At 41.3% G+C, this 236,443-nt stretch overlaps 7 protein-coding genes across 8 annotated transcripts; 3 read left to right on the top strand and 4 right to left on the bottom strand.

Annotated features, from left to right (window-relative positions):
* The first annotated feature begins 61,928 nt into the window (after positions 1 to 61,928).
* Positions 61,929 to 66,444, top strand: dlx4b (distal-less homeobox 4b). The gene is made up of 3 exons (XM_030077949.1): positions 61,929 to 62,493; positions 63,666 to 63,859; positions 65,758 to 66,444. Exons 1-3 carry the CDS (start codon positions 62,178 to 62,180, stop codon positions 66,010 to 66,012), a joined length of 765 nt encoding a protein of 254 aa, XP_029933809.1. The 5' UTR covers positions 61,929 to 62,177; the 3' UTR covers positions 66,013 to 66,444.
* A 7,819-nt stretch (positions 66,445 to 74,263) lies between these two features.
* On the bottom strand, positions 74,264 to 77,035 carry dlx3b (distal-less homeobox 3b). Its single transcript, XM_030077947.1, has 3 exons — positions 76,531 to 77,035; positions 75,427 to 75,611; positions 74,264 to 75,122 (listed from the first exon to the last, which is right to left on the bottom strand). The coding sequence occupies exons 1-3, from the start codon at positions 76,871 to 76,873 to the stop codon at positions 74,808 to 74,810; spliced, it is 843 nt and encodes a 280-aa protein (XP_029933807.1). The 5' UTR covers positions 76,874 to 77,035; the 3' UTR covers positions 74,264 to 74,807.
* A 22,114-nt stretch (positions 77,036 to 99,149) lies between these two features.
* Positions 99,150 to 134,030, top strand: itga3b (integrin, alpha 3b). The gene is made up of 26 exons (XM_030078177.1): positions 99,150 to 99,478; positions 114,631 to 114,758; positions 117,417 to 117,499; positions 117,991 to 118,240; positions 118,890 to 118,988; positions 119,238 to 119,442; positions 120,424 to 120,617; positions 121,027 to 121,115; positions 121,214 to 121,350; positions 121,609 to 121,698; positions 121,800 to 121,867; positions 122,075 to 122,220; positions 122,347 to 122,493; positions 122,995 to 123,092; positions 123,504 to 123,672; positions 125,233 to 125,307; positions 125,424 to 125,503; positions 126,488 to 126,565; positions 126,742 to 126,844; positions 127,199 to 127,375; positions 128,727 to 128,861; positions 130,092 to 130,205; positions 130,419 to 130,517; positions 130,608 to 130,733; positions 131,382 to 131,551; positions 132,330 to 134,030. The coding sequence occupies exons 1-25, from the start codon at positions 99,297 to 99,299 to the stop codon at positions 131,490 to 131,492; spliced, it is 3,183 nt and encodes a 1,060-aa protein (XP_029934037.1). The 5' UTR covers positions 99,150 to 99,296; the 3' UTR covers positions 131,493 to 131,551; positions 132,330 to 134,030.
* Positions 134,031 to 134,233: 203 nt separating this feature from the next.
* ace (angiotensin I converting enzyme (peptidyl-dipeptidase A) 1) lies at positions 134,234 to 156,796 on the bottom strand. The gene is made up of 25 exons (XM_030078176.1): positions 156,402 to 156,796; positions 151,965 to 152,135; positions 151,707 to 151,794; positions 150,544 to 150,687; positions 150,157 to 150,348; positions 149,797 to 149,894; positions 149,410 to 149,579; positions 148,991 to 149,214; positions 148,101 to 148,245; positions 147,482 to 147,580; positions 145,846 to 145,968; positions 145,533 to 145,738; positions 144,861 to 144,997; positions 144,435 to 144,593; positions 143,475 to 143,562; positions 143,021 to 143,164; positions 141,408 to 141,599; positions 140,831 to 140,928; positions 139,960 to 140,132; positions 139,541 to 139,764; positions 138,163 to 138,307; positions 137,486 to 137,584; positions 137,003 to 137,125; positions 135,809 to 135,993; positions 134,234 to 134,690 (listed from the first exon to the last, which is right to left on the bottom strand). The coding sequence occupies exons 1-25, from the start codon at positions 156,621 to 156,623 to the stop codon at positions 134,494 to 134,496; spliced, it is 3,846 nt and encodes a 1,281-aa protein (XP_029934036.1). The 5' UTR covers positions 156,624 to 156,796; the 3' UTR covers positions 134,234 to 134,493.
* Positions 156,797 to 169,663: 12,867 nt separating this feature from the next.
* abi3b (ABI family, member 3b) lies at positions 169,664 to 173,721 on the top strand. The gene is made up of 6 exons (XM_030078105.1): positions 169,664 to 169,910; positions 170,014 to 170,181; positions 171,083 to 171,262; positions 171,487 to 171,557; positions 171,752 to 171,835; positions 172,636 to 173,721. The coding sequence occupies exons 1-6, from the start codon at positions 169,776 to 169,778 to the stop codon at positions 173,093 to 173,095; spliced, it is 1,098 nt and encodes a 365-aa protein (XP_029933965.1). The 5' UTR covers positions 169,664 to 169,775; the 3' UTR covers positions 173,096 to 173,721.
* A 4,822-nt stretch (positions 173,722 to 178,543) lies between these two features.
* Positions 178,544 to 223,219, bottom strand: mpp2b (MAGUK p55 scaffold protein 2b). Of its 2 annotated transcripts, XM_030078286.1 has the most exons (13): positions 223,008 to 223,219; positions 210,871 to 210,950; positions 197,048 to 197,148; positions 190,282 to 190,434; positions 189,930 to 190,085; positions 189,120 to 189,347; positions 185,743 to 185,874; positions 183,498 to 183,600; positions 182,293 to 182,361; positions 181,958 to 182,119; positions 181,175 to 181,377; positions 180,606 to 180,734; positions 178,544 to 180,243 (listed from the first exon to the last, which is right to left on the bottom strand). In XM_030078286.1, exons 2-13 carry the CDS (start codon positions 210,899 to 210,901, stop codon positions 180,067 to 180,069), a joined length of 1,644 nt encoding a protein of 547 aa, XP_029934146.1. In that variant the 5' UTR covers positions 210,902 to 210,950; positions 223,008 to 223,219; the 3' UTR covers positions 178,544 to 180,066. The 2 variants fall into 2 exon arrangements, with proteins under 2 accessions (XP_029934146.1, XP_029934145.1); XM_030078285.1 differs by lacking the exons at positions 210,871 to 210,950; positions 223,008 to 223,219 and adding an exon at positions 207,653 to 207,938.
* A 1,638-nt stretch (positions 223,220 to 224,857) lies between these two features.
* Positions 224,858 to 228,170, bottom strand: pyyb (peptide YYb). The gene is made up of 3 exons (XM_030078287.1): positions 228,108 to 228,170; positions 227,590 to 227,777; positions 224,858 to 224,942 (listed from the first exon to the last, which is right to left on the bottom strand). Exons 2-3 carry the CDS (start codon positions 227,775 to 227,777, stop codon positions 224,858 to 224,860), a joined length of 273 nt encoding a protein of 90 aa, XP_029934147.1. The 5' UTR covers positions 228,108 to 228,170.
* Positions 228,171 to 236,443: the final 8,273 nt, after the last annotated feature.

Here is a 236,443-nt window from a genome sequence, read left to right as displayed (position 1 = left end):
TCTGTGCGCTATAAGGACACCCTCTTGAAACAAAGCTGACCCACACATCAAATGCTTTGATCCCTGCACAGGTGCTTCAAAAAGAAAAAAAAAAAGAAAAAGCCTGGGACAATTTGGCCTGAAAGGCAATTACACCTGAACAGCTCTTATGTGCACATAGTCTAACCCACAGCTAATGTGGAGTGGTGAATCAAAAGAAATCGGCGGGCCCAAAATTTGCATCTGAAATGGTTTAGTCACAAAGAGCTCCGGTAATGACAGAACACTGCATTTCCATGTTATGCGTGGTAGCGGTTGTGTAGGCCTTTTTAGCCGTTTCCACTGTTCACAATTAGTGATTCACCGCTTATACTGAATCTGGCGTTCACCACTGAGTGACAACCATTTCAACTCAAGTGGAAGTGAGCACTGTTTTCTAGTGTTCTCTGATAAATCAAGTCATTTGTAGTTGTACAATGGCAGGCGCTGATCAAATGTAGACGTGGGTCAACCTGCCATCTTCAGTAAGCTTTGTTATGCTGATACGGTCATGTGCATGACGGTCTTCTTGTTGTGGATCACCTTCCTGCCGGTGCATCATGGGAGGCCAATTTCCTCTCTCTAAAACTTGTATTGAAAACCTATTAGCTATAATAGTATGAAGAGTGAGGGACCTTCTTTCTCTATTCAGGCCAAAAAGGAGCATTCATTGCAGCAGGGATGAATGGTGAGTCAGTTCCAATGCGAATGACTTGTCCATCTGGAAGTTATCATTTGATATTGTGTGTTTTTTTTTTTCTGTACTTTGGGAGACTTTGAAATTGCCTTTCATTGTGTGTTCTGATGGCATTAAAGAAATGTACACGGTGAAGAGGAAAGCCAGAGATTATCTTGTGTCCCCTGCTCTCATATAACTCAGAATCTAACTAGGAACATATGGAACTGACTTTAAGTGGGCTATCTTTTGAAAGGTTAACTTGAATGGCAGCTCCAAGGAAACAAATTATTTGAAAGGGCCATGGGAATCCATTTATCCCAGCTCATCGAATGGAGGCATTTCTGCAAACTTCAAATGATGCACTTCTGACTTCCCTGGGAAACCATTTTCTGCTTCGTTTCAGCTATAGATAATATCTTTAATGTATCTCATCCATAATCATCTCTGGATTGAATCACTGACTGGCTTGGCTGCCCTTTCATATCACAGCTAAATTAGTTCAACTATAGCTATTCCTTCTATTACAGATGCTGAAATACAACATACTGTGTGATAGTGATCATCATCAGGCTGGGAAATTGTACATGACAGATTCATCTGTGCATAATTTGTTTGTGGTTTATACCAAGCCATTATGTCTCCTCTTCTTGTGGTTCCTGTGAATAACTGATGTCATATGATGATTTCTAAATGCCACCATATTGACAGTGTCACAGCTTTGCTTAGTTATTCTTATGAAAATTACTCTTAATTTTTGTTGTTAGTATTATTATTATTATTATTATCATCAACCCCATTCTAGTTTTAAGAAAAATCCAAGCAGGTGTGTACAGAAGAATGGCACAAGGTGGCACCACCTGACAAAACAGGGCCAACAACTGTTTCAGTCTTTCCCGAGTAACCAACAAGCATACATAAGTGTATTTTTTTAAAGTGAATGCGTTTAGTGCGTATCCGTCTGCAGCTAATCTTGCATCTTGCTAATATTGCTAATATTTTTTTTATGCACAGTTGTGACTGTATGATCAAGGACCTCTCGTGGTTGATTCAAAACCTTTGAAAACCTGTTTTATACCACAATCGAGTTCTACCTCCTCACTCCTCTTAACCACCCAGTAGGTACTGTAAGTGATCAACAGCTGCTTCAGTTTTGAATCTTTTTTTTTCCTCCATTTTTTTTTCTGCTGGGGACAATCAATCATGTCTTTCTGTCTCATTCAAATGCAGTTACAAATGTGTCTTCTTGCCAGAGATTTAAAAGGTAATGTACATGTCAGGACAGGTTGGTTGGCAAATTCTTTTGTGGCATTTTCACTTTGATAATGACATTTTATTTGGCTGGTCTTTTGAAATTGTTCCTATCCACTTTACACACCAAGGTAAGAACTGTGGCTTGTATTCATTCAAACAAACAATACAGCATCGTGGTTGTTTGAAAACATTCAATAATATCAGCCAACTGCCGAAATGCCTTTGTTGGTGAACTTGTCTTTTATGGTGGCATGATAAGGTACCCTGCATATTGTCTCCCCTTCATTCCTCTACTCTCATGCGCACACACTGGACACACAGCCAGCCCTGCACTTCCTGTTTGCCACCCACATGCCCCCAGACACACCTGGTGGAGATCTGCACTCTTGTAGTTTTTGACTTGGGGTGTCATAGGAAACCAAGTGTTAGTGCTGTTGCCTTTAATCTCCTGTTGACAGAGACTGTGTTATCAGATGAGCCAGGCCCTGCAGATACTGCAGCCCGGTGTGGACGCCTGCCGTCATCACCTGTTGCTCTGTCACAGTTGCTTTAATGGCTCCTGTGGCTGGCTGTTAGACCTACTGCGGGCCTATCTTAGCACAATCCGGGATCAGTCTTAACAGTGACAAGTTAGCTCATTCATGGGACAAAGTGGGGTTTTACTGGAGCTGTTTTTTTGTGACTAGAGGATGAAAAGTGACAAAGGTGGCTACTGGAATCAAAATGTATATATATCTATATATATATCTATCTATATATCTATCTATCTATCTATATATACATCTATATATATAGATAGATAGATAGATAGATAGATAGATAGATAGATATAGATATATATATGTATATGTGTGTGTGTGTGTGTGTGTGTGTGTGTGTGTGTGTGTGTGTGTGTGTGTGTGTGTGTGTATGTATATATATAATTTTTATTTATTTTTTTTTTTCACCGACTGAGCAGCAACACATCTCTGTCAATGCATCATCATTCTTTTGCTGTCAGTGTCAGCAGTGGTGGGCCAAAACAAAATATGGAGAATAGCAGCAACAACAACAGGGACACAACAAGCTCCCAAGTTGCTTCAATCCAAGCCCGTTTTAGCCCTCAGCCTCAACAACTGATGAACTGCCTCAATGCTACAGTTATCATAGGAAAAAATGAATGCTTGCACTACTATTTCTTTTATTGTGATGATGGATTGTTGTGCAAATGCTTTTTTTTTTTTTTTTTTCAGCAACTTGCTGTAAATGCTAGCATTTGGGGTCATGGCAGATATCGGTCCACACTGATATTAGATGTGGATCACACATACAGCAATGAATCTGAACAGTTCGGGTTATCTATGATATAGATTTCCTCTTTCTTTCAGCCACGATCTGGCCCAAGAAAAGCCAGATTGCTTGTTTCTTTGAATATTGCTGCATCAGCAAGCAGATGGAGGAAATCTGAGGCCAATCATGCTTTTGCATCACACACTGCCTCACTAACAATACATGCACATATTGAAATATGCTTTAGTCTACACTTAAGGGTTTCATCTTCCCTGAGATCCTGAAACTTTTCACTGTCTTTCTCTGATACAAGATACTTTATTGTCATCGCACTGGTAAACAATACAACGAAATTTTGTTTGGCACAAAAATCAATCCTTATAGCAGCTTATGTGTGATCCTAGAAATTGCTAAGTGAAAAATAAATAAAAATAAGTTACTTTAAAATAGCCAGCTAATAAATAGTATATTAAAATAAATCCTAATAAAAACAGGAGAATAAAAAAGAAAAAACCTTCAAACGAGTTGTGAGATGTTAACATGACAGCAGCCTATATCTGACATATGGAGTATTATTTACAATGAAAGATAGTGTTTATTTGAAATTGTGTTTTGTATATTGTTCCATTTCATCAACTGCATGAAGCTTGTGAATGTGTGAAATCATCCACAAGGGGTCAGTGTTCACTAACAATTGAATTCACAAGCGCCAAAAAGCGCATCAGTACTGAGTCACTGCCATCACATTATCATTTATCACTGGAGAGGTTTTGCTTGGTTTGTAAGTCCTTTCGATTATTATCATTTTTTCCCGTTTTGGAGTCTAGCATTTATTTAAATGAATATACTGGTGCACTTGAGACACTGTATGGCCCAGTACTTTGTTTTTGTGTGTGTTTGGGTGAAATAGCAACAGTGAAGGAATGTGCAAGCAATGCCTTAGTCATTAGCAATGTGACATGTATTAATAGTCATATTGTGTTGTGGTTTGTTACTGTTCCTTTGTTTGTTCCTTGGTCCAACCACACAGAAATCTCACATTTGTTGCATTAGAAAGCTTGTATAGCTTTGTTCTCACTATATTAAACTATGTCTACTGGGAAATGAAAACCTTATTTCTGCAGAATGCTAGTTTGCACGAATAAAGAAAACAGTGTAATGTTCAGGTATTTTTTTCTTCAGTTACAAAATGGGTTTTCTAACCCCAGCCCAGCTCTCAAAGGTACTGAGACAAGACATGCAAAAAAATAAAGGCAAAATGACGGGTGCCTTTATACAGTTATTCATGACTAGAAGAATAACCGCAGCACGTATGAAACTGCACCTGTTTGTTTGTCTTTTGAAGCCACTAATCAGAGACAAATTGTAAATTATTTTCAGTATGATCAACAAATACGTTTTTTTCATATTTCAGTAACTTTTGCCAGAGCAGAGCAGACACAACATGAAAAAGACTCCATCTATACAATGGTAGGCGGTACAACCTAGTCTGCATGTAGCTATAAATTATCATAGGAGTTTTCACTGTTGTAGTTGGCCTGAATGCTTTACTCTCTTGTTCCCGAAGTTGTTTTTCCCGTTTGGTGCCCTGTGGCACTTTAGTGTGGTTTCTCCAGAGAGCCATAAATTTGGCCCTTCAAGGCTCCCTGAGAGTGAAGTCCCACTGTCTGCCTCTGCCTGCTGGGTTGGACCAGGGGCTTTGGGTTGGTTCTGCGGCGGCTCAGTTTCTATCTATATGGCAGTGAGAGACACTCTGGTGTCATGGGATCAGCTGCATCATTCTCAAAGCATGAAGAAGAAGGTGGGCATGGAGGCAACAATCTGGAGTATTATCTGCATCAAATGTCTGCAGTATATCTGCTTGTTTTATTTGTGAATGTGTGTGATTTCTTGTATGCATGTAAATGTGTGTGTGCATGCATGTGCATATGTGCATGAATGGGTCTGTATATGTGCAACACCTCCAAGCACCGCAGCAAGGGTGTCTTGACTTTTTCTTGAGGAAACGCAGGTGCCTCACCATGCTTGATGGCACAATTTGACACAACTAACACAATGAGCTGCGTCCAATGTAAACACACAGTAAAGAGTGGATGTCATCACCATCAGATGATAAAGGCATTCCCCCGGCTGCATACTCAGACATCGGCAGGTTGTGTGGATGCCTTATCGCAGTGGTTCCGCTGTTTTGGAGGTGATGTCAGGTGATAGAGGTTCACTGGAGCTTCCCCAAACACGAGCAGCAGCAGTCCACAGTCGGCCAGAGAGGCCTCATTTAGAGGAAGCAGCTTCCTGGCTTTGAAGTTGCTCAAAATCCCTTTGGAGGCCTTCTGTTTGGATGTTAACTTATGACTGTTTGAAGTTGCCTTGTAAAACAGCCCAGTAAAATACTCAAATCCCTATGGCATTCTTATTGTTCTGGCATCGTTCTGAAGAAGAATGATCAAATTCATGTATCGAATAAAACTGATTATTTCTCACTTGTTCCAACACAAATCAAAGTTACATTACTTGCTTCATATGTAATTATCCTGTCACCACTCAATGGTTATATAATTACATGTAGTGTTCTGATGCTGGAAAGAAACTGCAAAGTCTTGCTGTATCTGACCTTTAGATATACACAGCTCATGGGAACTTTTGCTGTACCCATATTTATATGAGCTATTCCACCATGTGGCAGTAGCTAAACATTTTATTGATTTTGTCAACAATGCAAAGCTCTCCACTTTAACAACTCATTTATTCTCATACTCAGAGTTCAAATATTGTTTTTCTTGAAACAAGTGAAAAAAAAACTTCCAGCTGGGTGAATTAACCCAACTTGTTTCCAATACAGTTTAACTTATTTCAGGAATTTTCTCTGGGAACAAGTACAAATATGTTGAAGCAAAGCAGAATAAAGTAGATCCAGTCCACAAATATCAATAAAGTTCTGGGAACAAGTTGATCAGCATTAGAGACAAGTGGGATCATCTTATTCCATTGTCCGATTTTTTTTCACTTGTTTTAAGAAATAACAGTGAATAAATGACGAAATGACTTGTTAAGGTGGAGATTGTTTTGTAGTGAGTTTGAAATCATGAAAAGCTGGAAGTTTCCATCCTTATCTATCACATCAGTCATCAATATACAAGCTATCTTGCCCAAGCATCATAGTTTGTTGTCATTTCCAAGCTTCACCACAGAGCTCATCTACTGCTTCTAACACTTCACGTCAGGATCCACGGGTCCCCCGAGGCCCATAATTGGCCCTGCTGGAGATGTGCTTGTTTGCTGGGCTCTTGTGGCTTCTTAGACACTCTAAGTCTATGGCAAGGAGTCGTTCGGTCAGATGTGCTTACTTTGTCCATGAGCCAATCACCAATTCATTCCAAAAGCCTCAAGGGTTCAAAAGCCAAGTGCATAATTGCTCCCTAAATCAATCTGCAAATTTCGTGGTATCTGAGCTGCAAACAGTTGGCCTGGAACCATCCATTCACAAGGAATGGCTGTCCACGGTATGCATTTAGAGTCACAATAAATACTATAGCGTCTTGGAGAAAATTATATTTGAATCAGAGGAGATACAGTCAATTATGGGCCACTGGCTTACATGCATTTCACATTAGGATCAGTACAATCTATCCCATTTGTTCAACCTTTATGGGTATCATCTTGTTTTTGTGGTTGTGATGGTGGGGGTACTGGGCCGGGCCACACAGCTAGAACAGTGTCCCAGCTCTGTGTTGGAGAGAGGTTTTCCCCTGTAGTTGGAGAGTTTTTTCCCTCAACCCCTCTTCATAAACTTCAGTCAGCTGCTGCAAGTCTGTTTTTTTGTGCGTGTAAGAGAGAGACACAGGAGACAGACGTGCGGTCGCACCAGTGTCACTTCAGAAAACAGACAGGACTCGTCTCCCTTGCTCTCCTCCACCTTAATAACAGCTCCTATCCACACACACTTTGATGCCCCGGGCTTTACGAGTCTTGCTTGGTGCGTGCTGTCTCTCCCTTTCCTTTATTTTTCTCTCTCTATCTCCTTCTTCCGCCTTCTGTCTTTCTCTTGCCTGTCTTTTCTCTCTGTCTCTCCACTCCTCCTCCTCCACCTCCTCCTCCTCCTCCTCTCCCTGCTGTATTTGCAGGCAGCTTTAGTGCCAGACACCCTGAGGCAGCGGTAGCGCCAGCGAGTCTTCCCACCTCTGTTTTTGTGGTGGGAGATGACATGTCGAAGCTTTGAAGGGCAGGAGAAGGGAGGGAGAGGGGGAGGAACGGGAGGGGAGGGAGGGAGCACATCACTCGGCGCGGAGGAAAGCAAGGGACCCAAAGAGAATGTCATGTGGCCTGCAGTCCGCCCAGATTCTCTCTCTCTCTCTCTCTCTCTCTCTCTCTCTCTCTCTAGCTGTCTATGTGGGCAGGGAGGAATGGCGACAGGAAGCAACTAACCCCCTCCTCCTTTCTCCCTCCATCCCCTCCTCCCCTCCTTCACTCACTCACTCACTCACTCAGTCACTGACCCCCCCCAACCCCCTCACCCCTCCCCACCTCCTTCCCCCTCTTTCTCAACTCCAACTCATGCTTCTCCACTCTCCCCCTCAGCCAGTCCCAATTTCTATCGTGTGAATGTGATTTCAAAAGCTTTAAAGCTGTTTTTTTTTTTTTTTTTTTTTTTTTTTAATTCTTTATTTCTGTTTTTCTGTCTCCCTCTCCAGTAGGCGTGCCTGTGCATCATAACTCACCCGGCACTGAAGTGTGCTGAGGTGTGTTGAGGTGTATGCTGCTGGAGTGAATAGTAGACAAAACATGTTTGATTTCAGATCCTCAGGCATTACTCACCCTCTCGTCTGAGAGAGGGAAGCAGCAGTACTTTTCCAAATGTGCAGCAAGAAGTGAGGGTTTCTGGTTTATGTGTGATACGCCTCCTTTGCGCTAGATTTTCCTCACAATGTAGTTGGATACTGACTGACTGAAAAATAATTCTAAGAGTAGAAGAGCTAAAAATCTCCACTTTAACACGTCATTAAGTCTCACACTCACAGTTAAAATGAAATGTTTTTCTTAACACAAGTTGAGAAAATGTGCAACTGGGATGAGATAACCCTTACTTCTAATGCATTTGTTATAGGATTTTTTCTGGGAACAAGAATTCATTTGTTGAAACAAAAACAAACAAAAAAAAATAAGATCAGCCAACAAGTATCAAGAAAATAAGACTTGATTTAAGAAAAATCTTGAGTCAACCCATTAGTAGATTTTGTCTCTAGTTTTGAGAAAAAAGTGGATTTTTAACTCAGTGTGAGACTTAATGACTGGGTAAGATGGAGTTTTTTTGGTTTTTTTGCAGGGTGGTGCAAACACCCTGTGGAGGAAGGTGGAGGTAACTAAATACCTGGAAGCAAAAACTGCTCTTTCAGCTGTTTGACTGTTTATATTTTCCACTGGAGGAATTTGGGGTTAGTGTACTAAGTTGTGTATCAGAGCAGTGGGATTAACGTGGAGGCAGACAGGATGGGACCACACTGAGACAATCAAACATCCTCTCTGATATGCTCTGTTGAATATATGGGTGGGTGTGCCTGGCCGGGGAGGGTGGTTGGTTTGGCATACAGAAGAAACACAAGCCGCTGATATCTGTTACTCAAGCAAATAAAAACGATGAAAGTCAAGTGGAAGTCTCTACTGGGGTTAAAAAAAAAATACCTCCATTGACTTTGATATGTGTCTGATACTACTTCAACCATGCCTGTTTGTTCTTATGTGGCTACATTTTTCACCTGTGCTCTTTTTTTAAGGCCAGCGCTCAGAAACACACATTGTAAACCGTCCTCCAAGACGGGAACGGGGACTTTTTCAGACAGGAATTCTTTCAAGCAGAGACAGTAGACATGCTGCTGAAGAGTAAAGCCACATTTAATTTTATCATAGAGTATGTGTTGTTTGAGGCCTACACTGCAAGAAAAACATGTTGGTAAAGTCATTTGGTTTCATATTCAGCGTTAAAGTCTTGTTTTTCTTCAGACAATTGAAAAAAGTTCCCGCTTGGATGAGATAATGCAACTTATTTCCAATGCTGATCAACTTGTTTTGTGAATCAAGTGTCATTTTTCTTGATATCAATGAGCTAATCTGTCTTATTCTGCCTTGCTCTGACATATTTATACTCCAACGAGTGGGATTATCTCATCTCACCTGCAGATTTTTTCACTTGTTTGAGGAAAAGGAAGATTTTAAGACTGAATCTGTGACTGAGTGACTTGTTAAGGTGGAGATTTTTTATAGTGTACTCTGCTGCTTTCAGATCAACACATCCAGTCATGGGTAAAGTGTAGCCTAGAGATAAAAACAATAGCCCTGTCACACTAATAATGACTACTGCTGTTGACCAAAGTAGCTTCCTTCACTGGCTGAGGTGAGCTCACCGGGTTCTGTAATGTGTGTGCATGTGTGCCTGTGTGTGTGTGTTTGTACTCTGTGGCCTGTATCGCTGTAGCCCAATTTGATATTTCAGTCATTACCAGCGTCAGAAAGGGAAGAGATTATAGGGTACAGCAGCCATTACATACACCATTAAAGGTGTTATTATGCCTCTGGTGTCAGGTGAGATGTCAGAGCAGCTAGCCTCTGTGTCATTCCTACAATCGCTAGATCAGCAGGCTTACTTACAGGAACAACTGACGGAGTAATGCAAACACACTGACACATCGATCTCTGTTTACATCGTTTTTGAACGCCATGTAATTTGATCTATTTTGATTGTTTTATAAGCATTACTGGCCAAGTTGCTGGCTGTAAAGTGAAATATTCTGTATATCAAACGTATTCCAGTGTTTTGAAATGTATGGTTATGTAACTTGTCATCACATTGCAACATCTACTCCCACTATTGTCTGAGTACAGTCACAACCTACTCTTACAGTTTTTTCTTTCACTTTCAGATTTGAAATTTCTCTGAGAACGCTCCCCTTCTCTGAGAGTGTGTTAAAGGCATCAAGAAAATGTCCACTGCCGCAAATGTGAATGAGCACATAAATTTCGCCCGCCTCTTTTTTCCTTCGTCTTTCTTGTTGCGTCTAAATTTTCCATGGCCTGGCCTCCCTACTGCTGAGAGTGCTGTTCCTCGAAGCCGCAGTGTATTTTGAAGCAAGGTCGGGAGAGAGCCAGAGGCTCCAAAAGCAGGCACAAAACTCCCAGTGTTCCACTGTTCGGCTTGGACTTGGCACAGGCTCCTGACCAGTGAGGTCCAGCTAGCCACAGCCAGTGTGTGTGTGCATGCGCTTGTGTGCGAACATATATAAACCCCCTCATCCCTCCCCCCCAACTTCTAAACCTATGTAGAAATAGCCTTGGTTGACTCATTTATGGACTTTCCTGCACTCAGACAGTCCTGAGGTGTGAGTCAGAGAGGCTCATGCACAGTTTCTGTTGGGAGAGTTTTTGTGGGTTTTCAGCTTTTGTTAATAAGCCCCCCACCCCTCCACCCCCACACTCACTCACTCACTCACTCACACACACACACACACACACACACACACACACACACACACACACACACACTCAGACACACACACACCATCTCCCAGATAGTAGAATATGCTCGTAACTGAGCTGGAGGCGGGCCCAAAAGTGCTGCAGTTTGACAAATACACACAGGGAATAGGGAGCTCTTCTAAATTGGTTCCATACCTTGGCTGACAGTGGTGAGGTCATCCCCCATAGAAAAATGGCCTGAATTGATGATATCGAGTCGGTGATTCTGACAACTCTCCGATTTCATAGCTTTACCATAGCTGTCATTATAAACTTTCATACAAAATGTCAAATCTTAAAGGGGGGAAGGGCTGTCTTCAACCATAACCTGTTCTTAAAGATAGACCTACAGCATTTTGTTAAAAAAAAAAAAAAAAAAAAAAAAAAAAAAGGGGTGGGGGTGGACCACACATCAAAACCTCACACTCGATTAACACATATGGATCTGACATTAATCCCGAAGGTTCCTTTAAGTATGTCAATGGAAAGCCATCCATCTGTCTTCGTCCTCAGTCGGAATATCCTCCCGGGGTCTGGAAGTCTAGGACGCAACACGCAAAACCACAGCGAATATAAATAAATGGCTGTATTTCTCTCCCTGCTTTTGTCTGGTCAGGACACTCCGTCGAGGGCCTGCCAAGTTGAGCATCTACATTTGGGTTTGGCTGTTCCCCTCTCCCGACAGCTTGGCCCGGGCCAAACCACAGGAAAAGGAAGCGAAAGGCCCTCTCTGAAGGGCTTATAAAATATTGTCCCGGGTAAAAATGGCCGACGTGAATGGCAACATTCAGTCCCTCCACTACAAACAAAAGGCCTTTGAAGGGAGATGTGGGGTAGGCAGTGTTGTTTTTGCTACCCTCGTTGGCAAGTTGTTTTACTGTTTTTCATAGTTCATTTGCGTTTCTAGTAAGTGCTGTGTGTTTCTTGGCAGAAATCTGCAGCATGATATGGTGTAGCAGCCTTTAAGAATGGTACTTTAACTGTTTATTGTCACAGGCAACGGTCATGTAAGTTTGTAAGGTTAAGTCTGTGTTAAAGGTCACACAAATAAGCAGCCTACAATTATATTGCACCATGCAACTATATTGCTAGCTGTGTCATGGGTCCACCATACATGAAAACATTGTCTCATGTACACTAAATACTATCAGTGCTGTCACTGGCCTCATTTTCACTGTGGCTCAAAAACAAATGAAGAGATTATTTCCAACATGCTGTACTGTCGATTCATTTCTTTTTTTAGACCAAAAAATACCAAAATACTGCAATAAATATAGATAATATAGTCTGTAGCTTGTATCATTTTGTCAAGCACAGACGGATGTTACCAGTATTCTTTTTTTATTACCACGCTTTCTTCCACTTTTATGTTATTCATTACAGATTCAGAGGAGGGATTGGAAGGGCCATATATTTCAAATCCACAAACCAGCTGGGAAAATCTGGGTGGAGAAAGCAAAACAAAACAACTACCACTATAAAGGCGCTCTTGAGCAAGGCATTCAGATCACAACTGCTGCATCGGACTTACTTGGATGACAACAAAAGAAAGCTCCATGATTTGAAAATGCGATGTTATGAGAGTGGAGCAAGATGCTGAAAAAGACTGAGTCTGCTTTCCCTGTATAAAGAAAGGTGAAAGAAGGTACAGGCAAGAGTCGCCCTTTATTGGAGAATGTTCTACTTTGGAATGAAGCTTTTCAACTTTACTGCAGTGGTTGTGGACAAATTTGTCACGCTTAGTAAGCTATCAGAATCTCTATAAACAGTCAAATATTGTGAAACCGTTGGATGCCACTCTAGTATACAGTGCCAGCAATCCTAATCCTGAAATCAGTTTCGAAACTGCAGATGGAAGAGTTAAAACTTAACCACTGTTTACCTGCAATGCAGACACTTAGCCGTGAAATTGAACTGATATGTGGTGGTGTTGGCAGGGACCTCTTTCCATTGCAATCCTTTTCCATCCTCCTATGGAGTCTAACTCTCCCAACAAACACACAAACACACACATGCATTGTAAACCAATGTCACAAATACTCAAACTCAAATAGTAAAGCATACTAATACTCAGCCTCCTACACACAAACACACACACACATTAACCACACACACAAACACACCACACACACATCCTCCTCCCACACATCGTCTCTCTCCTTGACAGTGTCTGTGGCAGACTATAGTCACTTGGTTTGTGGGGATGGATGTGTGGTGTGCTCTTGTGCTCTTATTTCCTTGTATGCACAAGTGTACATTAGGTGCATGAGTGTGTTTGTGCATTTATATGTGCACTAGTGCCGTGCATGTGCCACAATAATACATGCACATGCACATATACAAACGTGGATGTGCATGAACCGTGGCTGTATGCATGTTTCTCATTTGTCCTGTACATGAATGCGTGAGGTGTGTGTTCACATCTGATGTGTGTGGAGGGCCATCTGGTCACCCTTGCCATGCCGTGGTCCCTCTGAAGTACTGTCAGCGTGGCCGCTGTGGTCTCCCATGGCGACTGGAGGCTTGCTGCACAGCACTTCCAGCCCAGGCAGCCGACCTCAGAAAAGGAAATTTGGGTCGCACAAATGGAGGGGTTGCTCCCGAGCTATTTACAGAGCCCTCTACCGGTCCAGCGCCACCCACGATATTCCATATGAGAACCAGTGTGTGTGTGGTGCTTGTGGTGTGGTGTGTGTGAGTGTTGGGGGGTAAGGAGGGAAAAGAGGGTAGACGGGGGAATGGGGGGTGGAGTAACTGTGTATGTGTGTGCTTCTATGTGTGTGTGTGTGTGTGTTCATGGCATTATATGGGAATATGAGCACGTGTGTGCATTTATGAGGATGTGCGTGCTCTATGTGCATGTGTGTATGGGACATCCATGCATACAAATGCATATATATGTTGCCTTTCATGTAATGCTATTAAGTGCCATTATCAGGAACTAGTCATTATTACTTGGCTGCAAACCTGCAATGTTGTCAAATAATTATTAGCAGCACGGGTATAATTTACACTGTCACACCTTGATTCAGTATTCGCGTGCCTTAGATAAGAAGCAGGCCACGCTTCAGCTCATTCATATGCCACTGCACAGTATGTACAATATAACAAGGACATGAAACCACAAACTCATATTCCATGAATCACAAAGCATAAATCACTGTCAGATTTATGGATATTGTATCTAAAGAGTGCATACCTTAGCAGAGATCGAGACGGCCCTTTCTTGCTTCGCCTGTATAAACATTTGGGGCGTCATGGTTGCTGATCATGGAAATACGATGAGGATACGCAGAAGAGCGGAGCCTCAGATTAATGAGAAACCTGCCTGTAGGAAACTTTGGTTCAAGTGAGATCATGGGCATTTCTCTTTCGATGCCCATCAATTGGGTTTAGTGGTTTTATGGCTGCAGTCTGTAGACTTGGGGGAATAATGCTGAAACAGTCCACTTGCCAAGAAGTGAAGGATCTGCTGTGTAGTCACATTGGGGCAGGGCAACGTTTCAGCGATAAACCCCATCATGTGTACTGGAAAAAGGTGGGTCGGTTTATTAGGAATTGGGAATATCACTCGACCAGATCTGCGAGGGTTATGTGGAATATGTTTACAACCATACATATGACATGTTGTGGTAAGGTACACTCGCAAATGAGTACCGCGCCTACATGCTCTTGATGTATCTGAGAGAGGTAAGCAAGTAAACAAACTTTTAAACGCCTACAGGCTCAAGACAGTCCACCGCCACCCAAGGGGAGACCTCCAGCATCTCTCAAAGTCTTCCTATGTTGTGAATATTAGGTTATGGTTATTTTAGGCTGACCTGCTCCAGAAGCAAATTACAGTGCAAGGAAGGGGGTGAAAAACCAAGTGGGCCGTCCACCGTGTAATTTTCCTGTTTCTCTTTCAAAGGATGAGGTATTCCTCGAGGAAGCCTTGTTAAATTTACAAGCCCAGTGACCCCACATCAACGGGAAAGGGGCTCCGCTGAGAGGGCAGAAGAGACATGGATGGAGCTTTATGACTTAGAAGTGATGGAGATCTAGGCCTTTGAGGTCACTGCTACTTAGATTTATCTCTAGGAGAAATCAGAGAGCGTTGGAAGTCTATTAATCAGGGCAGATTTTCGGAAGTCGGAAGGGGTCATGTGAAACGCACTGCATGTAAAGACTTTGGCAATGCTGGAAATGCGCTGAGATAGATCTGCTAGTAAAAAATAAACTACCCTGATAAATCCATCATCAAGTGTGTTTCTGCTGCTGTTTGGTGTGTTGCATTTGAAAGGCACTAAAGCTCACGCATACCACTCTTGGTTGGCATAAAATTCCTGAATAAGACCCTCTGGCTGATTCAAAGGAACCTCACCCTGAATAAAGGTTTCTCCTGCCTGAACAAGCGAACAGCCTTAGAAGAATGACGATGATCACTGCTTACTCCTCAAGTGTTTGTACCTCCAGACATCTCAGCCATAATTATGCCAGTCTGGGAGAATTACAGGTACCCTGGCATTACTTCGGATATGCACCAAGGTACACACGCACCCTTTCCTCTTCTTCATCAAATGCTACTATCCCGTCTCTCTCTCTCATGCTATAAGTTCATAAACTTCAGAAAACCATCCTGCTTTATATGTGACTTTGATCGTAGCCAAAAAGGCCTTACTGGCTATAATTACATATTAAATGTCACATGTTAAATTACGAGTGGGCAATTCATTAAACTTTAAAGATCAGCCACGGCGTTGACAAATGATGCTGTTAATGCACACACACACACACACACACATATCATCAAAAAACTAAAACTGATCCATAATTTGCACCACCCCTTGAAATCAATGTATTGCATATATCTTCCAGTGCATCCTCATCTGCTAGCAGCAGTATAAGGTTATGTAGTCTTTCTCTGTGTTTCCAGGGGCCCCTGCAGTAGTGTGGGGAGGGGGAGGGGGAGGGGACGTGCGCTGCAGTGTGGCTTGCTGGTTAATTATGGGTCGCGAGCTGCAGCTCGGCTGGCCTGGGCGGGTGTTGGAGCCAGTGGGTCTGGCACAGGGAGGTCTGGCCACAGACCCCGGCGGTGACGGCATGAAGTCTGGGACGAGTCAGAACACCAGCCCGGGGTTTGGAGCATTCCTCGCATTCCCTCCTCCCATGGCTGCCTGCCTGTGTGTGTTTGTGTGTGTGCGTGTATATGAATGTGTGTGAGACACAGTGAGAGAAAAGGAGATGTGTGAGAGATGCAGTGCGTGCAGCATGTTCACGTGTGTGTGAGTGTGTGTGTGTGTGTGTGTACATGTTTTATATCCTGCCTATATGGATAGAGCAGCCAAGCTCAAATACAGGACAGTGTCAGTGTCAGGAATCCATCCCAAGAGGCGGTGGCTGTCACGATACCTCCAACTGAGTGTGTAGGACACCAAAGTCTATTGAAAAAATCTAAATGACTGTTCATGAACAGAAAGATTGATTTGGTGCATATGTGCACATATGTGCAAAGAACACTTAGTTAAATAGTTCATATATGTTCCTTTTGTTTAGGAACAACTGTCCTGAAGGCAGACATTCATCAATGTACAGCATGTAGATGTGGACTGACAAGAACATTGAGGCTGACATTGTAGAGTCATATAGAACATTTTGTCTGAATCCACCTGCACTTTATAGAAGAATTATTAAACCACAGAAACACCTTTACGTGTAAGAAAATAGGTTTGCAGGCGAAACTCATATTGTTTGCATTATTTACAAGTTAAATCCACTTGTATTCCACTTTGAATCTGGTCTTGTTTTTTGTTTAAATGTATTGGTTTTAGCAAATGTCTTGCAACAATATTTCAAATTTAGTTAACATCAGACATGTCATTTGTGGTAGCAACATTACAATGTTGCATGCAAGCTAGCTAACAAGCTAGTTGTTTCTAGAGTTGCTTCTCTATGCAGCTGAGGGATTTATTGGTTCGTGTTTGTTTGCTTAGGATCAAGTAAATGAGCTACACAGGTAACGGTGCAAAAAGCAAATTGCAATTCACTTTTCTTTGATATCAGGATTAACAGGTGTGGGGCAGGGCAGCTTGTGTATTGCAGTGAGAGATGAGAGGGGTGAAGATGCAGGCAGAGAGAATAGGCTGTACTACATTTCATAATGTAACACTAAGGGTTAATGGCCTACTTCTGTTGAGTCCACACATGGCAAAACAAGTACAATATTTTTATGAGTCTAGATCCCAACATGAGAGAAACGGGACATTTATCACTCTCAATGGGTGACATGAATGGTGAAGTTTGAGTCATATGAAACTCCAGTCACATGGTACATCCAACAGGTGACAAAAGCATTTTAGAACAGATCTCTGTTTGTGTGCTTTTGAGACATGCTGCAGACACAGACAGGTGAGTGGGATGCAAAGAAAACAAGGTGTGGTGTCTCCACACGCTAAAAACACAGATCAAAGCCGGCTGTACATCAACAGGCTCAGTGTGTACACAGCTAAGACAACTCTTTACACTTTTGGGTAACTCTTTCTATACCACTGTGTCAAAGGATTTAAAACTCTTTTTCAATCTGACCACATGAGCTTACCTGCATGTTGTAATAAAGGATGGCATGTCAGATATGTTACCGTGTCAGTGTCAGCATTGACGTCTAGTGGCTTTTGTTGGTTGGCTTTAAGAAAGGACTTCCACCTTATTTTTAGTTCTCTTGATGTTCCACTATCCTAGAAAAAAAGCTAAAGAGGAAGGAACCTCCTCAAACTTGTCTTCATGTATCATACTCAGAGCTTCGCAGCTTCACCCAAAAGGTACAAGCTGGCTCAAAATAGCTCCCAAGTGGGGGAGAGGGCCACCAAAAAAGCCCTATTTCTTTCTCCCCACACAACCTTTATTTTGACAAGGCTGGGAGAATAGGGTATTTATATATGGAGCTGTGTGCTGTGGTTTCTCCACAATTACAGAGTGGCAGTGCTCAGACTGGGAGGCGTGCTGGAGGTTTATGGAGGGGGACTTAGTGGGGACATGAGGGGACCAGCCCTCCTTAGCCTCTTACAACCTGACATATAGACTTAAATACCACACATTCACATATAGACATGACTTGTACCCACACACTTCTACAGTAAAACACACAAAGTCATGCACACTTAGATTTGCTGACAATCAGTGCACCATTCAGAACCATTTAGGCCTGGGAAAGAAGTGGGTCTAAATCAAGGTTTTGGATGTCAATGTGTTTTATGCATTAAGAAGTATGAACAGAATTTTTCACTGTTGGGGCCAAGTCTGTGCAGCCCCAAACCTTTACATTGCAATAAGGCTCCATTTCAGTGTTTAGAAGGTGGTCGGTAATGTTTTGAGTGGTTCTGGCGTGGGCTGGAGCTTCTCTTTGTAGATCTACTGTATTATGGTTGTGATATAAACAAGGATTTTCTACCAAAGTTCTTGCACAACCACTGCGAGCCACGTAGAAGAGAACAGTGGGAGTTTGTGTTTGTTTCTTGGATGCTGTGTTGAATCTGGCATCAGCCTCTGCAGGGGCGAGCAGAGGGGGGAAGCAGGGTTTGCGGTTCTGTGGGGGAGCCTGGAAGTTAGTCAGGGCGGTGGCTGAACCACCTTCCCTCCGCAAGCCAACATACACCCCACACCTCAAACAGACATGTATATGTGAACACACACGTTCATATAGGCACTTACATTACATACATATAAGTGCAGGCACACATGCACACACAGGCAAACTTGCACACCTCCATTTTCTCCTTTCTTCTTTTCTGCTTTGAAGCTATAGCTCTATACAGTTAGTATTACAACCTCTATTTAATGTTCAGGTGTGGTTGACCCAAGCAATTAGTGAGGAGCATGGCAGACCTGAAACACAGTGAGAGAGAGAGAGAGAGACAGTTCTTCTCCAAAAAGAGGCCACAGCAAAGTCAGTTGATGTAACACCCCCTCTCATAAGAACGAACATAGACTCTAAACTTTGTGGGCAGTTGAAGTTTTACAACATAATACAAATCATGTCAAATTGGTGAAAATTACACTTGGGACAAAGTATCAGTAGTACCATTGTCAACGTCTTTCTTGTGTATGATGTCAAGGTTATACTCTTGGACCAGTAATGCCCAGCTCATCAGTCTCTGGTTGTGTTGTACATCCGGTTTAGGAACACCAAGGGACTGTGGTCAGTGTACACCACTACATCAGCTGTACTGGAACCCACATAAATTTCAAAATGTTCATGGAGCAAGGAGCATAGCTAAGGTTTCCTTTTCAATGGTGGAATAATTAAACTGATGGTGCTTAAACTTAACCGAGAGGTAGGAGACAGGATGGCTGATGTTATCTGATCCAGCTCCAGTAGCACTTGCATCCACTTCGATCTTGAAGGGCTTGGTGAAGTCAGGGGCAGCCAGCACAGGAGCACTGGCCAATCCAAGGAACCACTGAAGCTCACGTCTGGTGGTGGGCACAGGGTAGGACAGAATGGCATACATCTTTGCAGTTACAGGGCGCACTTGCCCACCACCAACCTTCTTCCCCAGATAGCTCACAACAGCCTTCCCAAGCACACATTTTGCCAGGCTTTAAGGTCAGACATGTTTGAGCGTATTATTGTAGGTCGCCGTGCAGCTTCAAACCATCATCAGCATGATCCACCAAGATGGACAGCAGAGAAAGGGACGCTACAGTGGTCATAGGCTTAGGCTATTTCTATTTTTGGATCCTGGTCATCACTTTCCCTGGAATGAAACAACTTAAGCATATTTACATAGCACAGACTTGTTTGGTGTCTTCATTTTTTCCCCCACTACATACAGGTCTACAAACTGTGCAATAAGAACAAGACTATGTATGGGCATCAGCACTAACGTCACCAGGCTGAAAGGTATATCCAATTGCTTTCCTGTCATATTGCTGCTTCATATTCCCCTGAGAGGAAGACAGGAACAAGTAGAGTGTAGACCAGTGGTTCTCCATCTTTTTGGTGCCAAGGACCCCCAAACTGATACTCATCAGGCTGTGGACCTGTACTTGACAAGATGTAGTGTCAGGAATCCCTGTTTGAAAGGATTTAATTATTCCATAACTGTCTATAGTGTAGATTGGGAGATTGACAATGAACAGTGTGAAATCCATGACCTGAAAAAACATTCTTATACATGATCTCATTAGGCTTACTTCTGATCAATTAAATAATAGTGAAATTAAAATGTTCACCATTTTTTCTGAGGATGCCCTGGATGCCCTTGTTGCTTTTATTGTGCAAAATAAACAAACAAACAAACCCCTTCAAGGATCTGTGGGGGTCCCCAGACCCTATCCCCAGTACCGTGTACAAAATCATTTACATTGGTTTGACGCAATATACCAGCAGACAAGAATTGCTCTTTCAGCACTTTCCATGGTCTACAAATACGAAAGTCAAAAACCATTTAAGTACGAGAAAGTAAGAATAGTAAGAAAGGCTGACCATCATCCCAGTCTTTCTTTGTTTCAAGACAATATTTGTGCATCATTGGTTTGAGGGTCTGATGCCACTGCTCTTGCACACTGAACAACAAAACAGGGGAAGAAGGGGGAGCAGAACGAATGCCAGAGAAACCCTACAAGGCTTCCTTAAAGTTACCAAGATTAGTTCAACAAGGCACGTCTACCAAGTACACAGCAAAGAGAGAGGATAAGCTAAAAGAGAGCTGCATCAAGGTGCTATCAAGTTTTCAACATCTGCAACGAGCTCAACAACAGTACTACTAGCTCAACAAACAGCTCAGTGGCCAAATAGCAAGGAGCCCTGGTTCTGGGGGTTGATAAACAACTCCACTGATGATCATATAAAGCTCAAGTGTGGGTGATCCAAGTGCTCAGAGGGGGACATGGGACTCTCTTCCAAAAAGCGGCCAGAGGAAAGTCAATGGAGGTAACAGTTAGTATAGTGTATCCAGGAGGGTGGCGTACTAGGCAGGCAACAGGAAATACAAGACGGCCTTGTTTATAGGGACAGCATATGATGCAACGGCTATGCACACCAGAAAGACTGGTGTCACAAGACCTGAATTCATTTAACACCTCTTTAACAGTCTCCAGTGATCATATGCTGCAGCAAACCAAATAGGTCATTCTTTTGATGAGGAAACAGACATCTATGTACCATTTTTGGTTTTCTCAGAACTTCACTTTATATTGCTTTAGACTTGCTCTTGCCTGCCTACTTTCATGTCAAGCCTAGCTTTGAAACATAATACATCTACACAAGGCAGTGCGCTTGTTGTGTCTCTATGCCCAAATGACAGATACTTGCAAATGGAAAACAAACAAGAAGAGCCAGTGCTGATAGCTATATCTACATACTTCTTTGTGGAACGACTGTATCTCCTCAGTGTTGTAAACTTGATCAAATTTGTCACAACTGGTGCTGCATACATGCAGTCTAGGGTGATGGCATTTTCTTCATGCATGCCCTGTACAATGGCTGCCTGTTCATCAGTCTGCTATCTCTGATGTTGTTCTTGTTTCTTCTTATGCCAGGACTTAGTCTCAAGGGTGGCAAAACAAATGTTATCATTGTGTATTGCATTTAAATCACCTGCTTTTTCTATCCCCATTAAAGGGTATCAAGGTTTCAGAACAGAGACAATAGCGCATTAAGATTTATAGAATGCTTTGTAGGTATTGCTTGCATTTGTGGTTGGTAGATTCACAGTACATCGTAATATACACAGTGTGGTTTTATGCATAACTGAGGATAAATAGTATTTTGTTATACCAGAGGTATGGTCAAACAGGAAGATGCAAGTGAATGACTTATTTTAATATGAGCAGGCTGCAACCAAATCCACACATCTAGCTGTGTGTATATTCTTTTTATGGAAAAGTTAAGTCTGAGTTTTCAAGGAACAGTTGTTGGGTTAGTTCTTGCCATTACATTTTATCAATATCCTGATTCAAACAGCATGACAAAGGCCTGTGTACTATGCCAGTGGTTGCCAGAGTGAGGTCCTGGGACTCCCAGGGCCCCCTGGGGGCTTCCAGGGGGGCTTCAGTAAAACAAGGAATACACTGGTTTTACTGAAAATTTCACTTTTACTTAGAATTTCATTTCAATTTACTTCACTTAAAAATGTACATGTGATTATTTTTAACATCTGACATGTAAGTAATTTTATACTTAATGCAAATATTGTTTCATATTAGGGTCCTTAGTGCAAAAAGTATTTTTAATGCAGGTTTAATAAAAAAAAAAGTCATCAGAGACTAGAATTTAAATTACTTATCTGATCACGACTCATACGTTGTAAATTACTTGAAATTACATTTGTTAGAAATGCTACAGGATAAACATGAGCATCTTCATCAACTGCTACAGGAGACCTTTACCTTACCACTCACTTTTTCGTTCACAAGTTTGTCACCAGAAAAAATGGCAGAAAATGGCAATTTTATTTTCTCTTGCTCTTCCTCTTCTTTCGGCACTCTGAAGTAGATCAAATGGGAGCTGCTCCCGTCACCTGTCAGAGGAATGTGCCAGCACTCCCATCCATCAGCAGCTCAACTAGAACAGGCATAGCTGTGGCTCACTAAGGTCCCAGAAGGCCCCCGGGGCAGGAGGACCTGGCTGGTGGATTGGCTTAGCAATGTGCGCATGTACTTGTGTGTATGTCTGTGTGTGTCTGTGTGTGTGTGTATGTCTGTGTGTGTCTCTGTGTGTGTGTGTGTGTGTGTGTGTGTGCGTGCGCCTGATGCATGTGTCTGAGGTATGAATGCACACCAACACACATGTTCCAGGCGAACACATGCATCCATGCACTTGCACTCAAAGATATTTACAAGGCATTGACGCAGCCAGTGGTGCCGTCACGTGACCAAACATGTCTTGCTCTGCTTGGCGGCCTGTGTGATGTCTGCGGAATAGACAGGGCGTTCCAACGTGTTCACCACCAACCTGAGAGAAAGAGAGGATTTGGCATGTGTCAACAGGCATACCTGTAACCTGGGAGATGTGCCCTGGAGGCACCTGGTGATTTTCTCATGACTGTGATGGCCAGACGCAGACGACAGGGCTTGCAAAAGTAGACTCCTCAGCAGGACTGAGGTGGCTTAGTGTGGCGTCAGATGCACACACCGCTGCATTCCAATGGGATGCTTTTTATGCAAAGGGAGGGGCGCAACATAGAGTGTGTTTATGTGTGTGTGTGTGTGTGTGTGTGCGCGCGCACTTGTAGGTGTATGAGCACCTAAGCGTGTGCTCACACGTTTGTGTGTGTCTAGCAGAATTACTGTTTGTGTTTGCGGCCACTGAGGGCCAGTGTCACGGTAGCACCCAGGGAACAGAGCACAGGTCCAACCCTGAGAACCTGAGGAACCTGAGTAGACGTCAGGGGACTAAAGGAGTCTAAGGGGCTTAGGCCAGGCCCGACACAAACACTTACCTACTGTGTCTGCTGTCTCCATCATTGTGTACTGGAAAACAAGAGCTTTGGTGGAGACACTGGATCCGAGGGGTACCCCAGGGCTCCTACCTAGGCCCGAGCTTTTTATTACGTATTTTTGTTTGTTTTAGGTTTTGGTAATGTTGAGGTGATACTGTATCACTCACAATATTCCTCTTGTATTTTTTTTCTCTCCCATGGAACTAGTATGTCATCTTTGAGCGCTGTGTTCTCTCTGAAGTGGTTCCCAACCCAAGTAACAACAAGGTGGCCCTATAGTGTGGCTAAGGAGTGTGAGGGTATTAATCATACTTTCTGTCAGTTTGGAGACAAAAGAAGGGCTGACTAATAAAAGAAAGGCTTCGCGTGTGAGAGTATGGGGGGTCTTAAAGCGATGCCTGGCATTGCGTGACAAACAATAGCAAATTATTGCCATCGGCTGTCATGAGGCGGAAGATGAAACGCTTGCTCAAGACAGATGACGAGAGTAAGAGAGAGAAGTGACTCCCACTGCTGCATTTCTACTACCGCCACACCTAAGAAGCTGTTATCTGCTCAATCTCATTTGTCCCTATTGACAACTGAGAGGTGCTAGCACATTTTCTCTGTCATAGGGTTACAAAAAGAAAAAGAAAGCAAAATGCAGTGCTTATATATTCGTGTGTGTCTGTGTGTAAGGTATGGGTGAACTCGCGTGTGTGTGTGCAACTGTGGTAGAGAACATCTTACCAATTAGCATAAGGTTACGGCCCCACATATTCATTGGCCTCATGATAGCAGTCATTATGTTGTAATTACCCCTCTTTCTCTTGTCAATAATTTACATTAGTCCTGCATTTGTAGTACATGCATATTGGCTGAGGCAAAACCCTAACTGAGGCAAGCTGATATGATAATTAAGATAAGCTGATTGTAGACCCTGAGGTAAGTCTTTTTGGTCCAGTTGTGTAATAGTAATAGCAGGGTTCCTCCAGGACCAGTGATAGTAAAGCAGGGGAATCTCTAATTGCCCCAATTATCAAGGGAAACCTGCATTCCAGCAGGTGGTGGAGTGAGCTGGGAGCCGCCGAGTGTTATGACATTAGCTGTGTCATTAGCCTTTCATTAGATAGTGAGTCTGAAAATAATTGCAGCTCAATTTTACCCTCTCCTGCACACGAGGAAACTGAGAGCATAAATTAGAGACTGACATGAGATTCTTAACAGTTGCTTATTTTTACTAGCAAAATATGCAAATGATTTAATACTGCACACGGGTCACATCCTTTGACAAACAGAGTGGGACACTGTCAAGTGTTCAGAAGGGTGGCTCTCTTTTTGGGTGTGGTGACACGTGTGCTACTTTCGCAAAGATATCAGTATTGCCAGCGGCAGGGAACAGGGGTGACATACCGGAATAAAACTCACACATTGACACAAAGTAATCAAATATTCACCTGATGTGAACTCAATTCATTAAGTTCATAGACTGCCCAAGGCAAAACTCAAATTGTTTTTAGTTCTCTGTTATGCTGCCAGGTTGATATTCAAGATGGACTCAACTGGTTTTCACCTGCATCGTATTTTAATAGAAGATGAGTGAAGCAAATTTCATTTGTGGTTTGTCCAACTGTGATGTTACACATACACATTGGAGAACAGGGATGCCTACAAGCATGCTTCAAGTGTTTGCTAATTTGCTCTCTCTCGTTCACATCACACATGCACACACACACACACACACACACACACACACACACACACACACACCCAACACACAGACGTGTCAAGGCTAATGTCGTGGCTAAGCCTTGGCCATCTCGTGTCAAGAGGTTTGGATTAGTCACACTCTGCGGTGTCCTGTGTTTATTATTTATCAGCCAGCTCCCTTGTTCCTTCCACCCTCACTCCATCCACCCAACCCTACCTTGCATCCTACCCCAACCCTGCCAGGTTGGATTTATACCTCTGATGTAGATCAATTAAGAGAATGGAGACAAATTGTAGCCATGCGACACTGACACTCACTTAATATCATTGTTCTGCTTTCTTCCCATTCAGTCATCGTCATCATTTTATGCACCATACATGAGGTTGCAGTTGAACAGGTCTCAGTTGGCATCAGAATCAGAGGGTGTGTAAAAGCTGAAGTTTGACTGTTTCACTTTGTAAATGTAAGGCAGTCTGTGAGTCACGCTCTCTTGTTTTCAAGAAGTTACAAAGTAGTGTTAGGCCAGAGGTCTTAGAGAAACTAATGGGGAGAGGTGTAGGAGTTTCAGTGTTGCTGTGAATTATTGAATACGATCAGGTTTCCTGTGTTCTCCCAAGCGCACAAATACTCACACACATGCACAAGAGAGCAGGTCCCTGGTTCCTCTTGCACAGTGGAAAGAAAACCAACACCAGTAATCCCTACAAGGTGTCAGACAGCCAGGGATCAGACTGCCGAGGCCTGAGTGTGTTTTTGCGTGTGTGCCTGCACATGTGCATGCATGTGTGTGTGTGTGTGTGTGTGTGTGTGTGTGTGTGTGTGCGCGCGCGCTTGTACCTGGCTCAGCGAAGTTCAATGGATAGGGCCTGGCACTAACCCTGCAGGGACTAGAACTAAGACTGAGCAATTTATTTATCTACATTATCAATATTTTGATAGGGGTCTTTTTACAGCAAGAATGAAAATTATGATGCAAAAATGATCATTCCCACTAAAATCATAAATCATGTTATAATCGCAGTATCTGTCTAAATAGTTGCAATATAAATTTTTAGTACCATGTTACTCAGCCCTGTTTATAGAGTTGATTTCCATTGGGACCACCAAAGCCTAAAATGTTTTCCCATGGTACCGTGAGGAGCTTTGGTTTTGTGTTCACTCCGTATCATACATGTGTCTGTGTGTGATTGCGCTCCATGACGTGTGCATTTCAGACTCTATTTTCAGCCAAAGGGGAAAGCAGCGGCTTTGCTGTTGTCCAGCTTGAATTATTCAACCACCCCCACCTTTCTCAGATCTCCAGGAGGTGCGATGGGTCCCCTCAGCTCTTGTTTCCTCCTCATCACTAATTACACCTGCATCCTGACAGCCCGTCCATCTTCTCAGGAGAACTGACTAATGAATGACTATCTATTAGGATAATAGCAGAGGATGATGTGCTAAAAGATTTTGGGGACAAAGACACTTAATCTCTGCCGAATGACCCTGAGGTCTAATGTCTAGTTTAGTTAGACATGATTTCTCTGGGTGTAATATTTAAAATGTATCTTTTAGCATTTTGTTTCATTGACACTGAAACAATGACTGATTTTATTAGTTTTTAAAAAGTCTATTTTACAGTCCATCTCTGAGACTCGATATCTTTGGCTTGAAAGTCTCTTCTCCACAACAAAGAGGCTAATACAAACTGGCTGTCTGTCTACACCATTCACTGATGTGTCTACTTTGTTGAAACAGATCACAGTTGGCACAGATAGACAACACTCCGTCAATGTTTAGGAATGAGTTTAAGATGTGTGCAATGGAAAGAGCCTTGACACTACATCCACTGACTTCCTTGCTTTTGGCACTGATGATGAGGAAAAATGAAAACAGTGTGTCCTTTTCCCCTTGATGACCAAAAGTCCATTTTAATATCCTGGCAAGAAAATCACATAGGTGCAGTGATGGCAGCGAAAGCAGCCACAGAATCATTCTCAGAGGCTCAAAGGTATCCAGTGCAGACTTTTCTGACTATGTGGAGCACTTGTCTTTGTTAGCTCATGGTGTAAAGAAGGGTCTACGCGTATTCGCTCTGGGGTGCAGTGGAAAATCCCATCCCATCCTGTCCCTATGTATTTCCCTGGCAGTGAGGTCATGTTGTCTGCTAAACCACAGCACAGCCTCACTGCTTGAGGCCTGTAGCCCGGTGACTGACTGACTGCTGACATTTTACCGGGTGAGATCACTGGGTGGCAGTGTTGAGCCAGAATGGACAACACAGGAGAAGGGCGAGAAAGGAGAGGAGAAGAGGTCTGAATTCTGGATTGACAACTTTTTATGCATACAGTATCAGGCTGGTTTGCCATGTTAAACAATATTTCAACGAGCATCCCTTTGGCTCTCTTAATGAAAATAAACTCACACGAACAGGGGAGGATTTTTCTGCTGGAGGCTGGAAGGAGGCCTGCGGAGTATTCCCGGTCAGTTTCAGGTGTAAGGGACATTAGAGTACAGGAGCCCCACAAACCCCCACCTGCCCTGACATGAGTGACCCCATTGCTCCCTGGGGGGCTGTAACAGACTGGAGGTATTGTGCAGTGGTGCTGGCTCCAAAGGACGTATACCTGTCACTGGTTATAGCCCAAAGGACAAGCCCCTATCTCCACTTAGTTAGCAGAGTGACAAGGGGACAAGAGGATACTTCCATGGCAGCCTTGTTTCAGCGATCAGATGATGATGAAGTGACCTGGTCTGGATTCACTGGTGTCGATGGCTGCCGTCAGCACCTGTATGATGGGTGACTGTCCCTGAGAAATGCCAGCGGATTGATATGTGTCAGAAATAAGAGACAGAAGAAGCCTTTTAGCTATATGCATGGTGTTTCATTTGTATTTTTGCATTATGTTTGCAAGTAATTCAAGGATTAGGGATAAACAGTTAAATACTATATGATGAGCATATGAATCTTTGGCTTAACATCCATTCAGTTATGTTCATGATTCACTTGTTGGTAATTCAATTAATTTTTTTTTTTTTTTTTTCGTTTTGTTTTGCTTTTTTTTTTTTGGAAGGGGGGTGGGAATTCAGTTTGATTGAAGTTTCTAAGCTATAATTCAAGTCAATGATTCAATTCAGCACTTTTAGCCAGAATTTCAATTTATCCATTATCAAACTTGCAGAAATGTAAGACTTTCCCTTTTTTCTTCTTAAATGTCAAAAAATCTTTTTTTTTTTTTTTTTTTTTAAGTATTAAATGGTCGTAATGAATCAAGCATCAATCATGCTGCTTCAGGCCAGAGTCAGAGTGATTTGTTTTATTTATTTCTTTTAACAGACTGATGCAGCTGAATCAAATCTATTTTCAATGCATCAGTGCCATGTATGAATCATTGCACCCACAATAAGCATGAATGCACAGCTTATTCTTAAAAAAAAAAAAAAAAAAAAAAAAGGAATACTTCATATGTCCATTCCTTCTTCTGTCCTAAGTCTTGACCCTTTGCACACTTTTTGTAAACCTCTCTTGCTCGGTCATTCTGAAGTGGAGACATGCCCAGCTCTCCTTAATGGCCCTTTGTTCAACCTGCAGGCTTACAGGTCAAAGGTCAACTGCACCTGAGGCTGATTCCCACAAACAAAAGCTCAGTGTTTACTGGCACCAGGCCACCACTTCCCTGTCTCCTGTGTGTGTGTCTGTGTGTGTGTGTGTGTGTGTGTGTGTGTGTGTGTGTGTGTGTGTGTGTGTGTGTACTGTGATGGAGCCTCTGGTTGGTTAAAGCAAATTAATGTACAAGAAGTCATTATTTTGTGTGCATGTCTACTGTATGTCTGCATGCTAATGTGTATTTGTTGGATAATATATTTATTTGTTTTGTCTATCTGTCTATCTTGCTTGCTTGCTTGTTTGCCTGTTATTTATTGTTTACTTATTGGTTTACTTATTTGTTTGGTTTACTGTGATCTCTATTTACACATTTCTTTATTTTACAGTGCAAGATATTCTTGACCATCGTGAGAAAACAAACTGATCTCCAAAGACTTGTTCCAGATATTACAGTCATATATTTCAACGAATCACAACAGCTCAATACTCAACGATACTGTGTGTAGAAAAACAAAGTTTTCAAAAAGTTGTGTGGGTGCAGAGTTTATTTAGGGCATGATCTACCCAAAACAAGCAAATCAGACACAGAATCTAAACTATTTTTGAATACACAATTATACAAATTGCACAGTAAATCCTCCATTCAGCTCAAAAACGCTGAAAATCAAGAAAGACACAAAAGAACAAACTTTTTGTTCCATCTCTGCCTGTGAAAATGAAGAAAACAGCACTCGTCTTTCCTTCAATGATGGCCAGTATCAGTACTTGCCGCTGCTTCCAATACAAATATCAAGTAATGCTGTCCGACCCTGAATGTGGAAACCAACAAGGAAGTGAAGCCTCGACACTAAACACATTCCCCACACTTCCTGCTGTGGTGTCGGCCATTCCCAGCTCCTCTGGCACCGAGTCAAGGACAGCAGATGGGAATCTTTAAGCTGCCACACATCCGCCCAGGACGGGAGCGTAAAGGGGCTGGACGGGCCAGACTGAACACTGGGAGAGAAAAGAAGAGGCTGTGAGAGACTGGGTGGTGCAGGATGGGAAGCGGGGGTGGTGCTGGTGGTGGTGGGGGGTATAGGTTGGCAGGAGGTCCTACCTGTCCAGACATGAGTGGAACAGGTGAACCCTGTCCCCAAGGCCCTGCACACTCACACTCACACACACACACACACATACACATACAAACCCAAGCCAACTGCTTCCAACTGTCACTCTGTCACCTGGACTGGGAAGCAGCAGGGTTCCTCCCTCCCACCCTCCTTCCCCCTCTCCACCAGTGTTACACCCCCTCCGTCCTTCCCGTCCCACTAGCTTGGGGCAACTGTACCTCCCTCTCTTACACCCTTTTAACCTCCCTAATGCACGCTCTCACCTGTTCCTAAAGGCTTTTTTTCTAACTTGTAGACAGTCAGGCGATTTAGCTTAAGTATCTTGAAAGTATCATGTGAAATACACATTTGTTGAATGTTGCATTGGATTGGTATTATGTCAAACACAGGCGATAAAGGACATGAGCTGAATGCCAGAAAGTCTCTTACATGCATGCGACCCTGTGTAGAAATTTCAGTACAAATGATTTTTTTTTTTTTTTTTTGTAAATTAAAACAACAATGTTTTCATACAAATAGTTATACTACTAGCTGGTATACTATAACACAACCATGAATTCAACCTACAGTCACTCTTGCCCTTCCTGTTCTAATGTTGCTTTCATTACAACTCGGAAATCTGAGTGTCTGACTAAATTTCTGGCCTGCGACAAAAAAGAAGACGAAATTTTAGATTTTCCTGGAGAGGGAAAATCAGTGTAAACAGTAGTCATTAATTACACATGACATAAATACTCTTATATTGATTCCATTCTTACCATAAACAGCAAAAGGCAATGTTTTCCACCTTTTTTTCTCTGATGGCACTTTAACTGAAATCAGAGACAGTGGAGCTCTGAAATTCTATCTGAATTTCCAACTTGTGATTTTGCTTTGGATGGCCTTTCAGTTTGTTTGTTTTTTCACAAGTCAGAGCTTGTTTTTAATGAGTTCCAAATTGAAATTAACACACTATAAACACTTACCTTGTGGTTCTTTCCCAAGATTCACAAGCACACAGAAAGTGATGTGTTTTCAGCCACCATGGCTTAACATACAAAGAAAAGAGCACCACCGACAAAAACTCAAACTACAAGAGAACAAGAGAAAATCCAAGAAACAAGACAACACGCCTGGAGGTTGTGTAGTAATGCATTACAAGTAAGACAAATGAGTAAATGAGTAAAATGCTTGAGGAACAACTACTTCTGTTTGTTATTTTCTGCTGGCTGTACTTATTACTGTTACTGAGGAAAATTTTAAAACAAAACAAAACAGTAATCTACTCTTTTCCTTGTAGCATTTGACCAAAATGGCTGTGTTACAATTGTTTCTCCCTTCTTGATGGTTTACTAGAAAGATGTTGATGTTCATACTGACAGCCACACATCACTCTGCAGCTGCACAGTCAGTAAAGAAGCAGGCAGCGCTGCGATCAGTGACCTTTTCAACCTCAAGTCAAGCTGCTCAGCCAGCAGCAGTGGAAGGTCAAACCACCCAATCAGAGGCTGCAGACAGCAACCTTTGGCCATACTTAGATCCACTTCTTAAAATGATTTGGAAAAAAGGGACACAGTTACATTATGAAGCGCTGCCTGTGCCTGTCCAAAACCACTGAAAGTCCAGCATTTAAAAACTCATCATCCAACCTTCACAAGCACATCAAGGTAACGTTACAAGCATGAGACCTGTCATTCAAAATCAAAATGGCATAACTACAATGTTGGACAAAATTCTGCTATATATTGAAATAAACTTTTGAACTTGTGTTTTTTTGTTTGTGCGTGTAAAAGCATCTTGATTCAATGATACTCTAAAATAAAAAAAAAAGTAAAAATCACAATCACATGGCATGAAAACAGATCAAAATGTAACTAGCAATCATTACTCAAAGTATTTATTTATTTATTTATTTTGTAACTGAATACTCTTTTACTATCATTGTAGTTTTCTTACAGCGTACATATTTGCATGAGTAGTTTAACTCAAGCACAGATACTCTGTAGTCTCCCCACCCCTGACAGTACCCGCCCACACTGTTTGACTGACAGGTGAGCTCTGGGGAAGCACACTGTGAAAACATCACAGCATGACTGCTTATCACCAAAATAAATAAGTACAAATGCTGTACTGTTAATCAGACATGTCAGTTACACTGGACAATGCAAATGTTTTATCACCACTAAAAAAAAAAAAAAAAAAAAAAAAGTTTTATCACAATCTACCTCTGCTTTTAGTTTCCACTGAACAAGTCAGACAGTTTTCGTTCAGCAGCCCAACTCCGTCATCATTATCTTACCTCTCAGTCGAGCCCATCAGTCAGCAGGTACGGTGTCACATCTCTACAGCTGCACGAATGAACTGGCACTCCAGCTTGAGTGAAATTTCTCTCTTTATTTATTTATTTAGTTAAAGGTTTACCTCATCTCCAAATGGTTCTTTGCAGTTAGCCTGATCAAACCAGTTCTATTGTACTGCAATGCCATGCAAAAAAAAAAAAAAAAAAATCTGCTAGTGGGATGAGATAATCCCACTTGTTTCCAGAATGCGCTTCAATCAAGTGTCATTGTCTTGATTCCATGGGGCTGATCTGCCTTATTCTGGCTTGTTTCAACAAATGTATATGTATTTGTATACTTAAACATTCCTGAAACAAGTGAACCTGCCTTGGAAGCAAGTGGGAATATCTCATCCTGCTGATTTTACAGAAGCAAGATTTTATGACAGATTGCAAGACTAAATGATTTGTTAAGATGGACATTTTTTGCATTATCATTCAAAAAATGGAGTATTTATTAGTAAAAATGGGACAGCTTGTCTCAGTTTCTGAGAAGAATCATTTATTTGTAAACTTTTTGTCTGAGAAAAAGGATATGTACTGACTGTTATCGGCTCCCCATCATCAGGATCTTTATCTTCCTCAACGCTTGCTGTGATGTTTACCTGTGTGGCAGAAGCATAAAGATTAGGGACTGATTCGTTTTCTTCAATAAGATTTGGAGAACTGAATGGCAGACTCCCTCACCTCCCTCAGCAGCTACACTTCTAAGGTGTCCTTGAGCAAGGCACTTAACCCCCAGCTGCTTCACTGGAGCTGATGTTTCCACAGCAGATGACTGCGGTCAGCCTGGGCAGCTTCGAGGTGTGAAGGTGTCTAACTGTGCGAATGGGAAGCAGAGTATTGCTGAAAAAAGACCGTGCATGCTCAGTTAACTCCTCCTGCATAAATAAAGGGTAAGTAAAATAATAAATAATGTTTTGGTGGTGACAAGGCAAGAAGTGAGTCAGCGTTGCCAAGCATGACACTTCGCCTGACTCACCTCGACTCTGCAACGCGGCAGACAGTCGCTGAACCAAGTGGAGAGGCTGAGCGTAGGGACTGTTTCCTGCACAAAAAGTCTTATTGAAAAGGTCCAGGGCTCAAAAATAAAACAATGAATATTTTCCCTTATCAATTTGCACACATGCCCCATAAATACACTATTTTTGGTCTTAATCTTAGCATAAATCACTTGCAGATATAGCAGGCCTATACAGAATTTGAACTATTTCCTCACCTGTATATGTAGGCGATATATTATTGTTGCTCTCACTTGATATGATGGCTCAAAGGTTTTCTGGGAATTGTAGTATTCATTTGTGTTGGCATTGTAATCCCTCTCTGTGCAGCTACCTGAGGGGGTTGCTGTTTTACGTGGCTTTTAAAAAGTTTCTGTGGGATTAAAAGAGGTTAGATGCACACGGCGCGCTGCTATTTCCCTTTAGGCGGGAGAGGAACCTTTCCACTCTGTGCTCACACTCCACACTAGTCACGCAAGCCCCGTCAGAGTTAGGTGTGTACACAAACACACACACACACACACACACACACACACACACACAGGAAAGCACACAGACAAAAACTCACACAGTGTGAGTCAGAGGAGCACCTCAGAAGGCGTAAATTCTCATGTTGTGTAACACTGTCTATTTGTGGTTTCTGTGGTTATTTGAAAAATTACAGTGAAAAAGAGTCCGCCAGGTAAAGTTTTGACCCAAAAATAATTCTGATCACTTTTGCTTTTTCCAATTTGATTGACAGTAAATATGCTGTCCAACAGCGGCTCTGATGTTTTTAGCCCAGAGCAGCAGTAAGAACTGTGTGCTACCAATGGGGAAGTTCAAGTTTGCATATACGTGACACAGTGAGACAATGCAAACTTTGGCAGGCAACAGCAGTGATGAGAGGAGAAACTTCATAATCATCAAACAGTCTATATGATCTAAACATGCAATGAAATTGAATCAACCGACACTGCAGGAGAAACACAACAACATCTAGCCGTAAATCAATTATGACCCTCTTGTTTGTTAGTTCATTTATTCAGGAGAACACAGTTTTTAGAAAGCATATGTGTGTGAGTGCACTGCCAAAAATCTCCATATTAGCAAGTCATTATTCAGCCTCAAAATCTTGTTTTTCTTAAAACAAGTGTAACAATCTGCCGGTGGGGTGAGATAATCCCACTTGTTTCCAAAGAAGTGTTGCTTGTTTCAGGATTTTTTTTTCTTCTGGGAACAGGTAGAACTCTGTTGAAACAAGCCAGAATAAGGCAGATCACTAGTATGAACAAAATAATACTTTGTACAAGAGAACTCTGGAGACGAGTGAGATTATCTCATCCCAATGAGATTTCTTTTACTTGTTTTAAAGAAAAACAAAATTTTGACACTATATTTGAGATTAAATGGCTCGTTAAGATGCAGTTTTTTGCAGTGTGTGTTTGAAAGAGAGAGAGAGAGAGAGAGAGAGAGACAGAGAGAGAGACAGAGAGGGCCTATTCAAGCAGTCTCGCTGCATGAGAATAAGCTGCAGGGCAATGCTGAGTGACTGATAGGAGAGACCTTTACAACAAAGCTCCTGACACACACACACACACACATGCATGTCACATGGGCACACACACATACACACACACACACACTCACACACGCCCACCCACCCACCCACACATACACCCAATTCAAAATGAATAGAAGGAAAACCTCTGCACAACGCCTTCCTGCTTGTCTCCTCATCTTGTGATCGCCATTTTTTTTTTTTTTTTTTACCAAGCAGTTCATGACACACATAATCCAGCAACTATAATTCAAGTCAATCACTCAAGAAACAAAAGCTTTTGCTTTGTCTTTCATCGCTGCATCCACCCACGGGCACACAACAACCTCCCAAGTGCGAACTGCCACAGCCTGTGTGCTGCTATATGGGCGGGCACTGGGCGTTGAGATGGCGACTGGCGCTCTTTGTTGTTCTCGGCACAGAATTAACCTGTCAGGGTAGACTTTTGTCTCTGTGTGTGTGCATGTGTGTGTGTTTACTGCTTGCGTGGTGATAACGGCCAGAGATTGTGTTCAAGGGTCCTGAAGGGTCAGCAGGCACGATCTTATTCATTTAAGCCAGAATGTCCTTGGCTGTAGACCTTTATTTAATCTGCCAGGTGTGGGCTTAGACCCTCTAAATTCCAGCCCTATATAAATGCTCTCAGATGCCTGGGGCTAAAATGTGTGGGGGCGGAGGCGGGGAGGTGGGAGTTTGTATTGCCCGAGGTTTTGCCGTTAGGGTGGGAGAGTGTGTGCATCTGTAAAAGAGAGCAAGACAGATAGATATGCAGAGAGGCAGAGAGCTGACCCAGCCAACCAGTCCGAATATGTAAGAGAAAATTTGTGTCTCTAAATCCATCTCATCAACTGTGGCATTGAGGGTTGGAGACTTTTGTAACACTGGCAAGGATTTCCAATTAAGATGGCCACAAACTGTCACCACCACCCGAACCACATGGCATGGTAGATGCACATTAGGGTCTCATAACTTTTGAGCATGGCAGCTTAACTGTAACCCTCTGTACTTTCTGTTACTGGAAGTCCCACACGAGATGTCCGATACTATTCTGTGTCAGAAGATGAAGTGAAAGAGCCCGACTTGTTGGAAGCTGGACTTCTATATGTTTTGTTGATTACCATAAAAAAAAAATAACAGAGACAGCTGAGAGGCAAGACTGTGCAGTTCTGAATCATTTCCTGTACTTGTGTCACGTGGGTTCAACACTGTTGCCCCCAACCTTAAGGCGCCAAGGCATGATGAGCAGAAAAAACACTGTACTGTTGTTTCCCAGCATGGCAACATCACTAGGTTGGATGTCGGAAACTATTTGGCTTTTCCACTTTGCCACTGCGCTCCAGAGAAACTTTGAACTTTGTTTGCTGTTGATCTTTCAGAGTGCATCCAACTGCATTACAGTTTTGTATTCAAGTATTACATTACAATGAGACAGAGCTACTAGGTTTATTTCCCTACACTGGTAACAGGAAAGTTAACTGACAGCGCTGACTCTGCATCCAACCTTGCAGCAAGACCTGTGTGGACATTTGTGTGTTTCATCGTCACTTAAGTAAAAGTTCTTCTGAAAATGTTGACACTTGATTGGTAAATTTTTGATTAACAAATTAGGGAATAAGTGATTTTGATCTAGAACTGCTCTGTTTCTGCTGAACACTTTCTGTTAGCGCTCCCTGCTGCAAGACGTCATGAGGCGATGAATGGAGCAACCACGCCCACTTAGCAGACAGGAAGTGTAGGCCATTTTCACACCATTAGTGCAACTTGTAATGCGTCATCTTCCTTTATTAGAGCATCTACGACAATAACACCAAAGCGAGAATCTGAGGGCATTTGCTTTCACTCCTGGGGGCCAACTTGAGCTCATCAGTCCTTCCTGCGCTCATGTGTCCGATACGTAAGAATTCAAAATGTCTTCCCCTCTCCTTCCTTTCCCAGTGTCATCGGCAGCCTGGCGCTCCTACAGCAGAGCGGTTTAGTTCATGTACAGTGTGCAGGAAGTGATTAACAGTAAAAGATCAAAGGCGGTGGACAGGATAAACATTCCTCCCAGGGACCCTGCTCCTCTGGGCTATACAGCACCACTTCCTCTTTTTACAGACTGACTGCTGCCTCCACCGCCACAGCACAGCGCACACATTGTCGCCACATGAGGCACTGACACACAATTCAGACAATGTGTGTGCGTGTGTGTGTGTGTAAGAGAGAGAGAGAGAGACAGAAAGAGAGAGAAAACAAGAGGGAGAGAAGAAGCAAAAGAGAGACTGAGAGCGAGCTGTGTGTCTGTGGCAATATCCTCACTGCATTTGAAATTTGTAAATGATTATGTTGTTATGTTGTTCACATTCGAATGCATGACTCCACAGTGCAGCCACACCAATCCAATGTGCGCCTTGGCTATTGCTAATTTCCCCCATGCTGCTCTCATTGGTGCACAGCTGTTAAGTTAACGGACTGCCATTGGGAGTTGATTATCTGACCCGACCAACTGCAGGTGTGGATAAGGAGAGTGAAGGCAGGAAGGGAGGGAAACCTTTGGCCCACCGATGTCAGCAACACTGGATACAAAATGTAAATTGTAACCGAAGCCATTAGTATGCCGAGTAACTGTGTTGTGTATCTGACGGCTGGGATGGATGAGGAGCAGAAGAGATTAAGTGTCTGTGTCTCACAAAATATATAGTTAATACCAGCAACCATATATTTGCATATCATCCTTTGATATGCAACATTCCATAACATTATATCTCTCAGTGAATACCTGCATGAATTCTGAACCCTTCATGACCTCATGTTAAAATGTCGGGAAGCCTTAGATGCTGTCACTCAGTGTCAGGCATTACAAAACACGCAATGTAATATGGCTGCTTCTCTTATGACGCCGGCTTCTTAACCTTTTGATGTTAAATCTGTGTTTACATCAAAATCAAGGCATTCTTGATGAATCTGGGACTGTCTTATTCCCCCCAACCTGAGGTGAAACATAACCTCCTTTGGGCTCAATGGATGGCAGATCACAGGCCCTCAAGATCTAAAAGAGACAATTATCCTCAATTGAAGGCTGACAGGAAGAACAAACGCTTCATAAGTGGTGTGGGGGTCTTGCTTCCCTTTTTTGAAGGAGTGGGAGAGGAGGGGTGTATCCACTGAAAGGGGCATAGGAATGACCAGGTTGCTTCATAGCCAGGTGAAGGTGGCCTTTGTAACCTGACCATCCCCTCCCAACTGCAGGCGGATGAGAGGTGTGTTTCCTTGGACATCATGTGGATTACACTTGAAATATCCCAAATATTTCAAGAGTAATCCACATGATGTCCAGCAAGACTGTGTGGCCCAGTATGATTACCAGAAACTAAAAATGCAGCACTTGACCTTGTTGTTGCTTTGAACCTCCATCCCAGGGGCGACGTCTTTGTGTTGGGTTTGATGACGGCTCGAACCGCCTTTGCTGTGGTCGACACCGAGCGCCGAGTCCAACTGGAGGTTTAAAAATAGCGAGGCCTTTGGATGTGTGGCTTGCTCTCGCTGTTTCTCTTGGAAGCCTGAGGTCAGAACATATTGCTCATAATCCGCTTCATATGCAAAGCTACAAAATATGATTCCATGTCCTTGATGCCTGCCAGTTATTCTTATAGCCAAAGTTTAGAGCTTGTTGATGGTAGAGTGATATTGACACAAGGAAATAAATTATTACGTTGTTGTTTTTGTGCGCCGTCCCTGAGGTAACAAACAAGAAATTTCCTAGTCATTTCAGCCAGAGCTTAGCTTTCCATTCACAGATTGGTTACAAATGAGTCTCATTTGGAATGATAACCAGAGAAATGCACATATGGCTTCAAGTGAAAGGCCCAGATTTGGCCTCTCTGTCTGCCATTAAAAAACATTTAATCTGATAGAATCATTTGTCTTTGTGTCTGGGGCCAGGCAAGTCCAAGGGCAGCTTCCAGCATCTAATTGGTCGAGAGGATCATTGACATCACTAGGGGTGAAAGGTCAATCTGGGACAACCTTGCAGGTTCTTTGGTGCCAAGTTCTGTTTGAGAGTTGCCAGGTGTGAAAAGCTTTCCTTGTTGTTTTTGGGCCGATGTGAACATCTGTGCCGGACTACTAGCCAGCGCAGAGAAACATATTCATGCTGAACCTGGCTTTGAATTCCCCTCAAACACAGGGTAATTTAGAGAAAGTACACTTTTGGGTGTGGAGGGGGTTTGGGAGTTGGATGTCTCTGTGCTATGCATTGTGGGTTTGCATTTCTTCAGCAGCCCACTATCTGTAACTTTTCTGGAAAGACCCACCCCTTTCTCCTGGAAAACAACCAAAATGCTAAAAGGAAACATCCATTTTATTTGGAAGTGTTTTTGTGGGATAGAAACAGATAACTAACTATGTGTTTTACTCCTGCAGATCCTGTTTACTCTCGCTGAATTTTGGTACAAACAGGCCAAGCATGACAGTCCTGATATAAATAGACACTGTTTACTCACACTTGCTAGGTTGCCCCACAATGGTCTACCTCTGTGCCCTGACCCCTAACATAAACACAAGTTTCCCCAGTGACCCAGAGGGGTGCAGGTGGTCCACATGGACACCTCTATATAGGTTCTGACCCGGGTTCAAGGGTCAGGCCCCTAAAATGACGGCCTTCCTTGACGCCCCTAATTGCCCTGTTTATTTTTAGTCCAAACTGGGCCGTGTTGAGCTATTAAAAGCAACATGAACATGAGGCCGTCTGCTAATTACTGTTGGGCCAGCAGACCCTCACTTTCCCCAATTGCTACCATATGCTAACCCGCTCAGAGAGGAGAGTCTCATCTGTCACCCTCACTGTCTCTCACTCATTTTGTTGTTTTATGCAGCACTGCAGGATGGTGCATTGCATGCAAGTCTGTGGTAATAGATACTTCTGCTACAAGAAGCTGTTTGTCTGCCCTCAGACAACTGTAGAAGTTTAATTTTGTGTAAGAAAAGAAGTATGACTAAAGATGTCACCTTTCTAAACATGGCAATTAGCTTCAGCATAAGCAAGTCAGTGTTTTTTTTAAATTTATTTGTCTCTAAAGAAGGTGTATCTCAGGGGCAATGGTTTCTGTTGCAACTATTTGTTTAATTTGTCACAATGCTTTGATATTCCTCAAAGTGACAGCAGAGATGCGAGCAAGCCGACATCTGTAACTCTAATGTCCCAGGATACAGGAAGACAACAGATGAAGCAGATAGTTATCACAGAGTCGTTGCTGGGGAGTATCAGTAAATCTGGTTAGAGCGTTTAAGGAAGCAGTAAGTAATTGGGTCGATTTAGGCCTATTTGTGGTCAGGGCGAGGTTGAAATAAAGCAGCAAAGGCGGCCATCTTGTTGAAGTTGTGAAGTTTACAAAGGTTTGATTGCAGTAGGAAGCTGGTTGTGTGGATTAGCGGATGGGCCTGCACAAAGAGAGTGTACGCTGCTGTTAAGTCTTAGAACGCGTTAGAGACATTTGATATGACAATTAGAGATCTGTTAGAGAATTAGCATCCAAAATAGGAGTTTGGTTCCAAAATGAGATATCTGCTGTCTGAAAAAAGTGACACCTACATTCAAAAAATGTGATACTGGCCAAATTCAAAGCAAAGTCTGATCCTCTATATTTGACTGATGATTGAACCCCGTAGTGTGTTTTTTTTTTCCACAAAATGAATGGCTCTTCATCACCGTAATGTTTTCACATTTTCTCTAAAGAGACGTATTGATACCAGAGACAACATTAAGTTGTTTTGTAGGTTTTCTTGTGTTTGTGGCTTACTCCCCAACATTTTATGTATTGATATATTCATAGGTATATGTGTGGTAACCTGGATAACTGCTCTGCAAATTATGTGACAACAAACCAGCTCTTTCATTTCAGAACCTTTTGAGGTTTTGATATGTAGCTACTTGTTTTCAGTGCTCTCTAGTCTCTCCCCTCAATGCCAGCTTATGTTGTAACTCGTGTGTCAGTGGAGAAGCCAGACCTGTCAGGGAAGTGTCTGGATATTGTCAGACGGCACAGGCCCACCCGCCTCGCTCTGCCCTGATGGATTGGGTTTCCGCCCCACCTAGATGCACACAAAACTGCAACTTCCTGCAGAAATGAATCACTGACTTGGAGAAAATAGATATTCGCAAGAGAGCAATGCATTATACTACTTAGGGCAATAAGTTAGCTATGATGTGACGGTGTGTTTTCTGAGCAAATAAATGACCTTTTAAAATGTCAAAGCCAACCCAAAGGTAGACCTGCTCATGGTCAATATCCAAAAGGAACACCTTAACATGAGGCTGGCTTGGATCTGGTCATTTCAAGAAATATTCATTTTGACTGGCAGTTCATTTGCATTATGGGACCAGAAATACTAATTTGTGTGGCCACTGTAATTTGGTGGGATTACACATGGGAGAATATCTCGGTATAATGGTATGTACAAACTATACCAACATTTGACCATAATAAAAGCAGACAGATGTGTGCTGTTGTACCTGAAGCATCAACTTAAATACTTATTTCACTTTTGCAATAGTGCTCCTTGCTCATTAATGAACAGTCTCCTCTTGGCAAAAACCAAGAGATCTCCTCAGTTACCAGATTTGATCAATAATAGTTTTTAAAGTCTGATGCAGGCACTGACATTTTTAGACTAACATCACCAAAAGAAATCTTTAAATATGACCGTTTTGTGGCAAAATATAGAAGTATTGACTGTTTTCCTTACAATTTTATCTCTGACAGGGTGAAAGCAGCATTTTATCTGAAAACGCATTTGAGACCATCTTGGGACACTATAACACTCCACTGAAATCAAGGCTTGCGCAGTTCTTCTAGGGTTAGCAGCTCTTTAAAGGGGGTTGACGCTGCACTTCAGTAGGGGAAGTGCTATGATTCATTGGGGCTTTAAATGAGGCAATTGTTTAAAACATAATTGAACATTTAAATTAACGTGCGTATTGATGTGCAAACAAAATAAAACTTTATTGTAGGTTTTACAAGCTTTTGTAGATTTCCTCAGGGAGAAACCTCGATCATAGTGGTGGTGGATCACACTGATATATCCAACACCAGATATTCAAAGAGACCAATACCAGAATAATAAGCAAAACTTACTGTTTTCCTGCCATATCTGCTGCACAAGATGGAGTAAGTTTTATTTGAAGCTTTTTTGGGAAGCTTGAGGCTGCTTATTACCCTGTTATTACTGTTATTTCATAGGAACCTGTGACACCCAACTGCTGGTCAGAAAAGCTATTTTCTCCCACCACTGCTGATCACTGAGATACAAGCTTTCAAAAACATTTGTATCTTTTATGACTATTTCTATGGGTGATATGCACTTTCAGATTTATGTTTGTGTATGTATTTTTGTTTTGTTTTTAAATAGAGGGTCTTCATGTGTTTGTCACCTTAAAGTGAAGATATATTTACAAGAAATACAATAGACTCAGACCAAACTGGTATACAGATGCAAATTGGATGCAATGGAGCATGAGGGAAATGTCATATGAAGAAAATCAAGAGCAAAGATACGATAACCTGGATCAGTGACCGTGCTATGGCAGCATCTGGTAGCACTTTGAAATAATAGCTGCTAACTCTGGTTATCAGGACTGAGTACTCTGGATTACTCTTTTATCTCAGTGTTGGAATTTCAAACTTTCTGCTTTTGTGAAAGCCTTAATTATGGAAAACTCAGGAGTTTTTTTGGTTTGGTACGTTGAAGTAACACCCAAGTGTTACACAGACTTTAATTTCCTGTGTATTTGTCTGTTAGGGGCTCTTTGTTGCCACTTTTGCTGTTGTTTTTCTTTTCTCCTCTTTGTAACATGGTCTGACTTTATATGGTTGAGGTAATCCTTGAAATATGCTGTGCAGATGTATCTACAGTGGATTTCCTTACACGATCATTTTACTCTTTCGCTTTAAGACATTTAGTTTTGGCATGCGTCACTCCTCCTGACATTACTTGGTTAATTTTAACAATATGTCGATAGCTTATTGGAACATATGTGTACAGTAATGTGTTTTTTGTAATTAATAATCACATCAAAGAAGACTTGGCAAAGTGGATGGGATTGTATAAGAACTGAGAGTGATTAAATTAATGGAAGCAATTTTTATGAGGTTCATGTAGTAGCATTTTGCCAAAGGCATGCATTCTTATATAATTTGTATGTGCATTGTTTGTTTTTCTGTGTGTGTTAATTTCTATAGACTTTCTCAAGATGCTTTCCCAGATCTGTGGCTTTGCTCTCGTGCCAACACTTGATGCTCCCTGTGTCTCTGGTCCTGCGGGGAGATGTGATGTCACCAGTTGGTGGGTCACTTTTGCCACTGAGACAGCTGTTGTAGGGCAACAGGACGCCCGACGAGGACCTAACCATGATGAACACACCTGATGGCACTCCCTGTGGCTCTGCACTCGTGGGAGCCTTGCAGATGACTGGAACGTAGCTTTCGGGCAGCGTTCCAACAACAACATGGCAGTCAACGGAAACCGAGTTTGAAAGCAAGGCTAATAAAATCACCAATCGCACTTTTATGTTTGCTGACAGTCTGCTACCGCTGTGTAGAAGCCCTTTAATGAGGCTGCGCTCAGATATTCGTAATGGAAGGCCCAGTAATAGAAAACTGCTGTGTCGCTGTTGCATGGTTTTGCATGTTTGAATTATAGCCAGACCAGTGAAACATAAAAACCGTACAAGGTTCTTGCAATGCAGCATGAAATTCAAAACGTCTATGTTCCAAACCTAGTATCTGGTCCTCCTCCAAATCCCTTAAACTGCCCTCTGGAATCTTTTCCAACAGGGATATGCAGCTAGCCTGACTGGACTCTCCCAGTTCCTCTTCCACCTCCTAATCTCCCTGAGAAACTAAGGTGGGACTCTTAGGGGAAAAAGGTCACTGTCCTCCAGCATTTTTGGCTTGGCAGGGGGGCAAGGGTTGGGTCGGGTTGGAGTGGAATGGAATGGAATGGAAGGGCAGGGTGAGCATTGAGGAAAGCAGTGGCATTGTATAACCAGGGGTGGTAACTAAGTTGGGCTTGGCCCATTGGCTTTTGTTGATGTTTTTTGTTGTCATTGTTGGCCAGGCTTAATACAGCATTCCTTCTGGCTCTGTGGTGAGTGTGTACTAGAGAAAGGTAGCAGTAAGGGGCAAAGACAACGAAGCAGAAGGGTTTTTAAATCTTAAGGGAAACAATAGAAGGTGACCCCCTGAGCCATGTGGGACCTTCAGGGCCTTGAGCAGAACATTGCATGACAATGACACAGTCACTAAATAGGCAGTAGACATGATGGCCTTAGGTAAGTCACCTGAGAAAAGATTTACTAGATATTTATCTTAGCAATCAATCACAGCACTTTAATTGATTCTTAAAGCAAAACGTGAAATACAAACTAAATTATTTCACCTGTAAGACTTTACCAGAAGACATCTTGTCTGGCTTGTGTATTCACATTTTTTGCATTGTTTGTCCAGGACTTTCCTATAAGGAGCAACACAAATAATTCATGGAACAAATAAGGTACCAACAGGAAAGTAACACGACCACATTGTTTAGTTTACAACATATTAATTGTCTGCTAATCTCCAAAATGCATTTCCCTTTTCTATAAAATGTTTGCCTGAAGTGATTCAGCCAGAGCCAAGGGGTCAAACTCTGGTCAACTGAAGCTTCGCCTATCTCCTCTTCCTTGTATTTTTCAGCTCTTGACACAGTCTCCCAGGGCAGCTCTTCTTCGACAGCTTCCTCATAGTTGTAGGCCTTCCTTCGTCCTCCCAGGCTGCTTTTAAAGCAGATTACAGGTAAATGGGTTGTTTTACCCTGGAGCCCTCTGTCACTGAAATATGGGTGCGTTTGAAGTACTAGCCCCTACATAGCCAACGAAGAGGTTACATGTTTGGGGTATGAGCAGGATCAGTCATTCTGTTGGCGTTATCACTCCCAGTTCGTCATGTCTGCCAAAGCTTGGCCAAATTCCTCAACCCAAGATTATTATCCTCAGGTCACTGCTTGCTCCTCAGTTTCTCACTCTGACTTTTTGAAAATGTTTGTAGGCTCTGCACAGCAGGTAAATGCATCTAAAAATATGCTAATCATTGAGCCATGGTTGCTGTCTGCATGTTTTCTGGTCAGTATTGTGATTAGTCATGAATAAAGTGAACTATCATGACCATATGCCTTCACAAGGAGGGTGCACACTGCGGTTATCAGAAACAGTAGGGCTACAGAGCCGGCTGAGTCACTGAACCCAGCACATTTGTCTACACAAGCAGATTTTAGGTAGCTATTTCGGTTATCTGAAGTTCCACTTAGAGTGAGAGAGACTTTCCTTTCTGCTTCATTCGGCCAGGAGTGCTGCCAAAGTTCAGTCCATCAGATAACAGATTTTGTGTTTTCGTCCATGGGTCAGGCACATAACAGGAGCTTTTTGCTTGGAGCATTTCTAGGCAGTTGCCAGGCAGGGTTTTTCACGGTTGGCCCTGGGGACCAGATTATGACTAATGGGACCAAGTTAATGTGACCAGAGGAGACAGCTGGCAAGAAGCGGGCCCTGGACTTAGCATTTATCATGAGATCTCTCGCTGGGCCAGACTGAGGGACAAGCCCTTAGGAAGTGCATCACTGCCGACCCTGGTCACGTCCACCACGAACCACAGTGGAGCCACAGTGACTTATAAGGAAATGTTGGAGAAAGACAGGGATTCAGGTTCACACTGATTGTTTATTCAAAAGTGTGCTAATCAAATCATTCAGCCTAGTATTTAAATATTATGAACTCGCTGAAAAAACTGTGTCCAGTCTTCAGCAAACTTATTTCTTTCATTTTAACAACAGCCAAGTGGTGATATAACTTGCTTGATTAAAGCAAGTCAAAAGCCTGTTTGCATGTAACTCAAGAGCACACCTGTTGCCTGGTTTCCTGTGTCACCTTTTTTGTTTTTGTGCTTGTGTTTTAAACCTGCATATGTATATTATGCACAAGGGATTACTGACATGATTTAAAGCAAATAATGTTTCATTCGTGAACACATTATTCAGCTTTATCATCTATAAATTTTATGAATGCAGCCCTGTCAGTCTACACAAATCAAATTTGTCTTCCAAATTTAGGAGTTCCATGTGCAATTAATTTTATGCAGTTTACTGACAAACTGATTACTTGTCCAGTTTTTCTAGTGATGAGCCTGTGTCCCTTGTGTGTACTTTTGTTTTCCCTCCCTGTTTGTTTTATTGAAGCCTCTGTTGTCACAGCTGACAAACAGAAATAAGTAGTCGGTAATTGTTTTGTGATTCTGGGGCCCAGATTCTATTATTATGCCTCCCCAACAATAATTTCCTTAGGTGTTTTCAACACTAGCTCCCACTGGGTAAGTCATCAGGGCTAATTGAAACCTAGGGGAGCTTGACTGCAGGACATAGTTTTGGTTTTCAAGTGGATTGATATTGCGGTGCAGTGCACAGTCACTGTTGAGTGTTTTATCAATGAAAATAGTTGATGATATATTAATTTTGCACTATTTGTAAGGCACTATTATGGTGCCAGATACCTGTGGTATAAATCCTCTAAAGACTGTTATCAGCCGGATCAACTTCACCAGCCGTAACCCAACTGCTTCCTAATCAGTGTCAATTTCATCAACAGGAATTATGAAACCAATTTGAAATTATGACTCAAATACTCAATATCTCAGACTGTTTTTATTCATGATCAGCAAATAAAATTTTACGTAGCATAAATTGCAAAATTGTCATTGGCCGAATTCAATTTCCCAGTCTTTGTCTTTTGCCTTCTACAGTGGAATAACATTTCCTCAAATTCCAGCACCAAATACTGGCTTGCCTGTTCACAAATCTGTGATCGAGACTATGAGGTGTAATACAAGCAAAAATAAATTGTAAGACCTATAAACAGATTGATTGATTTATGACTAAATTAAAATGACACCGATTAGATTAACACAATCAGAGATCTCAACAGTAATTAGATTAAATCAAAATGCAATGAGTGAAATATGACTAGCACTATTACTGTGGCAAATGACTAAGACTTTTAAAAATGTGTCAGACTTAACACAATTGAAATTATGCTAATATTTGATTTTGTTTCCATGATGATCAGATGATCCCTGTCTCATAACTAAAGCACATTTACTGTGTTTGCCCTTGTGGCACAAGTCATAGACAGCCAGCCACAGTGCCAAGGTGAGAGCAGCAGGTGTGGGAATAATCAGGGTCCCACCCAGTTCACCTGGGCCCCTATTCACACTCTGTCTAAGCTGCCACCTATTGTGCCCTGATGTCTAGAGAGGAGCAGAGGAACAGCAGAGCAGGACAATTATGACATTAGGGCTGGGTGGCTGAGCAGCAGTCCCAGCTGGTGAGAAACAGAGGGGAGGAATGGGCGACCAGAGAGAGGCTGTTCCCACAGGAAAGCAATCCAGCACACAAACAGACCGTGTTCTGTGTTTGCCATAGGGTGCCTCTGATACCGGACCTCTCTGGAAGCTGTCTGATGATGTGCAGCACTGGCTGGGCCTCCATATGAATGACCTTGGAATATGGCACATAGCACAGTAACATAATTTTATGTATTTATAAATGTTCTATTAAAAATCATGTATTATGCCAAAATACAAAATGCAAAAAAAAAAAAAAAAATGCTTCAAATTTCTGTTGCTATGTTCAGACAGGAGGCAAATCTGATCTTTAAAGGAGCATAGTGGTGTCATTTAAAGTCCATTTAATATGATCTATGTCTAATTATCCCCCTGGTTAATTAGATTAGAACATGTGCCTGTCATTTGTAGTGTTTAAAACACCAAATTTAGGATGGCAGTTTAGGATGACAATTAACTGCTGTCCTATGCAATAAGGACAGCCTAAAATAAGACAGAGCATGGATGTGACAATATTGTTTATAATGTGGCATATTTTTGAGGAGCTATTTCCAGTCAGATTCCCATTTCTTCCAGTTGCCATCAGGTGTCTGACAGAAAGAAGAGCATTATGTAATGTGCACATTGATATGAAAGCATTCATGTCAGGCACAGTGAGATGATGATAGGAACAAAACAATTAAGGTTTCATTCATTGGGTGATTTTCAAGTGTGTGGAAAATATTTTTCATACTGTACAAAAAATGAATGGCAGGAAATGTAATCTTCCAACAGAGTCCAACAATGTCCAACAACTGTGGGTTCTGCAACAAGCTTATAAGATGGAAGATTAATTTCTTTTATTATGAAGTCATGATGATGACATTTTCTGTTTATGGTGTAAAAGCTTTGAGTTGAGGCTTTAAATTTCATTGACTGAGTCTTTAGGTCTATCCAGTGTCCTCTGCTCATCTCATCGCAATGTGTGATGTGACATAAGCCTGAGGAAGTGTGACACATGTTGCGTAGGGAATGCAGGAAAGTGAAATTTGAAACCTAGGTGTTGTTTCATTTTCAGCTACATAATCTGAATCACATTTCAAACACCTATTAATGCGGGCTAAATTTGATAAGAGATGATGAATTGCAGACTGTGGAAGAAAATTCTGACTTGCAGCAGATAAGTTAAAAAAGAAATGATCTGAGCAGTTTTTGAGTAGCAGCCAGCCACATGGATCCCAATTCTGTTAATTTAGTAAAAATACATACTTTAGAAGTGTATGTATTCCTGGGCAATATTTTATCTTTTATCCCATGTTTTTAGCTCCTGTTTTTAGCTCTACTCTATCCAGGTGTATTGCTTGGTTTGACTCTCTCGCATCAGTGCTCCATCGTCCAAACATGGCCGCTTTGACATCAAAGCACAGAGGGGCTGTTCCCTCTTAAGTCCAGAGATGTCATGGGAGAATGACCCTGCGAGAGGCCAGTCCGGCCTTAGGACGCTGTGGAGCCACCTGAGAGGAGTGGTCAGTGCATACCTCTGTGTGTCACCACTGTAAAGACTGACCGGCCTGATGTGTGGACAAAGCCAGAGCATGTCTGCGGGAGAGCTGGTTTCACGGTCACACCTGAGCTGCAGAGCATGGCCGGGTGTGTTGGTTTGGGGAAAGAGGCTAAAGCAGGTGGCAGCATGCACCAGATCAAGAGACACAAGTTGCAATGCATGCATAAAGATACATTCTCACCAAAACTGTCCAAAATGGGTTAGAAATAGAACAAGTTTTACATTGGTAATCTCTGAAATCCTGTCTTTTGGTGATTTGGTGATATCACTTGATTCAAATAGCATTCCCAGTACTGTGACACCTTTTTTCCTTGGATTTACTGTTTGAATTTCTGTTGGTGGCTCTTTTATTTGAATGTTCAGCCATGGTGGCTGTCACTGATCATGCTAACTCTACCCAGTTATTGTTTGATTTTAATCAAATGAACTGCTGTTGCCACTATCACAAAGCACCTCCAGTACACCACAGCACACCTGACACAGCAAAAACCATTCATTCATTAATTCAATAAAACAGCGCTGTGTTATATCATTTTGCAATGGAGATCAGCAAAATTAGCATTTACTTATATGAAAATGTCACAAATTATTCATCCACAGGTGTAAAACAAATTGTAGTGCAATGGTGTTACCACTGAGCCGGTAAATGGTGTTTTCTTCCTTCTACGCCAAATTTTGCTTTTACGTGGATTGCAATAACAAGCCCTCCACCTAAGCGTACATCGGGGCAGTCGTTCCCAGTCCTTTTTAAGGGTCAGTGTGTCTGCCCTCTGCTCTGTCCACTTGCATACCTGAACTGATGCTGCAGGTAATAAAGAAGGACCTCCTTTGATCTGATGTCCCACCCAGAGGCTTCTCCCTCCAAGCAGACAATACTCTAATTCATTACTGGACCTGCCTCTTCAAAGTTCAGTCACTCCGTGCTGGGAAACTCTAAACTCAGGCCCCAGACAGGCCCTTTTAAACACCCACTCACCCCCTGGGCACTGAGGTGGTGGCTGAATGAGTCCACATAAGTCACGGTAGCCTGCACATATCCTCTCCTCAGCCCTGCAGAACCGCACCTATCCCCCTCAGGTGACGGGTGGATTATTGGGCATTGGTATTTCTGCATTCTCCTGCCCACCTACAAGCACAGGCCTTAACTGCGGGAAAAAGCCATGCAATGTGAACAGAGTGCTACTGAATATTTCTGCAAAAGTGCAGTTTTTATTGCTGCAAAATGTTGCTATCAATTTATTTATGGGTGTAGGTGAGGTGGTGAAATGAAATCATTCCAATTTAGATTTTGATGTAATGATGAATATGATAAAAACCATGGTAACTTGGAGCAATAAATTCAACCATAACTGCAGATCAAAAGCCTATGGTATCATAGGTAATCCAACCCTGAACATAGAATCCCCTTATTTTGTATATCCAAAGCATCACTTTACACAGGGTTGTGTTTGTTGTTGCTGTGTGTAATCCCTTGTTATGACCTCAAGTGGAGTGAATGGCTGGTTGGGCACTAAGTTACTCTGTTGAGCCACTTGAGTGATGGTGGAGAGAGGTCACTTACAAAGTGTTTGTGTGTTGTCAGACCGTAGCATAATTCTATTTTCTTGTGTCAATATTCAATTGCCTTGTTAGAGTTATCGCTCGGCACTCTGATGCAGTTTTTTTGGATTTCATGTTTTATATAGTGGCTGTTGTGAAGCTTTTTAAGACTTTAACTAGCAGTGATTAAGGGCTATACAAATAAACTTGGCTTGGCTTGACTTTTTGTTTCCAAACACCATTTTAAAATGGGAATAAATGTGCTGTAATGCCCAAGATTTGAAGGAGATTAACTCATAGTACTAGACAGCATTATTTTACTCACTGTATAAACAGGAATAAAATATGCGCTTACATCACTTGATCTGTCGATGAGTAGTTCACCTCTTGGGTGGTGAGAAACTGAATTTCTCATCAAAAAAACTGCACATCTCAACGTCTCATCTTTCTCTCTCTCCCTCCCTCTCTCTCTCTGTTTCTCTCTCTCTCTCTGTCTCTCTCTGGCCCTGTTTACCCAGCACTTGCCAAGTCTGATGTCAGCCCACTGCACACCGAGTCCCAGAGTGAGTGTACAGTTTCTGTTTTGACACCCGTTCCTAATTACACATGTAAATGATTGATCACCTGGACCTGGCAGCGGAGCGGAGATGGAAGTCCTTGTCACATCATGGCTGTGTGGTTATGTCCAAGTTCAGGACAGCTGCTGCTGCTGGGTACAGAGAAACAGATACCTGCAATGGCCCGAGAGCCCAGAGATTAAGTTCTGACAGTCTGCCGTTCGGACCAAAGTCTCTTTCTATTAGTGGTCCTCCAGGAGCGAGCTGCACAGGTGTGAATAGATATCTATGGCCCTTTGTTTGGTCTAATCCCACACAATTCTTTAAGCCAAGGCCTACACCTCTAAGCAGACTCTGTGACACCTCAACGGACTTGCCACTGGAAGCAGACCTCAGCAGCTTTTGTGAAATGTGATTTGGCTAATTGACTTTGGAGTGGCCAGTCTAGAGAGCCTGGGGGGATATACAGGGATGGATTGTGATGGAAGCTGCAACCAGAGGCTGCTTGGGTTTCATTTACCCACAGAGGTACAGGTAGCAAAATGCACCTTCTCTTACCAGGTGTTTTCTCCTTTTAGGTCCAAAAGAGATGTTAACTTAGCATCTGGCTTTGAATCTGCAGATACAAAATATAGACATCTTTGCTCCAGACGTTAACAAAATAAATAGTGGACTGAAGCCAAAGCCCATGACTGCTTTTACAGATGGGGCGAGAACCTTTGTTCCCTTGTTCTGCCCAGTGACAGCTGTTGGTTAGTCTTAGCTTTGACTTAGGTATGGAGCCAATCTGAGGGCCAGGAAGGTTTTAACCCCAATCTTCTCCCCTGTCTCAGCCTGGCACACATGGGCTGTGCAGCTGCAGTTCCCATTGATCTGCTGGGCTGCCTGGATGGCTGGCTGGAGGGAGATAGATTGGAGGGGAAATGGCTTAATTGTCCTCACTCTCACTGCTGGAATGCAAATAGCCCTCCACCGCTGGCCTCCACTGTGAGGAGAGCCCCACGTTGAGAAACCTGAAATGTCCCTATGTACTGTGGTGAAGAATTAAATAGAAGAAACACCTCACTAGGAAACAATTTTTAATTTTGACACCATAATATAAAAAGAAATTTTGAGGTTCTGAATAGGACTTTCTAAGTAATTATCAAAATCAATACCTGAATTGGTTAAGCTTAATTTGAGTTTCAAATTTCAGGGGTATTAAGGGCCAGCAGTTGAAAAAAAAAAAAAAAAAAAAAAAAAAAATCAAGGGGATTGGTGCACGAATTAAGATATTTTGAGATGCATCATCTTGATTTTCTCCTTAATTTTAAGTAGAATTGAAGGGTTCTGTCTTGAAATTAAGAAGTCATCAAGGAGTGTGGTGTGTGTTCAGGGGAAATGTAAGGTAAAACTAAGGACATATTAAGGATTTTACATTTTGTAGTGTCTAGAATCACCTTGTAATGATTCTGTTTTGGGTTTTTTGGGCAAATTATACAAGTTGTATATATGTCACTTGAATTTTCCATTCTATTATTTGCATTTTTTTTTTTGTTTGTTTGTTTTTTTGCCAATAAACAATACCATTCTTGCCAAGTGTTATAACATTTGTCAAGCAAGGGGTCAAACAGATAGTCAGGTGAAGGGTTGTGACTCAAGTAGAAAAGGCTAGAGATGAAAGAGTTAAACACTGAGGCTGTATGTGTCCTGTCTGACTTTGATCTCTCCCTCAGGTAGCTCTTTCATAGCCATCAATCTTGGCCAGGAGCTCATGGCAGGCTGCTCCTTGTGAGAACAGGCTTGCTCAGACTGAGACTGCCTCCTCACTTTGAAAGAGCACTGGCATGACAAGTCGTACACCCACGCACAGCTAGAAATACACAACAAAACAAAAAAATAATAGTAAAAAAAACCTCATGAGCAAAGAGTGTCTAGTTTCCCCCTGGGTGTGTTTTTGTTGTTGTTTGTATCATTTCTATTTAAAGTCTTTTTTTTTTTTTTTTTTTTTTTTCAAGAATATATCAAAAGAATCTACCATCAATGTAGGGCAAGAATGCAGGAAGGCAGCAAAGAGGGTGTGTTTTGGTGAGGTTCAAAGATGATATGAACAAATCCTTGAGTCTTTGATGTTTCTTGGCAGGCTTCAGACAGCCAGAGACAATCTGATGATCTGGGAGCATAGGCCTTTTAAATCTCTGGCCAATCCCAGCCGCAGTCGTCTAGCCCTCCAGTGACAAACGCTTTAATATGACAAGGTTAAACACCTGAAGCACCGCGGCAAAGCGGCCACAGCGAGGCAAGGGTCAGGGGAACAGCTTTAAATACCAGCTCTCTTAGCTGTTCACCATAACTGTTCATGTTTTCATGTCTTCTGAGAGAAGTTAAGAAGTATCAGAACAGTTCCTCGGTATTTTCTCATCTTTTTTGGTATTTTGCTTCTTGCAAACCTTACAAATACATGAGGTTGTTGAATGCAGTGCTCTTAAAGATTTTTTTTTTTTTTTTTTTTTTTTTTTTTTTTGTACTTTAATGTATTTGCCCCTTATCTTCAAATTATTGCAGGTCTCTGAAATGATTCATTTAGAAAATATTTTAGACTTTCTTGGGTAGGTATTTCAAAGTACTAATAATTAACTAATAAGAGTTAATTGACTGAAATTAAGCTTAACATTTGATTGTTTTGTTGAGCTTGTCACACTTGATTTTGAGTGTCTATTAATTTCTCAAAGCCCAATAATTTCTGAATCATGAGTTGTAGATTGTTTGTCATGCTGAGTCCAACACATATTGGTTCCCATCTGATAACATTTTTTGCTAATCCTCTTACAAACTGCTCCCACCTTTGGCAGATTTAACTCCAGGGATTTCTAGACTCAATAAAAGGTGATTACATGTTTCGCCCACAACAGGTATAGGGATGGGCTGTATTTTAGAAAAATACAATAAATAGTTAATGCATTGTGCTGTCGTAAAAGTGGTGAACATGTGAAGGTTTCAACTCTGAGTTATTGTGCACAATTTGGTGCCATTCACCGATATGTGCTGTTATAGCAGTCTTGTAACTTTAAAAGGAAATAATTGGCTGGTGATTCATCTGAAAAAAATTCCACAGGTCTACTTTGCAGGAACAAGATCTGCTACAGGATGCAGTCATAGAAAGGGCCATTGGGGAAGCCTATAGTTAAAATCCAAATATCTAACAACTCAACCAGTGGCATTGTTTAACCTGTTGACCTGTAGTGGCTGCCAAAGATACATCTGGTCATGACAAAACTTTGCCAAAAGAAATAGTCATGCCAAATATATTGGTTTGCTCAGATTTTCTCACTTGAATAAAAAAAAAAAAAAAAAAACACTAAAATATGCAAACTTAAATGAACATAAATTATAATAATCATTCTGATAACTTAAAACATAAGTTATCAGATTAGTTTTTGATTGTGCATACTGTCTGGCCACAACTGCTTGCCAAAGTTCACCAAAATGATAGGGCGAGGCCTGTTTTACAAAAACAACCATAACACCTGAACACTTTATGCTATCATAACCAAATTTAGAGGACATGTGCAGGGAGTGACTAAGGCACCATGCAAAGTTTGGTGGAATTTTTTAACGATTTTATCATTTTAAATGGTAATAGCTCATTTGCATTTAGTCTGATTCGGCTGTAACTGCACACATCGTTTCTGAACAAAACCCCAACAAGATCTGACAGGATGTACTATGCAGAAATCAGAGACATTTGTTTGATAAATGACACAACTTGTTTTGAACTCATAGACTGCTATCCTACATTGCTGGGTTGATCCTGTTTGAAAAATCCATGAGCAAGAAACCGCAGGAGGTTTGCAGGAGATGTGACAAATCATAAGAGGCTTCTAGTGAATCCAGCCCCTGATCTTTCTCTGGAAAATGTCATGCATGGCGGTTACTGACAGTGAAATTCTCAAAAGTGCCAAATGAATGACACAGACAATATAGAGATATCTTGATATCAGTTTGACAAGCTTTTCTCTCAAGAGGCGCTGTGTTATTCGATAGGCAGCATGGGACAGGCTGGGTGCTGTGGGGGCCATTGTGTCCTATTGTAGGTCACAATGGAACTTAACACTTGACAGAGCCAAGGCTTGTTGTCAGGAGCTGAACTTGATCCTGTCATGTTGTTCCCATTGAAGAGCTATAAAGAGAGGGATTTGACCCCACGGCTGCCAGGCTCTATATCAAACCAAATATTAATTTTCTATTCAAAGGATGGCCAGATACATTAGGAGGCTTTGTGTGTGTCTCTATGCTTTGCTCGAAACCTGTTTTGACATAAAGGTCATGCATAAACTTTGTACTTCTCTATACTTTTCTTAAAAACTGTTTGATATACGTCAGGATATGTAAAGTGGAAAATTACATCCTGGCTGTTCATTAGTGGTGTCGCCCGTCTCCATGCCTGGCAACACTTGCCAAAAGAGTGACAAGTTGACTCGTCCTGCTGCCTAAACAGATGTCCCATCCTCCAAGGCTTGTCACCCCTGTCACCTCAGGCATTTCACACTGACGCTTATCCAGCACCGTGTTGCCCTGCAGACCACAAAGGTGGGTTCACATTACGAGAGGGACAGGTAACTTCAGATGGATAATCCTTGGACCAGGTAAACCGGTCTTTTACCGGGCCCGCTGTCTAAACCTGGCAGCCCCAAGCCATGTGTCATTGTCCGTTGATTGGATGTGCATGTGCGTCTCCCCAGGGCAAATCATTGTCCTGTGCGTTGAATGTCTCCAGCTCCGTCTGTCATCTCAGCTGCTCTCTCAGCAGAGATGCGAACAGGTGAAAGAGAAAAAATATAAATCCTCCTCAATATTTCATAAGCTGGTTTGCTGTCTCAGCATCCCTAGAAATGGTCGACCTACTGGCCTTTCTACTGACTTTATAAGCTTCATGAATCTTTTTATTGTCTCTGGTGCAGAATGATAGGACGAACGTATTGTCTGTGGATTGCAGTCTCCACAGACGCCTCAGAGAAGGCCGTGTTAGATGTCCCTTAAAATACTTTCTCAGCTGCTAACATGTACTCTCAGATGCCTCCTCAGATGCTTGTAAACAGTCCAAGCAGCCCTGGCAGCCCATGATGCCACTCCCCCAGCTGTGGTGACCTCATGTGAACTCGTGCTATCTCAGCCAGCAGGGCAAGCCTCTCAGACAGACAACTGTCTGTCTGCTGGCCACTCCTAGCCAGTGCCACCCTCTGTCGCCCCACTGATCCATGCCAGCTTCCAGCTTTTGTTTTTCTACCAGCCTCCCCTGGCACTGGGGGTAAGATTTACAGTGGAAAAATATAGTATATTTTTCCCCCCATGTTGAGCTGGTGAGTCTGGAATGTGTGTTTGGGCACCATTTTGCAAGGAGTGTGAGAAAACAACAGAGTTGTAAACACCAAGGGTAGACCCAGACTGGCTTCTTTGTTCCAGATGTGGAGCAGGCACAGACTATTAGTGCAGCAACAGCCGAGCATTGAGCTGTTGTGGCGATGGCTGTAACTCAACCCACAGCCACTACTGTCACATTGGCTGTCCATCAGCTGTGCTCTCACTGGATTTATACAGACACAGCATCTGGGGGATTTTTTTTAACAATATTTTGAATGGCAGCAAAATAGAGCCCTGTGTGTGTGTGTGTGTGTGCGTGCGTGCGTACGTGCAGATTCTGCTTCTGTACTACCAAATGCGCCTGCGTGCGCGTTTGTGCTCCAGCCAGAAGACTGCGGCTCACGTTAGGGGAAAAAAAATGAAACAAAATTCAGCAGACTATAATTTTGACATATGACCGCCATCCTCTTCCAAATGAAGCCAGTTAAATCAGATGCCCCACATGACACCGAGCTCAGGTTGCACAAGAATGGCTAATATGTGTATTACGGGTAACGGATTCCAGACGCTTTTTTTTTTTTTTTTGCCAAGGCCGCTATATTCAACCAATCAATTAAAAGTTTAAATCTAACGGGCAGCGGCGGTGTGTGATGCTGCTGTCATCTGCTTTCTGGGAACAATTATGCCAATGATAAATTCAAAGTGTGAGCCAGAGGACCAGACACGCTCTGGCATTTCCCACGCAGAGGAATTCACTTTGAATTACTCCAGTTTTTGGGGCTAATTGTTGGTCCATTTTGCGGTTGTTTTTTTATGCGGTTGTTTGTTTGTTTGTTGTTGTTTTCCCTCCCTGTGGATAGGCTACAGGTGCTTGATCGGAGGTCTTATAAATGATAAATGATGATGATGACAAAAAGCTTACGAATCTGGCGCGCAAAATGCTGATTAAATAAGTATTACAGTGCCTGTTGAATCTGATTCAATTTCTGATTCAATGCCAGTATCAGAAAGGCTAAATCATAAATAATGATGATTCAAAAGATAGAGAGGGAGAGAGAGAGAGAGAGAGAGAGAGAGAGAGAGAGAGAGAGAGAGAGAGAGAGAGAGAGAGAGAGAGAGAAATTGGAGTTCCTCCCAGCTGTCACACATTGTGATAAATTCGTTAAACTTGAACCAAAACAACTGTGGAAAAAAATCTGCATGACATTTTTATCATGTTGGAGAATATATAGCAGACAGCCGCACATAATTTTTGTCAACAGTTTAAATTAAGACAACAAAGCGCTGCTTTTTTTTATACGAATATCGGCATTGTTTTATAGCTTTACCACCAGTCCAGAGTACTGACAGAATTTTTTTTCTTTTTTTCCCCATAAAATCTTTTATTTTTATTCATCATTCTGTTGCAGGCTCAATAAAGATCAATAAAAGCTCATAAAATTTTGACCATGTAGCTCAAGATATAATAGTCTACAGTAAAATAAATTGCAAACCAAAAAGTTTCCACCAAGCAGTGAATAAAAATTTGTTGCATACTGAATATTTTCATAGCAAAACAACTGTGTTAGAATGGACCCTTATCTTTTACAGACAAAATAGAAACTGAAGAGGGTTTTGCCTAGAAAAAAAAAATAGAATAAAAACTTTTATTCAAATTCTAAAAAGGATTCATTGGAGGCAAAAATTAAAAGAGTCCTACATAGATAGATAGATAGATATACTTTCTTGATCCCAAACTGGGAAATTCTTAAATGTAAATAAAATAAAATGCTATTAAATTAAATTAACATTAACATTAACATTAAAAAATTTAATATATGCTCTCCTTTTTCATTGAGTCAGAACATGACACTGGACATATACTTACCAGAAATATACACACTGATAGTAAAATTTAAACACTCAGTTTTAAAACTGGCTTTTTATTAAGCTCAGGCCACATCATAAACAACATTTAACCATGTGTAACCATATAAAGGTGTGTTCTGTTTTAAAAGCAAAATTTGACACCAGACAAATCAATAAATACACCATTTTACAAGATGAGAAATAATCCAACGCAACAGGTCTGTTGCTTTTTATTATCTGCAGGTTGTTAGTCATATGGGCCAATGTGGAAATGCTTGATTTGCACGAGCCAAGGAGTTTACACATGAGTGATGTTGATCATTTAACACGGGTGAACTCTCTGGGCCCTCGGAGGCTCCCAGCAGGCACAACATACATCGGCAGCAACATGGCTGCACTTGAGGAATGAGACACTGGCCGGGGCAGATATTACTGCTCTCCTCTGGAGGTGCCTGGAGGAAAGATTAGGCCCTTCATCCCCTCCACCACTCCAGCTCCTTGTCTGCTGCCTTCTCTTTTTCCCTGAGGGGAGAACATGAATAGAAAAAACATAAATCCTATTGTTTGTATCAGCCATGGTTTAAAAAACAGTCACCTTGTACAGTGGTGGATGTTTTAATACTACAAGCCGATCATGCAGCCTGCTTGACGTGGGAAAAACACAAAGGCATTTCAGATCAGAATAAGATATTTTCCCACAAAAGCAAAGGTGAGAAGCAGGACAGGTACTCACTGGTGGCAGGTATATAGTGAAATAATGATATATTATCAGTACAAAAATGACTAAAAAGCTTTCATTCAAGTGGCTTTTTTCTTTTTTACACATCTGAATATTGATATTTTACCAGGAAGAAAACTGGAGCATAGGCCCTGTTGTTATTTGAGATTCTCATGTTCTCATGGCTTGTTTATATTTTTCATTCCCCCAGTCCAACTGAATTATGCATTTTTGTGGGGACAACACAATCAAACCACACCTCAGCTTTAAACCCATCGCCTGAGCTGAACGAAGCCCGCTGCTGAGAAGGGACGCTTGGGGGGCTTTGGGTCTTTACTCTTGTCTATTATGTGGTGAGCTGAGCCTGTGATAATAAACCCTGGCATCCCGTCATGGTTGTGGACTGTCAGTCTAATACGAGCAGGCCTCAGCTTCAGCTTCAGAGGTCTGCTTGTAGAACATGACGTGCCAGCAGGGGAGATCACAGCCCCAGCAGTTGCATGAGAATATGCGCTTGGTTTGTACACAAGGAATGCTGTCACTCTGCATCAGAGCTGCATTGATGGACAAACCCAACTGATGTGTGAGCATGTGTGTGTGTGTCTGTGTGCGTGTGTGTGTGTGTGTGTGTGTGTGTGTGTGTGTAAGCGTACTCTGACAAAACACACCTACACCTTCCTAACACAAACGTATGCACACTAATGCCCATGCGCAGCATGTGGGATAGTAGACGCCAGTGAGTCTGGGCTGTGTTCAGGAGTATTGTTATTAACATTTTCCCTTCGCGTGTATTAAGACAGCCACGGCAAGGACCCATCCCAGCCCTATGACTGCGGGGCTCGCCTTTGTTCTTCACCTATAATGCAGACATAATTACAAGCCTTAAAGAGCCTCCTCTCTACCTTGCTCTCTCTCTCTCTCATACACCTCTTGCTCACACCCTGGACCTCACCCTGCCTGTTTATGACACATATTCACATCCAGGGTTCAATCCTCTGCATTCAGCCGCTGAAGTGCCTCACAAGAGAGCTGTACATGTATGCCCATAGGCCTCAGTCACCAAAGAAAGCCCTGTATTTTCGTCTTTCTCTTCTTTTGAGCGTGTTAACCTGTCAAACTGCGACTTTGGCCAGGCACAAAAGTTGTTTTCCTGCTGATAAAACTGGCTCTGGAAGTAGCACCTGCTCATATATAGAGCAATAGTAATCTTACAGTCACTGGGTGCCAACTGGAAATACCTTCTGCTACAAACTCCAAGAAGCAGGTTACTCCAATAATGTTGCAATAAATTCATAATTGGATCAATTCTCCCACACGCAGCCATGGATATCATATTCCCTCTTTCCAATCTAGGGCTGTAATGTCCCAAAGTGAGAGTTTACAGCTGCAAAGCCTTATGTGTGAAGCTTGCACCCACAATATGAAACTGGCCTCTCTGCAGCCTTTTACTGTGACTGAAATTTTACTATGATAATAATTTGTGGCTTTGTTCTGGCTGGCTAGTTGGCTGAGGCCTGTGGGGATTGGGAAGAGTCCAGCCCCCAGCAGGCCCAGTGCTGCTGTATTCCCAGTAGTTCCCGGCTGGGTAGGACATGACCAAAATGACTGGGTTGGACAGCAGCTCAACACCGCGCTCAACCCACCAAACACTCTGTTTATAATTTGACTCGGGTGCACATGTGATTTAACCAAGACAAAGGTGAAATACACAATGTGGCATGTGGTAAATCCATGAAATGTTGTCTTGAATAATGCCAAGTGATGCACATTGAGTTGAAAATATAGACATGGTAGCAGGATTTCCAGACTGTTTTTCTCCACCTGTGGATTTACATTCTGGTTGATTGAGAGGGAGTCAATACGGGCTCAAATATGGAGACAGGCTTGCTCTTTAAGCCTGTGGTCACCATTTTCTCTATTTCCACAGTACATGCATATGCACCTTGTAGGTTTTGCTGACTGTGCAGTCTGCTATACAAGCCCTCCATTCCTCCTTTGGCAGGTACAGCATGTTTTTCACACCTTTTCTCCTCAATTTTATGCACCCACACAGTTGGTAAAAATAAAATGAATGACATACTGCAGGCCTTGTGTTTTTGATTCATGCTGAATTGAAATTACATGTTTTAGTGGGTTGTGATCATCCCTTGCATTCAGAGATCCTGTTTCCCTCTGGTTGCTGCTGCAGGTCACCAGATAAGAAATATTCACTCTTATTCAGTCATGCATATTAACTAGATCAACTGCACGGGTATCGATTCACTTCATTAATTGTGTAATGTCACTGTATGCATTTTATTATGTGCACTCAAGTATTTTGATTCCTGCAAATCAGTTACCCTCTAGGAATATACGACTTGTGGAGATGAGCTCATTTTTTTGGAGCAGTAGGCTATTTGTAAAAGACCGCTCTGGACATTTTATAAGACAAAGCTGAGACTGCAGAGTGCTGAATGAGCAGTAAAATTTATAGAAGTTTATTCGACACATAACAGGCCTGACTCAGCGTTAATAGCCACGGAGCAAAACTGGTGACATGTCAACACCAACATGCTGTTTACAGATAATAAAATATATTTAATTCCCACGTATTTTTCGGACAGAAATCGATTGATTTTGTGATTAATTTTACACTTAACTAAGCTTTCTTGCACATATTTCTGTAAAACTGTAAAAAGGCATATATGGTGCGAAATACATGAAGCAACGAGCCAAATATAGGAAAATATTTTGATCACGACGTTTTCATTTTCGATGCTTTTCTAAATTAAAACCGGGACGACAGCGAAATATAATTTTGCTTTCGTCCAGGACTTTAAAAAATGAAGATGTGATAATGTAGTCTATTCGATTCAGTTTCAATTAAATTGCTTCAGTCCGGAGTTGCAACATTGTGCATTATTCAATGTTAAGTTCAAGTTCAATATTAAGACAAATAGGCTAGTTTGATTTGATTTGTGCACAAGATTTAAGACTTAGAATAAATTATATCCGAGTCACATTTTGTTCAGGTGATCTATTACGAGTAGCATATCAGATTTTTTTTTTATTTATTATTTTTTTTAAATATATTCTATGCTCTTGCGTGAACCAAAGTCCTTTGCAGCACATGTAAGAGCGCATTGACCTTTATTAAATGCTAATTAACAGCCAATTAAAACTCACTTTTTAGCATGATCAAAATTGCGTATGTACTGTAAAGAGTAAAATAGACAACTAGATGTTGGTCAAAAAATAATAATAATGTAGTCAAATATTCCCATACTGAAACGCCTAAAACCTCGACCTACATCGAGGAACAAATATCAATATTAAAAGGGGAAAAAACAATATTAATTCTGCATCTCAACGCATTTCTAATGGACGAAACTGAAAAGTTGATGGACTTGCATTACAGACAAACCGATAAAATTACTGTATACCTGAAAACGAATTATAGATGATCACATTATCAATCAGAGGGGCTCCCTGCGGCTGAAGAGCTGCATCCAGTATCATATGTTAATGAAGTTAATGGTGGAGCTCCAGTGACATCCGGCTGCTGGAGACCAATCAGAGAGCGCGCTGATGGAAGGCAGTATGTCTGAGGCTCTGCAGGCAGGAGGTGTCTGGAGAACCATGTCAGCCCAGCCAGGGATGTAAAGAAGGATCCCTTTCGCTTTTATTCGTTTTTTTTTCTACCCCAAACAGCCGTGAACATACATATTTTACAATTTGGGAATATATTTTCTCATGAGCGATGCTGGACCTGAGCTTGGATTTGTTCCAACTTCTCCTCGTTGAGCGACAGAACTCATGAAACCCTCTTCAGAGCGACGGGTTTATGGACTTGCGTATTAGCTAATGATGTCTGTGGGTTTTATGCCTGACAGTCTGAATGGCTCAGATCCCTCTAAATCGGCCTTCCTAGAGTTTGGCCACGGACATCCGGCACACCAGCAGCACTCCCCCGGACTTTCTCACATTTACCCCGTTCATGGCTTGCACGCTGCCGGGCATTCACAGCACGAAAGTCCTTTTCCTCCCGGCGCGTCGTACGGTCGCTCTCTGGGCTACGCCTACCCCGGCGCGGTGAACACTCATCCCCAGTCTGCTTACATGCCCTACCAGCACAGCAATCACAGCAACAGCCTGGGCCACACGAGATTAGAGCACACAGGTATGTGAGAAAGTAATAGAAACCGAGCGTGGTGAAATTATTGTATCCTATGTATATTATTCCTGCGCTGGGTTGCCACTGTGCCTTGGTGCAGTTACGCACAGGCCGCTCAATTTTCGAGATTACACTTTAAACCGGTGAGAACAGTAGTTCACTTTAAGATGTAAGAGGCAAATAAATTAAAGTCAAATTTCTACACATATAATGTTATGTACCAAAATACAATTTAACTAAGGTTTTGGCAAAGGTTGGTCTATTGTAACCTCTGTAGTTAAGAGGCAATAATGTCAAAATAAGGCCTCTTCTCCACCACTGCATTTATCACGGTTATTCTCTCTTTACCACTCATGTTATATAATGAAGGCAGATGGCGCCATTAATTTTATTGACCATAATTTTCTGTGGGTAGGTCCAATTATGGACCGTGAGCCTGGGCCTACCTCAGGAACTCGTTTTTTTTTTTTGTTTTTTTTTTTTACCCCCATTGTTAGTGCAGATTAACAAAACGATTCCAGAGAATAGCAGTGCTTTAATCTCCGGGTTCTTGTGGAGGTGCTCCTCGTTTGCCACTTTAAAAACAATTTTCCTTGTATTCTGCTCACTTACAGTCTAGTGTTATCAGCATTATGCAGTCAGTGCAGAAATTTGGCGCGTTTTTAACACTGTTGCTACTGGCACAGCTTGGCACAGGTGACACCCCTCCCCCACCCCCTCCAAGAAAACACCAAGCCTAATTTAATGCCTGGTCCTACTGAAACTTCGAGATATTAAATGTTATAGGCATATGGAAATCATGAATTCTGAGAATAATAATCAAATCAATCAGTGTACTCTCTCAGTAATAAAACATCATGAGTTATCCTACAGAGACCTTTAGGCCCAGAGGCTGTGGACAGCCTGCAGTCCAAGGCCTGTGGATCAGAAATATCCATGCACTTTCCAGTTGGGATTAGATTATAAATGCCATCATTTTAGGAGAGAGGGGAGCATTTCTTTTTTGCTGAATTAAGAAGTTATCCATCACTTCAAAGCAACCTAGGGAAGTTGAAAGCCTAATATCTCACCAGTGAATCCCATCGTTTGTCTTGACGTATAGCCTAAAGAAGAAAAAGTTATAAATCAAAACTTTGCTTTAGGTCATCTCACTTTCTGCTCTCTGTTCCACCGAAAAGATCGCGAGAAGTCCGTGGGGATTGAAAACGGGGGCATTCGCCTGAATGGCAAAGGGAAGAAAATACGGAAGCCTCGGACCATCTACTCCAGCCTGCAGCTGCAGGCTCTGCACCAGCGGTTCCAGCAGACCCAGTACCTGGCCCTGCCGGAGCGGGCCGACCTGGCGGCCAAGCTGGGGCTCACCCAGACTCAGGTGGGCCTTCAAATGCAAGCCTCTAGCTCCATAAATGCAATAGCCTGTGTGGTTAAATACTCATAAACTGACATTTGTAGTGATTCTGCTGGTAACACCATTGCCTAAAATGACAGACATGCAAATACTCACACGCTGGCTAATTATAATGTAAGTCTACTGAGATAATTGTAAATTCAAATATCTTGTGTTAGAGTAACTGATGAGAGACTGAAAACATGTTTGTATGAGTGATAGAGGCAGTTGGCTATTCATCCGCAACGTTTGAATAGGAAATCTCTTATTTGCTCACTATTATTAAGGCTCACGGCACTGCCGGAGATCAAATGAAAAACCTAATGGTGGTGATTTGTAAGTCAAGCTTTTAATGCAGTCGCGTATTTACCATGCTTAATTTCAGCATTATATTTCCATTGTGAGTCAACCCTTCTTTAGCCCTGCAGTGAGAGTGCAGCACACACGTTACAAAATAATCAAATCCAAATTGGTACAGAAGTAAACAATAAGACGTGTCTGAAAAATAAGGGGTGTGAGCTGTCTCTATAAACACTTAAATTATAGATTATAAACAATGCAATTGCAATACTTTCTACAACTGAGGAAATATCTAAATAACCCCCCACTTTGGTAAGGGACACCAACATTAAAATAACAGTATTTATTTATTTATGTTTTAATTATGTATTTATTTATTTAATTGTTTATTCTTATTTGGTCATTTGGTTAGTTATTTGGCCATTTACCCCGCTATTTATTCTTATTTGTTTGTGTGTTTGCTGAGTTATCCTCCTGTGTTTGTTAGTGTTTGTGTAGAGGTAACAAAATATATACTCAAAGATGGGAAATCAGTCATTAACGCGCAAGTCTGCGGTAATTATGCACTTGCAAACAACATGCCTTTACACACACACACACACACACACACACACACACACACACACACACACACACACACACACACACACACACACACACACAAAGGCACTGTGTGAAACAAATATGGGAACCTAATGGTGACATATAGGCAGTATGGGAACAATTTCACCAATTTCACATAGATCTGTAAACGTAATTGGAGACAAATAAACAGGTGCACATGTTGCAGGCCATATATCATTTTCGGGATCAAAAGGGTCCTCAGATGTTGCTTTTCCCTTTCGACAAGAAAAACAGGTGGAACTGCAGAACTATAGAAAGTGTAATTTGTATGATATTTTCAAAATAGCACATAAACAAACGGATCCAATCTGTCATCTGAGTTGGTCCTGAACACTTTTCTAAATCCCTAAAATGCAGCAATTGCTTCAATTCTACTGCATATTGTGTGGCTCTATGAGAGATTTTTTTTTTTTTTTAACTTTCTTCCTCGGGCTCTATGATGCATTTTCTGAATATTTACCCCAATGCACGCCTATAAAAATAGCCATATTATTTTGATTCAGCAGAAATTTCGCTGACCTACCACAGCGGGGGCGTGCTATCCACGCAAGTTCTCATTGGGCTTGTTTTATTTCACAGTGCTCTCAGTCTCGGCTTGTTGATGTCATGCACCATTGGAGTCGTAAAACACTGAACAATGAGAGCTCTATTTTAATGGATTACAAGTGCCGCTCAACAGTTTTTCTGAATAGACTAACAATACACTAGATTAGGCCTAGGACTGGCTCGGGCTTTGCAAAAACGACACAGAAAAGTATGTGTGACTTACGAGGACTTTAAATAGTCAGTGCCATTTTCCCTTTTTACTGCTGACGATATTCGATGTAGGCCAATAATGAAATGTGTATTGCGTTTCATTGGAGAAATATGCCCATAAAACAGCCATTCGCAGCATAATTTCCCTAGATTGCTCTTTATTGTTAACCGCAATGACAATTTCATGCATTTTCTCTTTTTAGGTGAAAATATGGTTTCAGAATAAGCGCTCCAAGTATAAAAAGATCATGAAGCATGGCAGCGGATCTGAGGGAGAACATCTCCACAGCACAAATTCCATCTCTCCCTGCTCGCCTGGGTTGCCCCAACTTTGGGAGGTGTCAATGACAAACAAAGGAGCCCCGATGCACCCAAACAATTACATGAACAATTTTGGTCATTGGTACCCAAATCACCATCCCCATCAGGACGCGATGCCCAGGCCTCAAATGATGTGAGTGGATTGTTTTGGTGTCCTGCTCTCGGCCTGCATGGAGCGCCCCTCATGCTTCAACGAACTCGGTGATCTCTCCAAAGGCCTCGTTTCAGCCAAAGCCAGCAAAACTGTTGTGTTCAAATGTGTGTTGAATATATTTTGTTCATGTTCATTGTATTCCGTGTGCGTTTTGAAAGCATTTTTCCACTGACTACCTGCAAAATTCAGGTTGTTTTGTTATTTGGTTATGTCACTGCAGAATCAAGTGCACGGCCTAAACTAACTGAAATGGCTTAGTGTATGCAGTTTAAAAACAGATTCTGGATAGAGGCATGTTTGGACCGTTATGTAGGTCTACTTCATTAGCAGAGGAGTTCTGGCCAACCACGACTTTAAGCTGCATGGTCCAACATGGTAAATGCTGTGAGCATTATGCAAATAAACGGCTGTTGGATCGACGGTATATGATTCTTGTGTTGCATTATTGCTAACGTGGCTGAGTTCAGCCAAATGGTTCCAAGTGTGCAAATGTCAAAACGATAGCATATTACAACTACCGGTGTGTGTGATCACACACGGCTATTTTATTATAGCCGTAAATTATTTATTATTTATCGATGGGTCCAAATGACGTTCACACCAAATATTAAAAATACTCCAGGTTTACAGCAATCAGGCACAATCACGATTCTTCGTGTAAGTACCATGAACACAAAACTTTTAGTTTTACTTATACTTTTACTTTTACTACCTATACTTAAACTTTTACTTATATATATATATATATATATATATATATATATATATATATGTGTGTGTGTGTATATATGTGTGTATATATGTATATATATATATGTATATATATATATATATATATATATATATATATATATATACATACATAGGACACAGCACAGCCTACACGTGACATATTGAGCACATGAGCTTGACATAAGTGATATGTCAAGCTGTTATATCACCTGTCTTTGGCACATGAACTGTGCTGAGCCGGGGCAGAAGAGCACATGTGCATGAATTTCTGCCTTTAAAATTTCAAAACCTTTTCAAAACACCTGAAGATGTATTCAAGTTGGGAAGTTGTTCACCAATTAATGGCTCCCATTAATGCTCAATAAATTAAGCTTTCATTTATACGGCATTATATCTGATATTTGAAGCCAACAAGATCATATTTCTTTAGAGGAATAATGGAGGAGTGTGCAACACCTTTGCGCACCGGGTGTGCCAACTTTACGCACCGAAATACGGTCTCTTGTGCCATCTTTGCGCACCGAGTAGAGGGTTCGGGTCCCATCTTTAGGTGTCGGGGTTAAGTTAAGCCTCTTTACTCAGTGGAGATGAGTTGGTACCAGATGGACTATAACGTATCCCCTTCGGATGTTTTTTTTTAATTATTATTATTATTTTTGACTGAAAATTACCAAAATGCCAAAAGACTATTGGAATATTAACTCACTGGAGAATAATGGTACAGAAAATATTATTTCATAGTCAAAGCGACATTTTGGTCATTAACTGAAATACATCTTAGTCGCGGCAATTTCTCGTCTGCATTTGAAAGGATGTTCTCTCATTATTTGTCATTTTCTCTCTATAAAAGGACACATGCCGTGAGACGGGAGAGAGGACATACATGCCAACATTTTAGCAGGGTTTCACTTATTCTTTGTCTTAAGTAAACCCGCGCAAAAAACTCGCTGTTGTCATAATGAAGTGATAAATGGAGAGACTGCGCCTGCACTGATTTGCACATTCAAGCAATTTCACTGTTTAAACACCGAGAATCAGTTATTTATACACCACAAACAGTGTGCCCCTATGGACTGGGTGCTCTCTGACTGTGGTGGTAAGCACTGATTAATGAAGACGACTAGTGCACTCAAGAAAACATCAGTTCACTTCTTTTATGTTTTTCATTAATCACGACCCTCTAAGCTGCCTGGCAAACATCAGATCAGGAATTATAAAACTGGTCTTTCTCACTGCACAGGACCAATACAAAACATATGTAGAAATAATCAATCCTCTTATGCAATTTTCACAGTTCTCCTTACATTCATTTAATTGAGCTTCTCATTGGTAACACTTTCACTCATCAAAATACCTTGCAGCCTCTTCCATTGTGATGCCATTTGAAGGGTCATGAGGTCCATTGACCTTTCAAGGGGTTTTCACACTCCATGGCTTGGTCTAATCTTTCTTTGCATTACGCATGCCAAACATAGCTATTAAGTAAATACCAAGAAATTGGTGCTCTAACTAGACATTCTCCTTATTTTGGCATATTTGATCTGACTTGATTATTTAAGTTACAGCAAAGACATTTTAAATACTATGGCTGCTCTATCTTATCTCATTTCCTGCCGATTAAATAAAAAAGTATCCTGTCATCTGTCCAGTGGCTACAAATACTGCAAAGCATTTTTTATTTATCACTGGAATCAGCACCACTTCAAAACTCGGTTACACGCAGTCCTTTCTTACCTTTGTCAGGGAACTGAAGCCTTGAACTGGAGGTGGAAAGCCGGCAGTGGTGTTGCTAGAAAGAACAAAGCCATATATCTGAGCCCTGTGCTTTCACTCCTCCAAGCTGACTTTCTCAGATAAAGACGAGTCATTGTGTTTCATTAACATCTCCTTCTTTATATATACACCCTCGTACCCTTTCCCCATTCCTGATGATTATGTGTCTTGTTAACATGCGAGCCCAGGGAAGACGAGGCGAGCATTGCTGAATAAAGTGACGGGGCATCAGTGAAAATTATAGGCAATTTTACATCTCCAGATTAGAATAATGGCTGGTGGAGTTGGACAGACAGAGTAGGACCTTTCAAACTGGGCCAATTATCATGCAGGCAGATTGAGGGGAAACTGAAAAGGCTCCTCATGTAATAGACAGGCTAAGAGGAGGGGAAGGAAGGTTGGGAGATGGGTTGAAGGGTGCTGATAAAGGGACGTCTGCCTGTATCAATGCTGTGGAGGGTTCGGCTTATCAGATCTGAGGTGTCTGCTGGGTTTTAATTGCAGGATTGCAATGAGAAGGAAAATAGGTTGTTATTACAGCGGATCCTGGTTGCTTCAAGGGGACGAATGGCAAAGCCGGTCTCTGGGGCGATTATTGTTATTAACTTGAGCGATCTGACATCTCTGGTAATTGTGTGCAGCTTCCCTGTTGGAGAGAATGCACGATTTGGTTTCATCTGAAGGAAGGGTTGACTTAGTTGAGAGCATGATGCACACTTTAGAGGGATTAAAAGACAGAATAGGAGTTGGCAGACAGAAAGGCATGCATGAGTTCCTACACAGAGGGAAACACACACACACACTCACTTGCATAGCTGAGAATCAAAAGGTAAACATCAAACCTAAGCAGGCCGGAACACTGTTAAGACAGGTTGTGAGGCAAAGATACATGGAAAAAAAAATATGTGGAGTTACATATTATCATCAACCTATCGCACAGAATACTGCCTTATTATTTACAGGTATGATTTTATTGTGTTTTATTATTTTTACTCTCTGTTTTTACATTGTGTTCCAGTGCAAAAACTTCCTTTATAGGTCACCCCTGCTTGAACATGAAGTTGAACTCATGCTGGAGTGGCACCAAGTTCATGCCATACAGGGGAATACTTGATCAGGATGTGATGAACTTGGCTGGCTGTGGAGCATCATGGCCCAGCCCAGCCCAGACCAGCCCAGCCCTGAGGTCAGCCAGGGTTCACAAGTCCACAGCTGCCAAGAATGCCTCTCTCTCTTCATTTCATCTACGTTTGCAGCAAAATGATGATAGTGAGTGATGCTAATGCAAGGCAGGGTCGGCCTGGTTTGGACTAAGCGCCGGACAGCTGCTGGAAGTCTTTCCGTGGCTGCATTTGCTATGTTGACGAGCCCCCGACCTCCATCTCAACCCATATCGCTGCACCCCAGAGACAAGTGCTGACACCACACTGTTGACTGTTGCAGGGGGAAGAGGAGGAGAGGGGCTTATGGGAGCCCGGGCACCAGCTCTATTTAGGGTGTAGTGATGTGATGCCATGCAGTATCACATTTAAGTTCAACAGTTCACCCCCCACCTCTAAGACTACTTATACTTGTTAATGTTTAGAGATTACATATATGGACATGCCTGACCTCTACAGCCCACACACCCAAAACACACACACACACACACACACACACATACACGCACTTGTCTTGGGCACAAATGTTGGCCCTGATGAATGTATAGACAACCAACCGCAGCTAAGGGCCACACATGCTGAGGGAGCCACCAAGGGAAGGTCAGATTCACCCTTGATGAGATTTCATTGATATCAGAAGGCAATAGTCATGCTGGTTTTGTTATGTCAGCATGTTGAAATGCTATGTGCTGAAACGTTGACTGATACTGTAGACAACTGGTATTGGATTCAGGGAAATAAAATAAAAAGCAGGCATTTGGGAAATAGGATTAGGAATTGTAACACATTGGATATTTCTAATGGCAAAATGATGAAAGAATGTGTTGGAAGTTTGCTAGAGAGCTTTTACCTTCCTTTGTGGAGTTTGTTTCTCAGCTTGAATGCATGTAAATTACATGACTTGACTGTACATCAAACATGTACAATTCAACCATTTATGATCCATTCATAAGCAAGCTTCATGCCTAAGTTTCAAACTCTAAAAGATGTTACTTTTTCAGTTCATAAAAATGTAACCATTGAAAACAGCTATCAACCGAAAGAGATTCTGTTGTAAATAATTCAAATATAGGCATAACTTAAATAAAATCATATAAAATAAAAACCTCAGATTTAAGTCTGACAAAAACTGCCATACAATTTTAAAATGTGTTTATTTTCATATTCAGTTACATTACATCGCATGCTACAGTTTCCATTAAATGACCCAAAATCATCAAAATAAAACCAACACTGCAGGCTAAGTAAACTTTCATTGTCCTTCCATTTATTCTTTATATGTCTATTTGTTTTTGCACACAGATAAAATAATATTAATAAAGGCTAGTACATGACAAGTCAAGTCTATTTCTTTTGTATAGCCCAATGGCACCAATTACAAATCTGCCTCAAGGGGCTTCACAGCAACACAACATCCTGTCCTTAGACCCTCACATCGACTGAGGAATGACAAATTAAGAAGAACCCAAGACTGCTTCTAGACAAACAAAGAAACTGTAGAGAAAGTACCCAGATATTTTTTTATTTAGCAAGTGTAATCTAACTCTAAAAAATCCTGTTTTACTTTTCCTCTTTTACTTTTAAATGTGAGAAATATTCTAATGGAATAAGACAGCTCCACTTGCTTCCAATGTGAACAAACCTGCATCTAGAATTTATATTAACTACATTATTTTGATTTTCGTGCGGTGTCTTGACTGTAGTCATCAAAAGTTGTTGTTGTTTTAACTGCTGTCCTTGAGTCAGGAGGTTTTCTGAAAATGAAAGTAAAATCATCCGTGGGCAGATTTTTTTTTTCTTCTTTTGCTTTATGCATAACTACGGAAGCCCTAAAGGGCCATACATAAATATTTTTATTTCCTCCGTTTTCTCGTGATAACGAGATAATTTTCCTCCGTTTTCCCGTGATAACGAGATAAATTTCCTCCGTTTTCTCGTGATAACGAGATAATTTTCCTCCGTTTTCTCGTGATAACGAGATAATTAAATCGAGATCTCGAGAAAACAAAGCGATTGTCTTATTAAATTATTGCAGGAAACATCAGTCGGTGTAGCAATGTCAGAGGAGCAGGAGAATATTGATCACTGCATCACTTATCTGTTCAATCAAGGCCTGACACAGGCTGAAATAGCTTTATGCTTTATGTCAGGGGTCACCAATCATGTGCCATGGAGGGCCGAGAGGCTGCAGGTTTTCATTCCAACCAAGACCTCCACCAGGTGATTTCACTGATTAGCTCCAGGTGATCAGTGAAATCACCTGGTGGAGGTCTTGGTTGGAATGAAAACCTGCAGCCTCTCGGCCCTCCATGGCACATGATTGGTGACCCCTGCTTTATGTGTCCAAGGAGACGTCAGTCAGCATGACATGTCACGTATGATGGAAATCTCAGGCCTATCACGTTTCATTCATTCATTCAAAACGGAGGGAAAATATCTCGTTATCACGAGAAAACGGAGGAAAATTATCTCGTTATCACGAGAAAACGGAGGAAATTTATCTCGTTATCACGGGAAAACGGAGGAAAATTATCTCGTTATCACGAGAAAACGGAGGAATTATCTCGTTATCACGAGAAAACGGAGGAAATTTATCTCGTTATCACGAGAAAACGGAGGAAAATTATCTCGTTATCACGAGAAAACGGAGGAAATAAAAATATTTATGTATGGCCCTTTAGGGCTTCCGTACATAACCGAATGCAGAGCTGATTTTCAAGTCTGTCAGAGACTAGATGACTTCCTCAGGCTCAGATGGACGTAGTATGCACTCACGACCGCAGATATCTGTAGCATCACAGTGTAAAATGATTGATTTGATTTGATACTATGTTGCAATGAAGTTTCATACAGTAACAGCCACAGCGCCGGGTGAGTACATACCTTTCAGGTTACTTAAACCAGAGGAGGTTATAAAAAATGAGTAAAACCCCGTGCGTAAATTCTCTCTCAGCGCGTAATGGCGTCTTGGTGGTCCATCTGGATATATGAAGTTCGGCATCAGCGGTTTCTCTGTGGTATAATTTCAGCAACATACTTAATAATCCATGGTTTGTGTGGCAAAGCTTAGGGGCAAGTCCAAGTCCTCTGTAATTTCTTTTTAGCTCCGAGGACGCAGCAAGTGATGGGACAGAAGACTGTGTTGTTATTTTTTTGAAGACCTGTGACTGACTCCTTGGCGCTGACATAACAGTCATTATATGGGGTAGTTGTTATGTTTCTCTGGCATCAATCTCTATTATCAGCTAATTAATATGACCTCGTTCTTCTAGACTTTGCATGTGTTACAGTCGCTCCCATGTGGTGGTTTGGTCTATATGGAAAATCTGTAGTTTACTTTTTATTCATTCATTTATTTATTTATTTTCTATAGTCTTGTTTTTTTCATGTATATGTTTGAAACTTTCCCCCCAAATTGGATAAAAAATGATGATTAACAACCACTGAACTTAATTGTTTTTCACTAAAACGTGTCTTCTGCCAAATACAAGAAAGAATCAGAGAAGCAGCAACTACACGCCGCTTTGCTGTGTTTAACTCTATGCGAAATAAAACAGATAATAAAAGGCTGTGTTTTCTTATGGCCTAACTTTAGTGCTTGGCTATGATCGTGTGCGTGTGTGAGATCCCCCAAGGTTAGAGAGTATACTTCACTCCCTCCACCCCCCACAGCTGTATTCTCCCGTGTTATCTGGCAACAGAAATGTAATAAAACCGAGTGACTCCAACATGTCTGCTTGTATGTCGCCTCCTACTGCAGCGCTTTGCACGCAGCCCACATACTACACCAGGGAGGTTAACTCACTGAACCCTATATGGCTTGCACTGCAAACATTTTGGGGACAAAATGGAGCAATAATTTGGTCGATGTGATTAAATTTTGGATGCAAAGAGGGGCGGCTTGCTCTATCTCTCTCTCTCTCTGCTCTCCATTATCATGATAACATTTAGTCTAACTATATTAAATCAAATATTGACTCAAAAAAATGACTGGTGTCTTTATGCTGTTATATTATCGTTTTTGGCCTCAGGAAGATAGGCTGTCACTCAAACGACGTCCATTAGTCAATAAAAGACATAAAAGATTATTATTCTTTCAAATATAGAAAAACAACAATTTCTTTGGAGCATGAATGACTGAGCAAACATATATTATTAAATATGCGGGCCTCTCTAACTGTTGTACAGCCGTTTCACCCAAAGGTTGACCAATTTTATTTTTCTTTAAAAGTGTGAAGTCTTCTAGTAACATGAGATGATTACTTGCTTCCAATATAAACACACTTTTATTAAGTCAGGATTGAATGATAATAGTGGGGTGTCTGCCATATTTCAAGATATTTTCTCTAGATTCAGGAAAATTAGCCTACTGAAAAGTGAAATGAAGCCGGTTGTTTTAAGAAATATTTCCTGCAGCTGTAAATTTTCATAGCTTAATAATAGAGGATGCGCTTTTGTAGACCCAATATACATCAGTTAATTGTGTGCACAACTCTATAGTTAAAGGCCTAATCCTGCATTTTAAAAAGGCGGCTAGACACACAAATTCATTTAACACCTTTATTCAATTGACAGGAAGGCAACAAGTGTATTAATTACATGAATATAAAAACTTTTGGAAGCACCACAGTGCAGTCTGTCCGTCTCAAACAAATATTGTCATAGTGGTTCTGCATATAAACACATATTTACAGCCTTCGACGTTTTTGTACAAATCCATATAAATATATGACCTGAGTTTTGGACGTGCCCTCTACAAACCCATTTGCATGATTTGAATGGATCAACTGCACAGTTTTGTCATCATGTTTCAGGTTAAACTACTTGTTTAAAAAAATGCATAATTCATTTACAAAAGAAATTTAAAGAAATACAAATAATTTAAAAACCACGCCAGACGTCCTTTAAATATACTGCCACAAGTGATTACAAATCCCTTATGTGCTTTCTTGTGTACAGGCCGAGTCTCAGGGACGTTTTGCGCTCAACATCCAGAAACAAAATCATTGTTTCACCTCAAGCCTGCTCCCGGTCCAGTCAACTTTTTGCTCTGCAGAGTCATTGTGGAGAGGCCTCGTTTAGGCAAGAAAAAAATTCTACCCTTGAGTCATTGTCAATAAACAGCTCCCACACTTTGCTGCGGGACTGGGTGGTGCACGGTGCCCGGGTGTTGTAGATGTGATCCCTGCTGGTACCAGTGGTTGTTATAATCCTCCAGGTAGGGCGGCGAGGAGCTGTGTGTAGGCTGCGGGACCTGAGGCCTGCTGATCGGGGTGCTCTGAGGGGTGCTGTTGTCCCAGACCGCAGGGGAGGGCGGGGAGTTGCAGGCCATGGAGTCGCTGGCGTTGGGACTGTGCTCCAGGGGAACCTCGCCGTTCTTGTACAGCTTCTTGAATTTGGACCTCCTGTTCTGAAACCAGATTTTCACCTATGGAAGGCAGTGTTTGTACTGTTAGTGCAATGGAACAGAAAATATCAATGCAACTTTTAAAAAGAATCGATAATCCCATATTTTGCAATACCTTATCAAGAAAATGTGCATTTTAGTTGTACACCTTTTTGCAGTACAAAAAGAAACATGGTCTGCTCTGCGTAATTACGCATTGGTGAATAATTACAGAGAAGGTGACGTGCAAATTATTGGTCATATTTTAAAACTGGACTCGCGTGACCCCAATTACAAAATACTGATGAATTTGAAAATGTCAGGTGTCAGCAGTCTGTGTGTTTACCTGTGTCTGAGTCAGGCCGAGCTGAGCCGCCAGCTCCGCTCTCTCGGGAAGAGCGAGGTACTGCGCCTTCTGGAAGCGCCTCTGCAGCGCAGCGAGCTGGTAACTGGAGTAGATCGTCCTCGGCTTGCGGATCTTCTTCGGCTTTCCGTTCACCATCCGGACCTCCGGCTCTGGTTCTTCTTTCACTAAAAATAGTAACAAAAACAGTTGATCATTTAGATCGAGTAGCCTCAAAAGACCATGAACAAAACAAACAGGAAAGTGTGATTCCGAAAAAAACGTTTGTGAACTGACATGAAAAGGGTTGCTGCAGACAAGTTTTGGCATTCTTGTCATTTGATTTAAAATAATAATAATAATAATAATAATTTTCTCGCCTTTTCGTTTTAGGACAGCAGCATAGTGTCTAAACTGACAACTATGTCAATTTACAGCGTTCACAAATACACACGTCATAAGATCAAAACAAAGTTCAAGGCACACATTACATTTTTCCAGTAGATCTATTATAATGCACTGGCAAAATCTTAAAGTGAATATTATTGGCTTTAATCACACTATCATTGTTTTATGGCCAGCTGTTAATGACCGTCTCATTTCTCGACAGGGTGTTAAAACATGAATTTAACACCAGCCGTTATCACTGGCCAATGTTCATTTTCAACTGTAAACAGATATGCTATACCTGAGATGTTCTGGTAAATTGTTTTGCACTTTGTTTGAGGCATGAAGCCTGGAAACCTAAAGAAGGCATTTGCTTTGTCTTTCATCCGCGAATCACAGTCCATTCATCATGCCAGATTATTATTATTATTATTTCAACCACACGTTTCTAAGAAAACAATGGAAAAGTTTGTCACTAAAATACTTCTTGGCATGTTTTCATACTTTCTCATGCAACTGATAATCTTTGGCTTCATTTGCTTAAGCAAATTACAATGCGGACTTGTACCTTAATTTGCTTAAACAAATTAAGGTATAAGACACGACTCTGACTTGTCTGGAGCAAAACAAATCAGTTTACTTGAATTTTACGCGCAGATAATAAATATGTCCTCTTGAGATTAAAACAAAATAGCCTACAGGCAATAGTTTCAAATTTACCTGAGCTTGGAGGCGAGGCCTGCAGATGATCTCTGTTGTAATGTCCGTACTGTCTGTAGCTATTTGTGTAGGGGTATTCAGATTTGGTGGGGTAAGCTCCTGCAGCCCCCATTCCGTTCAGATTAAACTGGTGATGGTATGTGTTCATGGGCTGCCCGTAGGCTTGACCCTGATAATATTCGTGATGGCCGTGGGCCGTCTGTCCACTGTAGTACCCCATGTCCGTCACGGAAGACTCGGGGAGAGTAGGAGAGTCCTTGGAGTTCGGGTGGCAACTCATAGATCCGGGAAGGTCGGTCAAAATACTCGCAATCTTCTTGTCATAAGTCTGTCCGGCGCTCATCGTGGATAGCAGCCCTCCACAAAGAAAGGAAAGTCCACGGTTGGATTCGTTTGTGTTGGAGTGCGCGAAGGAAATTCTCGATAAAAAGAACAAGCCGGTGTGCGCTCTGTAGGCGCGCGTCCTAGGAGAGACTATAGTCCACTGAAACTCTCCCAGCTGTAGAAACTTGGTTGTGGCATCGCTCAGTCGCTGTGAGACAGAGTTATAGAGAGCTGGGTTAGATGCTGCCTTCCCATTGGCTCCAGCCTGAGTTTTTTTTTTTCTTTTTTTCACCCCCCTTCTCCTGCGCTCCAGGCGAAATGGTGGTGAAACCCAGCCTTCAGCCAAGAGCGCCTATGCACGCATGCCTCTCAGCGAACTGTTTTTTTCTTTCTTTCTTTCTTTCTTTCTTTTTATAGATTTGCATTCACCTGGCCACCAGCTCAGTTCACACCTCTATAGGCCTTTATGGAGTGCCTGTCAAACAAAAGACCCACTTATAGGTCCTATAATCCACTTTTTTGTTGCTGTTGCAACAACCGTACCTAAACGCACTGGCATGAAGATGTTGCATAAAACTGTGCTGGCACTGAGCGTGCTTTGGCCTAATCCCGATGCAGCCAGAGCGTCTCCCCGACGTTTTTATGCAATGTTTTCTTAAGAGAAGCTAGACATCACACTTATTCAGCCTATTCACAGCCAGGCTGCCAGGCTCCCACAGACACGCATTGTCATTCAAAGGTGTCGTCGGACAGTGAACTTTGGTGAAAGAGATTGGAGCGATAAAGGACTCGTTCCATTGACAGGGCCCATCGCCTTTGGGTAAATTCTTCTGCAGTGTCCATTGTTGGTGCTCGTGTGTGAGGGTGTTTGCTTGTGTGTCTGCGTTTGTGTGGCTAAATGCAAATTTGATCCACACCATCAGCACAGTCTTGAGAGTAAATATTCTCATGAAGTGATATTACACACACAGTGTGTGTAGTGGACGAAGTTTTAATGGCTTTAATTGTCACAGTCTCCAGTGAGCACATATAGCAGTATAAAACTTTTCTGAAAACATAACACGTCGCAAATATTGTTTTTGTTCAGAGTTTTAACAAGGCGACATCTTTGGCTGTCCTCATGCTTTATTTTCTCCACCTCTTGCTCAATGAGCTTGCAGCAGAAAGCGTGGTGCACAGCGCTCCCTGGTGTCTGCCTTTGGTATTATGATTTGACTATTACCTGGATCAAAATAAGCTTTACCATCTAAATGCAGACAGATTGCTTTGTTTCGGGCCAGTTAAATGGTTTATTCTCGGTGTCATAACCCTCAAATCAAAAATACCTTTTGGAAGGGCTCACCATCAGAAATATTCAAATTTTATTCCTGAGAAAACATCAGTTGCCTGGAACTGCTGCACATGGCTGAAGCTCTGCTGCCCCCTTTTGGAAAGTTTCTAGTAGCGCCATGCAAGCAGCATCAAAGACTGGAGTTGATTTTCTTTTTGTGTAGTTTTACTGAACTTCTGGCAAAGCCACTGAGTTTAAGAATCTGCTTTTCAAGGAGTCCTGGTCCGGAAAGACAAAATCTGCAGTGTTTTACAGAAATGAAGGACATCATCTCAGTGTGATCATGCCAGTATTACCCAGATCCTGAAACAACATGGGGAAATACAGGAAGAAACCAGATAGGCAGATAGGAGAGGTGGAAGTGACAAATTACATTTACCCATAACATTGTAATTTAGTATCTTTTTGTGTACTTGTAGTTTTTGGAGTATTTTTTGTTTAAGTTGGCCATTTTACTAAAGCACATTTTGCTTCAGTTTTGCACTTCACAACACAATGAAAGCTCAGTCAGCAAAGATGAGAGGGTGAACAATTACTTTTATTCATTTCCAGATTTCCAATAATCCAGATTGTCAATGGAGGCAAAGGCCATTTAAACAACGGGCAAAAATGTGGAATAAGTGTACAAAAAAGAGGGAATAATATCAGTGAGCTGGCCTGATGATGAGAACCATGTAGTCTCAACCACCATAATCACCGTGCTTATTTCACATTTGTCAGGTGAGTCTACAGGGTCCTCACTACAGTTTTGCGTAATGCCCCTTTAAACACATCTAATTTGACCTTGGTTCTCTCCCCCTTTTATAACTGCATGGAAAAGATCACACTGAATACAGATACTGTTAAGTCATTGACCAAGTCAGTAACCTTTACTGGGGTTGATCTCCAAATTCTCCTAGGAGACTGCTATTGGCAAGAAAGACAAAGTTGTACCAATTTTAAAAGGAAAATATTGTTCAATCTTCTAAACCCAATCATAAGATGAAACATGTCATACGATTTCTGGGTGTTGAAGTTACATGTCAGTGCCATGTGGGGGAGGCAATGTGTAAAGTTTCCTACTGCAGCCTGAATTTCAAACTATTTCTTCTCACTTTCACACAGCACTTTGCATAAGATTTAGACAAAATAAATCAAATAAAGAAAAATCTGTTTGTGGAATGCATGTTTGTGAATACCTGTGAGCTGCTGTCCTTTCAGAAAGCTGGCACAGCACAGTGTCAGTGGTGTTTGCTCTTTCTATCAGTTGGATGTATCTCTGTATCTCACAGGGTGACAGTTCTGTTTCTTTTGGGTATGCTTCCGGTTTTACAGCCTGCTTATAACTCAGCATGTCAGTTTATGTTTAACAGTTCAGTTGTAGCATGAAATAATGAACATTTCCCACATTAATATACAATTAAAATTCACTCTGGGGTTGTCCATTTTATTTAACATAACTTTTATGTCAATGACCATCTGTTTTGCATGGCTATGCAAACAGATATCCTCCAACTTTCTTTAAAACACATTTTAAGTTCTTGATTAGATGCCATAGTCTACTGTCATCATCTCTATCATCTATTTTCAGAATTATTTTGAGAAATAAAGAGAGAAAGAAAGAAAGCTAATGATCAGTCTACCAGGATCCAGACAGATTTTGATCCTGAGCCCTGTGTCGCTTCTTTTCTAACTGGAAGCCGGAGGTCACTGTGTGCCAAACTGAGAAGCCCTGCCCCTGGCCATTGAAGTAGGGCGGTTCACAGCTATTCCTGAAGAGAATAGGATTTGTAATGTCTGTGATTTAAAAGATATTGAAAATGAATTTAATTTTATGTTTTATTGCGCCCTGTATGACGACTTGAGGGTCCCTTTATTTGAGGCCATGCAAAACCAAAAACCTGAGCTATTCTGGGTAGATGAAATGGCTCTTTAAAACTGAAGTACCTAAGACTGCAAATTTTATTTCTAAGGCCTGGAACAGAAGGCAGCATATTTTGTTTAATTAATACAAAACCTGAGGGGTATATTTTGGAGGTGCCTGGATTTATTCTGATGTTTATTTTTGTTGTTGTTGTTGTTGTATGTTTGAGCATGGTTTGTAATGTGTACAACAGTGTAAGTCCATATCAGCTGGGCTTCTGTAATTGAAGCATGACATTTAAGAATCAATCAATCAATCAATCATATAACAAGTTCAAATTTCCATACATAAAGCACAGACCTCCTGCTATATCCTTGTGAGATCGAGTAACATCATTGCAGTTTAACAAACCCTCCAGTAGATGGTGCATATGTCTTACATTCCTGTGTGGTTTGTGTCATTATCAATAAACCACTATGCCTTGTATTACACCATAAACACACACGCATACACACACACACACACACACACACACACACACACACACACACACACACACACACACACACACACACACACACACAAACACACACACACACACATAACATGTACCCCTACCAGCACACACCACAAAGGATGTTTACAACACAGAAAACAGTCAAAATATCACTTGAAAAACAGCAAAATAAAAGACACACCAACTTCAGCAAGTTTCCACCATCAGTGGATTCTGGTGCCTCTGTACAAAGCGTCCCTTTTAAGTGAAAAAAGTGAATTATCAATGTCAGTTCAATACATATACAAAAAAGATGTGGCCGTTTTAACTCTCGCACCATTATTGTTTGAGACCTCATAGACATTACAGAGACTGAGTTAAGCCAACGAGAATACATTATCTATTAAATTTGTTTCAGTCTGTACTGCACATCAGCACCGTGATCTGACAGGAAAGTTATTTTTAAAGGTCTTCTATTAAAAAGTCTTCAGGTTGCTGCAGAGACCGTGCTGACTAAAACTGGCAACGTGTCCTCCGTCTTTGATCCATAAATCTCATTTCTGTCTCTCAGAAACCACGGGACCACACTTCCTAATATGCAACCTGTGCAGATGCTGTGTATTTTCATAGGCTGGTGTAGTTGTGCCTCTATAAGATATGCATGTGTGCCGACATTACTTTTCTCCCCTTGGTTCAAATTCAGTCACAGAATTTTGCATTTGTCTTGGAGTGGGAACCCTGAGTAGGAGACTTATTCTAAACACAGTCATACAAACTTTCTAAACTTTGTGGCGAGTCCACTAATCAAATCCTCACAACTCTCTAATGCCACAGTAACATGAGATGGCTTTTGGGGAAATGTTTTTGTGCTTCCCTAATCCAGTGTATAAAAGTGGAACAGCTGGCCTGGTTCCAATATTGAACAAAGGCTCAGGCATCGCTCGGTGAAAACCCTGCAATTACCAGCTAACCGAGGTTTGGTCGGGACAGAAAAACCTTACCTTTTGTGCTGAACATAACAAATGGAGCCATTTTTGCTCCAAGAAAGTAATTTTCTCTCTCTCAGTACTTCTCAAATCTTACTGAGAGCCAGCTGTGCAATTAGGGAAGCCCCCTTGGGCCAAAAAGGGTGGCAGTAATAGCAGTCACCCACAGTCACTACTATTAGTATGTGGGAGCATCAGGGAAAATGTGAAAAGGGGAGTTAGCTCTCACGGGACCTTGATGATAATGGTTATAGTTATTTTTTTTAAAAAAAAAGAGCTTAAACTTCAAGTCTATTTTAATCACTTCTCCCTGCTCTTCTTTTAGTTTTTTTTCCTCATTCAAACGACCTGATAGAGCATTCCACTTTTATTTGCTTTCTCCCACGGAGGGTACACTGTATTATTAACCTCCTTAGAGAATCCACTCTGTTTTCTTATGTCCTGACGAGAAGTTTTTGAGAGTATGGTTGAAGTGATGGAAGAGCAGAGAAGTATACAGTGAGAATTAGGGGGAAAAAAAAACAGATTATTATAGGGTAGCAGAGCAAATGTTTCTAGGCTTGAACCGACATGCCATGCCTGAAATGCCTGCAGTCTACTTGATTCATACAGGAAATGCCCAGATGTATTATTCTCACATATGTAGATACACATATACACACAAAAGGGTGCACCAATGTTCACATAAGCCCACAGACATACACCCACGCTGCAAAGGATGTTTAGGATTTAATTAAGACGGGACCGTGACACCACAACAACAAACTCTGCTCGGTGCTTCCTACGCCCCCACAACCATCAACGCAATTTCATTTCCCTTTGAAAACTTCAAGGCTGCATGGAGCTCCTCGAGATAATGAAGCACCACTGGCTAGTTTGTGCTGATTTGATTGAATGGCTGGCTGACTTAGGGAGTCAGGGCACTCTCATGAGTGGGAGACCTGGAAGTCTGTTAACTACTAACTCTTCCCTTTCTCCTGAATTCTGCTTTAGTCATGATTACAGGTTTTTTTTTTTTTTTTTTTTTTTTATCAGGAAAGAGAATGGCACTGAGCCGAGGCCTTTGAGTCATCTTTATAATGTAAGTCTTTGTGCTTGTACTCGTCTTTCGTGACTTGACTCATGGAAAAGCTGCTACCACACCGGATAAACTCTCCATCTTAACATGTCATCGAGTCCCATAGACAGCCTTCCAAGATGAGATAGGGATGAGATAATCCCACTTGTTTCACATATCGTGTCACTTGTTTCACTATTTTTTTATGGGAACTGGCATAAAAATGTTGGAACAAGGTAGAATAAGGCAGATCAGGCCACTTGGATCGAGACGACACTTGAGCAAAGAAAATTCTGGAAACAAAATTGACCAGCATTGGAAACAAGTGGTTGTTTGAGGGAAAAAAAAAAATTTTTTAACAATAATATAAGACAAAATGATGTATTACTGTAAGATAAAAGTTTTAGGCCTTAGGAAGGCCTGTTGTCAAATGTTTTCAAATGTTTCTGTGGAATATATTATGAAATTCAAAAATACATCCAAAATCTGCTCAAGGCTCAAGCTCAAGGCTTTCAGGAAAACTTCAGTAACTGGTGTGGGCTTGCCTTGAAACGGACGTGACGTTCAGTATTCACGTCCTTCCTAACTAAAAGGGACTGGAGTTGATCTTGACTCAGTCCAGAACGATGGAATTTGCAGCTTGTGAGCGGTGCTGTAAGCCGGCCAGGGCTCTGTTACATGGAACCGAGGCCCCGTTGTTCACAGGCTGTTTCGCACCAGGGCTGTGGGCGGTGTGTGTGTATGTGTGTGTGTCAGTGTGTTGTGCGCTGAAGAAGACCAGAGGAGAGAGCCCAGGTAAAGCCAGGGTAATGTACTCCCAGGGGTCCACAGCTGCCAAAGGAGTCAAAACGTTAATGGAAGACACATGTGGCCAGATGTGAAGGGGCAGGCCCTCTTCCCCAAACACACACACGCTGAAACACACACGTGTGCGCACACAAAAACAGATCCAAAACACCTTCCACAGCCACAGATCCCCCCACAGCGTCGCTTCCACCCACACTGGCTCTCCTGTGAGTGTGGAGGCCGACTGCTGTTGGCCACCTGCCGCCTGTAATGGAGCTCTAACGACGCCCGTCTCTCTGTAGTCATGCTCAAGAGTAAACACACTTCCGTTCCACGTTCATCTACGTCAGTCTGCCTGCATAGATTATCGTTAATGTGTGTGTGTCTGTGTGTGTATATGTGCAACCTCAAGCCAAGGCTGTTAGTGTTTTTCCTATCTCTGTATTTTTAGCTTTCAAGCCCCTGTTCTGTTCCTTCAGATTGAACAATGAGTGTCTCACAATTAAAAGAAAAACAAAAAACAATTGACCCAAAATACAAAACATATACTGCTACTACTATTACTATTACTACCACTACTACTACTGCTACTACTACTACTACTACTGCCAATAATAATAATATTCTCCCATTTACCCCAAGTGCAGTTCCTCCATCCCCTGCCTTTCCTCTCTCTCTACTGTTACCATCAAATAAAGCAGAAGTGCAAAAAAAAATCTTTAAAACAAAACTATTCAGTTATTTTATTATCATTCTTAGTACTAACATAAATACGTATATACACAAATCACAATACACAAACACATGCAAACCTAAACCTACATATACAATCATATCCATATATATGTATTTACACATACATGTTTCTGTAGCTTCATCTTTGGTTCCTCCATTTTGTCTTTTTCCTATGTATATACATTTAGCAATCATCAAGGCATCAACTATACCATCAATATACTTCATAAAACATATTTACTTAGATTCTTGTTTTTCTACATCTTTTAGCTAACATTGTCTCATATGATACAATTTTCAGTCAGTGATTCTTCTTGAATTTATTGCAAACAAACTAATGTTTAAATGGAAAATGTATGACCCTCTGTCTATAAGACTATTTTTCCAAGGAAACACCTATGAGATATCGAGTCTTCAGAGCAGCAAATGTAAACGCTTCCATGAAATGAACATAATGTGAATCGCTGTATCAATTCCTGATTTATTCATTCATTCATTTTCCAAACTGCTTATCCTGGTAAGGGTCACGGGGGGTGCTGGAGCCTATCACAGAGCAATTCCTGATTTATTTCTATGAAAATACCCTGGTTTGCCACTTCAAGACAAGATAGGTCATAGCTGATATTTTGGAAAAGAATTTGCACTCGACAGCTTTACTAAGGTTGACGAGGCCTCTCCATGCGAGCGCATACTTTAACACATATTCACTTTTTACTATGTTTACAATACAAAGATGTAAACAAACAACCCCCTGGAAAGAGACAACAGGCCTCTGACCCGGACAGTATTCCATGTCAGTCAGCATTTGTAACAGTGCACTGCGCTAATTGAGTCGCCTGGTCCAACTGGCTGAGAGCCGTGCCAGAGACACTGAGCTGGACAGTGGCGCTCTGCCACAGGGGTACCACATGCTGACAGTCCAGTAGTGTGTGTGCGTGTGTGTGTTTGTGTAAAGCCGTCAGGCCCACGAGGAAGATCAGGCACAGGCATAGGTCCCCCACAACCAATCAGGCTTTTGTGTTTTCAAAAGCTCAGTTAACCATTTGAATGACCCTGGATTGCCATTAGATTTGCTTGTGAACGAAAATGACCTGAATATTAGCACAAAACAGAAACTGGCAAAATCTTACAAGAAAATGACCCGAATTATGGTATTAAAAAGGATTACTAGAAAAATTGTTATTAAAATTAGTAAAAAAAAAAAAATATCCAGAAAACTCTATTTATAATTATTATAATCATGCATTTAAAATTACATTACAAGAAAGCTGTGAACAGTTTTTCACAATTCCTTTGGTGAATTTCTGACATTCTTACAGCACAAAAAGGCCATAATTAACCCAAAACTTTTAACTCATATTTCAAAATTACATTGTTTTGGTGTCAGTGCCAAATGAAAAGCTCCTGTGACATTGTGCAAGAGCAGGCCCAGATTAACATAATGTGGTGCCCGAGGGTGACCACACTTTATGTGCCCTCCTCTCCCAATTTACATGTAAAAAAGTAAAAAAGCAAAAAGTAGGCTAAGAGTTAAGGTAAAAGTTCGAGAGTGAATATTGTCAGTGAACATCTTCATGAGTATAGAGTTGCAAACATCAATTCTAAGACCGAGAATGGCAAGCTGTCTTTCTTTGTGTAAACAAACATCTCAAGAAATAAAACAGAGAAAAGCGTCCGTGCAGTTTGAGATGGACTGTGTGCCGTACATCACACATGCAATTAATTAGAATACACAGCTGTTCATTTCCCAGCTGTTTCATATGGCTCTGCACTGTAGGCTGTTGTATGGTTGACAAGCAATGCATCCAACTCACAGTGACTCTTGGAGCGTCCTGCTCTCTCTTGTCAGCCAAGCCAATATCTGATTCCTAAATCCTCGGCTGGCAAGTTAACTTGGGAGACTTCTTTCTCTGTCCTCTTCCCACACATTAATTTGCTTTGGAATCATACTGCAGCTCTTAGATATCATGTAAAACACTCATTTAAAAAAAAAAAAAAAAAAAAAAAAAAAACATTTTTAAGAATTTAATAATAATTTAATTCTTATCTTGGGAACCCAGTAACTGCAGCTGACCCAAATTCCCTGTGGAGATCAATAAAGTATTTCTGATTCTGATGAGAAAACGTTTTGAGAAAAACTGTTTCTCATTCCTGGATGTTTTTAATCACTTCATTTTGTCCTCTAGCCTTCTCCATCTTTTGCGCTGGCAAGAACCTCCACACACTGCACAGAGGCCACCAGGCAAGCATCCCATCTTGGCAACCTCGACCTGATCGACAAGAATGAGCCTTTTCTCCAGTCCCACTTCAGCCAGAGTGGATGAGTAAGACTGGCCTCTAGAAACAGCTGTTCAGGGGCTGATCAAAAGAAACAGAGGGACTTCTTTTATTGCTACCTCTTTGTTCACTCATCCACTCCACCACTCTTCACTGAGGCCATTTTCTGAGTGGGCTGCCATGCAGGGTGAAAGCATAATGCAATTGTAGCTGTATGCATGGTGGAACTTAGAAATGTTTATGTCTGTTTAAAACCCAAATTTCAAACATCTCTGCTCTGCAAGAGTCGTTTAAGCTGCAATATCTGCAACTGTCTCACTGTTCCCTGGCTATAATCGGGTCCCCACTATTTTATTGTTCATCTGGACCCTCCACCTCTTTGTCCCAAGCCTCTTTTATTGCTTATCACAGAATAGTGAATGTGTAGCCTTGGTTACAGCTACCCTCGCCTTGAGTCTTGTGGGTTGAAATGCCCTCTCTCAGGACTCCAGCAGGAAACTCCACCCTGATCCAAGCCTGTTTGTTTTGGCTGGGATTGAAACACATGAGGGACTAGATGAAACAGCCCTGATTATCTCTACTACATCAGCAAGTTGAGTGATACCGGTTCTGCTCTCAGCAGAGCAAGTGTTTTAATCTGTTTCAGCACAGCAGGTTACCGTGCCCTTTTTATGTAGGTTAAAGCAACTTATTATCAAAGGCCTCTTAGAATGGTTAAAGTAAGTTTCAGCAGAGTTAGCCAGACAATTGACAGTTTAGCTGTGCATAAATGTCAGAAATTAATCTTGAAGCGCCTTTATGCTTTGCAAAAACATGCATCAAATTTCCAAAGAGTAAGCATGTGTCACAGCATCCATATTTACAAACAGCATTAGAAACACATCTTCGCACAGGATTGCATTGCTTTTCCCCTCACAAAAGACAGATATGTATTGCTGGAGAAAGAACTCTCTCTTGTGCTAAATGCAAATTATTATTAAAAATTGCTTGTTTGTTGTTTTTCCAAATTTGTTTTTGCTTTTTTGTATACTGAAAATAATTCTTGACCTCCATTCACCTGACATGAGCATTTATTTCAGCTTCTGTGGTTTTGTGTGTGATTTGGAAATGCTTTGGCATTTACACTTTGATATAAAAATGGCTGAATAAAGGTGATTCATTATTAATAAACCATTCAATTCAGTGTGGTTTGAACTGTCAAATCATGGTGGAGCACATGTAAAATGTCTTTGTGTGTGTTTCTGACAAAATCTAGTTCAAATTTCGTCATCAGGACCCAAATGTACTCAAAAAGCTTTTAAACAGAAATCTGTTACAGGGAAAAGAATCACAGTAAAGTCTTGTGAGAGACATCCACCTAGTTATTTGTTGGGTTTGTTAACACAGTGTAGAGAGCTGTCATTTTTCTAGGCATGCCTGAGCATGGCAGATTTTGGGAGTTCCCGCTCTGCCCCTTTTCCTCCTCAGCTTACACAAAACACCACTGTGATCGTCCATCTCCAAAATCTAAACTTTAAGACACATCGCTTAAGTCAGAGGGGTTAGGCTGAGCCAATCAGGTCAATATGTTAGGTTGAAACAAAGTGCGTCAGTCAACAGCCACGTTAATCCATCCTAACTGTGAGGAGGTTGTTGCATAAATATTTGGGCCCTGGAGGTGAGCACCCTCCCTCCTACCTCCACTCCCTTCTCTCCTGTGCAGTCTTGTACTGGAAATGGTATCCTCGGGGGAGTGATGGCAGGGTGAGAAATTCAGCCATGGACAGAGGGATTTGTACAATCTATACTGTAGATTTTGTGTTCACACAAAAGGTGTGTTTTGTGCCTTTTGTTTGGTTGAGCTATCCTAATGAGACCTAGCTAGATTATAGGTCACATCAGTACAATGGTGAGCATGTAGGCTATTGTAGCTTAGCCAACTGAATTTATTCCCAGCATCTACTGTACTGGAGCTGCTATTTCAATACCTCTACCCACAGGAACTGAGGAATTGCATTTAAACTAAGGCATGAAATGCAAACTATCTCCTAAACCAGGTTTTCAACATTTTTTGGCTCTTGACCCCCAGTTTGCTCCAGGAACTCTGATTAGAAAACATATTTTGTTTTGTTTTAACTATGAAGTTGTTAAGATGTCATACTTTACAAAAAGACAAATTCAAAGCAAGAGATTATTAATACAGTGTTAAAAAAAAAATCACTCATACATTTTTTAAGTAATGAAACATTTTCTGGGGAAAAAAACTATTCCTCATTTTACTGAGGATCCCATGGCAGCTCTGCATGGACCCCTTGGGCTCACCAAGCCCCCCTTTGAAAACCCCTGTAAACAGTGGTTAGAGGGTAATTTGTCCAGAGAAAGCTGGGAACGCCAAAATTAGACCTTTTGCCTCTCTCATCCTTTTGGCATTTTTTTGGCATCGCTCATCACAGATGGGCCGGGCTCGTACGTCACATTACATGATTTCTGGGAACAGAAGTTAAACATTGCCAAAGTGCTGCCTGTCAGTAGCCAACATGTTTTGCTTAAAATGAACACTGATCATGACAGGGGATATCAAAGGTTTAATATAAAGGCTCCTAGCACCACCCACAGCGATGCAGGCCACAGAGCAGTGTGAGGGACATCGCCCCCCAGTCAGGCCTCTCTGTTTGTCTTGCGGCTGAGTCCCTGCCTGTGTCCCCCCTGCTAATGAATGGACATTTAATGATCTGAGAGGGCCATTCGATTGAGTGGAAAATGTGCAGGTCTGAAGAGTACAGCTCCACTTGTCATAGGAAACAAAGGGCCGGGCTCTGCATTCACACACACAGTGGAGAGGGAGAGAGCAGATTCACACACTGGGTCAAGAGGAGGCTGAACACATGCACATGCATACACACAGCACACATATACACACACATCAGGGCCTAGATGGTATGTTACACACTTTGGCACAATCCCCGAACTATGAGAACCTTGATTAAAAAAAGAAAAGAAAAAAAAGACGCCAGCTGATTATATAATGTCATTAGGGATGTAAGGGTGTAATGCACTGTGTATCTCGAAAGATTTTTAAATAAAAAGTTAATCATCTAACAAGTGTTCATAATTTGAATTAACAAATTAGTATGCAGGTGTATTTCAAAGTGTATAGCAGCTAAGGGAAACCTGGGATTTATGGTTCCAAGAAGTGAAATGTGATTAAGTCTAGGTCAGTCAGTCAGCCAGTCACTACACTCTGAAGCTAACCTGCTCAGCAGCAAGTGCCCTTTTCTTAGCAATCCTGTCAACACTGAAGCCCAAATTACTCAAAGAAACCAGTTTCTTGAAAATTGATGTCTGGCTTTTTTGCTTGGGCCAGGAAGTAACAACCCTGGTTTCTCTCACTGGCATTTCCAGTGAAAGAAAGGTTTCCCCAGTCTCAGTGAATTTTAGCTGGAAAGGATGAGTAGGCTATTATGAGGCATGTCAGTGCAGTGAAGCTTGTGTTTGTATGTATTGCTTAACATATGTGCTGAGTCTATCAGCTCTTTTCTCCCACACAGTTCAGCTCTTTTGAAGCTTCTGCTTTTTTTTTTTTCTTAGAATATGCTTTTTTCTGCATAGGATTGCATTAGAACATCCGATTAAAAATAATGAGCTGCTCTCAAACTGAAAACTCAGGGGAATGTCAGGTCGGGTTTGTTCAACTCAGATTATGTTCAGTGTTTGTTACACATTACACGTTACACTACACAGGGCCACCATGTGTCTTGCTTGTGCCTGGGACAAAATGATCCCTAAAGCCCGCCCCCCAGCAGATTATTTAAAGGTTAGAGGGCCCTTTTGGGCCCTTCCTTGACCCATAGCCCAGGACAACTGACCTGGTGTTCCCCCCTGTCGGCGGCCCTGAGACCACCCCCCACATCACTTAGTTTTACATTCAGCTTTAAAATCTTGTTTGTCTTAAAAGAACTGAAAAAATCTGACAGTGGGATGAGATAATCTGACTTGTTCCTGATGCAGTTTTACTTGTTTCAGGATTTGTTCTGGAACTAATATAAATAGGTTGAAACAGGGCAGAATAAGCAGATCAGCCAACTAGTGTCAAGAAAATCACTGAACCAAGTTGATTAGGACTGGAAACAAGTGGGATTATCTCAACCCATTGGCAGATTATTTTACAAGTTTTAAGAAAAAGATTTTACTCTGAATATAAGGCAAAATGACCAGTTGAGATTGAGATTTTTGGCAATGGAGTTACAACTGTGGGAAAACTATAACTATGCACTGCTTCTTCATCAGAAAACTCACTTGAACACACACACACAGTGAGATATTTACATCCTCAGACGTTTATTAACATTACAGCAGCAACACCACCAATCCAATCTGAACCATCTGCCACTTGCAGCCCACTCACAATAAACAATGGACACTGCTAAAAGCTTTGCTTATTGAAAAACAAACGCATATGTGTTCAATAAAAACCTATCCTTTTATGTTCCAATATTTATTTGCAGGTCAAATGAGCAAAGTTATAAACAAAATGGCACCATGTGGTCACTGAGGAACCATCAGAAACGGTCTATCAAAGGAGGACAGGAAAGAAGAAATCCTCCCTGTGTTTACATGAGGGCTAAAGGATGACCACAGAAGTTTGCGGGGCCCAGACAGCTAGGCAGATTATATATGCTGCACAGACGGGAAGGAGGCTTTATAAGGAAGCTTGTAAATCATAGCAACTCACCTCACCGCAGGAGGGAGGACTGGCGAGGTGGACGAGAGCAAACATTGTGTTTGCTGGTCAGATTCACTGCCGCTCTCCTTTAGATTGTGTCATTATTCACTGGTCTGTCCATGAGATTGCATTAGGCCCAGTCGCAGCATCCATGCATCACCTTTACTGCCCTATATATCCACCTAATCTCCAGGCTGAGGAATAGCAGACCTGTTAAGAATTGGATTAAGTGGATGTTGATAGGAATATAATTATTCCGGTTTGTCAATGTGGCAGCGTGACATTCAGGGGCAATTGTAAGCCAAGCGTTTCATTGGTCCTCCTTCTCCACGGAGGTGACAGGGCTGTGTAAGCTAGTGTAGTGTTAAGATATATTTGTGTTTCCATTTTGGGGTCTACTTTTTTTTTTTAATCAATTTTCCATTGTTGTTGTTGTTAGTGTAGCCTGCCCTATTGCACTTTGCAGAAGTTAGGATTAGACTGATATATGTAGCTGATATCTGCCTTTTTTTAATGCTGGATATTGTCATGTCCATGTCGTCTCTCTGATATGAAAGAAGCTATTCTCTGGCTTTTATTATTAGAATTTTTTTAATATTGTTATTGTATGTTTAGCTCTTTTATCTTTATTTTGCATTTGCAATCTTCTCTGTTCATTTTGCTGATATTTTGCAGTCAGTATCTCTAAAAAAAAAACACTTGATCCTTCAAACACTGTACATTTCTGCATGTACAATTACAGGAAGAATCATGATTTGTTGATATAAACATGGATCTAAAGTTAAGGGACTTTCAACCATGTCTGAAACTACATGCAGTGCACCGTTTCAGAGGTGGCTGATCACCCTGCAAACCGATGCCAGTAGTTTTGAGCTGCAAATTGTGCAATAAAGATTTGAAATTCTGCAGATATTGTAGCACAGGGTGTGGAATATGCCCAGTGTAACTATTTAAAATTATGGAGCTGGTGTGTCAGTTTCTTTTTGGTGGAAACTGGACAATACAGTATCCCATTTAAGGACATATATTTGTGTTTGTTCTGCTGTGTACTCAAAGAGAATGCGGCCCTGGCTGAATGATGTCTGAATGAATGAGAGCTGTGTTTATGTCCCGGAGACAGACAGCTGCTCCTTTGGTAAACATTGCAGAGCAGTGATGGTATGGGCTTCACAAGGTTGTTAAGTATCAAGTTCTGAGTTAATGTGTCCCCTGAGAATAAAGGTAAAATCGTAACTTTTCTATTCCTTTTCCTCTACAGCGGGATTTTTTCATTTTTGTCTCCAATCCCAATAACTATTGTGGTCCGAAGGTAAAACACAGTTAACCAGAGTCCTGTCATTATGATTGGCTTCTGGCTAAAGGTCAAGCAGATGTCATTCCCCAGAGAGATAGCCCTCTTGACCCACCGACTCCCTTCAACTTCTATATTTTCAAGCCGACACAAAAGCAAGACCACACTGGATGAACGATTAGGCATTTTTGCAGTAGTTATTATTTCTCAACATTTTTAACATCTTTCAGTTCTCTAGGCCCGGTGCCAGATCAAACCAAGTCCTGAGTTCAAATGTGTGTGTGGTTTTTTTAATGTAACACTCCTGCGCAGAGAATCTTTTTTTTTTTCAAAGGATCCATTTCATTTTACAAACTGTTTCTACGGGCAGAGAGAGGAATGCTGTGTGGAATGCCTCCCTTTTTAATGATTAGAGATTACTCAGAATGTGCCGTTCCACAGCGCGTTTTTCAATTTCATTTTGCCTCAACAAATTATTAACACTGTTACACACTCCTGTAACCATTAAAGTAACAAATCAGAAACAAAGAGGAGGGATTTGGAAAGGGCACTTTTGTATTGATTGTGATTCCCTTTAGAGCCTGACCCGGCAGAGTGCTTTAGAGTTGGCATGGAGCTAGAGCATGAATGACTTACTCAGCTCAGAGTGCATTTTTAGCAAGTAATAAATCCTACTCGGAAACATCACCCCACCTCCAGCGTTTTGAAATGGACTGATAATGTGGACGGTGGTTTTACTTGCTGGCATGATACAATTTGGCTCTGACTTTATCTCACAGGAAGAAAAACAGTCAAGAGTTCACTCTAAAAAAAAAAAAAACTTGTACAGCATATACGATTGTATGTAGCCTATAACATAAGTTTGAATAACAGCTGTTTTGCCTCCATATAAAGAGTGAATTCGCCCTGCTGCCTCCCATCTTTCTATCTGTCTGCCTGAAAGCTAAGCTGAAAAACAGGTGCCTTTGGACAGTGGGAGAGACTGCAGAGCCACGCCTTCCTCCTCAGGCTATACATTCCTCCACTTAGCACGGATTGGAGACCTGAGAATCAACAAGACCTTGTGTGGGTCCCAAACCCCTGCTGCATTTCCTTCCTGTGGCAAACACACATCCACCAAACAGACACAGAAGACGCACATGTGGATACTGACATACCACCCCCACGCTCAGATGGACAAAAGTGAACATATGTATGCACACACACATGCACACATACACACAGGGCCTCCACAGCACCACTCCCATATGACGACTTAACAAGCAGGAGAAGGGGGAAAAAAGCGACGGGGGGAACCTCAGAAACCCAGAGAAGTCATAAAACACAATTTTCACATGCTGGGAAATTGTATAGAGACGGATCATATAACAGCTTACCATTTGTACCATATTTGATCTATAGAACATCCATATGTGGCCCAATGGGGGGCTGTGATAATGGCAATTCCATCCACTCTCCTAAATTATATCTCGGATCCCAAGATCTGACAAAAAAATGATGTTCATAACTCATGAAAACTAATACATGAACTTGATACACTCAAGTTTTGGGAGGATAAATATGAGATGACTGAAATAACAAAGTTGTTTTTATAGAGTGTATCATCCCTCCCTCCATACCAAAAAAGATTGGGAGATAAGCCTGTCTCATTTGTTTGCCCGCTGTTATGAACATTTGTCAGGAGAGGAGAGACTGAACAAATGGATGCAATATGACTGCCCCCTCTACTGTGGATAGATATGTATCAATAGACTATCTACTATAATCTCCATCTGTCAGCAAAGGAAAGGCAAAGAGGCAACTGTCTTGTTCGGACAACAGCTTGGTATGGGAAACACTGCCCAAATTATTACCCATGCATTATTCCTAATATAATTTGTTCTAAAAATAGATTTTATATATACCAGACAGTTCAAGTTTCACCAGCACAATATGTTCATTGTCCTCTGTCTCCTCAGGGTGTGCAAAAATTCACTTGATATTTTAAGCAAGTGCCAAGAAGAGCCGCAGCACAGAGTGTTATCTGCACAGCAGGTCAATCATGTGCTTTGTTTTACGGCTGCGCATTATTTGGCTTTGTGGCATGTTGTGGCAATCTGTGCGTGTGTGTGTGTGTATGTGTGTGTGTGTATTTGTGTGCATGTGCATGCGCGTTTTTCTACAAAGTGAAGTGAATGTACCCTTATTGGACGGGCCTCAGAAGTAAGTAGATCATGTTTTATCCCTGCGAAAGGTCATCTGAGCCCAGCAAGAGACTTGGCTTGAGTTTAAATAGACCACACTGTCTTGCCTCCTCAGACGCTACCATTTCTCAGAGCATACTGGGTTCATAGCAACTTGCAGCTCCATGGCAACGGCCGGCTCTGTCGTCGCCGAGCAGTGAGGACTTGGTGTGAGAGCGTGCTGTGTTTCATATTCAACCAATGAATGTCCTACTCAGTATGTTATGTTCACCAGTCTGGCTTATCGGGATTAATATTCATAGCGCTTCGACATCCAGTTGTTTTGAAACCACTGTCCTTCTGTTCATCTGGGTTATTTTGATGCTTTCAAAGCTGCACTGTAAATTTCAGTTCACATTTAGGCGGAGATTTCAATCTGTTTTCAACCCAGTGTCTAAAAATGTTACACAAAGCCTATTGAATAGGTACAGTGAGTAGTCAGTATGAGTATAATGGACCTATTATGGAGTACACTGATGTGCACTCTATGCATTTAGTCCTGGTCTAGCCACAGCACTCTACAAAGGCACAATAGCGGGTCCATTTCTACTATCATTCACATCAGGAAGTCCAAATAGCATCCCACCCGCCCATCCCATCCAGCCTCAGCCCCATTTCAAACGATGCCTGGTGAGGACTCTGTGGAGCCATTCGGTATATAGGACAAACCACAAAGTGGTACCAAAGTTCAGCAGGAAGATGTTTAAAGTATGTAGGCTTAACCCCCTCAATTAAATGGATATTATGAGGCAGAGTAAAAAACACAGAAATAATGAGATGTTGGAGGGGGGGCTTGCGTTTTTCCGGGACAGTATGGTGATGAGGGAGGATGATGGCGGTGGGTTTGAAGAGGCAAAAACAGGAAACTGGGAGATAAATTGCAAATTGCATTCCATGTGTGTTGTGTGGGCTAAGGCTGGAGGGTTCTGGGGCAGGGGTCTCTGGGGGCGGTGGCGGCCACGTTAGGGCCTTTGTCCCCGTGGTTCAGACAGGCTGGTGTTGGCTTACATTTGGGCCTGGGGAATGCACAGCTAAAAGCCGGAACTCATTGTTTCTTTACTGTAATGGTGGGAAGAGACTGAGGGTGTACTCACTGCTGCTGTACAAAACTCTATAAAGGCTCTAATGGTGATTGTGTAGCATAGTTGGTTAGTGTGCAAAGCAATACAGCAGCACATGCATGACAGTAGTAATTGTAGATATGTTACACCTCCCTTGAATTCTCCTTTTCCCTTAAATTTCCCTTCATGTATCCTCAAAGTTAGAACATTTTTCCATATTGCACAGCATTGTCACCTATTCTGTATCTGCTGGTTGCAATGCTGCACTGAACTTTCAGGAAGCTTATATTGTGTGAATTCAAACCTAAAATGATATCGTTTTATGGCTGCATCATTACATCAAATGAAAAAAAAAACATAATATCCACATTTCCCTGTAATTCAGCAGGACATATTTGGTGTCTTTGGATACACTGGGATCTCCCCTACAGTTTAACATAAAGTTCTGGGGGTGTAAACGAAGCAACGTGCATTTGAAAGGATGAACCCACCGATGGGACTGGCAGAGTTGAAGATGCTTTTATGCAAGTTAACAGATCTTTTTTCTGTCAATAAAGAAGAGATGCAATTAGCAAGTATCACCTGTCAGTCTTGCAAAGCGACACTGTTCAGATGTTAAAAGGGTGGGCCTAAGACCCAGAGGGGTTAAGGATCAGATACTCTCCACCCCCTCACAAAATGCATGGGAATCGATCGCCTAATGTAAAATAACGCGAGAGGTCAAATTGCTTGTCTGTTGTGCTTCGGTTGCTCTGAATTCCTCCCTGCTAGTGTCTCCTAGGACATTTGTCTCGTGTTGAGTCAGTGGGGTCACTCTAGGTCTTTGTTTGTGCGATCTCGTGGATCTGCTCAACATCACTGCTGTACCAGATGCATGTCTTGATAAGGCCGCGGCAGGGTGTTGACACTGTATACACTGGCATGTTGTGCGGTCACCTTTGGGTTGAATACCATTCACTTCGTAGATAACATGAAAATGCAAAGACAAAGTTAAAGCCTGGATTAACCCGTGTAAAACATTCTATTAGTGTCTGAGAGCTTTTATTTATGGTTCGCATGGCGTTTTTTTTTTTTTTTTTGCTTGATGGAGTAGAATACAGCAGAGTGACAGGAAAATTGCTGTGAAGAAGAGTGTCTGTAACGCTCAACAAAGATTTTCAGGCAGATTTGAACATCTCGAGTACATGGTATGAACCTTAACCTGTTGAGCTGTCAGCAAACCTCTGCAGTATGTGCAGCATTTTGCAAATAGGTCATAGAAATTAATACAACTGGTTATGTTACTGCAAAAAACTCTTCATATTATTCTATATTTTGCTATACCTAGACTTATTCCTCCCTAACCCTCTACAAATAACAATGTTTCTCATGTCATATCAATCTTATTACATGACACGCAGCATGCATACATAAAATAAGTAACAATGAATGGCAAAACAGAAAGAACATAGTAACAATTCCGGTCAACAATACCTTCATGTCTACTTGGAAATAGCTAGGAACACAAAGAATGCTTTAGCAGCTGGCATGTGGAATGTGCACGGTGCAAAACAATACCCAAAGGACATTATGGGGATGGAGGAGAGTGTACCTCCAGGGTGAGAGAAACTCCTTGAGCATGAGGAGATGCAGTAGGAGCTCAACTCATTGCATGATCTGATTTCCTTATTTTGCTGATGCTCCCGTAATAACAAAATAAATGTTGGACCCGGACGGTTATGCCAACAAACCAGTTGTACTTGACTTGGCTGTCATGGCGTCACAAGATTTGTGTCTTTGCTGCAGCAGCCCTACAGATCATACAAAAACAGAACAAGAACAAATGGATTTTTTTTACAAACATTTGCAGTGGTCATTTTTTAAAATTTTTATTTGTATTTATTTACTTATAGGAACATCAACACAAGGAAATCAGCTTGTGCCAACTGATCAATTAGAGGAGGTCGGCAGATTTTAACCAGGGGTTGGCCTGTAAAGGACACATGATGAGAGATGGGGGAAAACAAGTGAATGGAGGGGGTGATGGAGCTGGGATTGGTCTCTCGACACTTGGGGCTCCTATAAGACCAAAGAAGGGGAAATGGGGGTGGGGTGAAGGTTTGAGAGGAGGAAGGGATACTTTTAAAAACCTCTGGCCTGTTCCCTGGACTCTCTAAGGGGATTAATGGTTTAATGAACTGCCTATTTGAGGCCAGAGGTTTGAGCAATAGGCAGTGGAGCAAGGCAGAAGGTGGCTCATACAAGAAAATTCATGTGAGGGCGGGCCAAGTGTCTATCAGCAGGCTTGGAGGAGCTGCTCAGGAGTCCCTCCTCCTCAAAATATACTGCAGTGAGCTTACTCAGTCATTCAGTGCAAGTTTTGCCAGCCAAATCTGTTTAAATGTAACGTCTCCTCTGTAAAGCTTTCTGTGAAATCAATGTAATCTACCAGGCAGGATCCAGTTTTATGTTCTGGAATAACACACAACCACTTCAGAGGCATACCACGTGAGACGTCATCCATCACCAGCAATGTTTCTTCAAAAAGAGGATAAAGAATACTTCTATTGTGCGTCTATGGAGACATTTGTTTAAAGTGCCCTTTAGCTTGGGAAAGTTGCTTTCTGAAAAAAAGAGGGAGTCTTTTTTCAGCCAACTAAATAAATACATAAATGAAACTGGCTCTGACTGGTTCTACAGTGATGGTACATTTTGTCATTGTGAACTTAAATGTTTGACACAAAATGTATTCCTTCCAAGCATCCCTGAAATATCATATACTGCTTGCCATGGTCAACTTATATTAATCCCTGATATTCATTCAAAAACATAAATATTAACTAATAAATTTGTCAACAACTTTCAGGCTGTAATCCACATTGAGGCTGAGAATAAAACAAAATTTTTCAAAAAATATATTTCAGAAATATTACACAAATATTTTTTTTAAAAATCATACCCAATGTACTGTGTACTGCTTTCATCATTGTCCTATGTTATGTTATCTGATGTGCTCCACAGCTATATGAATTGCCCCAATATTTATATGGTTGGTTTAAAAGAATATGTATCTTTTGGCCATCCTGCGGCTTCCATCAGGGATCAGCACACCACAGAGCAGAGCAAGACCACACTATATTGCTGTTGTTTTTAATATATTTTTTGAACTGGCCATGACATAAAGGATTTTTTTGTTATTGGTTTGCCTCAAGAATGTCATGCAACTCCTTTTATCACTCTCCAGAAGTTGCTGCAGGCCCAACGGGTGGAGAAAGCGAGGGAGGGAGAAACAACATCTCCAACATTATGCATCCCACCCCAAACCCTGCCTCATGCAAGCGCTCGGGTGACAGGGTCTGAGGGCGCAGTGCCAGTCACTCAGTCGTTCAATCACAGAGTGGTGCCAATGTAGACGTACACTTGTTCCGCTGGGTGTGGAGGACGAGAGGGGAGGGCACCAGAGCGAGAGGGGGAGGCAGAGGGAAGCAGACACCGACACCTAGCCAGTGACGCTCACAGTGCGGGAGGGGAAACACGCTCTCTCAATGGGGAGCTCATTATTTTGAAGCCTACCTGTTGGAGCTCGTTGCGGGGGAGGCTGCTGTCACAGTCCCACGCTGATCGCGGACCTGCGGGACGGCAACTGCGCTGCGAGGGGATCAAAAACAGCCCCAAACATGGCTCCAATAAGTCTATTATCACTCTGTGTCGTTTTGACTGTCTACTACAGGACGCAAACATGCAATGGATTTAATATAGACGAGCGCTTTCCGGTGATTAAGGAGGGAAAAACCAAAGGGAGCTTCTTTGGATTCTCAGTAGCCCTGCATAAACAGACGGAAGGCTCCAAGAAATACCTGTAAGTTGTCAGCGGTGCACCTACAGTTCTCTGTCTCTACATGTTGAAAAAATAATGTCAGCGTTTAGGCACCTGCTTTTGTCCTATGGGTAAAAAAACAACCGGTCCACTCACATTTATCTTTATAAGCGACTAATACAGACGTATCCGCTCACTGCGTAAAACCGGCGAGGAAGCGTTCAGTTTATTGCACTTAACACATGTGCCCAATTTATAAACACCTTGCACGCTTGTTAGGAGCTTTGCGCTTTCCCATTGCGTGAAACAAGTCATGTTTTTGCATGGGTATGATCCTTGCAAAGTCAGCCACCTGTTACTGCGCAGAGAAGCGGCGTCATGTTGAAATGGAACAGATTTGCCTCCAAAGCCGAATGCCGGCATGTGTAAAAGACGTCAAACATGTTTTTTATATTTACTAAAAAACACATTTGATTATATCGACTGCCTCTGATGTATGGAAGTCGTTTCCTGTTGGCCTCAGCTGTAAATAATATGGAGTGCACGGTGTTGTTCAGTCCCTGTATGAAGTACAGCCACATTATGAGCCAAATAGCCATCTACTCAATCATAATTTGTACATTAGAGTACAAAATAGGGCGCTTCCATGTATTTTTACATAGTTGCACCTTATCACGGTTCCCCACACCGATTCTCCATTGTATTTACTGCTTCTTTTGGCTGGCACCTCAGTTCCAAACCTTCATCCAAGCCTTCCTGCAGTGAATGCTGGCATCACACTGCAGCAGTCATCACCCAGCTCTTGCTGTGTCCTGCCCACTTAAATCCAACAAGTGGTAAAAACTACAGGCACAAAGGGGTGAAGGAGATATGCAGTGATTTTTTTTTTTTTTTTTTTTTTACTGTAGCTGCGGGTGAAACAGGTGGCCCAGGTGAGCTGTATTACAGCTTGCAGCTTGTCTATGATACAGGAGCTAAAAGGAGTGCAGTGCACAAGAATATGTAACTTATAGGGTTGTGACAGCATGAGGAAAATGAACCATTGTTTCTAAAAAGGTAGGACAATCCTGTACCTTTGTTCATTCCCTTGCAATTTGTGTGTGTGTGTGTGTGTGTGTGTGTGTGTGTTGTAAATCCATTATGGAATGCACAGAAAGCTGTGACGTAGCCTGCTCCACTTTCTTTCCACATGTCCCGAGGCTCCTGAATTCTCCTGAGACAGAAATGGGTTTGTGTTTCGCAATAAAGGTGTTCATTGGCCTGTAACACTTGCAGGTTGTTATTACCTAGACGTAAATGAAACACATGGAGATAGCAGTGATTGTAAAGGTTTAAATAAAAGCAGAGAGCTCATTTCAGTGATACTTAAAAAAAAGGAATGACTGATGTTAACGGATAGGCACGCACCTCAGACAAGTCCTCCTTGTCTTCCAGCTTCTTTAATGAAAGATCCTCAAGCTACATCATTGTTTGGTGCAGGATTTCCCTTGGACAATTACAGTGCTCCCTCATCCTTCTGCATCCGTGATCACACAGTGTGTTCATAACTTACTCTTATCTATCTCCCTCATGAAAGTCTTCCTCACAAGTGCTTTGAAGAGTAAAGCAGGAAGGAAAATTGCCAACCAGTGACCACTTCCTGTGTGCCACCACCAGGGAGGCGATGAGTCTCGTCTTTATCTCTGAATACACAGTCTGTCAGCCTTATCTCTGTTAAGTGGCAGATGGATGTGCCTTACAGAGTTTTCCCCAGTTAGTAGAATGGATAGTAATGTCCAGCTGACACTTGATCAATGTGGCATCTTGGCCAGGTCCCCAGAGGGATGGAGTCACGATCCACAGGCTGCAACCTAAGAAGGAGACCACATGGCCATGGTAATGAGACTGGAGGCCTAGGGACATGCAAACTGTGAAAAGCTGAAGAGTTCAGGCAAATTTATGGCAGGACATTCACACCACAGGCCTTGAACTGACACACATCACGACCTGACAGCAGTAACAACAAGATATGGTTGCACAGAGTAACAATAACAAAAGACATGACGTGCACTTCTGTATCTACACTTCTGCTGGTTCACAGTTTGGTTTCAGTAATTTCCTTCAATTTTTGACTGAACTGAGGCATGTTCCCGAATACCAGTCACGCTGGTTATTTGGTTTTCTTTCCATTTTTATGTCTAATTGGCCTCCACGAGCCGTGAAATGATTCTTTTTTCATAACCAGCATTGTGGTTTATTTTGAATAAATGATATTTATTTAATTTGGTTTTTATTTTATGTTTCACATGAGAAAAATATTCTTCAGTTATTGCATGTGTCCATTTAACAGAATGTTGGCTAATAAGTTTGGCTTGAATTGAGGAGAATTGTTCCAAAAAAGAAAAATGGTTGTCAAATTGAATTGCAAATTGTGAAACAAGCTGAATCTCTGTCAAGGCAAAGATTCATATCCTTAATGTGGATGATGTCAGCATTCAAATATGTGTCATGTGTCAGCATTCAAATATGTGTCATAAGACCAATACATGAGCAGTAGTTTGTGACTGTAAAGGGAAATGGGAGCCTTAATGCACCTGCAGCCATCATTTCTAACTTCAGTTTCTCAAGATGGGGCACATAACTTGTTCATGTCAGTGGATGAGCAAGACTTCTCTCTGCTGTTTGCACAATGTGTTGTTTTGCATTCCAAGATTTGTTAATTTACATTTAAAGCATTGTCTGCTTGTTTTGCTTGAGCCAAAAGTCACTAAAATTGTCTCTCAGCACACTATGAGATGTAATTGTTTATGTTCTCTGTGATTCTTTAAAGGCATCCAAGAATGCGCTGATGGTGTCTGTCATGTTTGAGTTGGGGGTGATTTTACAGTTGTGTGTGTGTCGTCTGTGGATGTCTTGTTTCACCACAGCAAGGGCAAACCACAAGGCTGGTCATTACACACATTTCCCCATTATTGAAAGGAGCTTGAGTGTGAATATTTGAGAAATGCACGAAGAGGGGATATAAACTAGTCGTGACATGTACAGTGTTTAAAGTGGGTATTCTTTGTTCACGCATGAGTCAGACAGAAGTTAGAATAAAAGTGCTGGAGACAGAGGTTTTCCACTCCCAGCTGTGCAATAAAAGTTAACACAATAAAGGAGTGTTTCTTTCTCAGTCTCTTAAAATGAAGTCTGTCATCCAATTAGTCTGATGCCAGTAGTGTATCTTGACCCAGCCAAAGCAATGTGAAAAATGGATTTGGCATCGGGAGGCACAACCAATCAGTGAATTGACAGTGCTTCTTGTTGGGGGAGGGCTACACCTTGCTGAACCAGAATCTACCTGAGGCCAATTTGTACAGGGAATTTATCTTTCCCCTCCTCCCCCTGTTCTTTGTATCAACCATTTAAGGTCTCAGAGAGATTTTTCCTGAGAGCGCTTTTTTTGTTCTCCATTGTAGCAGGGAGGAGGGACCGGGCTGTCAGCTGGCCACCTATTGGCTCTTCCAGGCCCCTGACCCCGTGGTATGCATGGAATGTTTCACCCTGCTCTGCTCACTCGCGACCTGCCAGGTTGCAGGTTGGGACAGGACAGGACTGAAAATGAGGAGTTTTGGGACAATTTTGGAAAGTAGCACAACCTCAGAGATTCAATCCAAAGTTAAAATCGTTCCAGTCATCCCTTAGCAGAAAGACATTCCACCACTTTACCAGTGAGAACCTCTGAGATCTTGACAAAGGCAGATCCATGGATACAACTCCTCTATCTCAGGAATATTTAATCAGAGTTGAGGGGCTTCTGCCTTTCCAGCTCGTCTTTGTCTGTCTGACAAATGTGGCCTGAGGCTATGAAAGTCAGCCATTTAATTCGACAGGGCTTTCCCCTTTCTCCTGCGAGGTGCAGATTAAAGTGGTCGAACCATGATTTACAGAGACTATTACGTTTGAACATGCACGGGACAATATTCTAATTTTCTCAAAGCTCCTTTGTTTGACAGAAGCAATATCTCATTCCCAGGTTACATCAGTCACGTCCAAAGTTGATTTGTAAGCTGGTGCTCCAAAGTTCTTGAATAGCCTTTTCTTTGAGTATTAAACTCGTATTAAATGGCTGTCACCTAAGACAAGAAATAGGGCAATGCGAGGACATGCCACACATAAACTGAATGAACTCATATGTGTCATATGAAGCGCTGTATAGCCCAATGTAAATGAGGAAGATGGGTTTGTTGAGCTTGGCTGCGGTCCAACATTCCTCCTCATAGAAATGGTAGTAGTCTTTGTCTCTGAAGTAGGCCCATCAGAGCACTGTGGTGTCACGCTACACTGGCAACACTTTGCGATAAGAATCCTGTGTGTCCATGATTAGACCCTCATACACACGTTAAACATGACAACCAGCAGGCAGTTGTCACTGATGAGTTCCAGTGAAAATGAGGCATCGCTAGTTGCCTATCGCCGGGGAATCATTTGAACAGCAATACTTGATCAGCATTCATAGCTTTTGAAGGAACAACAGTCATGTCCTTTTGTGCTACAAAGTGCTGTTGTGCAGACTGATACTCTGTCTACAGCATGGTAGCTAACTGGATTTTCTCAGTTTCAATGACTGTTGTCACTACATTAGTTTAGCTTTAATTGCCTCATTCGTCATGGACGTTGTAAAGCATTAGCTTATTTGTTTTATGAGGCTCCAGGCAAATATGTAGTGCTCTGTCCTCCATGATCACCAGGCCAACTTAACCAGATTTTTGTGTCTTAGATGATGATGAAGCACATCATGAGATATTTTGACTCTGAAAAATAAAAAAATTCAGGTCTATTCCATTTTATTGGAGTCAAAGCCATGCCATGTCAACTTTACAAGGCCTCACCAAAATTGGCATAAGCTCAAGGTTGTCCATGGCGATTGTCCATAATCTTTATGGCATTTATTGCCTGTATCCAATCAGTTGGTAATGCCATGACATGCTTGCCTGTGTAGCGCCAGAATGAATGACGGGGTCTAATAACATGTTGAAATGGACCCCAGCGGGACCTCAGGCCTCCTGCTAGGCTCCACGCAGGACAATCTCTGGTGGGGCTTTCACTGGAAAACACCTGCAGTGAAGTCTGTTTCTACCCGAACAAAACTGTAACAGATCCTTTTGTGTCCTCTGGTTATACAAATGCACTGAAACAGCATGGAAAAGAGGCAAGCCTGGTTGGCCTCAGGGTTAATATGGGTTACCTGTAGGTAGTAAAGCTACATGGTTCAATACCTTTCTCTCTCCATGGCATTTTTCATCCCTGAAAAGCATGTGATACCAAAGTATTGGTTTACACTTGGTATGCGCCTATGGTCGACTATGCACATGGTAGCTTGTGGTTTGGCCTTAATAACGAAAATAATCTGTGTCGGGGTGCTTCCTAGAATTAGAACTAGATCATACATAACAAAACAAAGTGACTAATATTGTAATCGAAAGAAATGTCTGCTCCAGTGGTCTGAACAGGAAGTTTGCTAAGCTGTTGTCTAAAGGGAGGAAGTTTCATACAGACACCTGCTATATAATTTACCTCAGAGGCTGAATAATATGCTTAATATTTAATGCAAATGTTTCTAACATTCTTTCTGTGAGCTCCATTATAGCCTCTGTAAGCTAGTCCACCTGTACCCCCACCCCCTCACTCCACCCCACCTCCATATAGTACCACAGGGGTCAAGATGGCTGAGATAATGCAGGGACTATAGTCTGTTATAAATTCCACTACTTTATGGCTCTGTGATGGCAGTGTGTGTGGGGGCGGAGGTGCACCGGTCTGCTTAACATGGAGGCACAGGTCTTGGGTCACTCGGACACGTGTGCATACTTATTCCAGCTGAGTGAGTATGCGCATACCTGTGTATGTGTGTGTGTTTGTATGTGTGTGTGTATGTGTTTGGTAGGCTTGGGGTGATATCTGATAATATCAAATATCGCGATATGCGATATTCGCCACGGTCGAACATTAGACCAAGGTGGAATGACAAGACACGTCTTTTACATAGCCTAATTATCTAATGATATTACTCTGAAATGTGTTGGGAGTTTCACTTTTAATATTTGTATAATTTTATTTTGCAGTCTTCTATGCTTCTGTGATTTGATATTGATTTTTGTTTCAGACTTGTTTTATTTAACCACAAGCTCTTACAAGTAGTTAGTGGTAACAATGAAATGGCCTTTTGACAGCCTCTTGCTGCCTTATTTTGATGTGTTTCCTGGTGCAACAGGTTACTGGGGCAGGGATTGACACAAATGAGGCAAAGTGTAAACCGATGGGGGTTAGTCAGAGAGAGAAAGGCAGTTTTATGTGATGGGAGGAGTGTGACTGTTAAAAAATGTCATGTTTGTAATGCAGTTTTTGATCACACCTAGTTCATCATAATGTCACCTTTGAACACTGTGTTTTGCTGTTTTTCAGCATTTACAACTTGATATGAAAGTACAAAAAATCCACAATTGTGGCATGTATTATCAAATAGGTGAAATAAAAAGTAATTTTTATTTTAATGTAACTTAGGATTGCTGGTACTACAGCAGATGACTAGTTAGCTCGATAAGAGTTTGTTGACAGCAATAACATGCATAGGTAATTTTCATTATATACATGAACATTTTGATTCATGTGCAACTAGTTTAGTTTAGTTTAGTTTATTTGCACATTATATAACTTACATAAAAACAGTGAAAATAATAAATTTAAACATTGTGCAGGAGAGGTAGAAGCCAAAAGAGGCTTATAAAAAATACCTCCCCTATGTAAAAATTAAACTGAAAATAAAGACAAAAACAACAGCAGTGGTCTATAATACAGATAATACAGAAACTAATGTACATAAGCATTTAATTCAGAACATTTTTGAGGGAGAATTTAAAATAAAAAATGGATTTTTTTTTTTTTAAATTGAAGACTTTTACCTATTGCCCATACCTAGTGTGTGGTCAGATGTGTTTATGTGTGTGTGTGTGTGTGTGTTTGTGTGTGTGTGTTTTGCTCTGTCAGATTGTTGGATAGCATGTTTGTGTGTGTCTGCTAACCATGCATGGAGGCTCTGTGCTGCTTTGCGTGCGACTGCAGCCTCAGTTTGACATCACCCAACCCGGGACAGCACCTCCGGGTGGGCATAGTGGACCCACCTACAGCCATAAGCCAAAATAACGTTGTCCTTGTCAGACAAGGTTTCCTTCGTTACAGATGAAAAGTGATTTACCGTATGCTAGTTTATTATCATGGGGTGATCTGTCACGTTTGATTTGTCAGACGGGGTCTAAATGAGTTTACTCTCTTGTAACTGTTTCACCGATGGCAGATGGTGGTCTTCAGACAGGATGTTTGTGCAGCTGAGATACCCCTGATAATATATAGGTGTGTGTGTGAGAGACATGTGCATGTGCATGTGCATGTGGGCTTGTGTGTATGCAGAACACGGGTGCTGATTGATACTACATGTTCAATACTATTCAGCCGTTCCGTGCCATTTCCTCTTTTTGATTTACAGAAATGTATTCATTGCATTTCATTTCCTGTGCAAGCAAATGTTTCTCCCTCGTGGGCTCACTTACCAGTCATCGCGAATGATATCTGCATTCCATTTTCTTTATTTCCCATTTGTATGCATACTCAAACTGCTTCCCTGTTGGCCATGTAAAATTACTGACATCATTGTGAATGGCTTCAGCATTTGAGCAGCCCCAACAATGTGAAAACAGCCGTGGAAGACTGACAGGCGAGGTGAGAGGGCAAAGCAAACAAAGGCTTGCTCGCAGCAGCTCTGAACTTCAATGGCAGACAGTGAGCTGAAATGTAGCAGAAAAATACATGTTTTTAGTTGAGCCTGCTCTTCTTGTGTAACTTATTTCTACAGTCCTACAGTATTATATTTTTTTTAAAATTAGATTTTTAAACAAACGACAGCGTAAACAAAACATAATAATGCACAAAAAGAGAAAAAAAATGATCCACAGCTAAAAATTGTGATAAAACTGTGGTTGTACTTTATGAGGTATTCATTTCTGTAATTGCACTTTAGCCACAAATTAGTCTTGTGTGTCTGCACATGGCTCAGTAGGTGTGCCCATGGTTCACCACTAACCACCGTTCTTTCTGTGCCCATTTGCCACGTTAATAATCTGCAGTGATGGTAAGGGATTTGATTCACGTCAAATACTTTTGCCCTGTCTCCACCGGTCAGGACTTGGTTGTATATCGCTGAGATTCTTTGTGTGCTGACATGTAAGGTAGCGAAGAATTCAGTCATGCATTTTATAATTCACATGATCTTGAGTAACACAGGTGCTATGAGTAATGTTGTGTGCATGTCAGTGCAAGTGTGACCTGCACTTTTGCTCCAGACACAGGTTGCTTTACCACAGACCCCCATCACACTGTTTGTCAAGTTGAGGACTCATCTGTTAGCCGTGTTCGTGTACACACAAGGTGGATGTGTCAACAGCAAGGTGTGCTGGCAGTGAATAGCCTGATAGCAAAGTGTGTGCTCACTGTGCTCACTGCCCACCTACTCCCTTGTGAAACCAAGCGTGGTGCTTTCTGAGCATTCAAAGGTTTGGATTCATCACAATTCTTGTGCAGGAGAAGGAAACCACACAAGATGTAGATATGGAAAGAAAAAGTCACTGAAACATCACATTTGACTCCATGTCGCCCCACAGTCAGAGCAGCAGTAGAGGCCCACAGTGGGCTGTCTCTGCATCCCTAATTCTCCATCTCTACCTCCTCCTCTTTCACTGAAGTCATTACACCATTACAACTGCATAAACAGATTCCAGCCCTCGTCTCCTTTTGTCCTCATACTTAATTCAATCTGCAAATTGAGTCCCTCCATTCAATATTATCCCCATCTATTTGCTTAGTGGGTCTAAGTGGCAATGTTTTCCTGGAATCAATACGAGTTGCCCATAGTGTAATTGCTTTATACCGTACTGAAAAGTACTGTGAGGATGCAGTATAGGTGAGTGTGTCTCCATGTGTGCATGTCTCTCTGAAATGGTTAAAAGGTTGTTTTAGTGCTCGGAGAGGTTGATTTATATTGGAGGAATTCATCTTTCCAGAGTATGTAGTGATTAGGGCTGGGAAGCACGAGATAACAAGGAATACGATACCATCACAATATTTTACCCCTGATAATTATGGTTCAGGTGATTCTGCGATGTGCAGTATATTGTAAGATAATCAGCTGTGATACATCATGGTATCTGTAATGGAAGAAGAAACAATACCTAAGAAAAGGCAAAATAATTTTCCAGTAAGCAGGAATCGGTCGTGTTTTTCAGTGTTTTAAACTGCACAGCGACTGCAACATGAACTTGACAGAACAGTTCAAGTTAAAATACATAAAGGCAGGGAGCGAATAAGCCTCATGGGAACTCAAATGTGCATCTGGGCAAATTAAGTTGTGTATATTGCATTACTGATTTATTGTCCCACCACTAGTAGGGATGATGGGTTTAAGATAGTGTACAGAGTAGAAAATATATGCAGACTATATATAGTATATAGTATTGCTGACAGTAAATGTTGATTATTTGAAGGGTGGCACTTAAATGTTTTCAATATCTGCCCTGTGATGGACCAGCAACCAGTGAGTGCTGGGATAGGCTCCAGCACCCTGTGGCCCCCATTAGAATAAGCGGCTAGAAAAATGAATGAATGAATGACTGAATTTCATAAACACAGTGATATAGAAATCAGGCAACAGGTCAAGGTAAATTCCATTCAATCCAAGCACACATGGCTCTCCATCAAATTAGAAAAGACATGTAGTAAGAAAGAGAGAACAGAGCCACAGTTGCTGCAGTTACAGGGTCACAGTATCTTTTCTGTTCAGTATATACACACTATTTTATGCTTTTTATGTTGTATATTGTCCATTTAGATTCTGTATTTACATGTATAGTATGCAGTACATATCTGTGCCTGCCTTCCCTGAGCCTATGACTGGTGTTTTTCCTAATATTTCTCTGTGAAGTTGTACGGTTGATTTCCCACAATGCACTCTGAGGTCCTCTAACATGAGGCTGAAGATCTTTTGAAGAAGTTTTTCTCTGCCTTGAGGGCTACAGCCACACCCTGTGATGAACAGGTTGCCCCAAGCCTTATCTGCACAGGTAATCCATCACATGTGTAAGGTTGACATACACAAACACACTTGCAGCAGCAGACACTTGAGCATGCGCATACACATTGACACACAACACACACACACACACACTGGCCACAGAATGGTACAAGGCCAAGATCCCTGTTCTGCTCTTTGTTTTTCCTCTACTTTTCTCTTCTTTATCTTTCTGTCTTGGCTCCACTTTTCATTTACTTTCTCCCCCTTACACATTATATATTTACACTTAGCACTTTACACTTAGCAACGGCCAGCAGGGTTAAAAGTGTTTCTGATAGATGTGCATCATGTGTCCCAGCACTTTTGTTTAGACTGGGCTCAGATGAAGATGGATGCACACTAAATCAGACAACACTTTGTTCCTCTGTAAACACAAGTGACTGGTCGTCTGTGTACATCGTCTTTCGCCACCAGCCTTACAAAAACACAGAGAAAATGCAGGCATCCACGAGGCTGCGGTCATCTTTAATCAAGTTGGGTTTCCAGGTTTTGTTGCTGCTGATGTTTGTCTGAGTCGAGAGTCAGGGGGGTGTGAGAGAAAGAGAGATGGTTGCTTAATTTTAATATGTCTCGGGTGTCTCATAGACAGATGACTGTTTACTTTCTCCTTTTTCCTCTCATTTTTTCCTGTATGATCTGGCACAGTAGACTTCATCTCTCAGCCATTCTTTTGCTCTTCCTTGTTCACCCTAAACTTGCCTCTTTTTTAACCATTTGTCTTCTCTTTCCAACATATGCACTCCTTTTCTCCTCTTTTTCATCTTCCTTTTCTCCCCTCCATCAGTCCTACTCTCACCCCTCCTCTGTTCTTGGCTCAGCATCCATTAAGATGACTCCTTAAGAGGACTGCTGTTATTTGAACTAAACACCATCGATAGGGACATAATTCATCTGACGCCCCTCTTCTGAGAGTTTCTACCACCAGATGTGAGGAATGCAGGCATGCTCACCTTGGCTGGGTGTGTTAGCCACAGCAAATGTTTGGTTTAGCCAGCAGTCGGGTGCGCTCACTAGGCAGAGAGGCGAATTTCAACATGTCCTCGCAGTAGGAATGCAGCTGCTGGGGTGGCACCCTCCCAGCCAACCCCCCATTCCCAGAGCCTTCGACAGGCTGTTTATGAGAAGGTGATGAGCAGGGAGGGAGATAGGAGGGCAGCGCACATTGTTGCACTTGGAACAGGAGAGGACGTGAGGCACAACGGAGGGCAGAGGCTGCTGAGTGGTTGGCTGGGTAGATTTGATGAGTGGAATCTCTTGTCATTACAAGAGTAAACAGGAAGCTCTTATGATGCTTTTATTAGGAGCCCTGTTTTCATCGATTATTACCTTCATTAATTATGATATCTGAATCAATTTACTTCGAGAAAAGAAAGTGTAGAACACACACGTCCAAATTGTGCTGGTTCAGGACAGAAACATACAAATAGAAAATTAGAGTCTGTATAATTGTTCATAATAAACATGCCTTCCTCAGAAATTCTGATTAATTCTAAGGAAAACATGAATCTCAAAATGTCAAGTTTATTGAGTATAATTAGGCAGTGTGCAAACTTTTTTTTTTTTTTTTTTTCAAGTCATGATGAGGCAATGGTTGTTATCCTCAGTAGTCAGCCAACTTTATGGAGGCTGGAAATACCAGTGCACATTGACAGTTTCAAAACAGCATCTGTACTGTATGAAGACTTGGTGGCACCAATCAGCAGAGCTGAATTGCCACAACAAACACAGGTGACCCACGTGGCTTGGCTGCAGGGACTGGGACAAGGATGAACGTTGTAGTAAGCATGTTTATGAATCAGGTCAGACTAAACAGGCTCTCCAGTGTGTAGCCGGCAGTCAGTCTGCCAGTCAAGGCTGCCTAGGCTTCCCCCCAGCAGCTCAGATTAGTGCTCAACACTGTTGCCCCAGTTCTTCATGGCTTTACTCAGCAATAATGAATCTTGGTATTTTGTGTGTGTGTGTGTGTGTGTGTGTATCATTTTGTTTACTTTCACACCGTGAGCAAAGTTCTTTGTCTGTTTCAAAGTGTTTTATAACTGTCTCACTTTTTTCCCCTTCGCCCTTTTCTCTCTCAACACTGTGGATAATCTCCCGTGCTAATGTGTAATGTGCCTTATTTTCCCACAGGATCGGCTAACCTTGTGAGTCTTTGTTTTGAGACACTTGGTGCAAGTTACAGCTGAATTGCACTTTGGGTGGTCGTGACTTCTGATTTAATGACCATAGAAGTAGACGGGAAAGTCATGCTACATTGCTCTATGCAGGGGACACACTTGTCTGTGCATTCATTTAGACACTTTCTGTAGCGTGTGCACACACACACACTCAGACACTGGGACTCCATACCCTGTTTCCCCACATATCTGTCAGTCCTGCTACCTCTCCCAGCCTCTGTGGAGTCTCACATGCTGTCTACATTGCAGAATTATTACCTGAGTCAAGGCCTTTTTGTCCCCCTACACTAGAAACTACTGGCCCTGAGAGGCCATTTTGGCTCTTCCCTGGTCATCACTCTGGCAAGGTAATTGATTCATGGCTGATAATGCCCAACCAGCAGCAGAAAGAAGAGATAATTGTCCCTCGTTGTTTAAAATGGTGCAGACATGGCTGGAGTATGTCTGTTTTTATGCTTCAGAGGGAAGATGCTTCATGGTGTAATGCTTAGGGCTGTAAAACATCTCAACAAGTAATAGAGACAGTATGGCCCAAGTTACACCTCAACCTTGGGGTTGAAATAATAGAAACAAGAGAAAAAGGTGAACTCTCTCCCACAGCTCCAGATCTTAAGTCAAATTTTTGTCTTGTCCTTAATGGTTAAATTTTGATAATTAACTCATTTGAGATCAGCAGCCCAGGCCAACACACTAGTTTATACGTTACGACACAGCAAATGGTTTCTGGCTCAGATGGCCATGTCAGCAGTTCTTTTGTAGGTATAGAAGCATTTATCAAACAAATGTGTGTATGGGTTCATATAACACAAAAGCCTGGTGGAGCCTGGTACACACACTCTACTGTCTCCATATTATCTAGTGAGCAGGTATGGCTCACCAAGAACAACAGTATTTAAAATGTGGGAGTCATTTTTTCCCTCTCCATCATCAAATATTAATTAACTGAGCTTGTCTCACCCCTTTACCCTTTAGAAAACCTTGATCTATCCTCAAGTCAGAACACTTGAGTCATCAGAGACATTTTGATATGAAGGCAGACTGACCTTACAGTAAAAGGGTATTATCTGTATTTATTCTTACTTATCAGCATGTCTAGGGGAGGCCGGTGCCCTACAGGCTGATTTGTCCTCTCGCCACCTGGTTGCGAGGAATATGCCCTCAAGCTGCAGCTGAACAGCTTGACTCACCGTTTTCCATCTCACAGCATTTGCTGCTGCCATTAACATGTCAACATGCGACTGTGCAAAGCATGAACGTCTTCAGGAAGCTGGGCTGGAAAGGATGCCTTGATATGCTTTGTGTTTCAGCTGTAATGATGTGTATTTTGTTGACTGGCATGTTAGCTAACTAGAGAGCAAGGTTGTTATAGTTTTGCTTTGTTTTTCATTTTGACTTTATTTTCAGTTTCAGTTTTGTTTTAATTAGTTTTTATAGCAGGTTTGCTAGTTTGGAATTATTTTTTTAAAAGGCTTAGTTTTGTTTAAAACTAGTTTTATGTTTAAGTGATAGCTTTGCTTTTTTTTTTTTGTATATGGGGTATTTGTCAGGAGCAAGGAAAAAAGGTCAGAAAAAAATGTGCAATTAAAACTCAACAAAACATCATACCATTAAAAAAAAGAAGAAAAAAAAAACTAAAGATTTTTTTTATATATGATTTTAGTTTATTTTACTTTGTTTTGTAAACACATAATACAGTTTCAGTTATCGTTTTTGTGAAGTCTAGTTTTTATTTTATCTCAGTTAATAAAAAAATTTTTCACACCTAGTTTCCGTTATTTTGTTAGTTTGCATTAGCGATAATGACCTTGTTACTGAGCCGTGTAACCCAGACTCTGCAAATAAGGTTGTCTGCACTTTCTGCCTACCAAGTGGGGCTAATAAATCTTGTGGTGACAGTAAATACTGTGCCTTGTACAACGAGTAATCTCAACTTCAAAGTGCCCTGCTGTGTTAAAAGGTACTGATGTGGGGGGCGTCTGGGTGAGCCGGCTAAAAGACAGGGTTCATCGCCAAGTGGCTGGTGTGTGTTTGTGAATGTGTGTGCATGGGTGTGTGTGGTGCCCAGACTTGTCACGGGTCATGCTCCGACTCCTGCAGTCTTTGAACGTTTAGTTCACAGGTCGTGTGACTTCTCCTCTTCTATCTGAGGCATAGTCACTCTTTGTGGTGAGTGTGGGAGACAAAATAATAATGCACATTATGGCTTAATAATTAATCAAAATCAAAATTTCAGTGTGACCAATTGAACTATCATTCTCACCGAAGCTACAGTTTCTTGATAAAGGGAAAATATGTGACAAAATAAAAATGAAGTATTGTGCTGCTACAGAGATGCCCTGGCCTACAAATTGGTCCAGACTTGCATTCACACTTAAAAGTGAGTCATACCACAATTGCGGTATGTGTCAAAGTCATTGCAATATGATCTTTTATCATCTCGTTCAGCCCTAATGCCCATGCTCAGTTTGGGCTGCTATTCTGACTGCTAAAGAAATTCAACATGGTCAAGACTGGAGCAAAATGTTCATATTCGTGTATTTGTTCATTATTGCATCCTTGTGTGTATGGTGATCAGAATTGTGGCATACAGTGAGAGATTGTTTTTCTTTTCCTCCGCTGTGTTTAGACTAGCAGGATTACCTGTGGGATTATCAAGATTTTCCTTTCTCTTCCATGTTGTATTGTCTAGAGCCACAGGAGATAGCTTTGATATAATCTGATATTGTCTCTCTTTCTGTTTTGTGTGTGTGTGTGTGTGTGTGTGTGTGTGTGTGTGTGTGTGTGTGTGTGTGTGTGTGTGTGTGTGTGTGTGTGTGTGTGTGTGTGTGTGTGTGTGTGTGTGTGTGGGTGGGTGGGTGTGTATGTGTGTGTGTCTGCAGACTCCTAGCGGGAGCACCCAAGGAGAAAGCTCTTTCTCTACAAAATGTGAATGAAACGGGGGCTGTCTACTCCTGTCCCATCACCACAGAGAGCACAGACTGCACCAGAATGGCCTTGATCACCTCAAGTAAGCACCATGCACAGCTCTCACTGGTTGATTGCTGTGGTTTTCAAATAAGGAATGCAAAGTTGTAACATTATAAACGAGCTTCTCTGCAAGTTTGATAAGTGAGCCTGGAGACCTGGCTCAAGCAGAGCGCCCCTCAGCACACAGCAAATCCAGAAGAGTCATTTACACTTAAGGCCTTTTAGCTGATGACGAAGTGACTGAGAAGGTGGAAGTTGTCTCTGAAAGACACATTGACAAAAAATGACACACTCCTCAGTCTCACACCTTCTGTTAGTAAAGATGGGTTCTATTGTTGGCCATAGTGGAAATCTAAATAACAAGAAGCTCCCCCATTTCACTGGCAATACAAGTTTGGTTTGGTATCAAAAATCTCTGAGGAACCATTTAAGGTCCATCGTTTATGTGCAAATAAATTCAAAATTATTCTTGATACCGTCAATCAATTAGTAGTGTCTCAAAGTCAACTTGAAGACATTTCGCAACTCATCTGAGAAGCCTCCTCAGTTCTGATGTCGTGCGCAGGGCTTTAACTCCCCAGCACTTAAACTGGTAAGAGCAGGTCACACCTTGGATGGATCCCAGTCCTTTATTTTATGCATCACCGCAGACATGGGAGGGAAGGTGTTAGGAAAGGAGGCAAGTGAAGGAATCACGGATGCAGAATAAGTGAATGGGATTTAACCTTTGACATCTCATTTGAGGGTCACAGGGCAGTCATGTGACCCAGTCATTAAAGGAGCAACTCCCACTTGCAATGATAGGTGTTATTTAATTAAGAGATAATTAAGAACCCATTAAGTTGTTAGCTTAATTCTTTGATTTTATGTATCTCCTGCTATAACAGGATGTTGGTGTGGGACACAGTGCAAGGAGGGATTATTAGGGATTTAACCAATGACATAACAGAGAGAGAAACACTGTTTCCTTTGCTGGTATGACTGGAGGGTCAGGATTGTTAAAAAAAAACTTTGTTAAGATCTCATTGGTTGATTTTTTTTTTTTTTTTTTTTTAATTTATGTCTAATTTAATTTCAAGGTGATTTTGCTATACTGATAAGATAGATTTAAGTTTACTGTGCAGGAAACTGTTTTGTTTGTTGCCATACACTTTACTTCAGGATAGTACACTGAGCAACCTCAACACGAGTCACATTATTAGCTTTAACTCACACATATAGGTGATCGTTGGGTGATTGTTAACCATTTCTACTGAATTCTATAGAGATGGCCAATAAGAGGAAACACTTCTGACTTCTGCTATAGGCAGAGTGACTCATCTGTGACCAACATTTCATATCCAGCTTCTGTTATCTTTAATCTACAGACAATGATACTTCCTCCCCATTCACAAAAGTCACTGTGTCAAATAATCTCAAATCCCCAGTGTGTCCTTTATCATTTATAAACATTTGCTGCACCTCTGTGACGAGCTCTAGATAGAAAAGCTTTAATTAAAGGTTATTAACCAATAGACTCAGCCTCATTGTTCTGCAGGAGGTGAACAAACCCCGGAGACTGAAAGTAAGAACCATAATAAAGGGATTCTTCATCACGTTTGATGTTGAGGTTGCAGTGACGGTTGCCGTAGTCACAGTGCATATTTGTGGTTAATATTTGTCAGGGCATGATTCGGGTTGAATGGAGGTTTACTGTTCGGGTTGCTAGGTGTCTTGCTTTTACACAGACTGTGATCACCATAATCATGATGAATGTGTAAAGTTCTTTGTTATTTCAGGGATGGTCTGACATCGCTGACTGCATCGTACTGTGCTGTCCTCATGTTGCATGTCGGTTTGGCTGTTTGAAACTTCATACTAAATAAACAACAGAGCCTTGGGGATCAGAACATTTAAGATTTATAAAACTGCTTGTGGAACAGGCACAAAGACAAGAAAAAAACACTATTGTTTGTGTTGACTGCACAGTGTTTGAATTTTCCATATTGAAAGATTAGATTCTAAGGCTTTCAAACTGGCTGACAGTTCATGTCTTCTATCAAAAACATCATAGTGGTGTTTATGCATGTTTTAGACCACTTACTACGCTGCACATATATATTACATTAGTAGTTACTTCCCTAATGTTCTGGCTTATATTTCTGCCCAAGTTTAGAAGTTATAGATGTTTGAATTTATAGCATGAATGCAGAGCTGTTTGGCAGCTGATTTCTGCGTTTCCCAGCAGCATATGAATGCACTAGAGGATGTATAGACTTTTTTGTGCAGACGATGCACTGAATTCTCATGCAAAGTGAGAAGTAACTTTGACAAAAATAAACCACTGCAGGATGTTCTCTGTGTTGCATGACCTATCTTAAGCATGTTTCAGTTGTCTGTCTGCAAGTTGATTTTCATACTATGTTGAAAGAAATGAAAAGGAAATGGCTACAATGAATGTAGGAAAAAAGATTGAAACATCAAAAAAAGTATATGCTTTTGAAAATAGACTGCAGTAGTTGTAATAAATGGGTGAAAACATGCAAAACACTGGTATGATCTTTAAATTTTTCATCCTGAACTCTCTGTTGCACAATACTTTGTCTGTTCCAAGATGGCTCAGGTAAATTAGCTCAGAGCTGGTCACAGCTAACCTGCCAACCACTCAATGTGTCCCAACCCCATCCCTGACCTCACCCAACCCATCATACATCCACAGCAAATCCATCAGAGATGGTAGAGGGCATGTGGCTGGGAGTGACAGTGGCCAGCCAGAGGGACCAGTCGGGGGGACGCGTGCTGGTGAGATGATACTCTGTTTTACTCCACCATTCAGTGTTTCAAATGACAGATTATGTTTCCAAAAAGAGTCGCTGCAGCATTGAGTGGGTGCAGCATGAGATGACACGGCGTGTTATTCCATTATTTAGTGTGACACATTGTGCATATAGCATTTTATTGATTTGTAAAGAAATGCACTTGCACTGCATACTGTACCACAAAGATTTCATAATAATCTTTCTATCCATCACTTTCTTCCCATTGCTGGGAAATGGTGGCAGGCTCTACAGAAGTGAATGTTCAAAAAATATCAGGAATTTTTTTTTGCCTGGCATTTAGTGCACTTTAAAAAAACATATTTCCTGAGTAGCTGTTAATTTCAGAACCTGATGCAGAAATTTATGCAGCAAGCAGTGCATTTTATTTTAGTAGCATTCATCAAGAGTTTGCTGCAATTTATAAAAACTATACAGTCTAACATGCTAAATTGGAGTCTTCTCTCTGGTGTCCAGGCATGCGGGCATCGTTACGTGAAGATCATCCAAGGTGGCACAGAGGAGCAGCGGCGCATGGTGGGGAAGTGCTTTGTTAGAGGCAACGACTTGACCTTTGACCCCAATGATTATTGGCAGGCCCACCCCTATGAGGTCTGCAACCCCAGCTTTGGCATGGATATGGAGGGCATGTGCAACATGGGCATCTCAGCTGGCATGACTGACACTGATGTCTACATCGGCTGTACAGGCAGCTTTGTGTGGCAGGGTGGGCACCAATGAGTTAAAGCACCACTTCACCCAAAATACAAAAAAAATATATATATATTTTCCCACTTACTATTAAGACAGTATGTCAGTCTTGATCCATGCAGTTTCTGTGTGATTTTTCTAGTCTGTTTCCAGTCTGCTGTAGTCGCCCCTGTCTCCCTTCACCCTAATACAATGGGGCTAGAGAGGTATTTGCTTGTGGAGCTGAAACTGGCAGCCAAAATTCAGCAGCAACAGCTGTTTCCAAAAAAGTGACACAGATACCGAGAATAATCCTCAGTTTAGTTTCGGAATTATTTCCTGTCAAATAACACCAGCAAACTGTATCTATCTATCAACCAAAGGAATACAAATTTGGAGTGGATAGGTAAAGTTTGCCAGTGTTACTCAGCAGGAAATTGCTCCAGAAAGCATGAAGGGTAATTGGGAAAATGTCATGTTTTTGCATTTCAAATGAACTGTTTCCTTAAAGCTGAAAAGAGCGTGTTTTGTTGAATAATGGGCAGGTTTCAAGCTTTGAGCCAAGGCTGTCCAAGGCTACAGTCCTTGTGTTTGTCTGACTCTGAGATTATTCAGCGTCCGGGAAACCTGTCCATTGTGTACGAAAGAAATTATAACATTGTTGGGTGGTTTTATCTTTTATACAGGCAATGTGCATGTGACATGGAGAGACCCGGATCCAGGAAATGCCTGGGACTCCAATGTCAAAGACTTTCAACAGCTGAACAAAAGAAACAGTTATATGGGTAACTGTCCTGTGAAAATTCATGCTCTCTTACCTGCTTTTAAAGTGCTCTCACCTTTTCCTACAGCCAGATAAACATCTCACTGAAATCTCTTGAATTTTAGAATCGTGTCAGCTGTATCACAAGAAACCCCTTTTACTGGAGTGTTAGATTCAGCTGTCTGCATGCCATGACCATAAACAGCTTGTATGGCTTTTACAATGTTTAGAGGACAATTTAACATGGGGTCTCTAATGCTGGTTGCCACAGGTTATTCAGTCCTGGAAGACAGGAGGTTGCTAAGCCGCAGCGATTACACGGTGGTGACAGGGTCTCCCAGGGATGAGTCCAAGGGCTCTGTGACACTGGGGAGGAAGGATGACAACAAGATCGTGCCAGATTTGGTCATCCCCGGGGAACAAGTGGGCTCGTACTTCGGGAACAGCCTGGCTGTCACCGACCTCAACAATGACGAGTATGTACCCACATGTTAGGGATTTCCCATTCCAGAGTGTGTCTGCGCACCAGATGCAGAGTGTCATAAGAGCAATTTGAACGCTGAAAACTCTAAATTGAAAACAGTCACAGAAACGTTTTTCTTTAGCTTTTCTTTTCCCATACAGTGCATTTGTAATATGAGAAAATTATCTCCCATCACCAACTGTTGCCATACCACACTCTGCACTGTAAACAATGAAAAGTTTGCCATGAGCATATGCAGTGACAAATGTGCAAATTGACTTGATAACATAAGCATTTTTGATTGTGTTCTATAGAAAGAGCAAGAGAGCGGTGTGTTTTTAACCCTGATTAATATATACTTAGAGAGGACAAAATTGATTAATTGTCCTCTTTCTTTGTCAAACCACAAACCACAAATGTACTGTGTGATGTATTTTAGGTCCAAAATTATGCCACCTTCTTTTGCATCATTTGACGATTTGGAGAGACAGTGAAATAAATGTACCTGCATCTTTTTGCAAGTGATAATGGATTGCACTGTCCCTCTTAGATCTCGGCCCATGCTGTAACTGTATCTCATGCTCTTGAACTGTGAGCCGCCTCACGCCTGAATGCTCTGCAACTATGCCCCATTCTGTTATGTGGAGAATGTATGACAGTAATGTATGCCCGAGCGGAGATGAGAGGAGTGAAGCTGTCCTTTCAGCAGCCCAGATAAGGTGTTCATCATGACATCACGGCGGAGGCATGTCTGCCTCCCTTAAACGGATGAATGAAATCTTGTCGGGCTTCCGTCTTCAAGTTAAATTTTGTCAGCACCATCATCTGAAAGTGCACTGAACAACACCATTTAAGGATGTGTTGGATTTTAAGGCAGAGTTGCATCTTACATACCTGAAATGTAACAAGCAGTGCCAGTGGGGAGGGATTATAAGTGATATTCAGTTGTTGTCCTCTGGTATTTGTATGAACATGTACTGTCTGTCTATTCCAGCTGGAATGACCTGATCGTGGGCGCTCCATTTTACTTTGACCGTATGAAGGACGAGGGAGGAGCGGTCTATGTGTTCATGAATGAGAATGGATCTTTCCAAAAGAGTGCCAGCTTAATACTGAAGGGTCCCACAGCCTCTGCATTTGGCTTTGCAGTGGCCGCCATCGGTGACATCAACCAAGATGGATTCCAAGGTATGGGTGAAGGCAGCATTTTGTTTAGATTTATGTATTTGTATCATATAAGGTATTTTCAATGGACATCTGTGAAAAGGAATCGTGTAATGCTTTAGATTATGTGTAAGAGGAGTTTAAGAGGAACTAGTATGTGGTGTAGTTTTATGTTTGGATAAATGCACGGTTATCCTCTTTATTCATCCTTGTTAATTATGTACATAAACAAGAGCATATGGAAATTATGCATTTCTGACTGCTTTAAAACTCCCTTAACTGCTTTAATAGACGCACAGCCTTTTCATCATGTGAGGAATACTGCAGACCATACAATTGCAGGCGGGTTTTTTTTTTTTGGAAATCTGCTTCCACCTAGAGGGCAAACACATCCATTACACAGAACCCTTTATTCCATTGTCAATGTCTGCAGACTTTGCAGTTGGCGCCCCATTCCATGAGACAGGCAAGGTCTACATATGGATGGGAAATAAGAAAGGAATCTCAGTGGAACCTAGTCAGGTAACAACCTTTTCTGTGATGGATGCCGTTCACACTTCTAACAGGAAAGGCCAAGTTCATTGTGTGGATTTCCTATGTGTCTTTGTCGCCATCTATAGGTGATTGAGGGTAAAACAGTGGGTAACGGAGGGTTCAAAACCTTTGGTTACTCCATCAATGGAGGGATGGACATGGATGGCAATAAATACCCTGACATCCTAGTTGGCTCCTTGGATGACCGCGTTGCCCTGCTGAGGTACATGCAAAGGAGAAACTGAATACAAAACATAATGAAAACCTCATAATTGTAATTTTGGTAATTTTCTTATTTCGCTGAAATTGGTGGTTCCTCTATGGGTTGAGGAAGATCTACAAAACCTTGGGGTTATTAAATCTTTCAAGCTCCCTTTGAGAGACTCAAAAATGCGTGCTAAAAAGCAAGCTGTTCTTCTCAGTTCTTGAAAGGAAAATATGCCAGGCGATACATTATGTGATATTTTTTCCTTGTTTTCAGGGCTCGACCAGTCATCCACTTATCTAAGAACTTCTCTGTCAAACCAAAGATTGTCGACCCAAATCAGTGTCCTCCTGCAAATAAACCATGGTGAGAAAAGTATCAACTGAATATCTGAAAACGGATCATTGAATTTTGCTCCTATAGGCCAAGCATTGTCCAATTCATTGACTTGTCTTTGTATTTCACAGTATCACAGTGACTGTGTGCTTTTCCTACACACTAAGCAATGGCAACAAAGACTTCAAGAAAAATATCAGTAAGCAGTCTTCCTCTAAATTAACTCATCTATCTATGAAGAACCATGTAATATTCTAAAATTTAAACAAGTGCTGTTTTCACATCACATAACTTAAAGATTATGCATAAGTTGTTTTATTATACATCTGTTGTTAAAAACAATGGATGTCCTGCACTTTAAAGTGATATCTGCTGAATCTGCTGTGTGTATTCCCACTTTCCAAAGCTGTGAAGTACACAGTGGAGGCAGACATGGAGAGGAGAAGGAGCCCTCGTGTTCGTTTCCTGACCAACAAAGCTGACACGTTCACCGGCCTGCTCAACTTAACCTCTCCCAAATCCAAATGTCAAGAGCTGGGCCTCACTGTGATGGTAAGCTCACAGATACGTACATAGTGTGTTCATGTGTGTATATGTGTATGCTCACTTTATTTACAGTGCTTTTATAAACACCAGTGTATCATAATAGTAAAACAAGAGTCTTGGATTATTCTACAGGCGCCTGTTAGGGACAAACTGGAGCCAGTGGTCTTTTCCCTCAACATCTCCCTACATGAGCAGAAACCAAAATCCAAACGTTCCCTGCAGAACCTGGACTCCTTCCCAATCCTCAGCCTGAAAGAGGAACTCACCAAAAGAGATGAGGTATGGAGTGCTGCATGCTACATGAATCCATTGTTGTATATGTACACTTAAAAAAAAATCTCCATTTTAACAAATAATTTAGTCTCATATTCAGTGTCAAAATCTTGTTTTTCTTCAAACAAGTTAGAAAATCTGACAGTGGGAGATCCCAATGCTAATCAAACTGTTTGCACAATTTTCTTGAGTAAAGTGTCATTTTGTTGATCCTAGTGGGCTGATCTGCCTTATTCTGCTTTGTATACTTGTTCTGAGAAAAATCCCTGAAACAAGTGAAACTGCATTGGAAACACACCAGATTATGTTTCCTGCTGGCAGGTGTTTGGCTGGTTTTAAGAGAAACACGATTTTAAGACTGAATGTGAGACAACATTATTTGCTCAGATGGATTTTTTGCACGTGAATCAATAGTGTATTACAGGCTGAGATGCTGAGGGCCACAGTAAGACTTGATATGATGTGTTATGGAGATGATACAGTTTCCTTTTGCTTGTTTCCCTGCAGATTAACTTCCAGAAGGCATGTGGATCAGACAACAAATGCACCAGTAACCTGCAGCTGACAGCTAAGTTTGCGAGTCAGAAGCAAATGCCGTACCCAAGGTGAAATGAAATTCCCAGTATGACTGAATGATTGATAATTCCTCTCTTTTATGGTTCAGCCCATAAAGACTTTTCAAAAAAAAAAAAATGACATAGCTGTTTTTAATGGAAGGTGGACAATCCCGAGACTTTTAGTATTTGTTCTTGATTTAGACAGATGAAAATCAGAGAGGACACAGCCAGCGGGGCCGTTTCTGAAGGCTACCGATTTAACGCTGAAATAGCTCAGAACACAAACCTCACACCACCTGTAAAGCAATGCAGCAATACAGTTGTAGCAAAAGAAAAACACTATGTTCTGTTAAAGTTTATAGAAAAAAAAATGTGTTTTAGGACATGCATGCTAAAAAATTCACATTGACTTTACTTAAGCCTGTTGCTGACATGTTTTCCATAAAAACCTGTACCCAGGCAGGGTAAACACCAGGTGCTTCAGTATAACAGCACCGTGAAGAAGGTGATGCTGATGGTGGAGGTGACCAACCTCCCCGCTCCAGGCAGGCTGGCAGAGGACGCCCACCAGGCCATGCTCAACATCACCATCCCCGACACCCTGAGGTACTCAGGTGTCAGGTCGACGGTACGTCCACAGGAGGGCAGCAGAGGACAGCGTTGGGAGAAATTCAGGCTGTATATTGGAAAAACATCCACCTTATCACTTTTATGTTTGCACTTAGTCTTAGTTCAGGTTTATTCAGAGCCCTAAATCACTATTACAGTATCAAAGAGCTTTACCAGTCCACAGTCTATTGAAAATATGTTTATTTTCCGAAAAGTAATATATAAATCTTATTTTAATATATGTTATTATGCATTCAATAACAAGATAAAAATAAGAACAGTTTATATATTTAGCAATGTTTTTAGCATTGTATCCAGTGTTAATGTGCTCTTATAATGAAGTTGGGATCACAATTTCATCATAATCTAGACTTTAGCACAGTCAAAAGCAGCTTGTCTGCATATTCTGAAAGGTATGCTGGAGCCAGAGCATTTAATGCTATAATGTAATCAATAAAATCTTCAAATCAGTTGTAAAACTAACAGGATGTCAGTGCCAGATGGCTTAAACTTAACTTAACTTAAAGAGTAACTCAACACTAAATCACATAAAACAACATCTACTGCTCTGGCAGGTACAAAATACCTGCTGCCACATCACTGACTGGGTGTGGCTGGAAGCTCAACATTCCTGGCAGTTTCAGCCACTAGGAGGCAGTGCAGCAGTTTTCTGCTGGTGTTGTGTCACGTCTAAAGAGCTTGGCTGCTTGTCAACAGTCCCTTTCAGTTTTAGCAATGAAGTAGCTCATCTTTCAAAGTGTCCCTTCATGACTTAAACCCTCTTTCTGTGCAAACCATTGTTGTCAGAGTCTTAAAATCACAGCAGCAAATGTTTATTACGACTTCTTTTACATTTACTCTTCTCAGCTCGCAGCTTGATGGCCCTCAGAATCCCTCAGAATCCACAAAACTCTTTTAAATTGTCTAACACTGTCTGGGAATAAAGATCACTCCACATGGGTAATGTGTCTCAATATCAGGCGTAAGCTAGAGCTGCAACTAATGATTATTTTCATCACCAAGTAATCTAATGGTTATTTAATCGATTAATCAATTAGTTCTTTGGTCCATAATTTGTCAGACTTCCCACAGCCCAATGTGACATCCTCAGATGTCTTATGTTGTCCCAACCAACAGTCCACAACCCAAAGATTTTGGGTTTACTGCCATAGAGGACTAAAGAAAACCAGAAAATATTCACATTTCTAACGCTGGAAAAAGAGAATTTTCAAATCTTCTTAAAAACGATTAATCGATAATCAAAATAGTTTGCAATTCACTTGATAGTTTGAAACTAACTGATTATTCGACTAACCGTTGCAGTTCCAAGTGTAAGTAATTCACAACTCCTGAGTCGAGTTGATTTACTTAGAAAACAGAGAAATCATCTCAGGCCAGTGGTAGTTTTCACTTGTATTGAGAGAAGAAATATTTTTAGACTTTGTACAATACAAGTTGTAAAGGCTTGTTGGGTGTTTTGCTATGCAGTATGTGTTGTGTGTGTGTTGACTGGACCCAGACACTTGAACTGACGACTTCATTCTCTCTTGTTGCTGTTTTAACATACTGGTGTGTGTAGGACAACGATGTAGAGTGCCATCTAGAAGGAACAGTGATTTGTGAGCTGGGGAATCCGTTAAAAGGCAGGGAGAGGGTAAGTTTGAATCGGGCTTCGTCAAGCCATTGGTCTGCTGTCATGGATTGTCCCTTACCTCCTGTGCTGAGGTGTTGCATTTAGGGTCTAATTCTGTCTCTTACTGTCATTATCAGGTGTCGCTGCAGCTCATCTTTGAGACAACGGGGATTAATCTGTACACACAAGAGATCGAGTCCAGTCTGCTGCTGTCCACGTGAGTGATTTAAACGTCTCGGCACATGGACAGTAACAAACATTTGAAGTGGGAATGCACCTCCTCCACATCTAACATGAAACGGACTCCACTGAGATACAGTAGTCCTATACAAGTTTTGCAGAGCTTACTTTTAACTTTAGTTTTATTCCAAATTTGTCTCTGTTTGAGTTTTGTTTCCATACTAACACCATAGTTGGGGAGTAGTTTCACTCTATGTAATTAAACTACTTGAAGTAGTTTAACTATAGTATGCAGTAGCTTGCTGGTAGTTACACTAAATTCATATTCATGTAGTGAGTCAAATCCTCAAAGTAGCCTATTTCTGTCTTTTTGCCTGTCTGTCTGTTTGTTTGTTTGTTTGTTTGTTTAGACATATTTTTGTGGTTTTGGGTCACAAAGAGCTAGGGTGAAGAACCCAGATGGGACTGTTTGATTTAGGACAGGTGAATGCATCAGGGCTGTTCCAGGGAGCTGCATTGCCGTGAAAAAGATGTGGCTTTAATTTTTAATGTTTTGGTGTTTGTTTGTTTGTTGGTTGGTTGGTTATTTTTTATGTGACCTGCAGGCAGAATGTTGAATTGAGCAAGTGAGCAATTTTTGCGTTAAATGAATGGATTTTCTTATTTTTGCTGGCTTGTGACTTAATTTTGTATGACATTGTGTTATAATTTGGTATTACATTGTTGATTTCAACATTTTTTTCCCAAAGTAGTTTAAACTACATTTTCTAATCAGCTTTAGTCAACTTAAGTTTATTTTCCAGAGAATTGCTTAGTTCATCTTCCTCCAGTGTTAGGCAATTGGGTGCTTTCCCAACACTGCTCTACACTTTGTCATAATGTTTCAGCGTTTTTATCAGTCAGGAAAGGGCAAAATTGTAATTTACATTTCATATGTAATTTTCTGTTTTAGTAGTAATAGCACTTATTTCCCTGTTGTTGTGGCCTTACAATGATGAGTTGTGATATGTTGTTTCCTTAGTCTTAGTGAGCAGAAGGACCTGAATCCTGTGCCTGTGGTCCTGCTGATCGAGAACACCATTCTCACCTCCTTCTCCATGTGAGCATGCTTTTAAATCAAATACACATCGGCTCTAGAGGATGTCTACATAAACAACACATAAACGGGAAATTATACATGGTCAGCGCGGTTATGGATGTCGCACCACAACGTCTCCTTCATCGCTGTCTTTGCTCAAACGTTGTCTGTTCATTCCCAACCCTCTCACTGTGCAGAGAAAAGCCTGTGGTGCAAACTTACTTCAGCGGGAAGGTGATGGGCGAGTCGGCCATGGTCAACACCAGTGACGTTGGTAGTCTGGTGGAGTATACGTTCAGTGTGAGTCACCTTCACCACTCAGACTATATCAGACCTCCAGGACTGTGTATTGCATCTGTGTGTGCTACTCACCCACATTTCCCACGTCCCCACCCTGTCATTGAAAGCAAACGGGTTATTCTTAGGAATTTTAATATTACATGTAGAAAGGACTATTACGTGAGCCATGTCTTGTGGTGTAGGCATATCTGGGGGTGGACACTATTTAAACACCAAATTCACAGACATGGTTCACAGACTAACCCTGAGTGTTATTTCACACTCTGCTGTGCAATGCTTTTGTTTGTTTCCGACTGAATATGCATTTTCCTTTTCCTGTGCTTTTTTTGAACATGCTGACATCTTCACCACTAGGTGGCAATTTTAGGGCAGGCTCTGGGGGGCATGGGGGCCCTGGCCGTGGAGTTCGAGTGGCCCTTTGAAGTAGCCAACGGCAAGTGGCTGCTGTACTTGACAGAGATCGTCTACAAGGGGACGTCAGAGACACACTGTGTCCCTCCTGGAGACGTCGTCAACCTGCTGAATCTCACTGTAAGGCTCCTCTCAAGCTGCTCAGTTGAAATGAACAAGGAACTGTTGAAATCAACAGTCTGTAATGCGTCCTCATCAGTCACTGAAGTGGAGCGTCAAGTTTATGCCCCACGCTTCTCATCCCGTTGGGCTGTCTACCTTGAAACAGTGTCCAGTCTGAGTTTGAGGTGCACAACTTCCACAGAGGCACCAAAGGCAATGCAGAAGCAGAGTGCAAAGACAGTCAGTTTGCATTTAAAAAAAAAAAAAAAAATCATTGTCATACGTCATGGTGCTTCTGTTGGCTAAGACGCATACCATAAAACTCTGACATTTTTCCAGCCTGGGGCCTTTGTTGCATGTCATCCCTGTTTCAGCCCCGTCTCTCCTGTCTGCCAAAACTACCAAAAAGCACATTTCAAAAAAGGAAGCAATGCCAATATTCATGATAGTTTAAATCTGTGGTACATTTAGATTCGCTGTGTTGTTGTTTCATTTCATTGCCCTGTGGCTGCAAGACTTACTTTAATAGCCACAACGACACAGTTCACTTCAGGTCAAATCGTCCCAAAATTCCCCAAACATCTCTGAAAAGATCATTTTAGACAAACTGAAGAATGCACACATGTACACACACAGTCACAAACAGACTGATATTTAATAAATCCTGGGTTTTCATTGTTATTTTCATACCAAAATAGTTGCATTGTAGCGTTGAAAAAAGTCTTTGGAAAACAAGGAACATGTGCGTTCTAATTACTTACAGTTGAACTTTGTTGATCCTACTGGTTAGACACTATTGCAAATGTTCAAGTTTATATATAGCCTTTAATCACTGTTTATGGTTTCAAAAGGTTTTACAGGCTCACGGTTTATAGAAAACAAAAATGACACCTTGTGCTGTGCCGTGTGGCGCTGAATGGAGCTCATGTTTACTTCAGGTAGCTTTGCTACTGTTGAGCTCTCTGTATGTAACCAAGTCTGCGCTCTGTCTTGTCACATGTGCTCCAGCTCAACTGTACTCAAGTCAGTTTGAACATAGGCAGTCTGAGTGCCGGGAATGAAGGTCAGTGGCAGAGTGTGAAAATAGTCTCTCTGCCAAAACCACAGCTGTTCAAAAAAAAAAAAATGGAAAAAGAACTCTTTTAAGCCACACGCAAATCTTACTCATGCTGCCCAGAATTAACACAATGGTGTGTGTGGCCTACATATAGACGGCGGAAATGACAACGCTATTTTGAGAAGTATTTGGTAATATATTTATCAAAACCAGTAATTACCACCATCCCACTGATGTCATGTCTTTTTACTCTCCCTGTGTCTCCTCTGCTTCCCTCTGTCATTTCTCCTCTCTCCCTGTCCTGTCCTCCAGTTGTCAGAGGGCAGGGGGAAGCGCACCAAACGGCAGATCCTGGTGAATGATGCTGACGATGCGGCCCAGGCACAGATCATCGAGCCACAGGCAGCAATCACACTGCTCACACCTCGTAAAGAGACCTACCTGTTGGTGAGGCCTGGATCTGCCCTGACTCTCATGAACTCATGAAAAACTAAACAATTCAGTGGACACATCTCCTATCTGCTTAAAGTGCAGCAATTAGGATTTAACAAAAGCTACATCATATCCAATTCCCATTGATATCATCATTAGCTGATCAATCTAATTTATCGTTTTGATCTAATATATTTTTTGTATTGACTGCAACGTGTTTGCAGCTGGTTCTAAGGTTTTCATTTCTTTATGAGATAGCGTGTAGCCTTAGACCTCCTTATAGGGCAGCCTGCACAAGGAGGCCTGAATGACTTCCAAAGACTAGGTTTAATGAAATTTAATTTTTAGAAGATTGGTTTATTGGAAGACAGACACCAAAATCACTATGTGTCCCCAGTAGATCATCAACTGTGGTTACTCATAGCAGCGTTAAACTTAATTGGTAAGGAAAATTAAACGATTTGTGGCCCAGTCTGACAGTTTTACGCAGTAGATTTGTGGGGGAATTGATTGTGTGGTAATTCATTTCTTTCTAGTGTAGCAGATTAAATTAAAAATAGTAAAAATAATCATACTATTTTGAGCTAGCACAGATGACTTCCAGTGTTTCAATAGAAAGTGAATGTGGTTGGCAGTGAGAGACTCTGCTCCACCAAATAAAATCACTTGGCACTGGATGAATACATGGTTGCTCATACAGATTAGTTCCATAAATTCAACGTGGCTTTATCAGTAAAATCGATTGAATGCACTGTAAAAATGATGAATTCACATGTCCAATAATAAATGACAACACTGTATCAGTAAAAGGTCAGTCCTCTTAGTAGTTTCAGTCAGAATGCTGTAGTTGTTTGCTAAAATGGAGCAGCAGAGTTAGGAAACTACCACTGACATATGAAAGATGGTGTATTCCTCTAACATTACACTTGCCTGAGGACACCGACAGGACCCGAATCATCTTGTAAATAGCATCTTAAAATTTATTAATACAGACTTTTATGTGATTGTTTTTTTCCTGTAATGTCGTCTTGTTTTTCTGACTTGTTTAAATTTATTTTATGGGTTTAGTGTTTCCTTTATTTGATGGCTAAAGCACTTAGTAAATTGCATTAAAAAGTTTTACAACTCTTTTTCAACCTTATCTGGTAGGCATATTTCCAGTTACCTTTATAAAAATGCAAATGGACTAAGTGTCCATATTTTTTCACCTGGATGATTGTTGTTCTTTCTTGCTGTGTAATCAAGGATTGCTCAGAGAGGACTGCACGCTGTGTGACCTTCACCTGCCCCCTGATCAACATGACCAACTATGCCAAGATTATCGTGAGGTCCCGTGTCTGGAATAGCACAATGCTAGAGGTCAGAGGTCACCAGCTACAGTTACACACAGATCACAAACCTTAAAAATATTTTTTATGGCTCAAAGCTTCTCCCCAGTTGGGTTCAGTAACAACAACAGGGAACAAGCATGCACATCACCAAGTAATGTTCTGTAAAAGAGCATTGAGTTTTTACCTTGTTTCTGTTCTTGAGCTCTTTCTGGAAAATGTCTGAATCTGTGTGTTGCTGCAGGACTATTCCAACGCTCTGAGGGTCAAGGTCAAGGGTAAAGCCACATTGAAACTCATCACAGACAAACCAACCATCAAGATGAATAGTGAGACCAGAGAGGTGAGTGGTGGCGCTGATGATGACGATGATGATTATGATAATGCTGATAATGATGATTTTTTTTTTTTACCTTCTCCACCCAAACTCTAGTTCACAGTGAACATAGACCCAGTGCTGGGAGAGGAGAAGCGCTATGAGGTCCGACTGTGGATCATCATCGTTGCTGCTGTCGCAGGGATTCTCTTGCTAGGCATCATCAGCCTCATACTGTGGAAGGTGAGGAGGATAGATCAGTTACATCCTTGCACACACACATATGTCTGCAGATACAGACTGAACAGCTATAAGTTTTTCATACACACTGTATATCTGCTCAGCCCAAAGATCTTCTATGCATTATATGGGCCCTTTTCTACTGCAGAACAAGAAAAAAGAATTGGAGCAAATAGCGATTGGTGCTAGTCCCGGTTCGAGTTATCGTTCTAGACAGAAAAGGATGACTGACTGCCCTCTCCACTTCTGTCGTTGTGATCTTTTCAGCTTTTTAACTTCTGTTTCTTACTCGGCGTAAGTCAGGATCCCAATTGTAGCCCAGTCCTCTCAGTATTATTATTATTATTATTATTATTTTTTAACATACAACAATGTGGTTCTTGTGAGCCCCACATGTTGAGCAGGGACCAAAAAAAAGTAGAGCTGGAGCCGGACCCTTGGCAAAAGGAACATCCCAAGTTCCTGTTTTCCAGCACCAGAGAGGTACCAAAAGGTTTGGTACGCTGCAGTGGAAAAGGGCCCTATGTTTGCTGCTGCTCCAGTCACCTGAGCAGCATTATTACACAGACACTGACTTGTCTGTAGCCTCTGTACTGAGCCACCAGTCTAACCGTCCCCCTGCTCCCCCTCGTCCCCCTCCTCCACCCCCAGTGTGGCTTCTTCCGGAGGGCCAGCAGGAGAGAGATGTATGAGGCCAAAGCCCAGAAAGCTGAGATGAAGATCCAGCCCTCTGAGACAGAGAGGCTGACTGAGGACTACTGAGACCAGTGGGCCCCTCCCCTGCAGTGGGGCCCACCAGCACACATCAGCAGGGGTTTTGGGTAATACATCCCCCCTTCTCACTGATATTAATTAATACCATTAATGGCAGGGTTAAGAGCGGGGTGTAATTCAACTAATTGTTACTTCACCATTCCAGATATCTTGTCCTTAATAAGTCATTTAGTTTCATAATAGCTTCATAATACTTTGAAAATCTTGTTTTTCTTAAAACAGTTGAAAAAAAAATCTGCCATTGGGATTAGATAATCCTCCTTGTTTCCAATAGTTTCACTTCTTTCAGGATTTTTTTTGGTGGTACAAATATGTTGAAACAAGGCAGAATAAGGCAGATCAGCCCACTAATATCAAGAAAATGACACAAGAAAATTCTTGAAAACAAGTTGATTAGCATCGACAGCAAGTGGGATTATCTCATCCCACTTGTGTTAAAAAAAAAATAGATTTCAGCATTGAATATGAGACTAAATGACTTGTTAAGATTGAGATTTTTTGGACCGTGAATTATCTCTCTTGCTAATTAAGCCTCTTCTAATTCAGTCAGCTTCCTCTACTTAACTAACACCTCTTCTGTTTCCTTTTCAGGCTAATACTGTCCCTTCACTGCTGCAAACTTTTTTCAGTGTTTGCTTTCACTACTTTATCCTGCTGTCATTGTACTAAGAAGGATTTTGTCTGTCTCTTTTTACCTAACACGATTCTGCTTCCTCAGCTTCTGAATCGTAAAACTGCCTCTCAAGCCATCACTAATCCCATCTCTCCTGCTGTTTAAGTGAGTCCCTCTTTAATTTCGCCTCCCTGTCTCCTTCTCCCTACCAGTTTGGATTCTTCAAGCGAGCCATCTACTACCGGATAATGCCAAAGCACCAAGGGGTGAAGATCCGCAAGGCTGACCGCTATCAGTTCAATCTTGGCTTTCAGCCCGAGGAGCCACAGAAAAAGTATTGGATCACCAACTGGACAGAGATGCAGCATTACTACTACTGAACCTTTTAACCCTTAACTCTTCACCTTCACACTGTTGGCCAAACAAACTGGACTTGATCAAGCCACATGGGCCTCGCAGCACATGGACCAATTTTGGATAGTGCATTCAATTTGGAACTTTATTGTTTGTAAGATTTGTAGTAGATTCCATCAAGTCTTTTTTTTAGTGCAATATACTGAACATTTTTTGTTTCAGAGATTGTAAAATGTTAAGTATTTTTTATGAATGCAGTGTTGTACATTGGAATCGGGGCTACATTTAAGAGTAAGGCTGTTGTAAATTGATTCTGTTGCAGATTTTATGTGCTGAATTTTGCTTTTTGCATGTGTATTTTCATTTCTTGTTTTCTTTTTTTTATTCCTTAATCCACTGAGCAACGTTGCTGGCCATTCATCATGTCTGTTTCCTCTCGAATCAGGGTAATGAGTCTGTTGATTTTCTTTTTGATTGTAAATGTTCCTGTGGCTCTGTCTCCAAATATCACCTTGTGGTCAGCTGTTACACACCATATATGGTTGTTAAATCTATAGCAGTAGTTTGGGATATCAAAAAATATGTTGACCACTTTGTTTTGAGCGATCACTCTGTTTTGAGTGAACAACGAGAGTGCCTTATTTGAATGTGCAAGCGGCTCCAACACAGCTTGCAGAACTGCAGAACTTGACAGTATTTGTCAGACTTAGTGGAAAATATGATCTCCCTGATTTCAGGGAATAACTACAGAGCACATTATAGAGGTACAGAGAGAAATTACATAACAGTTTGTGCATAATGGATTTTAGCTCAGCTTGGCATTCTGTAGTTGTATCCCATGAAATTCAATTCTTATTTTCCCCTGTTAAGCACTCAAGAAACAGTAGAGCATTAGGTGCCTTTTTGTTGATGGGATGGCGGGAGTAGACTTGAATTCTCAGTGGCCCTTGTGATTATTATTTATTACACTGTTTTATGTGATTACAGTAGTGTACCTGTCTGGATATCCTCAAGAAATCACTTATAGGGAGTCACAACACTGGACTAAATAAGGTACGATACTGTATCTGTCTGGAGGTTTCATTATATTAGTAAGCTCCAGTATAAATTGTAGATAATGACATGGTACATTCAATTATGATATTGAAATATGATTCTGTGGACTATTTGAAAGAATGCATATTTCATTTGCTTGTGTTGTTTGCTGTCCCTGTGCTCCATATTGCCGTGCAAGTCGCTTCACGGACGCTTGGATTGTTTCCAAGCCATTGTGGCCCCCATTGAGGTCAACTTCCAGCACTGGAAATAGACTGGACCAGCAGGAGACAGTCATCAAATGGTCTCTGGTGGGACTAAGTGTTGCGTTACCCATACAGTCTCTTTGTCACCTGAGAGCCCACAGGTATTCTGTGGTGAGACTCTCTATCTGTGGCCGTTACAGAGGCTCCATTGACTCAGTCAGTGAAGAGGGAAGGGCTGAAACCGATGCACAAACTCCCCTCTCTTTGGTGGTGTTGTTTTTTTACTGTGCAGTTTCAATGTAATTAAACTGTTTGTAATAACCATGGTGGTTAAATTGCTCCCTAATGCAGAGAGTCATTCCATTTGTTCGACAATGTCTTGAACACATGAACAAACAGTCAAAAGAAATGTCATATTTTTTTTATTCTAGAAAGGCAAATGATTCAACAAAAATCAAATATTCAAAAATGCTTACACAGTGAAAGACTTTACAAACATTAATTTGAAACATTTCCTCCCTAACATTCAAAATATTACAAATAAATTACAAAACTGTAAGGTTCTTTTTGCATAGTCAAAATAATTTGACTCCGAGTGTATACAATAAATATACAGGACTAGGGAGGGAAGCAGACCAAAAAGAAAAGCAAATTTGATCAGATGTACTGTGCAGTGCACAAAAACGCTGTTGTTCACTTCACATTGAGGTTGGTACTGTGCTAGCTACAGTAAGGAGGGCATTCATTCAGCCCTTTTAGCCGTCATTAATGACTGGTCTTTTTACTTGAGCTCCATCGTCGATGAAGACTTTTCAGGCTTTTTTGACTTCCTGTATTTGTAAGTCAGGTAGATGGTGGCGATCACGAAGACCAGGGAGAGGACCAAGAGCACCCACTGGCCCGCCACCGCAGCCGCACTGCCCACACTCATACCCAAGAAGTCCACTGTAGCCTCTTTAGTGGGGCTGGTGCCATCGGCTGTACAATACACACACACACACACACACACACACACAGCTGAATGAGCAACATGCTGGACATCAACAGTTTTTGTTAGAAATAACCACCCCAAAGCATCTCCTGGCAACCGTCGTTGGCATTCTTATTGGCAAATAATAGGACTCTTTTGGAAAGATTTTGGAGAGGTACACTATAATTTGCTCTTTCAGTTTATAACAATGTCTAAAAAAAATCTTGTTGCTATTATTTTGACAGATATTGGGATTGCAATATGATTCAGGGTTTCAGTGGGTATGCTAAACTTTGAATCTTGATTTTCACTGTCACTGCAAAAACTATTAATATGATGATGATGTGTTTTTTTTCCTAGGGTCTGTACCAAAGAAAATTGCTTTTATTACATCTGCAGAAAACAATTTGTAGACTAAGGCATTTTACGTAGCACTGCACTAATGCATTTATTGGTATTTTATCACAAATTTTATCTTTATCAAAAGTTACAGCTTCTGCCCTTTGGATATATTGCACTTGGCCTTATTGCAGTTTTGATAATATTTTGATTAATTGTTCCGCCCTAATGTCATCTGAAGTAACATGGTCACTTTCTGTCTTGACTTTTTACCTCATTCTTCTATCGATGCCTGACTCATTTTTACACCCTTGTCTGTGTCTCTCCCTCTATCCCTCAAACACCAGCTGTCCTTTTCAGGGACTCTATCGCCCACTATCTCTTCCTATCTCTCTTTCTCTCCCTCTCGCTCCCCCTTTGGCTGTCTTTGTCGCTCAGATGTTTTTTTTTTTTTTTCTCATTTATCTAATCTCTACACATCCTTTCAGCAAGATCTCATCAGTAAAACAAAGGGCGCGGGAGATTGATTTCATTATAAGCCGCAAGTGAGGAGAAAAACAAAATTAAGGCTCCACTCTGATGACATTGTATGACTTTTCTTTTCTCTGGGAAGGAGTTCACAAAAGGCTTTGGCTTTAAGTCTGGAGCACTTATTTATTTCTCTACGCCATGGTAAATATTGCGTTTCATAATTCCTCATGTGTAATTCCTAAGCATTACCTTGTCCAAGACTTGAATGAATAGGTTTGACTGTGTGAGAGTGCTTGCACGAGTGTGTGCCACATACTTGGAGGTTGCCAGTCGTACTCAGGCCAGCCACGGAGATCGTTGTTCTTGTTGTTCTCATCTTCGAGCCATTTAATCAGAGGTTGGAAATACTGCATGAGTGGCTGGGCGGTCATTTTGGGCTGTTTGGTGATCATGGCCATCGCCTCTGGCCAGGGCTTACTAAAGCCCAGCTTCATCACATCCCTGCAAACACCACAGGTCAGAGAGGAGGTCAGAGGTTAGCAGTGCTGTCTTCTGGAAATAATTAGACACGCAGCACCAAACATCTTTTTCACCAGCTGGCCACACGGGCAAATGAATCCACAACTGCTTTCAACTGTTTTAACCACAATGCCATGGTGTTCAAATGCTAAAGGGTCAGTTAAGCCATCATGCTGTGGTGAACATAATCTCCAACAAATCATTTCAGGGCAGAACACATCCAATTGTTTTTTATAAATAATAAATAAATGCAATTATTTTATACTAAAAGCTATGTGAACACTCTAACTTCATTGTCATACTAAAAGCTATATTTTGTAATGATTTAGCTGCTAATGTTAACTAGTAAAATCAGCCTTACTATAGTCTCTACAGGGACTAAGTTGAGCAGTTAAGCAGGTGATCAACAAGGACCCAGAGAGCTGAGATCACATTTAAATAAACAGCATGTTTTGAGATCTAGATGTCTTGAATGACAGTACAAAACACTGATGCAGACTTTTACCAACAGATGTGGCAACTCTAGCAAGTGAAACTTATCAGCAATGGTCAGAATTTATCAGAATTAGGCTACTAGTGTGAATCTCAAGCCCAGATGCTTGTGCATCATTTTAAATCAAACTAAAATATTCGTTTCAACACATTGTGGTATTACTGTCCACATTGCCTATGTATTCACTTTTATGCATGCATCTACTTGTGTATATTTGTGTGCATGTGTGCGTTTCATGTGTGTATGAGGGTACATCTGATTTGATTTGATTTGATCACACATGTAAGTAAAATACATTTAAAAGTAAGAGTGAATACAAATGTTAAGAGAAAGCACAGCACCATCATACAATCATGATAGCTACAATTAGGTTCACAGCATACTGAAATGTAGACACTTGCGAGTGGAAAAAGTTTGTGAATATTACATTTTAAATCCATGCAGGCACATGTGGTTCTGGGTGTATACAACTGGGTAGATGTGTGTGTGTGTTCTTACCCCAGCAGCTTCCCGGCTGCTTGAGACTTGTAAATATCACAGGTGTGGAGGGGCCCGATGTGGTTGGCAGCCTCGCACAGCGCCTTGTGGAACTGAAACTGGATGATGAAGCTGACAAAGTACCTGATGGAAAATCAATTAAACACACACAGCCATAAAGTCACGACGTTGCTGTTGGAGCTTTATTGTCCACATGTGGAAATTGACTTCGGTCCAGCTAACAGAACCCACAAGCCCACACAAACACACACATATGAGCACACACACACATTAACACTGTCTACATTCACCACAGTTAAACAAACTATTACACTTCTGTCAGTTGTTCATTAAGTTGTCAGCCATGTGACTGGGGGCACATAATGTTCGACAGGCTACGACTATATATCTTTTTTTTTTAAATATCTATCTTACTTATCAGCAGTTGATTAGATGTTAAGCGGTTATTGTTTTTGCTCAGTTATCAGGTGTAAGATAACTCACCTGACATAGGGTACGTTAGCAGGGATGTGGAACTTTGCACCCGGGTCAAAGTCATCCTCAGTGCGTGTTACAGGTGGACACAGACCCTGATACTTCATTCTGTAACATAAAGGAGTGTATAATCTAATCATTATTTAAGTCAATAATTAATTAGTATACTCATTAATTCACCCTCTCACTCAGGCAATCAATCACAAAATTGCAGTGACAGCAAATCCCTATCTTAAGAAGTCATCTAATCTTGTATCGAGCGTTAAAAATCCTGTTTTGTTTTGTGTTTATTTGAAAACGCATGGAAAAAAATCTGCCAGAAGGATGAGATAATCCCACTTATTTCCCACGTAGTTTCCCTTGTTTCATTAAATATGCTGAAGCAAGGCAGAACAGGGCAGATCAGTGCGCTAGGATCGAGAAAATGACACCTGATACAAGAAAAGTTTTGATACAAGTTGATCAGCATTGGCAACAAGTGGGATTATCACCTCCCCCTGTTAGATTTTTTTCAAAATAAGATTCTAACACTGAATATGAGACTGAAATTAATTGTTAACGTGAGGATCTTTTTACAGAGTGGTAGAATATTCAGTGTTTCACCTCCATTAAGCATTCATTTACTGTGATTTACTAAGGTGGTAAAAGCCGTAGATGGCAGTTGTAGAGGGGCTCCTGGTCTTTACCTGAGGTTCCACCACTCCTTGTTGTACTCAGACTCTGGGATGCGCCCGTCAAATACCTTCCATCTCCACTGGTCCATCAGATAGCCGAAGGGTAGGAACGCAATCTTGTCCAGGGCCATGCTCATTAGGAAGTTGATATCACTCTCTGGAGGTGGCAGATACAGGGGGAAAAAAAAACATGACTTCAACATTGTGTTGTAATGTAAAAATGATCTACACGACGATAGAGAGCACATGGTGTATTCTCAACAGCCAGAGACTCGTTACTGTATCAAGACCTTTATTGCCCCTAGCCTTTCAAAATGGATCTTCATTGAAAAACACAACATTAAATCATCCAAGGATCACACAGAGAAAAATAGCAACAGGGAAAAAGTCATAATCTAGTGCCACAGAATACAAAATGAATGAATACATAATGAAATCTGTCAGAGTTTGTGAACTATCTGAGGGCTGCAAGGGACCAAGGGGGTGATTCCTCCTCTGGTTCTTTTCCTCCTACTACAGGGTAAGACTATATATTCAGTAAACTGGGTGCAGAGAATCTAATAAAATCTTACGGGCTATCTAACAATGCATTGCCTAATAATACCTTATTTTGTAATAACCTTACAAAATGTAATACATATTCCCTTCATTTTGTAATATATCCTGTGTTTTGTAATAATCTGCCAGATTTTGTAATAAAAATCTTGAATGCAAAATGTAACAGCCCGGTGTTTTGAATAACTGTATGCAGAAGTTGTGCTTTTTTTTCTTTTTGACAAGATGTAATAGCTCAGAGCATTCTGTAACAACAATTTCTGCTTTTGTTTACATTAAGACTTAAAATTGCACTATTCTAAAAAACACAGACTCCAGAAGCAGACCCTTCCAACACACACACCCTGATAGAGGTTAAGGTAGGGGGAAAGTGAGGGGAGTGTTTATAATACATGATTATCCCCTGTCCTCTGAGACCCCAGATCCTATTATTAGAAAATGTGGGAAAATTTATTAAGTTTTGCATTCTTTGGTTCTTAGAAAAATGTGGGTGTTACTTTAAAATGAAGGAAAACTGTATAACAGACGAGCCTGGCTGTGTCGTGATCTGACGTCTCTGTGATTTTGCACACTTTGTCCCCAGTCATCTAGCCACCCAATTTTGTTTATCCTGTCCAGTCTATTTTTATTCCCTACCGCACCACCCCAGCACCAAATGCAGAAAGTCAATACACTCTGGATAAAAGTCTCACAGAACAGTAGAAGAGATCAATCAACATTAAAAGCTCCAAGTTTTCTCGGTACCTGGATGTGAATCATTTTGTCAATACTGTGATGAAAGAAAAGCACTTGTGCCTTAACATGCCGACAGTATCCACCACATAGGGCCACTCACTTTCGTTGCTCTCCACCTTGTCCAGGAGGCCGATGCTCTGCAGATGTTTTGGGGTGGACACAGACAGAGCCAGCACATCACCGATGGCTTCATGGAAGCCAGGGTTGGCTCCGTCGCGGAAGGACACTGGCTGGTCTTTGTACTGCAGGAAGTACTGGACGTGGCCCATCTCGTGGTGCACAGTGATCAGATCATCCATGGTCACCACTGTGCACTGCTTGATCCTGGAAACGCAAGGAAGTGATGATTGCAAAATGTGACAAAGAAGGCTTTGATGATATAATTTCTTGATATTCTGTACTGCATGACCTAAAAGAATCAGTTATTAAATCTTCTATGCAAGACCATCAAGATGCCTTGTTGCTTCTGATGGTCGTCTTTCAATTCTGATTCAACAGATGACATGGATGAGGTTTAACCTGAAGTCTTTTCGGTTGTAGAAGTCCCATGCAGAGGCATGACACACTACTTTGCGTCCATCAGTAGGCTTCTCCAGCATGGACTTGTCCCAGAATTCTTTTGGCATGGGCAGCAGACCCAGAGAGGTGAAGAAATGATCGGATTCCTGGAACATCCTGGTGGCATTCCAGCCCTGAATTGGAAAAGGAACAGAGAAAGAGACGATGTGAATGTGTATGATTATCTATGCAGACAGTGTTTGAAGGATTTTGTGTCACAAAAAAACATCTACCTTACTTTTCTTAAAAAAAAAAAATGCCAGTCAGATGAGATTATTTCACTTGTTTCAGGATTTTTTTTTTCTGGAAACAAGTATAAATATGTTGAAACCAGGTAGAATAAGGCAGATCAGCCCACTTGCTAATAGGCTATATAAAATGAATGTAGTCGAAACAGAGCTCATAAAAGCACTAGTATTCATATATTATGTACATGTGTTGTATCAGTCATGAATGTCAATTTGGACTACTGCTTTTTGCTGTTTAATTCTGTGTAATTATAAGCCTGTGGATTTATCCTCATGCTGTTTGATCCTCAACTTTGGCCCAAATCCGAGCCTCATTTGCACCGAGACAAAATGACACTTGACCTCTGAAGCTGCAAGGCGAGTAGTAGAAATGTGTGTGTGTGTGTGTGTGTGTGTGTGTGTGTGTGAGAGAGAGAGAGAGAGAGAGAGAGAGAGGGAGAAAGTTAGTAATGTCTTTGTGTTTGTGCATCACTGAATATTTGGGAAAGAGAGGCAGGACTGCTTGCAGTCTTGCTTTCTGTCTTTGTGTATTCATGTGTGTAAAGGTGATCATTATGCAACAGCTGGCTGACGTCTTCATTCACCTTTGCCACCATAGCTGGTGTGGCATCAACTTGCGTAGCATCTGGGTAGGGCGTGACCAAATCCATGATGCCAGACCATGTCTGTGCCCACATGTTCCCTAAAAGGATAGAAGACACAGCATTCATATTTCATCCTTCAGAGCATAAAAAGTTATGGGATGGGTTATCTTCGACTCTGCCAGTGGTAAACCCAGTGGGATTTGTGACTGTGATTCAGTCCAATCCCTAGCCGTGTGGAACTGTCACACACAATGTCACGCTTGGCGCGTCTGAAAGCAAATTAAATCCTGCCTAAACCCGAAAGCATCTACAGCCAACGACAGAATATCAATGGGGTATGCTCCCACATAAAAGGAGAGTTCTGGCTATAGTGTTAGAATCCATTTTGGATTCCATAGTGAAATACTGATTGAAATGAAGCTTTGTCCAGTGATCTTAGTGTCAACTCCCTCCACTCTTGAACACCTGGAGCCTTGGTATAGTCATAATAACTACATTTCAGAGGGCAATATGAAGCCCACTACTGCAATTACTTGTATTTCTCTATGTTTAAAGAGCTACTCCTTGTGGCACTTACCTAGCAAATGAGCAGGAATGGGTCCCTTCAGGTTGATGTGCTTTTCACCATACTTTTTGTAGAGAGCTCTGCGAACATAGGCATGTAAATTCTGATAGAGGGGCTCCAGCTCTTTCCACAGAGACTCCAGGTCCTGCTCAAAGGTGGGGGTTTCATACAGGGAGCGCCAGAAAGCACCATTGTCACTATGACCTACAGAGAGCAAAGGGGGTGCAAACAGCCATCATTATTAGGGAGTAGCTGCTTTGTTATAGACACAGGAAATGCAGACTTTAATTTGTACAAGAATTAGAAAATCTAATTTTGAATTACTTTTTTGTTCATTCTTTCTTGCCCACAGTATCCAAAATTTTACAATAAAAGGCCAGCAGGCTACCTAACCTATAAAGGCTACAGACGAGTATGGTGACTTTGAGCCTGGATGGTACACTACACTAACCCACATCAGTTAGTGTGGCTTGGATTACATTTTTCATATGCCAGCAGGAGCACTAGGCTTCATAATATTAGCTACTTCCTCTCTTACTCTTGTCTTTGCCAGTGGTGGAAAACTCTGGGTCATTGATTTACACTGCAGTAATTCGCTTACAGCACAGTGCCTTATGCAGTAAGTGAGTTAGTGGGTCTTGATTCATGAACACGGGCTGTGAGCAAGTTGGAGACACTGAACTAAAGGTGAAAGTCCAGGCAAGCAGCAGAGGCAAAGAGGGAGGCTCGTCTTGGTTCTGGGCGAACCTGTGCAGCGTGCACCACAGCACAATGTTTAGACTGCAGCCAAATGAGCAGTCAGGTATGAGCAATTCTGCACACTAATTCGCACTTTGCATTCCTCCATCCACATAATTTATTTGTTTTATTGTTCTAATTTAAGACATGTGAGACAATATTTAATGCAGCCGTTTAGACTATGTAGACTATGTAGTACAGGCGATTTATAATAAATAGTTAACTATTTACTACTTTATATGGAGCACTTCCTTCTTATGTAATGTTTTAAAGGTCTACATATCCTTTTTCTCTCATCTATACAGTTCTCAGTGACTGAAAGAAAACTCTGTTGTCTACTTTTTCATGAGTGAGTGGGTGGTGCATGCTGGACAAGACATCATTCACAGCTCGCCTAAGTGTGCACATAGTTTGGCTTTCACCGAATGAGAATCATGTGGAACTAACTGAGGCTTTAGATTCTCCTTCATCATCATTCACGAAAGTCATCCCTGTTTCACCCATACATTACGGTGAACTGAGTCCAATGAACGAAAAGATTAAAAAAAAAAAAAAAAAACGGGATTCACAATTAATCAAATCTCGCAGAGAAGACAAACTTTGAATCACAACTTTTTACCAGGCTTAAGTCTAGTGTTACTTAGCCAAAAACTGTGGTTCTTTGGCTCTGTCCATTGGTGTTTTTCTCAACTAATCACATTATTTCTGCCTCCTGAACAGCTCTTCCTCTGAGAAATGAGAGGCTGTAACTCCTATCTGAAATCTTATCAAATCGTTAACCGCTGAGCTGTAAAGTTCTCAGCTGCAGTTTACTTCTTTGAAGGACTCCAGACTCTGTGAATGGGCTCTTCACGCTGAGTGCAGCAGTTTCATTTTTAAGGTCATACCGTTTAGTGTGGCAGCTTTGTTGGCCAGTTGAACATATCTCTTGTAATCCTGGCGCAGGACTTTGCCAGCAGCGTCTCTCCAGCCCTTCCAGGCAAACAGCAACTCGTCGTAATCTCTCGACTCAGCCATGATCCTCTGGAGATCTGAAACACAGAGCGTGGTTTGATTACACTTTACACTTTACATACAGTATTTGACTGAGTCTGGAGTAGAAGCACTGCTGGACAGGCGAGGTGACAACTACACACAGTGATAATACAAATCTTTGAGAATAGCCACATAATTTGTGATAATAATGAATTTATCATGTGTGAACATATATAAAGGGTTCAATTCCAAAATGCTACATATCCATATATGATGAAGAAATGCTGCCCAATTTACACTGCTGAAACATTTTGGAATAAAAGTCATACTTAGTCTGGCATATGTCATATGTCTGCATGGTCTAACCTGGATCCAGAGGATGGCAAGTCTTGTTTGGTCTGCAAACTTCAGCAACACTGTACTTCGTCTCCATGTTGGACAGGAGAGTGTTGTACTGAAAAGGATGAGGCATAAGAAAGCATTAGAAATCATCAAAACCACTAGCTTCCATTTCCCATTTTCCTTGACATATCTGATAAACCATGAAATAAAACATTTTTTTTTAAAAAAAAGCACTGCACATTCTAGCTCCATATGCATAACATTTTTACTGACATTTAAGTGTAAATCCTTCTTGTGCAATACTTTTTTCTTCAATGATATGAGATATTAGTGACAATGATAAACATTTTCTTTCAATGTGCATACCCTCCATGTAAAATAACAAACTAACCAATGTGTTTGTGCTTTGTTGGTGCTTGGGTGGAGCATTTAAACCGTGTAAAAATAGGAATAAATGTCAAACCAGCCTTGCATAAACTGATGTTTTTAGGCCAGGGGACATGTTTGCAAATTGCAAATTATTTGCATTTCTCAAAATGTCAAGATGTCAAATAAGTGCCACCCAAATATATTGGGGGTTTAATTAGAAAAACATTTGTAGGTGGCAGAGTATGGATCACACTGGTTGAGTTACATCTTAATGAGCGCAATGGGCAAAGACCTATTTTTGTTTGTTTTGTTTGCAGGCTTGCAATATGCTAACTAATGATACTGCCCTTACCTAAACAGCCACAAGCTAGTAGGCCTACGGCTAGTTTGAACTTTGAGCTAACTGGCCTGTCTAGATAGCATGACTTGCATTTTTTCAGATAGTTGCAAGAAGCAGCTTCTCGTCTTCTTCCTTGCCTTTTTCACAGAAAATCTGTGGTTCTTTAGCTCTGCCCATTAAGTTTTAACCTGACTAAAAGGCTTATTTCTGCCTCCAGAGCAGCTCTGTCTCAAAGAGATATTTGTATAACCAAAACTCAGATCTGGCTTCCACACCTCCTCCAGTTCTGTTGGCGAGAGCGCGGCCCTCTCAATGTCGCTCAGTTTCTTGATGATGCGCTTCACCGAGCCGTCCTGGAAGTCGGCGGTGTCGAACTTGCGGGCTTTCTGTCCGTACTCCAGGGTGTGTTTAGACATCTCCAGGTTCTTCTCAAGCTGGAGGCAAAACAATGAGCACTCTTTATGGGGCTGTTTATGTTCTTTTAGTCAACAGAAACAGGAGAAACTGAAGGTCGAGATTAATTAACTTTTGATTCAATCATTGACTTGTTTTGTCTTTACTGATTCACTGAACTGGTGCAAGAGTTCAGAGGATCCAACAAGCCTTTGCATTTGAGACAACAATAGAAGACACAAAGACATGCAGACAGTTGAACAATGTACGCTGATCTCGTGGAGTCGGCAGTCAGGCTAAGGGCTCACCATTGTCTGCTTGTTGGCGTCGTTGATGTCAGTGTTGTACGCCCAAGAGGCCTCGGTGTAGGCGTTCCACACCACCTCCGCTGTTCGGTTGTACTCCTCAAGGAACGTCTTTGCTTGAAGCTCGTCTGTATTCTTATCTGGTTAGACAAAGTCAGGGGTAGGTCAGATGGGGTAAATGAGCACATTTAGTATGTGTAAATGCCCCAGGCTAGTACATATTTATGTTTTTGTTTCCAAAGCAAGCGGAAAAGTTTTATTAGCATGCCCAGGAAATCTACTGAGCTAAAATACCTCTGCCAGAATTTTAACAGACAAGACAAAACAAGACAACAAGACAAAAATGAAAGAGAATGCATCACTGCTGGCCATATGGACACAATTTTGAGTTTTAAGCTCTAAGGGACTTTTAAAAGTATCTGAGGTTTCACATAAAAAGATTAGTAACAAGAAAGGATAAAGAATAAACAGATCCAAGTATTTTCAGGCACCAGCATTATAAAATACCCAGAGGCTAACATACTTCCTCTGTATTCTTCCAAGTGTATTTTTCTTGTCATCTTCTGCAAGTCAGGTATGTGATGAACATCATTTCTACATTTCAAAGAACTTTGACACACACAGAGGATGTTTGTCTAAACAAATCTAGCCTTGCCTAGCCGAACCCTCTCTTACCAATGTCCTCAGGGTAGCCCTCAGGAATGGGTGGGACCCAGTTGAATTCAGGCCAGCCCAGTGTCTCATTCACATTCTGTTCTTTCAGCCATTCAATAATGGGGTCAAAGTATCTCATCAGTGCGCCAGCATCCATCTTATTGGTCCCCAAGGCCTCCTGGAGCACATCAGGCCACGGTTTGGAAGAGCCAGCTTTAAGAACCCTCCTAGAGAAAAAAGAACGGCAGTGCGTTACATCTTTGCTGCATCCATAAACCATCATTTTCTCCTACTGTCTATGAAATTCATGAATTTGCTCTGTTAGAACACATACTCTAAGATGGCTCCTGCTTCCTTCGACCGGTAGATGTCACACGTGTGTAGGGGGCCGGTGTGATTCGCTGCCTCGCACAGTTTCTCATGGAACTGGAACTGCAAAATGAAGCTGACAAAATACCTGCAGGGGAATAAAACCAATTACTGACTTGTCTCTGGTTCATCCCATTTATATCACTATTGGGACTACTACTACAAGCACTACTACAACACAACCACAGCTACTTCTAACAATAATAATAATCAGCTAATAATAATTATAATTATTGCATCTTTATCAGTTTTATTATCTATATTCAAAAGACTGTCACAAAGAGTTAAAAAAATTTGTTGACATGCACAGCAAGACAAGACACATAAACGTAACCAATAAAATTAACATTATAAGCAATTTATTAAAGGTCATTACATAAAAGAAAGTCTATAAAAATGAGCTTTAATTAGTGATTTAAAAGATGATAGAGTATTTTGCCAGCCTACAACTCTGGCAGGTTATTCGAAAGTCTAGCAGCTCTGATGGCAGATGGCTTTTGTTTTTAATCTGTATTTTGCGGCAGCCTGTAGGGACTCGCCCAAAAAACTTCAAGCGGCCGGCACCTTAGAAGTGATCAGTAAAATTCTAAACTAATTCTGAAACTAAATCAAAAAGGACTGTCTCTGTTTTGATTTTATTTAATTTTATACATTTTTGAGACAGCCTGTACTTTGTATTTACGAGGCAGTTTATGACCAAGTTTGTGCAATTGAGTAAAATATGGCACCAAATTCACGGAGGGATGCAATGTCTGCTGAGGACAAGGATGATGAGTTGCACCACTGAAAAATTATGCCTCATTTTCTGAGATTCATTTTCTCAAGTGATCTAATAAAATTGCATGCTGCACTGTCCAGTATCAAAGGCCTCACTCAGACCTAAGTGAATTAAAATAGAACATTAACCAGCATCTGGAGCTACAACCAGGAAATTCGTCACTGAATGAAGAGATATATTGTGTAAGACTGAAAACATGAATGGATATAAACGCTCTTCACATTTTTCATGGATGACCTCAACACCTACGCAAGGAAGGGTTAACAGCTGAATGAATCGATAACACAGGCGCATGGAGTTATGAGAGTACAGATTACATTTGAGGACGCATTCATCTCATGTGTAACCATAACACGCAATGTCTGTATTTTTAGTAACTTTAGCCACAGTGGAAATAAAACAGCTGGGGCCTGATATAGGGCGCCTTGCCGATTGAACAGGTTCTCTGCAGTCTGTATTTATGTCCAGACTCATGAGGCAATTATTCAGTTCAAACTAAAACTTAATTCCTACCCTTGCCAATCAATCCTTTCCTTTTGTTTACTTCCCTGCAATCTGCGATTCACTTCCTCCTTCTGCACACTTCCCTAGTGTTGCCTAGTGATGCCCTTATCTTTACTAGTGTTGTCCTCCTGTAAAGCCGTTTGTGACAAGCCTGTTTGTATAAAGCACCCGCCAGCTAGGAAAACCATTACAAAACTAAAAAGTTATTATTATGCAATATTCCCACAGAGGCTTGTAAAAGAGTACTTTTGTGTACGTATACTTTGTGCAGACAAAAGTGCTCTGGTAGCAGTTGAGAGCCTTCTGGACAGGATACTACCTGATGTATGGCGTGTTTCCAGGAATGTGGTATTTTGCTCCTGGATCAAAGTGCTCCTCTGTGCGCCTGGTGGGTGGGCAGATGCCTTGGTATTTTGTCCTTTAAAAATGAAAAACAGAGGGGAAAATTTTTGTTGGTCAGGAAGCTTTGGCTGAGTATGTAAGCTCTTTTTGCAGCAACAGCTCACTTCACATTCCAACAGTTACAGTACACACATTTATATCTGGGATCTGCCTGATCAGGCTAAAGTCTTGTGCTTAGTACACAGAGCAGCTCCACTGTGGTAGTTGGGGTTTGACCCTTGCTCAAAGGTACCTCAGTAGGTATTAAGGGGTGTTGCAGATTACTCATGAACTTTCCCCAACCACATTTTGTCAGCCCAAAATGGCAAACCATTCTGTAGTTGAACTGCTCCCGACTTTGTACATGCAGCCTGGGACAGGGGTCATGAATAAGAATTGGTTTTGTTTTAAAGGGTCGCAAGCCAAAAAGCTTGAGAACCACTGTACCAACTATGCCTTCTAATTTCCCCTCTTTGGAGGTCATTTTCCTTTCCTTAGCTTGATGGATCATATGTACCTTAGCATCATACACTGTATACCTTTACATAAAAGCCTACCTGAGATACCACCATTCAGCATTGTAGCGCTCTGGAGGGGTGCGTCCACTGAACACGCCCCATCTCCACTGGTCGATGAGGTAGCCAAAGGGCAGGAAGGCTATCTTCTCCAGAGCCATCTTCAACAGGTAGTTAATGTCTGTCTCTGCAGAAACACAGCGAGGGTTTTAGATTTCTGACACTAGATTGGGAAGAAAACTCTAATCATCTAATATATCATAAGCCCCTCATATTAATAATGTAGTACCATCACCTGTTCCATGGTGAAGGTCCCATGGTGTGGCTCCTAGCTTTATACTGTTACTTTGAATTTTATTTATTGTTGTTTTATTGTTTAAGAACTCTCAGCTCAACTAAGATTCAGTATTAGAAACTGACCCTAGCATACACAGTTTACACAGATAACTCAAGACATGCCCTCATCAAACACTCCTGGGAGTCATGTGATATGATGAGTGAAGAGAGCAGGGAGTGAATATCACATGAAAGTGATATTCAGCTCACGTGAATGTGATGTGGCTCTGAAGGGTATAGCAATGAGCACAGTATCACAGTCATGCCATATTCTGCTAATTGCCTCACCCTTCTGTGATAGGACGGTCTGTTTGAGCTGACCAACCTTGAATCTGTCCCTGCAGGTGGTAGCAGGGACAGATGTTAAACTAGCCTGCTGCTTAGTTTAGCATCCCACCTCCACCCCAAAATTATCGTGTGAGCCATGAACATTTTCCCAAGTGGGGGAGAAATATCCTGCCACTCCCTGCTCCCTTTTTGTTAAGCATCAGTGGGCTGCAGGGAGTGTCTTTGTCAGAGCAAAACCAAACATTCACTGTATATATTTATGCATGCATTCGTTAAACTGTTTACAGTGAGATGGCTGACTGAACTACCATTGTCACTGGTCAGAGAATCCAGCAAGCCGATGGTGTGCAGATGTTTGGGTGTGGAGACGGAGAGAGACAAAACATCGCCTATAGCCTCGTGGAAGCCGGGGTTGGCTCCGCGCCGGAAGCCCACAGGCTGGTCCTTGTACTGCAAGTAGTACTCCACGTGTCCCATCTCGTGGTGCACAGTGAAGAGCTGCTCCATGGTCACTGTGGTGCACTGCTTGATCCTACAGAGGGTGAAACATCAATCAAGCCGATATCTATTATTGCAAGGATTAGAATTCAGCACATTGACTGAGCAGACTGAGCATTTATTGTTTCTTAGATATTCAGAATGGAAGATGATCAAAATATCTTTTTTATCCTCCTTCATCTTGTACATCAGCCATGATTAAAGTGTAAATATAAGATATTCGTTGTACCTGAAGTCCTTGCGGTTGTAGAAGTCCCAGGCCGACGCGTGACACACCACCTCCCGACCATCAGGCTTCTCCAGCATCGATTTTTCCCAGAACTCCGGAGGCATCGGAATCAAACCCAGAGAGACGAAGAACTCCTCAGCAACACGAAACATGTGTGTGGCATTGTATCCCTGGAGAGAGGGGACAGTCGCACAAGTCATGATGACGTTTGTCTCGGTAGTCTCTGATAAAGCTAAATTGTGTGCCAAAATAGTTAGAAGAGTTGGATGAGGCTTTGGAATCTTTCTCCTTCCTTATGCAACCTTTATAATCCATTCTGCTAAAACACAGAAGCAATCATATTGTAGCTTCCCCTAGTTCCACCATGTCATCCTTCCCCTCACTCACTTGATTGACCATTTCATTAGTCACATCCACATTGGGTTTGTCAGGGAAGGGGATCATCATGCCATAGATATTGTTCCAGGTCTGAGCCCACATGTTTCCTGACAGATAGAGAGAGGCAGAGCAAAAACTGAGTTATCAGAAATGACTTGCTGTAATAGGCCACTAATTAGCACTGTAAGAAGGTGTATGTGCCCCTCAGTGCTCCTTGGATTATCACTAAGAGTCAGAATGATTACATTTTGCTTGTTTTTTTTGTTTTTTTTATGAAAGTAATGGCTGTATTTGTACAATATGCAGCTTACATTCATCCCTCCAGCCAAGCATTTACAGTAACATCATAGAAAGGTGCATCTGCTGTACCTAGCAGGTGAGCAGGGATCGGTCCTTTGAGATTGATGTACTTGGGGCCATACTGGTTGTAGAGCTTGCGGCGGACAAAGGCATGCAGATTCTGGTAGAGGGGCTGTATGGTCTGGTAGAGTTTCTCCAAATCGTCCTGAAAGGTTGGAGTCTCATACCAGGACCGCCAGTCATCTCCAGTGTCTTTGAAGCCTAGACAAGACATAAGGTTCATGTGTCTTTTCTGCTACCCTTCTGCTCTCCTCCTCCCTTCACTGCTTAGTTACAATTGCAACAATGACGAATGTGAAGCATCAACATTGCAAGGAATTGCAGTTAGCATATTCTGAATAGTTAATAAAAGCTTTAATGTATTTGCAATGTCAAAGGTCAAGGCAAATTTCTTACCATCAGCTTGAGAGGCTTTGTTGCTAAGTGTCACAAATTTGGGGTAGTGCTCCCTAAGAGGTACACCTGATGAGTTGTGCCAGCCCTCCCAGGCATACAGTAGCCTCTTATAGCTCCTGGAGTTGGCCATGATGTCTGTCAGCTCTGGTGAGAGAACAAAATCCAACACGCCGTCAGTCACAGAGCCTATGATAGCATATAGAGGAAGGCTGAGACATCACATGGTGCCAAAACAGAAAAGATTTGTCAAGAGCAAAAGCAGTGAGGTTTCCTGAAACAATCAAGACATGTTTGTGTTTAGATGACTTTGTGCCCTATCAGCAGGAAAGGTCAGTAAGAGATACATTACCCAAGAGATTAGCCTTGAGTTATGATGGTATTCCAAACATGGTGTGAAAAAAACATATATATATATCTTCACAAAGTCAGGCTTAGGAAATGAAGGTGAGGAAAAGGTGAAAGCTAAAGACCACAGGAACATGGTGGGTTTGGTGGAAAAAGAGATAGCCTCTTTGGCGGGGGCTCTGTGTTTGTTATTGTAATCAAGATAATGTTTTCTTGCAAAGGGGTGTGTTGTTTTGATACTCTCTGTGACCCCATTCCACCCTCAAGTGTTTTCACTGCAAGATTATGAAACTAATAATTGTCAAGATGCAGTAACTTAAAGGCAACACAGCAAACAGGCCTATTTGCATGTAATTATTTATTGTTTCCATGAGCTAGGCCCTGGCTGAAGGCGCTGTGTTTGCGGTTTGTGGCGTTGTGTATGTTGGCAAGCATTACTCACTTTCAAATTTGGCACTTGGCACTAACAAAGCACTGTTTTTCCACACATTTTGATGATGGAAAATAAGTGATGATGAATTCAGTGGGTTGTTTTGTTGTGGTGTTAAAAGCTCCTGACCTGCTGTTTCTATAGTATTTTACTCAACACTTGAGAGGTACAGCTGTAGCACTTCCTTTAGAGAGCCCTCTGAAGTAACTGTCCCCATCCTGTTGCTTTTCCTAGAGTCGATAGGATCTAAACCACTTACCGCTGTTTTTCTTACCAGACTTCCAAGTCCCATTCCATATTGTTGTTTGTCTCATATTCCCAAACATTGTTCTGGTGCTTTTAGATGCCTTTTTTTTATGAACTTGAACATTTATTGTGACCAACTTACCAGGTTCCAGGCTCCAGCATTCACCTGGCTTTGGACACACCTTGGACGTTGAATAAATTTTGTCCATGGTGCTCAGAATTTGATTATACTGGAGACAAGAGAAAAGAGTGGTTCTCATTCTTAAGATTCAACAGCAATCCACGTAATTTCTGCTGAAACAGAGACTATTACATGGAATTTTTCCACTGCAAACAAATCATGCACGGATACTATTTGCTTCAGTCTGTCCCAGTTATAAAATATGGAATAGAGACAAACCTCCTCTCTCTCCTTCGGTGGCAGGTTGGCAGCTCCCAGGACACTGATCTTTTCAATCAGCTTCTTGACTTTGGGGTCAGGGAGTGTGTCCAGAAACTCTTTAGGGAACACCTCCTTGGCCTTCAAGCCCCAGGCCTCAGTGAAGGCTTGCTCTTCCAGTGATGCATTTACCTAGAGAGCATAGTGGCAATGTGGAGCTATGTACATTAAAAATGCATGACAATCTTTTCAAATATTAACAAATAAATATCTTGTAAAAAGGAGATTCAATATACAGCAGTGAAAAAAACATACAGAGCCCACACACTGAAATAAAGGCTCCCTATATTAAATATTATATCAATCCCATGCAAATCTTCAGGATAGCTGAAGAAGAGGACTATCCAACAACTATCCTGATGAGGATCTGCATGGAATGAAAAAAGACTGATATTAAATCGTGGGAGCATATTTTGTTTCAGTATACTGACTGTGTCTTTTTCATAGCTACTGACTAAGAAAAAAAGGTATAGTAAGGTGCCAGGCAGATAATAGCATTACTTTATCTTCCAGGCATCTCTAAATTTCTTTAGTATCTTTAGTGTCCTTTAAAGGAACACGCCACCTAATATCTATATATTTTGCAGCCGAGTTGTCTTGAATGTCTGCCAAAAAGGTTTCTCAAAATAATTGTGCAGCAAAATCTATGTCTTAACTCTCTGTGCTTATGTTGAGTGTGTCCCAAATAAATGTACTTTTAGATGTCCTTTGTCCTTTGTCCTTTTAGAGGAAAAAAATGCAAAATAAAACTTCTCATGCACATTGATCTGTGCCTTAACTGATGCCTCGGCCAGTGTCAGCATAGCCAATGAGTGAGAAGGACTCGTGACCAATGAACAAGCCAGAAGTGGGAGTTAAATTCACAATGGCTGAGCAAGATCCATAGTCATGGGATAAAAATAAAAAACAGCATTGTGAGTTGCTCTCCCGGCAAGCTTTGAGGTGAAGGTGGAGTCAAGTTTAGGACAGAGCTGGGAGCAACAGTAGGATTCAGAGCTCAAGGATAATATTAGCCTAAAAAATATGTTTTCTACTTTGAAGTGAACATGGTCATGTGTAACCTCGCCGGACCTTGAGAGCTTTCTTTATGGCATCCTAGAAGGTCATGGACATCTGAGCCTTATTCAGTGTACAATGACAGTGTTGGAAGAATGCATGAGTCAAGGCCACTGTGGAACAATAGATGGACAGCAGGCCTACGTATATGTAGTGCACACTGCTTTGCTCCAGCCATTGCCATGCTATTATATCAGTGAGTCAGATGCCCTATATACCTGTGTGACATTTGCCACTTAAAAATATGTTGCTGTGCTCTGTTGGAAGTGTATATTTTGCGGGTTGCTGTCATATTAAAAGCAAAGAAATGCAACTTGTGAGCTGGTGTAGTGAAAAGCAAAACATCTGCATACTGTTGCACTGTTGACGCAACCAATGAGCAAGGAGTCTGTTTTCAGCTGACAGAACAGTAGCTTCATTCCAGTGATGTTTTCATTGAAATCTATCTTATCTGTTCTGCTTCCAGCATCCACCGCATAATGAGGAATTGGAGAAAAAAACTGGTGACAGTGGGTTGAGGTATTAACTCTGACCTTTGTGCTCTTCCTCTAAATATCTGTCTTTTTCTCTGTTTTTTTTTTTTTTTTTTTTTTTCCAGTCAGTCATCCAGATTCTCACCCAAAGAAACACAGTAAAGATAAGGCTGAAATTCCTTTTCACTGATTCTCTCTGTTTCTCATGGTCTTCCTGTTGTATAGGCTGCAGTGTATTTTGGAGGAAGTGACATTATGAAATGTACAAGGTTCTCCTCGCTGTCAGTGTTAGTTAGTGTTAGTTAATCTGTAAAGAGACATTGTTGCAGTAATTTTAACATTTAAAGATTCAGTTTAATGTTCATATAAATTTATACTTGTATGTCCACTAAGGATAACTGGACTTGGATCACTATTCAACCAACTACACTGTGTTCACCATAGTGCAAGGGGTTCTTGTGGCATCCCATTACACATTCAAGCCACGGGGAAAAGCCAGCAATATGAGGTGAAATGAATTACTCTGAAGGCAACCGAGCCTCAGGTCTCGCCCTGACACTTAAAGGCGGCTGGTATTCCATTCTGAGGTTCAAAGGATATCAGTCATGGATGTCCACTCTCATCAATTTTTATTCAGTGTAATTATAAGCCTGTGCACTGATCATCATGCTGTTTGATCCTCTACTGCCTCCAACCTGAATCGCATTTGCACTGACTCCAAACGAAGCCACACATCTGAATCTACATGGCCAGTGGTGAGCGTGTACGTGTATATGTGTGTATGTGTGGGCACATTTTCACATGTTGTAATGTCAGTTTTCTTATCAGTGCTTGAACTGCACCACACGAAATCTGTTTTCGAATGATGCCGATGTCAAGCATGAGCCCTATGTATCAGGTAAAATGACTTACACTGCAGGCCAGCTATTTTATTTAACATTATTTATGTGAGAAAAATATTTTGCTATGCTATTTTGCTTTTGCTATGGTTTTGCTATGGTCACTTATTGCCTCTTTGAAAAATTTACAGGATTTGTGTAGAAAACACTTCTCATCATAAAACAAATAAATAAATAAATAAATAAAAAAACCTCTAGCTGCTTCCTCATTCTGCTGAGCACAGCTGCATGGAACAGAAGCACTTGTCACCTTTTCATTTTTGTCTTGTCATGTGGGTTAAATGTTGTTGTTTTTTTTCTTGGTTCATCACTTTGATCGCTATATAGATGTTAAAAAAGTTGGACTTTTCAAGTTTTCAACTCATGTAAGAACCTAAAAACTTTACATTCAATGTTTTCTCTTTAGTTGTGAGCTAATCAGAAACCAGCTCTGTTAATGGACTGAATGCAGAGTCATTAATGCAGTAACACACTGATTGATTGGATTACTTAATGGTAAATGGTGAGATTTAAAAGACTGATTCATGTGAGAGTAAGTGTGATTGTGACTGGTTTATACTGTTTTATTTTGGTATAATGGAGATTTTTTTTAAATTGATGAAATAACATTTCAATACAAAAGAACAAAATATAGAAAGAGACAAAAAGATGCATTTTGCATATTGGTACAAAAGATTCTGCCAAGCAAAACTCGCAAAACTTGCCTTTCTCATTTTTTTCTCCTGTTTTACAGGAATAATTATCTGTTAATGGGCGCTCGGTCTGAGACCTGTTAAATAAGCATAAAATGTCCTCAAGTATGACAGTCATTTTTATTCTCTGCCAAGCTGAGCAGCCATGATCCCCCTGCCTGCCAGGTTGGATGGGGCTCAGTGCTCTGATTCACTTTGATCCCATCTTTGAAGTGTCCAGAAGAATAGCGCTCACATGTGGTAACCTTGAGTTTAGCCTTAATGCTCATCTTTCACCTCACACGCTGGACATATTCTGGAGAGATGAACACATTTTATAGTTTGACCCAGTTGACACTGGCATGGTGGGAGCCAGAGCTACACCTGTTGTGTTCAATGTGTGAGGAGACCCACTCCCTAAGCCTGAACAGTGCAGTGAAATCCTGTTGTGACAGCTGTCCAAGCACACACAGGGAAAAAAATCCCGGAGATTCTGCCAGAGGTGTGTATGTGTGTGTGAAATTGCTTTCGTAAGCATGTGTATGTGTTTCTGCCCTGAGGCCAGAAAACGCATCTGCAGTTTCAACTGCACTTTCACTGGTCACTGCAACTTTTCTCCTGTGCTACAGTTGGTATCAGCAGTCCTATATCTTAATGCAAATGTTTCTCAAGCAGATGGTGTAGAAATTGTAAAACTGAAGCCATCTGCTCTCTATGTTAATGTCTCATTGCATGTCTCATTTTTACATTACTGCAAAGGAGAGGCAGTTTCTTGGGCTTCAGATAACTCTGTACTGGACCATAAAGACTACCGTTTTATCAAAGTGTAAAACTGCATCTCATAATGAATGTCTCCATCTGTCAAAAATGTATTTTCCTGACTTCCAGCACAAAGGGAAAATATCATGAAATCATAAAATCAGACAGTTAAACAAATAAACATTCAGCATAATAGCTCGCAAGACCCCCTGGAAATTTATTCAAAACTTGAAGACGTTCACGCCACAGGCATTCAGATCCGTTGCATATTTCCAGAAACACACAAGCTGAGTTGGCCGCTTTGGGAGGAAACTGAGCATGTAATTCTGGAGAGAGATGAATAGGGGTGATCTCCAAGTCAACCAGGGCTCAGCTCCACAGAAACCCCTGACCATGCAAGCATTCGTGATGATGAAGCGCAAGTCCTGGCAAGGACTTCCCTAACTAACAGCACGCTGCACTAAGGAATTCAATTTCACTAACACATCAACCATTAAGCTCAAGATGAGTGATGCCTGTGTCTCTGAGGAGTTGTCCTACCTGGAGCTCAGAGTTGTGGTCCGTCAAGTTGGTGTTGTAGTTCCAGCTGGCAGAGACGCTGTAGAAAAGCACCTGCTCTGCTGTGGTGTTGTAGTCTTTGGCAAACCTTGTCGCATCAGCCGTGGTGTTAGCATAATGCCCTGGCAGCCAGGTGGATGGCAAAGCCTCAAAGAGTCCCAGGACTGGCAACAGCAGCACCCCTGCCCAAAGAAACCTGGCCATCCCGCTCCCCTTGGCTCTATCTCCCACCAAAGAAAAAGTAGAGGGAAAAAACTGGAAAGTGGACGAGTTGGGAGAAGAGGCTAAAAATAAACTCCCTCCAGTGAAGTGAGAGTGCACCTTCCCCCTGAGGCTGTTGTCTCATCCAGTCCTTCACTGCTCCCTTCCCAGCCTGACAGCCTGTCTGCGGGTGAAATGCACAGAAGCCACAGCTAGCTGTTTTTAAAGTACCAGTTTAACCCAGCCCACACTTCTCTGCAGCCGTCCTTCTCACCACTTTACAGCACAGGACCTGTTTCCTACTTTATCTCTCCCTCCCCTGCTGCCTTCTTCTCTTCCACCCACCCTTCCCTCCCCACCTGCCTGCAAGGCTCTGGTTTGACAGCAGTGACTCTGATCAGATCCCAGTTTCTGTAACTCAGATGTAACACAGATAAAACACAAGCTGTGACACATCAACACTGCCTTGCCTTGCCTTTCTGCCTACAGAGTTGCAGCTCCAGCTCCTAGTAGCCAGCACTGGAGGGTCTGGGAGGGACTCCACGTACTTTGCTCTCCTCCCTCAGCGTAGTGGCAACAGAGGGGAGGGGGAGTTTGAAAGACAGGGGAAATGAAAGAGAGGGGATAGGGGAAAGATATGAGGAGGGGTGGGTTGCAGCTTTGAAGATAGAGAGGTGGAAGGGCTGAGAGAGATTAGCAGAAAAAGATGCATGTGCATAAAATGGTGAAAGAGGCCCACCGTGACTCTCTGTTTCATACTCCATCTCACTGTCATCTGAGCATATAAAGATCATACCAAACAAAAACAAAATTCAGTCTGTGTATTTTCTCATGTGGTGTGTACTTGTATGCACATATGTTCACTGACTCCCTCACCAAAATGACAAAATTGACAATTACACATGCAAGTATGAATGCACCCCTCCCCAGTCATTTAAAAAAAAAAAAAAAACAGCTTTTCTGATAACAGCTGAGACAGTTGACAGGCCTTATTTTTTTTTTTTTTTTTTTTTTTTTTTTTTACAAAAGGGGAGGTACACATCTGTCAAACAGTAGAGGGATTTTAAAGCTGTCTCCATTCCCAGCATCTGTGAATAGTCTTCATCCGAAGTGTAGTACTATAGCTTGCGGTAAACTCTCTGTCATTGGCTGTTGCACGGCAACCGTTGGTGGAAGAGCTATACCGCCGCTTGTATCAGTCACTTTCCAATTACAGGGCTCTGGAAAGAAAGAAAAAAAAAGCATAGCGCTTGGGTATTTTGTGGGGTAAGCAGGATAAATGCTGCATGGAGCAGTTAATTGCCCCAACAAGTGGGAATATTAAACTTGTCAGAATCATTGAGTAAATGAAAAAAAATCCTATTGAGTTGCCCTTAATCCCTGTATGAGCCTCACTATGCCAGGAATTCACTGAGAGAGTGTTTTGAAAAAGGTTTGATTACAGTATATGTCACTCACAAAACCCTTCTGAGCTGACTTAATGCGGGGATGTTAAATCCTGTTTTACATGATGGATTCTCTATAAAGCACATCTCCATGCATTTGGCAGGTTTTATCCAAACATTCTTTTTTCCACAGTGAGACACACAGTGAGACACCATTTTGGGGGGTTACTAATTTCCACAGTATAAAGAATCATCATATTTTGTCTGAATATTGTATAATGGTGATATTGTGTCACAGGTTGGAGTGTGACAAACACCATCATGTGTCTAAACTCAGCAGGGAGCAGAGCTGAACTTTGTTTCAAGTGTCATTTATGCTCATGAGGACTGAATCTTTCAATCACAGAGGTCAAGCCCCAGTCTTTAATCATAGGACCTATTCCTGCCAGCATGAGATGCTATTCATCAAACCAAATCAGAAATGTGCATTTAATTTTAATGAAGGGTAGAATGTTAACCAGAGGAGCTATTTTGATTGGTTGCCTGTTACATTTCACAATCCTTTCTATTCCGTTTTATATTATCATGCCATTTCCACCACCTTTTCAAAGTCTAACAAAATATCAGTGTCAAAATGTCAATAAGCTGATCAGCCACCTGATCCTGTCTGGTTACTTCTTGGGCAGATTATTTGTTTTCGTCACACAAAAGTAGGAAAAAATCAAGTGAATATATCATGTTACAAATATGTTTACATATCTAAATTGGTCTCAAAAATGCCCCCTGTGGCTTCAAAAAGACTGAAATGAGTCGTGGTGACTGACAAATTTAATCCATGCCCCCAATTTGAGAAAGAATTAAAAATAAACCATTGCAAGCACAGAGAAGATTGGCCTCCAAATATTCCTTTCATTTTTCACAAATCCTTCTATATTATGTTCCTGCATAATTGCACAATCTCACAGCAATGAGAGAGCTGGAATTTATATGTAAATACTATCAAAATGAGCAATGAATACTGACAAATAATATATTTATAATTTCTCTGTGACCTTGTTTGTAATAATCGTGAAACAGCCTTAACAGCAAGCCTGTGTCTCCTGGGGTAAGTTCATGTTATTATGTAACATGGGACACATGGGACATTATATGGGATCATATGGGACATCATGCTTGCATATATATCCCCTTGACAAATAAATGAAAATCAGTTACTGATACTGGTTAACAGTGGTGGAAAAATATTATGAAAGTCACACAATATCCTTAGAGCAACGCCATAGAGGCAGGTGAGGAAAAAAATAACACAGACTAAGACATGTGCCATAACTTTTTTATGTTATGGCTGGAAAACTGCCATAAATTCTGTTAAACATTAAAAATATTTTAAGGGCACACATCGGCTACATTAGATGACCACCTGTACTTTGGCCACACTAGGCTCTGGTTCCTACAATGTGGTTACAAATTAGGGAACTAGATCTTTAGCCTGAATCAAGGTGATTCTAACCAACTTCTCATGAAGCAGGTTTGGCAAAGCATAGCACAATCTGATCCTGTAGCTGTTAAGATTAAGAAAATATGTCAGAAATCTATGTGGAAGCAATGCCATAAAAATCAAACAAGGAGGCATACAGAACCAATGAGCACTTTTAGTAATGCATTATTAATATACTGTCAAATTAGCACAATTTTCTTTTGTGTATTCATTTATATAAAAATCAGATTATGTTGTAGTTAGGGCTTGAATAAGGGCTTTCTTTAGTCGTAATCACACTGCACTTAACCCTGTGCAACACTAAGTCCAGCGTTAGCCCTGGTTTTACGCCTCCATTATCTCTTGGCTGACATTCACACTTGCAGTATAAGGATCTCAACTTTTGGCCCAGGGTTTAGTACAATTGTTCTCAAACAGAGGTGTGCATATCCCTAGGGGTATGTTGGAGTACTGCAGGAGTTACATGAGATTTTTTTAAAAAAAATAACAATTTAAAAAAAATAACTAATGCATAATTAACCTATGCAATAATAAAAAATGTAAATGTAAGTATGATAAAGCACATTTTACATTCAGTATTCCCTCCAGGTTTCCTGGAGGTGTCAAATGTGTGTGTTTGTGGTTTAACCCCTTGTAGACTATTGTCGCGAATTCACCTCAAACCACTTCCAGTCTTAATGCAGCCGAGGTGGTGTGTGTATCCCACTGATGCTGCTGATGCATATTTCACACATACCAATAATTGTATTGGAAGCACTCTACCACCAATTATTTAGCATTTGCTTGAAGGCAAAAACACAAACAATTTATTTGTGTAGATAATTGTAAATAAATTCAGGCAGTAAGGGGTTAAATGTTTGCCGTGGTCGTCTGAAAATGGATTAGTGGTTGAAATGTAGCAGTGATACAGCTGAAAACAGGGAGAAAGAAGAGAAAAAGAAGCAAGAATAGGGCTGACAAAATATCTTCAGTGTCAGGCTGTTTTATATAGGCTTTCCTATTTTTGCATGGGCTAGGGGTTACTTGGCTAAAAGAATATTCCAAAGGGTTACATTATTGAAAAAATCTTGAGAACCACTGAGTGTATGTCTGCTTTTGCTTTGGTTTCCTTTTCAAATGTGAATCCTTATCCCCAGGCTGACTCTAAGGCCTGGGTCCAGTGTGAGTTGAGGTTACCTAATCCCTGGGCTACACTAAGACCAGGGATTAGGTTAGCCAGGGCTAAGAAATGTAAGTGTGAGAGCCTTTGGGTAGACATTGCACCAAGCATTTCTCTTACTTATGACAGCAGCATGGCTATTTTCTTGGGAAACATCTTCAGTTCAGCAGTGATTCTCCCTAGGATATATTCACCTTAAACGTACTTCTAACACTCCCCTGCCCTCGATGTGACTGTTCATGAAAGAATAAATGCATCTAACAAAACATTCTAGCAAATGGAAAGACTTGGCTCTCTGCCACTATCAAAACTTCAAAATTAGGAGCGGAGGGAACCAACAGCTTTGAAAATTCACATAATGTCAGTCATTGTCCCGTTCCAGGAAGAAAGCATGGGATGATTGAATTAGGTCAAAAAGATACAAGAATATTAAAAAGATTGGTTGCATGTTGCACAAGGATGGGCCCAGGAGTCTCAAAACGTCACATTTCAGAAAGATTCTGGATTTACTGAGAATTTTGGATCATAGCTGAGTGTTTTTCACACGATTCATGCAGCCTTTCAGGATATAATTACTCAAATCTTTAATCTAAGACATCTCCTGATTTGACAGCTCATCATTCAAACTCACATTTCCCAGGTCATGCTACTGGCATGCTGATTTACAGCGGTTGGTGATTGTCACGTTCAAAGTCTTTGGAGATGCTGATAATCCACATCTGACGGTTCTATTGTAATATTAATGAGGGTCTATATAATGGCTAATGGTGATTTGAGCTTTATCGTTAAACCAAGGTTTTTTTATTATTTGAAGTCTCATCCAAACTGATCGTGGCTTTGACAAAATGGCACTGCTGCTGATAAGGTTTTGCCTCTGGACTTTATAAAGATGCAATTTTAATGATGCTGATATTATACTTTTATGATCATTCGCCTCTATGGCACCAAGGCTAATTTTTAAAGGCTACTGTTTCCCAGAGACTGTTCTGTTTGTTTGCACCATAATGTATTCTAGTTAATATCATCCAGTAAAGTCTGATAAGTGATGTAATATCTAAATCACTGCAAAAAATAAATAAATAAAATAAAATAAAAATAAAAATAAAAACAATGACAGTGATAATAATCATCATCAGCAGCATCATAAAATAATAAAAAATAAATAAAATAAAATAGATACATTTTACAAACTCCTTTTAGTATTATATTCAGACTTCAATTGTTTATCTTGAAGTAAAACGAGAAATATTTGCTGATAGAATGAAATAATCCTCTTGTTTCCAATGCACTTTCATTTGCTGAGGATTTTTTCTGGGAACAAGTATAAATACATTGATACAACCCAGAATAAGGCAGATCAGCCCACTAGGATCAGGAAAATGACACTTAATTCAAGAAAATTCTGGAAACAAGTTGATTAGCATTGAAAACAAGTGGGATTATCTCATCCCACTGCCAGATTTTCTGCGGTGAAAAAGTGAATATGGAGAATTTAAATAAGGTGGCTCCTTCTCTTGATGTGACTGGGATGTGAGCTCATCAGACAGATTTTAAGGCTCAGACTGCGTGCAGCTCTGAGTTGCTGGTCCAACGTCTCGCCTCGGTGTCCCACAGGAGGTCCACTGCTCTGAGATCTACTGCTGTCGATCCAGCCAGTGCACTTGCTGTCGTCTCTGGAATCATGAGGCACGTGTCCAACATGTGAGCCATCAGAGCGGGCGTCAATCAGCCATGTTCCTCCTCCTGTGCTATCATCGCTTATCTATCCAGGAGACACAGTCCGCTTCATGAGAGAAGCAAACAAGTTGTGTTAATAAATGTGTTAATGCAGTAAAAGGCATGAGTTAATTAAAACACGCACACACACACACACACACACACACACACACACACACACACATTGCACTGAATTTGTTGTCTGCTTTAATTAATTTTCTTTCAGACCCCTGACTGAGGATTACACTCCCATCTTAACTAATCATTTACTCTTGTCTTCAGTTTTAAAATCCTGTTTTTCTTAATGTAAAACAAGTGAAACATTAATAATCAATAATCCCACTTGTTTACAGTCCAGTTTCACTTATTTCAGGACCTTTTCTGGGAATAAGTATAAATAAGGAATATAAATAAGGCAGACCAGCCCACTAGGATCAACAAAATGTCACTTTATTTAAGAAAATTCAACTGATTATCACTGAAAACATGTGGGATTATTTCACTCCACTGGCAGAATTTTTCCACTTTTAAACTGAATATGGGACTAAATGACTTATAAGTTATAATTGAGGATTTGCAGTGTAATCCTCAGTCAGAGGTGCAGGACATGGAGAAATGAAATTAATTAGAGCGGATAATACAGTCTAAAAATGAGCAATACATGATTCTAACACTGAATATGAGACTAAATGTTAAGATTGTTTTTGCAGTGTGGCGTGTGCATCCTTTCTCTGTTTTTCCTCATGCTTCATGAGAAAAGAAATCTGCCCCAAGTTTATTAATCTGTTTGGGAAAATCAGGGCGATCAACAACAGCTGGTTGAGAAAAGGGCGACAGGTGCCTCGAAGCCTGAAGCACAAGCTGCTGTAAACACAGTGGCTGTTGCAGTTGGGTCCAAAGTTGGGCTTACCCAGAGCCAATAAAACTGGCCACAGAGGAGAGTTAGCAGCAAGCTTATTTCATGTGTATGTGTGTGTGTGTGTGTGTGTGTGTGTGTGAGAGAGTGAATGTCCTAACAGTGCAGTCTTCCTCCAGCACCATAATTGAATTTGGCATTTCCAGTAATGGAACTCTGTGAAGTGTGGAGAGGCTGTGATAGCCCAGAGCATCCAATCTTCACAGGTAAAAGAGGCATATGTTGCACACCATTGGACGTGGATACTATAGTGGTGTGTGTGTGTGTGTGTGTGTGTGTGTGTGTGTGCGTGTGCGTGTGTGTGTGTTTAGGTGCTGGAGGGGTATAAACTAGAAAAGGGGAAGTTGTTTGAAAGCTGTTGGGCAGAGCAAACACATGTTCAGATGGCTGAGTTCAAACTTAGCCCAGTGCTGTCGGTGGTGTGAGTGTGAGGCACAAACTGTGGGAATACCGTGAGGATACTGAATTAATTTCCTGATGAAAGAGTTATTCCTATGTAGTCATAATCCAAACTCCAAGTGCTCAAATGCATAAGCAATAATCACATTATTAATGTTGTCTTCCATTTTGCAGAATAATCCAAGGAACGCACATTTAATAACACCATGCAGCAGCATCCAACACAATGCTGTTAAAATCACTTAAAATATTAAGGAGATAATCAGCATGTGCCTATTTCAATTATAAATTTGGATGTACAAGATGCTTTTAAAAGGGTACAAAATACAATGGCAACTTGCTTGTTTGATATTTACTGTATATATTAATATCAGTTCAGGGAAAATCATTTGTCCCAGGACTCTTGCTGATACAGTGTTTTCTGATGTTTCTTTACTTGAGGGTAAAGTCAAGTTTCTCATCCAGCGAGGCCATTTCTCGATCAAATGGCTGGCTGCACACTTGGATAGCTCGGGCTATAAAAACAAGATCATAAAACAGCGGTGCGCCATGCTGTTCCTACTGATATGCAAGTTTGGAGGATTTGAATGTATCTCACTTCTGCTGGGGGGCACAGTGATAAAATATGTATTGATTCACTCTGGAGAATGTTCCATTTGGTGGGAAAACTGTATTTTCTTGCGAGTGTGCTGTAGCAAAAGTGCTTATGTGTTCTGCAATGACAATTTTAATATACAGGAAAACAATCAGTCATCAAACAGTCATCAGTCATGAGTTTCTCATGATTGATGACTGCATTACTCACTACACATCTTAACAAATTGAGTCTCACACTCAGTCTTCAAAAATTTCCCTGTGGGATGAGATAATCCTACCTTTTTCAATGCAGTTGTACTGTGGAATTTTTCTTGGAATTATTTTTCTCGGGAGTGTAAATATGTTGAAGGCAGAATGAGGCAGATCAGACCTCTGGTATCAAGAAAATGCCACTTGATTGAAACAAGATGATTAGCAAACAAGTGTATCTATGGTTTTAAGAAAAACAAGATTTTAACACTGAATATGTGATTAAATTACTTGTTCGCCTGCAGATTTTTGCAGTGTAGAAAAGGAGTTCTGTTGTTAAGAGGTCCTGGATATGCCACATTTGCTAATCCCTGAACACATTTCACTGGAAAAAAAAAAAACTGCAATTAACCTTCATTATAGTGGCACTGCAGGAGATAAGGCGTGCCTCATGACGGAGTAATGGGTACATGTGTGGAGTAATGATTGAGCAGGTAACAGACGGTTGCAAAGCCGTGGCTGCGCACTTCAGACTCTTCAGACTTACAAAGATTATTTGTCTTATTTCAAGTAAAAATGTCTTATTTCTAGTCAAAATATCAAGCAAATTTTTACTTGTGACACAAGTGAACAAGTAAAAATTTGCTTGTTCCATTGGCAAAATTTGTTTCTTGTTTCAAGCTAATTTTCACTTGAAACAACTGAAAATTGTCTAAAAACAAGTTATTTCTGAGGTGATCATGCCTTATTTTAAGTGTAATGAGATATTTTGACTAGAAATAAGACATTTTTACTTGAAATAAGACAAATAATCTTGGTAAGATTTTGACTTTTTGCAGTGTGTGTTTCCCACATGAGGGAAGTATCGCCTGTGCTCTCTCTCACTCTCCTCAGCTGCAGCAGGGGGTGTCTACAGTATATTTCATTATCAGGCCGCCGTCACTCAAAACTGGATGAAGTGTGTTGAATCACGCTGGCCTCTTTTGTGCGCACACATTACCAGCAACATTAAATCACACAGAACAACAAACGCAAGGGGAGGAATTGCAGCCATTTGTCACCGCAGAGGAAAGTTTATTGCTGCACAATACAGCTCAGAGTGCGTGTGGATGTGCAGCAAATCAGACTGACTTTCTTCCGTTATCATTCCCATTATTTTTCATTCCATTGTGTCTGTTCACACTAAGAACACTGTAGAAGGTGGTAAAGCTGCAATAATTAGCACTGTCAGGTATTTTGGTACTTGTTTTGGACTTACTGCTGCATGCTTGAAATCAATTCAGATGATATGATATCAGATTATATGGCTTTTAATGAAACATTAATCTTCTGAATACAAAGAGACAAAGATTGCACCATAAAGAAATAAGAAGCCTTTTGCACCGACTGCAGAAGTTCTTATCTCCTATCAGCAGACAGAGATTCTTATGGTTCTCTAATATGAGCTGGTCTCTGATAATGGCACATAACAGGCACTAGACAGGCACTATAACTTTAGCAGGTGCCTAGTAAGACAAAGGAGATTACTTTCAAAGGAGGGTTAAAGGCTCATGTAAAGTCTATCAGGCCAGGGATGTAAAAAGGTTCAAATAATAGTCGGTGCTTGTTGTAGTGTCCTTGGAGTACAAGATGGGGCATTATCCCTTCTGAAACAAAATAAATGGCAATATATGTATTGGAAAATATAATGCAGTACATTAAATTATACATTTCCATATATGGGAAACTAATGCTGACATTCTTCGATATACTGCAATATATTCATGGACCATATATGGCTATAAATTGATAAATTTATTGCCATGAAAACAAAAACTGCACTACATTTTTTACATGAAGTAGTATCATCGAAACACTCTTTTCATTAATTTCTCTTTCATGAGTTAGCGCATGAGTTTTACATAAAGCTTTGTTTACACAGTTACACATCTTATATATGAAAATGTATGTGATGGCATATATGAGAAAAGCATTTACTGAAAACAAATAGTAAGATTTTAGGATTTTTTGACAATGGGATCCCTTGTAAAAGTTATTTTGGCAACATGATAGGAGGAAAAGGAGATGTGCCATTACCACCTTGATGGACTGAGTGGTCAATTCCAAACTTCATGCTATATATACATAGCATGGCTGTTATATATATATAGACAGCTATATATATATAGCAGTCTTGCTATATATATTTTTTTTTTTTGCTAAATAAAATGTCAAAGTAACAGTCTGCCCTCCTGTTTCAGAAGCCAAATATGTGCTTAGCATCATGCCAACAACCTGGATAATTGACTTTGGCTCCACAGATACTTCCACAATATTTTTCATTTAGACAATGCATTGGTGTGAATTAGCACTGCTTTGAAATTGGTTTTCTGTTTATTGAGCCACATCATACTATATATGTCACAGTTCTGTAACATGATTACTTTTTAATACAGTAGGAGCTGAGATTTGAAAATGACCTCAAAACTGGAACTGGTATCAAATCAGAGTATTGGTTCATCCAAAATCTTTACTTCATCTTTACCTTAGAGAAAGCCTAAACTTGCAGCTCAAGAGACAGGCTGAGGAAAACAGCCAGCTTACCCAGGTAATCCAGAGTCTAGAGGAGTCTTCAAGCTGTGAAAATGCTGCCCAAATCAGAGAGTATCAGAGCCAGGTCAAGGCTTTACAGAGGGAAAACACCAGACTGCACAACATGGTAGTTAAAGGCAAGTAATGGTTTGATTTTTGTTTTGTTAATTTTATTTGATTGACTTTTATTTTTGTGTCATGCCCAGGTATGTGCCCAGCCCTCATAGATTTATAAGACACCAGCAGTACAGTTGCAGCACAGCTGTAGAAAACAAAATGCCAGTCCCTGACATCAAGCCTCAAAGCGGGCAAGAAAAAACTGCCTACTGCTCATTCATTGCAACGCGCCCTCTGCTGGTCATCAAAAGTATGACATCTAAGTGGTATACTTATTCCATTACATTCGGATTTTGTTTTTGTTTGTTTTTTGTCCCCGCTGCAGAGAAACATCCACACAACATAATGTTGCCACCACCGTGCCTCACAGTAGGTATGGTGTGTTTTGGGTGGTGTGCTGTGTTTGGGTTGCGCCAAACATAACACTTGAAGTTCAGTCCAAACAGTTCAATCTTAGTCTCATCTGACTATAAAACCTTTCCCCACATGGCCACAGAATCTTCCAGGTGTGTTTTCGCATAGCACAGACAAGACTGAGTGTGGCACTTTCTAAGAAAAGGCTTCTTTCTTGTGCCAGCTTTGTGTAAAGCTTGTGAGATTGCTGTCACATGTACAGACCGACCAGTCCCAGCCAATAAAGGCTTGTAAGTCCTTCAAAGTTGCCTTTGGCCTCTTGGTAGCCTCTCTGATCAGTGTCCTCCTGGCGCGGTCATCCAGTTTGGACGGACGGCCTGATCTATGCAAGGTGCTGGTGGTGCCATATGCCTTCCATGTCTTAATGACGCTCTGACCGGTACTCAGAGGGACGGCTAAAGCCTTTGAAATCTTCTTGTAGCCTTCACCCTGAACTTGTGCCTGTTTACAACTTCATCCTGGTACCAAACCAGGTAATTCACTCATTAATTTTTAATGATTGTCCAGAATCTTTTAAAATGTTATTTTTATGTTGATGATGAGAGTTATAATGTGTACATACAGCTCAAAAAGGTTATATTTAGTAAATGTAAATTATTTTAAATATATTACTATTAAATAAATGCAGGTCTTATAAGACAATATCAGCCAAAGAACATTATCAAGGATATTCACACCTCATTCCTCTCTAACTTATCCAGCTTGTTTTCATAAAGGCTGAGCCAGTTCTTGCTTCTGGGCTGTTTGCAAGCATGACCGAGTTTGACAGGAAGAACGATACAATGCACAGGAAGAGACACCCTGAATGTCATCTAAGCCATATTGATTTGTCAATGATTCTCTGCATAACAATCCACACACGTAATGTGAGTGAGAGCATGAATTCCATGCATGCTGTTTCCAGCCAGGAGGAACCTCTCGAGCAATGTCAAGGCACTGCGGAATTACACATGCACACACAAGGATGTTGTGTTATTCAGCTCTTTATACAGGATATCCTAATCAACACAATGGATTTTTGACTTGGCTGAGCCGAACATTATGTAATCATGATGTATACAAATGAAATGTGCCATTGTTATTATGATGTACCCATTTGTTAGCACTGAAGCACGATGCTGTGTTAATCCAATGTAGAATTTATCAGTAGGCATTTCATGGATTCATAGTGGGATTGCACTCTGCTGGCAAAATGGAGCATGGAGTCATGCATCATCATCATCATTGTAATCATAATCATCATCATCGCATTAAGGTCTAATTGATTAACACTCCTCATGAGAGATGCACTTTTGTCTGGTTTGCACTGACCTCTAGTGGAGCTGATAAAAAATCACACAAGGGGATATCTGGGTTTGTGTGAAGCTGTTGGTATGATCACCTGGCTTCATGCATCAGTGGTTCTCAACCTTTTTGGTGTCAAGGACCCCCACATGTACACACATCAGGCCGTGGACCTGTACTTGATAAGATGAAGTCTCAGGGAACCCCATCTGATGAGAATTAGTTATTCCAGCTGTCTATACTGTAAATTAGCAGATTAACAGTGAGGAATGTGAAACCCATCAACAGAGTAGTCATTCTTGTACAATGAGCTCATTTCTAGCCCGTGAAATAACAGTGAAATTGAAGTATTCCCATTTTCTGGGAATTCCCCAGAATCGAGGAGGACCTGGCCAAACAGCTGTAAAAATAATAATAATAATAATAATAATAATAATAATAATAATAAATGTAAATTAAATTAAATAAATATTACATATTAGGCTGCAATAACTTTGTGTTTTCTCAGTCTACCAAAATTCAGTGTATGCTGTGTCCGAGCCTGCGCATAGATCAGGATGCATGGCCGGTAAAATAAAAAAGTGCAGTTCTGAGTGGGTTACGGGCTTTACTGATTACTCAGCGCGCCAAACAGATTCATGAGAATAAAAATCCTGCATCAAGTATGAAGGGGGGCAGGCTGGGCGCAGAGCTGCTGGTTGAGCACAGTCAGTGGGTGTTTACCTGGCGCCCTGCTCTCACCTGAGACGCTGCTGAAAATCCCGTAGCCCGCGGTGATTCCGCGTTCAGCACCAAGCAGCCCCTCCTTACTGGACGTGCCTCGACTCACATTAGCCAGAAACGTTTCCATCCTCCTCCAAAACTTTACAGATCATTTAAAACTATTTTGTCAGCAACAGTTAGGCCAGAAATGACGGAGCAAAACAAAATGTCCGAAGTTATTAATCAGATTTTTCAAGAAGCGCCAGCCGCCAGGAAGGGGCTTATTGACAACCACAGCAACTTCCTCCAGATTGCAGATTACTGCGAGAACAATTATCCGAAGGTGAGTGATCCAACAAATGAACTATGAGACTTTTACACCTTTTCAGCATTAATTTAATTCCGTTGTAGGCTACTAACGTGAGATGTCTGCTAAATCCCTAAAGGCAGAGGATCCAGGAAAAGCTTTAGAAGAAGCAAAGGGTTTGGCCATCCAGGCTCTGGCCAGCCTCACCTACCAGATCAATAGTCTGGCCACCACCGTGCTGAGGCTGCTGGACTCCCAGAGCCTCCAGCTCCACAGCATGGAGTCCTCCATCAACCTCCTGTCACTGGTGAGAAGCTGTCATTCTGTTTTTAATGGGGCACTTCACTCCATATTCACCTGAGCTTCATTTGTGTTCCACCCACTGCTTCAGCTGAGTGCCCCATAATGATTTTCACTAGGTTAAATACTTACCATAGTTTACTACATAGATGGTTTTAATGCTTTTAATGACTTAAACGCTCTATTCACTGTGTGCAAAATTACTTTGTAACCTGTTTGTCAAGTTTTTTTTTTCACTTTGATCTTTTTGCTGAACTGTATTTAACACTCTACCCTTCAAATCAAATGAACTTAAAAGAACACATTGGAGGACATTTTTTTAGTGGTGTACCCCTTTAAATACAATTCCTACTTTAGGTATTAGCTGTGTTGTAGTAAAGATGTTGGTAAGTTCATTTATTTTGTCGATTTCAAGGTCATTATACAGTAGTAGGTTTTCATTCTGTGGTCAGCTGGGCTGCTCTGTGTATATTCCTTGTTAAATTTTGAGCACACTTTTACATTGCAATTAGATCTCTATGTTGAGATAATGCCATCTGTTTCCAATGCATATTCTGTCCCGTTTGTTGCAGAACTGTTTCTGAGAACAGCTATATAATGAAGAAAGGCAGAATAAAGCGCATGAACCTGCTAGTTTTATCAAGAAAATTACACTCAATTCAAGAAAATTCTTAAAACAAGTGGGATTATCTCAGATTTTTTTTTCACTCTTTTGAAGAAAAAACAAGATTTTAAGACTCACTGAGGGCAAAGTACTTTTTAAGATTGATAAGTTTTACAGTGTATAGCAATGATACAGCCAGGAGTGAAACACTACCAACTGATATTTGTATGACAGTTCATAGAAATGAGCTGCAAATGGCTGTCTTGTATGGATTACGGCTGTTTAATTCTGTGTTCTCCTCAAGGCTGTAGCTATCCACCATGAGAAGGTGGCGAGGAGGGAGATTGGAGTTTTCACTTCTCCCAAGAAGCGGCCTCGTGCTAAGCTTATGGCCCTGCCAAAATCAGGCAAAGAGCCAGAGAGATGCTACTCAAGAGCACCCATATCATACTCCATCCTGGACTCCATTGGCCACTGCTTTCAGGTAATAATAAAGTCAGACCAGTGCAACATTTTTGCAGGAAAGCCAATGTTCCAATTTGCATGTTTTCCAAAAGTTTCCCACTGGATTAAGCCTTTGCAGCACATTACATGCTCCTTTTTCCACAGGGTGTTGTCCCTTAGTGTCAAATGTGATATATGGCTGCGTGTGGTGTATTGATAGATTATGCCATCGTTGGTTTGCTGTGATTTATTTTCTGTCCCCAGGTCGCCACGGAGCTGCCCAGAAAGAGATCAGGAACCACAGATAGCATACAGAGCAATGGAAGCACCACTCTGTAAGTAGACCTGCTCTTTTCTTTTTCCCTGCATTTTCACCACCTGGAAGCCAGACAATTACTTTACATAGATGATCTAATATTATACAAGATTAAATGCACAATGTCTGAACTGTGTAGTGTATTACTTGACTGTTGTTGAAGTATATGGTGGCGGTTTCCAGTTAATGTTTCATTGATTGTTATGTCATCAGTCGAGGCCCAGAGCCAGTGGAGTGCCCCATTGCTCCTCCCACCCTGCCTGATGAGCCGTCATCCAGCCTCAGTGACCGTTTTGGGTAAGACTTCCTCCTCTTTGGTTGAGCGCAGTTGTGTGTATTTTAAAGCTTTGTCAAGTAAGCTATGGCTTTTATTGATCTCTGTCCATGACTAATCAATAAATGTCTGGCTCAGTTTGCAGTGGTCTGTAGTTTACATAAATAATGAAGTTTTCAGAGTTGGCCAGCATGGACCAAATCAAATATCACAATGTCTTTGACCGAATACCTCAAAGTCAGTACTTGCATGGAAGATATTTCATGAACAGCCATTAGTCATGTCAATATGATGAACAAGCAAGTAAAGGTAAATATAAAAACAGCAGTAACAGTCTAATAAGATCATACATTTGTATCCCCTTTGTGTGATGCAGCCAAGAAAAAACAAAACTTAAACCAGTTTACAATATTATGATATGCAAAATCCCAGATGATATCTCGTATCAGGATATCTATCATTTCAATATATCGCCCAGCTCTAATTTTCACAGTAGAGTTGCAACCACACTGATTACAGCACACACCCTACATCAAGTGAGAATGTTACACATCGCAATCCAAAAGACCATGCATAATACAGGTTGGAAAGTGAGTTGTGAAAGCCAGAAATAGTACTTGGTATTGATCAATAGTCCTATAGAATTGGCGTGTGCAGATTTGGTTATTTTGTGCTGTGGGACAGTAAACATTTCATTTATTGCACCTTTTAGACAATTTGAGCATTGGCAGTAAAGGAACTGACTCCCCACTATTTGAATTGCTATCTACGGTGGCATTTTCATTATCGCTCGTGGAATATTTCATTTTTATCTTTTGTCTAGATCCAATCTTGGCATCGCTGTGCCTCCGCCATCGGTCCCCACCTTCTCAAGCCTCTCCAACCAAACCAGTGATGATATTCCTCCTCCCCCTCCTCCTCCTGCTGCTTTGGACCCGAGTATGCCTGCACCTCCACCTCCACCTCCCCCCTCAGATACTGGCTTACCCTCTCCGCCCTCCCTGACCTCACCCACCAGTCTCCCCCCACCTCCCCCTCCACTGCCTATGAGTCCATCAAGTAACATCCTCCCACCTCCACCTCCACCTCCACCTGGATCAGGTAATGCTCCCTCTCCTCCTCCGCCTGCACCCCCACTCTCAGGAGCTGTTCCGCCTCCTCCTCCTCCTCCACCTCTAACTGGATCAGGATCTGTTCCCCCTCCTCCTCCTCCTCCACCTCCCCTTGGGACCTCTGGTGTGGTGCCACCACCACCTCCCGGACCACCCCCCGTCCTGCATTAATGACCATTACTGTACATCTTCAATACATGAGTCACCCCTATCGAAAGAATGCAGGTTCACTATATTAAATGTGTTTCCCTGTGTGAGCTCGGGTGCCGGGATGGCCATGAAATTGATGTGTAATATCTATGCTGCATGTGAAATATATATATTGGATGAGGCTGGGGCGGATGTGAGAAGAGTGTTAGGTATAAATAAAAATCTGAAAAAGTGTCTGGCATGGTTTCCTCCTGAGCTGTTTCATATGTGAGTGTTGCTGTACGTCAAGGTATGAGAGTCGACATATGCACTCAAAACTCAAATGATATGTCTAGCACAGAAAATCCTTCAAAGGGAAGCATGCCTATGCATTGAGAGCAGTTGGAGAAGGGCTTACAACATGTTTCGACAGCACCTCAGCCGCATTCCTAAGCTACAAGCTGAAACAGGGATTCCTCTATTTCCCTGGTATCCTCACCTTTTCTTGTAATGTCACCATTTCCCAGTCCTATTCATAGATATTTATTTTGTTTGTTACTGTGTATCTTAATCAGTATTCCATTAAAGCCCTCTTCAGAACACTGATCCGAGACCTTTTGCCTACCACTGGCACCTGATGTGACTGTTGAATACCGTGTTAACCTCACTAACTGTAACCCTCTGTGACTTTAATCAGGTCAGTAAGGCTATAAAACATCTCTTGCGTATTTCTGTAAAGATAAAGAAGTCTTGTAAGGTTTCTTGGATGTCACTCTCAAGTCAACAGTTGCTGTGCATACCTGCACTTCATGGCTTGTACTTGAAGGTAAGCTACATTTTCAGCAAACTAAATAAAAATGAAAAACTATTTGACATTAGTTATTATTCATGGACAGCTTATCCGATTCCATTAAGTCTTTTTCTTTGTTGGTTTATATTTGATTTTGTTAAACTGAAGCATAAATGAGGCTGGAGGCGGTGCAGATGGCCCTGCAACATTCATTCACCATTCATTTAGTTTTGTTTGGTGATGAAGGCCGCATTCTTGATTAGAAGACACTTTACTGCTGCTCTTCATTGTTGCCTTTGTTTCTTGTCTTGTCAAAATCATCTCTGCAGTTTTTATATGCCTCTTAAAAAGCTGTGAAAAACAGCCTTGACTTTGAACTGTAGTGATAAGCAGGCAAGAGGTTATTTACCGTGTTTATACCTTATTTTGTTCAAACTTTGTTTAAATGCAAATTACAGAGGTGGAATGAAACTTTTGTGGAATTCTTCACAATTACAGTATCCTGTCTGATTTCGTTTGTTTTTGTCTGCATGTTGCTGCAATTATAAATGTAATTTCATGTCTGCTTGTGCTAATCTGTCTGAGTAACAATAGCTCAATATCCACTGATGAAACTTCCTGCACAATGTTGTTTCGGACTTTATGCAACTCACACGTAATTATGTGCCTTAGAAATAGCATGATTATTTCCGTGTGACTTATGTATCAGGAGATAAAAACAGGTCTGAGGCCACCTTTGATCTGTCCATGTATGAATGGGCTACAAAACTGAGCCTTTAACTGCACTGTGTTGAACTGTAAAGCAGAGCTATAATGTTCATTTTTGAAAAAAAAAAACAAAACAAAAAAAAACAGACTGTCTCTTTTAATGACAAAGCTTCATTCTCCTCAGGTGTGAGGAAAATCTGATTTACAAAAGAAAAACTGCCATGATTAATTTTTTTCCTATTACTGAGTAAGTATTTCCACTGTTCTCTGTTTTACCATTTACTTACTGTGACTTACTGTGCACCATATCAAATGTATACTGCCTGGATTCCAGCTGTTCTATTAAACAAATACTTTTATTCTTGATTTCAGGATTCTCCTGATGGTTTTAGGTATGGTTCTATTGATCATTTGTTGCCATTGTTATGGAAAGAAAAACAGCCAAGAGGAAAACTGGCCCCCGAGCCCCAGCAACTCCCATTCCATATATATTATCCCTATATATGAAGAGGACAGTGAGGAAGAGCAGCACGAGGAAGTGATGGGCATAAATGAAGCTTATTTTCAGCCTCCCTACAGAGATCCTCCCGTGTACAGCTCAAGAAATGTCACTCCACCACCACCATATGGGGTACAGCACTGTGTGCAAATATTTAATGATGATGATAGCTGAGTTTTTAAAACTTGAAATTGTGTTATCAGGTGATAGAGATTTTAACACCAGCAGCGGAAAATGAAAACACAGAGCAAAGATATAGCACAATATACCAGTTTTATGCTTTGTAAATACATGTGCCTTCCTCTCTCTTGCAGGTTGATCCACCACCCTACCCCGACCCACCACCAGCATACACAAACCCCCAGCATGCTCACAGCATGTCTGATCCTCCTCCTCTTGGCTCACCTTAAACACCCTCCATCATTCAGGCTCCAGCTGCTCACAGAAACACACTCTTTGCAGGCTACAGTAACTGAAGTGTACAACTAGTAGCACAGATGGGTACTGATATTTAGTTTTCATTTGTGAGTTTGAAGGTCATGGAATTATTTTTGCCTTTGTCATTGCCTTTACTGTAAATAATATATGAAAATAAAAACAGGACTTTATTATTCAAATGCAGAGCAAAATATTTGTAAATACTGCATGTTACTGCGAATTGCAAATGTGTATCTAAATGTGCAGATGTGTACCCAGATTTGCAAATGCATATCTTATTTGCAAATGTGTAATGTGATGCCACAAACATGACTCCATGTCTGCAAATACGTTTGGATCTGCTAATATGTTTGACTTTATACTTGTATAACCACCTTTGCAAATGTATACAGAAATTTGTAAATAGGTATCTGGACTTGGAAACATGTCATTTGAAGCTCAGGTTTCATTTTCAGTATCTCAATTTCAAATTTCCCATGCATTTACAAAGTGAGCCAGCTGTGAATTTTGTCCTTTCATTGGTGCATCCAGACTTGTTCTGAAATAAGAGTGGAGCTGCTTAACATACTGCCTACCAGGAGGCGGTGCCAATGTCTTTACCTCTTTTTTGGATACACATTTACAAATCTCAATGAACATTTGCAAATATGAGTTTATATATTTGTAATAAAATAGTCATGATTTCATTTCAATATTAATCCAGTGTGCAGTCTATATTGTAAATATTTCTCTATTTTGTATTGATGAATCAAAATAAAATCAAATCAAAACACCCAAAGTGCTCAGTTTGATATTTCTGGAAAGCAAAATAGTAAGATGGGAATATGCAACAGATTAACCAATCAGGTTTTGTTAGAAAACAATATATGCATAACTCTGTTATTATAGCATGGTCATTTTGACAAAATTTGAATAAGTGGAAACAGAACTAGAGTGGTCCAAATATTGACCCGTGAGGAACCCCACTGCTGACAGTTCACTAGAAAGTGAATAGTGAGCTGTGAACAAAATGAATGGTATGGATATGTAGTGTGGAGATAAACACGGGTAATGTACAGAACAGAAGACACACCTGTGACTGCTGTGTCTTTAAAAAAGACAATGACGCTATAAAAGCATTTCATCTTGTGTACTTCCTCTGTGACACATGATCTTGTGAAAGCGACCCGCAAGCCGAGACAAATTTTATATGTATTGGGATCTTAAATAAGGTAAGATTAACTTAACTGACAACACAATAAGGAGCCAGTTACTGTCTAATTCTGTCAGCAGTGTAGGATGTGTTGGAATTATTTGAATTCCAAATATTTAGTTTACATTGGAATTGTCAAGACAAAGACAAAGACAAAGATTTATTAGATGAATGTTCAACTACAGTTATATAACAATACACTGATCCTCCAAGTTCTGTTATTATGGTCATAACATCTTGTTTTAAGCACGCTACATAAATTTTAAGTCATTTTAATGGTTTTTAATGTGGCATTGTGTTTTTAGTTATGTAACAGCATTTATACAGTAGGTCATGAGCTCCCCATCATACCTTTGTAATTGGGCAGTCAGAACTCAATTAGTCTGTTATTATCCAGTTGATTTGCATTGATTGTTGGAGTAATTTAATGGTGAAACATTATCATTATCAAAAATTATCATCATTATCATCCTGTGATATCAGGTTACACCCATTTGTTGATCTGTATCAGTCACAATGTCCAAAGTCTGACAGTTTTCTTCTGTGAAAGATGTTGTACTGACAGTTTAAAGTTCTGATACATAATTCATTGGCTTGCCTGTGCACACAAGTTACGAATTCAAATTTAAACCAAGGACAGGGAAAAAATGCCTCTTTTGTTAAGAAAGCACTTAAAGTCACCTACTGCACCAGATGTTCTTATAATTCTCATTGTTCCATAGTAATGTCACCAGCCTGCTGTAGCACCAGCCATGACCGATCTAGTGAACATCTTTCAATATCTGTAAGTGTGGCCAAATGTCGTCTGTCATATGACAGGATGGAACTTGCCATGATTTACGACTTCAAATGATTTTTGTCTTGACATGTTTACAACATGCTAGAGTTCCTGTCCTGGTGGTGGCCATAGCTGTGGTCCTCTTCTGCTTCTATCTGCAAGCCAAGAAGAAAACAGCAGTACATGACATCACCGTACCAATGCAACATGTCAGCTCCATCTCTGCCAGTGTCATGTCCGTCTCTGGAGGACAGGAAGAAGTGGACACAGCCCCCCCTCCATACAGCACTGCAGACCATCCACCACCTTACTCCCTGGTATGGAGGCCAACTCCTTCTCCATGATGTAGAAAGGTTTTCTTCTGAGTAGGAATATTTGTTACTGCTGTTATCTGGGCTCTGCTGTTTTGACTCCTTACCTGCCAAGCATTCACAGCATACTTGTCAGTGTTCATTTTGAATGTAAAAATCAGCACAGGTCCATACAAATCAGATGTGATTCAGCACCTCTCAGATAGTTGTGAACAGCAGCCTCAAAGCCATAACACGTGAGCACACAACATTCATCAACAATTTCCAGTGAAAGTTTGAAAAGTCACTGCAAGATCAACACTTATAAACATGGGAAAACATGGGCAAAATGTTTGTAATCTGGGGAAAGCTTAAGTTGCTGATGCTTTTGTAGAGGATAGTGACTAAATACTTGTGAATAAATACTTGTTACTTAATCTTCTCTCTCATGCAGTTTGACCCCATGTTGAGCAGCGTTTGGCCAGGATACCCGCCGCCTGCCTACGATATGTATCCCATAACCCTGCCTGTGACACTCCACCGCTGGCCGCCACCCGAACAGCCTCTGCCTCTGACCCCGCCACCCCCACCCCCACCACTGCCTTCACCCTGCAGTTCACTACCAGCACCTACAGTCCAAAATCCACACTAACAAATCTGGAGGATGGATGCACCTTCTGTTCATATTTTGAAAAAAAACTGTATTAAAATAAATAAGGTCCCTTTACATAATATTGCATGGTTTTAATAAAAAAATAAAGTTGCATGGGTAGTAACTCTGACAGTGACACGATATTCTAAACATTTTCTTTTTTAATACATTTTTATATGAACATCAAAATTACAGTGCTCTGTAGTTGATCAACTACATCTACACACTGGCAGAATCATCAAAGCACCAAGTGTTTCTCTATGTTATAGTATACTCTTTGTTACAATACAATATTTACAGGTTTGAGAGAAAATAAAATAAATATCCAAATCAATTGTCAGTATTCTTTTTCTTTTTATTTTTTTAATAAGGAACATGTACAGTGATAGTAGTGAAATGTTCCATGATGAAAAAATATAGTGTCTCCTTGGCTATTAAACCATGTTAAGGCAAACGTAATTATGAATTAGAAGCCACTACTAAATATTTTACTATTTATACATCAAAAATAACAAAAAATGTGACTATTTCCATCATTTGTCCATTCTACAGTGTTGAAGGGTAACATATTTCATGTTACAGTGACTTGTAAAACACAAACTTGTGTTATGCTGTTAAGGAGCACTGTCAGCCTTCATTATACAGTACGTGCATCTCGTTGGCTACTTTTCTTTGAATTGTTTTCCATGGGCTCAGCAGTTCTTCTCTTTAAGCAGTGTCTGTGCTACTAATATGACAAAATATCAACAGTAGCCAGACACTGTGATCCACTCATTTGATCCTCTGGCTATCAAACAGCATTTTCAGACTTACCAGAAATGTTGCCAAATAGACCAGAGAATACAGGATATGACAACAATGAATAATAAATACCGTTCTCAAAATGAGACAAAATATGCAGTGAAATTAACTCAACAAAGGGGCGTTTTCCATTTATCCCGGTTAAGTATATGTGTGTATTCCATTTTTTGCGCACATCTTTGTGTTTGTGTGTGTATGTGTGTAGTTGTATTGCATGTGCATGTATTGTTTTCAATTATCTATTGCTGCTCATTTTTGTGATCAATGGATACATACAAGAAAAAGCACATTTTCAAAACATATACAATCATACCATTCGATCAAATGGCAAAATATATTGAATTCAATACAAATATGACATTTGGTAACTTTCCTTAACCAATCTGTCCTTAAACTACCAATCCAATGTAAACATTACACTACATAAAGTATTTAATATTTGGGAAGGCTAAAAAGTTCAACAATTTCCTTCAACAAAGACCTTCAACAGAGCACTGTACTGTATCTGCAAAACATATACTGTAAGCCTAAATCCACGTTAATGATAACACACACACACTCACTCACACTATTGCACTATACCTCATAATCAACTCTAAATCCTTCTCAACAAATATCAATAGAATTATCCCGATTCATACAAATAAAATACAACTTGACATTAGGGTCAATAGAGGAATTCTAAATTTGTACAAAAAAAGCTCTACATGCGGCTGGTCGTTTGCACTAAGTCGTGACGCTTGTCCCTTCACCATTTACAAATGCAAGGACGCAGCCCCTCTTCAGCTGCGTCAACTCCACCAAATCGTCCTCCGACCTTTGACCTCGAGCTCCTGGCCTTTTCCTGCTGAGCTCTCGGTGACTTTTAAAAGACCCAGCTGACAGGCACCCACTGCTGCTCTGTCGTCAGTTTCTCTAGCGCCACCCGTAGGCTTCGGAAGGCCGCCTCCAGGCCGTCGTTGATGATGCAGAGGTCAAAATAATGTCCGTAGGCCCTCTGGATCCGCTCGCTCTCGTCCACCGTCCTCTTCAGCTCAGAGTCCTGTTGGAGGCAGATCGGGGGGGAAGAGGTGCACAACAGCAGGAAGATTAGGTGGGAATGAATGCCACAGGCAGGTAATTATTTGGATGGAGGAGGTGGCGAGGGACAGAGTAAACTGTGAGATCGGTACACAGCTACAATTAAATTAGGCTGCAGGATCTAATTGGCAGGAATGCAATTTCCTGGTTAGCATTCCCCTGCACTGAGTAAATTCAATACATTCTGCTTTCCAATTATGCATACAATGAGCCATCTTATTTATGCATTGCATTGTAGTGCTCTGAGGGTACAGCACATAAATATAATCCTGTAGTTTACTCTAAAGCCCACATGACCACCGGCTAAACTGCACATGCACTCACCGTTAACTGTTTTGTGACAACTCCCGATTCAATTGCTGACCTATTCATGGCTTTGAGAACCTCAAAATCCGGGGCCTCGATGAACACTACGTAGGGCAGGAACTCGGACGTCCGCAAGATTTTGAGAGCCTATGGAGAACAGTGTCGAGTTGAAGCAAACATCAAATCACTGCTGCACAAAAAGCAACAGAAATAGTTACAAGTGAGGCACAATTATAAAACCGAGAAGGTGATTAAAATGTAACTGTGGCATCTTGATCTAGCAGATTCATCAGGCTAATGTGTAGCTAATGGGATTTGCTGAATCTTTCCAGTGAGTAATACTTTTCATTAAGAGATTCTCTTTGATGAATATTGAAGATGTGCTTAGACTGAAAATATTTCAGGAGAAACACGCTATGCATAATTAGCTAGAATCTGAAATTTAATGGAAAAGTGGTTTATGTCAGGAAGCACGATGCCATGATGCATGAAGGAGAGAAAGGCTGACATTCAGAATGACAGAAGCAAGAAAGGGCAGCAGAGATAAACCGCGGGGAGATGACAGCAGCTACGTGACTTTCCTCTACCTGTGGGTTGACGTCCAGGATGCAAATCTTCCCTGTTTCTATCACCTCGTGGATGGAGTTGATCTTGGTGCCATACAGGTTCCCATCGTACTCGCCGTGCTCCAGGAAACGCCCATTTTTGATGTCACACTCCATTTCGTTACGGGTCATGAACGAGTACATCTGCCCATCCCTCTCATCCACCTTCGGTTTTCTAGATGTGACTGAGGGAAGAATACGAAGGGAGGGATTGGCAAGTTTGATATGGGAGAATCTGGTGACAAATACAGCACTGAAAGTTCACTCAGGCGAGGCTTCTATAAAAACCTGTGCAGACTTTATTTAGTCTTTGGTATAGTTGTACTTATTTGCACAGTAATAAAACAGCTACAAAACAGTGGTAAAAATACAAGGATAAAACCACAGAATGACATTACACATTTTCGCAAGGGGAATAAAAACAGGACAGGTTATAGAACATCTCACCTCAAAATGAATGAGTCAAGTCAAGAACATGACAAAGAATGACAAGTGAATTGAAGAACTGTCTGAATGACAAAAGATTGGAGGAAAATGGGGAATAAAAAAACAACAAAATACTTCTCTTTTTATTTTATCTTAGTTTGTTTTTTTTTTCTTGCTTGAAAGCACTTTGGAAATATTACTTTTGAAAAGTGCAATAAAAAATAAAAGTTATTATTATTATTGTAGACCGAACAGCAGAATCATTAACAGGAAGCTACTTGATGCTGAATAACAAGTGAATTTCATATTAATGTTTGTGGTATAAATGGTGGTACTCACAGGGGATGGTGGTCCCGTACCGCTGGGGGTCGGACACCAACAGCTTGTTCTTCAGACTGCGACGGCCGACCCCCTGCGCACCAATCAGAACAAGTGTCTTCCTCCTGAAGGGCGGGACCTTGGCCACCTCCTCATAGATCCGTAACTCATGGCGATCAAATTCTTGTCGAACAGAATACAGAAACCATTGATTAGGAGGTAGAACAGAAAAGAGTACAATACAATAAATCACAACATACTGAGTAATTTTCTCCAATTCAGGACAAGATTTCCGAATAAAAAGGTATCACTGAGAACCACAGGGAATCATAGCTCGTGTGAGAAGTTTATAGTACCTGCATTTTTGGTGGTCAGATACATCATCTTTTTTTTCTTCTTGCCGCCCATCCCAGCGCACAGAGGACCTGACAGAGGCGGTGACACATGAAACAGAATTAAACCTCCAAACGCTGCACTTGTCTCTGCCAGCTCCTTCAACAAAGTCCCCGTTAAAAGTGATCTACTGGCACAGCGAGATGCCTCTGAATGCTCTGCTGGGTCATAAATCCAAAGCCCTTAAGGGTCATTAGGTAAGCTTTACCACTAGGTGGCACTGCCCACCAATAATGATCAATACATTAAATCCCATCTACTGCCAGAGAACACCTGTGACTGGAGGATATCTGTCATTGCTTGACTGTCTCTTCAATATGGCAGACTACATGGCCACTGGGGGAGACTGTCTAACGTTGGGGAAACAATAGACATGGCAGAGCAATAAACATGAGCTGCAATGTTCATTTTTATGATGCCTCAATACAGCACATCCATCTGTTGAATCAAATCACCACAGCCACACAGCAACAATTTGCAAATGTTTATACTGTTACATTTATTATGTTTACGTGTTTATTCTGAGGCCTTTTGATTAATCATCATCATCCAAATATGTCCTGTGCAAGTATTTTATTCAAACCATGATCTCAGCAGGTATAATATCTGCCAAATGTGCTTGCAGACAGATGTGTCCTTTCCGGGCCCCAAGGGCACTACTGTTGGGTCTGTCATCCTTCTCTCCTCCAGAAGTGAAGGGCACACGGCTTGCTGTGACTCACCACCTGTTCTGCTGCTACCAAGGACTCGGCATGGAGCGCACCTAAATGAACAGGGCCTATTTTCGTTGAGCATCTCATAAAAGGAGAGCTGGTTATTGATCACGTTTGTATTTAGGGATCTTATCACGGCCCTTCAATCAACACTCCTTCTCCGGAAGGCGGTTTGTGAATGCCGGAGCCCACGGCTTAATAACCAGCAGATTGGATCAGGCCTGCCTGAGTCACACCGATGCTCATTACCAGTTCTCCAGTGCTCACTGACAAGAGTAACAGACTGGAGAGGTGAGAGGAGGACATGCGGCCGGCGCAGATGACACACTTGTATGATATGGAGAGGAACAGATGTTGCCTTTGTTGCCAGCGTGCATGTGTGGTGAGGACTCTGTGCAGAGTTTGCATAATGATAAGTGTCTCTGTGCTCTGCTGCATACTACCAAGAACCATACCTGCAGTCGCAAGCTCCAGATCCCTCTTCACAAAAGCTTTCCTCTTCTCCTCCAGGAGCTGGCTTGGAATAAGGCCTGCGCTGCCTCCTTCTAGGTGACAGGCCTGTGAAGGCAGCACACATATGTACACACACTGCATCCAATTCACTATCACTTCACAACGCAGACCCCCACCCACATTGCTATTGCACATATAAGATCTTTTCAAAGATCTGGTACAAAGGCTGCAGAAAAAGACCAGCTTTGCCTATCAGTGTTGAAAGATTCAGCCAATATCGCCAGCAAGTCAGGCAAGGAAGGCAGAGGATATTACGTCTTAGCATCTCAGATCAGATCAGAGAACGCTCCAATTACAAAGGGTGCTTTAGGGCACAATAGCAACAGTATTGCTGGTTTAGTCTGAAAGTTCACAGTGAAATGGCATTTCAAGAGTTCCCTGTTTCTGTAGACATAAACAGCGTGCAGGCGTAAGGAGTATTTGAAAGTGACTGATGGGATAACAATATCAGTAAGGGAGAGAAATGGGAAATGGAAATGGGATATGGCGGGAAAGATGGAGCGGTGGTTAAGCAAAAATGTGTGATAGGGCTGGGGTATAAGGACAAATCAAATAGCATGATGTTGATATTGCAATGGTATGACTATTGGTGCTTTTAGATAAGATATACACACTTGAGAGTTTTGATAAACTGCTATTAGAAATGTGGATATAATGGCCAAACAGGAAGAGGCAAATAGTAAAACAACAGACTAATAAGTTCAGAAAATCGCATCCCATTACTGTAATACAGCCTTTAAAACCAGGAAAAGACAACACGTATACCATAATTTGATATCATGATATCCAAAACCCCAGACACTGTCACTATATCAATGTTATATGGGTATAGCTGTAATCTATGATTATAACATTGGTGAAAAAGAATCCTTTGCAGGAATTCTCCTTGGGTGGTGACTATATGAACATAACATCCTCTAAGCAGACTCCAGTGACAGAGTGATGAGGCTGAGGGTTCAGATTTGAATGAACATACCGTCCATGGGTTTTTTGGTTTACACATACAGGATAATGGAGTTCACAGAGGAGCAGCAGTTGGCGACTAGTAGCAGTGAGGCAGCAGAGTTTCAGTGGATGTGGTTTTTGGGTCATGGATGAAGTGGAATAATTTGAAATAGCGTGTGTGAAGGAGAGCGCTGTTTGCTGTGGCTCCCATGCGGACCACACTCCAGGGAGGTAGAGCGGGGCGGACCTCAACTGGGCCATATTTAACAGACAGCTTTGTGTTCAGGAAAATTAATTAAAGCGACAGCAGGGAATTTGGAACAATCGATCTGAATTTTTACGTTTGCTTACTGGTGCAACATGAAAAGATAACCAGTGTAGTTTGTGAAAACTAATAGCACTGTGGTGTACACTCGGAAAAGCAGGTCCTGTTCTTTTGACATAACATGTTACTCCAGCAGGCCATGAGAACCAGGGCAACATAATACACACGCATAGTCATTAAAACTACACCATCTTCCATAAATTAAGATGGTAAGTAACTAAAAATGATATATGTTTTTTGGTATACATTGTTACACAGGTATAATGAGCAGGGGAAATCAGCCAAGTGCAGGAGTCAGTCCAACAACAACAAGCATGTCGACTCAACCATCAAAATATCACTTAGTCCACTTTTTTTCCCCCCATTTTTCCATTTATTCCCATTTTTTCACACAAGATGAAAACTCCACACTCTTAGCTCAAGCAACTGAGGTTGGCACACATGAATGTGCCAATCTCAACTAGAACTGCACCTAGCAGTTATTGCTATTATAGATTAATTGGTCCATTATTTTCTCAATTAATCAATTAGATGTTTGGTCCATAAAATGTCAGAAGACAGTGAAAATTGTTGAACAAAATTTTCCACAGCCCAAGGTGACATCCTCAGATGTCTTGTTTTGTCCCAAACAACAGTCCACAACTGTTATTAGGGTAAACTAAGATATTTAGTTTAGTGTCATAAAGGACCATTGAAACCAGAAAATATTCACATTTGAGAAGCTGGACTGGAGAATTTGAAAATTTGATTCTTAAAAATGACTCAGAACAATTAATCGATTTATCAAAAACAATTCATTGATTATCAAAATAGGTTAATTCAATCGTTTGCAACTAATTGATTATTTGACTAATCTTTGCTGCATGAATCTGAGTGCAGCCTTAATGTATCTGGAGCTGAGTTTTAAGTTCCCTGACCTGCCACCAGTTGAGGTCCTCCTGGTTGAAGATCTGCAGAATGTCTCCACTGCTGAAGCTCAGCCCGGCTTCCTTGCAGGGAATCAGGTTGTCATGGGAGGGGTCATAGTCAAAGTGACACTTCACAAAGGCCTGGAGGGGAGAAATTGAGATAACAGAGAACTTCTCTTTAAAAAAAAAAAAAAAAAAAACAGAAAGAGAAGACAGAAATCAAAGCTGACAGGTCAAAATAACTGGAGGGAATTTACACAAGACAGCAAACTTGTATCCGTAAACATTAAATGGGTTGAGTACACCGGCTTCATAATGCAGTAGAACTGTATGCCTGTTGTAGCGCACTTGTGTATGAATTGTGTGCGAGCCGGTGTAGATGAGCTGGGAGAGTTAGAGGCCATTGTGTTCGAACAGCCTCACTTGCTGAAAGGCCACTCCATCTAACAGCTCACTTTCCTGGACATCTCAAGGCTACGAGGCTTCAGTTCATAAACTCTGCTGTATCCTGAGTCCCATAGAGAGGACAGGGTGTTGGAGATAGACACAGACAGACAGAGAGAGAGAGAGAGAGAGAGAGAGAGAGAGAGAGAGAGAAGTAAAATGTGTAGCCATGGCAACCATCCCCCCCTGCACTTGATGGCGTTTTCTCATGCTGAACTGATGCATGAACAAAAAAAGCCTGCCAGCCCCTACTGTACTGCGTGTGTCTGATTCCCTGTAAGGACACGGTGGCGACACACACACACACACACACACACACACACTCAAATTGCTTTTCTCAACTGGCCAAAGGGAGCTGTCAGTTGAGTTCAGCCACCATGCCATCACCGGCAGACGAGAGATGGTGGAGTTAGAGGCGTGAAAAACAGACAGCTGGATCCGATTCTACGAGCACTTTTGGGAACAACTGAAATCATCAAAAAATCCTTACACACAGTATATAACATCCACCTACACAGCTCATTTCTGTACGAGCATATCTAAACCACCCTTTAACATCTCTGACAGCCTCTATTAAGGTTCAAGTAGGCACTTTGGTACCCAGAGTTAATACTCGTACAAAAATAGAAAATAAAATACTGTACAACTGTGGTTTCAAAACGCCCAGCCGTTCAGATGAGACACATATTTCTTCATGTAGTAAAGTCTGGACCTTTTGAAATGAACTCAAAAAACACAACGGAGCAGACTGTTTTTAGATAAACAGCCCAAAGAAATATGGTAATGTTAAATGGACAATTCACCCGAAACACAACAAAAGATATTTTCCACATATCTAAAGCCCTTGAGGGGGAAGAGTTCTGTTGGGAACTATTTCCTGCGTGTTTGAGGGAGTCTGTACTCCTAGATAGAGCACAGATACAGATATGTAACACGCCCAACCCCATTGTATTTAGGTGGCAGGACACAGGACAGGAAAATCACACCAGACTGGAAACCTAGACAAATCACACAAAAATTATCTGGATGTACAAACTGCACAAGGAGTCAATAGAAAAATTTTGGGTGAACTGTTCCTTTAAGGCATCTGTTTACAATCTGCTGTCATTCAAAAACATTTCTGCCAGAATAGATGACACCCTCAGGATCATGTCCAGTTCTCAAGCCTGACCAGCTCCCTGGGGAGGAGAAAGGCTGTAAATCACTTTTATTTTGTAAAAACCTCCTAAAATCCAGTTTTGCTGAATTTCATGTTTTCCCTCAAGTGAATGATTTCATTTTCTTCTTTGTGGTGAGAAAACCATCATATTTCTTTGGCTAATAAAACCTCTTGAAAACCTGCTAGATAGTGTCAAACATGCATTGTGATTATGCAAAAAACAAGGCTGCTTTTCTCACTCTCTGAAAAGCTGAGACTTGGCGATACAATGCTTTCTGCCAACATCAACAATATGCTTCAAATATAAGACATAAAATCCCAGCATACATAAATATCTAAAATATTATGTTCTGGTGTATTCTGATCTAGTTTAATTTTGTCTGCTTGAGAGTAAGTAATTAATTATGAACGCCTTGCTCAAGCTGCAAAGCTGTCATTGCTATACATGAACAATCCTGATATGCAAAAACAGTCCGTGGATGGCACCGACACAGCTTTAGTTGTACATAACACACCCTGTGTTGTACTCTATTCTACTATCCTATTGGCAATACATCACTAGACAAGGCAGTCCCTCCATTTCCTTACACTCTAAGCTGGGTCATATTGTCAAAGTGAGTAGCCTTCACTGACTCTTTGTGCATTAGCAAACCATTCACAGTGTAGTGTGCTGTTCCAAGACCAAACACACCCAGATTTTTCCTCCCCGTGACTGTTTTTCTGCAGTTATACAACTAGGTCCTGAATAATTCCCTCTGAGTCATTGATATGCAACTCGCTGAAATATTCTTTCTGATTGGAATGCTGCAACAATGGAAGGAGATGATGAATGAATTTTTTTTTTTCTGTTGGTGGGAAACAGATGAAGACTCCTGTGTTGTGACTTGTTTGTGGGATTGCTCCTCTTGCTTTAACTCTTGCTCACGGAGACTTCAGACCTCAATCCATTATGTAAGAGTAGAAAATGCCATTACATTTGGATAACTGACAAAACTGTAATGCAGCTATAGCCAAACTGCCAATGTCATCTAAAAAGTCACATTTGCAGATGTTGCAGAAGTTGATGTATAAATCTTGGCACGGTATACAAGGTTACAGACAGCAGTGAGGATAAAGATATTTCCTGGGTTGGGACGACAGTGAGCAGTATCTGATGAAAATGACGGTATCCTTTAAAGCTTAGAGTAATTTGTCTTACTAAATTTACTCAAGGGTTGGTGATTAAAAACTGAGTCCGCTGAATAAATGTGGAAGATCACTGAGAAGATTAAGATAAAAGGTGAGGACTTAAATTGCCTCCGAGCAAAGTCGAGTTCATATTTCCATAAATATCTTATGAATGAAAAACTGCAGTTACTAACCACTTTGCTTATCTATGTACAATATACAGTACACATTTTGGTTAATGTCTTCAGTATATTCCTAATAATATTTGAAAATAATCATTACAGGGGGCCTACACTAGGTTTTTATGGTGCATTGTTCCAGTACCCAGATCTGGTGAGAAAATCTGGAACAAGACTGAGATACACTTTGTATGCTAGGTGCTTCATCCCAAACTGCACAGTGGCCAAAAATAAAGAAAATTGCAGTTGTTGCTGTGTGTGAACATCTGGAAGCGTGCAAATATGAAAAAAAAAAAAACAGGGTGGTAACAAAACAGCATTATGCACACTCTGACAGATAAATAGTTTAAAAATTTGCATAAACATGCATCATGGTTATGGGGGAATCACAAAGCGGTAATGTGTGAAATCCTTTTGGCAGCTTTATTTTGGCTGACCTGCCGTGGTGTGTGTGGCTCCTGGTAGCTGGGCAAGATCTTCAGCACGACGCTGCCGCTGGCCTCCTTCAGCATCTCCTGCAGCACTTTGGGGTCATTGCCCACCTCCTTGCCATTCACCTCCTTGATGATGTCACCAACGTGCAGCAGACCCTGCTGGTCGATCATGCCGCCATGGAGGATTCTGGCGATCACCAGCTCGCCGCTCTCCACACGAAATGTTACTCCCTGTGCACATACACATTAATGCAACAGCTGAACTCCTGAGAGCAATTAAAGGGGCATTACGTTATCTCTGAACTTACAGCCTTTATCGACCTCCATACGTGGCCAAGGACTGCTGAGCACTTGAAAATGCTAGTAGGTGCTTGTGTGTGCATGTGTGTCTGTGTGTGTGTGTATTTGAAACTCCAGAGAGTCGGGGCCAGAAATAAGTGAGTTTTGAAAGCCAGAAATCTCTGCATCTCATGAAGTCACTGCTGGGTGTCCTTGGTATCAGTCAATAAGCCTGTAAACCCCCTGCTGATAAATCATTGCCATTTTGTTCTGTGTGGCAGTTAAAATCTTACTTATTGCCCTTTTAAACAATACCACAAACAGGAGCCATTAAGCTGAGTGCATAAGCTGCTCTTAAACCACAAATCAAGCCATTTAATAAGGAATTTTATCCGTTTGCAGTTTACATTTTCATATTGGCCGGCCTAGCGGGAATCGAACCCATAACCATTAAGAGTCATCATTCCAAGCTCTGTCCTACACACTGACCTACAAATGACCAAAATGGGTAATTCTTTAACCGAGTGGTCTTACCAGGTGCTCTCCAGACACTTTACGGATGCCCACCATCCTCACTGCATCAGGTGGCACCGGCTGGTTGTTGAGGGCAGCATCCATGAAGGAACAGGGGCTCGGAGGAGGGGTCTCATAGCTTTTGGACGCCACCGAATCATGGGTCTCCATGAGGGACTGTGGGCCGGTGAGTGATAGAAACTTTGATGATGATGATGACGACAGAATTTTTATTATGTTATCGTGCATAAATATGATCAGGCAGTCGGGCTTTGGTCGGCACAATACAGTTACATAAACTTAACTATGCACAGCAGCATGAACATCTGTCAATTATAGCAATGGTGTGAGAGATAATTCTTGTTCTCCAAACCTGGAAGTGGGGCTCCCTCAGGATGCGGACCAACTCATCGGCTACCTGGCTCCTTTGTGTGAGCGGGTCGAGTTCCTTGAGGATGTCCTGGACCAGCTCCACGTTGTTCTCTCTCACAGCCTCTAGCTTGGGCTCCTCAAAGCGCTCATGGGCCTGGGGTTTGATGAGCATAAAATAAGACAAGAGATCATGTCTAGACTCATATTTCTGCCCCAGGGAGGGTGAGAAGTTTCATTTTCCCATCCTAAGTACAATGGCAATTCTATTCCCTGATATGCACTGTACTTTCTTTTCCTTCTCACGTCTCTCCTCTATACTCCTAATATTCTAATATAATATATATCCCACTGTCTGAATAAAGCCAGTAAAACCAGTCACTAAAAAGCAATTTATAACTTTGAGGTGCATTAGTGTACCAGCTCAATGAGCAGTTAATCCTCCTTGACCAATTACTAATGAAATATTTTCCAACTTCTGCCGGCGTATTTGTTATGATTTAGTAACACTGTAAAGGGCTCAATAAGTTCAAGACAAGAAGTACTGCAACCTGAAAACAACTACTGCATAAAACAACACACAGCCTCTGCTCATATATCTTGACTGAAAAATGCTACATCCAGAAAACAAAGCACAAACTTGGGTCAAATCTTGTCTCCTGTGGATCGTTCCCTGTGTGCTGCTGAAGCATAAATTTTTCAGGAAACATGAATTTTTCACTTTCACTTTCTCTGGTGCCAAGGACACAGGGGTCTGTGGTTATTGGACATGGCTTCCATACCTCTGATCCAGGGTCACCGATGCAAAATAAATGACTCTGTCCTTTCCTGCCAAGTGCCCTCCCCTCTGAATCACAAGGGTGTCATTGGATGTCAGAGGAGATCATTTGTTTTTGTTTGAAATACTTTTATCAGCGAACTCAGGACAGCAGGTAATATTTCTTCAATAGATGTGAGCCCAGCTTAAGTATTTACACTGAAATGCAGTAGACATTAATCATAGAAAAATAAAATGAACACATATTTCAGCCATGAAACCCATATTGCGTAAGTATCATCAGTATAGAGTTTGGGAACAGCACTAACTAATTTCATTAACTGCATAATGACACAGGCCAGCAAACCTTAATTACATATCAACAGTTTGTCCAAACCGCATACACCATAAATAATGCACGGAAGTATAATTTGCAGCTGTAGAATTATTTGCAGCTGTAGAGCGTGCTGTCTTGTTTATGAAGATTCACATTGTCAGGCAATCCCACCGAGGAATTCTCTGGTGGGTCTGTCAACTACTCTGGCAGTTACCATGTTTGTTTGAGTAGGAGAGTCCCTGCTGAGAGACAGGATATGGTGCACAAACACACACACAGACACACAAATAGATACACAGGCACACACAAAAATCACTGCATGCTCAGTCACACACACACACACACACACACACATGCACACACACAGACAAAAATGATCTCATGCGCTCAAGCACACACATGGACACAAACTGTCACATGCAGACTTGCACACACGACACACACGGATGCACGTATGCATGCTCAGCTTGCGCCCACTCACACACACGCAGAGTCTTGCAGCCCTGTTCAGCGATACTGCAGCAGGACCTTGCTCGCTCGGTGTCTTGGCAGAAGCCTTGGCAACCTGACGGAGCAAGCTGTCAGTGTCTGGCCATTGGACAGCACAACATCACGGATGCTGTAGCCTAGTGAATCACTGCCGAATACCTCGGCTCTGACACAGAATCTAATCTGCTGGTTACTTTTCAGACAAAATGTTGATGGGAACTTTGTTAAAGGGCCAATAAGTACAATTTTTACTGCCTTATACTACACAGTGACCATAAAGCCTCTGTTGATGGGGTTGGATCCATACCAACAACCCAACAGTAACCCTGCCATAAGCTGAGATTTTTAGCTTTTAAAACTCACGTCATGGCTCCTACTCTTGTTTTGGCACACAAAAAATCACCATCTATTGAAGTTTGAGGAGATATGTTCTATCAATTTTGTAGCAGTTCCCATTGCTCATCGATAGAGGCTGTGTGATAAAAGTCAAAGATTATGCTATGTCCCTTTAAATATTACTTAAATAAATGGTGATAGGGATGTTTAATATGTTGGCTTTGAGTTGTTTTATTTAATGAAGATCTTCACTCAGTGTATTGAGGAAGCAGAACAAGGATGGAGGTGCATTAGTTTTACTGCTTTGTTATTAAAGGCTATAGTGAAGCTTTGTGCTTAATAACAGAGTAAATATTGGTATTTTCCACTCAGGATGTGACAATTTGGCCCTGGAAGTCTGAAAGGAGCTGCACTGAGTAATTTTACTGTCATTTTCTGCCATCTAAAAAGCCCCTGCCATTGACTTCAGATGTTTGGAGAAGGCTGCTACAGAAATGCACAACTTACCTCCCTGTGTGTTGCATGGACAAAGACACTTAACCTGTGTTTCAACTGGCGCTGGAGTGAGCAGATAATGACACAGTTTTCATTTTTGGGTGAACTGCTCCTTTGAGTGCTACTTGCTCTATGTTGAAGCAACTGGCTCCATAAGAGTCAAATTGTAAATACGCTGTTTAAAAGACATTAACTAATTCTTTCAATCATACTATAATGAGATGCTAATCTCTGGGATTCAATCACTTTGAACATAATGAGAGAACTGTTTTTTTAAGAGTAACGTGTTTTGTATGCAAGAGGTTTTGCAGCATCAGACTGCCTTGTTTTGGAGGCCAATGGGCAATACTTTTGCATATCAGAGTTTCATTTACAAGGAAATGAGATGACCTGGGAGTTAGGTTAAAAATATACAGACCACCTGACTTAATGCCTAAAGGCAAGTGCCAGCTCCTTCAGCTGTCTTAAATGCTTCAATGGTCTTGATAGCTCTGTTAGATACGGAGCTAAGCAGTGACTCTGTGCCAGAGACATAATTGATAATGATCTAGCACTGTAGAAGCTCTTTTGCATGGCGATAGCTCCTGCTGTCGATATCTACTCATTGTGGGACTAATCATCTTTTAGACTCATTAGAGAATTGTGAGTTGTGCTGATTGCATCATTCTCTTGTGAGTGTGGTGCAATCAGCACGATTCATTGGAGTCACTATGGCATATGCATACACGGACAAAGACTCTCTTTTTCTCTCTTTCTCTCACCATGTTCTTTCTCCCACTCAGTACATTAAGTGTTGATAGATCCACCACTGAGCTTAAGAAAAACTATAATCTTGAAAGTCCTTTTCACATTCGTCATCTTCCTTACTGTCACAGCTAGCATGAGCACATTAATCTTTCATGTGAATACTCATAAATACGCCGGCATGAACGGGCTCACGCACTCGAAAGAACACATTCTGACACATACACAAACAAATAAGAAGCATGCTTTCATATACACACATACATCTGCACCAAGGGGAAATCAATCAGCCTTGAGCAGTCAGAGAGAGAAAAAAGGAGGGAGAGAGGGAGAGAGAGAGAGAGAGAGGGAAAGGGACTGAGGGAGAAATAGGAATGGAAACGAGCAGATGAGGCTCTGTCCCTCAGTGAGATGGGAGGCATTTGATGCAGAGCTCCCTAATGCCCCCTGTGGATTGTATATCCCCTCCTTTTTCCCTGAGATCTGCCTCTGAATTACTGAGTGAGACCACACAGCCCTTTGCCTCCTGCCCTGCCCTCTCTTATGAAAAGTGGCCCACAGACCCGTGTAACTCCCGGGACCGAGCAACCTCAAGGCCCCAACGAGCTCACTGCCTCTGTATATTAAATGGATGTGAACTCCTGACACAACACCGATAACACCCACTGGGCAATACCACAATGATAAATGTGGTTATCCATACTAATGTGAATGTTGACAGCAGAAACATCAGGCAAGCAATGAATTTAAGGATGTGCACTGCATCTGTACTTTTTCCCCCATCCATTCTTCTGCAACAGAAATGCACTTTTTCTTTCTACTACTCTTGCTTTTGAAAAAGTCCAAACTCTAAAATGACACCGAATTTGAAATAGTGCTACTGGCAAGAAAGGGAAGGGGGAGAGAGCTTCAACAGCTGAGTAAGAACACATGACAGAGCGAGATGAAACTTTGGGAAGCCTGTCTGCAACCACTGAGCTTCTTCACTCAACTTGTTCCACTTCAAAAAGCCCTAAGCCATAAAAACAAAGCAAGCAGCTCTCCTCCGTGTGACGCTGGATAACAAGTTGTGATGGTGTTCAACATGGGAGCTTCTCAGGAGGAGAGTCATTTAAAATGACTTGTATTAGGGTAATTTCATTCATAAAAAACTCCGACTGAAACAAGCCTCTTAGTCAGGGAAAGAAATAAAGTATGTAAACGTAGGGCTGTGGATTATGGGCGGCAAACAACAAAACAGTTTTAGTGTTGTGAAAAAAAATATGAGGAACTATTTCACTTTCTGCATATTTGCACATTTTTAAGATTGAATATAATGCAAAAAAAAAGATATGACACAACAGTCTGGTGCTTAATATGTCTGGTGTCGAAGGCAATCAAACATGCAATCTTCAGCTGTGAAAAAGTAATTGTCGGCTACATTCAGAGTCCATGACATTGACTGTGAAAATAGGAATCATGGAATAATGATCAGCGAGGTGAGAACAGCAAGGGAAAAAACACTGCTGAGTAAGAGGAACATAAATCATAAAAGCTTATTTTAAGTTTGTGAAAAAGGTCCTGGGTTATCGTCAAGGATTCTGGATGAATATTTAATGGACACAGAAGAATTTTTTACTTTTGGGCTGACATGGACCCCAGACATCCACTGATTAAACATGGCAGTAGTGGCATTATGGCTTAGCGATGCTTTGCCATTATTGAAGGATCTATGAATTTTGTAGTTGAAGTTTGCAGGAGAAATGTCAAGCCATCCATCTGTGTCAGGCACCAAGACAATCCAAAACAGACAAGCAAGTTTGCATTGAAATGGTTTAAGAATTTTAAAGATTTGGAACGGCCTGGTCAAAGTCCAGAACAAAACCCCACTGTGATGTGGCAAGACCTGAAACAGGCAGATCATGCTTGTTCAGTTCAGAGAGTCCCACTGCTACAGCAAGCGTTGGTCGCTGCCAAAGATGGTATAATCACATAGGATTTGTCTGCTGCACAGCTTTATTTAATAAATACTGAAAAAGTATCAGTCTTTGCATTTGTTCACACAGGGACCCTTTTTATCAGATAACAATGTACATTTTTGGTTGACGATCAGATAACATTCAGAGGCAAAGCTGTGCACAAAAGGAGAAAATCAGATAGGGAACGAAGATGTTCTTATGGCATTGTAGCTGTGAATGTATTTGCTATGTATTTTTGTGTCTACATGTACAGCCTTGGAGGAAAAAAAGAAGCTTTTTTTGAAGCCAGTTGAAACAACAAAGGAATGCTGGGCATCCAGTTTCTGAGTTTTCTTGGACGAAGGCTTGATGTCCTTAGAGAAACCACTGATTTGCTTCCAGTGATTTTCCATTCAGGACTAGGTATAATCCAGTGTCTGGGCACCTGTCCAACTGAGGCCCATGCAAATGCAACATGAATTTGAAAATGGATCTTGTTTATCCTTCCTGATATACAGGGGGTGCACAAAATAAAGGAAACACCTAACAATATATGAATACTGGGTTGCCAAGAATGGAGTTCATCCTGGTGAAAGCACCCCTGAATTTGTTTAGCGGTGTGTATGGAGCCATCGTCGGCTTGCAACATGGGAACACCAAGAGGGAGCAGCGCTTGCACTGCAGGGTGCATTAAATGGCCTCATTCCCTGGCTGTTATATAGCCATGTAGAGCAATTACCTGACCTAGTGACTGCAGCGACATGACTGCTCACACTATTACAGATCCAAAAATATGTTCTTTTTTTTACATTTGGCAACAGACATCATAGGCAGAAGGCACCAGTTTGCTTTCTTCAGACATATCATAATGTGGGCATGAAGGAAAAAGGAAAAGGGAAAAAAAAAAAACATGATTAGACCATAAAACTTTTGCCCACAGCTCAGAGCTGCAGGTTTGTTGAGATTGTGTCCTGGAGGCTTTGGCTCAGTTTTGTGGTCATTTGTAAAACCATATTTTTGTGGTGTGTAGCAACTATCGTGTTATGGGTCTGCCTACCCCTTTCAAAGAGCTTCACATTTTGCTCATTTTCAACTTAGTATCAACTTTGTATCCGTTGAGTTTTACAATTGAGTCAATGATGATGCTTCACTTCATATAAACCAGGGTTAGGGCTGGGTACTAAGTTGGTAATAAGCTGAATATTAATATTGGACAGTCCAATTAAAGTGTTAAAGCTTTGACTTGTTCCCGCTGTCCGTCTTTGGTCATGCAGTTTGTCGATATCTGGCATATGATTTGATTTAAGTTGTCTTTGCCACATTAAATTATCCTGCTGTTTTTCTCACCGATGCACCTGCAAATTTCAGTGCCAATTGCTGGGCCTCATTAAACTCTCATCTCCACCATGTTGCTTTGAAAACTCTCAAAAAAGTGATTGCTCGACCTCTTTTGAAGCTGATGCACCACTACATGGCACTCGGCTTAATTGGAGTTGCCTTTGTGGCTGCCTTTGTAATTGCAGTTGAGTTACATCAAAGCTGAAGTCATTTTTCATGTGTGGTTCCTCTTAGTTTGTCCACCTGTGCACACAGGACATCTCTGCACTCTTACACAAACACACACAAACACACACATTCTCCAACATACACATACTGGTGTGTAATATCTACTCACCACTGGGCTCTCCATGATGCCTTTAAGGAAGATGAGGTCAAGGTCATTGGCAGTTGTGGAGCTGGTGCTGTCGCTCAGTGTGTCCAGGACCTGATGCATGGCTACACACACACACACACACACACACACACACACAGGAAAAAAAGAACAGATAGCTTATTTCGCTTCACTCCCTACCCTATTCTGCTGCTACTCATGGGAAACAGGCTGAGCAGATGTGCTCAAACAGAAAGAGAGTGAGGGAGATACTGAGACAGAGAGAGACTTTACAACAGTTCACCGTACATGACAGAGAATGTGGAGAATAAGAGAAGACTGGAGGAAAAGTGAGAGAGAGGGAGTGTGCAGAGAGAATAGGAGCTGTCTCACATCCTTTCCCTGGCAATTTCGCCCCTGTCAGTCACTCTCCTCTTAAGTCTGTCAGAAGTAGCAGTATCTTTCCCTTACCACTCCCTGCACTTCCTCTCTCCTTCCCGTTCTCTCTGTCTGTCTCTCACATGCAAACAAACGCACTCTGGCTTTACAAAAAAAAAAAAAAAATTATACTGTGTATCAAGATAATGAATTACTATGTATGTCAGTCTCCACAGCATGATTTCTTACTCTGAGCTTTCAGAAGAAATGTAGAGGGAATAACATGATAATGCTTACAATTTGACTGGTCTGCATAGAATGAAAGAATTGTTTTTATGTATTGCTTAGCAGGGATTTCACACAGCACCAGACTACTTTGTTTGGAGGCCACCTGGGACTTCATGTGGATATTGCAGAAGCCAATGGCACAATATCTCTTTTTCCCACTTTTTTCCAGTTCACGGAGCCAACTATGTGAGAAGCCTGTGAGGGAAATACAAGCACACTCACACAGCCTCGTCAGCCAGACATGAAATCAAACTGCTGGACCACAAACATCACCAGATACGATGACAACTCTATCAGCGGATGCAAGTGAAACGATGTCAATCACTCAGTGAGGGTCACTGAAGGTTCAGGGAGGGATCAAAGCATCTCCACTAGCTTTGAAACTGTGGTATAAAGATAGCAAGCACACTAACACTACCTCACAAGAAGAACTAATCGCAGCCGAACTGATTGGCATGAGAGTGGGCATTTATTCACAGAGCAACCTTCTTCTGCTGCAATTTAACTCAAAAGACGCAGAGCTTTGTTTTATAAGCTAAAAATACAACATTAGCTTTTAATTTATATAAAAGAGGCAGGTTGGTGGTTCACCAGAGCTCCTTTGCTACCTATTTAATTGGAGGTCTCGCACCCTAATAAGGGCATAAAAGAGCACTAAGAGGCAATTGGTCCAATTAGAGAGCAGCTAATCAGTTTTCAGCAACATTAGGGGACTGTGACGGAGCTGGAGTCTGCAGAGACCGGGTTCTGCTTATTAAACATGGAAATGGCTGAAACAGAGGCTAGAGGAGCTGGCATGCTAGTATGCTAACATATTAAAGGATGATTTTTGACTTTCCAGGTGCATAAAGTCTGTTTGACTTTTATTTATTGCAGCATAAAATGCATTGGGTGCAGAGGAATAACACAACCACCAGTAACTGTCACAGTCCTGTCATTTCTGTTTGAGTTTGCTTGACTTTGGTATTGTTCTGTGTGACCTTCCAGTGCTCCTGTAAGCCAGACTTGTGTTTCCCCTGCACACCTGCCCTGTCTTTGTGTTGTTCGCCCTGCCCTTCTTTTACCTGATCATTTCTCAGCCAATCAGCTCCCTGCCTGTTCCCCTGTCCGCCCACCTCTTTCTGATTCCCTGATTAGTTCAGTTTGTATTTTAGCTCAGCTTTCAGTTACTTCTTTGCCAGTTAATCGCCATCCTCAGTTTGACCCCTGCTCGTTGTTCCTGTATCCTCCACTCTACATCCACAGAAAAGACTTTATTGTCAGCATTGTCTCCTGGTCGCATTTGGGTCCACTTGCTTGTTTTTCTTGCAACAGTGACTAAATTAAAAAAGTCTTTAGGGGATCATAGATATAACTTAATATGAGGATTCAGGTTTTCTTATGAAAGGACAGCTAAATAATTATATCTTAACATGAATTAGCCTCTTAAAGCCAAAGATCCATGATTCTAATCTGTGGTCTCATACCGATGCACAGCCCAGAGCTGTTTCACTAGCAACCAACGGCGAAATGACTTGTGGACTTTAATCCTGTGAAAACCATTCTCTTTAATGCCACACTCACCATTTCTGAGTTGATATTCTGCAGAGGTGCAAGTCAGGCTGAAACACAGGTGAAGGAACTGAGGTAAATCCTTCTCTGCGGTTTCTGACTGTGGACAAAAAGAGTGACTGTCCACCGATGCTGACTGTACAGTTGAATAGCTTTGACTGTCAGTCATGTTTAGGACACAACCACACGCGCCTTGAAGTGGGCAGCTGCTCTGGTGGTTGGTGTCATTCAAAACGTCGACGGCATTTCAGCATTTAGTCTATGAGTCTTGCCTTTGTATTGGCTTTTGAGAAGTGGAACGACTCATACTGGAGCAGCTATAGTGGTGTGCGTCTGCATGCATGTATAAACTCTTTATAAACACCACTAAACCAGGCCAAAAATAGATTTCTGCTCACTCACTCTCAAAATATCAGTTACCTCATCACTCCTCTTTAAACACTTTCACAGAAAAATCTCCCAAAAAGCTCTGCTGAGCAATAGAAACATTAATCATTTGCCGGCTCTCTGACAGACCTACACTGCACACAGAGACCCACATCCCACCCTTAGTCAGCTTGTCAAACATGAAGAATAAAGATACCATCCTCATCTTGGCTTGCACTGACGAGAGAGATTATAAGACAGGAAGCCAGCAGAGGAAGAAAGACAGAGGACCTCGGTGATTACACAGTCCACACACCCTCTCTCTCTCTAAACAAATAATTAGATGGACTCTTCCGTAGTGAAGTCCTGTTATTCTCCTGTTTTCCCCCTAACACCAGCTCTGCTCCAGCAGGAAAGCTGCCAGATTTGCGCCTGGCAGAGAACATCAGACCACCAGGCTCGGCTTACAGGTCCTGCATAATTCTCTTTAATCACCGCAAAGTGCCTGTTGTTGCCACATCGGCACTTTTCCTGATGTCAGCTCACCTCCGCTTCGCCTGGACGTGTATAGGGTTTGCCTTCTGGACCCTGTGGAATTGAGAGTTTGACCTAAATTTCTTCTTGATTCCAATCTTTGATTTTTGATGATTTAATTCTTTTTTTTTTATTAGTTGTTTCACTGCTTGTTTACTTTCTGCAAAAAAAGCATTTCATTTAGCAATATGCACTGTACATAAAGCATGTATTCTGCATACATTAGGGCTGGGCAATACATATTGATATTCTGATAATATATTATGATATGACACAGGGGTTTTGGATATTGTGTATCTTGATATGGCATGGCAGTTGTCTTTCCTGGTTTTAAAGTCTGCATTACAGTAAAAGGAGGCAGTTTCTGGGCTGATTAGACTATTATAGCTGCTCTTTTATTCTTCTCTACCTACTTGGTCATCAAATCCATAATTGCAATGATTGTCTAGCAAAACTCTTGAGCATAAATATCTTATGAAGCACCAGTAGTCATCCCTACAAAAGATACTGTGATGTTTGATTTTGTCTAGATTACCGAGCTGTTATATACATGACAAATTAGTTTTTCTGTTTCTTTCACTTTCTCTCAATTTCATCATTTCCCTTCTCTTCCCTTTCTGCTTATTCTTCCCTCCTTTGTGTCTTAATTTATCCCGCCAAGCATTTTGCCTCACACGTTTTCTTTATTTACATTTCTTATTATTTGTCTTGCACTACTCGGCTCTCTCCCTCTCCCCTTCGCTTTGACGCCCCAGTCAAACTTAACAGTCCAGACACTATCAGCACACAATGGGCTTCTCCACAACATATCAAGGATAGAGAAATAAGAAGTCTTGCTGTGCCTTTATATATTTTGCTTGGCGGCTGCAGAGGGATCATGAGAAGGTGAGAATGGGACTCGAGAATAATATCCATTCTTCCAGTGCTGTCTGTTGAGTATGTCTGGGGTTGTTCTATTATTCATAGACATTATTAAAAATCCAACTTGCCCTCCTTCTTGGGTCTGGCTGCCTTTCTTCTATATACACACTGAGATAGGGCTGCTGCCTCTCTTACAGTCCCTGGCATGTATCACAACAAGGAGAGCAGTGGACTGGTCAGGCAGGTCAAGAGACAGGGGGTTGAATTTCACCTCATAATAAAGCTAAGATATTTCTTCTCTTTTTTTTTTTTTTTTTTATCGCCAACTTTCTTTTAAAACAACATTCTGTTTAGAATTCAGGTGGAGTAGTTCATCCTGTGTACAGCTGCTGTCAAAGCTTCCCTCCCATCCGCATAAAATTCCAATGAAGCTGCATAGTAAGGACCACACTGCATTTCTGATCACCAAGGGTATTTATCTTGCTTCTCGCTCCTGTCTCATTTCAGCTCCAAAATACCATGGAGACATTCGTGATATAATATACTCAGTTTGTTTGATCCTCTGGGTCTTTGGAGGTGAGGACTTAGGGAAAATCATTTTTCATCTCAGTGAATCTAAATTCCCTATTCTACACAGTGTAACTTGATACTGTGAGAAATCTCCATTTAGCAGGTGAATGCTGGGGGGCACAAAAGGGGACTAAGGTGTGCATACGGAGCGAGCACAGTCTGGTATAAGACATGCGCTGCACAGAACTTACTCTACCAGGAAAATGCAGAACAGTCATAAGCTCTTTTCATGCCTGAGTAGGTCTTGTTTTCAAAGACAATCTCACTGCTATGCTTCCACTGCATTTAGGGGGGAAAAGGGGGAAAGTCACAGTGGAGCAGGCAGGAGAAATATTATACATCTCAAAAGTCCTCACGAGACTGAGGAGGTGCATACAGAGGCTGGCCAACAGAGAGGTGGAAGAAATGTGTCAGCCAATAAACACAGTAATGATTCATTTACTCTCTCGACTGCTCTGGAGTAAAACTACAGGTGAGGAGGTACTGTATCAGCAATGTGTCATTCAGCTGAAATTACAATAATAACACACTTGCCCTGTGGTGGCCCACTGCATCGCCTCACTACAAAAATTACCATTCTAGCAGCAAACTTGACATCATGACATCAGGGCACATGTAATCACACGGAAACCTTCAAATTAAAGATACTTTTGCCTCTTACAGTCTCATCTACACCTGAGCTCACCTCCATGGAGAGGTACAATTAAACTCAATGTCACGGAGGCAGCCAAACAATCTGGGCTGTTATTGTTTGTGGTTGGAGCACAGCGAGGAACATGAACCTCTTAGCTAGCACTTAGTGGAGGCTGCTCTGTTGCTATGGAGCTGTGGTTAGGGAAACAAATAGAGGGAGGATGGAGAGGGGTGTTGAGGGAAGAAGGTGTTGTAGGAGAGACAGGAGGAAGACAGGGCAGTGGTCTTGGTGTTATTCCACCATGAATTCTCCTGGGCTCTGCATTACAAAGCAGTATGGATCCTTTCTACTCATAGTTTTCGGTACAGTACAGAGCCTAACCTTCTGAAATTTTGGGAAATGAGCATGCACATATATGCTCAGTGCAAGAAAAGTGAGACAAATACAGTCTGTCTCACCATGATCAAAGGAAAGAGACACATAAATAGGTGGTGGGCGTAAAGGGAGCAAATCTACGTTCCCAGAGCCCCGTGTCCCCAATGCCCTATGTTCCCAAGACCATATGTTATCACGGTCCAGTGTTCCCAAGGTCCTATATTCCCAAGGTCCTTTGTTCCCAAGACCATATGTTCCCAAGGTCCGAATGCTCCCAAAGTCCTACGTTCCCAAGATCATATATTACTAGGGTCTTATGCTCCCAAGGTTTTTCATGTGTTCCCAAGATCCTAATGTTCCCCAATTTCATGCACGTTTTCCAACACCATTTCAGATATTATTCACTGAACATCTACTGTTATATTATGCATTTTTTGTTAAAATTCTTTTGATGTTGAAGAACATAGGGTTGTGTATGTTGCTAATATTTAATGTTATATATGTGGATAACATTCATGCCAACTCTAATGTCAAGTTTGCCAACTTAGTTAATGTTTCATAATTATTCGGTTTACACTGGGGGAGCCTAGGATTGAAGGGAAAATGGCCATGCTTTCAGTTTGAGAAAATAATATGGAGGGAACATAAGGCCCGGGGGACACAGTGTGGACCCCTGCAGCTATCACACAACAGGACATTAAATGTGTTGTGGCTGTGGTGGTAGATTGATGTACACAATATACTGAGTTTTTTTTTATTTTATTTAACCCACCTAAATCTCTTCCCATGATCTCTGCTTTCACTTTTTTTTTTTTTTTAATATCTGGAGTGGCCGATCACTAATATCCTCTATGGTTACATTCTGCATCACTTGAAGCTTCTCAGCTGAGGAAGAAAGTTTTTCCTCCTGAAAGTTTCACGAGTCAACTACATTCAGTTAGATCTAATAATAAAGTTTGTTTTCTTCTTGTTCCTAGGCAATAAAGTACATATCCAGATGTTCTTGCTTTTCCTTGTTTACAGTATGAGAACAGTTCAAAATTTAGAAATTATGGATAAAATGTAGGAAATCTCTTTCAATACAGGTTACCAAGCGAATCTCACAAGGATTTCACAAGGGACAGAGGGCACTCTGGCAAATGGATTTAGCATTTACCATGACCAGCATTCCCCTTTAAGAGGACACTGAAAGACAGTCACAGCAAATATCTTGTGGTGATTAATCAGGTTTCTCTCACAGAATAAGGTCAAAGTTATTTAGTGTGCCAAGTAACTCTGCAGTCATAAGTGTTTTCACAACCACAAACAGACTTCTAAGCATTCCAGAACCTGCATGCTACATATTTCTGTCTTCTTGGCTCATCTAGGAGCTGACTGATATCATTTTCATTATTGCCTGAAAATATCTTTGCAGAAGCGGCCCTATTTCCCTGTCACTCAATTACAAGTGACAGGGAAGCGCATGTTGAAGATGACAATGGCACAGCTTCAAAATGCCCAAGTCACCTCTATATAATGAGATACTTATTGGCTTTGACAGACATGAAATACTTGGAAGCAGCAGTTGGATTTGATTGTGTTCTTTGCTCTCCAGCAAAATATAATTACTATCAATCCCTTAGGTGGCGAAAGATGAATGTCCACGACATTGGTGGAGAATTATATTGGAGCATATTCCGTAGTGGCGTGTACCAGAACTGATTAATCCTTTATGATTGAAGAGCGTGTTTAATTACGAGTTATTCTTCTATGCTATGTGTTTGATTCATTCCATCTTGATGCCCTTGCAGAGGGCAATCAGTCTAAAATACTTCATTCTTCAATTCAGGCAACATCAAGCACATAGAACAAAACTACTAAAAGCCAAATGTGAATTCTGGCATTGTGTGAGTGTGGCACGTGATACTTTAACTCATGATACCAAAGTCAACACTCTCCTCTCAGAGCACCACTGAAAAGAAAAACTGGCTTGTCGTGACAGAAGTTTTGAGAAAACTGTGTGAGCATGCGTGGACACATCAACTGCATACTGTACTTCTGTGGTCAGAGTGTGTGTTCATTTGAGTGTGTATTCGCGCGCACACACACACACACACACACACACACACACACACAAATTGTGCAGACTTTCCTTCTTCCAGATATTCAGTAAAGTTCTTCCAGCATAATGATCTACAGTGCCAAAAAACTTTGTACAAGAATTTTCAAGAAAAATAGATTCCTGGTATTCCAGGACTGCAGATTAGGATACAGTCAAAATTCCACTACAAGTTGTAAAATATAATATTAGTAAAGTATGTTAGCCAAAGTTGGATTCATGGATTAATGGTAATGAGACTTGAAGGCTTGTCAACTTAAGTTCATCAACTTTAGGAAACTACATTCAACCGATGGGAGTCTTCGCTGAGCTACAATATTGAAATGAAGCCATGTCACTTTCAGGGTGTCACACTTGAGTTGAGCAAAATAATTTTGCAGAGCTCTTCAAATTGAAGGGCAGAAATACAGAACTGTCTTTTGAAAAAGTATTGTGGCTGTTTCTAGTGGAACTCAAACAAGAGGCACTTGATCTGCATAATGTCCCAGCATTAATTACTATGATATATTAAACATAACCTCTTGTGCTAATTTGATGAATAATTGAGCTATGCATTAATTAGCAAATACTTCTATGTGAATGTACTAACTAACACATGGGTGGTATCAATATGAACATCTTAGAGCATGGGGAAGTTATATGGTAAGATTTCTATCATGTATTCTTCTGGAGTTATTATGTTAACAAGATCATGTGTGCACACAAACATGACATCCTGCGTACCATGTACTATGCTGCAGGGACAAAACATGACAACCAGCCGGCTATATTAGCAAAATACTACCCTAATAGAATATAATATTGAAAAATCCTAAGACAAAAATATCATGAAATCTATTACAATCTGCTCAACTCGGCAACATTAAACGGTGTGCGTGCCTTTACGCTGAAAGGAAAAATTTCTAGGGGAGACACTGTAACCCCGCAACCCTCTCTCTCTCGGGTGGCCAATCAGCAGGATGAAGGGCTTTAAAGCTGCCATTTAAGCCACCGCATCGCCATGGTGATGGTTGTTCCAAGCTGGCATGATTCAGGGAGGGACTGGATCGTCTCATTAGCCAGCTGAAGGTCACCATTGCAGACAACACTAGTGATATTTGGTGACATTTCGCAAGTGGACAGCAACTCCCATTACACCTCACCCTATGGCTGCAGAAAGTTTGGGTGTCGTGTAATTTGAGCTAGAGTACAGCTAATACAGCTAAGTTTATGAACTCCACTTCAAAGCAAGTATGTTGCCTTTAATCTACATCTATTGTTCATGTAGCAATTAAAGAATGAGCGAACAACAATCAGCGTGATACAGTATGGCTGAAATAATTGCCAGTGTCACCACATTATGAAATACCCTCTGCCAGAACAAAATTAAATTGTCCAATACTCTTGAAATCAAGCCATTATCTTTGACAAGCTAATCCTACCAACACACTGTACTCAATGATCCATCATCTGTGTTTGAACACTGGTTCATTAGTCCAGTCGGCACACTGAATATTCCACTGACAGTGTGAGGGTTCGGCAGGGAGGTGTGTGTATGTGTGTGTCTGTCTGTGTGCTCATGTGTGTGTGTGTGTTTGTGTGAGACAGCAAGTGAGTGTGTATGGAGGAGGGCTGGCTGCATGAGATTTGAAGGTTGTGTGTCTGACACTTTCAACGTGCTGTCTCTGATCAGAACAGTGTTGCATATGAATGACCCTCTCCTTACTCACCATGAATGTACAATGCACTAGTAGGTCCCTCCCTCTTTCTCCCTCTCTCTCTCTCTCTCTCTCACACACACACACACACACAGAGAAACTTCTAACTGATAGACTGGAAGTGAATACACTGACAGAACATGTGATTCATTATGGCTGTCACCGCTGTCTTGTCAAGCTCCATTACAGAGTGCGGGATATCTTGCAACACCGTATATTGTATGGCGTGCAATAGACTCAGCAATGATGTAACCGGCCTCTAACCTTGATTGATTTAACATGACGCAGTGGAACATTGGCTATAGCGCTTACTCCCTTTCCCTGTATTAAAAACTATTCTTGCATTGTGCAGGTCACTTGGAAGGCAAGTCACTGCTTATAGCACTCATGGAAAACGATGGAAGCAAATAACACCAAGTGCATAAATACATATGGAAACACTCTCAGGACATATTACTATAGTATGCAATTCCATGCAATATTGATGAACCCGATCAATTATGAATAGGATGTATGGCACTTCCCGACCCACGCTGTATGAGCAAATACTACCATAGCATTATTACTCAGTACAACATATACAGCACATACTGTAGTCTATAGAGGCGTTTCTCACTTATTAAGACTTCATATCCCCTGGCAGTGGTTAAATAGTCGCTTTGCTGTTTGCATGCTTTACTTTTCTTGAAGTGCTATTCCCAAATCTCTCTTTTCTATTTTTTCTTTCTATTTCCCTCAGCTGACTGCAAATATTTGCACAAAAAACACTCTTAATGCGAATCAAACAAAAGACAAAGTGTTATGCTTTTTTTTTTTGCGGTGAATATAAATATCCCTTAATGAATATTTAGAAGGTGCCTGGTGCACCCTGCCCCCTTGCTACTTTTGTCCTGTCATTGTAGTTTGCTGCCTCAAATTCCTGCACGTCACATGCTGCCCCGGGTCCTCATCTGTCCCTGCTCATCTCCATCAAACTCTCAGAGGAGATCCGAACAAGCGCATCAGGAGCAGCTGCAAGCCACGAGTCCAAAACACAGCGGTCGCATCAACTGGCCCTCGCTGCGTCCATCCTTTACGCATATCATTGCCTGTTTACCTGCATTTTAGCATGACTTCAACATCAGACTTCAAGCTCCCATCACTTAACTGCACATTTATCATCGCAGCCCGGCATATCTTCCCTTTAAACACATGACCTGAGACAGCATCTGCTCCGTAAAGAATCTATCTGTGCTGCCCTCACTCCTAGCCAGCAGGCAGGTAACCTGTGCTCTTACCTTCTCCCCCCAGCTTGATTTCAAGGCCCTCCAGGGAGTTGGCCGAGTCCTCCTCCTCCAGGGAGAGCCTTCCAAACAGGCTGCCAGCCATGGTGAACAATACCCTACTACAATGCACACACAGTAACACACCCAGTGTCTGAGGCAGCCTGAGATATCTTCCTCTCTCTCCCTCTCTATCCCTGTTCCTCTCCCTCTTTTTGTCAACCAGCTACTCTCCCTTTCTTCCCTCTCCACCTGCTCTTGACGTTGAGTGTGTATAAGCTATGCCTGACTGAGCGTCTTCCCCTCCGCATGAATGAACTGGAGAGAGAGGGATGTGTGTGCGTGAGCAAAAGAAAGCGGGGGGGTGGGGGGTGTGAGAGGGAGGGAAGTGTGATGCTTTCTTGGGGAGGAGGGAGAAAACGAGGCGGAATGATTTTTCCACCAGCCTTCCCTATGGAGGTTAACTGGGGGAAGGAGGAGCATAAGGTTGGCTTGTAGCGAGGGGGGTCGGTCAGAGAGGAGGTGATGAGGGAGGAGGTGGATTTCTGTGTGGCAATTCTCCATCGTAGGTGACATCACAGGCAGTTACACAGCAGGGCTGGGCAATAAGACAATACCAACAGTTACTGTGATATAGTCTTCCTCAATATAAAAAAAAATGTTCAATAAAGTATTGATCAATTAAAAACACAGATCATGTGGCAAGAATAGAGAAAGGTTTGGTTGTATGCCTGTTTATGCATGAGGAGACACACACAGGAACTGCACGCTGTGTTGCTTTGGAGGCTAAAAGAGATTAGCATGATGCTAACTATTAGCATGCTGGATTGTTCAGATTTCACACAAAAGCAAACAACTGTCTTCAAAGGTGGCATAATAATTATTTGATGCATACTGAGATAATTATTGAATGAAATAATGCATTTCATCATGGAAAAGCGTACATGCAAGCAAAGTGCACTAATTGGGGGCTTTTCAGTTTTGCACTAATTAAGGAAATATGAACTTGCGTAATTGGCAAGAGCTGTGAAATATGTCGTAGTTTCAAATCAAAACTCTCTTTTAAATGGGCTCCGTGCCTGCGCAAAAATAGTTCTGCTAAAAAAAAATCTTCAGTAAAACAGACATGAATTGGTTCTAAGAATCAATTTATTCAGTGTTACTAAAAATGCCAGTCACTCAGACTTAGCCCACAGTCAGTATACAAATTGAGACTGACTGACAGCCCATTAGAAAAAAAAAGAAAGTGCACACTACACATTTAACATCTCTGTAGAATTGATATTCTCCCAACTTAACTCCCTGCCTGTTTCTGTCTGCTCACTGCTGAGATTTAGCACCACACATGATCAAACACTATGAGGCTTTGAGTTCTAGACTTAGCTCGCTGCTAACCAGCACACCCTCCGCAATCAGAGACACTTGATTTCCCAGACCTCCTGCACTTGCCCTTTAATCTTTGATGTCTCTGGATCAAATGTCACAAGAGCTGAGTTAAGCGGAAAGATATGGAAGCGTGGCGATGTATCATGGAAAGTTTAGAGATGAGAGTCAGCGCCTCAAACTGGGAAATAAAGTTCTACTGTAGAAACTTTAATACCAAGTCTGAAAATTCAACCGCTGCTATAAAAATATTTCTGTTTCTACATTTGGCTCCTCATGTTAGCTTTGCCAACCAGTTTCGATGGACAGTTTGATGCCGTTTTATATTTTCAGGTGTCGGGACCCTGACTTTAGCTGCTGTCACAAGCCAGACTGAAAATCTTCACTTCTTGCTCTTATAAATACACAAATCTACACATTTACGCCCCCTGCTGCTGACATTTGTATAAGTTCTACTTGGAGAACACAATTTGCCTAAAGTCGGAGCGTAAATATTTGGCTTGACAGAAATTTGATTCCATTCACTGACTGGCGATGCCAGAAAGCACTTCAAGTTTGTAAATTCGAGTCTATGATTTTTTTGCTAAAATTTTATATTCATTTTATATTCATGAACATGCAATAATGCAAAACGTTTTTCTCTTGAATGTGAAAACATCAGACAACACAATAACTCAATCAAATCAAATCAATCTATTAATTCACTGGTGAACAGAATGATGAGTCAGCAGAATTGATAGCCGATGCATCGATTCAGTGAATGAACTGCAGGATAAACTATTACACCTCGCACACAGTATCTAATTTATGTCGATATGATGAACATAAATGGTCAACACAGTAGCACCCCCACATGGATCGGCTTGAGCACTGCACTCGTTACACTGCAAGAGCTGTCAGTGGGGGAAACACTCATACAGAGATGCTGGATTGCGCAATGCAGCACAGCAACATATTGTCACCAAGGTTAAAACACTGGATCTGTATTCAGATGGCACAGCAATTTCCGAATTATAACATCTGGCTACAACTAGCTACCCAGCTATCAATACGCACTCTGCAGGCTACTAAAACTGCAGCCTGTGTCGATCTAGGCAGCAAGATCTTAAGTAAAAAGCACATCTGCAGTTTTGCTGGTAAAGGAGCCGTGATCCACAAGGGGGCGTTGCATTATAGACATGCACCAGGTTCTGATATCTCACCTGCTGTGACAAAACTATGAAGTTATCTGCCCAGTTCAAAGAAATCTGACTGTTCTTCCCAAAAAAGGTATAAAGGAAAGGAAAAAATAGTTAAATTGAAGTTGAATTAATTGAAGTTGAGACTAAAAATTAAAAAGCAAAATAAAATAAAACATAAATCACCCAGTGGACTAGGAACTTTTCCAGGCAGTGAAGGTTGCCCTTAGATCACCTAACCTTTCAGCTCCACTGCCCCCACCCTCCCATTTCAATGAATATCGATCAGTGTTGGCAGACTCACTTGATGCTTGTTTATATATGCATGTGTGTGTGTGTGTGTGTGTGTGTGTGTGTGTGTGTGTGTGCGTGCACATGAGCAGTTTGTGCTCCAGGCTTGTGCAGATTTGAGTGTGCACGTGCGCACAGTGGTGGATGATACAACAGCAAATCCTTTGAGGCATGACCGATCTAAGACTGGGGTTTTAGCGCTCCATTAGCCAGCTCATTAAGTCACATTAGAGCTCAGGAGACGAGAGGTGCGGCTTGTGCGTTGAAATACCCAAACACCACTGAGCGCCTCGCTCTCTCTGTCTTCCTTTTTCTCTCTCTCTAATTCACACACTCATGCGCACGCCCGCACGAAGACACTCCCTCTGTCACATCACTTACCAGAGTCAGAGCTGGCTGTTGCCACTGGCATTTTGGAAAAAGGCTCCTCCCGGTATCCGCCGCAAAACTTTTTAGGTTAACTAGAGAGAAAGAGAGGGCAAAGAAAGAGAGGGGGGGAACACGGGAAACACTAATGAGGTATTGATCAGAATTATGAATGCAACCTCCCTTGGACATTAGACCACAGGCAAGAATTAAGGGAGAAACGAGAGGAGAGGGAGGGTGAAAGGAAACAAATAAAGGCAGAGAGCAGAGGGGATTCGTCTAAGCCGTGGGGCAAGGAAGAAAATGAGGCAATTCACAAAGGAACATAAATCCTTAAAAAATCCCATTATAAACACAGTCAGTCAGTCTGGTACTTTATAGTTTGTTTTTTTAGCCAACAAGTGCAGCTCATTCCCATTTTAGTCCAAACACGCTCCCACACAACACCAGCATCTAACTTTATTAAAGCCTATTAATAAAATAGCCAGTTGCTCTGGTAACACCCAAACAGTTCATCACTCATCGTGATAAGAAGTAATATTAGCCACAGTTGGAGCGCTTGATTGAGTGAGTGGGCAGATTGGCTAACATCGCCGAGAGAGGGATCTTTGTTGATTCCTTATTGGTCCATTAACACTGAGCAGCAAGAAAAACAAGGAGCATCACAGACAAATTTGGAAGACTCAGCATTCTCTTGACGTAAGATCTAAAAATTGCCACGTGACGTTAAATACACGCAAAGCATAACAATAAGGAATCAAGAGGGGGGTGCAGAAACACAGACATAATGTGGAGGAAAACCGAGACAGACAAAAATACAGCAACACAGAGGGAGAACAGTCAAGTAATTCAGGCGTGTGAGAGAGAGAAAGATCAAACAAAGAACAATAACAAAGAAGAAAGAACAGCTGATGATGGGAGAGAGAGAGAGTGTGGTATCCAAGGATGCTAATTCCTGGTTGCCATGACGATATCCATCCATGGCGAGGCCAGCGCAGTTGTAGCCAAAACACGTTACTGCAAGGCAGGGTCACCGCACACGCCAAACACACTGTCTGTGTGCGTGCGTGTGTGTGTGTTTATCTCAGCATATAAAGCCCATTTCAGCTTCATCAGTGAGAGTGTGATGATGCCTCGTCACACGCTGGGTCTGTCTCATTTGCAAGGAAACTTCCTACCGCTTCGGTGCCTAGTTAAGAACGTTCCCTCTGAGCATGCAATGAATTTTTACACAAGCATATATGATCTTTTATACGCTCCTTGACGCTCAGTTATGGTACAGCCACAGTTTTCAGTTCACCCAGGGCTCCTGTAGGACAGCCAAAGAAACAAAAGAACCACTCGACGTTTCCTTAGAATTTGGCAAATTAAGGAACCTAACCAGAATGCATCCTATGCTTCCTACCGTAATGAGACAATCCCAGGCAGCCATAATTTTCAAAAAATCTTGACTAACTAGGCCATTTCCTTGCAAATGAGACAGACCTTGTGTTTCAGCATGTAAAAAAATATATTAATTTGCCTATTCAGAATTCTGTAATTAAAGGTCAAAATTTCTACCTAAGTGTTAGACAGTGAGTTTCAGATCCCAGTGGTGTCTGATACCTCGGCCTGATGAAGGCGCTGTAATTTAAAGGTCAAAATTTCAAATTCTGAAAGGCACTAGTTTACTAATAGAAGGAGTACTAACTCCTTCTATGAATCCCAGGCAGATGATGCATCTTGCTGCTGACTGGTCCAAGCAGTGCCTGCCTGCATCACTCACAATAAAAGACATGTTGACTTGTCTAGAAGCTGTACATACAGCTACTGGTGTGACATTGAACCTTAGATACATGAGGGGCCCCGGGCGTTTCAAAGCTCTGATCAATGCGGATCAGGTCCTTAATGCCGCATACCAGTCCCCCCGGCTTATCCATGGCATCCAGTGTTTGCACTGGGAAATGACAGAGCTTGTTAAAAGTATGCAGGGAACACATGGCAGCTAAGAAGTCAAAGCCGATTGCCGCAGAGCCTTGGCCATGCTCGAGCTGGGCTGACACACTGGGGGTTTTAAAGGAGGGGGGCATGATCTTCTCTGCTCTCTCACTACGTCACTCCCCCTTGTTCTTATTCGTACCTTCCTGGCGATGTAAGTCAGCCAAGATCTCATGAAGGCTCAGTAGTAAGAGCTGCTGTTTTTTTTCTTGCAAGAAAGCCTGTAAGCCCAATACGACTTTCAACAAGTGCTCAAGCGTTTTCAGCCCAGCCTTAGCTACTTAAAACTTCTGTCAGAGATACCAAGGATCATAAAATTGAAATTTAAGAGAAATAAATGTAAATAAATCATCCTTAGTTGTGGCTGTAATAGATATTTTCTGATTTAATAAGTCATTTTGCTGCAAGTTGCAGGTATGGAACTTGTGAGTCAACCAGTTTATGCAATTATATCTGATGTAATTAGGCGTAACCCCCCCACCACACACACACACACACACACACACACACACATACACAGGCCCTGTGCCGCAGGTGCCTCTGTCTCCATTAAGGTCCCATGTTTCTCTCTGAATTGTGGGGCACAGCAGCCATTACACCACATTCACAGAACTGCTATCATGTTCACATTTCTGCCAATTTAAACAAGAGGCCAGCTGTGTGTGCATGTGTGTGTGCGTGTGTGTTTCTGTGCATGTGTGTTTATGGGTGTGTAGATTTTTAGACATTTATCTGATGTTCTTATCCAAAGCAACTTCCACCGCCTGCAACAACTGACCCGAACTGGAAATAACATGGAATAACAGCTAAGTTTTATTTTTTTTCTGAACGAGGCTGAATAGTCTTTTTATGCTGGACATTGAGGCTAGTTAATTATTTGGTTCAAATTGCTTTGCTCTTGAAGGTTGTTGTGCTTAGAGAGTCTCCCAGCCCCCCCACCCACGCATGCAGCTCATATAGTCAACAACTCCGTCATCCAAGCCTCTCGAAAAGCCAGGAAACCCCTGCTGTGGTAGATAAGAGTGAGTATTTCCTCGTACGTACTGCTCGCATACAAAGGAGAATACTGTAATTTGGAAACTGCAAACGAAGCCGAGAGGCTCGCACTGCATCGTGTTTTGATACGGCATCTTTCAGCACATCTTTGCCTACAGCAATGCCTCGTGTGACCCAGGTGTTTGTACGCCAAGAATAAAGCGCCTTGAGCCATTCTCACGGTGAGGCTGCATCAAAACCTGTACATATGCTCACACACACACACACACACACACACACACACACACACGCACACGCACATACATATGCATGCAGACATACACACCAACAACCAAACAAGTCTTAATCCACACATGCAGGCTGGCGTCAGGCCTAAAAATAACCCTGCGCTCCCACAGGTTCAGCTCCTCTCATTACTTTACAAGGGAAAACGGTCGTATCCAAGACAACCATGAGCAGCCCTTTCCTTTTTTTCCCCCAGCACTTTGCCATGGCAACAAGGAAAAATGCGTAAAATAATAATAAGTTGGAGGGGAACTGAGCTAAATGTGGGTATATTAAAAAGATTTGTAGCATACACTTTGATACACAGTAGCTCTGTAGCGGAGAAAATGATATTAACAGTATGATATGGTTGTAAAATAATTGAAGAAGCAGAGTATTGCATTTCAGCAACCGGGAGCCGTATCGATTTCATCAGAGCTCACCACATCAAAACTTCAGGCTTAACGTGATATTTCACTTTGGTATATCATGGTTAGCTTTCAGCAGCCTTACCTCCATGTAAATACACCAACAGCCTCAGCAACCCTTACTCTTTGTTGTCAAGGTCCTAAACATTCATCAGATATCAAATCAAACACACCCTTTACTCATAGCTGTCAGCTCCTCTGAAATGCTTTCCATCGTAGTTGGTTGATATTTCTGAGCTATTATTTTTGGCGAGGCCCTGAACATGAATGGCAGTGAATCAGGCCCCTGGCAGCGGCCCTAACAGTAATGCTGACAAAGGATAATTGGGGCCGCTGATGTAACTGGCACACTTATGGGCACATTTACATAGGGGTAAAGGTTCTGAAAACGATGTATGTTACACCAAAGTGAAATACCGCTTTAACAGCAGTTTTAGAGCCTAATCTGAAGTCAAAAACTGAAAGCCGTAATTAACGGGTGAAAATGACTCTGGCAAATGTCTCCTACGCTGCTGCCTGATGAACTTGGTTTCAGACATGTTGTGTTTCACTCAAGTGGCCTGAGCAGCGCACTTGAATAAATTTCCCAGCTGTGCCTGATCACACGCTTTATACAGCTCCAGAAATCCAGCAGAGGAGTTTTGCCAGGGAGCACTTGAATGAAATGAACTGAATAAAAAAAGGCCAGGCGCTGGATTCACAAAACCTTCTCGGGGAAAAAAAGACTCTTATTAAGTCAGTTAAGTACTTCATCGATTTATGTATGTAGTTTATGAAGGTTTGGTCTTAAGAAAATGTTAGTAAAGTTTAGTATTCACCCAACATTCTCCATATATTGTTTCCAAAGAAGAAACCTATGGATAAACTGGATTTAAGTAAAGTTCACATTTTTTTCTACAAATCTACATTGTAGTTGAGTCTAAATGGTCCTTAGTCAAATTGTTCTTCACAGGAGTCGTTATTGTATCTTTATCTTCCATTCAAATTTGTTCAAAGTCTTAAAGGGTTATTTGCTACATCTTTTAAACCAAGCTTAGGATATTGTAAAGTTTAGCCATTTGTACCACTAACATTTCCTTCTGAAAGGTCGCAGGAGTGGATATAAATTTATGACCCAACAAAAGCTTTATTAGTGCAGCCAGCAGAGCATAGCACTTCTTCAAATGGATATATTTAAATTAGTAATGATAAATTTTGAATGCTTTTGCGCTTGTTAAAATTGTAGCTGCATGGCAGGCTGAAGTTTTTGAAAAAAAAAACAAACAAGAAAACTGTGTAAGAGATTAAGGTAATCTTAAAGGAATATTCCAACATTTTGGGCAAAATTCACTTTATCCAGCTTCCCCAGAGTGAGACAAGATGTTTGATACCATTTTTACCTCTGCACGTCCACTAGTTCAGTTCCTATGGGTAGCATTTCACGTTAGCTTAGCATAAAAACTTGAAGTCTCTGGGAGTTGTTAGCCTGGCTCCATCAAAGTGAAAAAATAAATCTTACAGCAACTCTGAAGCTTATTTACACAATTTATCACATGTATTTGAAATACATGTCATGGAAATTTTAAGAAATAGGAGAAGTTAGATGGAGGAACTGTAATCATTGAACACATTTATCCCTCCGGCTATAGCAGTGATCTATTCATCACTGGGGATACAGTTAAATCTGGCACAAATAAACTTCCTCTATTATTCTTCTATTATTATTACTTTTTTTCCGCTGGGCATACAGAGGTGAAAATGGTATCGACCATCTTGTCTCAGTCTGGGTAGGTGGGAAAAAGGGTATTTTTCCCAAAACGTTGTAGTATTAGTATAGAGTATTCCTTTAAGAAAATATTGGTGACAGAGTCCTTTTACTTGGTGAATTTGGCTCCAAGTACCTCGACAAAAGGTGTCGACCAGCAGAGACATTCTAATTATAAAAGGAGGCTGTGCACGCCATCAGTTCACAATGGGAAAGTTTTAAATGCTAAAGTTGGCAGCATGTCAATATAAGACACACTATCAGCTAATCACACTTTCAGATTTTGTGTAGCCGCAAAACTTTGATAATTATGACAGATGGCACAAGTAGGATGCCTGAGATGACAGTGTACACTTACCATTTTAACAGCATGGGTTGACTCAAAATAAAATGTGGTAATCTTTCTTTTTCTAGCGGTATGGATAGCACAAGTTTGCAAGCCTTTTTCTGTGGCACTAATGTCTAAATCTTAAGACTCTAGATTGTATACGATTTAGCAATGTCCCTAAATATGTAAAGTAAATTACGATGCATACACCAGAACATCAGGTATTGGCATCTCGCCATTCAAAGAGATAGTGGCCTGGTTTTGTTGGTTGTCATTCTACTGCCGGGGGCACTTCAGAGATGGTGCCTGCATGTCTCATCTCCTTTTAAAAAGTGTCCCTGTCACCAAGTTGTTTTTTTCTCTTTTTTTTACTGCAGTGCTGTCAAACTAATCTCTTAACTCTCGCAAAAACAACATGAAAATAATTGGGTTCAACTCCTCTGGGCCAAGGAACCCCAAATGTCTATACACATCCAGAAAAACAAAACAAAACTGTGGAGATCCTCTGAAGAAGGGGACAAATTCAAATGCAGTTTGAACCCAGTCATTGCAGTAATAGTTAGATGAGCTGCAAAATAAAGCTGTGTCATAGTCCCCTCATGCATATTGATACACATAAGGTGTTACTACCCGGCAGCAAGGAGAGACAGCCTGCAAAAGAGCATTTAAGGTCTGTTTCGCTGGTAAGGACTACGCTCAAACGTAAAGGTTATTGTGAAACTCTATCATCACTTGCCTTGGAAAAACAAATTGGATGTGATTAACCCTTAACTAACAGCACAGGGCAGTATGAGATGCCTCAGCCACCGCAGCACCTGAGCGTGCCTGCAACAGCAAGAAATCAAGATTCTTCTTCAATTCATCAACTGTTCTCTGCTCTGAATTAATTTAGATTCCACTCCTTTTATGTATGCTGCTCTATTACAAAAGGGACATCTTCTCTTTAAATGAATTTTAGGTGATAAAAAGTTTTAACATCATCACTAGATTTCCCTCGGCAACCAGACTTCCTCTAATAAAAGTTGATCAAGTCAGTGATGCTGGTCCTCTGTCTCCCTTAGCTGATGTGAGCTGTAATTAGCGCAATTAGAAATGAATGCAGTGTACATACCACTGAGAGGCTAAAGGACTCGGGCTAAGAGCTGCAAGCCACCCAAGGGAGGCGCTCACAATCACCACCCTGCCTGTAATTCAGTCAAGGCCCCTGCTGCTTTTGTCATATTTTCAGAGGGAGAAGCCATGACGGAATAGGGATAAATGTAGTCACTGTTTCAATGTCACCCAAATCTCCCGAGAGAAAGTCCGGGAGCCAAGGCCAGAATATTACCGAGCCTGTCCCTGCCATTAGGGCTAGACTGATGTATCACTTTGCCAACGTATGTGGCCAATACTGGCCAGTTATTAAATATCAGCCAGTCATTGCCGTGCAGTGCTGATATGAGTTTCCTTCCTAACCTGTGACAGCTACACACACAGCCTGCAAACCCTGCAAGGAAATGTCCTTTGCACATTTTGTTATTCATTTAATTGCTCGTTAATGGTCTAATAAATGAATTCTTCTAGCCAGTAATGTATTCCAGAGTTTCCCCCACCACTGAGTAGGTGAAGTGGGTCACCCTGCCTCAGGGAGCTGCTTACTCCTAAATAATTTCATTAGGTTGGGTTTCAGTGGGAAGATTTAGTGTCCCATGATGGTCTAAATGCTGATTCAGAGGCTTTTCCAGCCTGATAAGGATACAGCTCTAGGAAAAATGCTGAATACTTGTCATTTTTTGCATATAAATGGTCAAGTTTTAGGATACTATATATCGGTGAAGAATTGCAGCATACTCTCTCAATACAAAATCAGTTCCCACACCCCACCTCTCAAAAACTCACATTGGACAAACCCTGTATAGAAGTCCAATAATGAAAATGGCACTGCACTATAGGGAGGATGTAGCAGTCGCTATGGTAATGGCTTGTGTATATGCAGATCTGCGTCGAAGGGGATGAGGTGGCAGGTGTGTGAGTAAGTGGGCAAGTCATGTTTATGAATGAGACCATAGGGGTTGGGGGGGAAAGATGCTGAGGCTGTGTGCACCACTGCTGATTAATCTCGATGTTGACTCGCCATGGAAATAACAGCGAATGGGACCTACCTCTGGAGCCTTTCTCTGCCAACGTCAGAGGATTACAATTCCTGTTTCACGCAGTAGTTATTCAGTCGGTGGAGAAATCACAGCAACAAGAAGCTGCATTGTTAGTAGACTGGTACACAGTCAGCCTTTTCCTCAAGCCTCAAATATGGAGCTCTGGAGTGAGCAATAAAACCGAACAGTATCACAGTCTGCCCATGCCATTTACTGTTTAAGATTTCTTGTTAAGAGCATATCTGAGCTCAAAGCACATAACCCCAACTGACCTTTATTATAAATAAGATCTGGCCAGGGATCAGGGGTCAGACAAGGATAATTCTTTGAATTTTCCTGAATTTGGGGTAGATTATTAGTATAATGTTTAGTGGCTCAGATATGTGCTGGTCAAGTCCACAGAGCCATGCTTGTGATTTGATTGGAATTTCTGTCTTATAAATTACAAAATGTATTTGTATATGCCTCAAAGAATGCAAAATGAAGGGCATATTTTCAAAGTCTAACGCCTCCCACTGCAAGCACAGTACTTCAAACGTTCAAGAAGTGCTTAGACAGTCTTTCTGTCAAGGTAGAACCAGGCCTGCTCGTCCTTGTAGCCAATTCCCAAGGCTGTCAAAAGCAGGGAAATTTATGTTAAAGCTCCCACTTCCCAAACAGCAACCATTAAGAATGCTGAAGTTCCTTTAATCCATGAAAAAAGCTCTCTGAAATGAGACCTATCTGACTACAGTTTGATATGAAAATCCACCAGTGGGATTTTCAAGCTCTTATCTATAAGTGACTATTAAGTGTGGAGTTTTTATTAGGGCCCGAGCACTGGAACAGTGCGAAGCCCTATTGTTATTGCTTCGTTTTTTTTTTTTTCTTCTTCTTATTATTATCTCGTGTCATTAGGCCTTAATTTGACCCCCTAAACATGCTCAAAAACTCACCAAATTCGGCACGCAGGCCAGGTCTGGCGAAAAATTTGATAAAATGGACAAACGGACCCCCTAAGTGCAAAAATGGGCTCGGTAGCGCCACCTAGGCACACAAAGGCAGCCGCTGCGGGCCACAGGAATGTGATACAAACACCAAACCAACGCCGAAATGTAGGTCTCATCAAGCCCTACAAATCACGCGCTGACACCCCCGACCTAAAATCAACAGGAAGTCCGCAATTTGCGTTGGAATGTTCACGTTCACACCCAAAATTCCGCTTTGAACAAAATCTTTCTCCTCCCAGGGCGTAAATGTCAGCGGCTTGAAAATTTAACAGATGACAGAGGACACAGTGCTGAACAAAAGTTGCTAAAGACTTGTTATTCATTCGAATCGTTTGGATTTTATAAGCCCTCCAAGTCGGAGTGGCCAGAGCCAAAACCTCATTTTTTCCCATGGAGTTTGGTGGGAAGAGACTGACTTTTGGCACTAATTAAGCCCCTGGAGTCTAAAGTAAAAGTCTGACGGCTTTGAAAACTATGCAGATGGAAAGAGGACAAAAATTCCTACAAAAATATGTAGTTTTGATGTGGATTGGACCAAGTTTGTGGGAGCTGTGAAGAGTTTTAAAACGTTTTTGACTCTGGTGTGCTCTGCTCTGCACTCTGCCTGGACATGTGACTCACTCTAGCTGCCTCAGGAATGCGCAATACACACCCATTGTAAGAGCTCAGAGGGAGCAGAAAACACTCTCAAACTGAAACTGCCATAACTCAAAAACGGTAAAAGATAGCAAAATCATGTAAATGGGACATTTATAGATCCGAGTCTCGTGACTCGTTTAAACTTTGAATCAAGTCTGTCACTCAAACAGTGACCGAGCTGTGACGCCTCAAACAGGGGTGGGTTTTCTGGATTTCTCCACTGGATTGAATGAGGATTTCTCTGTCTGCCTGCATTTTGGTGTGATCATGCCACAGCTGCCAGTACTCAAGTCAGTCACACACTAGGACATGCTAAGGGCGCCATCTGCTGGAGGGGCGCTGCTAGTGGCCAGAGGGGCACCAGCAGCAAATGTACTACCAGTGGGTTTTTGTTGGTGTCGTGTGTGTGTGTGTGTGTGTGTGTGTGTGTGTGTGTGTGTGTGTGTGTGTTTGTGTGAGTGAGTGTGTGTGTGTGTGTGTGTGTGTGTGTGTGTTTGTGTGAGTGAGTGAGTGAGTGAGTGTGTGTGCCTGCATTTTGGTGTGATCATGCAGCAGCTGCCAGTAGTCCTGTCGGTCACACACTAGGACTTCCGCGGCCTTTCAAAATAAAAGCCCAAAACTCTTTCAAAATAAAAGCACCGAAAAATACCCTCAAAACTGGCACAAAGGGACGAATTATCTGCACTTCGACATGCGCGCCGTCCCCGACGTGCACGGGGGGGCGAGGGCCCGTCCAACGCTGCTTGTTTTATTTTATTTTTTTAAACTGTGCAACATGCTTATCGTGATAAGAATGTAAATTTCAAAAGACTGTTTCAAAACAACATAATGTCATTCCCTGGGCTACATCATAACCTGTGTAACCTGTGAGTTATCACCTTTCATGCTTTCAATGCCTGAGCAGAAAGATCAGAATGAACTGCATAACATTCTATCTAGAGAATGCAGTCTTTGATAAAGGCTGAAAATCACAAAATTACACTTTGAACAAAGTTTTCTCTTATGCGCCATTATTATTCACAGCCACTGTGTTGTCTGGTACAAAGAATCAAACTAGATTTTTTTTTACAACTGGCAGCAGACTTCAGTGAGTTATACACATTTAGCCTCAAATGTGTGTGTCTGATAATGCCTGATATGTGTTTATCAGGTATAAAGCTATTAGTTCTAGAAATCTGAATTTAAAGTTATGCTATTGTTATTTATGACAGTGAAACTAAGGGAAAAGCTGTCAAAACTTGCCGCATTTCAAAAACTGCTGAAGGCACTCTCATTCCTCTCCCCCTCCAAGAAATCTCAGGAGCATCGATAGTACACTAGTCGTACTCCATCTGTACACAGTGTGCTGCAGTTAGATACTGCCTATGCAGTCACAAGTGTATCAGCCATCTCTATTACTATTGAAAATACAATATTTCCCTCCAGCTGGTAGGGGTTCTTCTGTTATTTCCTCTGGTGTGATACAATGTTGTTACAGAGTGACAGTCAAAAAAAGACAATTTCATGGATGATTCAACAAAACTGACATGGCATACAGACTAACAGGCATGTCGTCTATATTGAGAGGCCTTTCAGCAAATTAAACTGATGGATATTCAAAGAAATCAAAGTATGAACCAAGGGATATAAGGTGTATTTCCCCTTTTCCAGCATTAGGACAGTTTGTGTCTTGTAAAGATATGATTCTAAGTGAATGATAGAAAACTCTCAAATTTAATACATATTAGCTAAAAAAAAAAAAAAAAAAAAAAAAAAAAAAGGTCTACTACACTAATTAGAGGTCATGTGGAAGATTTTTCATCTATAAGTAATAAATTAATTCTCTACTTTAATCCTTCACCCTGTCCGATATTCGACACATTTTTGGGTGGAATAGCCTATAGTAGTCCAAAAACCATAAACATCATGAACTTTTCATTTTTCAGAAATGTTAGAGCACAGTGTAACTCCTCTGTGCTGAGGACTTGTCTGGATGGGGTAGACGCTACAGCAGACGCACCTGCCCTTCAACTGCGGTCCACCCCACTGAATCAGCGGTGCGCGTCCCCGAACGTGTGCGCATGCGCAATGGCCATAAACAGGTGCATGACGTCCACACAGTCCTTGTCCTCAACATCATTCTTGAATTCATCTCCTGCTCTCCCGTGGAGCAGACAGCAGCGCGGAGTTAGAAGCGACTGATGCAGTTTTAAACACCTGTGTTTCAGCAACAATCGTTTGCAACTCCGCAGCCTCAATTCAATATTGAGCAAAAATATTGACATGAAAAATACATGTTTATGTACCTGGGCTGCGTTATTCAGACAGCCGGGAGGTGCACGAGCGCATGGCTGAGGTCATCTGTGGCTCTCGGGCGCTAAAACGAGCCTGAACGTGCGCTAAAATGGTGCGTGGCAGGATAAGCTGCTCGAGGTCCGATAATGAGTGAGCTTTGATGTCGTTGCCACGAGTGATAGCGCTTAATCTGTTAACGACTTCTCACTTTAATAGGAGAGACTCACGTGAAATAAATAATGTGCGACTGCGTACACAAGCAGGCACCTGGCAGGGCGCTGGGCTGCCTTTGGAGAGCCTCTACATGACAGCGACGCTGATGCTGACCACAACACCGCGGTCCCTGCTTGGAAAACACAGCAAAAGGCTGAAGACGCTCACCTGCCCGGTCACCTTTATCCCGCTGTTTCCTCGGCGTGAGATGCAGCAGGAGCTCTGGACACGATGTTGTCTTCACCGGTCGACACGCAGTTGTGGAGCCAAGCAGGTCTTGTTGAGGCTATGCAGACACTTTGACAACACTAAAGGCTACAGCAGCCCACACAAACTGCTATCTTTAACTAGACCTCACCTAAAATAACTCACGTACACTTACACACTCCGCGCTCCATTGATCAAAAGCCAGCTAGACTGTTGTGTACACACTAATCTCCCTCCTACAGGATGTCAGGGCTGGTTTAGCAGGCACAGACCCGTCGTGCTTTGGCAGATCTGTGTGAAGTTGTATCTACAGCCGTCGATATGCACACATACGAGAGAAGCAATAAGATAAACTTGAAAATGTCTGCCTCCTAAGGTTGTACCGCCATCTAGTGTCGACAATAGCAGGTACATTTGGCCTTGGGTGGCATCAGGGAATAATAATTATGTTATCATATACACACATACACATATGTGGGGAGTAAAGAAATGTATAGATAATGATAATGATATAAAGATAATAATAATAATGATGATGATGATAATAATAAAGAGGATCCACAATAGAAGTAAAAAAGAAATTGCACAACCCAATTTAAGATAAACAAAAAAAAAAAAAAACAGTTAAAGCAAGACTATAAATGTAAGTTTTCCAATGGGATTTAAAAGAAGTGATTCATCTGTTTTAATAGTAAAAGGAAGGAGGAGGAGGAGAAAAAAAAAAAAAAAAGGACAGGATACCAAAGCATATAGTCTGTTCAACTGTTTATTCTAAAGTCATTGATTTTGGTACAAATTATTTACATTTTTGGCCAAAGGACAAACAAAAATATTGACACTAGGCAGGAGAGGAGGGGGGTTATGGGAGGAGGTGGGAGCAAGGAGGGACTGTAAGAGATTTGCATGCACATTAAATAATCAAACAAAGAGCCACGCAGTCCAGTGCAGGTTGTCTCGTGAGCATCCCAGTGTTTTATTGACAACTGATCGATCGGGGAATCGGGAGGTGGAACTGATGGTGGTGTGAATTGCCACTGGAGTCAGTTACCACTGATCACTATACTCCGAGCTGCAAGGAAGGAGAAAGGCAAAAGGCAGCTTGATTAATAGACTGTCATATTTGCCGCATCTTAATGCGCAGTCAATGTGTTTTGCAGACTGGCTCTGACAGATTGCCAGCTCAAATGTCAGAAAATGCTATGGCGATATGATAAATAAGCTCTGCAGACCCACAGATAATATGCCAATCAATAGAGGCTAACACAGTCAGGAAGAAGAAGAATAGAAGCAACAACAACATTGTAATCCTACATTGTTGAGAGCAGTCAGGCAATGGACATATTTAGTCACAGATCAATATATCATTTGCCAGAATAATTGGGTCAATATTAGCCTCTTATTAGGTATTGGATATTGTCTAGTCAGTGTTGTCCACTGCCGATACAGTGAGGCCCTTCCCTGCTACATAAAAACACTGTAAAAACTCCAATGATGCTGTTTTCTTTGCAGTTTATTTGCTTTAAGGAGCAGCTAATGCTAAAATAATTTCATTATTCTGGGATTCAGTAGAAAATTGTAATGTCACAGGATGCTCTAAATGCTGTTTCAGAGACTGCTCCATGCTGCCAACATTAAAATCCTTAGGGCAAGAGTGAATACTTAGAATTTTTCATATAAAAATGGTTAAATTTGAAGATAAATTGGCACAAAATATGAGTTACTGGTGACTTCAGTCTAAAATTATCAGTACTGGCCTCAAAAAAACCCTTATTGATCAAACCCAGACGTTTTCCTCTCATGTGCTGCTCTTCTCACCGTGGCTCAGCGTCCTGATCTGAATCGGCACCAAACAGCAGCCACGCCACTGCCTGCTCGGGGGTCGACCTCTTCCCATACCTGAAGAAAATCAAAACACCAGTATATTATGATCGTAGCTAAGCACCTCTAGATGTGCACTTTCACGTATTAGACCCCACTCGGCCATGCAGAAACAGGCATGTCACCACCTGGCACTCTGAGGTGACCGTCCCCAGCTTTGCTATGAATTTCAAATATGGGTCGTCTTTTTCCAAGGGTCATCAAGCTGTGAACAAAGCACGCAGGCTGTATACACCCGGCTCAGTCTTTATCAATAACACTTGTAAGCTCAGTCCCAACAGGGTCCAGTCACAAATCAACTCTGCAATTACCTCAGAGAAAAAAGGAATTTTCAGTCTACTGCCCATTGCCTAGCAAGGCAAGAGTAATGGGCTTCTCCAAGTTTTTTCTTTTAAACTCTCTGTACTAAAATCAATGGCTGGCTGTTGAAGAGTGAGGCTGCCTTTGTGTGTGGAGCAAGGGTTTGAACTGTATGGCACAGTGGAGTGCACTGACACATCCAGCCCCTTTAATGATAGGCCAGGCGGGTTAATGGTGACAATACCACCATCACAGGGGGAATTGCATGCCTACTCGTTCCTCCACTGCAGCAATAGAATGCATTTAAAGTATTTGTATAATAAAATATCTTTTATTATTATGCATGTGTGAGGGAATATGTGTCACATATTTCACAAAGATAACTTAAAATATCATGGAATAGTAGTGTTTTCTGCTCTGATCCACATTTACATCAGACTTTAAGAAAGGTATTATGCGTACGGTGTTAAAGGGACCAAAAGAGATTCTGCACTGCACCTTATTATACAGTAAACTACCTTGTTGTCTAGGGTATGTTCTCTTGGGCTGAATACTTAAAAAATGCATTCAGGTATAGCAAATTGTTACCTCATTTGTAATCAGCAACATAATCCAAGAAATGACCCAAACTCAGTCATTTATTATAATTACTTTGCCATATTAAAAGTAAGTAGTACCGTTACAGATTTTAAAAAGTGTTCAAACCTTCAAAATTGAGGACATTTATTTGTGGTTTGCATACATTACATTACAATACAACATTAATTTTTATAAAAATGCACAACACCCACCATGGTTAAATAGTGTGCAAAGCAAAGTCTAGGCAGAAAGCAGGACGTTCTTGCTTTGATTATAAAAGTAATCCTGTAATTTTTCATCATTGTCTGTAATCAGAACACGTAGTTTTCAGGTAATGCAACAGAATGCTGTTAATTTTGCATGTGTTTAGAATTTCTAACAGCATTACAAATATACTGCTGCTACTCAGCCATGATGTTCACAGGGTTAGAAATGATCGGTTAATGGCTACAAGAAGGAAGAAAACAGAGATACTTGTTTGTCTGGTGTTGCAGCGAGCCTCTGCTAGAGCTGCTCAGTTGCGGGTCACAAGGGAACCATTATTACAGGCTTATATCAGATCTGAACTTTATCCTTCAGCTGGAGGAAAACCAGGCTCTTCTCCTAACCCTCATTATTTCTCATAACAAGCACAACAATGTATGATAAGTTAAGTCTAATGACCTAAGTGCACTCACTGCCTGGCTTGCCAAACAAGAAGTGAACTCTTGACCAGTTCAGCTCCTTGATCTACGGCAGCAGGCTGACCCAACGTGCTTGATACCATGCCGAGTGTCTATCTGGCTGACCCCACACCCGACCAGAGCAGAGGGTGACAAGAGGATAGAATAAAGTAGATCAAAATAAAATGAAGACTTGAATCCCTTTCATTGTTGAAAATCATTTCTAATGTCCAACTGTCGCTATAATTAGCCTAAAGGGTGGAAGTAACGTCTTACATTTACTCCACTTACTATAAATGAATAGATTGTACATTTTTTTGAGTCCGTAATTTTTCCTTCACTTAACTTTTTTTTTTTCTCAGTGTTTTAAGTATTGTGCTTCATTCGATTTCAAATCCCTTCAAGTCCATGGTACAAATATTGTATGCTCTCCCTAAGCAACAGAAACTGCACCAGTGTAATTCAACCAAATGTGGAGGCATTCGCAGTGAACAGTCAGCCAGTAAATAAGAGGAAAAAAAGCTTGGTTTTCAATTGCTTTCGCATTTCATTTTGTATTTTCTATTTTTTTTCCCAATTAAAATAATCTAGTTTAGGTCTGCCCTGTTGCTTTAAGAATTTAATGACACAGATCTCATGTGACAATGTTGTAGCCCAGAAGCTTTTGTACATTTTAAATTGCATACTTTTTTGCTTTTGCTCAAGCAGATTTTTACAACTACCGAGGGTAAAACTTTCAGTAGGGTAACAGTACTTCTACTGGGGAAGAATATTATCTTCCACCCCTGACCCTAAAAGCAAGCTGCACAGCAAATTTTCCAGTATTAATAAGTGTTGACTTTTCTGTAACAATTTCTTGTAGCTGGCAAATATTGATCGGAGAGTTGCTTGTCCACTTATACAACAATATGGCCTTGGGTTTGGTGTCTAAACCAGGCCTATCTAAAAGTGGAAAAATGACTTGGATTCTGGAATGGTTAAGTTTAATTTTTAAAATTGAAGATTTTGCTGTAACTACATGACAGTGAAAGCCTGGAAGAGGAAAATAAAATCCTGATAAAATTATTTTGTATCATAGGAAACCAACATGTTATGATATCTCATTCTGAATTTAGTTGACTCACCTCTGTCTGGTGATGAGGTTGACATAATGCCTGAGAGCTGTGTGATATCTGGCCCATTCATCCGGTGATGCGTTGCTCCCCGGGGTCTCCGGTTTGGGAGGATAGGCGTCTGCAAAGCTGTTCAAACACACCAGCAGACAAACGACGAGCGCCGCAAGCATCATCCACGGTCTCAGCATGATGGCCATCTGAGTAAGAGGAGGAGGAGGAGGAGGGAGAGGGAGAGGAGGGGATGCTGCTGCATGATTTTCAACCAGATTCTTTACATGAAGCCCCAAAAGTTCAGAAACCTAAGAAAACTCTTGAATTAACTTCCATAGAGGCAAAATGGTGACTTTTATTATGTTCCGCATTCTGTTTAGACAAGCAAGTTCGGTTAATTTCGTTGTAAAATGTCCCTGAGCTGTTAAGCTGCCTTATTTTGAGATAAAAATGCATCATGAATTCAGCACGAAAATCTGTGCAAGATGCGTTTGAAAATGCAAGATGCAACAACATAAAGAAGTGGGATGACTTACTTTTTGTGGTTGGCTCCTGAAGTAATCGCCTCAGTTGTGCCCAGTGTTGCTCTTCTCCCCTCGTTTCACAAGGTTATATAGTGTGGGACGGATACCTGATGCGCACTGTTAACCACACCCCTGGCTTTTTCCTCCAACATCTATCTGTAAAGGGTCACTTATCTCTGCTCCAGCTGGTGGGCACAGACATTGAGGATTCAGACCTGCGAGCCATTATATTGCTTTGAATATTTGACTTTGTCTAAAGCTGATAGTTTAATGATGTTTATTCCCTAGTGGCGGCGTTCACCTGCGCATCTGCAGGGCATTACGAGCGGTGATCATTAATCATGATGTCGCAGCCATAAAAGCAATTATCTAATAAAGTCAGTAAAGGACAGAATTGCATCTGTCTTTCAATTATGAAGTTTGAAATGACACATTAATGGGCAATTAATGTGTTTCTAACGAATGTAAAGGCATTAAACAATGGTTTGGGCCCCTGGTAGCGAGTGAACCTGCGGGATCATCTGCGCTGCTTTTCCCTTTCAGCACCACGAACAGCGCCTGTGCCTGGCGCACCCCGCGCTGCCGCTGCCGTGTCAATAAAGTAGTCCCCACTATGTTTTATGGGTGCACATGACAAGTTAAAGGGGGATAGGTTCAGCTCGGGTTTCCAGACACGCCTCAAGTCTAGACTTGTAAATGAACCCCTAGAGTTTAACAGCTCATTCATTTTCTGCATTGCCCTGGTCAGTGGGTTATATACCAGTGCAAGGCATCTGATGTGTAAGGATCTCACAGAAACCTGGCTTGGATATTGTAGGAAAGGAAAGTGGGTGAGGATGATTGTGCAGTTGATTTATCCAATGGGCAGCTACTATAAGCTGTAGGGCAATAGGGGCACTGAATACATTCACCCTCAGGCAGAGGTAGAAACCCAAAATATCTCAACAAAAATGTCTTTCGTGGTCCACATGGATATTTAAAAATGTTTGATAGTTTTTTTTTGTTTTGTTTTGTTTTTTCACTTGTATTTTATGAAAGTTTTCAGTTCAATGTCTGGTGCTAGACATCATCTCATACACACTATATGAATTACAGTTTCATTATTCACAGGAGAAGGCACAACAGTAATAACACTCATGAAATGGGTGGACACCAATAATACATGTTTCACAGTTTTATTACAGTTTTATTTCACAGTGTTTCTCTGCTTCTGGAACAGGGTTTTGGTTGAAATCAACACAAAAATGACAGCAGCTGGTGTGTTATTTGAGACCAGCTGGTGAACAAGCAGCGAAATTTGAGTAGGTTTTTCTGGTTAGTACAGACTAAAAGGAAATTGTCTTTTCTAGACCACTGATTCCCTTTGAAAGAATGGGTGTTGGGCACTAATCCTAACCTTTATTCTGATAGTGCCCTAAACCTTTCAAGAATAAGTGTGTCTGATAACTGATCAATAACTGAATTTGTGGAGGCATGTTTGAGATACAGGGTTGAGATTGACTTAGATGGTTATCATAGCTAGGATAATGACAATGATGTGGCAAGGGGAAAGTTATCCATTCACCAAGTCATACTCACCTACTCTACATTTCCATACCCTGACAGTGCAGTGACACCTACATGTGCACTTCACTCACCTACCTCAGACATTTTCTCATGAATGTTGGCAAATCTCTGCCTTTTGTTAATCAAAAATGACATATATTACCGTTACCATTTGTATCGTTCATGGAAGGTAGAGGGAACCCAGTAGCCCAGTAGCTTGCGGGGTGCTGAAATGTTTCCCAGCAATCCCTGGGTGGACAGCAGGGAAGCAGCCTGGACAAGTCCCCGGTCCATCACAGTGCAAACACTAAAGACAAACACAAATTGACACCTATGGGTAATTTAGAGTCTCCCTCTCATTTGACTTGCATGTCTTTGGCCTGTGGAAGGAAACTGGATGGAACAAACAACACGCCAGCTCCACACAGAAAGCACCAGAGCCGAGAATCAAACTCAGAACCTTCTTGCCGTGGAGTGATGGTGTAAACGACCGAGCCACTGTGCCGCACTCAAATTAATTAGTGTGAATTTTCTTGCACCACATGGAGAGTGGTGTAATCAGCTTTGCCGAATTGTTTTATTGACTCCAGTGTATTCTGTGCATGGTTAGTTAATGAAAAAACACATTAATTTCCACGTGGATTGATACTAACAGGGAAGGCCTGTAGCTCTTTCAGCTGCCAGTAATTACAGTGGTTTCTTCTAACTTTCAAGACAAACACACTGGTTCATTTGAGAGCTAGTAAGTCCAACTTTCCCAGCTTCTTTCTTTCCTGTAGACAAAAAGTGCTATATATTCTCTTATTTATTAACAAAAATGATCCATTAATACCAGAAATTCAAGGTAAGTCAATTTTCCTTAATTAGTCCAATATCACAAATTTGCCTGAAGGGGCTTTACAGCAATATATCATCCTCTGTCCGTAGACCCTCACATCGGATAAGGACAAACTCCCGCATAAAACCTTTGACGGGGAGGGGAAAAAAAATGATTAAAGTAACTCCTGTAATTATTGCCCCCCTGTCCCCCCACACACCCCTGGCCTGCAGCCTCGTCATCCCTGCATGCATCATTCAGATGGTGATGCAGCCTTTAATATAATCTGGAGATAGAGGTCACGAGCCACAGATCAATAATACGATTGTGTTTTGCACGCTTACACAGAAATAGCCTCAGCATGCTTCAGGGACTGTGTACAGTAATTTCTTATAATTAAATTAAATGATTCTTTGAAGTGTGGTAGAATGAAATATCAATTTTATTCACCCGTACGTGTTGCCTCATCAAATTTGGAAGCACTACAAAAAGCTCTGAAGGTGGAACCAGAGTGATGAAGTCAATAGTGCACGGGTACACATGCTCAAACAGTGCATTCACACACACACACACACACACACACACACACACACACACACACACACACACACACACACAGACATTGGTATGTACTCAAATACCATTTAGGTCTCAAGTGCTGGGACTGGGTCCACCGTAATCCGTCACATTTATGGCCACTGCAGTGGCTGCTGTTTATCTTGAATCTCATGGTCTGTTGTTCAGATCATGGTGCTTTTAGTCACTCGTTATCTTGCAGTACAGGACAGCTACGTATGTCATGTGGTCTCTGTCTAACGTACTGTGAATCAGTGTGCATGTGTGTGCATATTGAGGCGTTTCAGTCTGTCTGTACATTTACATGCACACGCGGATGAGATATTTCACTGCGTGCCATTCCATGTTCCCCTACTCTGTTAAAACTGTGAAACAGATGACAAAATTATGCATATGGGGAAGCGGCAATTATTGCTTTCAGGGTGTTACACCTCTGATGAGGAGGGTCACATAATTAAATATGCTACCAGGACAGCAGCCAGACAGTGTTTCCCAGTGCTGATGTGTCCCTGACAACAGCTACATAACAATAGTCTGTAAATGCAGCAATGAAATTTTCTTTTCTGTCAGGTTTCATTGGTTGAATTATTCAGTAAAGGATTTTGTTAATTAATTCTTCATGTAAAGACAGTAATGCATCTTAGAGGTTCCCCTACAATTAAATAAGTGGGCAGTGTGACCTCAGCTCAATTCAACTTACAGACCTGCTAACCTTGTAGGAATTTTATGTATATGGTTTTAGTGGAAAGTGTGTAGTAGGGTTTTGTGCTCTAAATACTGTTTCAATGCTTTTCCACTTTGCCAAAAATATACTTATGGGGGATAACATTAATTCCTTGTCATTTTTAGCAAGAATATGGTTAAATTAATACATACTGACAATATTGGCAGCTGCAATACAAACTATTTGTATGGGTTTTAGTCTTAAATACATTGCCTGGGGTGCAATACTTGAGTATAGACAGACTTTCAGATGGAAAATATTGGAGAGATGGAAAGCTATTAAAAATTGCAGCAAAAATGTGACGAAAGCAATTGCGCACATGGTGTTTTTCCCCCCACTTTGTTAACATTTCAGACTCATTTTCTGCTCTACAAAGATATCTGAGAAAGTATCAGCAGAATCAAAGTGACATTTATCCTGTGTCATGTGCCCATGAAACAGCTCATTCCCAAGATAATCCATCTAATATTAACTGGAAGACATAAAGCCCAAGAGCAAACGTTGAGAGTCTGGTGTGTAGTTCAGTGCAAAGAGGAAACCCTCACAATAATCTTTCATAGCCCTATAATAGTAGTATCATCCTTGGTAATAAAATATACATAAATCAAAGAAATTGTCAGTATGCCACACAATATAACAACACACTGTTTTCTCCTACTGGCTCCCTAGGGATGGCCTGCCAACACCTCTAGCATGTTGTTTAAAGGGTCATAAAGAAGAATTGTTTTTCACCTCAAACATGTGCTTGCCTGTCCCTAAGCCCTTGTCAAAAACACAACTTGATTTGAGTGTAAATCACAGATGACAGCCTCCATCGGGAAGATGCTGTTGTTGACAATAAACAGGCAATTAAAGTGCGTATGACCATGCCATAAAGGCAGTAAGTGGATTGTGGTATTGCACATTGATTGTGCTGACCATTTCTAACCAATTATTGTCCCATAATTCAAAATGTTACTTAGGGGGAATTAGTTTGGACTTCGACTGACACATCGGCTGAAGTTGTTATGAATGCAAAATGGCAAAATGGAGCCTAAATGGGAAAAACGCGGCTCTTAAGAGTTTGAGGAGTCAGAGAAGAAGGATAGCCAAAAGCTAAGTGATTAAATAATGAATAAATAATGTCCCATTCAAGGGAATTGACATATACCCTCTCCCTCGCAATCACCCATTCCCCACAACTTAACAGTGGCTTTCCTGAGCGTTCTGCTGATTCTTACTCAAGTCATCAACCTCTCTGAATTTGCTCTAAAGGCAATAAAACTCAATGGCAAGAAACAACATCATGCGCAAGACAAACTCATTAGCTCGGTCCAGTGTTTGTAGGGAAACACTGAGAAAGTAACGGCAGCAGATAAGCAAAAGGGCAGACAGCCGAAGTTTTCACAGGCCAATAAACTCTGGCTAATGCACTCCTGAAGAGTGGTCTAGGCTCCTAAAGAGCAGTGGAGTGTTTGAGTTGCTATCAAGGCCAAGATAATAGGACCAGTAGGATGCCACTGATTTCACAAACTTTTCCTGTCATCCTTTTTTCCAGTTTTACCAACTTTTTGCTACTGCTAATGATGCCCATGCCTTTGATAGGAGAACTTACATTACTTCCTTAGTTTTAAGCTGCAACATATTGTTGAATAATGCAGGAGGATGTAAATCTACTTAGGCATGTACCTGTGCTCCAGAAAGGCCAGTCTAAAAGATTCTTCTGAAGCAATGTCCTCACTTTGGAGCGTAAAACATTTTCCATTTTCATTTGCATGACATATGCCACCCAGTCCAAAAACTGCAGGGAGATTACACACACAACTACTCTTATGTAAGAGCTATCTCCCAGGAGAATGTCTGACTCCTTCCTGCCAATACTGAGAGACTGAACGGGGGAAATGATTATGCGTTTTTATTTAGCCTTATCTGGAGAGCGGGGGAGCCACTAATATGAACAGAGTGCTTTCCAGGCAGCCGGGCCTGTTTGCACAGCTCAGTGCAACACAGGAGAGAAAATGGGCGGTTGATAACTGTCCTCTGTCAGTGCAATAATTCATGATCACATAAATGGCTCTAAAAAGGGCCACCGGGCGTCAGTCAGAAGCGGTGTCGAATGACCAGTGGCCAAACAATGACATATTTCCCTTGTCGTGTTATGTTATGGGTCATGTGCCAAGATTGTAATTTTATCACAGGTAGCATCAGAAGTGAGCCCATCATTCCTATGTGACAGACGTTAAGCACTACAGGTCTCCATCTTTGTCTCATATTCAGTCTTAAAATCTTGTTTTTTCCTCACACAAATGAAAAAATCCACCAGTGGGATGAGATAATCCAAACTGTTTCCAAGGCAGTTTCACTTGTTCAAGGGGAAAAGTATTCTCTACATAGGAAATAGGCAGAATAAGGCAGATGAGCCCACTACGATCAAAAAATGACATGTGATGACAAGTTAAATAGTTTTGGAAACGTGAGGTTATCTTATCCCTTCTATTAAGAAAAACAAGATTTTAAAACTGAATATGAGACTAAATGACTAGTTACAATGGACATTTTTGCAGTGTAAATGCCATCCACACACACACACACACACACACACACACACACACACACACACACACACACACACACACACACACACACACACATCTGCTACCCAACATGAGCAGTGTGTCATGTCAGTCCTCTCAGCGAAGGGATGCACGAGGCAGGGCATCTCATTTGGATCCTAAAGCAGCAATGCCTCATGTGATTCTGGGCCCCCAGTGGACCAAAGCTACTCTGCCAAAAGCAGCATCAATTAGGCCATTTGTCTTTTCTGGAAAGCAGAGCTGACCAATTACACCAATATCCAGCGACCTGATACATGTGTTTATGAGCGAGCTGGTCGGGGCAGCCTCAGGTAACTCAGATGGATGGCAGTAAGAGTGGCAGAGGTTATTTGATTTTGACTTTTCACATTTGTTACAAACTGCTATATTCAAATTGCTGGAATCTATGAAACTGACCATCCTGGGATTTGACATCAGTGATGACTCAACGTACATGGCAGTCCAGAGCGACGCTGACAAGATGACGATATACTCGATGACTGGCTCATGTGATCCAGTGCAGCCGTGCGTCACAGCAGACAAGGCTCACGGATGTAAACAGCTGAGATTCAAAGTCCCAGGGGGGTTGATACAGGATCTCATCCCAGAGGACACCAATTACACTTAACATAGCATTGGCTTGTTTTTCTCCCAGTTCCTGTGTGGGGAACTCCAAATGAAGAATAGGCTCCATGGTCTGATGAACACCACGCACATACAAATGCTCACCAGAATCAATTCTAATAGTAATTACAACAAAATAGCCACATGTTACTGGAATTGGTTTGGTCATCAATAGCTAATGAAACCATCCCTCATTGAGAGTTTCCAGGCGTGCATACATGCTGCGATCATGAAAAAAGGTGCCTTTGCGAAGATTTTGCTGGAAATTGCCTTTCTTGACGAAGGGAAGCTTGAGGCAAATAGATGACATGAGACCTCAGATGCCAGAATTACGGGTTAAAAGTTTGGTTTTCTTGCTTTTGGGCCAACAGAGAAAAACACCCCCAGGTTGATTATCCATCACTTTCATTCTGTTGCTTGAAGGTGTCTGTGGGTGATCATGTTGGAGGAGCACCTCAGAACATAAGGCATGCTGATATTGGAGTGTCGCAGGGTGTTGGTTAAGGAAAATGGTGGTTGTTCAAGAGCTGTGCCATTAAGAAAAAGATGAAAGACACTTAAAATAGACATATTTGTAAGGGAAAAAATCAGTCACCCTTATAAAAAGGGGTTTTAAGACAGGTTGAATAATACTGTGCTTTAGATATGTATGTATTTATTTATTTATTTTTTAAATCCATCTTAAAAATTCTCATATTGAGTCTCATATTCAGTATTAAAATCTTCTTTCTCTTGAAACTAGTGAAAAAATGAAATAATTTCACTTGTTAAATATGTTGAAACAAAGCAGAAACGGTAGATCAGCCCACTAAGATCAAGAAAATGACACTTGATTCAGGAAAACTGTGGAAACATGTTGATCAGCATTGGAAACTGGTGGGATTATCTCAACCCATCTGGCAGATTAATGTTGTAAGAAAAGGAAAGATTTTAACGCTGAATAAGTCCCTGACTTGTTAAGACAGGGACTTATTTATTTACAATGATTTTTTAAAAATCATGATGAGTCTGATTGCTACATTGTAGGTTAATCAATGCAACAGGGCAGCATTGATCTAACCCACCTCAAAGAACAATTCAATAGTTTAGATAATGCTTAAATGCTCCTTTGGCTCAAGTCAAATTATAAAGCATGATTGGGTTCTTAAGTGATGGCCATACAAATGGAAGTAGCAAAATAACCTCCTCTCATGTTAAATTATTCCCTTCATGAGGGTAAACAAGACAAATGTCTAATCTTGGCTGTTCATGAGATGATTTTGGCCATTTATTTGGATTAATGAGCAGTTACTCATATGCCTTAAATTCATCCATAACTTAATTTTGTCTGCATGCATGATTACCACCAGTGAACCGAGTCATGCACTGCAATTTCACTTGGAGCACAGACATCTCCACCCCATGAACCATCTATCACATCCAAGACTAATCGTTTAACCATCTATCACATCTAAGATTTTTATTTTCATCTTGAGGGCAAACCAAACTG

Source organism: Myripristis murdjan, chromosome 19 (genome assembly GCF_902150065.1).
Source record: "Myripristis murdjan chromosome 19, fMyrMur1.1, whole genome shotgun sequence".
Taxonomy (NCBI): Eukaryota; Metazoa; Chordata; class Actinopteri; order Holocentriformes; family Holocentridae; genus Myripristis; species Myripristis murdjan.
Note: the sequence above shows the minus strand (reverse complement) of the source record. Positions and strands in the feature narration are given on the sequence as shown.

What these genes read in the sequence shown, in the direction of transcription:
- dlx4b (XM_030077949.1), top strand. Translation starts at nt 62,178, where the DNA reads ATGATGTCTGTGGGTTTTATGCCTGACAGTCTGAATGGCTCAGATCCC. An exon ending in CACGAGATTAGAGCACACAG is followed by an intron (nt 62,494 to 63,665) that starts GTATGTGAGAAA and finishes TCCACCGAAAAG; the next exon opens with ATCGCGAGAAGTCCGTGGGG. An exon ending in TGGGGCTCACCCAGACTCAG is followed by an intron (nt 63,860 to 65,757) that starts GTGGGCCTTCAA and finishes TTCTCTTTTTAG; the next exon opens with GTGAAAATATGGTTTCAGAA.
- mpp2b (XM_030078285.1), bottom strand. Translation starts at nt 207,743, where the DNA reads ATGGCTGGCAGCCTGTTTGGAAGGCTCTCCCTGGAGGAGGAGGACTCG. An exon ending in TGAGGGAGCCCCACTTCCAG is followed by an intron (nt 190,086 to 190,281) that starts GTTTGGAGAACA and finishes ACCGGCCCACAG; the next exon opens with TCCCTCATGGAGACCCATGA. An exon ending in TCCTGGACGTCAACCCACAG is followed by an intron (nt 180,735 to 181,174) that starts GTAGAGGAAAGT and finishes TGTTCTCCATAG; the next exon opens with GCTCTCAAAATCTTGCGGAC.
- dlx3b (XM_030077947.1), bottom strand. Translation starts at nt 76,873, where the DNA reads ATGAGCGCCGGACAGACTTATGACAAGAAGATTGCGAGTATTTTGACC. An exon ending in GGCCTCGCCTCCAAGCTCAG is followed by an intron (nt 75,612 to 76,530) that starts GTAAATTTGAAA and finishes TACTATTTTTAG; the next exon opens with TGAAAGAAGAACCAGAGCCG. An exon ending in TCGGCCTGACTCAGACACAG is followed by an intron (nt 75,123 to 75,426) that starts GTAAACACACAG and finishes TGCCTTCCATAG; the next exon opens with GTGAAAATCTGGTTTCAGAA.
- pyyb (XM_030078287.1), bottom strand. Translation starts at nt 227,777, where the DNA reads ATGGCCATCATGCTGAGACCGTGGATGATGCTTGCGGCGCTCGTCGTT. An exon ending in AACCTCATCACCAGACAGAG is followed by an intron (nt 224,943 to 227,589) that starts GTGAGTCAACTA and finishes GATTTTCTTCAG; the next exon opens with GTATGGGAAGAGGTCGACCC.
- itga3b (XM_030078177.1), top strand. Translation starts at nt 99,297, where the DNA reads ATGGCTCCAATAAGTCTATTATCACTCTGTGTCGTTTTGACTGTCTAC. An exon ending in AGGCAGCTTTGTGTGGCAGG is followed by an intron (nt 118,241 to 118,889) that starts GTGGGCACCAAT and finishes TCTTTTATACAG; the next exon opens with GCAATGTGCATGTGACATGG. An exon ending in GTAAAGAGACCTACCTGTTG is followed by an intron (nt 128,862 to 130,091) that starts GTGAGGCCTGGA and finishes TGTGTAATCAAG; the next exon opens with GATTGCTCAGAGAGGACTGC.
- ace (XM_030078176.1), bottom strand. Translation starts at nt 156,623, where the DNA reads ATGGCCAGGTTTCTTTGGGCAGGGGTGCTGCTGTTGCCAGTCCTGGGA. An exon ending in GAAGCAGGAGCCATCTTAGA is followed by an intron (nt 145,739 to 145,845) that starts GTATGTGTTCTA and finishes TTTTTTCTCTAG; the next exon opens with GAGGGTTCTTAAAGCTGGCT. An exon ending in AAGGAGTGGTGGAACCTCAG is followed by an intron (nt 137,585 to 138,162) that starts GTAAAGACCAGG and finishes TTTATGTTACAG; the next exon opens with AATGAAGTATCAGGGTCTGT.
- abi3b (XM_030078105.1), top strand. Translation starts at nt 169,776, where the DNA reads ATGACGGAGCAAAACAAAATGTCCGAAGTTATTAATCAGATTTTTCAA. An exon ending in AGCAATGGAAGCACCACTCT is followed by an intron (nt 171,558 to 171,751) that starts GTAAGTAGACCT and finishes TTATGTCATCAG; the next exon opens with TCGAGGCCCAGAGCCAGTGG. An exon ending in AGCCTCAGTGACCGTTTTGG is followed by an intron (nt 171,836 to 172,635) that starts GTAAGACTTCCT and finishes TCTTTTGTCTAG; the next exon opens with ATCCAATCTTGGCATCGCTG.